Consider the following 288,358-nt stretch of genomic DNA (forward strand, 5'->3'; position numbering starts at 1 on the left):
TCTATTTCCTTCCGGAGTGTTACCGAGTTAGAGTATCTGTGTTATGGCATATTGATTTATGTTAGAGACTTTGCAGATAGAGTCACGTATATAGCATGTCAGTCTTGTAAGCGGCTCTGCAAGCCGATGTATCATTATGCATTATGTTACAAATTTCATATGATTGTAGATTTTACTTGATTTGAGAACGACAAAAAGAATGTTTTTGAAAAGCTTTCATTATGCATTTCATTTCGTGATTTAAGAGTCCAGTGAGACTATGAACATAACGAGAACTAGCGGGTTCGCTCGGCTCTAATTGAGCGGTCTGGTGCCCATCATGCCCTATCAGGAATGGGGTGTGACAAATTGGTATCAGAGCAGTTCGTCCTAGGGGTTGTCTGCAAAGTCGTGTCTAGTAGAGTCCTGTTTATGGTGTGAAGCGCGCCACATTTATAAACAGGAGGCTATGGGGCATCTAGGGTGGTTACTCTTCTTTCACATCTAAGATCGTGCGATAGAGCCAAGCTACAGGAAATGAGATTCCTTATACTAACCTTTGATCTCAGCAGAAGCACAGTATCGACGGGAGAAAGTGAGTGATGATATGGGAAGTCACAGAGGTAAGTCATTTCGTTGAGGCTACGTTATCAGAATATATTTATATGATAATGGATCGGTTGACATAGAGGTAAATCAGTGTAAGTACAAGTAGAGGAATTGATTAAATGTTTCTCTTGATGATGAGTTGAGTCATGAGTTTGCGAACTGGACAATTGAATGAATCAGTACAAAGGTAAGCAATGGCACGAAAGATGTGTGTCAGGTAAGGTAAGAAGATTGCATGTATGATTGAGATGTAAAGATGAAGAATGAAAAGTGCAAGGCAACTCAGGTTAGAATGTTAAGGAATGATGAGAGTGAAAGGACATAAGGCAAGCTATGAAAGTATCGTTGAGTTAAGCTAAATAGAACATAACGAAATTGAGATCCAAAGAGGACCAAGGACAGAACTAGAGTGCAAAAGGAAAGGAAGCATTAATAGATAACCAGAAGTGAAAGGAAAGAGGAAGGTAAGGATGATTACACGGAATGGTGTTTACGGTAAAATGAAATACCAAAGAAAATCTGGAAGATTGGTAGCACTAAAATATGATTTAAAAAGGGAAAAGTTAACTCTAATGGAGTGTGATACGGGAGTATCGATTGGGATGGATAACCACAAGTGAAATACGACGAGTCTATTAGTAAAATGAAGTAACAACATGATAGCGACAGGGACATAGAATACGAAAGTTTGTAATGAATGTGAATAATTTGGTAAGACAACTTATGTGGTAAGCGTAATAGGGTCAATCAGAAAGAGTTATAGGTTAAGTATGCTTACTCCATGAGGTTTATTCTGTTTTATAAGCAGTGTTACGAATGAGATCAACAAGTGGTATCTCATAGAATTGATTATGATTGGGATATAATGAGAACGTAGCAAGAACTGTAATACAAAGTAAGTAAAGTATGGCGAGAAAACGACTGAAGAGGTGACACGTTCTATGTGAATAGAGAGTGAATGTAAGTGTGAAGCCAATAAGCGAGCCATGAAGTAGTGGATAAGAAAACTCATAAGACAATTGTTAGGAAAAGTATCAGCATAATAAGGATGATAGGGAATGAGTAGGATAAGTGTTGGAAGCGAAGAATGGATTGTATAGAAGTAATATATTTTGAAGGACAAAGCGGCACTGAGTTAAGAATAGGGTTCCCTGTGCGAGGAATAAAGGATTAATTATAAAACGGAGTAAGTATGGGTATAGAAAGAAAAGGAAATACGAGAAGTACACAAGCTTAAGAAGTAGTCGTATTATGAGAAAAGGAAGATGCGTCTCTTACAGATACCTTGTACTAAGACAGAACTAGTAAAGTACATAAAGGAATAAGCTGGCAAAAAAAAGGGGTGGGCTACGAGTTACGAGTTCACCACATGACGATAAAGTGATAAAGTAAGGCTGTCACCAATGACAATTAAAGATATGATTATGATTGTCTTCGAAATCAATTCTGAGTACAACACAAAAATACAAGAGTATGACGTACAAGGGGGTATTAGTTGAGCATGAGACTTAGATCCTTGATAAGGCAGATGGTGGTTTATGGGAAATGGCATGAATATGATGCAGTATAATAAGGGAATTGAGGAAAGGGATACATGAATTCAAAATTGGAAGTGAGGTAATGGATTTGCGAGAGATACAAGTAAGACCCAAAAAGGGGGGAAACAAGTAAGGAAAGCATAAGTGTAGAGATCGAAACAACGAATCCTAAGATGTGACAAGTATAGACCCTAAAACAAAAAGTGAGAGTTATACGAAAACGATATAGTTGTTATCGTTATACATTTCAGTATGGACATTAAGTGAATCGATGAAAGGAACGTATTAGGCTTAAAATTGAGAGTAAGAATTGTCGTAGCCCTATGTTTCTGGGTTGTATGGTATGATTAAGAGGGGTAGTGACAAGATGTAAGAGAATAAGAAGCCGGACTAATGAACTACAGGGAATCGGTACAGTATATATCTAAGATAAACGGGTATAAAACGGATGTACCCGAGAATGGGGTCATGGACAAAGTACGAGACTGGTTTAAACATTCGAGGACGAATGTTTTCAAGGGGGGAAGGATGTTACACCCCGAAAAATTTCTCGCTACAAAATCGTAGACGGCGTGGTACAAGCTCGGAAAAGGGTAAAGTCATACAAGGATTAGGGATGAATATTAGGTGATCTAAGTCTAAGAATATATACATATATGACATTTGAAGACAATATGGTGTGAATTGGTTCATATGTTACTTGACGAAAAACCCTCGTTATGGTAAGCTAAGTGGGGGGACCGCACCCCGGGAGTTTTATAAAGGACATATGAAGAGACATATGAGTAATATATGGAAAGTTGAGCAAGTCCTAAGAAGGACCCATAAGCCAAATATGGGCATAAGCCCTCCAAAAGGATTTATATTCGAGGTCATTTACTAGAGCGGACTGAGTGTACGTTGCCCGAGGTTTCTTGCTAGGAATGAATAAGTGTACGATTCCCGAGGTTTCTTTTTGGGATCGAGAGAGTGCTCATGATCTGAGGTCACTTTCTAGAGCGAGTGGTATATGGACTTCGCGGGTCCCTCATGGGTTGTGCTGTCGAGATGTGATGTTCCATCATCGGAGTACATGTGTATGGTGCATATGCATTGCATTCATCATACATACATTATTGCATTGCATTACACCTTTTGGTTTCTGGTGATATCTCGTGGTACTATTGTGATATACTAGTTCGGATTGATTATACTAAGACTTGGCATAGTTGGGCTTAGATGCTATAACATAGGTGATGACTTGTTGTGAGGTGATTGTGATGTACTGGTTCGGTTTGATTATACTAAGACTTGGCACAGTTGAGTTTAGATGCTATAATATATGTGATAACTTGTATTGTGGATATGGATTCGCGTTGACTTGTACTTGTTGGTTTATGTATTTATCTTGCTTTCTTGTCTTTATATACGTTAGCTAGTCTTAGTCGGCCTATGATACCTACCAGTACTTGTTGTTTATACTGACCTCCACTTGCTGCATTCTTTTATGAATGTAGAGTACCAAGTGGGATCGACTTCTACTCCTCATGGCTGATATTCGAGGATTGCTAATTCGAGTCTTTCAGGGTGAGCCCGAGGATGTTCGCTGCCCGAAGACGCTTCCTTTATTTATGTCTTACTTTCCATTCTAAGACATGATTTTGAAACTATTGATGTATTATTATTCCGACTTGTAGTATTTAGTTAGATGTTGTTGTATGACCAGACCAGATACTGGGGTGTATTTCATTTACTTCCACATTTTCTTATATTATTATCGTGAGACTTCCGTTATTCTACCTTCTTCCACTTTATTTATGATTTTTTGATTTTTGGGATATGGGTTCGCTTACCGAGGTGGAAAAGGCAATTGCCCGCACGACTTAGTGAAAATGGGTCGTGACATTTTATCTCGAATATGGGTCAAGTTAAATTGAAGATCCCTCGCGTACAACTAACAGGCACAATTGATTAAGAAAGATTAGGACACGAGTAGAGGAAAGTCGGTAACGTCCAAGCGGATCGTTACAGTTCGACCTGATTCCTGTTGTGACAGGATACGAGGCGCTCCTCCAGCTCGGTCGTACAATCCAAGAAACCCCTAGGAAGCCATAGAGATATGATAGAGTGTCTTGGTTATTGCTAACTAAGGTTCTTAGGAAACGGGGCTTTAATGAATTTCTGATTGACATGGTATACAGGATTGTGAGTAATAATTGGTATTCAGTTCTCATCAATAGACAACAGAATGGTTTTTCCTTTTTTTTCAAAAGGGGTCAAACAGGGGGACCCATTGTCACTCACTCTGTTCATCCTAACATCTGAAGTCCTTACAAGAAATCTAAATGCCCTTCATCAAAATGCTTCTTTTAGGGGATTTGGATTACCAAAATGGAGTCCACCTATCAATCATCTAGCTTATGCTGATAATATGATAATATTTTCTTCAGTAGATATTGGCTTCGTACAGAAGATCATGGAAGTGTTAGAAGAGGATGAAAAGTTGTTAGGCCAGAAGATTAATAAAGAGAAGAGTGCAGTGTATATGCACCGGAATATACCAGGGGACATCAGTATTACTGTGGAGATTGTAACAGGCATTGAAAGGAAAAAATTTCCTTTTATATACTTGGGGTGCCCTATTTTTCATAGTAGGAGGTAAAAAGAGTTTTTCAATGGTATTTTGCTGAAAATTATAAATAGGTTACAAGGTTGGTAAGGAAAATGTTGTCTTTTGGAGGAAGGGCTGTGCTGGTTAAGCATGTACTTCAAAGGATGCCTATACACTTGTTATCAGCAATCAACCCTCCTGATTGTGTGATTAAAAAAAATGCATAGGCTATTTGCACAATTTTGTTTTGGAACAACACTGTGGGAGGCAAAAGTAGGCATTAGGCCTCTTGGAATCACTTATGTTTGCCTACTGAAGATGGAGGAATGGGATTCAGGTCACTTCATGATGTATCTATGTCTCTTTATTGCAAACTATGGTGGAATTTTAAAACTAAAAATTCACTATAGAGCACATACATGAGAAACAAATACTGCAGAAAGGAGAATGAAGTAATTGTACCATGGAAATATGGTACTCAAACCTAGAAGAAAATTCTCCAAGCTAGGAAGTTAGTAGAGCATCACATTTTGTGGCAAACCAAGATGGGAAATTCTAGGTTTTGGTTTGATTACTGAACACGATTGGGTGCATTGTACTATGCTGCCCCTGGAGAGGTGTATGATGAGAGAATTCTTCTTGAAAAATCAGATGGTACAAAATGGGAGTTGGGATGTTGCAAAACTGTCAACTCTATTGTTAGAGGACATGATACAACATATCCCAAATACCATTAAAGCACCCATGGAGGAGAAAGGGATAGATAAAGCATGGTGGTTGCTGGATAATGGAGGAAATTTTACAGTGAAGTCTACTTGGAAATTTTTGAGACTGAGAAGTCTAAAAGCAGAAAATTACAAGAATATGTGGGTGAAGGGCCTTCCTTTTAAAATTTCTTTCTTTATGTGGGGATGCTGGAAGTTTAAATTACCTCTTGATGATGTGTTGAAGAAAATAAAGTATAACATGGTATCTAGATGTTGGTGTTGTTCTAATCCTATGGAGGAAACAATAAAACATCTATTTATCAGGTCTCCAATAGCCTATAAAACATGGTTATATTTTAGTTCTAGAGCAGGGATACTAATGGAGGGATCACAACTACAACAGATGATTATTAAGTGGTGGTCAGCACCTGTTTCTGGGAGACTTAAACAGATTTTCAAGGTTGTTCCTTATATAATTATCTGGGAATTGTGGAAGAGAAGGAATAGTATCAAACATGGAGAGAAAAGATCATTGGGAAGGACTATATATCAAATCTTCAGTACTATACAGAGAATGTTACAGATCAGAAATCCATCCATTCAATTTGTACCTAATAAATGGGAGGATTTGCTTAAGTACTTAGAAGGAGGTACTCCAGCACTAAAGGTCACTAAAGTCACATGGAACTTTCCACCACTGAATTGGATCAAATGTAATACTGATGGAGCCTCCAGAGGCAATCCAGGGAGAAGTTCTTATGGATTTTGTCTAAGGGATAAGAATGGAGATATTATCTATGCTCAGGCTGAGGAAATAGGAACAACTACAAATACAGAAGTAGAGGTTAAAGCAATAGTGGAGGCCTTGAAGTATTGTAAGGTATAGCTGCGGGATAATGTAATTATTCAGATAGATTATGAGATGATATACAAGATATTGAAAGAGGGTTGGAAACCACCATGGAGTATAGAAGAGTTGATTGAGGAGATTCTAGAGCTGATGAATAACAGGCATATTACTTCCACTCATATTCTTAGAGAAGGGAATAAATTAATTAGCAGATGCTTTGGCTAATCAAGCTTTGGATGAAAACACTGTGCAATGTCATTCTTTCCATGACTTGAATAGTTTGTGCAGGAGGATTCTGAACAGTGGTAAATCTCAAATACCTTATCTTAGGGTAAGGAAGGTTGGAAAAGGATGAACAACATTAAGGAGGTGAAGGGGGGAAAAGGCAAAAGGGGTAGGAGGAACAGAGAAGGAGTTATCACCTTAATGGAGTCCTTTGGAAGGAGATTAAGGTCGTGTTTTACACTATTGATAACGTCCAAATCCACCCTATTAATTAGAATGGGCACGGTCGTATGCAAATATATTTTACCCAACTATGAGTCGGGGTCGAATCCCACAGAGAACAATATGTAGGTGATTAGGAAAAGTAGGAATTTTCACCAACTACGCTAAAGCCAAACGATAGATAATATTTTGGTTTTGTTTGAGGGAAAATTATAACTAATGCAAAAATGTAAACTAACCTAGAAAGCAAGTAAAATGATCAATGGCCACAAGCATGGATACAAGGGAAACTACGCTCAAGTAACGATCCAATGTACTTCATGATTTACAAATAATGGTGACTTTATATTACTTAGCCTCGGATAATGACTCTAATTTAGCTTCTTCCGAAGACTAACTAGACTACCTAATTGAATATCCCTAAAGCAATTAGGAGCATTAAGAACACCCGAATATGGCTACAAGTGGTGTCGCCTATTCCTAGGTCGATTTCCATTAGATGAGGGTTAACGCCCCAAATTCTTGTTAATTAATCTTTCCCAATCCCGAGTTTGCCTCTTCCAAGTTTAAACCGAAATAAATGGGAAAGTCTTAGGGTTAGCTACTCCCTTAAGAATCATTCAACATAAGATTAATTAAAGAAACAATAACTCACTTCATTAGGGATAAAATCATTCAACACATAAGCAAAACAAGAGATTCAATCCAAACTTAAACAATATATACTTCCATAAACAAGGTTCAAGTATTGAAATGAAATACTACACACATAAATATTCAATACCAAACAAGAAATTGAAGAAAGGATTAAGAATATCTCATTAAAGTGCTTCCAATCTTCTCCTCCAATGTGTTGGTGTGAAACTCTAGCCTCCAAGGACTTGTGTTGAGCCAAAGATGATATGTTTTTGCCCCCTAGTCTTCCTTTTATGTTTCTCAATTTTTCCAAGTCCAAAAAATGACAAAATATGCCCCAAATTTTCGTTTTTGCAGTTCTGCCCGTTTTTTGCGAATCTGTCCCATTTTTGCAAAACTGTCCAGTTTTGACAGTTTTGCAAATCTGTCCAATTTGACCTCTTTTTGACTTTATTTTCACTTGGTTTCTTCCGATCACTTATAAATCATATAAAACCTGTAAAATAGATGTAAATGATATTAAATGCACTATTTTCTCAAGCAAACATAGCAAAAATATAAGATTAAAGAAGAGATAAGTTGGTAAAATACCAACTTATCAAACCCCCAAACTTAAACTATTGCTTGTCCTCAAGCAATTCAAAACATACAATCTCTTTCGAAGAAATCGACTCAATAGTGCACCAACATCATACCAAGTTAAAAAGTCTACTTTAAGCACAAAAACGTGACTTTGATTGGTACCAACAATTAATTCAAAACATATGAATCACCAACTTCTTCTTAAAAACTTCATTTTCCTTTCAAGTGCTCAAACACCAAATTAATCAAAGTAGCAATCAAGTCATGACACTAAAGCTTCAAAATTTGCCTCCTTATCGCAAAACAACTTTCTTTTGTTCATTCCTCTTAATTGGAAAATGAAACACTTTCACAACTTAAATTCTCATGTGCCCTCACACTCAAGAGAGAATCCCACACTTAGAAAATGTAATTCAAAACACAAATGGGATATTAAATAGAAAGAATTAACTCTCTTCTCTCACAAAGATGTTCAATTGCACAAGTAGTACCATAAGCTTGCCCTTCATGTATTTCTCCACTAATATAGACACACTTGGTTCAAAATCAATTAGGACTTAAAGGGTTGTAATGTAGGCTTTTAGTTAAGGTAGGGACATAATTTGGAAATAGTGACTCAAAAACCTCCCTAAGCACTACAATTTTCAACAATCAAAGCACACTTCCTTTCAAGCTTTTCCACCATTTTTTTCATTTTTCATTTCGCCTACTAGTCTTCTCTTTATTCACAACTCTTTATTATTCCTTCCTTTATTTTTATTTTTTTCTTTTTCAAAATAACAAGGAAGTTTCCAATTTTTTTTTTCTAATACTTCATTTTTTTTTCTTTCACCTTAAAGTAACTCCCACATCACAACTTTTTCCAACTATCACCCTCAAACTTAGGCTTTTAGCCTACGTTTGCACTTTCAACGCACTTAAGGAGGTAGGGTACCAAAAGATAGATCAATAAAAAACAAAAGGTTAAAACTTGTAACATGGTTGCCAAAGAAAAGGTTAAAGGCTCAAACGGGGTTGACTAGGGAAAATATGCAAGGGTAGGATATTTAAGGCACAAAAGCGGTTCAAGGAAGGCCTAACATCATTTTTCAAACCAAGTGTAGTCAAGGATTTCGCCATGAAACTCATTCCGGGCAAGTTCTAGACCACAAATAATGCAAAATAACTCACAAATAAACCTCATCACACATGGCACATGAAAACTCAAGTAGAATATGTATCCAAGAACCAATTGAAACAAATGAACTCAAAAAGTTACTCATAGCCTAAAGAGACTAATTAGTGAAAGTAAGAGCCAAAAATTAAATCTAAAAGTCAAAACAAGAAACCTTACTTCAATCATTTTTCTTTTTCAAAAATCAAGAGTTCATATGTTAAGGTTTAAATAAGTTGGTACCAAGCAAGCCAAAAATTAGCCAAGGGGTAAAAAATCACATCCCAACACCATTTTTACTCCTAAACTACCTAACTAAGAACGGAAATAAAATAACAAAAGTTTTTACTCCTAAACTACCTAACTTAGAACGGAAATAAAATAACAAAAGTGACTAATCCACAACATGCAAAAAGAACGAAATTTTCAAGAATTTGAGCAAGTTCCATTTGTAACGTTTATCCACAGCCACACCAACAGTCACAAAATAAACCCGACAAGGGCACACAATCAAGCATAACCAAAATATAACGTGCTACCACATGCCACCCCCAACTAAAAATATTGCAGTGTCCTCATTGCACATAATCAAAACAAAACATAAAAATAGATTTTTTTTTTTTTTGTGCAACTGGACAGTTTTGCAGAAACTGGACAGTTTTTGCAACTGGACAGTTCTGCAGAAACTGGACAGTTTTGCAACTGGACAGTTTTTTGCAACTGGACAGTTCTGCAGAAACTGTTCAATTTTGCAAAAAACTGGATAGTTTTGCAAAAACTGTGCAAAACAGTTCTATTAACAGTGCTGCAATTTTCAGGAGCTACTGGTTTGGGGCTGTCCAGAAATCCGACCTGCTCAAAACAACTCCAAAAATTCTTAAACTTTGCAGATTAGTCAAAAACCATAAACTAAACTATTCTAAAAAAAAAAAATCAAAAACGATTTAAATTTTTTAAAACGATGGGTTGCCTCCCACCAAGCGCTTAAGTTAACGTCGCGGCACGACGGTTACCTTTACCGCTTTTCTCGCCATTTGGAGCTTATGAATTGGGCACCCAACTTGGACTCAAGTTTGTGACCACGAGCGGTGGGGGGTGGTAAGTAGATGAACAAGTCAAACGTTAATTTCTTCATTCTGAACTTCTTGGCTTTCAAATGAGGAATGTCATTTTGCCTTCTTACTCTTTCGAATTGCAAGATGTAAGGCACTTGTCTTTCTTTTTCACCATCCAACATAGATGTATATGGCTCAATTCCCATATCACCATACAAATCCAATGTTGAAAAATGCTTGGAGTGAGACTTCAACCTCCCGATTTGCAAACTTTTCCGGATTTTGACATTCTCATTTTCCCCCAAACTAGAGTCAACTTCCACCATTTTTCTCAAGACAACGGTTGACTCTAATTTCTTTTCTTCTTTGGCATCTCTAATGAAAATAGATTCGTTTGGAGGATTTTCAATTCTTGATTCCTCCTTTTCATGATTGGCCTCCAACATGGGCATTCTCTCCTCATATTGAGCATTTGAGAATTCTTCTTGATTTTGATCAAATGCCCACGGAAGATTTTTGTATTCATTCATCAAGCCATTTTGGAGACTAGTTTCCAAGTACTCCTCCAAGGCTTTTTGCTTTTCATTTCCTTCTTTAAGTAGGCATTCCATCATGAGCTTGAACTCTCCATTTTGTCCATTCTCAACTTCTTCCACTTCCATTTCCCTATCATTATCACAACAAAAAGTAGAATCGTCATAGTGGGGGTTCGGGGAAGGGAAGGACACATAAGCACAATTAGCCCAATGACCATTTTGACCACGACATCTATCACATATGCTCCACTCATGGGTTCGAGATTGTGCGCACAATCCTCCCCCGGGAGACTTTAAACAATTTTGCCAAGAGTGAGGTCCTCCACAATAGGGACAAGGGTCATCAAAGTATGAACAACTTCCATCCGACCCATTTTCATTACAAGATGCCATTGTTTTTTTTTTTTAATTTATTTTAGCAAAAGCAAAAACTGGACAGTTTTGCAAAAACTGGACAGTTTTGCAGAGGCAAAAACTGGACAGTTTTGCAAAAACTGGACAGTTTTGTAAAAACTGGACAGTTCTGCAAAAACTGGACAGTTTTGCAGAAATAAAAACTGGACAGTTTTGCAAAAACTGATCAGTTTTTTTTTTTTTTAAGATAAAATAAAGCAAAGAAAGTTTGGACCAAAGCAAATTAGCTTAAATCCCAAACTAAACCAAATACGCCAAATTGTTCCCCGGCAACGGCGCCATTTTTGATAACGTCCAAATCCACCCTATTAATTAGAATGGGCACGGTCGTATGCAAATATATTTTACCCAACTATGAGTCGGGGTCGAATCCCACAGAGAACAATATGTAGGCGATTAGGAAAAGTAGGAATTTTCACCAACTACGCTAAAGCCAAACGATAGATAATATTTTGGTTTTGTTTGAGGGAAAATTATAACTAATGCAAAAATGTAAACTAACCTAGAAAGCAAGTAAAATGATCAATGGCCACAAGCATGGATACAAGGGAAACTACGCTCAAGTAACGATCCAATGTACTTCATGATTTACAAATAATGGTGACTTTATATTACTTAGCCTCGGATAATGACTCTAATTTAGCTTCTTCCGAAGACTAACTAGACTACCTAATTGAATATCCCTAAAGCAATTAGGAGCATTAAGAACACCCGAATATGGCTACAAGTGGTGTCGCCTATTCCTAGGTCGATTTCCATTAGATGAGGGTTAACGCCCCAAATTCTTGTTAATTAATCTTTCCCAATCCCGAGTTTGTCTCTTCCAAGTTTAAACCGAAATAAATGGGCAAGTCTTAGGGTTAGCTACTCCCTTAAGAATCATTCAACATGAGATTAATTAAAGAAACAATAACTCGCTTCATTAGGGATAAAATCATTCAACACATAAGCAAAACAAGAGATTCAATCCAAACTTAAACAATATATACTTCCATAAACAAGGTTCAAGTATTGAAATGAAATACTACACACATAAATATTCAATACCAAACAAGAAATTGAAGAAAGGATTAAGAATATCTCATTAAAGTGCTTCCAATCTTCTCCTCCAATGTGTTGGTGTGAAACCCTAGCCTCCAAGGACTTGTGTTGAGCCAAAGATGAAAATATTTTGCCCCCTAGTCTTCCTTTTATGTTTCCCAATTTTTCCAAGTCCAAAAAATGACAAAATATGCCCCAGATTTTCATTTTTGCAGTTCTGCCCGTTTGTTGCAAATCTGTCCCGTTTTTGCAAAACTGTCCACTTTTGACAGTGTTGCAAAACTGTGCAGTTTTGTCCAATTTGACCTCTTTTTGACTTTATTTTCACTTGGTTTCTTCCGATCACTTCTAAATCACATAAACCTGTAAAATAGATGTAAATGATATTAAATGCACTATTTTCTCAAGCAAACATAACAAAAATATAAGATTAAAGAAGAGATAAATTGGTAAAATACCAACTTATCAACTAACACTTGATATTTTTTTTGTAGGTTTTGAGAATACATAAAGAGGTGCAGAGTTCAAAACAACAACTATCCACATTTGGTTACAACAAAACAAGATCAAGCAAGGAAAGTAACAAGTACCATAAACAACTTGCGCACAAAGGAACACAGAGATCTAGGCAGAAAAGGCAAAGCTTCAATAATTGCCAACAAGACAGAGATACAAAGGAATTCAGAAGATATGTGCAAGGGAGAAATCAAGAATTTAGGAATGTACCTGATGGAGAGGAAGAGAGATGGAACAAAACAAGTCGTCGGAGCTCTGACATCATCAATAGTCCAGATTTGTGCTCAGCAGTAACAACAAACATGAGATTAGAGCTGATTCAAGTGAATAATCAATAGAAAACACAAAATTACATGCTAAACAAAGACGAGACCTTCAAAAGAGATGAGCAGCAGAAGCTACCTGCAAAAATAGATGGAGACTTGAATACACTGCAAAATCAGATCAAAAAGGCCAAAAGAATGATCGGCCTCAACTCCGATCATCATCTTTCACAGAAGCAGTAGCTAAGTGAAGAGAGAGAAGCCCAGCGTAGAGAGAGAAGAAGAAACGGAAAATTAGGGCAACAAGATAGAGATAGGACAAGCTTTACTTTCCTATTTTGCATTTTTCCTTTTATGCTTTTTTATTTTTTCTTTTATTTTGAATTGGTTTTGTCCTTTTTTGATTTATTTATATTTTCATAAATAAAAATCCCTATAAGGGATAAATTCATTTGAAAAAAAAGAAGCCACAGAGATATGACTTCAAGAGGAACTCAGAGTTGGCACCAGATTTTCCACACATATTCAACTGTGGCAGAATTTTTCAGAGGATCTCAAAAATTCCTTTAACAACCTGACACTAGAGTCAGTCGACCCAAAACCCTAACTGGGTAGAATTTTTTAAAGGATTTAAAGATTCGGCACGAGAGTTCGTCGAAGCAAGACTGTAAACTAGGGCAGAATTTTTGTGAGGATCTAAAAAATTCCACTCAAGGAAGCCAAAAATATTGGCGCAAGATACGTTGAAAAACTGAAGATTCTCACTTAAGTGCACCTGTCATGACGACTAAGTTAAATAGTTTGCAAAAATTATATTCTTTACAATCAAAGGTTTGAAAAAACTTGTGATCAACGATTTGCAAAGAAATTATTTTACTTTAAGATAAATTCATCTCCCAACCTATTGAATCCAAGAGGATCAGACCAAGGAGTGCAACCGAGCAGGAGAAACAACGATGCAACAAGAATAGATTGAATGTAGGTCCCCAATGTCGTCAAGAGGATGACCATTTATTGCTAACCTGGTTTGTTCATAATGACAAAAGCAGGTAAGAAGCAGCTCATCAGAATAGACCCCAGTCCACACCAAGTGCATCAAACCTAGCCAAGAACAAGGCCACAAGAACAAATAGCAAAGAACACCACAAGGGTGGCCCAATCAGGCCAAGGATGCTACAGAAAGATGAAAGCACCACAAGGGTAGCCCAATCAAGCCAAGAAGGGTACACAGAAAGAAGAACGCCACAAGGGTGGCCCGTTTAAGCCAAGGAGGATACAAAGAGAAACGAATGCCATAAGGGTGGCCCGATTAAGCCAAGAAGGCTACAAAGAGAAAATGATGCCACAAGGGCTGCCCGATTAAGCCAAAGAGGCTACAAAGAGCAAAGAGCTCCAGAAGGGTGGCCCAATCGATCCAAAAAGGCTACAAAAGAACGAAAGCACCACAAGGGCAACAATCTACCAAGAGGGCTACAACGAGACAATGTTTTCAGGCCAAAAGGGTCCCACGAGGGACAAAGTGGCATGTCAGACCAAGAGGGTCACAACCGACATAAAAGACGAAATAAAGACGATCTAGCCAAAAGAGCCATTCATTCAAACATATGCATGCCAAAAGGGTCATTCATTCAAACATATGCATGCCAAGAGGGCCATTTATACAAATATTGCCAAGAGGGCCATTCATACAAACATTGCCAAGAGGGCCATTTATTCAAACATATGCATGCCACGAGGGCCATCCATTCAAACATATGCATGCAAAAGAGGGCCATTCATTCAAACATATGCATGCCAAGAGGGTTGTTCATTCAAACATATGCATTCCAAGAGGGCCATTCATACAAACATGCTAAGAGGGTCATTCATACAAAAATTACCAAGAGGGCCATTCATACAAACATGCCAAGAGAATCATTCATACAAACATTACCAAGAGAGACTTTCATACAAACATGCCAAGAGTGACATTCGTACAAACAAGCCGAGAAGGACATTCATACAAACATTGCCAAGAGGGCCATTCATATCAAACATCGCAGAGAGGGCCATTCATATCAAACATCACTGAGAAGGCCATTCACGTCAAACTTGCCGAGAGGGCCATTCATGTCAAATATTGCCAAGAGGGCCATCCATATCAAACATTGCCGAGAGGGCCACTCATATCAAATATTGCCGAGAGGGCCACTCATATCAAATATTGTCGAGAGGTCAACCATAAATTAGAAAATTGAATTAAAAAAAAAAAGTATTTTGAATTGGTCAGTCAAAAATTAGGTTTGTCAAATATCTATGATCAGGGATGGACTTGCCATCCTCGAACAATGAAAGGGCAGTTGTTGAAACCTAATTTTTGCCCTCCAATAATTTTCTTTAATTATTCAAAGATCTTGAGTCACAAAAGGAATAAAATATATATTTTACATGTCAAAAATGATTTTACAAAAGTATTTAGATCACATTTTGCAAATTTTCATTAGGAAAATATTTTTAAATATATATTGTATATCATCTTATGTATTTTGTATATTTTTCTATAAATTTCAAGTATATTTGTCAAGATTTCAATCCAAAAAATAGTTTGAGACAATTATTAAATTAATTGATTAAACTATTAATATCAAATATGATAAATGTTTTATCTCGTTTAACTAAGAATTTTGATTATTTAAATAGATAAACAATTGCATCTCAATTTTCTAAGCTATGGGGGTCTATGTTTGCAATTATTTCCAAAACAAATGATTACAATTGAATTTATGTTAATGGCATGAGTTAATTGTGGTTATAATTGAAATAGCCAATTGTTTCCTATGTTTTGATTAGGGCTATATTCGAAATAGGCCTTTAACTTTTGCATTGCTCATATTTGAAAAGGTTCATTAGACTTTACATTTTAAACATGGCCATAATTGAAATTATTAATCAGTTTCTATTTTTAAAAATTGGCTATTTGTTAAATTATTTAGTAATCACGTTTTGACAAAGTTTCCCTTTCTAATATATGTATACACATGAATATTCATGTGTATATATGTATATACATATACATTTGGGCCATTTTTTTCTTTAAAGAAATGGCCAGGCCCAGTCCAAAAGAAGACCAGACCTGGCCCACCTTTTTTTCTCAGCTTAAATCAAACAACCCCTTAAATATGAAAACACATTTGTGTTTGTATCGTTTGAAAGAAGGGTTAGGAAACCCTAGAGTCCATCTCGGCCATTTCTCTCTCATTTCGTAATCTTCTTTGCCAAGAATGGCAACGCTGCAGTGTACTTGTGCTTTTCTCAGTATTGCCAAGCTATTTGGGTAAGACCAATTAATGCTCTTGCCCTCTCTCTTCCAATTCAGTCATTAAACAACCAGAGGTGAGGTTTCCCTCTCCTTTTTCATCTATTCTGCATTCATCTTAATGTTTCTAGTCCTAATGATTTTCAAATACTCAATTGTGATTGGTTGACTGTGAATTGGAGGGATATTTTGCCCAAATCCATTAGTCCCACATCGGTTTGAGATTGAAAACCCTAGAATTTGGGGTTCTATATAAATAACCCCAATTCCTCAACATACACACATAGAGATATACGAAATTACTTAAAATTTCAGTAAAACCCATGTCTAGGCTTTATACTGAGTTTGTGAGTCTACTTGCAGTTTTGGTTTGCCTGAAACCCTTCTTAGTCTAAAATTGTTTTCTTAGTGTTGAAATCTATTGATTTCTGAGTGGGTTCGTGTGACTGTAAGGTGTGGCGGAGATAGAAGGCTCAAACTCCATTATCGACAAGGCTACCACTACAAAAGGTAAAAATCCTTCCTTTTGTAACACCCCGTATCGTTAGAGTTATAGTAGAAAAACAGAAGGTTTGAACGTTTTCCGAAAATGGTTGACAGGCCTACTTCGGGAAATCATAAACCCTTTATTAGTTGGGAATTTGGGAAAGTACCCTTAATGAAAGTTGTAGCACGTAGAAATACCTTTCCAGGCATATAAGGATCAGGCCAATCGGGGTCCGGATAAAGGAGATATGATCATCTCAAAATGGCTAATAGAGGGGTACTCAGATTCTATAGAATCGGCTAAGTTTTCGATACGTCTGTCTTCCAGCCCAATTTTGTGAAAATCCGTTTAGAATTTGACGAAACATAAAACATGAAAGTTGTAGCCCTTTGAAATATATTTCCAACGATATATTATGGACCCAAAACGGAGTTTTGTGCTAGGAGTTATGCCCATGTTATCAAAAATTATCAGAATGGCCTAGGGCGCCGCCCCAAGCCAAAATTTGTAAAAAAAACGTAATTTTCATCAGGGGCCTGTAGTGTAGGCCTAGTTCCCCGCCTTGGACGTCGCCCAGGGTGACGCACCGGGCCAAATTATGCCTGAAACGTCCTTTTCGAATTTTATATGTACCCAACTCCGAAAAAAACTTTTCCCATTTCATTCTAAATCATCTTTTTGGAGAGAAAACACTCTAGGGCTTCCACAAAGCATAAAAGGTGAGTTCCTACTCAAACCCCATTGATTATTACATCGATCTAACAAAGATTAAAGCTAAAATCCCAATCCATTCCATAGATTATCGATTGAATCTTCGTCTTGGACAAAGGAACCCTAAAATCCGAATTCAAGAGGATTGAACTTCAAAAAGGTAATACTTGTACTCCCTAATCACTCATAGTTGTGAATTGATGAGTTATTGGGAGAATTGTAAATGGGTTTGATAGAGAGTATCATATGAACTATGCTAGGGTTTTGGATTATTAACTTAGGATTGCTGTAGTCATATGGGTGATGAAGAATGATGTTACTTTCATCAAATTGAGATTGTAGAATAAGTAATAGAATGGGAATTGGGTGAAGAAACACCATTAATGGAGATTGTGGAGCTTTATGCCCACCAAGTATTTGATAAAACTCTTAGATGACCAAAACATGGATATTATTGCTAATATAGAATCCCTTTGACTTGTATTGATATAGATCAAAGTTGAAAGGGTTGACGAACGTTGTATTAAGCTCAAAGACTGGAATTAAGGTATGTGAGGCTAACTATCTACGTTAGGGAATATTCATGATTCTCCCTACGCCTCATTCTTCATACTTGTCAGTAATTTGACTCAGAATATAGTTTATCCCTAGTTTCATGATATGATATAGAACTGTTATCTTCTAGGGTTGCAGTTACAAAATTCGTTCATGGTTGTCACTTTGAACATCATGAACTCAACACGTAATCTTTATAGACTTATGCATTATTATCACATGAGTCTCAGTCAGTGTATAACTAGTTATTTGCATGAGTCCCATAATCAGAAATAGTTATCATGCCATCAGCTATAGCCAGTCTCAGTCTTGTAAATAGTTAATGTTGAACACCTGTATCTGTATTTTTGGGCCCTAGGCCACAGTTTATGCATACGTATTGCTTGGGCCTGAGGCCACAGTGTTTGTGCACATTATTTGGGCCCTAGGCCACAGTTATATTTACAGTATTCAGTTATGTTTTCATTGCTTTCAGCATTCAGTTATGTTTTGATATCACATGTTGATTCAGCTAGCTAGTTTGTTCGCTCGGTCATATGTAGTCAGGCATTGGGTGCCGTGTTACGTCCAGGCACAGGTTCGAGGAGTGACACCTTACTTGTTTATTTGCTTATTTATTTGTTTTTGATTTGTTTTTGTTTAATTTTAGTCTTATTTTAGTTTAGTTCATTATGTGGTTGTATGCTTAAGTGTTTGTCTAGTCAATATGTGATTAGGTGTTTTGCTTAATAGTAGATTAGTTTAGTCGTTAGGATTGTAATATATTAATCTATTTAGTTTACTTAATTTAAACATGTTTAGTTAATGTATCCAATGTTTGTCCATTTTATACAATGTTCAGTTCAAATCCTCATGCTTGTATGTGTTGGTTAATGAGTTTAATCCTTCTTAAGAGTAATATATGGTTGGTTTGAAACTTAACTTTGTCTCATATATTAATATATCATGGGGATCTTGAACTAGATAAACTGTAAACATGTATATTATTTCTAAGCGTTGCTACACTATTTCCACTGAAAATAATATGTCTTTGTTTGAGTGGTTGAATGATAGTACTTTTAGGTGATCACTGTCTCTGTGTGGTTGTTACTTAAGCTTAGCCTAGAAAATGATATAATGTTTGAAATGCCCTATGTGTCTGAATGATTGGTCTAGTGGGATCAGTGTATTCTATTGGCCTTATCAAGTTGTTAATATGTTCTATAAATCAAACTTGGTCTTCATGAAAGCATAGATTTGTGATAATGTTGATCATGTCAAACAACTTGCCTTGAGTCTTGAACCTATCATTTGTCCCATCTAATATATGCTTATTCAGAAATAGTTGTGTCTTTGTTGAATGTTGATGTTTTGTTAAATTAGCTTAAGCATTATTAGACACTTGTTGGTTGTTGATCTATATTATTGGATATGCGTCTCATGAAACTTGCCCTCTAATTTTAGCTTCAACTTTCAGCATGAATTTTTTTTCTACTCTGACCTATAAATTAAGGCAGCATTAGTGATTACTGTCGTTTATGCATATGAGAAAGTGGGTTTATTTCACCATTAAGTTTAAGTCAATATGCTTTACCTGTCTGATGTGTTATGGATAAAAGTTAGCTTGATAACAGTCTGAGTGTGTCTAATTGAACTATGAATCTTGAGCTAAATGCTTATCTGTCTTAAAATGATCAAACAGTTGAGAGTTGTTTCAAGCATATGGTAGCATGTTCATATTCTCAAAGGGCATTTTCTGTGATTTATGGCAATGTGTTGGCCTGTAGAGTTTTTGAAAAATTCTGTCTGAATTCAATATGTATATGCATGTCCTCCCTAATAAGGAGTTGTTTAGTATGTCTGATATTGCATTGTCATGTATGACTGGGTGAACTGAAGGTCTAACATAGCTAAAGAATAGTAAAAAGAATGATTGGGACTTTGCATGCTAAATGGAACTGATAAGAGGTATGTTAGGAGAAAGTAAGCTTGCCATGATCACTTAAGTATGAGAGAAGTAAAAGAGGTTGTCACTTGGATGTGACAAGGAAAGGAGTCACTAACCTAGGGCTAGGGAAAGATTAGGAATTGCTTTGAGTTCATCTACTCAGTATAGTACTACTGATCTCAGGTTGCTAGGGTTCCCCCTTATTGAATCACACTCCTATGAGACCCTCTATGGTCCAGTAAACCTAAGAGAAGAAGAATTAGGGGAATTGCATGATGTAATTGAAGTTTGAGGTCCGACTCTAAGGCAATGAGTATATCTGTGCATATTCTGTCTATTTTCTTTAATGTTTTAGTCTTGCCTTTTGTTCTGTAACTACTTCCAGTTGTGGTTTAAAGGATTAAGGTTTTATTTCTTCTTTTATGATAGTCTAGACCATGGACTTGATTTGTTTGACTGTCTCCTTGCTTGAAAGCTCCTCATAACCATTTAAATTCTGATTGTGTCTTCTTAAGTGCACAAACGATGAATATATGATTAAACCCATATGAATCCTATAATAGTTGATGGGCTTAAGAGTTGTATGATAAAATTGAAACAGGAGGGGCCCTTGTTTTGAGCATGACCGAAAATGATTTGCTTGACTCTAAGAAGTAATGTCCTAACCTAGTCTGGGGGATGATATTGTCTTAGAAGACTTACATGATTGAAAGAAATAAGGGAACCATGACTTGAAGTATTGTACATCAAATGAATGTAGTGTGCACAATATTTTCCCTCTCTCTAGGATGATCTGAATTGATGTGCATCAAACTCTTATCACTAGGCATTTATGCGATCACAATGAATGAAGTGTATTGACTATATAAGTGTATATCTTCTGTATGTGTGCGCTCATGTGTGATTGAGCTTTATTTAATAAAAATAATATATTGTGCTAATCCTCATGTGTTGTCTTTCTTTTCCCTCTTCCTTATTTGATACTACTAAAAATAAATATACTAAGTATAAAATGTACATGTCTTATATATATCCCAAGTGTATATCGGAGTAATTTATCGTGTATGCTCATCTATGTCATGCCTTTGCTTATAAGTTTGAACTGTTTGGGCCTATCCTTTTGAGTATTCCCTTCACCAGTAATAGATGTGGGTTTTGCCTTGCCTATTCGCACATTTTGTCCTCATATTATTTCTTTAATTGTATGGGCTTACCATCATACTGCTTGGTTCTATTGAATTTATTTGGGTCTGTCTTCATGATATACTTTGATAGACATAGATATACAGCTGGAGCATGACTTTGTTTATGTGATTAAGCGTGAATATTTTATTTTCTTTTCGTATATAATTTGCTAAGTATAGATACCTTCTAGCCACCATTTTCTTTCTTTTTTCCCCTCCACTCCTCGCATGGTATGCACTGTCAAGGCCACTAGGGCTAAACTGCATCTACCAGGTTATTGGGCCAAGGTCCAACAACCCATGCATTCCTTTGTCGGTCTGAATTGCTTGACCCAACCATGGGTGAGAATGGCAACTGGTGGGCTCGGTAGGCCCACCAGCCTTACTTCCTATTTTCATTTATATATATATATATATATATATATATATATATATATATATATATATATATATATATATATCTGTGTGTGTGTGTGTGTGTGTGTGTGTGTGTGTGTGTGTGTTTGTATTTATAAAAAGAATGCTTGTAAAATATTGAAACCCTAGTGGATATGAACTTAGACAATTAGGTGAACGATATGTATGTCCTTTAGAATGGATAGGAACCCGTTAGTATTTCAAATCAAGACCCAACAAAAGATAAAGGATAGTCTCTTCAAGAGTTTGAAACAAAAGAATAATAATTTTCACAAATCCTTCTTCATTTTTTACAAAAAATTGGAAACGGGACAGTTAATGCATATATATATATATATATATATATATATATATATATGTTATTTTCAAAACAAGTTAGTTGTTGTAAAATCGTCAAGGCCAAAAACAGTTTGGAGCATTTTTTTTTCACTTAGGAAATCTGCATTATTTTTTACTTATAGGATTATCACCATCACCGCTGAAACTCAGCTATCTTGTAGTCGTTTCCACCGTCACTACCATTTCATAGGAATATCACCAAACTAGAGAGTCTGAATCATAATTCTACCCAACTGAGATTCGAATTATAGTTGTAAGCTAAATCTAGTCACGTGTCCTCATCACGACAACACATCCCTTGCAATACCACGAGACTCACATCCTCTGCTCATGTGCGAACCTGAGAACATGTCCTCACCATCAGTGAGAGATTGAAGTTTAGACCTTCACCAAATAACATGTGCATGACAAGGAATGAAAGAATGGATTTTTTCCTAAGTGTCCCATAGCCTCTTGAAGATAGGTACAGACGTCTACATTCCGATCAACAAGACTCTACTAGATATTGCTCTTGCACTCATGAGACGAGTGAACCTAAAGCTCTTATACCAATTTCTTCACTACCCAAATTCCAAAGCCATGAAGGAACCTACCCCCGCCCGGTAGGCGAACCATCCACAACCTATTTAGCCAATTTTAACAAGTATATTATGCGGAAAAAATAATAAATCCGATTAAGAGTCGTAAACTAAGTCTCATATTCATAATTATGAGGAATAAGTACAACCATCGAAAAACCTAGTGTCACAACTACAAGAGCTATTAGGATAGCAAATACAAGTCAAGAATATTATCCGAATATACTGTCTAAATAGAAGATAAGACAAAATAATGTAAAAGAGAGAGAATTCGGTACCACGAATCAGCTAACTGCTCACCTCGAATACTCCAAGACAGGCTCCTCAACGATCGATGAAGCCGTGAGCTACATTTGTACTAGAGATAGACTCTACACACCAAGACAATGTGTGGGAAGTGTAGGGTGAGTACGGGAAATCAACGTGTACTCAGCAGCATTATCAACTCACCCTAAACTAAAGTGGAGACAAGGGTGGGTCTTCGAATACTACTTCCACACTTAATCGCTATTAGTCCATCATAATAATAATCACAGGTTACAAGCCTAGGTAAGAAGCCTCTCGATTCTCAAGTTCGTGTAAGTAGCCAAATAATCAAGTGAACACAATTCAATAAATAGTTCAAGTAAGTCATTCAAACAAGGAACCAATTAAATGATATGATATGCAAATGCTATGCAATGCAAGGTCTTTCCATCGTAGGTGCACACACGTTAAAAAACTATGAATCGTGACACATGGGGGCTCGCGAGGTATATACCAAAAGGAATCATTTCTCTTGAGTTTCTAGCCTACATTAGTATTCAAATCACATTACTCATCCATTCTTAGGCTCACGTTACATGTATCTAGCCAAACGGGCTCATATCAATTACATCACTCCTTCCGGAACTATTTTCCTTCGGACCCCACATATGTATCCTCAACTATAATATGCATAAGATACCATATGAAAGCATGAATATGACATGCACAGCAGTAAACAATCAAACTAAGAAATAAATACACAAACTTGAATCGCTTTTCCACTTTTAAATGAGAATTTAGGAGTGATGACAACATTTAATCACAAATAAGATAGGTAATAAAAATAGATTTATTAAATAAGGGATCTCATATCCCAGTCGTAAATCACGGAATACATCTATGCTATCAGCTAATGCCCAAAGCATGGCATTCAGACCGAATTATACAACTCAAAGCACACTCATAATATGACACCGGCACCCGATACAAGTGCTCGTCACCTCATAAGTACCGGGACCCCCTTAGTTACCCTATTACTCCCACTTTATTAGTTTAATTAAACCAACCCCGATGCTTTAAATAAGGTCAAGAAACGTCTCAACTTGCCTGATTTGAAGTTCAAAGCTCAAGCTATCACCACACGATCTTGCCCTTATTCAAAGACTCTGAACGATCCCAAACTGTTTAAATACGTAATCTACGTAAGTATACGAGTTTGTAGACATCCATATTTCTAGGATAATAATGTGGGTCCAAAAAGTCACCCAAAAATCCAATTTCGAGCCTCGAAGGTCAAAACTGTAACTTGGTTGCAAAGTCAGGTTAAATATTGTAAAAATAGTACTCTGCGAGGTTAAACGAGTCCAATGATACCAATATTTCTATACTTTAAAGTTAGTTGCAGTGGTGTTCGCTCTAAAGATTTGGCATCACTATTTGTATGTTGTCCACGTTGATACTTTAATCGATCACAAAAGCCTGCAGTATATTTTCAAGCAAAGAGAGTTGAACCTCAGGCAAAGGAGATGGCTTGAATTGCTCAAAACTTATGATGTGGATATTCTCTATCACCTAGGGAAAGAGAATGTTGTAACTGATGCTCTTAGTGAGCGATCTATAGGAAGTTTAGCTCACGTTGAGGCGGACAAGAGAACTATGGTGAAAGAAGTCCACCACTTAGCAAATCTAGGAGTTCTACTCTTGGACTCCAAAGATGGTAGAGTTATTGTTAAAAATAGGGCTTATTCCTCCTTAGTAGTCGAAGAAAGGAGAAACAATTTAATGATCACTACTTATTGCAGCTGAAAGAGAGGATTTACAACCATAATACGATGGCTTTTGAACAAGGGGGAGATGATGGCACCTTAAGGTACAGAGGAAGACTATGTGTTCCACACGCAGATGGGCCCAAAGCGAATCATGACAGAAGCCCACAATTATTTGTACTCTATTCACCCAGGTTCCACAAAGATGTATCATAACCTCAAGGAAATTTATTGGTGGAACGACATGACAAAGAACGTAGCAGATTTCATAGCCAAGTGTCCGAATTGTCAGCAGGTGAAAGCCGAGCACCAGAGGCCTGGTGGCTTGGCTCGGAACATGGAAATTTCCATTTGGAAATGAGAGATGATAAATATGGACTTCATAACAGGTTTACCGCGCTCATTTCGGAAGCATGACTCAATTTCGGTAATTGTAGATCGACTTTCAAAGTTAGCGCATTTCTTGTCAGTAAAGACCACAGATTCAGCAGAAGATTATGCTAAGTTGTACATTCAAGAGATCATCCAGTTGCATGGGACTCCGTTTTACATCATTTCATATCGTGGTGCTCAGTTACAACAAACTTTTGGAATTTCATTCAGAAAGGATTAGGCACAAGAGTAAAACTTTTGTTTATGTGTCTGAATGATTGGTCTGGTGGGATCAGTGTAGTCTATTGGCCATATCATTTTGCTAATATGTTTTTTAAATCAAACTTGATCTTCATAGCATAGATCTGTGATAATGTTGATCATGTCAAATAGATTGCCTTGAGTCTTGAACCTATCATTTGTCTCATCTAATAAATACTTATTCAGAAATAGTTATGTCTTTGTTGATATGTTTTGTTAAATTAGCATAAGCATTATTAGGTACTTGTTGGTTGTTGATCTAAATTATTGGATATCATGAAACTTGCCCTCTAATTTTAGTTTCAACTTTTAGCATGAACTTGATTTCTACTCCGACCTATAACCTTATGACAGCATTAGTGATTATTATAGTTTAAGCATATTAGAAAGTCAGTTTATTTCACCATTAAGTTTAAGTCAATATGCCTTACCTGTCTAATGTGATATGGATAAAATGTAGCCTGATAACAGTTTGAGTGTGTCTGATTGAACTATGGATCTTGAGTTAAAACCTTGTCTTCCTTAAAATGATCAAACTACTGAGAGTCGTTTCAAGCATATGGTGGCAAGTTCATATTCTCAAAAGGCATTTTCTGTGCTCTATGGAAATGTGTTGGCCTATAAAGTGTTTTAAAACTTCTTTCAGATTTCAGTATGCATGTTCTCCCTGCCTAGGATGTTGATTAGTATGTCTGATATTGCATTCTCATGTCAGACTGGGTGAACTAATGATCTAACATAGATAAAAAAATAGTAAAATAAATTATTAGGCCTCTGTTTGCTAAATGGAAGTTATAAGAGGTATGTTAGGAGAAAGTAAGCTTGCCATTATCACTTAAGTATGAGAGAAGTATAAGAGGTTGTCACTTAGATGTGACAAGGCAAGGAATGACTAACCTGTGGCTAGAAAAAGGTTAGGACAAGCTTTGAGTTCATCTACTTAGTATAGTACTACTGATCTCTGGTTTCTGGGGTTCCCCCTTATTGAATCACACTCCTATGGGACCCTCTAAGGTCCAGTAAGCCTAAGAGAAGAAGAATTAGAGGAATTGCATGATGTAATTGAAGTTTGAGGTCCGACTCTAAGGCAATGAGTATATTTGTGCATATTCTGTCTATTTTCTTTAATGTTTTAGTCTTACCTTTTGTTCTGTAACTACTTCCAGTTGTGGTTTAAAGGATTAAGGTTTTATTTCTTCTTTTATGATAGTCTAGACCATGGACTTGCTTTGTTTGACTGTCTCCTTGCTTGAAAGCTCCTCATAACCATTTAAATTCTGATTGTGTCTTCTTAAGTGCACAAACGATGAATATATGATTAAACCCATATGAATCCTATAATAGTAGATGGGCTTAAGAGTTGTATGATAAAACGGAAACAGGAGGGGCCATTGTTTTGAGCATGACCGAAAATGATTTGCTTGACTCTAAGAAGTAATGTCCTAACCTAGTCTGGGGGATGATATTGTCTTAGAAGACTTACATGATTGAAAGAAATAAGGGAACCATGACTTGAAGTATTGTACATCAAATGAATGTAGTGTGTACAATCTTTTCCCTCTCTCTAGGATGATCTGAACTGATGTGCATCAAACTCTTATCACTAGGCATTAATGCGATCACAATGAATGAAGTGTATTGACTATATAAGTGTATATCCTCTGTATGTGTGCACTTATGTGTGGTTGAGCTTGATTTAATAAAAATGATATACTGTGCTTATCCTCATGTATTGAGCGTGATTTAATAAAAATGATATACTGTGCTTATCCTCATGTGTTGTCTTTCTTTTCCCTCCTCCTTATCTGATACTACTGAAAATAAATATACTAAGTATATAATGTACATGTCTTATATATATCCCCAGTGTATATCAGAGTTATATATCGTGCATGCTCATGTATATCATGCATTTGCTTATAAGTTTCAACTGTTTGGGCCTGTCCTTTTTAGTGTTCCCTTCACCAGTAATAGATGTGGGTTTCGCCTTGCCTATTTACACGTTTTGTCCTCATATTATTTCTTTAACTGTATGGGCTTACCATCGTACTGCTTGGTTCTATTGAATTTATTTGGGTCTGTCTTCATGATATACTTTAATAGACATAGATATACAACTGGAGCATGACTTTGTGTATGTGATTAAGTGTGAATATGTGCTTTTATTTTCTTATATAATTTGCTAAGTATAGATACCTTCTAACCACCATTTTTTTTCTTTTTTTCCCCTCCTCTCCTCGCATAGTATGCACTATCGAGGACATTTGGGCCAAACTGCATCTACCAGGTTATTGGGCCAAGGTCCAACAGCCCATGCATTCCTTTATCACGTCCGAATTGCTTGACCCAACCATGGGTGAGAATGGAAACTGGTGGGCTCGGTAGGCCCACCAGCCTTATATGTGTGTGTGTGTGTATTTATAAAAAGAATGCTTGTAAAATATTGAAACCCTAGTGGATATGAACTTAGACAATTAGGTGAACGATACGTATGTCCTTTAGAATAGATAGGAACCCGTTAGTATTTCAAATCAAGACCCAACAAAAGATAAAGGATTGTCTCCTCAAGAATTTGAAACAAAAGAATAATAGTTTTTACAAATCCTTCTTCATTTTTTACAAAAAATTGGAAACGGGACAGTTAGTGCATATATATGTGTGTTATTTTCAAAACAAGTTAGTTGTTGTAAAATCGTAAAGGCCAAAAACAAGTTGGACCATTTTTTTTTCACATAGGAAATCTGCAGTCTCTTTGACTTATAGGCCACAAAACTTAAACTAATTTCAAAAAATCATAAAGTGTTTAGAAATGGGCTTCAAAAAGACTTAAGGATTTTTCATAACCATTTGGGCCAAGACCAACCTCAAGTTAAATTAACAAAATGAAATACACTTGGACTAGAGTTTAACTAAGGGTTTGAAATAGAATAGGGTTGACCTTCAAAGTGGTTAAAATGGATCAAGACTTATAATTGAAAGGAAACATTGTTTATATATTTGTATAAACCCATGGCATTTTTCACAAGAGAGATATACTCAAAGTTTGCAATAAAATTTATGAGGACAAGAAGTGCATAACATTGGACCAAGTCAAGTGGAACTCTACTTAAGGGAAATATTAAGTGGGTTTTTGTCTAGAAATGGAATTACTTTGGACCTTACTTACATTTTTCAAAAAAAAAAAAAAACTCAACTCATTGTATCTTTAAATAAAGTAATTTTTGCCAAATTTTATGACATGTCATGACAGGTTATACAAGAAATTAAATTATTTTAAGTAAATAATTATAATAATCACACATTAAAGCTTGAAGGTCAACCGCATTCTACGGATTCTTAATATCGGGGTGTCTTAACGCCTTCCCGAGGAATCACCCCAAAACTCTTACCTCGAACTCTAGTTTTAAAAGGATTTACCTCTTGTTCGACTAAACCCTTTTACTTGGTTTTCCTAATTTCCCTTATAAATTAGGTGGCTATTCTAAAAAACATTAAAATCCAAAAGAGTCCACAACCTGGAAGTAGCTTTTATGCCTTGCGTAAAAGTGAACCGTAATATTGGGCCGTATAAGATCCTATGAAAGATCAGGCAAATAGCTTATCAGTTAGAGTTTTCCACAAGAATTGGCTAGTGTACACCCAGTATTTCACGTGCCTATGTTGAAGAAGTTCACGGGGGACCGGTCTCTGGTTGTTCCTACAGAGATCACGGGGGTGAAAGATAGCCTGTCTTACGAGGAGATTTCAGTGGCTATCCTTGATCGTCAGGTTCGCAAGTTGAGAACTAAGGAGATTGCTTCAGTAAAAGTACTATCAAAACTCAAGAAGTTAAAGAGGTACATGGGAAGCTGAAGTGGGTATGAAGTTTAGTATCCCGATCTCTTTGAAGAGCAAGCAGAAAATGTTGAAGGTAACTAACCTTTTCATTCAGACCCTTTATATTATAATCTCCATGTCTTTTAGTCATTTTAGTAGTCATTCAGTTTAGTACCAGTTTAGTATTCATGTGTTCATAACAGTTCAATGTTCACATGTTCCCATCAGTCACGTTTAAGGTCCATATGTCACGACCCAACCCGCCATGACTAGCACCCAACTAAATCCTAGTGGACGAACTAACACACAAGACATCTATCCATTCAAATCCGATTTTATATTAACCAAGCTAATCAATTATTACTCATTCAAACATCAAATGAACAAATAAGTCATGCCATAAATACTGAAATAGGTGCGGAAGTTCTAATTATTAAAAAAAATCCCAAAATTCGAAAGTCATCGTACAATACTCTAATCTAAAACTTGTCTAAGGAATGAAATCTGACTAATAAATATCCATAATGTCCAGAGTAAGAGAAGACATCATAAGAAGAAGATCTTCGGGCGGCCTGGCATGGGAAGAAGCTCACCCTAAATCTATCAGCAAAGTCCTTCAAGCTAGATGTGAGGGCGGGTAGCAGTCTGCGTATCACAATCTGCACTCAAAAGAATGCAACAAGGTAGTATCAGTACAAACACTATGTACCGGAAGATATCATAGGCCGACTAAGATTAGTATCATGCATAATTCATAAATCAATAGAATAAACAAGCCAGTCAATAGACATGAATAACAATAAAACACAGCAAGTCAACCAAGGATAATCACAATCAATCACCAAGATGCCAAGAATCACAATCACGTAAACCACAGCGGAAATAAGTTTACCACAATAACCACACTCACTGTACACACATGCTAACTGATGTCATTACTCAGTAGTCATGACCGGCAGGGGACCCATGGTGTCCATGTACCACTCGTTCTAGAATACTCCTCAGGCCCGAGCACAAACCTCAGCTCCGGAACGAACCTCGAACGTGAGACATATCAACGTACCTCTCATTTTCGAAACTAACCTCGGACCACGAGCCCAAAATCTAAGTCATATATGTGCCTTTCTATACCTTTTTACAGAACAATATTTCTTACCTTCTCAATATCAATGTTCAAATCATCATCCCATGTCATAATACCGTCGAGAAGATCATATCAGCTTCTCCTCACAATACAACCACTGCAGAATCAACACACAAAAATAGTGGCACGAAGCCTACACAATCACTCAATCACAATCACATAGGAGTTTAGTCACACAATCTCATGTATGAAAACTAGACATGCTTTCTCCGAAAGAATTTACAAACATACAATCAACTAACCAAAGTCTAACTCAAGTAGACCATAACCTACCTCAATGTAGAGCTGGAACAATGCAAGTCACTTTGCTACAGCCTTTCTTTTCCTTACAGCCTCAGAACACTCAAAGTCTAGAAATAGAATGCTCAATGAGTCACAATTACTCCAATCACAAATGTCAATACAAGAATACCCTTCCTTTTACCCCATTCCAAGGGGTGGATGACTTTCTAGGTGATAAACAACCTATCAAGGCCCTTAGTAATCATTAATCATCAATTTATAACAACATTCTATCAATATTCCCACTAAGCAGTTTTTATGATCAAGACACCATTTTCATAGAACCCTAGGTCTCCAATCACTTAGTTTATGACTCTAAATGTTCAATTCATGATTAAAAGAGACTAACCAAAGCATTTAGATGATAACTAAGTGATAATAACCATAACCATTAGGTTTAGAATTTTTATTAACATTCTAGGATTTCTATTTCAATTTCACCATTAAAGACCCACGAAGAGGATAACAATCATGAAGGAGAATGGAATGATGGAATGGAGTCAATGGAACTTACCTCTCAAGAGTTTCCTGCCCTAGCTTGGATATTCTCCCTAGGTGCTTGTTGGGAAATGTGTTGGTGTTTTGTGAATAAATAATATGAGACTAAGTATAAAAATCTCGGGCTACTATTTTCTATCGACCGCTGCAGCGGTAATCACGCCGTTGCAGCGGTCCCGCTATAGCGGCCAAGTGACCGCTATAGCGGACCCAAAGGAAATCTGCTCACCGCTATCGCGGTCGACTCACCTCAATAGCGCTACCGCCATAGCGGTTAATCGTCCGCCGCAGCGGCCACCCGTCAAATGGCAAGCCGCTGGAAGCAGTCCACCTACCACTACAACGGTACTGCCGCAGCAGTACTCCTACCGCCACAGCGGTCCAATTTTGGTAGTGAGCTCGACTTTTTGTCTAGTTTTTCCCCCTATCACCCAACATTTCATTCGACGCCTCAAAAGCACAAAACAAACATGTACATATACATAAAGACGCCCTACACCCATGGCCTCGAAATTTCTAACGGAGTTCTAATTTTATATGTCACCCCTCGATAGACTCAAGACAGTCAAGCAACAACCATAAAAAAGTCAAACTTCAGCTCGTAAGCTCACACGATTTATTCCCTACTGGCTCGTTCTACCCTTGGAAAGGTTACATTTGGTAGGGTGATCCTATATTTCCCATAACGACCAGAAAGTTCATTCACCAGATACCAATTAAATCGTTGTTCGTCCCCGAACGGACAAGGATGAGAAATCTAGGAAGGAGTTGCCTGTCTCGGCGAAAAGCTGAGGGTATTTGCTACGCATATCAGATTCTGTTTCCCAAGTAGTTTCTTCCACCGGATGATTCTTCCACTGAACTTTCACAGAGGCTATTTCCTTGGACCTCAACTTGCGAACATCCCTATCTAAGATAGCAACGGGCTCTTCCTCATACGACAAATTCTCATCTAGCAAAATCGATTCCCAACGGATTATGTAGGAACTATAACTGTGGTACCTTTTTAACATCGACACATGGAACACCGGATGAACGCCTGATAGTCCCGGAGGTAAAGCCAACTTGTAAGCCCTTCTCCCACACGCTTGAGGATCTCAAATGGCCCAATATACCTCGGACTAAGCTTGCCCTTCTTCCCAAGCCTCATCACACCCTTCATGGGTGAGACCTTCAACAACACTTACTCTCCTTCCTCAAACTCAAGATCTCGGACTTTGCGGTCCGCATGCTCCTTCTACCTACTCTGTGCTGCCAGAAGCTTGGCTTGAATCACCTTTACTTTCTCTAGGGACTCTCTCAGAAAGTTGGTGCCCCACGGCCTCACCTTAAACGCATCAAACCATCCAATAGGAGACCTACACCTTCTTCCATACAATGCCTCAAATGGGGCCATATTAATACTCGAGTGATAGATATTATTGTAGGCAAACTCGGCCAAAGGCAAGAATTGATCCCAATGCCCACCAAAATCTATCACGCACGCATGAAGCATATCCTCAAGAACCTGAATAGTCCGCTCAGACTGCCCATCAGTTTGAGGGTGGAAGGTTGTGCTAAGATCTAACTTCATACCCAACTCTTCGTGCAAACACTCCCAAAACCTAGATGTGAACGTGGTGCCCCTATCGGACACGATGGAGATAGGAACCCCGTGAAGTCTAAGCACCTCACGAATTTAGACTTTAGCCAATTTCTCCGCATCATAAGTTATCTTCACTCGGAATAAAGCGGGCAGACTTAGTCAACCTATCAATAATAACCCAGATAGAGTCAAACTTCCCTAGCATCTTCGGAAGACCCACCACGAAATCCATGGCAATCATTTCCCACTTCCACTTAGGAATGGGCATCCTCTGTAGTGTACCTTCAGGTTTCTGATGTTCATACTTCACCTGTTGGCAATTCAGACACTGAGCAACGAACTCTACTATATCACGCTTCATCCCAGTCCACCAATAATGTTGTCTTATATCACAATACATCTTAGTGACACCAGGATGAATAGAATATCTCGAACTATGAGCCTCTGTCAGAAAGGTCTTGATCAAGTTGCCTACATATGGCACACATACTCGCCCTTTGATTCGCAGCATGCCCTCCTTATCAATCACGGGTTCCTTAGCCTCACCACACAGCACCTTATCACGTATTGTGCACAACTTAGCATCCTCAAACTACTTAGCCTTAATCTGCTCTAAAAATGACGATCGAGCCTCAACACAAGCCAACACCTTGTCTGTGTTAGAAATATCCAACCTCATAAAACTGTTAGCCAGAGTCTGAACCTCTCTAGCTAATGGACGTTCCGAAGAAATCAAACGAGCCAACTTTCCATACTAGCCAACTTCCTGCTCAATGCGTCATCCACTACATTTGCCTTACCAGGATGATGCAGAATAGTGATGTCATAGTCTTTCAGCAATTCCATCCATCTCAGCTGCCTAGAGTTCAGATCTCTCTGAGTGAACACATGCTGCAAACTGCGATGGTCTGTGTACACCTCACAATGGACACCATACAAGTAGTGCCTCTAGATTTTCAACGCAAACACCACCGCTGCCAACTCTAGATCATGAGTAGGATAGTTCTTCTCATGCACCTTCTATTGCAGAGAAGGATAAGCAATCACCTTCTTTTCCTGCATCAAAACAGCAGCCAACCCAGAACGTGAAGCATCACAATAAATAACAAAATCCTTGCCCTCCACGGGCAATGCTAGAATTGATGTTGTAGTCAACAATGTCTTGAGCTTTTGAAAGCTCTCCTTACACTCATCGAACCACTGAAACGGTACCTCTTTCTGAGTCAAGCGGGTCAATTGAGAGATAATAGAGGCAAACCCTTTCACAAACCGAAGATAATAGCTAGCCAGACCCACGAAACTACAGATCTCAGCCACAGATGTGGGCCTAGCCCATTCTCTGACTGCCTGAATTTTCTGAGGATCCACTATAATACCCTCTTTTGAAATAACATGCCCCAAGAAAGACACAGAAGACAACCAGAATTCACACTTGGAGAATTTAGCATACATCCCCTTCTCCCGCAATATCCCAAGAGCAATTCTCAAATGTTTCTCATGCACTTTCTTACTTCTGGAGTACACCAGGATATCATCAATGAACACTATTACGAAAGAGTCCATATAGGGCTTAAACACACTATTCATCAAATCCATGAACGCGGCTGGGATATTAGTAAGCCCGAAAGACATAACTAAGAACTCATAGTGTCGATACCTGGTCCGAAAAGTTATTTTAGGAACATCCTCCACCCGAATCTTCAATTGATGATACCCTGACCTTAAATCAATTTTTTGAGAACACAAAAGCTCCCTGTAACTGATCAAACAAGTCATCAATACAGGGAATGGGATACTTTTTTCGGACAGTTACCTTATTCAGCTGATAGTAATCGATACATATGCGCATAGACCCATCCTTCTTCTAAACAAAAAACATAGGAGCACCCCACGGAGAGGCACTCGGGCGAATAAACCCCTTAATCAGAAGATCTTGCAACTGCTCTTTTCAATTCCCTAATTTCTGTTAGCGCCATCCTATAAGGTGGGATAGAGATAGGACGAGTCCCTGGGTCTAAATCAATCCTGAAATTAATGTCACGATCCAGCGGTATACCAGGCAAGTCCGCGGGGAACACATCCGGAAACTCGTGTACCACTGGAACCGAATCAAAGGATAGAGTATCTGCATTGGTATCATAGATATCTGCCAGATAAGCTAGACAATCCTTCTCTACTAGCTTTCTAGCATGAACAAAAGATATTACTTTCTTAGGGAGGGGACTAAGGTTACACTTCCACTCGAGTCTAGGTGCCCCGGGCATGGCTAGTATAACAGTCTCAGAATGGAAATCTAGTATAGCATAATGCGGGGACAACCAACTCATACCCAATATAACATCGAAATCTACCATGTCTAAGATCATCAAATCCTCCCAAATACTATACCCTATAAAAGTAATCGCACACGAAGGGTAGATGCTATCCACCACCATAGAGTCCCCAACAGGAGTAGATACATAAATAAAGGCATCAAGGGTGTCACACATCATATCCAGACCCACAGCAAAATAGTTAGATACATTAGAAAAAGTAGAGCCCGGATCAAACAAAATAGAAGTCATCCGGTCATAAACTCAGATAGTACTTGTGATAACTGCATCGAAAGCCTCAGCCTCGGGTCTACCTGGAAAAGGTACAAATGACCGCGCCCTCCCGTCACATGTGAACCACCACAATTACCATTTCTAGTCTGGGCCCTGCCTCTGCCTAGCTGTTGTCCGCCTCTACCTGCTTGAGGACCGTCTCGGTTAGGCTGGGCACCACCCCTACCAGTAGTGTGGCTGCCCCGCCCTGCCGGTGCATGATCCTTACCCCTTCGATCTGGTGTAAACAGAGCTCGGGGAGCCTGATATTAGGTCCCCTGCCCACTCAGTCTAAGTCTGGGACAATACCTCTTGAGATGCCCTATCTCTCCACACTCGAAGTAAGCACGGTCCAGCATAGGCCGCTGAACAAAGTTGATGAAGCAGTCTAGCCTCCATGCTGACCGGAAGCCTGATAATTTTCCCCTGATGGGCCTCCAGCTGACACCTGCATCTCGGACTGAACCGGACGCCTTGAATATACCTGTGAACCCTGACCCCTTGAGACGGAGTTGCTGAACATCCTACCCCTACGGGCTTTCTTCTCTACATGCTTAGCATGACTCTCCTTCTTAATACCCTCAACAGTACGGACATGCTCCACTACCTCCTGGAATGAAGCCGCAATGGCTACAAGCTGAAGAGCCGATAACTGAAGCCTAGTGTTCAACCCCTTCACGAACTGCCATATCCTCTCCCCCTCAGTGGGCAGCAACTGAAGAGCATATCATGACAGGGAGTGGAAACGGGACTCATACACAGCAACTGATGAGTTCCCCTGATCAATAGTAGCGAACTTATCCTTCATTCGGTCCCTCAGAGTACACGGAATGTACTTATCTAGAAACACAGAGTAAAACTGAACCCAAGTCGACGGAGGAGACCCGGCTGGCCTACACTCCACATATGCCCTCCACCAAATCTTGGCATAACCCAATAACTGGAAGGTCACAAACTCTACCCCGTACTTATCCATGGCCCCCATCTTATGGAGCCTCTCGTGACAGTCGATGATGAACTCAAATACGTCCTCTGACTCAATGCCATAGAACACAGGAGTCTTCATTTTAGTGAATCTCCAAAATAGATCATGCTCCTCGGCAGTCATCATCCTGCAACTGTCCTCGGACAGGCATCAAAACCCTGAACTTCCTCCAAACGAGGTGCCACTACTGCTGCATTCACGAAGATAGAGTGGTTAAATAATTGTATTATAAGTGGGTTAGTTACAGAAGTTGGAAAACAGCGTGTGGGCTGTTTTATGGTATATATTGGTGTTAGAAATGATGTTATTGACGTTGTTGTTGTTGTTGGTTGCTGAATTGAGGTTTCGGGCTAGGCACATAAGCAGAGGAGATGCTGCCGAAATTTCGGCAGATTCTAGAAAGATTTATTTGAAGGCTTAGGATAAGTATATAACAATGGGCCTAATCATAGTATGAATGGTCTTATCTGTAGACTTGCGGGCTAGGACGGATAAGCGTAGGTAGTTGGAGGCTGAACAGGTATATTAAGGCTCGTCCCTTTCTTTCAAAGGCATGATTCTTAAGTTATGATCACGTACATATTTATATAACCAACTTGTTTCCAAGAGCTAGAAGTTTACGACTCTTTGTCACGACCCGACTAGGGGCCCGACGGGTACCCGGGGCTAACCGCCGAGCACCGCTCGTTCTATTACTCATCATACTTATTTAACGCTCTTTTATCAAAAACATACTCAATTTATAAGAAAATCATCTCTCATTCGGAAATATAAATAGTTTCATATGCACCATCCTTTTGGTCATTAAAATAATATATGTCTATATATACATAGCAGCATCTTCATGAGACCATACAACCCACACTGCGCATCAACGAGCCTCTACTAGAGTACTAGACATGTGGACGGAACAAGACCCCGTCGGGCCAAAAATATACATGTACATATATACCAAAAGAACAATCAATGGCACCTCCAGAAAATGGAGTGCTCTTCAAACTAGCGAACAGCTCCTACAAATCTGGATCAGGATCACCTCCCTGTCTACCTGTGGGCATGAACACAGCATCCAAAGAAAACGGACGTCAGTACGAACATTGTACTGAGTATGAGAGGCATAAACAATAATGATATGTCAACGAAATAAGGAAGCATCAATAAGGAACATTTGTATCTGACTGTCAAATATAAAGAAAATGATGCATGCTGGATTACTCATAATCATCATCATACCATATATGCATAAATGTATGAGCTGCCCGCCCATATCGGGTCGGTGTGATAATCATTAGCATTAGCCTGCGTCCAGGCCTCCCGCGTCCGGGGTACCATCTCATGCGGCCCACTAGTGGTGTCTGCCCATGCCATCTGGCCATGGTGTATAGCTACCCGCCTTAGCGGTGACTTCCCGGCCATATAGGCGCGGTGTAATCTCATCATCATAATATGCTCATTATAGTGCATGCACAAAGCCTCAATGTTAACTATGCTTTATCGGGGTGACGTAAGGTCGTGATTCCCCGATTTTATTATGGAGCAGTCATTAACATTCTGCCTCACCTTGAAGGGAATAGTATATGAGGTGAGTGTAAGCAATAAATGACATCATTAAAGCTTTAGGAACATCATGTCATGAACATCTAGAATTTCTATACTTTAACTCTTACCTTGTGTAGCTATTTATGATCATAGGCTCATAGTTTTCCAGAATTTAAGAGATTCATGAAGGAGAAGGAAAATCATGCTATAGGATTCATTCCATAAAAGGAAGGGACTAGCCTCACATACCTTTGTCGTTTAACTATTCTATCGCTTGCTTGGTTTCCTTCGATGCCCGTGTTTCTACCTTCAAGAGGAATCGCATCAACATTAGTTACTCGGCTATAAGAACATTTTATCATTTCTAGGGAAAATTGGGCAGCACTTCCTTTGTTTATAGTACCTTTCCCACATTCTATATCAACTCCCAAACGTTAATAACAACATTCACAATATAGCAACAACAATCATCATTTATCTACACTTACCACAATTCACCATCTCTCTTTGATTTCTCCACAATTATAATTATAACTCGTTATCGCGTTTTCTCATATATAATACTTATTCCATGGTCTAAATGTCATTTATAACATATTCACAATCACAGCATACCAACATTCATGATTCATACCAATCGCTATTCAACAATGACACTATTCACACATTCATGACCCAATTTCTATATCTTTCCACAATCCAAGTGTTTAAACTTTTAACCACTCAAACCATATAAAATGGTCATAAAACTCACCTTAGATGATCGATGAACAACACTCAAGTGGAGCTCCTCTTCTTGCACCAAAACCCTAACTCACTTCTCTTGAATTTTCTTGGCTTAGATGAACTTTTAATGGGTTTCATACACTTGATTTCATGGATTTGGTGTAGTTGACCATGGTTTTCCCTTGAATTCTTGTGGATGAATAATGGAGAAAGTTCTAGAGGTTTCTTTGGTGTGTCGAGAATGAAAATGAAATGAAATAAAAATGAGGGAGGGTCCTTATATTAAATCATGAAATCAGTCCTGACCGAGATGTACGGTACGATCGACGGAGCGTCGATCGGATCGACGGGGCGTCGATCGGATCGACGGGGCGTCGATCTGGTCGTCGAAGTCGTTAAATTTTCAGTGAGCAATCTGTAGTTTTCTTTCATCCTACAGTGAGAATAATGGTCCGTCGAACTGATCGACGGAGCGTTGACCTGTTCGTCGAATGGTCTTCGCTCTAGCTCAATTCTACGACACAATCGACGAACGTCGATTCGTCCGACGGTACAAAGAACGGCCGTCGAACCCCCCTCCCACAGAACTGCGGTGGAGTTTTATTTGTCGAACTTTTATCCCTTGCCTCTAACTTTTTTGGAATCTTAATTATAATTATTAAGTATCCCTTCTTACTTGTAGGGACATCATGTTCACCTTAACTTACGTTAGTCCCTTCACCGCTCTGCAACCCGAAGTTCCGAGGTGTAACATTCTTCCCCCCTTTTGGAACATTCGTCCTCGAATGTTAAGTACTCAGGAATTCTACAAAAATTTCGCCAAAGTTTCCCCTGTAATATGGCGCTACCATCCTGTCACAACAACCCATAATAATCTGCCTCACAGGGATACAACACAATAAAACTCTAAGAAAGACTTACGAAAGCTCCCGAAGATAGGGATATAATATCTGAGTAATGATGGAAATAGGGGTGTTCAGATACTCTAATTATTACACTTCATTTACTGCATACATACCTTATATTGTTGGCGTTTCATCTTGAACCTCCCCTGGGGGTTGGAATAAGTGTGGATACTTGGATTTCATTTCCTCTTCCGCTTCCCAAGTCATCTCTTCTCAATTGTTATTCCGCCATAAGACCTTAACTGAGGCCACTTCCTTGTTTCGAAGTCTTCGTACTTGCCTGTCTAAGATTGCAATGGGTACCACTTCATATGCGAACTTTTTTGTCACTTGCACATCATCTATTGGAACAATTCTCTTGGGATCCCCAACGCACTTACGGAGCATCGAGACGTGAAAGACTGAATGAACTGATTCAAGCTCTGAAGGCAAGTCTAATTCATAGGCTACTTGGCTCACCTTACGGATAATTTTATAGGGTCCAATGTATCTAGGACTTAACTTCCCTTTCTTGCCAAATCTCATCACCCCTTTCATTGGCGACACTTTCAAAAATACCCAATCATTAACCTGCAATTCTAAGTCTCGTCGGCGATTATTCACATAAGACTTTTGGCGGCTTTGGGCTGTCAACGATCGATCCCGGATCACTTTGACTTTTTCTACCGCTTGCTGAATCAATTCTGGGCCTATTAGCTGTACTTCTCCTATTTCAAACTATCCAATTGGGGACCTACATTTCCTTCCATATAGGGCTTCATACAGAGCAATTTGGATACTGGAATGGTAGCTATTGTTGTAAGCAAACTCATTAAGGGGTAAGTGATCATCCCAGCTACCACTAAAATCTAATACACATGCCCGTAGCATATCTTCCAAAGTTTGAATAGTACGTTCGGCTTGTCTATCGGTCTGTGGATAAAATGTCGTGCTAAGCTTCACCTGGGTACCTAGACCTTCTTAAAAGGACTTCCAGAATTTGGTTGTAAACTGTGCTCCCCTATCTATAATAATGGATAGCGGAATACCATGAAGTCGCACAATTACTTTGAGATATAACCTCGCATAATCTTCTGCTGAGTATGTGGTCCTGACTGGAAGAAAATGAGATGCCTTTGTTAATCTGTCCACAATTACCCATATAGAATCATACTTGCCTCGGGAACGGGGTAACCCCACAATAAAATCCATATTGATAACTTCCTATTTCCTCGTAGGAATTTCCATCGCTTGCAATAACTCTCTTGGATTTTGATGTTCGATCTTTACTTGCTGGCAATTTGGACATTGAGCTACCAATTCTGCTATGCCCCTTTTCATGCCATCCCACCAATATATATCAATTTGAGATCGTGATACATCTTTGTTGCACCCAGGTGGATAGAATACCGAGAGTAATGGGCTTCTTCCAGAATTCGTCAGCGCAATTCTGCAACATTCGAAACACATAGCCTGCCTTGGTATCTAAGAATCTCATCCATCGAAGTTTTAAACGGAGATCTCTCTTTTCCATGAAGTGTATCTCTATACTGGCTCAACTGAGGATCTTCATACTGACGCTCTTTCACTTCCACATTCAGAGACAAAACCATGGGATCATTAATACCAATCCCTACACTACCCGAATCAATTACACGTATTCCAAGATTATCTAGCTGGTAAAGCTCATGAATCATTTCCTTCTTTTCCGGTGGAACTTCGCCTAGGCTACCCATTGATCGGTGGCTAAGCGCATCAGCCACTACATTTGCTTTTCCGGGGTGGTATAAGATGCTCACATCATAATCTTTCAATAATTCTAACCCCCGCCCTTGTTGTAAATTCAACTCCTTCTATTTGAAAATGTATTGAAGACTCTTGTGATCTGTATAAATATCGACGTGCACCCCATACAAGTAATGTCTCCATATTTTTAATGCATGGACGACTGCAGCTAATTCGAGATCATGAGTTGGATAGTTCGTTTCATATTTCCGCAGCTGCCTTGAAGCATAAGCAATAACTCTACCATGTTGCATCAATACACATCCTAATCCAACACCGGAAGCGTCACAATACACAACATAGCCATCTGACCCTTCTGGAAGTGTTAAGACCGGAGCTGGGTTAATCTGTCTTTCAACTCTTGGAAGTTGTGTTCACAAGCATCATTCCATAGAAATTTGGCTGACTTCTGGGTTAGCTTCGTCAATGGGGCAGAAATAGATGAGAAGCCCTTTACGAATCTTCTATAATAACCTGCCAATCCCAGAAAACTACGGACTTCTGTAGGTGTCGTAGGCCTTGGCCAAGTCTTCACGGCTTCAATTTTCTGAGTGTCGACTCGAATGCCTTCGTCTGAAATAACATGGCCCAGAAATGTTACAGAATTCAGCCAAAACTCGCACTTTGAAAATTTTGCATATAATTCCCAGGGTCGAAGAATGCCAAGAACAATTCGCAAATGATCTGCATGTTCCGATTCTGTGCGAGAGTACACCAGAATATCATCAATAAATACTATCACAAATAGATCCAAGAGAGGCCTGAATACATTATTCATCAAATTCATAAACACTGTCGGAGCATTAGTCAACCCAAACGACATTACTCGGAACTCATAGTGGTCATATCTCGTTCTAAAGGCTGTTTTGGGAATGTCTTCTTCTCTAACCCTCACTTGATGATAGCCCGACCTCAAGTCTATTTTAGAAAACCACTTGGCACCCTGTAGTTGATCGAATAAGTCATCAATCCTTGGGAGAGGATATTTGTTCTTTATCGTCACTTTGTTCAACTGCCTGTAATCGATGCACATTAGTAGAGAACCGTCTTTCTTTCTCACGAACAAGACTGGGGCTCCCCACTGTGATGAACTGGGTCTAATAAACCCCTTTTCAAGAAAATCTTTTAATTGCGCCTTTAGCTCTTTTTATTCTGTCGGAGCCATTCGATAAAGAGGAATAGAGATAGGCTTGGTGTCCGACAACACATCAAAAGCGAAGTCAATCTCACTTTCTGGAGGAATACCTGGAAGTTCATCTGGAAATACATCTGGAAATTCATTTACTACCGGAACAGATTGGAAAGTTGGCGACTTTTCTTCGGTATCATGAACTCGGACTAGATGATAAATGTAGCCTTTGGCTATCATCTTTCTTGCCTTGAGGTAGGAAATAAACCTACCTCTTGCAGACGCTGAATTACCCTTCAATTCAAGCACGGGCTCTACCGGAAATTGGAATCGAACCACTTTCATTCGGTAATAAACATTAGCATAACATGATGCCAACCAATCCATACCCATAATTACATCGAAATCTAACATTTCCAGCTCAATCAAATCAGCTTTGTTCTGGCGATCACATATCACAATTACACAATTTCTATACACTTGTCTAGCTATCACGGGATCACCAACCGGAGTAGATACCTCAAAAGGTTTGATTGCCTCAGGTTTCACCCCGATACGACCAGCAACATACGGGGTAATATAAGAGAGTGTAGAACCTGGATCTATCAAGGCATATACATCATGGGAAAATATGCATAATGTACATGTAACCACATCGGGGGAGGACTCAAGATCCTGTCGTCCGGCTAAAGCATATATGCGGGGCTGTGTGGCACCTGACGTAGATACTCCCCCTCGGCCTCTACATCGGCCCACTGGAGTTTGAGAAGTCTGCCCTACCGGGCGCACTGAAGAAGAACCAGCTGTTGATCCTGTGGGCTGAATGCCAACTCTACCGCTCGCCGTCGGGCAATCTCGCATCATGTGCCCAACCTGCCCACAGGCATAGCAAGCATCCGAACCTTGGCGACATTGTCCAGAATGCAGTCTACCGCATTGGCTGCACCGTGGCACTGGGGGTCTCCTCTGACTATAATCTTCCCTGAACTGAGAATCCGAGGCCCTCGAACTCTGACCCGATCCTGAACGAAATGAGCGATCAAATCTCCTACCTATGAATCAAGGAGGTGCACTAGTCACTGACTGGCCTGAATGTTGGGAATAAGTCTGCCTCAATCCCCCTCTATAATCACTGCCTGCCCCCATAGATATGGCCCTCTTGCTTTGCCTTCTATCAATATCACGATTACCTCTTGATTGTGGCTGTCGTCTCTCTAAGTTCTGGGCATGGGCTTGTATTCAGGAAATATCCATCCCTTCTTGCAACGAGGCCGTTAAACAATCCTTGAACAAATGTGGCCCCAAGCCACTCACAAACCTGTGCACCCTATCTCTCATAACGGCCACCATAGTCGGGGCATATCTAGCCAAGGAATTAAATTGCAGGCTATACTCCCATGCACTCATATTTCCTTGCTTCAAATTTAGAAATATATCCACTCTAACTCGGCGGACCTCGAGTGGAAAATAATGGCGAATGAAGGCATCGACGAATTCTTGCCATACGGGAGGAGGCGCATTCTCTTTTCTCGATGCTATCCAATTATTATACCATAATACCGCCACATCTCGGAGTCTATAAGATGCCAACTCCATAGATTCAGTCTCGGAGGCATGGATAATTCTCAATGTTCTCAACATCTCATCAATAAAACCTTGCGGGTCTTCATTCGGCTTTGACCCGAAAAACTCCGGAGGATTCAAACTCATAAAATCGCGGGCTTGGGTACTAGCTGACCAATCACTTGGGCCCACATTTTTCCGTTGTGCCTAGGCGGCAACCAACTGTGTTAATAAGTGGATGGCCTCGGTCACTTGTTGACCCGAAGCAACTGGTGGTGGAACTAGAGTTGAAACTCCTCCTGGTTCTTCTACATTGGGCGGGGTAGAGGAGGTATTAGATAAGGCCTCATTATGTGACTTGCCCTCTTCTACATTCATCAGAGGTTCTCTTTCCACCAGCCTTTTTGTCGTAGTCTTGCCATTCTGGACGGCTGTAGCTTTTCCTTTTGGCAGCATTTCTGAAATCAAAACACACTATTAAGGAGGATAAAATCTTATACACGGCTCTATCGCACGATCTCATAAGAAGAAAGATGGTCATTTTTCCAAAATGCCCTGTAGCCTCCTGTTTATTGATGTGGCGCGCAACACACCATAAACAAGACTCTAATAGACACGGCTCGTAGACACTCCCTAGGACTGAACTGCTCTAATACCACTTCTGTCACGACACGACTAGGGGCCGCGACGGGTACCCGGGGTAACCGCTGAGCACCACTCGTTCTATTACTCATCATACTTATTTAACGCTCTTTTATCAAAAACATACTCAATTTATAAGAAAATCATCTCTCATTCGGAAATATAAATAGTTTCATATGCACCATCCTTTTGGTCATTAAAATAATATATGTCTATATATACATAGCAGCATCTTCATGAGACCATACAACCCACACTGCGCATCAACGAGCCTCTACTAGAGTACTAGACATGTGGACGGAACAAGACCCCGTCGGGCCAAAAATATACATGTACATATATACCAAAAGAACAATCAATGGCACCTCCAGAAAATGGAGTGCTCTTCAAACCAGCGAACAGCTCCTACAAATCTGGATCAGGATCACCTCCCTGTCTACCTGTGGGCATGAACACAGCATCCAAAGAAAACGGACGTCAGTACGAACATTGTACTGAGTATGAGAGGCATAAACAATAATGATATGTCAACGAAATAAGGAAGCATCAATAAGGAACATTTGTATCTGACTGTCAAATATAAAGAAAATGATGCATGCTGGCTTACTCATAATCATCATCATACCATATATGCATAAATGTATGAGCTGCCCGTCCATATCGGGTCGGTGTGATAATCATTAGCATTAGCCTGCGTCCAGGCCTCCCGCGTCCGGGGTACCATCTCATGCCGCCCACTAGTGGTGTCTGCCCATGCCATCTGGCCATGGTGTATGGCTGCCTGCCTTAGCGGTGACTGCCTCGCCATATAGGTGTGGTGTAATCTCATCATCATAATATGCTCATTATAGTGCATGCACAAAGACTCAAGGTTAACTATGCTTTATCGGGGTGACGTAAGGTCGTGATTTCCCGATTTCATTATGGAGCACTCATTAACATTCTACCTCACCTTGAAGGGAATAGTATATGAGGTGAGTGTAAGCAATAAATGACATCATTAACGCTGTAGGAACATCATGTCATGAACATCTAGAATTTCTATACTTTAACTCTTACCTTGTGTAGCTATTTATGATCATAGACTCATAGTTTTCCAGAATTTAAGAGATTCATGAAAGAGACGGAAAATCATGCTATAGGATTCATGCCATAAAAGGAAGGGACTAGCCTCACATACCTTTGTCGTTTAACTATTCTATCACTCGCTTGGTTTCCTTCGATGCCCACGTTTCTACCTTCAAGAGGAATCACATCAACATTAGTTACTCGGCTATAAGAACATTTTATCATTTCTAGGGAAACTTGGGCAGCACTTCCTTTGTTTATACTACCTTTCCCACATTCTATATCAACTCCCAAACGTTAATAACAACATTCACAATATAGCAACAACAATCATCATTTATCTACACTTACCACAATTCACCATGTCTCTTTGATTTCTCCACAATTATGATTATAACTCGTTATCGCGTTTTCTCATATATAATACTTATTCCATGGTCTAAATGTCATTTATAACATATTCACAATCACAGCATACCAACATTCATGATTCATCCCAATAACTATTCAACAATGACACTATTCACACATTCATGACCCAATTTCTATATCTTTCCACAATCCAAGTGTTTCAACTTTTAACCACTCAAACCATATAAAATGGTCATAAAACTCACCTTAGATGATGGATGAACAACACTCAAGTGGATATCCTCTTCTTCCACCAAAATCCTAACTCACTTCTCTTGAGTTTTCTTGGCCTAGATGAACTTTTAATGGGTTTCATACACTTGATTTCATGGATTTGGTGTAGTTGACCATGGTTTTCCCTTGAATTCTTGTGGATGAATAATGGATAAAGTTTTAGAGGTTTCTTTGGTGTGTGGAGAATGAGAATGAAATGAAATAAAAATGAGGGAGGGTCCTTATATTAAATCATGAAATCAGTCCCGACCGAGATGTACAGTACGATCGACGGGGCGTCGATCTGGTCATCGAAGTAATTAAATTTCCAGTGAGCAATCTGTCGTTTCCTTTCATCCAACGGTGAGAAGAACGGTCCGTCGAACTGATCGACGGAGCGTCGACCTGTTCATCGAATGGTCTTCACTCTAGCTCAATTCTATGACACAATCGACGAAGCGTCGACTCGTCCGATGGTACAAAGAACGGCCGTCGAACCCCCCTTTCGCAGAACTGCGGTGGAGTTTTATTTGTCGAACTTTTCTCCCTTGCCTCTATCTTCTTTGGAATCTTAATTAGAATTATTAAGTATCCCTTCTTACTTGTAGGGATATCATGTTCACCTTAACTTACGTTAGTCCCTTCACCGCTCTACAACCCGAAGTTCCGAGGTGTAACACTCTTAAAGCTTTTTATGATGTTAAAGATGAGAATTTTTTTATGAGGATTACGATGATGATGATTTTATGTTTAAAAGTTTCAAGTTATGATTTCAATAATGATATGAAGATGTTGAGCTACTTCATGATTTTCTCGATTCTATTCATTGTTGTTGATCTCACCTTATGAATTGTTCCTTCGAGGTGAGGTATAGCGATAATGGTTGTTCCATAATATGAATCGGAGGTTACCGACTTTACTCCACTCCGATAAAGTTGTAGCTTTCATATGAGCTTTCTTGCATACTATTTACATTATGTATATGAACATGGTATATATGGATCGGGTCGTATGTTCCTCGGCACTAACTTATATAGATCAAGCCGTACGTTCCTCGGCACGAACTTATATGGATCGGGCTGTACGTTTGTCACGACCTGATCGGAGAACCGCGACGGGCACCCGGTGCTAACCCACCCGGGCACCTCTTATCATACTTACACATTTACATCTAGGTGAGCCACATAGCTAAATCATATTTTCCATCCATTATTCATACTAATCCCATTGGGCAACGATACACATATATATATCACCATTAATAGCAATGCCCATATCAATGTACATAAGCCGACGAGGCTAACAAAATGATATCAAAAATATAGGCCGACAAGGCCAAACACATCAACCTATATACACATGTCTACGAGCCTCTAAGGAGAGTATGTTATATCATATAGGCGGGACAGGACCCGCTATGCCCATAAATATGTATACAAAAGAATAAATACCAAAAGTTGTAGCTCCGAATGAAATGGAACTCCGCTATGTAGTCCCTGAGTAATAAAGCTATGGATCAAGAATGTCTCCCTGGCCATCTGCGGGCATGACGCAGCGTCCACAAACAAAAGGACGCCAATACGAAGAATGTACTGAGTATGTAAAGCATGAATAACATCATTATGAAAGCATAATAGACAACATAAGAAATAGCATAGGATTGGAGATAGTAGTATCATCGTCATAAACACATACTTGCTTTTCATAGGGACTTTTCATTTCTAATGCGTGATTGTGTACATACATCCGTATCCGTTTCCGTACTCATTTTCATTTCGTATCCATTTTCATTTTCATATACATATTCATATTCGTATACATATTCATATTCATATACATATCATTTACATAGCATACCCGACCATGAAGGTTCGGTGTTTCACATACCTGGCCCTACCAAGGCTCAGGGTTGTTCGTACCCAACTGCAGTGGTGCGCGCGCAATATATGTATATATATTCTACCCGGCCTAATAAGCTCGGGGTTTCATAATAGCCATACATAGGCACATATACATAAAATCCCATAAGCATCTTTAGCATCATTACTATCGTCGTTCATTACATCTATCCCTACAGGATTACTCATCATAGGAGGAATTTAGTACAATCGTAACATATCGAGAATCATGAGCTTAGTAGCTCTTAAAGATAGAATCATTTGAAGGACATCGTAGGCTTATAGAAGATTAGATATTTGTCCAAAGAACCATGCCTTATGAAAGAAGGGTTAACCTTACATACCTTTCCGCTCAACTATTCTATCACTTGCACGTTCTCCTTCAATGCTCACGCTTTTACATTCATTAGAGTTATACTTTCATTAGAAAATCGATAGCTTAGCATACAAGACTAAAGCTTAGAGAAAATTGGACAGCATCTCCTTTATTTATACGACTTCCGCCATATCATATATCAACTCCCAAACATCAATAATACATTCACAACATCATAACAACAATCTTTATTCACCTACATTATCCTTACTTCTCAATTCACTTCCAATCATCCATATCCATGGTCATAGCACACTATTATATTCACTCATATACAATGTTTATCCCATGTTCTCTATATCATTTATAACATGATTATAATCATAACATATCAAAAATCATTACTCAACCCAAGCTATTACTCCCAAGCATCACTATTCTCACATTCAAGACCCATTTTCTATATTCTTCTACAATCCAAGTATTTCAACTTCTCAATACCTTAAAAAACATGGAAATACCATAAAACTTATCGTAGATGGTGTAGGAATAAGCCTTGGGTGGAAATACTTCACTTGAGCCAAAATCCTAGTTCACCTCCAATGAAATTTCTTGACTTGGGTGATCTCTAATGAGTTTCTTACACTTGGTTTTCTTAGTTGGATGAAGTTGATCATTAATATCTCTTAAATTCTTGTGGATGAAGAGTGGAGAGGTTTCTAGAGAGTTCTTGAGGTGTTGGGTGAAAAATGAAATGAAATAATGAACTTGGTCCCCTTTTTAATAACTTCAAAATCTGACTCGTCAGGAAAATATACAGACACTTATACGGTCTATATAAACTTATACGGTCCGTATAAGTGACCGTGAAATTGCCCCTTCAACATCTCGCTTCTGTGACCATTATACGGCACATTATATGGTCCGTATAATTGACCGTATAATCCATCAGTGAGGGACCTTCACTGTGACGATTCTGCGGACCAGACCGTATAACATTATACGGACCGTATAATCGGCCGTGTAACCCATCTTTTCTTTGATCTTGTTCTCGTCACTTCATTTGATCTCCATCCTTATGGGACCTTCTTGATACTTGTTTAACACCTCATTAATGATATAAGGTACGTTATAATTCTTCTCCAAGACACTATTAAATCATCATTAACTTGTTACTCGTAAATCCTTTCTGATACCTATCGTATGCCTTCCCTTCTCTTGGCAAACTTTCTCCTCTTACCTCGAATGACTTCGAAATCTTAATTAGGGTCATCAAATGTCATTTCTCACTTATTGCAATATTGTATACTTCGTGCCCTTCGTTAGTCTATTCACTGTGCATCAACGGGGAATTTTCCGAGGTGTAACATTGTAAATTTCCCCTTCAACATCTCACTTCTGTGACCATTATACGGCACATTATACGGTCCATATAATTTTATACGGTCTATATAAGTGACCGTATAATCCATCAGTGAGGGACCTTCACTGTGATGATTCTGCGGACATTATACGGACCGTATAACATTATACGGACCGTATAATCGGCCGTGTAACCCATCTTTTCTCTGATCTTGTTCTCGTCACTTTGTTTGATCTCCAATCCTTATGGAACCTGCTTGATACATGTTTAACACCTCATTAATGATCTAAGGGACATTATAATTCTTCTCCAAGATACTATTAAATCATCATTAACTTGTTACTCGTAAATCCTTTCCGATACCTATCGTATGCCTCGCCTTCTCTTGGCAAAGTTTCTCCTCTTACCTCGAATGTCTTTGAAATCTTAATTAGGGTCATAAAATGTCATTTCTCACTTATTGCAATACCGTATACTTCGTGCCCTTCGTTAGTCTATTCACTGTGCATCAACGAGGTCTGAGGTGTAACATTTTTCCCCCATTAAGAACATTCGTTCTCGAATGTTAGGTTCTCGGGGATTCTATAAAAATTTCACCAGAGTTTCCCCTGTAATATGGCACTACCATCCTGTCACAATAGCCCATAATAACACTGCCTCACAGGTCCACAACATAATAGAAATAGAGTTTGGCCACACACGACCCAAATGCATAAAAAGGAAACATACATACCTTATGATCTTGATGTCTCATCTAGGATCTCTTCCGGGGGCTGAAATAAGTGTGGGTACTTGGATTTCATTTTTTCTTCCGCTTCCCATGTCATTTCTTCTCGGTTATTGTTTCTCCACAAAACTTTTACTGAGGCCACTTCTTTGTTTCTAAGCCTCCGTACTTGCCTATCTAATATGGCAATGGGTAACTCTTCATTAGTCAACTTTTCTGTCACTTGAACATCATTTACTAGCACGATCCTAGTAAACTCTCCGACACATTTACGAAGCATCGAGACATGGAAAACTGGGTGAACTGACTCCAAATCAGGAGGTAGATCTAATTCATAAGCCACTTTGCCTACCTTGCGCACAATCTCATAAGGCCCAATGTACCAGGGACTAAGCTTCCCCTTTTTGCCAAATCTCATTACACCCTTCATGGGTGACACTTTTAAGAATACTCAATCTTTCACTTGGAACTCTAAGTCCCTTCAACGATTATCTGCATAGGACTTTTGACGACTTTGGGCTGCTAATAACCGATCTTGTATGAGCTTAACTTTTTCTATGGCTTGCTGGACCAAGTCTGGCCCTATCAATTTAATCTCTCCTACTTCAAACCACCCAATTGGGGATCAACACTTTCGCCCATATAAAGCCTCATACGGTGCCATTTGGATGCTAGAATGATAACTATTGTTATAAGCAAATTCAATGAGTGGTAAGTGATCATCCCAATTACCTCTAAAATCTATCATACATGCCCGTAACATATCCTCAAGAGTCTGAATGGTACGTTCGGCTTGTCCATCAGTCTGTGGGTGAAATGTCGTGCTAAGGCTCACATGAGCCCCCAAACCATCTTGGAAGGACCTCCAAAAATTAGCTGTAAACTGAGTTCCTCTATCTGAGATAATAGATGCTGGGACACCATGGATTCGCACTATCTCTTTAACATAAAGCTTTGCATAATATTCTGTCACATATGTCGTTCTGACTAGTAAGAAATAAGCTGACTTCGTGAGTCTATCAAAAATCACCCATATAGAATCATACTTACGACGAGAACGGGGCAAGCCTGTAATGAAGTCCATGTTAATTACTTCCCACTTCCAAGTTGGAATTTCTATAGCTTGCAACAATCCGCGTGGCTTTTGGTGCTCGATTTTCACTTGTTGACAGTTGGGACATTGAGCTACGAATTCCGCTATATCTTTCTTCATCCCATTCCACCAATATATAGATTTAAGATCATGGTACATTTTCGTTGCTTCGGGGTGGACAGAATAGCGGGAGCAATGGGCTTCTCTCAATATTTGGTGGCGTAACCCTGCCACATCGGGAACACATAATCTGCCTCAGCATCGGAGAACTCCGTCTCCTGCAATCTCAAATGATGACTTCTCCTTCTGAGGGAGTGTATCTCTGTAATGCATTAGCATGGGATATTGTCGCTCTTTCACCTCCATTACTAGCGACGAGACTGCTGAATTCTGAATGGTAGTCCCCCTGCTACCTGAGTCCACTACTCGAACTCCTAGGCTAGCTAACTGCTGGAGCTCATGAGCCATTTCTCTTTTCTATGGTCGTACATCACACAAACTTCCCATAGATCTACGGCTAAGAGCATCAGCCACAACATTTGTCTTTCCGGGGTGATATAGGATATCAACATCATAATCTTTTAGCAATTACAACCATCGTCGTCGCCGCAAATTCAACTCTTTTTGGTTGAAGATATACTGAAGGATTTTATGATATGTGTAAATATCCACATGAACACAATACAAGTAATGTCTCCACATCTTTAATGCATGAATCGCTGCAGCCAATTCAAGGTCATGGGTTGGATAATTTTTCTCATGTTTTCGTATTTGCCTTGAAGCATACGCTATCACCTTAACATTTTGCATCAACACACAGCCTAGCCCAATGCCTGAAGCATCGCAATAAACAACATAACCTTCCAATCCATCTGGAAGTGTCAGGACTGGGGCAGAAGTCAATCTATCTTTTAGCTCTTGGAAACTACGTTCACAAGCATCTGTCCATTGAAACTTAGTCGATTTCTGTGTCAGCTTTGTGAGTGATGCAGAAATAGAAGAAAAACCTTTAACAAATCTCCTATAATAACCTGCTAAGCCCAGAAATCTACAAACCTCCGTAGGAGTTGTGGGCCTTGGCCAAGTCTTCACGGCCTCAATCTTTTAGCTATCTACCCGAATACCATCGGCTGAAACAATGTGCCCCGGAAATGTCACTGAGTTCAACCAGAACTCACACTTAGAAAATTTGGCGAATAGCTCTCGAGTTTGAAGCACTCTAAGGACAGTACACAAATGATCTGCATGTTCTGCCTCGGATCTAGAATACACCAAGATATCGTCGATGAATACAATCACAAATAGATCTAGGAAGGGCCTGAACACGTTGTTCATCAAATCCATAAATACTGTCGGTGCATTAGTTAGTCCAAATGACATCACCCGAAACTCAAAATGGCCATGTCTTGTTCTGAAGGCTATCTTAGGGATATCTTTCTCCCTAACTCTCGCTTGATGATACCCGGATCTCAAATCTATCTTTGGAAACCATTTGGCACCTTGTAATTGATCAAATAAGTCATCAATCTTCGGAAGAGGATATTTATTCTTAATCGTCACCTTATTCAATTGCCGATAGTCAATGCACATTCGCAAGGAGCCATCCTTCTTTCGGATAAACAATACGGGTGCTCCACACGGGGATGAACTAGGCCTAATAAAGCCTTTCTCAAGCAAGTCTTTCAATTGCTCCTTCAACTCTTTCAATTCTGCGCGAGCCATTTTATAAGGAAGAATAGATATAGGCTTGGTGTCTGGCAACACATCAATAGTAAAATCAATCTCCCGCTCGGGAGGGAGGCCTGGAAGCTCTTCCGGGAATACATCCGGAAACTCATTCACTACAGGAACTGACTGAAGAGTCGGCGGTTCAACTTCTACATCTTGAACCCGAACTAGATGATAAATGCAACCTTTTGTGAGCATTTTCCTTGCCTTTAGATAGGAAATAAACCTACCTTTTGGTGACGCGGTATTCCCTTTCCATTCTAAAACTAGTTCTCCCAGAAATTAGAAACGAACCATTTTCATTCTACAATAAACATTGGCATAGCAAGAAGCCAACCAATCCATGCCCATAATAACATCAAAATCCACCATTTTTAACTCATGCAAGTCAATCATAGTACGACGGTCACAAATCACAACTATGCAGTTTCTATATACTCGACAAGCTATTACCGATTCACCAACGGGTGTAGACACGTCAAAAGGTTTGATCGACTCTGGTTTGACTCTAAACTGACCCGCAATCTACGGAGTAACATATGACAATATGGAGCCCGGATCTATCAAAGCATATACATCATGAGAAAATACCGATAATATACCTGTGACCACATTAGCAGAAGACTCAAGATCTTGGCGTCCAGCCAAAGCATAAATACGGTGTTGAGGACCGCTAGAACTGGGGACTCTCCCTCTGCCTCTACCATGGCCGACTGGCGCATATGAACCTGGCCCCATAGGGCATATAGATGATGAAGATCCGGCTACCGACCCTGAAGGCTGGGTCCTACCTCTGCCACCAACTGAGGGGCAATCACGCATAATATGTCCTGGTCGACCACATGAATAGCAAACCTCTGAACCCAATCGGCACTGACCCCAATGTAACTTCCCACACTGCGAACATCGTGGCACGGGTGGCCTCGCCTGACCCGAATCACCCCTGAACTGAGATCCCGAAAAGCTCTGACTTGGCCTGGAATGAGTGGACCTATCAAACATCTGGCCTGAAAACCGTGGAGGCGCACTAGTCATAGAATGGCCTGAATGCCTCAAAAACTGCTGTCTGCCCGCCTTTATACTCACTCATCAGACTCGAAGATCTAGCCCTCTTGTTATACCCTTTATCGTGCTCACGCTCACTTCTTTGTTGTTGTAGGCTTTCTTCTAAATTTTGAGCATGGGCTTGAATGCGTGAAATATCCATATTGTCCTGAAAGGATGCAGTCAAGCACCTATCCATCAAATGTGGCCCTAGGCCTTTCACAAATCGGTGCACTCGGTCACCCATATCCGCTACCATGGCCGAAGCATACCTAGCCAGAGAATTGAAGTGGAGACTATACTCTAAAGCACTCATGCTTCCTTGCCTCAGATTCAAGAACTTATCGGCTCCAGCTCACTGAACTTCTGGAGGCAAGTAATGTCGGAGGAAAGCATCTACAAATTCTTTCCATACGGGGGGAGGCGCATTGGCTCCCCGTGAAGCCATCCAAATCGTGTACCAATGGATCGCGACATCCCTCAATCTATAGGATGCTAACTCCACCGATTCGGTGTCCAAAGCATGTATCAACCGAAGTGTCCTCAACATTCCATCAATAAAATTCTGAGGGTCCTCATCCGACTTTGATCCAAAGAATTCCGGAGAGTTCAAGCTAATAAAATCACGGGCCCTTGCACTAACAGCCCTATCACCTTGCCCTGTATCCTCCCGCTGGGTCTGGGCAGCAACCAATTGAGTAAGCAAATGAATGGCCTCTTTTACATCTTGGCCTGAAGCATCCGGTGGAGGAGCCGGAGGTACTGGGGCTGAGGTTCCCTTACGCTCCTCAGAAATAGGCACTGAATGGGGGGACTGAGATTGAGCCGCATTTTGGGACTCACTTTCCTCTACAACTGTTGGCGGCGCTCTTTCAGCCCGCTTTTCTGCCACTGTCTTTCCCTTTTGGGCTGTCGTAGCCTTTCTCTTTACAGGCATTTCTGAAATATATAACACACAGTTAAGGAAATAGAAGTTCTTATGTCATAGCTCTATCGCACGATCTTATGAAGAGAAGGTCATTCATTCCTAAAATGCCCGCAACCTCTTGTTTATAAGTGTGGTGTGCAACACACCCATAACCAAGACTTTACTGGACACGGCTCGTAGACACACCCTAGGACAGAACTGCTCTGATACCATTTTTGTCACAATCCGATCGGAGGGCCGCGACGGGCACCCGGTGCTAACCCACCCGGGCACCTCTTATCATACTTTCACATTTACATCTAGGTGAGCCACATAGCTAAATCATATTTTCCATCCATTATTCATACTAATCCCATTGGGCAACGATACACATATATATATCACCATTAATAGCAATGCCCATATCAATGTACATAAGCCGACGAGGCTAACAAAATGATATCAAAAATATAGGCCGACAAGGCCAAACACATCAACCTATATACACATGTCTACGAGCCTCTAAGGAGAGTATGTTATATCATATAGGCGGGACAGGACCCGCTATGCCCATAAATATGTATACAAAAGAATAAATACCAAAAGTTGTAGCTCCGAATGAAATGGAACTCCGCTATGTAGTCCCTGAGTAATAAAGCTATGGATCAAGAATGTCACCCTGGCCATCTGCGGGCATGACGCAGCGTCCACAAACAAAAGGACGCCAATACGAAGAATGTACTGAGTATGTAAAGCATGAATAACATCATTATGAAAGCATAATAGACAACATAAGAAATAGCATAGGATTGGAGATAGTAGTATCATCGTCATAAACACATACTTGCTTTTCATAGGGACTTTTCATTTCTAATGCGTGATTGTGTACATACATCCGTATCCGTTTCCGTACTCATTTTCATTTCGTATCCATTTTCATTTTCATATACATATTCATATTCGTATACATATTCATATTCATATACATATCATTTACATAGCATACCCGACCATGAAGGTTCGGTGTTTCACATACCTGGCCATACCAAGGCTCAGGGTTGTCCGTACCCAACTGCAGTGGTGTGCGCGCAATATATGTATATATATTCTACCCGGCCTAATAAGCTCGGGGTTTCATAATAGCCATACATAGGCACATATACATAAAAGCCCATCAGCATCTTTAGCATCATTACTATCGTCGTTCATTACATCTATCCCTACAGGATTACTCATCATAGGAGGAATTTAGTACAATCGTAACATATCGAGAATCATGAGCTTAGTAGCTCTTAAAGATAGAATCATTTGAAGGACATCGTAGGCTTATAGAAGATTAGATATTTGTCCAAAGAACCATGCCTTATGAAAGAAGGGTTAGCCTTACATACCTTTCCGCTCAACTATTCTATCACTTGCACGTTCTCCTTCAATGCTCACGCTTATACCTTCATTAGAGTTATACTATCATTAGAAAATCGATAGATTAGCATACAAGACTAAAGCTTAGAGAAAATTGGACAGCATCTCCTTTATTTATACGACTTCCTCCATATCATATATCAACTCCCAAACATCAATAATACATTCACAACATCATAACAATAGTCTTTATTCACCTACATTATCCTTACTTCTCAATTCACTTCCAATCATCCATATCCATAGTCATAGCACACTATTATATTCACTCATATACAATGTTTATCCCATGTTCTCTATATCATTTATAACATGATTATAATTATAACATATCAAGAATCATTACTCAACCCAAGCTATTACTCCCAAGCATCACTATTCTCACATTCAAGACCCATTTTCTATATTCTTCTACAATCCAAGTGTTTCAACTTCTCAATACCTTAAACAACATGGAAATACCATAAAACTTACCTTAGATGGTGTAGAAATAGTCTTTGGGTGGAAATACGTCACTTGAGCCAAAACCCTAGTTCACCTCCAATGAAATTTCTTAACTTGGATGATCTTTAATGAGTTTCTTACACTTGGTTTTCTTAGTTTGATAAAGTTGATCATTAATATCTCTTAAATTCTTGTGGATGAAGAGTGGAGAGGGTTATAGAGAGTTCTTGAGGTGTTGGGTGAAAAATGAAATGAAATAATAAACTTAGTTCCCTTTTTAATAACTTCAAAATCTGACCCGTCGGGAAAATATACGGACACTTACACGGTCCGTATAAACTTATACGGTCCGTATAAGTGACCGTGAAATCGCCCCTTCAACATCTCGCTTCTGTGACCATTATACGGCACATTATACGGTCCATATAATTTTATACGGTCCGTATAAGTGACCGTATAATCAATCAGTGAGGGACCTTCTCTGTGACGATTATGCGGACCATTATACAGACCGTATAACATTATACGGACCGTATAATCGATCGTGTAACCCATCTTTTCTCTGATCTTGTTCTCGTCACTTCGTTTGATCTCCAATCCTTATGGAACCTTCTTGGTACTTGTTTAACACCTCATTAACGATCTAAGGGACATTATAATTCTTCTCCAAGACACTATTAAATCATCATTAACTTGTTACTCATAAATCCTTTCCGATACTTATCGTATGCCTTGCCTTCTCTTGGCAAACTTTCTCCTCTTACCTCGAATGTCTTTGAAATCTTAATTAGGGTCATCAAATGTCATTTCTCACTTATTGCAATACCATATACTTCGTCCCTTCGTTAGTCTATTCACTGTGCATCAACGGGGAATTTTCTGAGATGTAACAACGTTCCTCAGCACTAACTTATATGGATCGGGCCGTACGTTCCTCGGCACTAACTTATATGGATCGGGTCGTACATTCCTTGGCACTAACTTATATGAATCGGGCCATACGTTCCTCGACACTAACTTATTTGGATCAGGCCGTACGTTCCTCGGCACTAACTTATATGGATCGGGTCGTACGTTCCTCGGCACTAACATATGACGATTACAGATCGGGTTGTACGTTCCACAGCACTAACATTTATAGATCGGGTTGCACGTTCCGCAACACTAATATTTATATTATATGTGTATATATATATATAAATAGGTGCTTTTGTACATATGATTTTAAGATGTACAAGTTATCCCTCCCATTCCATGTTACCTTTCATATCCATATATGTTGTTATTTATGCCTTACATACTCAGTACATTATTCGTACTGGCGTTTCATGCCCGCAAGTAAGGATTCATAGTTTGGTGATCCTCCGGCTTAGGACTTCTGCTCAGCTGCTTGGAGAGCTCCATTGTTCCGGAGCTTAAGTCATTTTGGTACAGATCCCTTTGACATAGACTTTGTTATAATCTTAGAGGTCTATAGACACATGTGGGTTGTGTATATATGGTTTGGTCAGCTATACAGATGTAGTTTGTTTTGGATAATCCCGCGTATAGTGGAAGCCTTGACGGCTTGCATATTATGTGATGTTTGGTTAACTATGACTCCTCAGGAGACAGGTTTATTCTGGTATATGGCATTATGAGTTTACAGCATGTTTTTGCAAATTTCCATATTGTCCTTAGTTTCAGTCTGATTATATCTAGCAGGTTCGTATGCGAGTGTCCATCTCGCGCACTAGTCATGGCCCATCAGTTTGGGTCGTGACAAAAGTAGTATCAAAGCAGTTCATCCTCGGAGTGTCTATAGACCGTGTCTAGTAGAGTCTTGTTTATCGGTGTGTTGTGCACCGCATCTATAAACAGGAAGCTACAGCACATTTAAGATGTCATCTTTCTTCTGATCATAGATTGTGCAGTAGAGCCAATGATAGGAAAGCTCGTTCTTGGTACGATTTTTGTTAAATTCCAGGATTGTATTGGAGAAGAGGACAAGTTCAGTTAATGGGAGCATAAGTGAGGCTCTGAAGGGGGACATGAGACTCGTACCACCTGTCGACTCAGGATCCAGGATGTCAAGAGGTATAAGAAAAAGCATCAGCTATTCCATTGAGATGGACCCATCGGAGGATGTGGCTCCAGTAGGAGGAGACCCGACTGAGAAATCATATGACAAATACCCATTTAAGGGTTCACGAGACTCCTGTGGACGAAGACGTAATTGAGGAAGTACAAAGTTTGGGACATCTAGATTTTTCCTACGTTTCAGCATTATGTTAGGTCAGACTAGTAGACGTTGGGAAGACAAGGATGAAGAGCACACTTCACTCTATAGCCCACCAGATCAAGCTAAGGACCAATCGGCTACAGGTATATGAGTCGTTTATGGAAATTTCCTATGTGTGTGCATTTACTGTAGATTATTACTTAACAGCAACGAGCGTAAATCCTTAAGGGACCAATGACCAAAGTATTTATAAGTAACTGCGATTAAGATTCTTTCACCACCATTAGGAATCTTGAAAATTAAGATGAAAAGTAGTCATACATGCAGATTAAAGGTGATTATTGAGGATTTCAAAGGCCAAAATAGCATTTGCTTAGTCGGAAGAGTAAGAGATCCTTTTTAATCGGAGGGAGATGCATTACGAGAATTTATTGGGACCCGTTAGAACTTCAACTTATTCTAGGTCATGCGATAAAGGTCACGCAGTAGGGTGAATGTGATCGTACCAGCACTAATGCACCGGATCCCATTAGCACTCCAAGGTTAAGCGTGATGGGATGAGAGTAATACTAGGATGGGTGACCCCCTAGGAAGTATATTAAGAGTCCTACAAATTCAGACATAAGAGACAGATCAGAAGTTAGAGTAGCCTAAAGGAAATTGGAGTATGCGGAGTGGTTGGAAACCCCGAAAGATCACGAAGGATGAGGTGGACTAGACCGGCAAAGAGAAAGAAGGTGCATCACAGCTCTAGAATTAGGATAAGTTCGAATAGTATTAGGAAGTACTTTGTAAACGAGGCATTATTAAACATATATATATATATATATATATATATATATGGACTAGACCGGCAAAGAGAAAGAAGGTGCATCACAGCTCTAGAATTAGGATAAGTTCGAATAGTATTAGGAAGTACTTTGTAAACGAGGCATTATTAAACATATATATATATATATATATATATATATATATATATATATATATACACGTATGTGTATGACATCCCATAAGTGGTTGTGTCAACCGGTATATGTGTCCCAGCAACCGACGTTGCGGTATACTGAAGGCATCAATCGAACAGGGTAGTGAAGTTCAAGTGACAAATGTTACAAGGTAAGTTGATGTTACTTTCACTACAGGTTAGAGTTGGAAAGCCTTAATGCGATAATATCAGGGCAGGGAAGAAAGTGAATATATAGAAATTAAAGAGATTAGAATGTCTTGAGAAAAAAAAGTGTAAGAAACGAGGATGAGTGAAGCTTCCAAGAGGGACGACAGGTAAGGCAAGGGACTATTTGGATAAAATTCGAAGGTAGGCATGCAAAAGGGATAAAGTATGGTAGTGTGAAACAAAAGATGAATGTGTGGGGTTAGAAAACAGACTGCGATAAGTAGGACTAAAGGATAGTAATCACAAATAGGGATGTGAAGTAAAAGAGAGAATGATCAGGCCTTTCAACACTACTAATAGATTTTCAGCTCTCGAGAGGTATATAAAGGGATAAATGTGTACTTATACTGACACGGTTGCCTCGGAAACGGAGAAGCTTTCCTAAAAGATGATTTTAAGAATAGAACAAATTTGCACGTTTAAAGGAATATTTCACGAACTTCAGGGTAAATACTATAAAATAACAAATGGAGAAGGGCGTTCGAAGAGGAAGGAACTCAAGGGAGGTTTGAGCAGAAAAGCAAGAAAGGTACACTAATGGGCTGGTCAAAAGGAGAGGAGAGAAAAAGAAGGGAAGAAAAGAAAAATTGAGCAATCACCAAGAACAACCGAGAGGATAATGAACTAACAAAGATAATCGGGAGGTAGTGTTACACCCCTCGTTTTCATAGTGGTAGAACTTATGATTTCCTAATTGAGTACGCCTTGGGAATTGAGACCCGAGCTTGAGTTTTAGAGATATAAAGTGTCTTACCCCGTGTGAAATGGTACCAGCAGGTATTCCTGGTGATTTACAAGATTAGAAGTTGAACAAATCGAATCGATGCAATCCGAACTGAAGCGGAAAAAGTCTGCAGACACCAGTCATGTTCCACGGGTCGTCGAACCTGTCGACGGACCGTAATTGTGCGGCATGGACAGGGTTCCGTAGCCCTGCATTATGCAGGCACAGGTCGACGAGCACGTCGACGGACCGTCGATACGTCAACGGGTCATCGACCCGCGCGTCTAGCCGGACCACTGAAGCATTTAATTCTCCGAGTATAAATACATGGTCCATGACTTTATGTCTTATTTCTCTCTTTCCCAGATCAGAAAACCCTAATATTTTGCCCTCCCAACATTTATGGCATAGTAGTGAATATTTGACAAGACCCGGACCCCGTAAACCCGAGTTTGTGAAGAAAAAGGTTGGTTCTAGGGTTTCTCCAAGAATGGGAAGCTTAGGAAGTTGAATTTAAAGTGATTCTGGGGATTCTTGACCCCTCAAGGTACGTAAATGATTTCTACCCTTGTATTTAAGTTAGTTACTAAGAGTTTTGTTGGTTCCTATGAAGCGAAGATAGCTATGAAAGTGATAAGTCAATGAAAGGTTAAATAGTGCTTTTAGGGTTATGTTAAGAGATGATTGAGGGATGTATTTGGGTATACTTTGTTATGAGAATGTTGCCATTGATGTTATCCTTGATATTGTAGTTGAGATTGGATGGAATTAGGAGCTGAGGGTTTCTACGTTTTCAAGGAATATGTTGTCCATAGTTATTAAGCTCTTTTGTAGTTATGATGATTAGTGAGTAAGGTGAGTAGCCTAATTAAGGCTTATGTTATCTGAATTGTAGATTTACAAGTTCAAGAAGTAGAAGTTGGGCGATTTGATATACGTCAAGGTATGTTAAGGTTATTCCTTCTTTTTTTGGCATGATCCTATGATATGAATCAATAAACGAGTCAGAGAGTTTTCCTATTACTCTATTCTTATAAGTACTAAGAGAGATACAGTTTCGACGTTCCCTTACCCCGGCTATGGTATTTCCCCATATACAAATCTTATGATTTCCTCTCCTAGTAGTACTAGTTTAGTAAGGCCCATGAAGAGCCCAATTGTCATCATATTATTGAGAATCCTATTGTTCAGTCTTACTTGCATTATGCATTCACCTTCAGTCCTTAGAGGTACAGTGAAAGGCACACTTGACAGGGGGTGAAGGTGTGACCTGTGATATTACGTTTTATATTTGAAAGGCACGCTTGATAGGGGGTGAAGGTGTGGCCTATGAGTGCTCCATGAGTGGCCTATGATGTTGGAGTATATACATGAGAAAGGCAAACTTGACAGGGGGTGAAGGTGTGGCTTATGATGTGACGAGGAGGTATGTACCTACCAGTTATATATATATATATATATATATATATATATACATGTCCATACTTTCTGACATATAGATTCAGCCAGATGGAGACAGATACTAGTTCATACAGATTTATGCAGATAGTCATTTCAGCTTATGAGTTCAGATCTTATTCATGATTTTTGTACATATTTATACATGTTGTATTTATGCCTTACATATTCAGTACATTATCCGTACTGACTCCCCGTTGCTCGGGGGGCTGCGTTCATGCCCGCACGTACAGGTAGACAGGGAGGTGGTCAGGCTTAGTAGGACCCTTATACAGCAGCGATCAGTGCACTCCATTCGATCCGGAGTTGCAGTCTATTTTGGTAGGCCATTCTTTTGGGATGTATATAGATGGGTACGACGGGGCCCTGTCTGGTCCTTTCTACAGTTTTTTTTCCCAGGAGAGTTTTGTAGACAGTTGTATGCAGTAGTCAGACGATGTAGCCTTGTCGGCTTATATTCTTTTGTGTACAGTATATATGGCAGCCTAGCTGGCTTGCACTGTTCTTCCGCATGTTATGTTTATATGTATATACAGATTGTACAGAGTTCGAATGTTTCCTCTTTATGAGATTAGTTTGTGCCATTTATGGGCTATTGATGTTCAATATGTTTCAGATAAGTGTTTAAGGGTGTTTGGTCGCTAGAGGTCAGACTCCCGTCACGGCTCATCGGTTTGGGTCGTGACAGGTAGTACATCAATGACATAGGATGAGGGTAAGGAATACCGAGATTCGATTATAAACGAAATAGAAGGATGTATGGGAAATATTCATGAGTATGGACTAGCCTTGGCGGCAGGAAGTAGAAGAAAGAAGAGAGTATATTTGCAAGGAATTCACGACACGAACAAGAAGTGGCGGAACACTGGAAGAACTACAACGCATAGGTGGGATGCAAATAAGTAGTCAAGGAAAATTTTGGATAAGTGAGCTAGTGAATAAAAGGATTGATAGTGGAAGGGGAAGAGTGTAGCATATTAACTCTCAATGATATATTGTAGACGTAGAGTGAAACCAGAAACTCAGAGTAAGAAGAATTTCAGTGATAATAGCTGTGGAGGAAGACGAAGGATAAAAAGAGCAAAGTGTGACCAAACGTTCCGTGAAATGTTTTGATGGATTCCAATGTCCCCATTAACCCGTTGATTCGGGAAATGTTCAGTCATTAAAGGTAGAAGTAGAAAGGCCTTAAAGAAGGCCGCGAGAATGGATCTGTAATGCATAAGCGCTTCGTTCAAATGCAAAGCCCTCGATTAGCAGAAAGGAAAATAAGTCAAGCTATATGATGAGAGAATTCTGTTATTATAAAAGACCAAAGGAGTTGGAGGACATTGAGGATCGGCACACTCCAACATTCGAGGACGAATGTTTTTAAGGGGGGAAGGATGTTACACCCCGTATCTTCGAAGAATCACTTATCAAATTTGAAACATAAGTACGTTGAGTTATGGTTAAGTAAACCCACTTTGGAATATAAGGAGCAAGCATTATTAAGTATATTTAATGAGTGAAGGATGTATATAAGGTATACCGGAAGGTTTTATAAGAAAAAGAGTGGAAGAAATGGAGTAGTACGACTTTGGAGAAAGGATGGGTGAAGTTTTGTGTGAAAATTTTGGTCCAAATTGGGGGACGAATATCTCTTAGCATATGACGTTTTTTGAAGTAAAACAAAAGCCTAAAATGAAGTTCGTTGAGTCTAGTTTCCAACGCAACAAATCTCTCGTCGATAGGACTTCGGAGTAGAGAATTATGGATGTTACAAGTTCGGCTGACAAAGCAGAAACGCGTGCTACATTACTGCAATAGTACCGACTTGCTACAGTACTGCTACAGTAAATTGCTACACTGACCCAACCCAAATTTGACCCTTATATAAAGGGCAATAACCCCCTTTTTCATCAAATTTTGCCCAGAAAATTCTAGAAAAACAGTTGAGGGTGTGAGAATATCAAAAAGTGAGCAATTTTCACGTGGCGGAATATTCATTGAGGTACGGATAACGCGTGGTTGTTATTGTAGTCTTGTTTTGCGGTGGATTTGGACGTGGATTCGAAGCGGATATCGAAGATTTTGCTACTTCAACAAGAGTAAGGTATGGATCTCTTTTAAAGTGAAAATCTAATAAATTTTGAGAAGTGAATATGAGTAGTGCTTGCTGCTTTAATTTGAAACTTTAGACTGTTCTAACTTTAAATGGTATGTGATTTGTGACTGCTGATTTGGTATCAATTTTCTAAATTTCTAATGCACTTGGTGACATTGGTTTTAAGCTTCATTCTGCCTGCTTGCTGGTGTAATGCTTTATGGTGGTTGACCATCTCTTGCAGGCCAATGATTTTGTCTGTGTATAGTCTGTGTGACTGTGTTATATATATATATATATATATATATATATATATATATATATATATATATATATATATGTTATTGTATGTCTCTTTCTAGTCTCTCTCTATGTAATGGGCTGACGGCTTTGCTCCTGCTTGGCTGCGTTATCAGGCAAAGCAGTAGCAAAATCATAGAATAGGATGATCTCTCTATTACACTCTTGACTAATTTATGTTGCTGGTACAAAACAAGATGTGCCTCTTTTGGCTAATCTTTCTCCAACATTTTTCAAACCCTTGATGTGATATATGGTGATAGGGGACAATCCCTTTGTATGTTTTCTCAGATGTATTCAGCAAGGAGCACATCACTTCAGAAGTAGATGTCTCGGGGGATTGTCAATTGTATTTTACACAATTTCTCTCATTCCTCTAATGAAATATGTGTTTATAATTCTTAAGGCCAATGACAGTGGACCTTTATACTCCAAACTCTTCTCGTTTTGGGATGGAGGTAGTAGTAAAAGGAGTTTTGCAAGCAAAGTTGTTGTTAAATAGAACTGCAAATTTGTTTTAATAGGTTGAAGATGGTCTCTAGTTAACTTCAAAAATAGTAATCTTGTGTGGGCAGGGGCAGGTTGTAGTTGTTAAAGAATAATATAGAAGTAAGTTGTTGAGAGTTGAGACACAACTTAAGCGGACTTAGTTTCTGTTAAATTGATGTCCTTTTGATCTATGGAACCACACAACTGTCATGGGGCTAATACAATTCCTTGTACATTTTTAATAAATTTCCTCAACAATATATCTTAGAACACCCATTAGCATCTTTTCTTGTGACAATGGGTGCTATCTTAGTAATATTAACAATGCAAATTGTGGGGGGAAAAAAAAACTCAAAAAACTCTTCTTGGTTAGTGGTAGGAAGATGTGATATAACAAAGTTTGACAAGTAAGAACTACTTATAATCTTCATTCCCTCTGTCATATCTCTTGGATTGTAGAGAAGATGTTAGCTGATAAACAAGAAATACTAGTAATAGAGGGCTTAAATGAAATGTGGGAAAAAGTTTTGCCACTGCATTAATTTGTATTTTGGCTGATGAAGCGATTATTATGCAGTCAGCACTTTTTTACTGTCTCACATCGTGCTCTATTAGGATTTTCTAGAATGATGAAGTATCGGCTTGATGCTTAACTATGTCATACATATCTAAACCGAACCGAAATTGCAAAAACCAAATCGAACCAAAGTTATTTCAGTTCGGTTTCGATTCCCATTTTTTACAAACAAAAAACCGAAAAATCGAACCGAATTTGTGAAACCGAACAGACGGAATGCCCAGCCCTAGGTAAATCCGTCAAATTCTTAGATAATCGATTGAGACTTCGTTTTGGATGAAAGAACCCTAGAATCCAAATTCAAGAGAATTGAACGTCAAAAAGGTAACACCTTCATCCTTTTATTGACTATAGCTTTATATTGATGATTATAGACCATAAGTTCATGGATTTGATATAAAAGCATGAACGATGATAGGCTTGGATGTTGACTGTTGATTAAGGGTATTGTTTATCTTATGGGTGATGAAGAATAATATTGATTATAGCAATATGAGATTATAGAATCATCTAGGAGCAAGAGAATAGGTTTTTGGGTGTAGCAACACCATTGATAAGAGTTGTAGAGCTTTATGTCCACCTAGTAGTCGATAAAATGTCTAGATGGTCAAAGCATGAGTATTATTGCTAATATTGAATCCCTTTGACTTGTATTGTTATAGATTAAAGTTGAAAGGGTTGACAAACATTGTATTACGCTCAAAAGACAAAATTAATGTATGTGAGGCTAACTCTCTACGTCTAGGAATGTTGATGATTCTCCCTACGATACACTTATTTGACTTACGATTTGCCTCGGAATTATAGTTATACCGTAGTTTCTGAATAGTTGCAGAACCTCTATTCTCCGGCTTCGTAATTCGTTCGTAACTTTCATTTTTAATGTTGTGAACTCAGAAGGTAATCTATATAGACTCGTATTTGATACCCATGAGTTTCAGTCTAGAAACTCATCATGCTTAGAAATAGTTAAGGCTTCAGACCTCATAATCAGTCCTTAAATACATGTCTGAGTTTAGCAATGTTCATTATTCCAGTGATCTCAGTTTCTTAATAATAATTAATGAATATTGAACATATGTATTTTGCTCGAGGGAACAGTCTCATGTATACGTATACTTGGCCGAGACAATTGACTGGCACACTTACTTGGCCAAGGACACTGATTTGTGCACTTATATTGGGCCGAGGCCCCACATATGATTAACTCAGTTAAAACAGTTGAATTCATATTCAGAAGAGGGAGTACCTGTTACTTTACTTCTCTTGTTTAGTTCAGTTATCAGTTTCAATTCAGATGATATTGCCTATTTATTGATTTGGGCTGCCCTTTCCTGAGCACCCCACTTACAGTTATTTCCTTCAGTTGCTTTACATACTAGTGCAATTCAAATGTACTGACGTCCCTTTTTTCCCGGAGCCTGCATCTCGCGATGCAGGTAACGATTTACAGGATGATGCATTTGCTCGCTAAGATCTCCAATATCAGCTGATTGGTGAGCCCCAATTCTTTCGGGGCCTTATCATTTATTTACAGTCTTTACAGCAGTTATAGATAGTCAGGTATGTCAGGGGCCTTGTCCCGGCAATAGTCAGTGTTTTCAGTACTTCATTAGAGGCTTCATAGACTTGAGTGACAGTTAGACAGAGTCGCAAGCTTTTCGTGTTAAGCCATGTCAGCTACAGTTTATGCTTCAGACTTATGTTGGCGTTTTCGCATTTTGATTTATATCATTTAGACTTTCAATATACCAACATGTGTTAGTTTATTTTCCACATTCAGTATGTTATGATACCACATGTTGATTCAGTCAGCCAGTTGGCTCACTCGGTCACATGTAGTCAGTCACCGGATGCCGTGTTACGTCCACCCCCAGGTTTGGGGCGTGAAAATAATAATATAGACTTTGTTGCAAAAAAAGAAAAAAATTCCTATTTTAATATTATAAAAATAACAAAAATATTTAAACTTAAAACGCAAAAGATATTTATATTTCAGTAATTAAAAATTAAAGAAAGTTAACACATTACTAATAAACTTTGATCCTTACAATATGGAAAATATTTTTCCAATGGAATAAATATGTGCAGATCTTTCGATAATTGTTTTTTCTTAATTATCGAACTATGTATTGATGTAGTATTCTTTGCCAAATTTGGTCTAATGTATTAAATTTTTAAAGTATTTGGCCAAAATACACCTATTATTATTTGACTAGGAGATTATAATTATATATGTGACTTTATGACACCAAATATTAGTAGTGCTTTCTTTATTATGAAAATAAATGTCTAGCAACAAAAGTGGGAAATAGTAATTAAAAGAAATTAAATATGAATACGACTACTATAAAGAGGTAATTTTACATAGCGTTGCTATAGGTAAAAAAAATTATAGAGAGGTAAAATATAACACAAAAATCAACAACAACAACATATCAAGTGAAATCCCACGAAGTGAGGTTTAGGGAGGATAGAGTGTACGTAGACCTTACCCTTACCTTAAGAAGTAAAGGGGTTGTTTCCGGTAGACCCTCCACACAAGGACTTGGCTTTTATAATAAAGTGATGTTATTATAGAGAGCTCTCATTATACATATTAGACGAAGAAAACACATCGACTATGTGAGTGAACCAGAAAGCAAGAGTAGAGATCTTAGTAGCTCAGTTGGTTGGCTACCTGAACTTTCACTTTGTTAGCGACGGTTCAAATCCCCATATTATAATCCCCTTCCCTACCCCTATGTAATTAAAAAAAAAAAAAGACAAGAAAGCGAGATTGAGGGCAAAATTAACATGAAACGCCAAAAGTTAAGGATAAATTAAAGTTTTCAAAACCACAGGGACCAAGTTGACAGTATACAAGATTGAGGGGACCATGTTAAGCATTTTACTCTCTTATAATATCTCAAGTCCCGACCTTCCTCTGGTTTGTTGTAGATAACGTGCTCATTTTCCAGCTTTTCTGTCTGAGAGAGAAACATGGCTATATCTACCCTTATTCCCACCCCACCTCAATCCAATGGTAATTCCACTTTCTTGTACTCCCATTTCTGTTTATTTAGTTGAAAAGTAATTTCTTCTTTTCTTTTAGAATTACCTCTACCTACTCTTGTTATTTTCTTGATACTCTTTCTTTCTCTGCTTTTAGGATACCCAACTGCTTTGTTACACTCACATAGCAATGGGACTCCATGCATCTATGTAAGTTCACTAGCTCTTCCACTCTGTGTGTTTTGTTGGGCATAGCTGTGTTGTGTGTATGTGCCATCTAGCAGTTAATCTATTCACAAAATTCAGCAATTAGGCAAGTATAACAACTCATGCTTGGCAGAGGCAAAATTCCATACTGAAATTACATTTCAACAAAAACCCAGTGCAATCCCAGGCGTCTCAATGGATTAGGAGGCCTAAAGCGAAATCTTAGTTTGAGGCCTTAAAATTATATATTTGATTTTTTTTTTTTTTTTTTTTGCTTTATAGATGCTAAGATTCTAATTATTATTTCGTTATAATCAACTTCTTAGAATATTTTTATTTTATAGAATATTTTGAGTAGAGTATTATTTTCTAATTATGCAATTTATTCTGGAACTTGTTATTCTAAATTGTGACTAAAACATCAATATAGAGCTAATTAGCTCAAAGCAGGTACAGGATCCGTTTTAAAGTGAAAATCTAATAAATTTTGAGAAGTGAATATGAGTAATGAAACATGAAATAGTTTTAAGGGACTTCCTGATGTTTATACCAAACCATAGTAATTTACCATAGTTAAGTCATCAATTAAAGTCAAATTTAATTTTAATAAATTATAGAATGTAAAGACCAGTGTTGTAAAAGGCGCGCTTAAGCCCTGAAGCGAGGCTCAAAACATGCTGAGCGCTTCGCCTCGCTTTATGTGCGCTTCAGTGTTATCATCAAGGCTCTAAGACAACTTTTCCTTGCCCTTGAGCCTTTCTTGAAGATGTGATACTAGATAATTGATATTTCACTTTATCGTAATGTTTTTACAATTTCTTTGTCCATATATTTGTTATTCATGCTTATTACTATTAGTCTTGGGCTAAACATATATATATATATATATATGTTTGTATTTTTGCACCATTGTGCCTTTTTTCATTAAAGCCCACGCTTTATTTGCGTTTTGCGCTTAAAGCCTCAGGCTGACCTTAGAGCTTTTTGCGCTTTTCGCTTTTGATAACACTGGTAAAGACATGTTCGCATGTTCATTAATTTGGTGTAAAACTGGAATGTGAGTAAGCTTTTACAGTGCTGATGAATAATGATTATTGACAAAGTTGACAATAAATAGTTGATCTAAGATGGGTACTTGTCATTAATAATAAATATTCATTTAAATTTCTATTGAATATTTACAATAAAATCTCAAATATATATAATATACGGGGCCTCATATATTTTGGGGTCTTAGTGGCCTAGGGGTTGACCCTGCCCACAAGTGGGGTATGGGGAGGGTAGTGTGTAAGCTGATCTTACCACTACCTTTGGGAAGGTAGAGTCGTAGAGAGGTTGTTTCCGACTGAAATTACATGTCTTAATCCAAAAACCATTCTCGTTAAAGAAAACTATCCAAAGGAAATTTTGCTCCAATCCAAATGAATCTTTTTCAGTGCCAGTATAAACTGAGAAGAAGAAAACCAATTTCTTCCAGCAAGGCATTGAAGATATCTCGTGATCTACTTTTTGAAATATAAACATTTTAACAACATAGCTGAGAATCTTTTAATTTTAATCTAAAACGGAATAGAGCACGGTAGTGGTAAACTTATTCTTTTTTGATAAAAATAATGTTGTGATTTGTTTCTGCGTATAGTAGTTGTAAGTTTGGCATTCTATAGTCTATATTAGAAGATCTTATGATAGATTTGAGGTCCTTAGGCTTTCTCGGCTATTTATGGCCCGTTTTGGCCATGCAATTTGGACTTCAAAGTTGAAGTTTTAATTTGAAATTACTGTTTGTTTATGACATTTGAACAAAACTTCAACTTCAATATGGAATTTTGATTTCAAATCCCAAGTTCACCTAAAAGGTAAAATTTCAATTCCAAGTCTAGACCCATAAGTTTATATTATGTTAATCAGGTTATCAGCCCTCTGTCTTCCACCTTGTGCATTTCGTTTTAGTGCCTTCAGTAGGTATGTTTTATCCGTTTACCATAAGAAATGATGACTATTTCATTCCATTTCTTCTCATGATTTGGATTCATAATTTGTAGTTAAAAGGCATATCAGAAAACAATTTATTTCATTATAGCCGTCCAGTCACCTAGTCGGTTGAACTTTTGAGAGATTAGATTGATTTCAAGCATGTGATGTGTGGAATTGCAACATATTACCATTGCCAGGACTTTTAGGAAAACAAAACCATGTTGGCGATAGAGGTTTAAAATACTAGTCTATGACTCTATGTGAATAAATAGTAATTAAGTGTGGCAATGGCCTGAAAACTGGATATCAAGTACCGGTGTTGGTTGATTACTGAAATGCGATACATACTCACTTTATCCAACCTGGTTGTCTTAGTTACATCTTTTCCAGTGTCATTAACTTTATGCATTTTGATTTGGGCTGTTGATTTAGTACATCTCTTTCAGTGTCAATTTAGTTTAAGCATTTTGACTTGTCTCTATGCACATCTTATTCTTTGCTGCACAGATTCAAGTTTTAATTTTAGTTGTATCAATCTTTTTCCTGGTAATATTCAGCTACCACAAATGCAATGCTTCAGAAGCTGTCTCATGGTTACTTTAGATACTCTGTGAATACAAATTATTTATTTGGGGACTCCATACATAACTTCAAATTTCTTGTTGTATCACTCGGTTGAGCAACTGATGGCAGTATGCTTGCAACTAGAGAGAGGGAATTTTTCTGTAGAAAACATTGTTTTTGGCTGAGAGTTAGAACATAACAAACTTCTTGTAATTATATCCAATTTGAATTACTGTCTATCCTTTTAGTTAATCCTGCATGTTATTGTTCAGAATTCTTGTCCTTTTCTGTAGGGATGGCAATGGGGCTGTGCGGGGTGGGGCGGGGTAAAATTAAAAAGGTTTAATATTGTGCGGGTGCGGGTGCGGGTTTAGAGCTTAAAATATAACTTCAGGCTATCTGTATTTTTACTCAACTTCGTTCTTCCTCTCTCGGCCCTCTATCTCCTAATCTTCTCATGAGTGAAGCTTTTTATTACTTATTCTCTAATACTCTTAACTTTAGAGTTGTGTTATTCAAAATTTCAACTACTTTTTGCCCTCACAAATAGCACAATGTATTAGTAATATAATACATTTATTTGTGAAAATATCTTTTGTAGAATTCATATATCATATAGCTACAGTTATTTATGTGCTTAAATTTGTGATGTTAATTTATGGTGTGAGAAAAGGATATTGGCTTAATGCTCTCAAAGGTACAGCCAATGGCATATAATCACGTGGTTCAAATTTTAATATCAAAATTTTGGAAGCTCCTAATACAGTGAGATGACAGCAATTTTAAGCAATCAAAAGTTTCATTTTTAACAGAATTTATATGTAATACATACAGAGAGTAAAGCAACTACTTCATGTATCTTATGCACTAGCTTTTTTTTCGTTAAGAGTTTTATCCCATATAAAATGCATCTTTTCAAACACAAAAGAAAATTTTAGCGGAGCCAAACTTATTACATTTTGAAACTTGAATGTAATTTTCGTAGAATTAAAAGGAAAATTTAGCTATGTGGGGCGGGGGGGGGGGGGGGGGGGGGGATGCGGGTAAATATGCTATGCGGGGCGGGGTGAAATTTTGCGGGTTGAGACGAAATCCGCCCCGCACCTGCAGCGTTGCCATCTCTACTTTTCTGTTGGCTTCTGTTTGTAAAGTTTAGTTTTTCTCCAAATTGAAAGCTCTGACGTGGAATTATGAGACGGTATTATATCTAGAAAATCATCAGCAACTGTCTCTTTAGCAGAATTTGACATTCTTGCACCCCAGTAGTCTAACTTACTTAGTAAGAACTTCCCACCTGGAAGACAGGTTTCTATCTAAATTGAATTAACTTTCTGCATGTATATTTGCATGTTAATGTTCAGAATTCCTGTCCTTTCCCCTTGGCTGCTATTTGTAAACTTCAATTTCTTCCAAATTGATAGCTCTATCATGGAATTATGAAACAGTATTATTTCTAGAAGATCATCAGCAAGTGTCATTTTGGCAGAATATTTCATTTGTGAAGAATTTCCCACCTGGGAGAAAGGTTTTAGTCTAAAGTGAGGCAAGACTTGATCACATGTAATTTCTGTTGTAGGCATTGTTGCTCTAAAATAGAATAAGAAGAAAAAGAGTGATATATTTCTATTCAGAACATTGCCAATTATCTTAGGTCTTATATTGTTTCTGTTATTGCCATTATTTTTAAGTTGGTGAACTTCTGACCTTCATCTCTTGCAGGGAAACTTCCTAATACCCATGAGAAGAAGAAATCTCCAAAGGATAAGAGATGCAAAATTCAGAGCATGTTCTTATCTGGACGGCTCTATGGAAGTGGTTCAGTCAAATGGAAACATTCCAACTAGTCCTCTCAGTTCGGAAGAGGTTGTTAAAGCCTTCACTAGCAGTGCAATTGATACGTCACACACTTCATCGCCACTGATGCAAAGACTGGTGTTGTTAGATTTAGACCCAGCCACAGCAAAACTGGCAATCAGCTTTCTCGGCCCCTTCCTATCAGCATTTGCGTTTCTGTTCATTTTGAGAATAGTAATGTCCTGGTATCCTAAGCTTCCAGTTGGAAAGTTCCCTTATGTCATAGCTTATGCACCCACAGAGCCCTTTCTTTTCGCAACACGAAAAGTGATTCCTCCGCTAGCTGGAGTTGACGTGACACCTGTCGTTTGGTTTGGATTAGTCAGTTTCCTTAATGAGATTTTACTAGGCCCTCAAGGGCTGCTTGTCCTCCTATCTCAGAAACAGGTTTAGCTCCTGCTGCATTTTGCAAAAGTTCTTTTCGCCTTTAGAATTTCCCGTCACCAGTTCTTTATTGGAAAAAAGGAGGAACATAGATAAATCCTTTTGTCTTTTAGTTGCTCAATTGCACATACAATCTGTATCTATTAGTTGACTGTTCTGTCATGCTGTAAAGTCCAGATGAAAATTTCTAGGATCCTCATTTTGTATATTTGGGGTCGATGCAACTAATTAAAGATTGTGGTTCATCCATACAATTCTTTACATTCTTCTTTGCACATAGAACGTACTCTTGTAAAAGATCCCTTGTCCCTGTTAATGCTCTTGTATCATGTATGTGGGTGAATATGATATGTGTTATGGTGGATCGAAAAGTGTGAGATCTTCCTAGAATCTTTTGAAGGGTATAGTTTGATGGTAGTTTTCAATTGTTACAAGAGGAAGAAACCCCCTCCACCCCCAGCCCAAAAAGATTCCCTTGGTCACAATCTGCAAAGGGAACACTGGAGAAATGAAGTAATTCATCTCCCATGAACTTGTTTTGTCCCTTGTATTCCCTTGTTCTACTTTGCTATTTTCATCTTTAATCAGAAATACAGCTTCGAGGCAAAAAATATCCGACATTATATTTACACTTAGCAAGCAACAGTTGTACAAACTAGGTTAATGTGCCTCGTGGTCATTTGTGTTTGGCTTGTACTACAACTTTGAGTTCACTTCCTCATCTCTCTAATATTGCCGGAGTTCTCAACAATATGAAACGACGGTCACACATTACTTACTAGATGAAGCAAATATACAATCATCTAAACATCAAGAGAGGTGCAAGAAGCTATCTTTAATGACATCAAGAACTCAATACTTGCACACTAGAGATGAATATACAATGTGTCTCCCCTTGATTGCAGGGGGAGGAAAATCATCGAACCGGCTCCTCTCCAGTGCACTCTCCCTCCAGTTCCTCCAGTTCACCATTAGATTTGTGACACGTGTCAGATAAAAAATTAAATGGCTCAGCTTTCCTCTCTCACATACTGATTGTACACGCATGCCTACACCGAATCAAACCCACCTATCTCTTCCTTCCCAATCTCACTGAAAGCAGAACATTGAAAAAATTGCAAACCCACCTATCTCTTCCTACTCAATCAGATGTTTCCCACTCGGTAATCTAAAAACACGCCCTCAGGAGAAAGATTAAAAATCACAATCAGTGAAGAACATTGCCAACACAGGTTATTGGTCGTTCTCACATTTCATATTTTAATTTCAGTTAAGATCCATTCTTTTATACGGAATATCAACTTTGGTCATTATCTGATGATTGCACAATGTACTTTAATCTCTGCAGTAGTCTATAAAGAGGTGAATTTGAAGAGGGACTGACTCGTGAATGATATTTTGATTCTTCCAAAAAAAAAAACAATAGTTCCATCTTAAAACTTCAATTTGACTCGATAAAGTCTTCTATACACTTTGACGTGTCTATACAGTCATACTAGCCCTTAACATTGAGAAGCCATGGTAGCATCTGAAGAAAACCATGTATATTGTATTAATTTTGGAGGGAGTTAAAGAGAAATTTAAAAGCACAAGGAGAAAAAAATGGAGGTTCCAAACTCCAGAAAGAAGAGAATATAATGTGTATAGTAGATCTGTATGTTACTGAATTATTAGAGGAAAATCTAAGCATTGAATTTTTTATGTGACACGTGTCACAAATCGAATGGTGAACTGGAGGAACTGGAGGCAGAGTGCACTGGAGAGGAGCTGGTTCCGAAAATCATGGGCAGCTCAACCTCCAAACTGCTCAAGCTAGGGTGTGCATAATTTGGCATATACTGATCACTGAAGCTAAACTGAAAATTTCAATATTAGGTATGGTTGACACAATGGCCAAGGTTAGTTACCGCATGCTAGCAGATATATACCTTCACAAAATATGAGTGACTAGAGGCTAGAGTTAGGTACCCCACAATAATGAATCCGCGACCTAAGTAGTACAAAAAATAAAAAGTTAAACCAAACTAGTACAAAAAAAAAAAAAAAAAAAACATAAGTAGTATTCACGCACGAAATTCGTGTGTGAAAGGACCAAACTGCAAAAACACAGTTTTGGCCTTTCACGCACGAATTTTGTGCGTTAATGGTGCGGCTTTTTTTTTTTTTTTTTTTTTGCGTTACCTTTCCAATCACGTTTTTTTCCATACTTTGGGCAAAGATTAGTCATATTTTAAAATCCCAAAATATCAATATTTTATATAAAACTTAATATTTTTTTTTGCGTACAATAATGTCGGTTCATTACATCAAGTCCACCTAAACATTTGGATCGTCGTTTTAGGGGTTCTAAAGTGCCCCGAAGCAAGTTTTGAAACTTGTAATATTTATAGGGTTTTGATTTAAGTGTTTTATTATATTTGAATGTACAAATTTAAATATTTGATTTAATAATAATTCATCCAATACGAGAGGTCTATACTAATTAAAAAATAATTCATTCCATTTAATTACAATACTAATTCAAAGCAATACAATAATAAATTACAATAACAATACAATCTTCAAGTTCTAGAGGATCAATTACTTCGAGACGTGCTTGTACTACCACGGCCTTGTTGCCCACACGAATGCTTGTCATGGCCATATTGCTTACATATAGAGCACTTGCGAGAGTAAGTTCTTTCACTAACATCCATTTGATTGGGTCTACGACTCCGTGAGTTAATGCCCAATTTTCTAATGTAATCTTTGTTAGCAACCATCGAAAACGGCTCGTTTGGCCAATAAGCTTCATTACCAAGTGGGTGGAATTGGCTGGAATATGCTCTAAGGTGACTGTGGACCTTGTATTCCCCCGCCACATAATTTGTTACCGTTTTTCTCATTCTCTCGAAGCACTTGACAACATAAGAACACGGCATGTGGTACGTTTGCCACTTACCACAAGTGTATGTTCTTGTTGCCTCATAAACGGTATGCACGTTTCCACCCTTACCGTTGTAATAACCCGTCCTAACTTCATACACATGTTGAATTGGGTCATACTCGGTCATTTGGTGACGCTCACATTTTTTCCTATAATGCTCCATAGTTTTGAAGGGCTTTGGCATCCATGTCCCGCCGTCGGCTAATATCGCTCTGGCCTGCCTTGTCCTAACAACAAATCGCTCCACCACCTGCTTGAAAGTCATTCTCACCATTGCGGTGACAGGTAGTCCTCGAGCAGATTTCAGCAAGCCGTTGAAAGACTCTGAGTTGTTTGTTGTGAGCATGCCCCATCTTTTTCCTCCATCAGCATGAAGCGTCCATTTTTCAACATCGAGCTTCATCAACCAAACGTATGCGGGTTCACTCACTGACCTGATCAGATCCATTTTTGCAGCCCATTTTCGTTGTTGATGCTCTATCGCAGCCCCCCCACATCAATTTGTTTAGAGTGCCATTGTGAAACGTCGATTGCAAATTTGTCTTCAAGTGCCTTAAACAATAGCGATGGTAAACAAAGGGAGGCTGCCACCCCGGTAAATTATCCATATTGTGCAATATGCCTTTATGACGATCAGACAGCACGCATATGCCGGTACGATCCTTAATAACATGAGTTTTCAAATGGGTCAAAAAGATCCCCCATGTGTCGTTGCTCTCGTGAGCGGCAATTGCGAAAGCAAGAGGAAATATTGACCCATTGGCATCCATTCCTATTGCAATTAGGAGCTTGATGTCGTAGGCACCATATACATGCGTACCATCTATGGATATCACTGGTCGGTAGTGAGCAAAACCATCAATGCATGGTTTGAATGTCCAAAATACGAAGTTGAAGATTTTACCCTCTATAAGTCGCCACTCTACAACAGTACCATGGTTAAAATGTTGTAGAGCTGTCATATACCTTGGCAGCGATCGAAAAGAAGTATGCCAATTTCCAAAGACCATCTCAAAAGCGCGTCTACGCCCGAGAAATCCCTTTCTGTTGCTTATAGTTTTACTATATACGGCTTGAACGTTTCGAATACAATCTTTGATGGGGAACCTACACAAGTTTAAACAAACAACATTTAGTAATGATCTTTCAATTGATATAAGACATATAATGTACTAGGTAGGATAAGTTACCTTGGCGTTTCAGCAATGTCTTAAGTAACACTTGAGCAATCATGTTTGTGTCTAAATTATAATGATCTGCTCGATTTTCTTCCATATCACAAGTGTGTCTTTCGCGGAATTTTGTGATAGCCCACATACCATCAGGCTTAACAATTCCCCGAAGCAACCACTCACAGCCTTGATACCGTCGTTTACAAACTAGCCTCCATATCTTTGAGGTTGATAGATGCACCTTAAACTCCCTCATGTCCTTAAAACAATAAATTTTGACAGCCCGTTGCAAAGCTTTTTTGGATGCGAACAACATTCCCTTTGCAAGGTAGCATCGATCTTTGTTGAAATCCTTAGGTTCAATCCAAGTTTTTAAGCGACTATCATAATCTTCTCTTGTGAATACAAATGCATCATCACGACCCTGCAGGCTATCAAGATAAGGGATATTGTTAGAATGCCACTGAATTGGGCTTTCAGAAGTTGGGTTTTCAGCCATCGATGGTGGTATGTGGTGGTGTATTGGTTCTTGTTGGTTTTGGCTTTGAGGAATATTGTTGGTCATACCAACTTGAACATCGTCATCGTCTTCATCATCGGTTACCTCTGCATTATTAGCTATTTCATCGTCATCACTTGATGATGACTCATAATAATTAGGAAAATCTTCATTATTAAGTGCATTCATCCTCCTACATGAAAAGTAACATATTTTAAATACCAACATCATACATATATATAGATAAATTAATATCAAGGTGATGAACTTACTGTTGTTCATAAGCACTGTCATGGTGTGGAGAATGATCAACTCGACCGAACTGAGAGGATTGACCAACATCCATATTTGGTACCACTGGTGAGTTTTGAGAATAGTTCCTATAAAGATTTGAAAACTGGTTATTTACCAATTCATACAACAAACACATGCTACTACACGTAATAATAGTATAAAAAATTCATATTTACCAATTTTCATTGTAAGCTTGATTAAATTGCTGGCTTAGATTTTTCAGCGGCACTTGACCACTCAAAATGTCTCCATAAGAATTAAAGTCCCGATATGTGTTACTATGAATAGGTTGGACTTGAGGGATTTCTTCCCGAGATATCTTTTCAACATACATCTCAAGAACATTAATGAATACTAAATCACGATATTCTTCCGGCGATCCCAAATAATCACTCAAAGATTCATCATCGTTGATATTGTGCATGCCATAACGCACTACACCGTTTGATATTGTTTGTGGATATCTGCCAGTTATTGAGATTCCAAACTCAGTGGGTGTAGTTTTCATTCTTTCGTGCATGTACATGACTAGTGTTTCATAATCTAAAGTTGTTGGAAATTTAACATGGGCTTTTGGTTTGGTACTATAACGAATGGAGTAATTGTCCTCGACGATATCTCCATCCCAAAATAGTGAAACCTTAACAGTTGAAGCATTTTGAGACATTTTTTCAATGAAGTTTGATTTTTTTTATGACTTGTAAGACTTAGACTTATGCAATTGATGAGTTTTTCACTCGTCAAGCCTTCAAGTTAAATAGATTTCTGAAATCGTCATGCGTGGTGTGTTGTCAACTCAATACTTATAGTGCGCATTAAAATGGTGCGCAATACAAAACGGTCAAATATTGCAGCAACGTATTGTCAAATCAAGCCTTTATGTGTCATAGATTCCTGAAATGTTGTCAAATCAATACTTATAGTGCGCATTAAAATGGTGCGCAATACAAAACGGTCAAATATTGCAGCAACGTATTGTCAAATCAAGCCTTTATGTGTCATAGATTCCTAAAATGTTGCCAAATCAATACTTATAGTGCGCATTAAAATGGTGCGCAATACAAAACGGTCAAATATTGCAGCAACGTATTGTCAAATCAAGCCTTTATGTGTCATAGATTCCTGAAATGTTGTCAAATCAATACTTGAAATGTTGAAAATATATTTTTCCACTTTCACGCATAAAATCTGTGCGTGAAAGGGGAGAATACATTTTTCACTTTCACGCATAAAATCTGTGCGTTAAAGGGGAGAATACATTTTACCCTTTCACGCATAAAATCTGTGCGTTAAAGGGGAGAATACATTTTTCCACTTTCACGCATAAAATCTGTGCATGAAAGGGGAGAATACATTTTCCACTTTCACGCATAAAATCTGTGCGTTAAAGGGGAGAATACATTTTACCCTTTCACGCATAAAATCTGTGCATTAAAGGGGAGAATACATTTTTCCACTTTCACGCACAAAATATGTGCGTGAAAGTGTAAAACATATTTTTGCACTTTCACGCACAGATTTTGTGCGTGAAAGGGTAAAACATAATTTTTTTCACTTTCAGGCACAGACTAGGTACGCACAAAATATGTGCGTGAAAGAGTAAAATATATTTTTTTCCACTTTCACGCACATATTTTAAGGTTTAGGTGTAAGTTGTTGCACTTTCAATTTACGATGTGAAACAATAATAAAGACTAAATATGCAAAAAAATATAAGTTATTTACGATAAATTTTACAACACTAATGTATATACACTATCGAGGATGGGTCCCACATGTAGTATGCCGGAGACTATCCTAGGCCTAAGGCTCATACCATCCCCACCGCCCTCGTCATCGTCTCCATCGCCATTTTTCCTCTTAATAACCGGGCGCTCCAAGTCATGATCATCATCTCTTCGCCTAACCCGTGCTCCCTTGACTAGAACGTGCTTCTTCTTGGGATCTGATCCCGCTGGCACACTCAGAACCTCAGGCTGAGTTAGGTCTGGTGTCTCGACCTCTACCTCGTCGGGAGTCGCCACCTCAGGCGCCGAAGGATGAACCTGAAAAGTATATAATAATTAGTACCATTTATTATTTATATTGAATACATTAACGTTATTTATTTAATAGAACCTGTGTGTCAACGGGCGCCTGAGTAGGCTCCTGAGATGGGTATGGTGGTGAATATGAGGTAGTCTCCTGGATGGGTCGCTCCTGTGGACCCACATGCGTAGAACAATGAACCTGAAATAATATATAAATAATTTAAATTTGATTTATTCTAAAACGGAACTGAAATAAAAAATAATTAATAAATTATTTTACTTTATTGTAAAAGTCAAACCTTGTGAGAGGGCTCCTGAGCGGCCCCTGGAGCAGGAGATGCAGATGGTGCCACATCAAACACGAAGTCCTCGAACATGGAGTCGTCGAACTGCAAATGTAGGCCACCCTGTAGATCACGAACCGGCCGCTCACCCTGTGGATCACGAACTAGTGGATCTGAAAGTGAAGGCCAGGGCACATAACCTGAAAAAAGGTCCGGCGTATACAGAGGTGTCTGTGAAGTCGACGGCCGGGAATGAGAAGTCGATGGGATATCTGTCGATGAAGCCTCATCACCTCTGCCAGCCCTACCACCTCTGCGACGGCCACCAGCTCCTCGGCGACCACGGCCACCTGCTGCCCCAGGTGGGGCACCGGGAACACGCTCATGGAGACGCTCAAAGTCATGTGCCTGACTCATACCAGTCTCGGCAAGCTCAATCATCCGTACTGCATACTGCGCCATCTCGGGGGACTCCGTACGGGCAGTGCTCTCATAGCGCATCGTCTGAACGGTCCGTACCTGCATATGTTTGCAAATATTAACAATTGAATAAATTTGTAAAGTAGTACATAAGACGATGGTTTAAGTTTAATACTAATAAAACTTACCAGCGCCTCGTACGGTCCTGCGAGAGCTACATATCCCAGGCCATCTGGACGACGCCTAGAGGGGTTGCCAATAATGATGCGAGTGATCCGCATGTACCACTCCATGTACACATAGATGGGAGTGTCATGTCCGACCACCGCTAGGCTCTCCATCCTCACATCCCAACTCTGGACCTGCTGCTGCATATGGAGTCGCCATGCATCATCGACGCCCGCACGCTCGTCCCTCGCATAGTGGTCATGCTCCCAAACCGTAGCCACGGGTATATTCTGTACTGTCACGACTCAACTCCGTGGGCCGCGACCAGTGCCCTAGCTGGGCACCTATTCGTACCCGATACCCAATTTAGCATATTATCAAAATAATGTAATATAATAGCAACATTAGTGGATGCTACAGAATTTAGCAGAAAAGCAGACTTGGCACACAGAAGCCGATAAGGCTGTCATAAAACCAAAACATCCCAAACATATGTACAGAACCCACACAGATGTATCCACAGACCTCTACAGAACATATCATAATCATAAGACGGGACAGGGCCCCGTCATACCCAGAACAATATACATATCCAGATAACAGTGACAGACTGTACCAAAAGATGGGCTCTGAAGAAGAGAGCGCCCCAAAATAGCAGAAACGGAATCCTAAACGTGTGGATCAGCAAACCTGTCGTCTGTACCTGCGCGGCATGAAAACGCAGCCCCCGAAGAAAGGGGGTCAGTACGAAATATGTACTGAATATGTAAAGCGGAATCACAGAAGTCAAATCATAATGGTTACAGAAAATGAGTACAGAATCCAGAGTGTCAAATGCATATTTCCAAAACAGACAGAATGCGTACAGAAACATATGTCATATCATATCATATCCGGTCCCTGCCACGAGACTCGGCAGACAGAATGTGGCCACCCTCCCGACGCTGGTGCCACTATACAGAGGAATCAGAAAAAGGGGCGTGGCCCCGTATCATATAATGTCATATCAAAATGGCCATAACAGATCAGAACAGAATAGGCGGACATGGCACATCATACTCCACAGACCCATGTACGCGTATACCTGCCCCCTCACATCGGGACGCGGCGAACAATGCAGAGAATTACGCTTGACAACATATCCTGGCCCGGGCTCAGTGTGGGAAACATTGGGACATCCACGAATGGAGTAGTGAGAGACTAATGCAATTTAAAAATATAATAAATGTTTTCAAAGACTCGATGAAGCGTATCAAAGACAAACAAATCCAATGGGGTCGGACGGAATCATAATAAATGTATTTCGGATATCATAATAAATTACAGAAGTATAACTTTCCCGAAGTCATTCCGAGTGTCAAAATAATTTATAATACTTAACAGAATATTTAAAATAATATTTGTTAAGCGATTAGTAGGGTAATTAAAACATTTCTTTCAAAAATCGCTTAAAAAGGAAGCTTTAACACATTAGGGGCAAAAACGTAAATAGTGGGCCCACCTCAGAACAAATAAGGTGGCGGGCTCAAATTGTGCCCTCTAAACATATAATATCATCTACGAAGGTTATACAGACATTCTATGACTTTCTGAGTAACTTAGAGCACAATTGCATAATTTCAGAAAAAACGTATCAAAATGGTTCAATTCTACTGAAGGAAAAACTGAAATTTTGTCTTGCGGATTCCGAGGGCCAAGAGGTCCTTCGAGGCCCGGATCCGACCCTAATACACTAAGGGCATGCCAAGGGAAGAATTGGGTTTGCTTTACATACCTTTCACGCTCCTTAAGCCTTTCCAAACTCACTTCCCGTTTCGTCGAAAAACTGCAATTGGTCAAGTTTACCAATTGTAAGCTATGAATACCAAAGTTTCAACTTAATGCATATTTGGCTACCGAAATTTCGGCAGCACTTCCCCTATACATATAGCACCCCGAGAATTCAACTCGGCTAGAAATCATCAACAACAACCCAAACGACCACATCAATATCAACAATGAACATTAAAAACATAAATATCCTTCAACTAGTCATTTTTCTCACAAGTTGACATAATCTTCAATTCAACCCAACTTTCAACTAAGATCAATAATTTCACATTCAACAACAATCATGATCATCACCATATAGTTCTAGAAACATTTCATATCGTTTTCCTCAAGATATACACTCGATATACATAATATACAACTTTCCGCCAAAGTCATAACTTATGCAAAACATCAAATCTTTGGCATACAACTTCATAACAAGTTTCCAACTTCCAAATTCATCAATGATCATCACTATTAGCAACCAAACAACTTCATTTCCTTAATGTCGGAAAATCATACTAAAACGACATAAGTTTCTACATTCCAATTCAATACAAACTTATATCATTCTAACTTCATTTACATTACAAACATCACAACAACACTTTAACACACTAAACAACTCAATTCCTTTCTATCCCAAACCATATACACCCTACGGCCATATGCCTATTTTTTCCAATATCAACTAAATTCATCCAACTTTCAATTCCCATATGCATTTCATCACAATCACAACTAGAATATAACATAAATTCAACACATTGTGGCTATACAATTGTGCATACCCACGGCTACACACCTACAACACACACCCACTTTGCAAACTTCCATTTTTCCATACAATCAACACATTTCTATATACTACAACACAATCAAAACTTCATAACACAATAAAAAGGTAGAAATTCTTACCTTTTCTTCAAGTCTTCTTCACTTGGAGATATGATCACTTTGGTGATTCTAATGCTCCCCACTCCAATCCAACTATACCAAGTTACAAAGGAACCTTAACTTAGTAGGAAAACCACAAAAGAAAAATTTTAGGAGCAAGATTTTTGGTGGTGAATTTTTGCACCTCAAACCTGAAATGGTCTTCTTTTTTTGCTCTTGTTTTGCTCTTCTTTCTCTTCTAAGTCTCTTGAACCTTCTAAGGGATATTGATCCCTTTATAATTAATTAGCACATGGAAATACTCATTAAAGCCATGGGTTGGGCCTCACTTGGCCGGCCACCCCTTAAACATTGGGCCTAAATGTTTTTTTTTTTTTTTTGGGCCAACTCGGTTGGTCCCGAGTTGGGCCTAGCCCACTGACCTTTCGACCTTAAAACGTTCATAACACCTTGTACCGACGTCACCTGGGAACCCACGACCTATGGATGGAAAGCTAATTCAATTATCTACAACTTCTATTTCAAGGTATTTTCGAAATTCCAAACTTATAATACAGTTTTTGCCCCCCAAAGTCAGGTCACCCGAAAACGTTTTCTTAAAAATATTCGTTTGGAGGGTTTCCACTTTGATTTGGTCCAAGGGTACTTCATGAGTTGTGTTTAACTTTACATATGTGATTCATATGACTTTTCAGATGTTCCAAAAAAAAAAATCTCGGTGTGTGGGCCCCACCCCAGCAGATACTCCGAGGTTCAAAAATACGGGATATAACATCCTCCCCCCCTTTAGAACATTCGTCCTCGAATGTTAAATTAATCTTATAGGGTCTGAAAATGCTTCGGGGGAGTTTCTTTTTATGGTCAGCACATATGTTACACATTCATTATTGAATATAATTAAGCAAGGATTTTAGATTACCTGTGGGCATAGGGAACAAATGAGGATATTTCTTCTTCATTTCCTCTTCGGCCTCCCATGTCATTTCCTCCCTATTATCGTTCCGCCACAGTACCTTAACAGAGGCTACATCTTTATTCCGAAGCCTCCTTACCTGACGATCCAAAATAGATACGGGCTGCTCCTCGTACGATAGTTGCTCCGTCACCTGAATATCATCAGCAGGAAATATTCTGGAAGGGTCACCGACGCATTTACCAAGCATAGAGACGTGAAATACCGGATGTACCGCTTCCAAATCAGATGGCAAATCTAGCTCATAGGCGACATTTTCAGCTTTCCGAACAATCTGATAAGGCCCAATATAACGCGGACTGAGCTTACCCTTTCTGCCGAACCGCATCACGCCTTTCATAGGCGATACCTTCAGAAATACCCAATCGCCTACCTGAAACTCCAACGGTCGACGCCGTTTATCCGCGTATGATTTCTGTCGACTCTGGGCTGCCAACAGTCGCTCTCGAATAAGTTTCACCTTGTCCACGGCCTGCTGGACCATATCTGGGCCAATCAACTCTGTCTCGCCAATATCAAACCAGCTGATCGGCGATCTGCACTTCCTGCCATATAAAGCCTCGTACGGAGCCATCTGGATGTTGGAATGGTAACTGTTATTATATGCAAACTCAATCAACGGCAGGTGATCATCCCAGCTGCCTCTGAAATCAATAACGCAGGCCCGCAACATATCCCCCAGCGTCTGTATAGTGCGCTCGGCCTGCCCGTCGCTCTGAGGATGAAATGCGGTGCTCAGACTCACCTGAGTCCCTAGTCCCTCCTGAAAAGATCTCCAGAAATGCGCCGTAAACTGGGCGCCTCTGTCAGAAATAATAGATATAGGAACTCCGTGAAGCTTCACAATCTCCTTAATATAGAGCCTGGCATAATCCTCGGCGGAATAGGTAGTCCTGACGGGAAGAAAATGGGCTGATTTCGTCAGCCTATCAACGACGACCCAGATGGAATCATACTTCCGTGGAGTGCGAGGCAAACCTGTAATGAAGTCCATATTAATAACCTCCCACTTCCAAGTCAGGATTTCCATCTCCTGCAACAGTCCACCCGGCTTCTGATGCTCAATCTTGACCTGCTGACAATTAGGGCACTGGGCGACGAACTCTGCAACATCCTGCTTCATACCGTCCCACCAGTATAAGCATCGGAGATCATGGTACATCTTCGTAGACCCAGGATGGACCGAGTAGCGAGCATAATGTGCCTCGCTCATGACCTGCTGCCGAAGGCCTGCAATATCAGGTACACACAACCTGCCTCTGTATAACATAGTGCCGTCCGGTGAAAACTCGAACGAAGTCCTCTCCTTATCATAGGCTGTGTCCCTGTACCGAGCTAAGACAGGATCCTCGAACTGATGCCGCTTAATATCGTCCCTGATGGATGACTCAGAAACCCCTCGAACAGAAATCTGGGTATCTCCAGAATCGGCCAGACGAACCCCGAGACTAGCCAACTGCTGAACATCACGGGCTATCTCTCTCCTGTCTGGCTGTAAATCGGCTAAACTGCCCATAGACTTCCGACTGAGTGCGTCTGCAACAACATTAGCCTTGCCCGGATGATACAGAATATCTACATCATAATCTTTCAGAAGCTCCAGCCACCTCCGCTGCCGCAAATTAAGCTCTCTCTGTCTGAAAATATACTGGAGACTCTTATGATCAGTATAGATATCCACATGAACGCCATATAAATAGTGTCTCCATATCTTCAGAGCATGAATCACCGCTGCGAGCTCCAGATCGTGGGTAGGATAATTCTTCTCATGCTTTTTGAGCTGCCGGGAAGCATACGCTATAACTCTGCCGTGCTGCATCAATACACAGCCTAACCCCATACCAGAAGCGTCACAATAAATAACATACCCGTCCGGTCCCTCTGGAAGAGTCAGAACTGGGGCTGTAGTCAGCTTCTCCTTCAGCAACTGGAAGCTCCGTTCACAAGCGTCAGACCACTGGAACTTAGCTCCCTTCTGAGTCAGCCTTGTCAAAGGCGCTGAAATCGAAGCAAAATTCTCCACAAACCTCCTGTAATAACCTGCTAACCCCAGGAAACTGCGTACCTCTGTGGGCGTCGTAGGTCTGGGTCAATTCTTCACGGCCTCAATCTTCTGTGTGTCCACCCGGACACCATCAGCTGCAATAACATGCCCCAAGAAAGCCACTGAAGACAGCCAGAACTCACACTTAGAAAATTTCGCATATAACTTCTGATGCCGGAGTACCCCTAATACCGATCTCAGGTGATCTGCGTGCTCTGCCTCCGACCGAGAATAAACCAGGATATCATCAATGAATACAATCACGAACATATCCAAGAATGGCCTGAATACCCGGTTCATTAAATCCATGAATACTGCGGGGGCATTAGTAAGCCCAAAAGACATAACCCTAAACTCATAATGCCCATATCGGGTCCGGAAAGCTGTCTTAGGGATATCGGCCTCTCGTACTCGCACCTGGTGGTAACCGGATCGAAGATCTACCTTCGAAAAACACTTAGCGCCCTGCAGCTGATCAAACAAATCATCAATCGTGGGGAGGGGGTATTTATTCTTTATAGTTACCTTATTCAGCTGCCGATAATCAATACACATACGCAGCGACCCGTCTTTCTTACGCACAAATAATACCGGGGCTCCCCAAGGCGAAGTACTGGGTCTGATGAAGCCCTTATCCAACAAATCTTTCAGCTGCTCCTTCAACTCCTTTAACTCTGCAGGCGCCATTCTATGCGGAGGAATAGAGATAGGCTGAGTGTCTGGGAGTAAGTCAATAGAGAAGTCTATCTCCCGCTCTGGAGGAAGACCTGGAAGCTCGTCGGGAAAAACATCTGGAAACTCATTAATCACGGGGACTGACTGAAGTGTCGGCGTCTCGGCGTCCAAGTCTTGCACCCGAACCAGATGATAGATATAACCCTTTCTGATCATTTTCTTTGCCTTAAGGTATGAAATAAACTTACCTTTCGGCGATGCTGTATTACCAGCCCAATTTATAACTGGCTCCCCGGGAAACTGGAAGCGAACTACCTTATTCTGGCAGTCAACATTAGCGTAACAGGAAGCTAGCCAATCCATACCCATAATAACATCAAATTCAGTCATATCTAACTCTACCAGATCTGCCTTAGTGTCACGGTCACAAACGATCACAGAACAGTCTTTATAAACCTGTTTCGCTACAACAAAATCCCCTATCGGCGTGGCTACCTCAAATGGCTCTATAGGTTCAGACATAATACCAATTTTACCGGCAACAAGGGGTGAAATATATGATAAAGTCGAACCTGGATCAATTAATGCATACACAGACCGAGAGAAGACCAATAAAGTACCTGTAACGACATTAGGAGATGCCTCCTGATCCTGGCGGCTGGCCAAAGCATAAATGCGGTTCGAAGGACCGCTAATACCAGAAGCTCCACCACGGCCTCTGCCGCGACCTGCTGGTGCTGGAAAACCCTGCCCCGTAGGGCGCATAGCCACTGGCGACGATGAAGACCCAGCGGCTGATCCGGTAGGCTGCGCTGCACCACCCGAACTACCCTTATACGGGCAATCTCTCACAGAATGGCCCTGACGGCCACAAGAAAAGCATGCACCGGTGGCTCTGTAGCACTCTCCCGTATGGTATCTGCCGCAAAAAGAACACTGAACCCTGGGTGGCCTCATCTGACCAGAACCCCTATCTGTCCGCGAACCTGAAGCCCTGGAACTCTGGCCTGCTCCTGAATACCCTGGGCTATCGAACCTGCGACCTGTAGGCTGGGGAGGCGCGCTCTGCGCTGGCTGAGATGAAAATCTGCTAGGCTGCTGCGGCTGTTGGGGCTGTCTGCCCCGAAAATCTCCAGATGACCTGGCCCTCTTGGGCTGTCTCCGATCCTGGCCCCTGTCAGGCTGGTGTCCTCCTCTGCCCCGATCCTCCATACCCTGGGCATGGGCCTGGATACGGGCAATGTCCATACCGGGCTGAGCAGCCAACACTAAGCAGCTATCAACAAAATACCGATCCAGCCCCATAATATATCTGTGCATCCGGTCCGCCATAGTAGCCACCACAGTAGGTGCATATCGGGCCAAGGAATCAAACTCCAAACTGTAGTCCCGGATACTGCGGCCCTTCTGCCTCAATAATAAGAATCTATCAGATCTGGCTCGTCGCAACTCTGGGGGCAGAAAATGTCCAAGAAATGCCTGAGAAAAATCGCCCCAAGCTGCTGGAGGAGCGTCGTCCCCCCTGGATAGCCCCCATGACTCGTACCAGTTTGCCGCCACATCATATAACCGGTACGAAGCTAACGCGACTGACTCTGTCTCGGAAGCATTAATCAAATCTAGAGTGCGTCGCATCTTCCTGATAAACTCCTCAGGATCCTCCTCGGGCTTTGTCCCGAAGAACTCTGGAGGGTTACAAGTCAAAAACTCACGGGCTCTCGAACTATCACGCCTGACTGCCCGGTCACCTCCCAGTCCATGCCCCTGAACCTGCCCTGCCACAAGTCTCGTCAGCAACTGGACTGCCTCCCTCATAGACTGATCCTCAGTGCCTGGCCGTGGAGCTGGAGGCTCAGGTACTGGAACTGCGGGAGCTGGCGGTGGAGCCGCCCCCCGATCTGCGGCTGCGGCCGCCCCAATCTCCTCCACGAGTGGCGGTGTAGACGAACCCTCTGTCTGGGGCAAAGTCCCCGGAGCAATATGTGCCTGGGCCCTGGTAATCCTCTGGACCCGGCTAGTCTCTCCCAAGGCTGCTGACTTGGCCATTTAGGCCGCGGTTGCCTTTTTTGGAGGCATATCTGCAAATATAGCCACTCGTTAGGGAGGGGTCATCCTGATAACACAGCTCTATCGCACGATCTAAGACAGAAAGAAGGGTAGTATCCTAAATGCCCTGTAGCCTCCTGTTTATAGGCGTGGTGCACAACACACCGATAAACAAGACTCTACTAGACACGGTCTGTGGACATTCCGAGGACGAACTGCTCTGATACCACTTTTGTCACGACTCAACTCCGTGGGCCGCGACCAGTGCCCTAGCTGGGCACCTATACGTACCCGATACCCAATTTAGCATATTATCAAAATAATGTAATATAATAGCAACATTAGTGGATGCTACAGAATTTAGCAGAAAAGCAGACTTGGCACACAGAAGCCGATAAGGCTGTCATAAAACCAAAACATCCCAAACATATGTACAGAACCCACACAGATGTATCCACAGACCTCTACAGAACATATCATAATCATAAGACGGGACAGGGCCCCGTCATACCCAGAACAATATACATATCCAGATAACAGTGACAGACTGTACCAAAAGATGGGCTCTGAAGAAGAGAGCGCCCCAAAATAGCAGAAACGGGATCCTAAACGTGTGGATCAGCAAACCTGTCGTCTGTACCTGCGCGGCATGAAAACGCAGCCCCCGAAGAAAGGGGGTCAGTACGAAATATGTACTGAATATGTAAAGCGGAATCACAGAAGTCAAATCATAATGGTTACAGAAAATGAGTACAGAATCCAGAGTGTCAAATGCATATTTCCAAAACAGACAGAATGCGTACAGAAACATATGTCATATCATATCATATCCGGTCCCTGCCACGAGACTCGGCAGACAGAATGTGGCCACCCTCCCGACGCTGGTGCCACTATACAGAGGAATCAGAAAAAGGGGCGTGGCCCCGTATCATATAATGTCATATCAAAATGGCCATAACAGATCAGAACAGAATAGGCGGACATGGCACATCATACTCCACAGACCCATGTACGCGTATACCTGCCCCCTCACATCGGGACGCGGCGAACAATGCAGAGAATTACGCTTGACAACATATCCTGGCCCGGGCTCAGTGTGGGAAACATTGGGACATCCACGAATGGAGTAGTGAGAGACTAATGCAATTTAAAAATATAATAAATGTTTTCAAAGACTCGATGAAGCGTATCAAAGACAAACAAATCCAATGGGGTCGGACGGAATCATAATAAATGTATTTCGGATATCATAATAAATTACAGAAGTATAACTTTCCCGAAGTCATTCCGAGTGTCAAAATAATTTATAATACTTAACAGAATATTTAAAATAATATTTGTTAAGCGATTAGTAGGGTAATTAAAACATTTCTTTCAAAAATCGCTTAAAAAGGAAGCTTTAACACATTAGGGGCAAAAACGTAAATAGTGGGCCCGCCTCAGAACAAATAAGGTGGCGGGCTCAAATTGTGCCCTCTAAACATATAATATCATCTACGAAGGTTATACAGACATTCTATGACTTTCTGAGTAACTTAGAGCACAATTGCATAATTTCAGAAAAAGCGTATCAAAATGGTTCAATTCTACTGAAGGAAAAACTGAAATTTTGTCTTGCGGATTCCGAGGGCCAAGAGGTCCTTCGAGGCCCGGATCCGACCCTAATACACTAAGGGCATGCCAAGGGAAGAATTGGGTTTGCTTTACATACCTTTCACGCTCCTTAAGCCTTTCCAAACTCACTTCCCGTTTCGTCGAAAAACTGCAATTGGTCAAGTTTACCAATTGTAAGCTATGAATACCAAAGTTTCAACTTAATGCATATTTGGCTACCGAAATTTCGGCAGCACTTCCCCTATACATATAGCACCCCGAGAATTCAACTCGGCTAGAAATCATCAACAACAACCCAAACGACCACATCAATATCAACAATGAACATTAAAAACATAAATATCCTTCAACTAGTCATTTTTCTCACAAGTTGACATAATCTTCAATTCAACCCAACTTTCAACTAAGATCAATAATTTCACATTCAACAACAATCATGATCATCACCATATAGTTCTAGAAACATTTCATATCGTTTTCCTCAAGATATACACTCGATATACATAATATACAACTTTCCGCCAAAGTCATAACTTATGCAAAACATCAAATCTTTGGCATACAACTTCATAACAAGTTTCCAACTTCCAAATTCATCAATGATCATCACTATTAGCAACCAAACAACTTCATTTCCTTAATGTCGGAAAATCATACTAAAACGACATAAGTTTCTACATTCCAATTCAATACAAACTTATATCATTCTAACTTCATTTACATTACAAACATCACAACAACACTTTAACACACTAAACAACTCAATTCCTTTCTATCCCAAACCATATACACCCTACGGCCATATGCCTATTTTTTCCAATATCAACTAAATTCATCCAACTTTCAATTCCCATATGCATTTCATCACAATCACAACTAGAATATAACATAAATTCAACACATTGTGGCTATACAATTGTGCATACCCACGGCTACACACCTACAACACACACCCACTTTGCAAACTTCCATTTTTCCATACAATCAACACATTTCTATATACTACAACACAATCAAAACTTCATAACACAATAAAAAGGTAGAAATTCTTACCTTTTCTTCAAGTCTTCTTCACTTGGAGATATGATCACTTTGGTGATTCTAATGCTCCCCACTCCAATCCAACTATACCAAGTTACAAAGGAACCTTAACTTAGTAGGAAAACCACAAAAGAAAAATTTTAGGAGCAAGATTTTTGGTGGTGAATTTTTGCACCTCAAACCCGAAATGGTCTTCTTTTTTTGCTCTTGTTTTGCTCTTCTTTCTCTTCTAAGTCTCTTGAACCTTCTAAGGGATATTGATCCCTTTATAATTAATTAGCACATGGAAATACTCATTAAAGCCATGGGTTGGGCCTCACTTGGCCGGCCACCCCTTAAACATTGGGCCTAAATTTTTTTATTTTTTTTTTGGGCCAACTCGGTTGGTCCCGAGTTGGGCCTAGCCCACTGACCTTTCGACCTTAAAACGTTCATAACTCCTTGTACCGACGTCACCTGGGAACCCACGACCTATGGATGGAAAGCTAATTCAATTATCTACAACTTCTATTTCAAGGTATTTTCGAAATTCCAAACTTATAATACAGTTGTTTCCCCCCAAAGTCAGGTCACCCGAAAACGTTTTCTTAAAAATTTTCGTTTGGAGGGTTTCCACTTTGATTTGGTCCAAGGGTACTTCATGAGTTGTGTTTAACTTTACATATGTGATTCATATGACTTTTCAGATGTTCCAAAAAAAAAATCTCGGTGTGTGGGCCCCACCCCAGCAGATACTCCGAGGTTCAAAAATACGGGATATAACATGTACATACCCAAACTGCCGTAACACGCGGTCGGGCGCGTGATACTCAACGATATCCATATGTATCAATGGACACCGCGACATCCACATGTGCTGACCAGCCCTACAAAACGCCGGCAGCTCATCCAAAATATGATCATACGGCGTCCATATAAAAGCCTGTAAAAAGAATTGAACTAGTTAACAACAAAAGACTAAAATAGTAGTTATGTGGTCTAGCGTGTGAATCCAAAATATGAACATACCGTCTGCGCCGTCATGCGGTCTAGCTGATCCCTAAACGGGAGAAGGTTGTGGTGCGTCTCCACACGTCGGCGTACGCCTCGCGACCTTCTCCGCGCGTATGGCATCGGGACAGTAAGATAGTCAGCGGGAGGGTCAGCTGGTATGGGCTGAAAAGGTCTCAACCTAGTCCACACCCATATCTAATATAGTCAATTAAAAAAAAAATTATCAGTCATCGTTTTAAAAAAATATATTTTATGTATAATTACACACACTTAAATATATTACCTGAAGAAGCGAGAAAAATGCAGGGACCTCTACCCTCGTGCCCATAGAACATCGGCAGAATCCTCGATACATGTAGCCCAGCACAGCAGCGCCCCAACTATAACATCCTATCTCGGCGAGATCGTCGATATACCGAAGATACCTCAAGCTCATATGCGAACCCGAAGTGTTCGGGAATAGGATGGCCCCGAATATGATGAGCAGGTATAGACGCGCACGTCGATCAACATCAGCCTGAGGCGTGTCCTCTCTAATCGGATGCTGCATGTCTGTGAGGCGCAAGTGAGCATAAAGGGCCGACAACAAAAGCCGACTCTGGCCAGAAATATGACCATCCAGAGCCGCGAAACTGGTGAGCCTAATCAACTCACCCCGGTAAGGCGGCAGCACAGGTGGCTCCTCAATATACAATAGGCGTCCATCAACCTGTAGCCCATAAATGACCTCTACATCCTGAAGGGTAATGGTAGCCTCACCGGTGCGGAGATGAAATGTGTGCGTCTCCGGTCGCCACCTCTCAATCAATGCCGTCACTAGCGACCTATCGTGCTGTACCCGACCAACTTCGACACACCGGTAGATACCGCCCCGACGTAGTATATCCAGGACACGAGGATGTGGGGGGTGAGCAACTAAGATCTCCCATGCTAAGTCCCCTAACCAGGTACGGACCTGAGACTCAGGCTGCAGGTCAGATGTCCATATATGTTGCGACCTATGCTTGGGCTGAAGATACAGTAACTCTCGGTCGAAGGGCCCCGGATCAAGAGGGTGGTGATCCATCTATTTTACGCATTTTAAATAAATCATTAACAAGTAGTATTAGTATTAGTTATGTAATCTTTTATCGAATATTTTATTAAAGATTGTGGTGACCCATCTGTTTTACGTATTTTAAATAAATCATTAACAGGTAATATTAGTTATGTAATCTTTTATAGAAAATTATATTAAGGGTTTTCAATCCTAAGCTACGGGTTAAGAATCCTAAACTAAGGGTTTTCATTCCTAAAATATAAAGATAAGTCAAATAATTAACAATTAGTTAGCATACAATTAGTATAAATAATTAATAAATAAACAAATAACTAACTAATCAAATAATTAACAAGTTATTATCATATATTTAATAAATAAACAATTAAGTAACTAATCAAAAAATTAATAAATTATTATCGTATATTTAACAAATAAACAATTAATTAACTAATGAAACAATTAAGAAATTATTAACAAATAAACAATTAGCTTAACAAAAACAAAATAAATAATTAGCCAGTCTAACAATTGAAATAGCTAGTCTAACAATTAATAAATACTAAAGTCGCTAATCCAACAATTAACAAATACTAAATAAACAAGCAATAAATAATTAACTAATTAACAATACATAAACATGTAAAAAAAAAAAAGGAAAAAATGGGCAGTCCCAACAGTGCACGGACTGCCCAAAAACGCAAAAGAAAAAAAAGCAAAACGAGTAATCCACCACAGTTATACAATGATCATGCTTAGGGTAATAATATATTTAACAATGTGATAGAAAATTCGTAGTGAAATACCTAGATTGAAGCTTTTTTTGAGTTTTTGAAATGTGTTATACGCCGCTCTATTCCGAAATTCAACCTTAGAAACTTGTTCCTACACTTCAATATACCAAGAATATTGAGTTTTGGATTGAAAAATAACACGAAATTACCGTTTTAAGGGGGGTGGGACCACTGGAACGAGGGTTTAATGGCGGTGGGGAAGGGAGAAGTCGGGTCAGGTGGGGAAGATGGGGTCAATATATGACGACCCCATTCACGCACAAAATTCGTGCGTGAAAGGCCAAAACTGTGTTTTTGCAGTTTGGTCCTTTCACGCACGAATTTCGTGCGTGAATACTACTTATGTTTTTTTTTTTTTTTTTTTTGTACTAGTTTGGTTCAACTTTTTATTTTTTGTGCTATTTAAGTCGCGGATTCCACAATAATAGGTGATATTGTCTTGCTTCAGGCACTTCTCATACATAACCCCAGTTGCACGCATGTAGTTAGGGCCAATATTCTTGAATTTTTATTTAACATATAATGTTTAGATTAAAAAAAAAAAAAGGGGGTATCAAATTATAACTCAGATATCATATTTAGTTTCAACTCTCAGAACTCAGTTAAATATGTGAATTGCCTGCATTATTTTATTGCTCTTCATTATACTTATTTAGCTCAGAAAAGTGTTGTTCCTCTACCTAGGGGTTGTTGTCAATGAGACTTACTGGATACCCTATCAATGGTACTTAACCTGTTTGGGCCTGCCTCCTTCACGTGACAGGTATTGACACTATATGTGACGAAACCCGTGGCTAGATCCAAACTCTATAGGCCTAGTAGTGTGCTTCGTTGCTTCTTTCCAGCAATAATGGGTTCGATCTCATTCTGCTTTCAGACATTTTTATTATTTCTAGAAAATGCCCCTTGAACTATATAGTCAACTTTCAGTCTTTAGAGGCTGATAATCTATCAATAGGTATTGTTCAACAGATGTTTTTACGTTAACACTTACTATTCAGTTTGTGAGATAGTTACATAACTTTAGATAATATAACAAAAGTGATCTTCAATTAACATTCCTGCTTGTATGGAAATTCAGTGATGACTATCAAACAATTAGGACAAGGTTCACTCAATTGGTAATAAAGGTTGAATGTCAATCACGTCTCAACCCCAGTTTTGGGGCGTGACATAAATGGTGCAACATATTTTTCTTTAGAGTGCATTTTCATTGATTTAAACAATCGAACACTAAAAAGTAATTTTATCAAAGAAAACATATTTTTGAAATAAAAATCGTATGCTATAACAAACACATTAATAGTGCTACACCTTTGGGAAGTTCTTTGTATCTTTCTTTGCATAAATTTTAATTTTGGCGCGTTGTCAAATATAGCGACGTTCCAACTGAAAGCAGAAAGACATGTTATGAATAATAGCAATCATTGTGGATGTCCAATGTTCCTTGTATAGTTAGGTATACTTTAGAATAAGGTTTTCTTCTCTATAAATAGGAGTTCCTTTACTCCAATTATATCATCATACATTAATTAAGATAAGAATCTCTACAATTTTTCCTGTATCTGAGTTGACATTCCAATATTCAACGAAGGCAAGCTGAGAGAATATAGTGAAAGAAAAAGACAAACTCATCTTTATATTGGTGAAGGGTTATATTTGTTTTTTGTTCTTCCAATTCCCAACTACAACTATGGAAGATACCCAAAAATTAACAAGCGAAAAGAGCAATGAAATTTCGGAAATAGGGAATAAGAAAACAAAAATGGAGAACAAGGTGAGCGAACTGGACAAGAAGATAATAGAGGATTATGAAACCGAAACAGAATTGGAGGCTTCACGGCGGCGTTTGCCTCTCACTGTTGTGGTCTTAACGGCTGCTGGTGTCCTTACCGTCGCCGTTGTTTGCTACCTTAGGTATGCTGCTAGGAGAAGGTGATTTTTTTGTTTTTTTCTTCCTTTCGGGCTTTGCTATTTGGACTTTAAATTTGAAAGTTTTGTTTTAAAATTTATGTTTGTTTATTATATCATTTTAACTTCAATTTGAGATTTTGATTTTAAATCGCAAATTCACTAGAAGTCCAGGTAGAATTACAATTCCAGGCTTCTGACTGCAATCTTTTTAAAGTTTAAAATTTTGACTCATAAGTTTATATATTGTAAAAAAAAAATATATATATTCACAATTTTAACTTTAGCAAACAAAAGATTTATTTTCGACGTGAAGAGATTATACATACTATGTGGAGGATTATATTAAAAAATAACTTGTTATTATTATTGTTGATTTATTCGACTAATGTATCTTTGTAAAATTATGTATATTCGAAAGTGTTGTAATAACATGTAATCGCAAACATTTATTAATAAAAAGAACATGAAGATATGCAATCCCTTCAGGTTTGTCTTCATAACACTAACCTCCCTCGTGGTTTGTAATATTTCACTCACCTCCCTTATTTTGATTTTTCGTAACAATTATCTTAAATTATTTATTATTAACGCAAATTAGTAACAAGTTGACTTATTTACTCCTTCTAATAGAGCACTCTTTTAATTATTTAGATATATGAATTTATTTATTTTGAAAAAAAAAAAAAGGGAAAAGGTACAGTTATACTCCAGATATAGTTTTTAGTGGGTCGGGTCTGGTTCGTTTAAAAAAATGGGTAGATTTATTTTTGTAAGCCACGACGACATTTTTTTAACGAATCGGACAACCCAGTAAAAAATAAATTGTCACGTTGATTTAAAAAAATAAGTCTACTAAATTAAAATGGTTTATTTTTTTAAAGTCACGTGATATTAAAAGACAAGTTAAATGATTTTTTTTTAAACAACAGCTTAACAAAGCCCTCAATTAGATAGTTATACGAACCAACATGGGTACAAGATAGTTATACACTTATGCCTTCATTTTGCCTTCAAACCTCTGCCTTAAGGCAGAATTTTACTTTCAGGCAATTCTGCATTACGGCAAAGTTTTGAAGGCAAAATTCTGCCTTGTGAATTCAAAACTCTACTTTACGAAATTACCTTTTTTTTACTAAGCTGGAATTCGAACCTGAGATCTCGAGATATTAGGCGAAGGATAAAAATTAAAGACCACCAATTTGAGGGCCAAAAATTAAAGACCACCCCAGAGGAAGGGCAATCCGCGCAAAAAAAAGCTTAAATTAGCTCTTTGGACACACATTCGGCATTAGAAAATAGGATTCGTCCCACATAATAATACTGACACATATATGCTACACTGAGAACATCTCTAAAACGGATATAATAATAGCACCCTCTATAACAGTTTAATTCTTTTTTTAATTAATTTTTATGTTAGATTTTATCTCTCTATAATAATTTTTTCTTATAACAACAATTATTGTTATAAAAGTATGTCTTTTTAAAATTACCCTCTATAACAACTGTATCTTCTATTTTTGACAATATAATGGTTAATCATCTTTATAGAAACAGAATCTCTAAGATTACCAATAATAGATTTAGAGATTTTGACCAAATATTTTGATAATTTAAAACACTATTTATGACAAAAAATATTTGTTTACCCCGAATTTAGGTAATCAATTGAATTTGTAGGTGAGATATAGGATATGTTGACAAACTTTAATTTATTTTGGTTTTTCGTGGAATATATGTATATTTTCGTGTGTAATGGCTTGTATATATGGATATATGCGTTAATAACTTGAACAAATATGTTGCTATGGATGATCAAGTAAATGATGTTAGAAGAGTAAGCTAAAGACAATAAAATTCCACTGATTCGGGCCAAAGAAAATAATATTGTTATTACAATGCTCTAGATACCAAAAAGCTAACCCTTAAAAGTAGGGAAATGCCTCATATTTAGGGGTCGTTTGGTTTAAGGACTCATTAGTCCCGGCATTATAATCCCGGGACTAATTTATCCCATCTATTGGGATTATTTTATACCATCTAAAAGATGGTATAAAATAATCCCAGTATAAGTGGGTTAAGAAGGTATAAGCTGGGTTATCCCAGCACTAATTTTTATACCATGTTTGGTACAAGGTATAAATTTATCCCAGCACTAATTTATACCTTATACCAAACATGGTATAAAAATTAGTGTTGGGATAACCCAGCTTATACCTTAAACCAAACGACCCCTTATAGTTTTGCCTCATGGGCCTTGCATACAACATAAAGCCTTTTTAGAATAAAGTAAACCCTAAAAGGATAAGGTTGGGCCGTACGGTCTGACACCCGTACGGTTGTTGGTACAATGTGACAGAACGATGTTGACGCGTGGCGATTATGTAACTGATTAACCGGACTAACGGCCACGATCAATTCGGTCATGCCGAAACCGGACCAACGGCCACGATCAATTTGGTCATGGAGAAACCGGAACAACAGCCACGATCAACTCGGTCATGGAGAAACCGGATTGGCTGTGATGCGGAGTTTGGTCCGGAGATATCGGACCAAATAGATATGCTTCACTTTCCTCAGATCAGCCGATGCCGGTGCAATTCCACAAGTTCCAAGGGAAGACTCGGTGATCATGCCTGTCTCTTCTTATCTTCGATATCCGGTCTCACCGGTCTTGCATATATCCGGTTTTTACTGTATACAATATTATATGAATATATATTTCCATCGTTAAAAGATTTTTTTTCGTTATACAAAGTGTGATTAAGTTTAGAATATTAGAATGAAAATTTAGAGTTTATGCATCTTTTTTTATCTATAACAACGAAATATTATTATCAATGATGTTATAAATGTATAATAGCAAAAACATTTAAACCTAATGATAGTGTTATTGAGAAATTTGACTGTATAACCCACTTTTCATACAAAATATGGCTTTGCCAACATGAAAATTTTCTTCCCGTCTCCCGGTGGATTCAATTTTATCGTTTTTTTTAACTCAATTCTAATCGAAATATGGGAGCATAGGAGATTGAGAAGACCCAATTTGCAAAGAATCAAGAAAGTTCGACATTTTCTTAGAAAACACATTGATATAATTGATTAATTTAAAGAGTAATATTTAAGGGGGTAAATTGATTAAGTTGTAATTAATTTGCACTAATGATAAATAGTTTAAAACAATTATTACAAAAAAAATCAAAATAAGAAAGATAAGTGTAATATTGCAAACTACAATGAAAATCTTTCAAGGAGGTCTCTAAATTTTTTTTTTTTTTTTTTTTTATCTTATGCATCCACTATTCAAATTTGCGTAGTCTAATAATTTTCTACTAGGAGAAGGTGATTGAAACAAACAAAATAACTCACCCTATAGTGCGAAAATGTGAATTAAAACCCAAATAGATCGCTTGCAGATTGTGTTTATGTAGAGGTGTTGCCAAAAAAATTGTAGAATTTTGTAGATGGCTATTGTTTAATTTTTATGTTAGGCTCGAAAATTTTAGAAATTTCACTTCTTCTGTCTCGAGATATGGCTAGCTCCAAGCCTCCAACTATGGATTATTATGATTTTTAAAGGTGAAAAAATAATTAATTTATAGGCATTATGCATACTTAATTATAATATATGGTCAAAATTTATCATAAATTAACCAGTTGTTGAAGTTACAAAAATAATAAAGATTCGTATTATTTTTATTAATGACAATAATAATAATAATAATAGTAATAATAACTATAATATATGGTAAAAATTATTTTTATCATAAATTAATCAGTTGTTGAAGTTACAAAAATAATAAAGATTCGTATTAATTTATTAATGACAATAATAATAATAATAGTAATAATAATAATTTTAATGATAATAAAATAAATAGATAAATAAACAACGTTAAGACGAGCTGGAATGTTCCTTTCATTATAATATTAAACAAATTTGTTTGGCTTATAGGTTTTCTTCTAATAAAGATTCGTGTAATTGATCCCAACTTGCTAAAGATCATAATGACAATAATAACAGTAGCGATAATAATTTTAATGATAATAAAATAAATAAATAAACAATGTTAAGACGAGCTGGCATGTTCCTTTCATTATAATATTGAACAAATTTGTTTGGCTTATTGGTTTTCTTCTAGATGATCGGTCTTATATTATTTAGGAACAATCAAGAGCCTGTTTTGATTGATTTATTTAAGGGCTTTTTAGCCAATACAACTTTTAAGTAGTGTTTAGGTAAGATAAAAAAGTACTTTTAATTACTTATTTTTAAATTAAAATAATAAAAATAAGTCAAAAATTATAGATTAGGATTCTTAACTTATGACTCATGCTTATAAGTCATAAGCTATAAGTCCATCCAAGCACTTTTTTTTGCACGGATTGTCGTTCATTTGGGGTGGTCTTTAATTTTTGCCCCTTCAAATTGATTGTCTTTAAGTTTTGCCCTAAAATTAGTGTTCTTTAACTTTTGTCCTATGTCTTTGCAAATTCTGGCTTAAGGCAAAATTTTGCAAATTCTTTCCATATAAGGCAGAATTTAAGCCTTAAGACAGAATTGTTATGGGTCACTCTTTGCAAAATTCTGCCTTAAGACAGAATTTGTAAAAGCATAGAGCAAAAATTAAAGACCACCAATTTAAGGGGCTAAAATTAAAGACCACCCTTAGCGAAGGACAATCCTGCAAACTGCCTGAATGCTCTAAGTATAAAATACCAGGCCTAGGCAGTAGTGACCCAATTGTAAGGATTGAGTCTGGCGCTAGAAATTCTAATAAGGAAATTCAAAAGGGCAGAATTGCCCTTCTTTTGGGGTGGTATTTAAATTTTGCCCCTCATATTTGTGGTCTTTAAATTTTGTCCTTCGGCTAAAATCCAGAGGTTCCGGGTTCGAACCCCCGCTCAGTCAAAAAGTTTTTAAAAAAATTGCACAGCAGAGTTTAAATTTCGCTATGCCCTCTCCGGCAGACTTTTAGTTATGTTTAACTAAAAATCTGCCGGAGGGGGCAGACTTTGCCTTGAAGCATATATATGTATTTTTTTTTAACTTTTCAAGGTAAACTTTTAGTAATACCTTAACTAAAAGTGTGCCCCATAAAACATAACTAAAAGTATGCCCCATAAGGCGTAAGTTTTCCTTAAGGCATAACTAAAAGTTTGTCTTATAAGGCAAAGTTTAAATTTTGCTATGCCCCCTCCGGCAGACTTTTAGTTAAACATAACTAAAAGTCTGCCGGAGGGGGCAGACTTTGCCTTGAAGCATATATATGTATTTTTTTTTTAACTTTTCAAGGTAAACTTTCAAGCATATATATGCCTTAACTAAAAGTGTGCCCCATAAAACATAACTAAAAGCATGCCCCATAAGGCGTAAGTTTTCCTTAAGGCATAACTAAAAGTTTGCCTTATAAGGCAAAGTTTAAATTTTCCTATGCCCCCTCCGGCAGACTTTTAGTTATGTTTAACTAAAAGTCTGCCGGAGGGGGCAGACTTTGCCTTGAAGCATATATACTCAAAGCTTTTTCTACTTGTCTATATTCTCGTCTTTTCTTTATCTCTCTGTATAAATACCAATGATTTATAGCTATTTGTCTGACAAAGGGTAGTGTTCTCATACAATTAATATATATATATATATTTTTTTTTTTTTCAAGGTAAACTTTTAGTTATGCCTTAACTAAAAAGTGTGCCCCAAAGACATAACTAAAAGTATGCCCATAAGGCGGAACTTTTTCTTAAGGCATAACTTAAACTTTGCCTTATAAGGCAAAGTCTATGCCTTAAGAAAAGTTCTTGCCTTATGGGGCATAATTTTGTTATGCCTTAACTAAAATTCTGCCCCATAAGGCATAACTAAACTATGTCTTAGGAAAACTTCTGCCTTATGGGGCAAACTTTTAGTTATGCCGGATCTGGCATAACTTTAGCTTTTCCTTAAAGATTGTATGCTGGATCCGGCATACACTCCCCCAGTCATGCCTTGCGAAATTATTTTTTTATTTTATGCCTGAGCGGGGGTTCGAACCCACAACTTCATGTATTCGCCCACCTTTCCAAGCAAAGGGCAAAACTTAAAGACCACAAATATGAGGGGCAAAATTTAAAGACCACCCCAAAAGAAGGGCAATCCGCACAAAAAAATGAATTCAAAATTTCAACACTTGAGATTTGATTATACTTTTCCAACGAACGTCCTCCCTTCTTTTTATTTTACTTGGATCTTATACTAAAAAATTTTTCCCTCCGTTTTATTTTACTTGGATCTTATACCAATTTTTTTTTTTTTTTAACTTGTTCACCTTAGCAAATCAAGAAAAATTAATAATTTTCTTCCAATGATACCCTTATTATTAAATAAATACATAAAGTACTAGTAGTAAAATTGAGATTTCCAAAACATAATTAATATGGTTAGTTTAGAAAAATATATCCCTAGTAAATACTTGCTTAAGGTGAGTGTCAAGTCAACATGATCCAAGTAAAATGAAACTAAGGGAGTAATATAATTGACCTCCATCATTAAATGTGGCTCTGCCACCGGTAAGAGCGGAGCTCTCCCAATATATACTTGTTTCGCAGTGTGAAAAACTAGTTGAAGTTTATATATGTCATTCGACTCTTGTAAAGTAAGGTTACGCTTTTTTTTAATTTATTTATGGAAACCCTATATTATACGATATTACATAGACCCGTCGTTTAAAGCTTGTCACAAACTTGCCCTTACCATCCAAAAGCTGAGCTATTCATGCCCTTAATTTGACGGAACCCACCAAAAACCTAATTTCTCCAATTAATACTCAAATAACTAACCTGACACATTCACTCGATCTTTTAAACTCGAAAAAATATATTGGAGGACATGTCTGTTCAGTCTTGTATATAGTATATGGACATATTTGATTTATCAAAGCTCCTGAACTGCATATTGCACCAAGTGTTCTCAATTTTCTTCTTTAGTGTACTTTGTGCTAGCCACTGTTTTTCTTATTCCATAAAATTATGGGCATGAATGACTCATCTTTTTTATTAAGATTAAGCGACAAGCATTTTCGTGTAATATCGTATAGTCTGGGGGCATATCTGACCATTTTTCATTATTTTTGTTAAGATTAAGACATCCTCAATACACATCTAAACATTGAGATGTGTTACTGAATACATATCTAAATATTAAGATGTTGTATTAAGATTTGAGTACTAAATAATTAAGACTGTTTTTTCTCAACATTTGAGTGTATAAAACTTTTCTTTTGCTTAAAAATTAATATATATACAATTCAAATGAAATACGAAATTAAATTAATTAATACTACATCATTAAATTAGTTTTTATAAAATGTATAGCAGTTGTGGTGATGATGGCAAGCGATAGTGATTGTGTATGCAGATTGGAAATGGTATTGGCTAATGATGATATATAGTTGTGTAGTAGCTAGTGATGACGGTAGTTGTTAGTCGTGACAAATGGTCACTGATAATTATGGTGGATGATGGTGATAGCTAATATAGTGGTTGGCGATATTTAATGGTGGCTGATGGTGGTAATTTCAATAGTAATTGGTAGTTGTTGTGGTAATAGTGGTCGGTGAAGAATGTAAATGATGTCTAGTGGTGATGACAACTGAATGTGGTGGTTGGCGGGGGTGATGGTTGCCGGTGATGAGCGTGGGGTGGCGCTAGTTGATAATGGTAGCCGGCGACGATTAGGGGTGAAAGTCGGTGGAGTAAACTACCATCTTGGTAGAAATATTTGATAGCCATCTAAAAGAATTTCAAAACTTTGTTATAAATCTTAAACATTCAGATCTATTTAGACCCATTAAGTGATTGTAAAGTAAAATAGAAATACACTTAATGGTTAGTTAGATCAGAATGATATATTCAGATTCGAACCTAGGAAAGGAACGATCATTTGATATCTGAACCCAGAACCCTATACATTCAAGGCATGAGAGCATTAGAAACAACTTACTATTGAAGATAGAATTAGCAAATCATAATCAAAGCTCATTGTAGATAACGAAATATTATCGAATTTAAATCCGTAAGAAATTCGGATTATAGTAAATTCAAGATATATTAGTCCAAATAAATATTATGGATTAATATAATTGGGTTAATTATTTAAGTCCAATAATACAGATTTAATTAAAGATCCGATTTCTATTGGGCTAGTCCATTAATTTGGCTATAAATAATGAGCCCACTTTGCTAAGCCCAAAAGTCATCTTATTCAAGAGGCCCAAATTGGTGCCACATGTCAAATGACGTGGCACGCCAAGTCAAACGAAGAAGCCAATAGGATCATGCCACGTGTCAAAATGATGCAGCATGCCTAGTCAAATCAAAGGCCAATGAAGATACGCCACGTGTACAAATGACATGTTCCGGCCAATCAAATATCGGCTTGTCAGCTTAATTCTGATTGGTCGAAAGAAGTCTGTCCTTATCACAACTCCTCTATCCTACAACTATAAATAGGGGTCTCATAATTCAGAAAAGGGACAGAAATTTTAACAAGAAGCAAGAGAGAGCTCGTGGATCAAACGCTGCGGATTTCTCTACAAGCTAAAAGCATTCAAGTATTTCTCTAGAAGTTCTAGAGATCTAGACGAAGATTCAAGATCAAGCTTCAAGCCCTTGAATCCAAGTACAAGTTCAAGATCAAGACCGCCAGATTCAAGATCAAGCTCAAAAACCCTTGAATTCAAGTACAAGTCAAGATCAAATCCATCAAGTTCAAGATCAAGCTCAAAAGCCCTTGAAATTATTGTTGAAAAGACGAATCAGAGGAATAATAGAGATTGTAACACTCATATTCTGAAATCAAATACAAAGATTGTTGCGATATTTTCCTGTCTCGATTATTATTTTCTCGACGCGAATTTTATTGTCTACAAATTCTGGCACGCCCAGTGGGACAATCTCTACCTCTCATCTCAATTTTTCAATCATCAAAGTTTAACAACATCGAGATGACTTCAGAGAAGATCAACTCCAAATCAGTTCCCTCCAAGGTTGCTAGCTCCAAGTTCTCTGCTGATGTGGAAAGCATCCTCGACATTACCTTTGGTAGCATTGGACCAGTTACGAGGAGCAAAGCAAGCATGTTGGGACAACAAGCACTCAAAGTCTCATCCGTAACAACTCCTGTTTTTGGATCTTCATCTCCAAAAGGAGCGAGATCCTCCACTGATGCATCGGAGGAAGGAAGCAGCATTGCTGAAAAGATTAAGAAGACTCTAGCTCTACTTGATCTCTCTGGATCCAAGAACTCTGCTTTGAAGGAAGATGATGATACTTCAAGTGACGGATCCTCTCCACTCACACCACAAGAAGTAGGCCAGTCAAAGATCAACTTATGCGATAATCCATGCTATTCTCCAACATCCCCAACAATCATGCAAGCAATGGTAACTAACGCTTCGTCAATGGAGGAGACACTGGAAAATTTGGCAAAAGTGATTGATGGCTTGGCCAAGCATGTGCAAAATCAAGACGCTCGGATTGAGAAGTTGATGGACAAGATGGATGGATTAATGGAAGGAGAATCCAGCCACGCACCTGGAAAGGGTCCAGAAGTACAAGAGACTGAACCTCGTGAAAAACAAGTACCACCTACCAAGGAAATTCCTGTTTTTTCTGAAGGGATGATTCCGCTTGACCGACTAAAGGAGTTCATCGAAGGGACTATCAAGGATAAGTACGAAGTTGCTGCCAAGTCTTCGTTTACTTATGGAAAGCCGTACATTACAAGAATCGATAGCTTCAAGATGCCCGCCGGTTATCAACCTCCCAAATTTCAACAATTTGAAGGCAAGGGAAATCCAAAGAAACATGTTGCACATTTTGTTGAAACATGTAACAACGCTGGGACCTATGGAGACTATCTCGTCAAACAGTTCGTCCGCTCCCTCAAAGGAAATGCCTTCGACTGGTACACTGATCTTGAGCCTAATTCTATCGATAGTTGGGAGAAACTCGAGCAGGATTTCCTCAACCGCTTTTATAGCACGAGGCGTACCGTGAGCATGGTTGAGCTTACAAGCACTCGCCAGAGGAAGGGCGAATCAGTTATCGATTTCATCAACCGATGGAGAAATGCGAGTCTAAACTGCAAAGATAGGCTCAGCGAAGCTTCTGCGATAGAGATGTGTATGCAAGGAATGCATTGGGGGCTTCACTACATATTGCAAGGAATTAAGCCAAGGTCTTTTGAAGAACTAGCTACTCGTGCTCATGACATGGATTGAGCATGTCTTCCACTGGGAATGAAGTAATGCCTGTCTACGACCTTCGCAAAGGAAAGGACAAGCAGGAACCCAAGAAATGGAGCAAGTTCGTCCCCAAGAGTGATAATAAAGAATCCATGAATGTCAACGCCTCGCCTGTAAAGTTTACTATGAAGGCGAGCAAGAAGCAGAGTATGAAAGCAACTTCCTTCCAAGACAACAAAAGCTGAAAGTCTACCTTGAAGGAGATGCAAGAAAGAGAATACCCCTTCCTGGATTCTGATGTCCCTAAAATTTTTGATGAACTACTTGAGCTGAAGCTCATTGAGTTACCAGAGATGAAGCGGCCCAATGAAGCTGGAAGAACAAACGACCCGAACTATTGTAAGTATCATCAACTCGTGGGTCACCCTCTTGAGAAGTGCTTTGTCTTCAAGGACAAAGTTATGCAGTTGGCTAATGAAAACAAGATTCTGCTTGATGATGAGAAGGCAAGTTCGAATCAAGTCTTTATCACCTTTGGTTCTTTCGATCCGGTCCAGATATACAGCTTTGAAGAACATGAGGGAGGACCATTGGAGGAAGATAGAACCCAAGTTGATGAAGCCAATGATGAAGGTTAGATTCTGGTGACTAGGCGGAGACGCTGCAAAACAAGTCCACGAAAAGAATCATCTAAACAACTAACAAGGAAAAGGATGGTTAGAAGACCAAGGAAGCAGAGATCAATTGGGCGTCCGAGGAAAGCAAAAGTGGAGAAGAGCTATCACCAAGAACCACGATATCCTGTGACTTTGGGGGAATTCCTACCAAGCTGGTTCCACAATAAGACTGCTCGAGACAACATTGAGGCATCATGCTTCAATACTAATAAAGAGGAAGCAAATGATAAAAATCTATCAACGTCGTCTCTGTCATCATCTGAAAAGCCTGTTGAATCTTCTTCGAGAGAGGTACACACATGTGATACAAGAATCACATTCACAGATGACGATCTTCTACTTGGTGAAACACTACATAATCGCCCATTGTACATGGTGGGTTATGCCCTCGAGAAGAGGATAAACAGAATATTGATAGATGATGGATGATGGATTTGGGGTTAACATTCTTCCTATTCGTACAATGAAGGAACTTGGCATCACAACTGAAGAACTTTCTGAAAGCCGCTTGATGATACAAGGATTCAATCAAGGGGGGCAACGAGCCATAGGTGCTATCAAAGTAGATATCACCATCGAAGATTTGCGATCAAGTGCATGGATGCATGTCATCGACGCAAAGACTTCGTATAATATGTTGCTTGGCAGGCCATGGATACACGAGAACAAAGTTGTCCCATCCTCCTACTATCAGTGTTTGAAGTATCTCGAAGGGAGTGTCGAAAAGAAGATAGTTGCTGATGATAAGCCATTTACTGAAGCAGAGTCACACTTCGTCGATGCAAAGTTCTACTTGAAGAACTACACAGTGAGAGAAGTAAAAGTCGATGACATCGCAACGACCAAGAGTGATAAGATCGCAACTGAAAGAGCTGATGAGATTATTGGAAAAGTTAAAGTTGGTGCTGAGGTGTCGCACTCCAGTCCCAACAAAGGGAACACCGTGTCTTTGAAGAAGAAGAAGAAGACAACTCCCGTGCTCTGCTATGTTCCAAAGTTGAAGAAAAAGGAAGGTGAACCATCTGAAGCTCAAGAAAATATGCTAGGGGGGCTAACTCTTCCCATCAGACGAATTGATGCGATAAATTTGTCCTCAAAGTTACTTGGAGACTTCGTGGCTCAGAATCCGCCACAAAATATGGCACTCCCTACAAAACGTACAAATGAAGACTTTGATCCAAATGCTTACAAGTTATTTGTCAAGGATGGGTACAACCCCAACGAGCCATCAAAGTTAGGGAAACTTCCATCAGAAGCTAGCATGATACAATCACGTGAAAGTTTGGGATACAAACAACCTCCGCCAGTTCGCATATCCATAAGAAGGGCAAGTATCAACTACATCACTGTGGAAGATGAGTCTGTTGCTTCCAACAAAAGGCCTTCAGTGTTTGATCGTCTTGGAAAGTCGGCCACAAAAGCTTCTGTATTTGAGAGATTAGGGCCGTTAAAACTGAAGAAATAAAGGAAGAACAAGTTCCACAGAGATTATCAACGCGTGAAAACGCTTGCTTTTCCTGGAACCTAGAGGGATATACAAAGTTTGATTCCTTCTAGAATGAGACGACAAACAAAACTTGTGGTTTTATGTGAGGAGGTGCTAAAAGCAAAGTTTCACACTGTAGTGTAGACCAAGGAGCGTGACGAAGATGAGGAGAGTGTAGGTTCTTCATATCATATTACCGCACAAAGTGATCAAAATACTTCATTTCAGATAGAGGTTGCCGAGAAGTTGGAGGACATTTCCTCGTGTTACCACATATCTTTCAATGATGGCGATCCTCGAGAGGATGAAGATGCCAGAGATGCTCCTCCAGAACTTGAAGAAGGGGTGAATACCACAGTAGACTCTTTGAAAGAAGTTAATCTTGGTACTGATGAAGACCCAAGGCCCACCTACCTAAGTGCTTTTCTAACAGGTGATGAAGAAGACACTTACATGGAAATACTGAAAGAATATAGGGATGTTTTTGCTTGGAGTTATAAAGAGATGCCTGGATTAGATCCCAAAGTAGCAGTCCATCATCTGGCGGTCAAGAATGGTGCCCGTCCTGTTAAGCAGGCCCAAAGGCATTTCAGACCAGATTTGATTCCTTCAATCGAAAATGAAGTCAACAAACTCATTGAAGCTGGCTTTATTCGTGAAGTTAAATATCCTACATGGATTTCAAGTATCGTTCCCGTAAAAAAGAAGACTGGCTAAATTCGAGTTTGTGTTGACTTCAGGGATTTTAACAACGCATGCCCTAAAGATGATTTCCCGCTTCCCATCCCAGAATTGATGATTGATGCTACCACTGGTTACGAGGCGATTTCTTTCATGGATGGTTCATCCGGCTATAACCAAATTCGTATGGCACCAAAAGATGAAGAGCTTACTGCATTTCGTACACCCAAGGGTATTTATTGTTACAAAGTGATGCCTTTCGGTTTGAAAAATGCTGGTGCCACATATCAAAGGGCTATGCAGAATATCTTTGATGATTTGCTCCATAAAAATGTTGAATGTTATGTGGATGACTTGGTGGTAAAATCAAGAAAGAGAAGCGACCACTTGCAAGACCTGAGAATGGTGTTCGAGCGACTTCGGAGATATCAACTTCGAATGAATCCATTGAAATGTGCCTTTGGAGTTACTTCTAGAAATTTCCTTGGTTTCATTGTTCGACATCGAGGAATCGAAATTGATCAAGCCAAAGTTGATGCAATTTTGAAAATGCCCGAGCCTCGAAATATTCATGAGTTAAAAAGTCTGCAAGGGAAGCTAGCTTATATTAGGAGATTCATTTCGAAATTAGCTGGGAGGTGCCAACCATTTAGTCGTCTCATGAAGAAGGGCGCCCCTTTCAAGTAGGACGAAGCATGTACCAATGCCTTCGAGAATAACAAGTCATATTTAATGAAGCCTCCAGTTCTAGTAGCCCCTGTACCTGGAAAACCATTGATACTGTACATTTCAGCACAAGAAAAGTCGGTTGGAGAGTTGTTGGCCCAAGAGAATAGCGAAGGGAAAGAAAATTCTCTTTACTACTTGAGCAGAATGATGACACGTAATGAGCTGAACTACACGCCAATTGAAAAGTTGTGCTTGGCACTAGTCTTCTCGATTCAAAAGCTGAAGCACTACTTTCAAGCTCATAGTGTTAATCTCATTTCCAGAGCAAATCCCATCAAGTTTGTGATGTCAAAACCAATCCTCAGTGATCGACTAGCAAGGTGGTACCTCCAGTTTCAACAATTTGAGATTACATACATCCCTCAAAAGGCTGTAAAAGGAAAGGCATTGGCAGACTTCCTAGCAGCTCACCCAATACCTGATGACTGGGAGCTAACTGATGAACTTCCCGACGAAGATGCAATGATCGTTGAAATTCAATCTCCGTGGAAAATGTACTTTGATGGTGCTGCACAACGTGATGGAGCTGGTGCTGGTGTGGTGTTTGTTACTCCGCAGGGAGAAGTTCTACCATACTCCTTTACTTTGACACAATGTTGCTCCAACAATGTCGCTGAATATCAAGCACTAATACTTGGACTTGAAATGGCAGTCGACATGAAGCAGTTGCAGTTACAAGTGTTTGGTGACTCTCAGTTGGTGATCAATCAACTCCTGGGAAGTTATGAAGTCAGGAAGCCCGAATTACTCCCCTATCATGGTTATGCTCAGAAGTTGATAGGATGGCTTGGTGATGTGACTCTTCAGCACGTTCCAAGGAAGGAAAATAAGAAAGCCGATGCTTTAGCTGCTCTAGCTTCAACACTAACTCTGCCAGATCAAACTCAAGTGACTATCTGCCGAAAATGGGTAGTACCTCCACCAAATGAGGATGAAGGCGCGGAAAGTGAGCTTGAGCATCTCGTAGCTGTTTCTGAAGCTGCAAAGGAAGACTGGCGACAACCCATCATTGACTACTTAAGTTATGGGATACTGCCAGAAGACTCAAAAAGAAGAACTGAGATTCATCGTCGCGCACCTCGATTCCTTTACTACAAGGATACCTTATATAGAAGATCTTTTGAGGGGATACTCTTACGATGTTTGGGGGAGGATGAAGCAGTCCAAGCTTTGCAAGAAGCACATTCAGGAGTATGTGGATCACATCAATTTGGACCAAAGCTCCATTTCCACATAAAAAGGATGGGATATTATGTGCCAACGATGGTGAAAGATTGCTTGGACTATGCTCGAAGATGCAAGGCTTGTCAGTTTCATGCGAATTTTATACATCAGCCGCCCGAAGCATTACACCCGACCGTCGCATCTTGGCCATTTGACGCTTGGGGGTTGGATGTCGTTGGTCCGTTGCCGAAATATTCTGGTGGACACTTGTACATCTTGGCTGCAATCGATTACTTCTCAAAATGGGCCGAAGCTGTCGCTCTTAAAGAAGTGAAGAAGGAGAATGTTGCGAATTGCATCCGAGTAAACATCATCTACCGCTTCGGCATTCCTCGTTACATAATAACGGACAATGGCAAGCCATTTGATAACAAATTGATGAAACAGATTTGTGATCTCTTCGGCTTCAAGCAGCGTAAATCTTCTATGTATCATGCTGCCGCCAACGGTCTAGCCGAAGCGTTCAATAAGACTTTGTGTAACTTGTTGAAGAAGGTTGTCTCCAAGTCCAAAAGGGATTGGCATGAACGAATGGTAGAAGCTTTGTGGGCATATAGGACAACTTACAACACACCAACGCAAGCAACCCCGTACTCGCTTGCTTATGGAGTTGAAGCAGTCCTACCACTTGAGCGCCAAATACCTTCTTTACGACTTGCTATTCAAGAAGGGCTCACCGAAGAGGAAAATACTCAATTGCGTCTTGCAGAGTTAGAAGCACTTGATGAGAAAAGGATGGAGGCTCAACAAAATCTTGAATGTTATTAAGCCCATCTATCTCGTGCCTTCAACAAAAAGGTTCGCTTGAGGTCCTTCCAAGTGGGAGATCAAGTCCTTGCAGTAAGAAGACCCATCATCGTTTCCTATAAGTCTGGGGGCAAATTCACCTCAAAATGGGATGGACCATATGTCATACAAGAAGCATATTCAAGTGGCGCTTACAAAATTGTTGATGCAGATGGCTTGAGGATCGGTCCTATCAACGCGAAGTTCTTGAAAAAGTACTATCCTTGAAGCAAGATGACTCTCCTTAAGGCACGAGACTAAACTGCATGCAACTCCTGGCCCGCAAGAGTATAAACTATGCACGGCCCAAGAAAATGTCCGCTAGGTTGAAAATCTCGCAAGAGGCGGCCTAGGAAAAAGTTAGGACCCAAGAAAATGTCCGCTAGGTTGAAAACCCCGCAAGAGGCAGCCTAGGCAAAAGTTAGGACAAAAAAAAACTCATTTTTCTGAACTATGGTATGACTTGATCCTCTTCACCGAGGTACGTAGGCGTTTAGAGTTTTATTCTAAGTTCAGTCGCATGAGTAAAAAAAAACGCATCCCCCTATGTGTTGTTCAAAATGAAGTTCCCCTGATCAGGCGCATGGAGATCGTACATACAAGCATCCTTTTGCTTCGATTTGAACTTTCACTAAATATCAGTAGTCCAACGAAGGCAAATCTCCATGACAAATGGGTTTCTCCAATGGAATGACTGTAATCTCTTCGCAAGTGGTTAAATCAAGGAGTTAAAGTCTGCAAAATCATTGGTCTCCAAATTGAAGGCCTCAAATCCGGCAACTCTTTGAGTTGGAGTCCAAAGCCATCGCAACTGCAAGGCAAAGCCTTCAAATATGTTAGTCTTCAAGCTAAAGTTTTAAATTCACCTTGTCTGCAAGTTGAAGTCTTAAAATCCAACAAGCCTTCAAGTTCAATCCTTCAAATCCGTCAGGTTTTCAAGTTGGAATAAAAAAAATCTAAGGTAGATTCCCGAATTTATCTGGGATGATCCAGAGGGTTTCCAACTTTGATTTTTGGATACATATTAGATTAGTAAGTCTTGTTTCCTGAGAATTTGGCGGCTCATGATTTTGATGTTCCTACATCGAGATATGAATTTTCTCGACGAAACTGCGCAAATCTGAAACTATCAACGCTTTAGCATGTATTGTCAACTTCTTGAATTTATCTGGAACTATTCATATTGTTGGTGGCTTTGATTTTTGGATACATTCTATATTTATGAGTCTAGTTTCTTTGAAATTTTGCGACTCGTGATTTCAACGCCCCTACATTGAGATACGAATTTTATTTGGCGAGACTGCTCGAATCCGAGAAATATTGGCGTTTCAGCATGTAGGGCCAAATTCTTGGATTTATCTGGGATGATATATATGTTTGTTGACATTGATTTTTGGAAACATGCTAGATTTATGAGTCTAGTTTCTTGGGAATTTTGCGGCTCGTGATTTCAATGCCCCTACGTCGAGATATGAATTTGTTTTGGCGAGACTGCTCGAATCTGAGAAATATTGGCATTTCAGCATGTAGAGTCAAATTCTTGGATTTATCTGGGATGATCTATATGGGATTATACGACGAGCTAAGCATGGTAGCGCGGATGCAATGTTGGCATGATGATAGTTTGGTGCTTGGAGTGACCACATCTTGGATGGACCACATCTTGGATGATCGATTTTAGAATTTTGGGTTTTCTTCGACGTCCAATTTGCCATATGAAGCGGATTCCTCAAAGAAGGCCACATACTCGCATATCGCCCAGCTAGTATGGTATGAATCAAGAATCTAGTTTAGTCCGCGCCATCTTCAGTCTCAACTACGAGATACCTTAGGTGGATGGGGAAGTGTAGTGTCTGAAGTAAACCATCTCTTCAAGTTGCAAAGGACAAGAGAAGTTATTAGTAGCAGACTTGGACGTATATCCATAGGTACAAAGACCTTGACAAATGAACTCCCTAAATTCTTAAGGCGGGGACGAGTATCCATCCCTTTGCGCCGTAAGATTACTTTACCATTCTTAAGGCGGGGACGAGTGTCCATCCCTTTGCGCCGTAAGATTACCTTACCGTTCTTAGGGCGGGGACGAGTATCCATCCCTTTGCGCCGTCAGATTACCTTACCGTTCTTAGGGCGGGGACGAGTATCCATCCCTTTGCGCCGTAAGATTACCTTACCGTTCTTAGGGCGGGGACGAGTGTCCATCCCTTTGCGCCGTCAGATTACCTTACCGTTCTTAGGGCGGGGACGAGTATCCATCCCTGTGCGCCGTAAGATTACCTTACCGTTCTTAGGGCGGGGACAAGTAACCATCCCTTTGCGCCGTAAGATTACCTTACCGTTCTTAGAGCGGGGACTAGTATCCACCCCTTTGCGCCTCAAAACTATCTTCTTCATGCATGGGTCCTTCCCTTGAACGAGAACTCAACATTGTCGTTTAAAAAAAAGGGGAGGGGGGGGGGGGGGGGGAGAAACAATGCAATAAAAGGAAACGCTGAAAAAAAAAATTACCTGTCGGACGACGTAATTGACGCAGAATAATGGAGAACATGCTCTTATTTATAGATGGGCAACGTCGGTCAGTCCACTCCTAATCCAATATTAATTGGATATGGAGTCCTAATTGGTTGGAAAGACAATACCTTAGTCCAATTAAGGAAAGGAAAGGGGATTACGTCGGTGCAGCACCCGACGTCAAACACTTGCCATAAAAATTGGATCTTTCTTTAATTAAAGGAAATTGGAATCCTTGGTCTAATATGGGGTCCAAGAATTGCATATGTACGTGGTTTACAATTATTAGTCCTAGCATATGTAAAAAAAAAAAAAAATGCACTGGCATTAAATTCTCAAAAAGTCTGATGGACCTTCTCTTGACCCGAATTTTGAATTACACTTCAATAATACTTCAAGACTGATCTTTTGAGGGTCAACACATCTATATCTCGATAAGTCTTGAAGCAGGGAGCATTTGTAGATAGCGAAATATTATTGAATTTAAATCCGTAAGAAATTCGGATTATAGTAAATTCAAGATATATTAGTCCAAATAAATATTATGGATTAATATAATTGGGTTAATTATTTAAGTCCAATAATACGAATTTAATTAAAGATCCGATTTCTATTGGGCTAGTCCATTAATTTGGGCTATAAATAATGAGCCCACTTTGCTAAGCCCAAAATGTCATTTTATTCAAGAGGCCCAAATTGGTGCCACATGTCAAATGACGTGGCACGCCAAGTCAAACGAAGAAGCCAATAGGATCATGCCACGTGTCAAAATGATGCAGCATGCCTAGTCAAATCAAAGGCCAATGAAGATACGCCACGTGTACAAATGACATGTTCCGGCCAATCAAATATCGGCTTGTCAGCTTAATTCTGATTGGTCGAAAGAAGCCTGTCCTTATCGCAACTCCTCTATCCTACAACTATAAATAGGGGTCTCATAATTCAGAAAAGGAACAGAAATTTTAACAAGAAGCAAGAGAGAGCTCGTGGATCAAACGCTGCGGATTTCTCTACAAGCTAAAAGCATTCAAGTATTTCTCTAGAAGTTCTAGAGATCTAGACGAAGATTCAAGATCAAGCTTCAAGCCCTTGAATCCAAGTACAAGTTCAAGATCAAGACCACCAGATTCAAGATCAAGCTCAAAAGCCCTTGAATTCAAGTACAAGTCAAAATCAAATCCATCAAGTTCAAGATCAAGCTCAAAAGCCCTTGAAATTATTGTTGAAAAGACGAATCAGAGGAATAATAGAGATTGTAACACTCATATTCTGAAATCAAATATAAAGATTGTTGCGATATTTTCCTGTCTCGATTATTATTTTCTCGACGCGAATTTTATTGTCTACACTCATAATATCCATTCTTAGATCGAAATCATAAGAAGATACACGTGAAACAGAAAATGAATTGAAAAACAAAACCCTCTCACAAGCACATTAATTTTTGTGCTGCAAACATTTTCATAACTTCATTACATTAGTTGAAAAAGAACATGTTTTTTCTATTCTAAGATCACTCAGCATCAGATCTGCAACCTCTCCATCAAGAAGCAACAGAATCTGCTAGCAATGTTTTTTTCCTGTACGTAATACAAGAATTGCTTATTATAATACGCTGAGCGCGAAACCAAGAAATAACTTTACTCATCTCTACCAATTACCAATAATTATTTGTCCGATGGTCTCGCAAGAACTTCAAGTAAACCGCAGCAGTTCATCCACGAAGTCCTAGCCTGAGCGACCATTCCAACAAGTGGCTGCGAAAAAGGACAGTAAAAGGAATTCGTTGAATTTTGTTATGTTTAATATGTGAATTTGTTAGATGTAGGAAATAATACTAAGTTGTAGTTTCTATGAAAAAGAAAGGAGTACGAAATGAAAAATGGTATTGAGCTTAAAGAAACGCATTTCTTTAAGTTACTCCAGTCAGAGGCAGATGGTGCCGGGTTTACTAGTATCAAATGAAAATATTTTTGACATGAGTATAAATATATATAAAACGTTATTACAGTTTAGAAAGAATTTAATTCATATTTTCAAAAAAAATGCAATGGATTCATCAACAGCAAGAAGCTAAATATTAAACTCATCAAGTTTAAATTCTGAATCTGCCCCTATATTTCTTCAATTCCAACCTAGTTATGCCAGTAGAGGCTGATTCAAGATTTAAGTTTGATAGATTCAAATGAACTAATTACAAAAGAGCTACATACTGAATGCATTACCTCTTTGTCAGTGGTTGTAGGAGCTTCTTCATGACCTCCGTTATTGTTAGCGTTATCTGTGTCTGCTGCTGATGACTCCCCAACATGTTTGTCTGAAGTAGGCAACTCCTCAGTCCCATTTGGCTTCAGCTTCTGTAGTACAGAGGACAATTTGGCTGCTTGTGTCTCAACTTTGGCCTCCACTTTACTAGCCAAGCCCTTTGCAGATTGAGCGAATCCTTGAGCCAATGACACGACAGGGTTAATTACTGCTGATTCAATGTTCGCCTTGGTTTCATCAGAGTTCAGTTTTTCCACCACCATTTTTTCTAGACTCTCCAATTCTGATTTCAACAAGTCTGGACTCGCGGCAGGAGCCTCCTCGTTGGTGGGGGCTGCGGTTTCCTCCTTGGTGGTGGCTGTGGTTTCCTTGTTCTGGCTTTCCTCTTGCTTGGATTTCTGATCAGTTTCATCCATATTGTGAATTCTTGATCTTCTCTTTCTTTAATTATGATTTTACTTTCCAAGAAAGTGTGTCTTGATATAGGGCCATGGCTTATTGAAGACAGATAATATTAAGATATAAAAATAGCAACATTAATAATTGATTAGGTTTAGGTGGATGATCATAAGCATGTTACTAACAGTGTTGAATTAGTTTTCGAGAAAAGTAATGAGCAAAACGTGATAATATATAAGTTAGTGATAAAGATATTACGAAGATTATAATAGTAGTAATATAATGGGAAATAATTATGCAGAGAAAGGCGGAAGCGCATGAACATGGAGGGACTGTATTAATAATGAATGCCAAGTCAAAAATGAGGTTCCCACGTCTAATTGTTTATGATTAATGTATGCTAATGTAGTCCTGGTCTTGGAGCCAGTCTGGCTATAGTCCTGGTCTTGGAGCCAGTCTGGCTATGTAGAGGCGAAAAGTATATTTTAAGGATATACGTATGCCTAAATCACAACCTGGAAACACAGCCTGTAACAGTGGTGAGAACTCAACCGCATCCAGTATTACATCTAATCGATGGGTGTCAAGTAGGCCGGGCCGGGCCATTTTAACGTGGCCACAAGGGGCTGGGCAGGCCGTAAGTTAAGGGGCCGGGCTTGGAGAGGGAAAGGGTGTCCGGCCCAGCCCACCTCGGATAGGGGCTACACCTCGGGCTAACCGGGCCCGTTAGTGGGCCGGGCCGGGTTTTAGTTAGTGGGCCGAGCCGGATTTTAATTATTTTAAAAAAAATTCTAATACTAAAATTTATTAAGTTTGATACTTTAAAATCTAGTTGTTGTCAACTTTATTTTAACCATCAACTTTATAAGGTATCTCACAAATTTTACATGCAACATAATCCGGATTATTTTCTAATCGGGCAAAATAATTCCACACTAAGCTAGTTTTTTTCCGGGCGCTAGTTTTTTTTCGGGCTCCTTCAGGCAGTGGAGGACGACCCTGAGCCTCAGTTCGAGACTGAGCAATATCATTAGCGGGACTAGTGGGTGAATTATTGTCATTATCATCATCGTCTACTTGTATCTCAACTTCATTCTCATCTTCTATACCGTACGTTTCTTGTAATTCTATATAATTCATATCATGTGCACCCACACCTATGTCGCCTATTTCACTAGGTGGTGCTTGCGGAACACGAGTATAATTTCTAGCGCTAGTACTACCCCTACCTCTACCACTACCAGATTTTTTCTTACCGCTACTACTACCATCGGGACATAAAGTTTTACCGATTCTTTTTAGTGGTTCCATTATGCAAATTAAAATAACAAAAATTAAAATTAAAATGCAAGAATTAAAGTACTAAATAAAAGTAAGAGATGGAACAAAGGTACCAAATTCTCGGAGATAAGGAAATAATAACGTGATCGTAAATTGATGAATTGAATACTTGAAGCCTTCCACTTGATCTTGTTAATTGCAAGTTTGCAAAAACAATTAAAGTAGAATACTAAAATTATAGAAATTGCTGAAAATTAAGAGGGAAAGTGAGATAAAATGAGACGATTGTAGTAAAAAATGATGAAATGTATGAGGTATTTATAGGTGAAAAATGGGTTAAACTGTAATTTTTTAAACTTAAAGGTCAAAAATAGTTTTAAGGGGTTGAGGGGTCCTTTTTTGGGCCAACGGTTGAATTGCCAATCTTTCCGTTGGCAACGGTCACTTGGCCACTTTGTTAATTCTTTGGGGCCCACCTGCCCATTATTAATTGAAAAACAAACAAAGGAAGAGCTAACTAGTTTGAAAAAAAAAAACAAAGGAAGAGCTAACTAGTTTTCAAACGTTGGAAAAGGTCACTGCCCACTTTATTAATTTTGTGGGGCTCAGCTGACCAGTGACCACTAATTTTTTTTTTTTTTAAAAAAGGAGAGCTAATTAGTTTTCATTTAGTAGCAATTAAATATTAACGAGTCCGACTCCTCTCCATTTTCCCCAAGTTCTTACTTGAATAAGAGACACATTACATGAGTTAAAATTAATGGTTAAGTTTTAATTAACTAAAGTAAGATTCTAACTACGGTTTGAATAATTAATAAATATTTCATATATTTTCTTCCAAAATTTTAAGAATCCCACAATTATAGCTACAACTATTTTATTGGGATACAATGTTTTTAAAATACTTATTATTAATAATAAATGTAGTACTTATCTTTTTTTTTTTATTTGAAGTGGGCCGGGCTGGTGGACTGTCCACCTTGTCCGGCCCAGCCCCCTAATAAAACCCACCTAGCCCAGCCCCCTAATAAAACCCACCTAGCCCAGCCCCTTACACCTCTTAGTGGGCTTGGGCCGGGCCAGTGGTGGGCCGGGTTTACCGGGCCGGGTCCTGGCTGGCCCGGCCCACTTGACACCCTTAGCCTGTAACAGTGGTGAGAACTCAACCGCATCCAGTATTACATCTAATCGATGAACCAAGCATGTGTGATTCATATACACATTTATCACTCAACCATAATTAAGTAACATATATTATCATTTTAATTTTTAACTGCTAAGACTGACGTAAATACCGAGTATGGGTAAGCCGTAGGGTAATCCAGCCCTGCACACTGTTGGAGGTACCATAAGGACTCAAGCATCAGCATTACTTGTTTACCTTTAAAATGGACAATTAAATTTGTAAGTGGTTTATAGGATACGTAGTTAGATTAATAGATTACGTATAACAATAGTATGCAAATGATAATCGTATATTGATGAATGATGGTAAATAAAGCTTAAGTAACCGAATTTGTAAACTCTGAGAACTGGTCCAGTTTTGGAGATTGCCTCTTTAACCTGAGCCAAACACTAAGAAAATTCCTCTGTCTCCTTTTTAGATTACAAGTGTGATGAATAATGAAAATCTCCCCTAAAATGAAGGGGGTACTGTCACACCCTCATCTTGATAGGGCATGATGGGCACCCGACCCCTTACCTAGAGCCGAGCGAACCCACTAGTTCTCATTATATTCATAGTCTCACTGGACTCTTAAATCACAAAATGAAATGCATAATGAAAGCTTTTCAAAAACATTCCTTTCGTCTTTCTCAACTCGAGTAAAATCTGTAATCATATGAAGTTTGTAACATAATGCATAATGATACATCGGCTTGCAGAGCCGTTTACAAGACTAACATGCTATATACGTGACTCTGTTTGCAAAGTCTCTAACATCAATCAAGAAACCATAACATGGATACTCTGACTCGGCAACACTCCGGAAGGAAATGCAGCTCGCCAACCCAGCTGGAACATCTCCTAGCAATGTCCTCTACTCGTCTGTATACACCTGCGTGGCATGAAACGCAGCGTCCACAAGAAGGGACGTCAGTACGAGCATTGTACTGAGTATGTAAGGCATGAATAGTAACATAATAAGGGATGTAAATTATGAATAATAACAAAGTGGAAATACAGAGCATATCGTGAGATAAGAGAGTAACCTGTACATGTGAGTGCCTCTTATGACGGATGCCATGCATGCTTAGCTTTCTTTTAAAGAAAAACATTTCTGTTTCATATATATAGAAAATAGAACATATCATATGAGATGATATTAACCGATGTGGGATTCGCCTAAACCAGTGTGGGATTCGCCTAAACCAATGTGGGATTCGCCTAAGGCAAGCCTTACACTCACCCCCCCAGTTTGGGACTCAGCGTTCTTGCTGAGGTTTGCCCCACCATTGGGTTTGCCCCACCACTGGGTTTGCCCCACCACCGGCTCTGATACCAACTGATCAGGTGGCAATGCGTCTATAGCGCAACATGTGTCCCTTTTTCCCATATACATATACATATACCATATACATATATCATATAAGCAACATGCATGAGAGCCCAAAGAAAGTCATGTATCTATCGGAGTGACGTAAGGTCGGTAACCTCCGATTACATTATGGAATATTCATGGTCGCTTTGTCTCACCTTGAAGGAACAATTATTATAAGGTGAAACTACCAATGAAAAATAACATCAAGGGGAAAAATATAGAATAAGTTCATAAATCTCATAAGGCATCACTTCATATACCTTGGAATCTTTAAAAATAATCATCATCCATGAATAAAATTGGGAAATCAAGAAATAGCTCAACACTCATAAATCGTCATTGAAATGGTAAACTTGGAACCTTTAAACATGGAATCGTTCTCATAATAATTACCGTAGAAAAATATTCTCATCTTTGGCATCATTGCCATCATGATAAAAACATGTCCATCCTTGTTGTCATAAGAGCTTTCAAAATCATAAACCTCTAGTTTGGAAAAATACGACATTTTGGAAAACAACTATGAATTATTAGGAAAGAAATTATGCCTCCGAGTCATAAACATCTAACTTTTGAGAACAAGGAAGATATGGAAACATTTATGAAGCCATAACATAGGAATCATGCCTTTGAAAGAAAGGGACGAGCCTTAACATACCTGTTTCACCTCCTATTAGCTATGCTTATTTGTCCAAGCTCGCTAGTCTACATTCAAGAGTATTTACACAGTCATTAGACTCATCGTTATACGCTTGTCTTAGTCCTTCAAATAAATTCATTTATAATCTGCCGAAATTTCGGCAGCATCTCCCCTATTTATATGCCTAGCCCAGAATTACAATTCAGCAACCAATCAACAACAACAACAATACCAACATCAACAACGCTATTATCCATACCAATATATTCCATAAATATCCCACACGACGTTTTTCAACATACGACAACAACATACACTTTCTTCCATCCCAATCAAGGAGTACAATCTCATTAACACACCGACAATGTTAGATACCATTTTTATACGCATAAATCAGCCCATCCACACGGCCACAACATGTTCAAAACAGCCCATAAACACAACAACTACAACACAACACTTTATGACCTTTCCTCCATGACTATTTTCATTTTCAAGGCTTGCTAGACCTTCAAATAAACTCAACATAAGAGATGGGATGAATAACATACCTTATACTTGAAGGAACTCAGCCACATAAATTTTCTTCAACGCCACACTTAAGTAGAAGCAAGAACAATCACCTTTCACGGACTGATTTGGTGTAATCGTGTTAAATTCTTGATTTATCAGACTATAATGTTTGGGGGAGGTGTGGAGAATTTTCTAGGACCTTTGAGAATGTTATTATGCTGAAAAAATGGGGTTGATGGGGGTATTTATACCCCTGTTAGGTCGGTTCCACCGACTTATTCACGTGGGGCCCGCGGAGCCCTTTTTGACAGCTTAGGGTCTTGCTCTTAAAATGACCATAACTTTTGATCCCGACATTGTGTTAGGGCCCACGACCTATGGTTGGAAAGCTCTTTCATTTATCTACAACTTTCATTCTTTGTGTTTTTCCAAATTCCAAACTTATAATAGCGTTTTGGCCCCTCCAAGTCAGGTCATCCGAAAACGTATCTTTAAATCATCCTTTTGGAGGGCTTATGCCCGTATTTGGCTTAAGGGTCCTTCTTAGGACTTGCTCAACTTTCCATGCACTACTCATATATCCCTTCAAATGTCCTTTATAAAACTCCCGACGTGTGGGCCCCGCTTAGCTTACAGTAACGAGGGCTTTTCGTCAAATGACATATGAACCGATTCACCCCATTTGGTCTCCACACATCATATATACATATGACTACACTCTTATGATATAACCTTCCTCCTTAATCCTTGTATAACTTTACTCTTGTTCGGGCTTACACTAAGCTGTCTTCAGTCTAGGTAGCGCGAAATTTTCCGGGGTGTAACAGGTACACCCCTACTTATAGTTACAAATAGATGACCCTTAGTACAATCTAAAAAGGCCTTTATAAGAAAACCCTAAAATGGATAAGGCAGCGTCCGTACGGGTACTCTGACACCCGTACTATTGTCAGCGCACATGGGGGAACGGTCAGGTGACGCGTGGCCTGGCCAATAATGGATACTCCAAGCCTATGTTGAGTGTCTTCGCCTCAGGCTCGGGTTTTTTGGGCTTATCAACATACCCTCGGTTTTGACACTCAGTTGGATGAACTCACAATCCCTCGGTCCTCGTTCCCTTTGATGCCCAACGACCTCATTCTTCTTCGATCTCGTATCGGACAACAACAATTTTTACTCCGATTCTTACCGAATATAAATTGCTTCGATTTTTACCGTATACATTACTTATTGATGTATGTGCTGAGAAGGGGATTATAAAATGTGTATACGGAGAACAACTTTAAAAATAGAGTCCATTAACACGGTAAGAGCACGATGCACCAAATTTGTTGAAATTCTCCGAGATGTGTTGTCGTGATCCCTTTCCTAACTAAAAACTTGTACTGTGAATTAAGCTGCACACGTCAAAAGCATTTAGTTGTACGACAAGTTGATGTACAATGCATAAAAAGCATGATATTTGACCCGTTTATCATATTTTGAATACATTAGTTTGGAACAAGAAGCTCCTGGACAGAGGCGGCTCAATAAGATCAGACGCCTATAGTAAACTTTTATATGAGGCCTTATATCATGATTTTTTAAATAAATATAATCATTATAATTTTTTTTAAAGTCTGCTTTTCTAGATTTTTATAAATCATTAATAATTCTTTTTCAATTGATAACTCAATTAATTCATTTAAATATGTCTCTTAAGACATTGTTAATCTTAGGTAAGAAATTATCAATTTTAATTTCGAAAACTTCTTTCTGCTGAGACAACTGTCATAAAATTTGTTAACATTATTCAATAAGCTATATAGGTACATATTTGAAAAAGAATCAAGATTTTTATTTGATTGAGTATATCGATTAGAGTACAATCTCTACTTGTACTACTTCTCTTAACACTTTATCCGTCGAAAAATAAGCCTAAACAATCAATATTAGTAGCCATTATGTTTTACACATCATTCAAAATTAATGAAATATCATGCCAAATAGTCATACCCAATAAAAACTCAAAATTATCAAACTCATATATATGTCGTGAAATAAGTAGCTTCGCTTTTAGTTTTTGGATTATCACTAACTTCTACTAATTTCAATAAAGCATTTTTTATTTGTGGAGCTTGAAATATTATTGCTTCTATACTTTCGATACGACTTTTCCAATGTGCTTGTGACAATAATTTAAAAGTTAGGTTGGGTACACTATCTTTTAAAACCTTCTGCTGCTTATTAGAAGAAGAAAAAACAGTGATTATATACGTTGTATCACTCCAAAAAATTATAAAACATTCACACAAGACCACATTTAAATTATGACGATATTAAAAAAACTATATATATTTTATTAGAAAAACTTGGGGCCCCAAAATTTGGGGGCCTAAAGCACTTGCTTGAGTTGCTTTATGGTTCAGCGAAACCACTATTTATACAATAAATTCAAAAAGCTACTAAAATATTATAACTGGAATTTGAACTTGTTATCTAAAGAAACCTATGAATCTCCCCTACAATATTCCCTTATATCAAAGGGGAATCGACAAATTTATATATAATAATAAAAAGTAAATTAATCTTGCCCTATTTGAACGATATAAGTTTTAAACGAAATGGATTCAATACTCCACCTAACTCAACCTCTTCCTATCTGCACTCAGGAAGCGCAAACCAATTACACCAAAGCAAGAGATTGTTAATGATGTGCATTCAATAGCCTCAGTAGCTTTCCACCACCTAACACCAATAATTATGCAAAAGTTTAATGCTTCAAGAGCATGTTAACTGTATCGCCCTCATCACAACCACCAAGTGATATATTATGTACATTTCCTCAAGTCATATATTGTTCAACTGATCAAGACTCGAATACCATCAAACTGTAAAAGGAAAAGGGACCAACTGGATTTACACTACTTTGTAAGGCAAATCCCTTCTTTAGATTGTCCATTCAGAAATATTTTGAGCATTTCATTTAGAAATGTAGGATGCAAAATAAGTTGCACAACGCAAATAGTACAAATGCCTACCAGGCTGTTTATACCAGGCAAATTCAATGTAGGGAAATTTATAGGCCGCCCACTTTTGAGGTGAAAACAGAAGTAAAGATTAGATCATACACATGAGAGTGACCTACAAATGTCAAACACCAACTCATTAACTTTTGGTTGCCAAAAAAACAATGTACATACAGCAAAAAGAATGATCATAGAGCACATACAGCGCAGATGCTTTCCAAAATTTTGTTTAATAAGCCAGTCAGGTTTGTATAAATAGAATACAGATCTATAAAGTTTTGCAATATATAAAATAAAATACAGTTTTTTTTTTTTTTTTTTTTGATTCGTAAAGTTTTTTTATTAATCAGGTACCAAGCCGGTACTTATGCAAAGTACAGAGCAGAACTACATAACTAACATCAGTCACACTGCATATTACCCCTAAGGAACATAGAAAATATAAATAATGACCCATCCCATCAAGAGTACTATTGGAACACCAAAAGAATATATTTTTGATGCATTTGTTCTTGACTCTTGGAATCTGCACCATCTTTCCTTCAAACCTTGCCTTATTTCTTTCCAGCCAAAACAGTCCATAATATACAGATGGGAATTGTCCTCCATATGTTCTTCAATTCTATTTTAATTCCTTGAGTCTGGCAGATCTCAAACAGACTAAGAGATGTTTATGTCATTAATGAAGAGAGATGCAGAAGAAAATGCAGTAAAGGCCATTTCGTCTGAGAATAGTGTACAGAATTATATTTTCGTATGAGATTGTCAAACTTCTTGTGTACTGCTTATCGAAAATATGTATAGGGAGATGTTTCAATCACTAAGAGAAACATTATACCCATGAATCATGATCACAAATTAATAGAGGACTTCTTTTCCCAAAGGCCAAAGCCTAAGTTCTAACTAGGCTTTTGAAGAGCATTAGCTAAAGCGGAAGCAAAAGGGTCAATGAAACACCAACGCGGCCACAAGGAGAAAGAAATTCAAAATGGAAAATGATGTTGCTATTTCAAGGCTTCCCAGGCATTCTAACTTTTCATGACAATCTAGGAACAACTATTAATTAAATGGATTAGATCATTAGTTGTTTCAACTGTCTGAATTATTTTATTTGTCAACAGCAAAGTGAGAAACAAGATACTTTGTAGTAGCATTTATCAATTTACCTCTTAACTTATCCGCTCTGATCCTGTCAATACTCCATAGCCTACCTTATATCAAAGGGGAATCGACCATTTATATATAACCAAAAAAATAAATAAAAAAAATTCTCTATTTGCACGATACAATTTTTAAATGAAATGGATTCAATTGGAGTCCAGAACCAAAATAACCCAAAAAAAGGGTATGAACCAAAATACCTCAGGAAAAAAAAAAGAGTTACAAAATTACCTTTAACGCATGAAAATCATGCGTAAAAGGACTTAACGGAGATGGACCCGTTAAGTCCTTTAACGCATGATTTTCATGCGTTATTAGATGCTCTTTTTTTTTTTTCTTTCTTTCTTCGTTTCTTTCACATTTTTTTACATACTTTAGCCGTAGATTAATCATGCTTCGAGACTCTAAAACTTGAATATTTTATATAGAACCCTATTTATTTTTGTGCGATTAATAAGGTAGGCTCAACACATCAAGAATACACAAAACTTCGGATTGTCGTTTTAGTGGTTGAAAAGTGCTCAAAGTCCATTTTTGTTTGAAGACTTGTTGTCATTAGCTTTAAGTTATTTATGTTTTAGGGTTTCGTGTTATTTTTATATTAATGCGTAACTTTGTTTTGACAATTTCACAAATAAATAAATTAACAATAAATAAAAAATTAACAAATTAATAATCCATAATCAATTATAAAAATATTAATTCATAATCAATTATTTCTGTTTTTTTTTTTTTTTTTTGCGTTAGACCCTTCAACACCCAACTAATTGGAGTCCGCAACTTAAATAACTCCAAAAGTGGTTTGGGTACCAAAATAATACATTAACGAATAACGAACAATAAGCTAAATCCCGAATAATGAATAATAAACTAAATCCCGAATAACGAACGATAAACTAAATCCTGAATAACAAACGATAAGCTAAATCCTTAGTTTTGGATTGAACATCATTAACATAATTTCCGAAAAGGATTAGTTAGTTAACATAATTTTTTGACGAGGGATTAGTTAGTTAATATAAAATTTTGTTCGTTATTACTTTAACTATATGAGTTAAGTAAATTATAATCAACAATACAATATCATGGATTATTCAAAATAACTAACTAAATCCTCCATAACTTATCCTAGTTAAGTAAGTTCTAATTAGATATAAAATTTTAGTTAATTTCAAGAATAATGAATAATTTAGTATTTACAAATACGACACCTCCATGGGTCTCCGTTAATTATTTGTTAATTATGGTATTGTTAATATTTGTTAATTATGTCATTGTTAATATATTTATTTCTGAAATTGTTTTTCCCATGTTAATTACTTGTTTATCCCATGTTAATCGTTAAATAAATTAGTTCATTTTTTACTAATAATATCTTCTCAACATTCCCGCCGAGGTTTGATCCCTGGTGGATGAAATAAAAAAAAAGTCAAAAGCCAAAGGCTTTACCACCAAGCCAAGTTGATTAAAGTAACAATGTAGACACTTTTTATTATATTGTATGTTCACTAATGCTATCTAACTTGTTTTCTTAAATTGAATTTGGAACCTTGAAATTGACATTGAAAACATCATTATCACGGGATTATGGAATTGAAATATATTTTTCGCCATTAGATTTAAAAAAGAAATAAATGAAAATTGCGCACGAATTTGGGGGAAATTGAAATTGAATGGGATAACGGACGTTTTTGGAAAATTCGGGGCGGGCGAACAGCCTTGCGGCAGTTCAGACGCATAGATCTCGAAAAAATACCCAAAATAAAAAAAAATGGCATCAAATGGACATCCGAACGCAAAGTTATGACCATTTAAAATTTCACCAACTTACAAATAAATTAGTGCGGAAAAGGTTTTTTAATGGGTTATTTTGGTACCAAAATCCACTTTTTGGGTTATTTAAGTTGCGGACTCCAATTAGTTGGGGGTTGAAGGGTATAACGCAAAAAAATAAAGTACACATAAATAATTGATCATGAATTGATATTTTGTTAATTGGTTATAAAAATAAAGTTATAATCACTAAAAATAAAGTTACGCATTATTATAAAAATAACTTGAAACCTTAAAACATAAATAACTTAAAGCTAATGACAACAAGTCTTCAAACAAAAATGGATTTCAAGCACTTTTCAGCCACTAAAACGACAATCCGAAGTTTTGTGTATCCTTGATGTGTTGAGCCTACCTTATTAATCGCACAAAAATAAATAGGATTCTATATAAAATATTCAAATTTTGGAGTCTCGAAGTATGATTACTCTATGACTAAAGTATGTAAAAAAGTGTGAAAGAAGGAAAGAAAGAAGAAAAAAAAAAGAGCATCCAAGAACGCATGAAAATCATGTGTTGAAGGACTTAACGGGTCGTTATTTTCATGCGTTAAAGGTACTTTTGTACCTCTTTTTTTTCCTGGGATATTTTGATTCATACCCTTTTTTTCCGGATTATTTTGGTTCTGCACCCATTCAATTGAACCCCCTTCCCTCCATCTAGCTCAATCCCTTCCTATAGGTTGAACCTGGTTTCCTCTGCATTCAATAGCCTCAGTAGCTTTCATCACCTAACATCAAGGATTATGCAAACGTTTAATGCTTCAAGAGCATGTTGACTGCATCATCCTCATCACTAGCATGTATTACATTTTCCTCGAGTAATACAGTGCTCAACTAATTAAGACTCAAATACCAGGAAGCTGCTTGGACATAAAGAAAAAGACACCAAACGGATCCAAGCTACTTTGTAAGGCAAGTCAATCCTTTAGATTATCCATTCAGAATATTTCAAGCAATTCATTTAGAAATGTGGGACACAAAATAGGTTGCACAACGCAAATAGCACAAACGCCAACCAAGCTGTTTATACCAAGCAAATTCAATGAGTAAAAACTATAGGCCACCCAATTTTGAGTTGAAACAGATGTAAAGATTAGATCTTGAGGAGAAAATAAGAAAGATCACTGCACATGAGAATGACCTACAAATGGCAAATACCAACTCATTAACTTTTGGTTGCCAAAACGACAGTATACATACAGCAGAAAGAATGACCGTAGAGCACATACAGAGCAGATACTTTCCAAAATTGTGTTCAATAAGCCAGTCAGGTTTGTAAAAATAGAATGCAAAGCTATATATATATATATATATATATATATATATATATATATATATATATATATATATATATATATATATATATATATAGTTTGGCAATATATAGAGCAAAATTAGCTCAGAAAAGTCTACCATAGAGAGTTCAACAGATCCACTCAGACATGGTTCTGGAATCGCAATTAGATACATTCTTAAGGTAACCAATATTAAGAAGGATCTTTCGAGCAACCGATAGGCAGAGAAAAATATGTACACTTAAAAATGTTTCAAAGGGTGTTAAATTTAGCCCAAAAGGTGGTGGCCAGTCCGCCTAAAATTTTATGGATTGAGCTCAAAATAATTTTATATTGGATTGATTTTAGCTCTATCCAACATAGCCTATTTTAAAGTAATCTCCAACTTAGCTCAATTAAATTTGAGTTTATTGCTTGAGATGTACTTTATTTTTTTTATATATACACTTTTCTTGTTCTCGTGTATCTTATAAGTTTGTGGTATGTTTAATATGAAGGGAAATATTTTTCATGAAAAATGTTTTTATCGAAAATATTTACCACGGAAAATGTTTTCCTCAAAAATATTTTTCACAAAAAATCCGCGAAAATAATTTTCAGGAAACATATTTCTGGCGAAAAATGTTTTTCTAGAAAATAGACCCTTCAAAAAAACTGGGTCAAGTTGGACGGGTCATGACTCAGCCCATTTCAACCCAAGTGACTTTTGACTCAATATTAGCCCAACCCATTTATTACCTCATCCCATTTTGATTGGGCCAATTTCAGCCCAACCCGCCCATTTGACACCCCTAGTTATGTTTCTGTCATTAATAGAAAGAGATGGCAGAAGAAAATGCTGTAAAGGTCATTTTACCCGAGAATCCTGTACAGAATTATATTTTCGTATGAGATTGTAGACTTTTTATGTACTGCTTTTGTATAAGCGATTCTACCCGTCTATATCAATGAAATATTTGCCCTCTTGAAAACATGTATAGGGAGATGTTTCAATCACTAAGTGGTCATTTGGTACGCGGACAAAGTTATACTGGGATTATAGTCTTGAGATTATAATTTTGGGAATAAATAACCTCTGGATTATTTATTACTTGTTCTTTGTTTAGTTCATTGGATTAAAGGTGGATATACCATGTATAATCCAAAGCATGTGCTTGGTATTAGTTATACCACCTAGGAGATGGGATAATATTATTCAAGATTGTGATATAGTTTTATACCGAGACTAATTAATAACTCAAACCAAACATGGTATAAATTCAACCCAAAAATTTAATACCGATATATCCTGCCTTATACCGTCTACCAAACGACCCCTAAGTGAAGCATGATATCCATGAATCACGATCACAAATTAAGAGATGACTTATTTTCCTAAAGGCCAAAGCCCTAGTTAGCTAGGCTTTTGAAGAACATTTGGTCCTGAAGCGGAGGAAAAGGGTCAATGAAACACCAAAGCAACCATAAGGAGAAAGAAATTCAAAAACTAAAATGATGTTTCTATTTCGAGGTTTCCCAGGCATTCTAACTTTAGATGATTTAAGAACAACTACTAAATGGATTGGATCATTAGTTGTTTCAAGTTTCAGCTGTCCGAATTATTTTATTTGTCAACAGCAAAGTGAGAAACAAGATACTTGTAGTAGCATTCATTAATTTATCTCTAAACTTATCAGCTCTAATCTTGTCAATACTCCATAGCCCACCATATAAGTACCTTAAGCATTTGTTAAAGCAGCACCATGGGCGACATTTCCTATTTATACAGTTAATCATACTGTGGTAGCATTATTTACAAAGTACTAGGGATCCTATAGTCTATAGCAGTCCCATGGTTGCTCCATATACAATAACAACAACTACTATTATGTCTCAATCCCATGACTGCTCTATAGTAAATATGGAGGAAACTACATCCTAGTAAAACATTAGAATCAGACAAAAGAAATTCACCCTAATAATGTATAAGTTTGTATACGGTAAAAATCGGATCAATTTGTACTCGGCAAGAACCGAGGTAAATGTTATAGCTGTCCGGTATACGATCGAGGATGAATAAGGTCGTTGGCCACCGATGGGAATGAGGACTGAGGGGTTGTGAGTTCATTCAACTCAGTGTCAAAACCGAAGGTACTCTGGTGGGCACAAAAATCCCGAGCCTGAGGCGAACACACTCGACATAGGCTCGGAGAATTTGTTATGGGACAGGACACGCGTCATTTAACAGTTCATCCATTTGCGCTGACAACAGTACGGGTGTCAGACCGTACGGACCCCACCTTATCCATTTTAGGGTTTTTTCTAGGAAGACCTTTCTAGAATGTACTAAGGCCCATTTATTTGTAGCTATAAATAGGGGTAACCCCTCTTCTTTTGAAGGTTAACTTTTTCATTATTCTACACATTTGTAATCAGAAAAGTGGCAGTGAAATCTTTTTAAGTGTTTTGGCTCGGTTAAAGAAAGCAACTTCCAAACCGGACCAGTTCTCGGAGCTTACAAACTTGTCTTCTTAAATTTTCTTTACTACTATTATTTATCAATATATTTCCATTTACTTGCTATTATCTTATACTATAAGTTAATCTAACCACATATCCTATCAACCACTTACAAATTTAATTGTTATCCACTTTCGGGGGTAAACAGTTTGGCGCTCACCGTAGGGCATAGGATAATAGTGGTGGTTTAATTTGATACTCCCTCTTTCACTTGTTCATTGAAAGTTTGTGTTTCAGATACGTTTGAGATGGCAAGCAGTGGTTAATCCGGACACGTGAACAACCACGAAATAGTCTCTGAAAACACCAACAACACCGTACCCCCTGCTGATCCGGCCAACCCAAATGCTATCAACTCGACCGATGGTCTTAACCACCAGAATACTGTCAACCAGGAGAATGCCGCCCTTCCGGCCACGGATCCTTTGAATAGCAATAATTCAGCTACTTTGCTTCAGGCACGAGCCCAAAAAACGCCGGATGTGCTGGATGAGATTAGTTTACATTTGATATTTGAAATGTTGCAGGAACAACATATCGCTATAGCTCAGCTCCAGAATAAAGACAACAAGGCAGCAATGGAAAAGCCAAATCGGACTACCAAATCAAGGCGAGAGGAGGCCCGGATAGTCGAGAGCGATGGATCCGGGAATGGTTCATCTACCGAGGTCTTGAAAATGCTCGAAATTTTGGCTAAGCGGATCGATTCCACGGAGAAAAGGGTAGAAACATCCAACTCTCGGGTGGATCAGATCCGGAGGGCACATCCGATCCTAAAAGGACATGATTCAAAGAGATACATTTGAAGGCCTTTCCCTCCGAGTGTAGCCCCGAAGCTGATCCCAAAAAGGTTCAAGATGCCGGATATTACAAAATATGATGGGACGATGGGCCCGCAGGAGCACGTGACCTCATATACTTGTGCCATAAAAGGCAACGATGTCGACGAGGATGAAATCGAGTCCGTATTGTTGAAAAAGTTTGGTGAAACACTATCCGAAGGGGCATTGACCTGGTACGACTATCTGCCCGAGCATTCCATCACTTCTTTTGAGATGCTCGCAGATGCGTTTATCAAAGCCCATGCCGGGGCCAAGAAGGTACAGGCAAGAAAGGCGGACATTTTTAGGATCACCCAAACAGATAATGAGCTACTCCGAGAGTTTGTGAGTAGGTTCCAAATAGAACTAATAGAGCTTCCTTCAATCCCAGAAGAATGGGCAGCTCAAGCTTTCACTAAGGGAATCAATCCCCGAAGCTCAACTGCCTCGTTTAAATTAAAGGAGAACTTATTGGAATACGAGGTATTAATATGGGCCGATGTCCATAACAGGTACGAATCCAAGATTCGGGTAGAGGATGCATAACAGGTACGAATCCAAGATTCGGGTAGAGGATGATCAACTTGAACTTTCCCCCATCCGATAAGTGGAAGTAAAAATTCTGAGAGATCGAGGAGGAACTATGAACCGGAGATGAGGCCATCGAGGGATAGGTATCGACCGTATTCTCAATCAGAAAAATCCAGCTTTAGGTCGGATAAGGGAAGAAGCGGCCCCAGTCATCTCTCGAGTAGAGGTGATAAGAAAGCTGATCGTGGATCAAACAGTTGAGGTTTGCTGTTTCGAGGTGATGCCGGTAATTCAACCAACAATAGGGATATTCCGAGGTTATCAGAGTACAACTTCAACATTAACACCACAGATCTTGTTTCGGCAATTGGCCATATCAAGGATGCCAGATGGCCGAGGCCATTGAGATCCGATCCAGCTCAAAGAGATCCAAGCGTGATGTGTGAGTATCATGGGACTCATGGCCATAGAACTGAAGATTGTCGCCAATTGAAGGAAGATGTGGCCTGGCTGTTAAAAAATGGTCACCTTCGTGAATTCTTGAGTGAGCGAGCCAAAGGCCACTATAAAGGTAGGGAAAATCACAAACAGGTCGAGCCCGTGGATCCAAAATACGTGATCAATTTGATAATTGGAGGAACAGATGCTCCGCGGGGACCGATGATGAAAAGAACAAAGGTTTCAATTGTATGAGAGAAGCGGACCAGGGATTATGTGTCGAAGGGATCTATTTCCTTCAACGATGAGGATGCAGAAGGCATCATTCAACCACTGAATGATGCGTTGGTAATTTCTATCCTTATTTTATATCTCAAGTTAAATGTATTTTGATTGACCCAGGTAGTTCGGCCAACATTATCCGATGGAGAGTAGTAGAACAACTAAGGTTGTTGGACCAAATTTTTCTGGTAGCTCGGGTTCTCAGCGGATTCAATATGGAAAGCGAAACTACAAAGAGAGAACTCTATTTGCTGGTCAATATCGGTGGAACCCAACAAAATGTATTCTATGTCATCGAGGGAGAGATGAAGTATACTGCGTTACTCAGCAGACCGTGGATTCATAGCATGAGGGTAGTACCATCGACATTACATCAGCTGTTAAAATTCCCAACTCCGGAAGGGATAAAGATGGTCCGTGGTGAACAACCTGCAACAAGGGATATGTTCGCGGTCGAAGAAGCCCTCTCATCCTAAAGGAACCTGTTTAAAAGGCTGTTGAATCGACCAAAGGCAAAGATCCTAAATAGAAATTAAAGACGTCAGGCTCGGATGTAGAAAAGGCTAAAACGAGCCCTAGTTTCGAAGAAGATAATTTCGGTGTGCCCAGATCATTCGTATTACCGAATGATTCGGACGCAACCAAGTCTACCATAGAGGAGTTGGAATATATTATCTTGTTCGTGTACTTGCCGGATAGAAAGGTATACCTAGGCACGGGGTTAACCTCGGAGCTCAGGCGCAAATTAATTAAATTTCTTCAAGCTAATACCGATTGTTTTGCTTGGTCCCATTTAGATATAACAGGTGTGCCACTGGAGGTGGTGACGCCAAATAGAAAAGAAGACCAATGGCCGAATTAAAGCATGCCTTCGTCAAAGATGAGGTAACAAAGCTTTTAAAAATAGGTTTTATCTGGGAGTTAAATACCCGGAATAATTAGCTAATGTCGTCATTGTGCCGAAGAAAGGTAATAAATTTAGAATGTGTGTTGATTATAAAGATTTGAACAAAGATGCCCGAAAGATTCATTCCCTATGCCTCACATCGATAAAATGATCGATGCGACGGTCGAGCATGAGATGTTACGTTTTCTCGATGCCTACTCCGGGTACAACCAGACTCGGATGGACCCGGAGGATCAAGAGAATTTTTTTTTATAAACCGATATGGGACTTATTACTACAACGTAATGCCGTTAGGATTAAAAAATGCTGGAGCAACTTATCAACGCCTAGTTAACCGAATGTTCGAAGAACAGATAGGTAATACAATGGAGGTTTATATTGATGACATGTTAGTTAAGTCCCTGGAAACAGAGGACCATTTAAAGCATTGCAGGAAACGTTTGACATACTTCGCAAATACAAGATGAAGTTGAACCCGGAGAAGTGTGCCTTCGGTGTTAGATCGGGCAAGTTTTTGGGCTTCATGGTGTCGAACCGGGGTATTGAAATCAACTCGGACAAAATCAAAGCCATTGAAGACATCGAAGTAGTGAACAATTGAAGGTAGTACAAAGGTTAACCGAAAGAATAGCAGCTCTAAACCGTTTCATTTCCAGGTTTTCGGATAAAAGTCACCGTTTCTTTTCATTGCTAAGGAAGAAGAATGACTTCGTATGGACACCAGAGTGTTAGAAAGCCTAGGAAGATCTAAAGTGGTACTTGTCGAGCCCTCCTTTGCTGCACACACCGAAGGCAGATAAACAACTGTTCTTGTATCTAGTTGTGTCTGAGGTTACGGTTAGTGGGGTTTTGGTCCAAGAAGAAGGAGGTACGTAATTCCCTATCTATTATGTAAGTAGGACATTAGGAGATGTGGAGGCCCGTTATCCGCACCTCGAAAAATTAGCCTTGGCCTTGGTAAGTGCTTCAAAGAAGCTAAAACCTTATTTCCAATGCCACCCCATATGTGTAGTAACTACTTACCCATTAAAAAATGTCACGCATAAGCCAGAACTGTTGGGTAGGTTGACAAAATGGGCCGTTGTCGAATATAGACCTAGAAAGGCTATTAAATCCCAAATTTTAGCCGACTTCGTAGTGGACTATATAGCGGCGTGTTGTGGCCAAAACTTAGAGAGAAGGAAGTCATTAACTTCATTTGGGACCATATCGTTTGTCGGTTCGGCATTCCATCCGAGATAACTTGCAATAACAGTCGTCAATTCATAGGCAATAAGGTTAATGACTTCCTCGAAAGATTGAAGATCAATTTTTTTATCAACTCCGTATCACCAGAGTGCAAACGGACATACAGAGTCGACAAATAAAATCATAATTCAAAATCTGAGGAAGCGGTTAGAATCGTCAAAGAACAAGTGGAAGAAACTTTTACCCGAGGTATTATGGGCCTATAGAATGACATCAAAGTCAAGTACCTTGATGGTATCTCGGCCGTTATAGCTGCTTCGACCCTTGGAGGCATGTCGGCAGTTTAGTTTTTTCGGCCCTTGTTGGTGTCTCGGCCCCAGAAGTTTTGTCGGCCCTTCTAGCCCTTTTCACCAAAGGCACCACTTTGGGTGAAGTGTCACCTGTAATGTTAATAAAATCAACGGACATTAGTGGGATCAGGGCTTGGATATATTCAGCTATTGGGGTAAAAAGAACCTCGGCCTCCCCACCTGTGACTGGGCTCGGCAGATCAGCTGCAACATTTTCTTCCGGGACCTTCACTGAAGTTGTCTCGACCCTTATGACAGCAGGACCCGTGGTGACATTCGCAATCCAAATATAGTCTTCGGGTTCATCTTTCAGACCTCGAACTTTGGATGAACTTGCGGCATCCTTCGAGCTCTTCTTTCTTATCTGACCCCTAGGCTTGGTCTTTTTCTTTTTCTTTTCAAGCTCGGCAATGAGCCGTGCGGATCCTGATATATCAAAATCCAAACCTGGTGTGTCAGGTTCGTCTGCTGGTGTGGACCGTGGGGTTGAAGAGCCTTTGCCCAAACCTGGATATCGAATGATTAAATCAGAGTAAAGTTGAAACGAAAGAGAGTGACAAAAATTAAAGGAAGAAAAAAATACCGTGATTCTGTGCTATCCATCGGTCACGGGACAAATCTCTCTATGTCCGCTCTTCGTGTGGGTGTTCATTGATAATTTTTTCAATCCATCTGGGAAATTTGGGAATTGCCTCAAGAAGCCATGCAACGGCTGAAACATTGAAAAAGGTTAGAAGAAATGCTCGAAGACATGTAAAAGAGAGATAGGCCAATAAAACTTACGTTTGCCGTTCCACCTTTCGAGGAAAGTGTAATCCGTCGGTATAGTGTCCTTGGTCTTAACTCGGACAAAATGCTCGTGCTAGCCCCGATCCTTGTTCGCATCGACACAGGAAAGAATGTGATTCTTTTCTCGTTTAGCAAATTTTATAACACCGCCGCGGAAGATCCTTGGGCAATATAACTGGATCAGGTGGTGTAAGGTAAAGTTGATTTTGTCATTATTAGCCAAAAGATGGAGGCAAGCCACGATCCTCCAAATGTTTGGGCCTATTTGAGCAAGGAATACTTTATATATTCGACACATTTCGAGGTTAACCGGATCTATTGAAGGGTTAAGCTTGAGGGTGAAAGGATATGTATAAACGTATAAAAACCCCTCCTTAAAGTCAGTGACTGACTCATTTTCACCGGAAGCAAAAATGTCTATGCGGGGGTTATCCCAGCCACATTCGGTCCGAAGTCGGGGAAGGTGTTTCGCTTGGATCGAGGATGGGTAACGTATCACGCCCAAATGCCATTTTCCCTGGTTTACGGGTCCGAGGCTTTAATTCCTATAGAAGTTGGTGAACCGACCCTAACGTTCTGGTATGCAACAAACGAGTCAAACTAAGAAGCTACGGTCATAAAGCTTGACTTAACAGACGAACTATGCGAGAATGCGCTGGTCCGTTTAGCAGCTCAAAAATAGCGGATGGAAAGATACTACAATCGAAGAATGAACCTTCGGCATTTCCAAGTTGGGGACTTAGTGCTTCGAAAAATTACCCTGCACACTTAAAATCCCGATGATGGAAAATTGGGTCCGAACTGGGAAGGACCGTATAAGGTAACTGGAATAACCGGCAAAGGATCGTATCAATTGGAAACCAGAGACGGCCAACAGCTGCACATCAACTGGAACGTAGCACGCTTGAAGAAATACTATTGCTAAGGTACGATCTGTCAACCCTTTTTGAATTCCAATAATTCTTACCTTTGCAGGGTCAAATCAGAGTAAATTCGAAGATATTAGAATTAGGTCTGAAAACACGTGTTGCACTCTTTTCCTTAGCTCGATTTTATCCCAATGTGGGTTTTTCAGCAAGGTTTTTAACGAGGCAACAAGTACAACGTGTTACCTTAGTTTTGAAGAACTAGGCTAAGTGTCGTGAACTCGAAGACCTGCTAAGTACTGGGGACTGGATATTAAACAACATCATTTTCGTGTAGTGTTTCTCCGTTCATGCTTCACGAACAAACACTAGGGGACTATGATACCCTCGCCAGGAATAACAAGACCGGAGAAAAGCTCAAAGAAGCAAAGTAAGAAACAAAGTCAACGTCGAAACATTTTTTTTTGGGATTGACCGAGCCTTCTGTATTAGGTTTCGATGTAAGGGCCAAATGATCGAATGAATCATGCCCAGATAGTATTGCTACCGCAAAAGCAGGAGGGGTCAGATGAAGTCCTTAGTTTTTGTATGAAACAAATATTTGAAATGCGAAGAGAAATACTTTTGAAATGTACATTTCAAATATGCTCTTTTATGAGTGATACCCTCGACTGGGGACTGCCGTCACAAAATAGATGAAGGCACTAAGGTTATAATTAACTGATCCCAATTTACAAAGAATTCAAACAATTGGAAGAGGGTCGAATAATTAAAGACCTCGACTTAAATGCCTGAGGTGATTCAGAGACGTCCGAATTCACAAAGCGTAAAAAGGCTCTCGCGGACAAGCCATCAATAAGTTATCGGTCAAATAGGAACCGGTTAAAATAAAGCCCAAAACTCATAAGTTAAGTTAGCTCGATTTTCTAAGAGAAAACGGTTAAGGGATTAAGGTTGAACCTCAGCCATTTCTGATGAAGCAAACATCAATATAGAACAATATCATAAATTATACCCCACTTAAAGATTGGAAAAAATATTGGCAAAAGGAAAAAGTCCCATACGAATTTTATATATAGCATAAAAAGCCGTAGATTTACACTTGTGAAAATCACAAAGATCAAAAAAAAAAAAAAAAAACAACAACAACAACAAAAAAGGGGTTCCTATAAGACCTATTACTCTGTCTAAGAAGAACTCGAGTCATCAGAGCCGGACTCTTCAGAGTCTTCCTGGGAGCTATCCTCGAGTGCTTTCCTGGCCCGATCCTCGATCATCCTTGCGTCGGTTATACGAGCAGGAATATCTTCAATACCCCAATGAATAGCCTCAAGTGTAGACCTTCAAGACCACCACTTCTCGTGTTCTACTAGAAGGGTGGAATGAGCCTCGGTAGCCTCAATTTCTTTATAGCCTTTCTCCAGGTCGGCCTGAGCTTTCTTTAATTTCTCCTCCAGTTTTGTCTTCATATCACTCAGAGCAACCCGAACTTCGTTGGAAGCTGTTAGATCGGCCTGAAGCTCATCATTGGCTCAGACAGCGGCCTCAAGCTCACTCTTGAGTTCATCACTGATCCGCGCTCGAGTCTTGGCCTTTTCTTCGACAAATTTCAACCTGTATTTCTCTATGGCCCTCTCGGCTTCAAGCTGCCTGAACTTCTCCTCCGTTTTTGCAGCCTCACCTTTAACCGAATCAAGCCATTCCCTCAATTGGGCGATGGTAGCTTTGAACTCACCAAGTTTGGTGGCATATTCGGCGTTCCCTCGGTTGGGATGTTTGTTATCCTTTTCCAGGACTTTGATCTTTTCAACTGCTTCGTCGAGCTCGATTTTCAACCAGAGATTCTCTCTTTTGGCTGCTTCGAGCTCGGCTTGAAGAGTTGGAGGAGCAGCAACTTGGCTTAGTTGATCTTTTTTTTGTTGCAAAAGAAGTTTGAACTTCTCTGTCTCACGACCCTGGGCATCTAACTAGGCCTAAAGGTTATCTATCTCATGTTGGGCTTGGAGGAAACTGTCGTTCACAAGCACAACACTCTGCAAGAGTAAAATAAACAAGGTTAGAGATCGGCAAATCGTGAAAGTTACACTAGATAAGTTTAAAATTATTAGAAGGGGCAAGCAAGAATGTTTACCCGGTTGCCGGCATGCATACCCTCATTTAGAAGGCACTGCCACGAGAGTCCCTCCATCTTCTCTTTGTCAGAATTTGAAACGAGAGGTCTTAGATAATTGGCCACCCCCACGGGGCACGATAAAAAACTGCAGTCTTCAGGAACGGTGACCTTGGTCGACCTAGTCCTCTTCAATCTGTACTTGTAGCAAAAAAAAAAAAATCTACAAGTCTAGATCTTGAACCTAACTCAGTTGACCGGCTAGGCCTCCTCGTTGCTCGTGGAATAGGGAGATGGCCAAACCCCGAGGCTTCTGCCATTGCAGGAGGAGTATTGGCAAACATGTCATCAAGATTCTTCTATTCCGAAGACGGAGTAGGAGGAGGAGTTGAAGTTGTCTCGGACCTTGATGGTATCTCGACCGTTATAACTGCTTCGACCCTTGGAAGCATGTCGGTAGTTATAGTTGTTTCGGCCCTTGTTAGTGTCTCGACCCTTGAAGTTGTGTCGGCCCTTCTAGCCCATTCTACCAAAGGCACCACCTTGGGTGAAGTGTCACCTGTAATGTCAATAAAATCAACAGACCTTAGTGGGATCAGGGCTGGGATATATTCAGCTATTGGGGTGAAAAGAACCTCAGCCTCCCCACCTGTGACTGGGCTCGGCAGATCAGCTACAATATTTTCTTCTGGGACCTTCACTGAAGCTGTCTCGACCCCTGTGATAGCAGGACCCGTGGTGACATTCGCAATCCAAATATCGTTTTCAGGGTTATCTTTCAGACCTCGAACTTTGGATGAACCTGTGGCATCCTTCGACCTCTTCTTTCCTATCTGACCCTTAGGCTTGGTCTTTTTCTTTTTCTTTTCAAGCTCGGCAATGAGTCGTGCTAATCCTAATATATCAAAATCCGAACCCGGTGTGTCTGGTGTGGGCCGTGGGGTTGAAGAGCCTTTGCCCAAACCTGGATATCGAAGGATTAAATCAGAGTAAAGTTGAAATGAAAGAGAGTGACAAGAATTAAGGGAAGAAAAAAAATACCGTGATTCTGTGCTATCCATCGGTCACGGGACAAATCTCTCCATGTCCGCTCTTCGTGTAGGTGTTGACCGATAATTTTTTCAATCCATCTGGGAAATTTAGGAATTGCCTCCAGAAGCCCTGCAACGGCTGAAACATTGAAAAAGGTTAGAAGAAATGCTCGAAGACATGTAAGATGGAGATAAGCCCATGAAACTTACGTTTGCCGTTCCACCTTTCAAGGAAAGTTATGTAATCCGCCGGTATAGTGTCCTTGGTCTTAACTCGGACAAAATGCTCATGCTAGCCCCGATCCCTGTTCGCATCGTCACAGGAAAGAATGGGGTTCCTTCCTCGTTTAGCGAATTTTATAACACCACCGCGTAAGATCCTTGGGCAATATAACTGGATCAGGTGGTGCAAGGTAAAGTTGATTTTGGCATTATTAGCTGAAAGATGGAGGCAAGCCACGATCCTCCAAATGTTTGGGCCTATTTAAGCAAGGAATACTTTATATGTTCGGCACATTTCGAGGATAACCAGATCTATTGGAGGGTTAAGCTTGAGGGTGAAAGGATACGTATAAACGTATGAAAACCCCTTCTTGAAGTTAGTGACTGACTCGTCTTCACCGGAAGCAAAAATGTCTATGCGGGGGTTATCCCAGCCACATTCGGTCCGAAGTCGGGGAAGGTGTTTCGCTTGGATCGAGAATGGGTAACGTCTCACGTCGAAACCCCGGTCAGATTTCTTTACGGCCATTTCAACGGTGAATTCGCGGTTGAAATTGAATTTTGAGAGGATTATATCTTTGGCTGTAGGTTCGAAGGAAACGGTTTATGTTTTGTCGCCGGGGCAGACGACAGGCTCTGTAGCCGGAAAAGAAACAGAAGAAATATTTTGCGAAGCAGAGTCGGTATCTGTTGCCATTTGTTGAGTTGGATGATGAAGGTATGAAGATATGGAGATCTGGGATAAAGATATGAAGATCTAGGTTGAAGATATGAAGATTTGAAGTCTAAAAATAAGAAGATATGAAGATTTGGAGGTGAACAAATGAAGTTAAGAAGGATTTTCCAGAAAATGAAGAATATTTTGAGACCTCAGATGAATTTTCTCAACAACCTTTCGAAGACACGGAATTTCGGAACAAAGATTCAAAGAGACGAAGGATGAAAGGTGAAAAGTAAAAAATTGGAATCACTGTGACTCTTTATATAGGAAAAACTTTGAGGCGGCTACCGAAGTCGTCCAACCAAGAGGGGGCACGTGGCCGAAGTCCGAGAGACGTTACATGAAGGGACGTGAACCTGAAGCAGTTGCCAAAGCCATCCAACTTAAAGGAGTCGTGTGTCCGTAGTCAGAAGGACGTGACGTGAAAGGACATTTTATTTCCCGCCTGTTTTCAAAGTAAAAGCTTGTTAGAGAAGGCACCGAGGGAATCTTTCCACTTCCCATCACTTCGGTAAAACTTCAATCCGAGAAGTGTGGGGACTATCTGTATACGATAAAAATTGGATCAATTTGTACTCGGCAAGAACTGAGGTAAATGTTATAGCTATCCGATATACGATTGAAGATGAATAAGGTCGTTGGCCACTGATGGGAACAAGGGTCGAGGGGTCGTGAGTTCATTCAACTCAGCGTCAAAACCGAAGGTACTCTGATGGGCACAAGAATCCCGAGCCTGAGGCGAACACACTCGACATAGGCTCGGAGAATTTGTTATGGGACAGGACACGCGTCATTTAACAGTTCATCCATTTGCGCTGACAACAGTACGGGTGTCAGACCGTACGGACCCCACCTTATCCATTTTAGGGTTTTTTCTAGGAAGGCCTTTCTAGAATGTACTAAGGCCCATTTATTTGTAGCTATAAATAGGGGTAACCCCTCTTCTTTTGAAGGTTAACTTTTTCATTATTCTACACATTTGTAATCAGAAAAGTGGCAGTGAAATTTTTTTAAGTGTTTTGGCTCGGTTAAAGAAAGCAACTTCCAAACCGGACCAGTTCTCGGAGCTTACAAACTTGTCTTCTTAAATTTTCTTTACTACTATTATTTATCAATATATTTCCATTTACTTGCTATTATCTTATACTATAAATTAATCTAACCACATATCTTATCAATCACTTACAAATTTAATTGTTATCCACTTTCGGGTGTAAACAAAGTTCATTACTAGTTTTTTAACAACTAATCAGGCAGGTCCAATGACAACTTCCAACGATTGCTTGAAATTAAATGGCATCCTCTTACTGTCTTACAAGAACCATTACCATAGAAAGAGAGTTTATTATCAGCATATTCATTAAGAAGGGGCAATCCATTCACCACGTGCCTCAACAGCTAAAGGTGGTAGAGCTTCCAACAAACTAGTCGCAAACAATAATCACGACAGATTATAGCTCTGTTTGGTTCCTATTCATCCTTTAATGTGAAGTTGAAAGTTATTATCAATATCAAGATTCAAATATTGGCGTGCATGCGGCCTCAACCGCTAAAGGTTGTAAAGCAACTAACAAACTAGTTGCACTATACTGTCATAATGGATTACAGCTTTCCTGGGACCTATCCATCCTTGAATATGATGTGGTGAAAGTCATTACAAGGATCAAGATTCAATAATGACATAATACTCACATAAACAAAGACATTAGAATGTAGGAAAGCATGTCCAGAATCTTCAGATATCACAAAAGAATAGAAGCGAAAAGGATCATAGCTCATCTTTGATTAACATAGAAGGACAGCTGCTTACAGTACATCAAAATTTGAACTATGAATTCCTTCAAAATCAAAATTGAGAAGATGAAAAAAAAACAATAAATACCAAAGTAACACAGCAGACCCAATATATGCTTGAAGATAGAGTAATGCCTGCTGAAACCATCTTTGATTTATGTTCAACACAGTCCTTAACAGTCTTCAGTGATGGTTGTTGAATACTTTCGGATAGCAGGAGTGTGGCATCAGAAACGCTCCTAATAACATTAAATTTATGTTTTTATCTTGCTTCTCTTACTTTTTACCTTCAATGATCCATGTTTCAGTTTCTTCCCAACCTCACTAGTCTTATTCCCTTTTCCATCTTTCAAAGACAATTTACTTTTCTCCTCATTTTTCAATTTTTTGGCCTTCTTCTCAGTTTTCCTCTTCTTTAGTTCCTCCACTCCATCATCCTCCTTCACCTCGATAACTTCATCGCTTCTTTCCTCTTTTGTATTATTTCCTGCACTGTTACCAACATCATCATCACTCCCCAATTCATTTCTAGCAGTGTCAAAGTCCTTATACCAAACTTCATGAATTCTCCATTTGTTCTTCCCTTTCTTCCTCCCTCCCTGACCCCTTCTCCTTAACCTCAACCAAACCGCCACTATCCTCTTCACCTCTCTCTTTAGCTTCTTTCTCCTTAAACTTGTTAATCTTGAGCCTGATATCAGGCAACGCTTAATACAAAGGCAACGCCAATGAGTCAAAAAGTCTCAAGTGCAAGCTTCTCACACAACCCCATTTCTTGGGAACCACTCGAGAAACACCCTTTATTGCTTCTACCACATTGTCAACAATCTGTAGATCCTCCATTGAACCCTTTCCAACCGTCATGACACAAAAAGTTTCGATCCTCAAGTAAAACAACCCATGATACGACCCAAGTTTTATCAACGCCTTTTACAAGGAGCTAAGCTCGTGAGCTTCAAGCATTGCAAGAGTTGTTTATGAAATGAGACGTACTTGAGTACACTCTAGATCCATCCCGGGGATTCCAAGTGTTGATGATTGCATGGGAGGACGGAATGGAGAAGAGTGGCGAAGAGGGTAACGCATGCAAAGAGGCTAATACTTAAATGAAAGCCTTTTCAAGTTTCATTTCCGAGTAAGACCAACCAAACAAGGCCCTTACTTCATTAAGGGTATAATTGTAATAGCTAGGCTGTCTTCCTAATTTCCCTCGTAAGTAGTTAATTTCCCTAGTAAGTAGTAGACTTAAACATTTCCCTACTTAGTCATTCTAAGAGAATAGGTGCTTGGTCGTATGTAATTTAGGGGTCTTGGCTAATCTAGAGCTTTGGTTGTCAAATTGTGTCATTCTATCTATCCCTTTTATTTTCTTGTTATTTTCTTTTTCTTTTCATTTCCATTATTGCATCAATTGGTATCAGATCTTAGTTTAGGTTTGTTCCATCAAATCTAGTCTTGGTTTTGTCACAAAAAAAAAAAAAAAAAAAACAGAGAAAATACAAAAAATTCCTAAAAGCCCTGCAAAAAATTGTGATTTTTTTGTTGATTTGACACTAAAATCTTGTTCCCTTGTTACTAGAGTATAAGTCTTAAGTTTCAGATAATTTGAGTCATATTTGAATCATCCAACATTAATGGGAGCTTCAAGTGTTGAAGAACACAAATGGGTTTTGGTGATTGGGATCTTAACTGAGGTTGGGTTGTATTGGGCTTTGTTTTCCTAACCAAGGGAAGCTTGGATCGGAAATCTAGGAGACAAATAAGTTGATTTGGCCCTAGATTGCATTTGGGTGTTCTTGGTGTTCATAAGTACCTTCATAGATTCATATTGAAGAAGAAGACCAAAAAAGATGGTTTGATCCAACTATTTTTCCAAGTACAAGAGAAAGTTGTTTGTTGGGCCAAAAGAAGTAAATACTAGCTCTTTTGGGCCCAGGGAAGTCAGTATATCCAAGAAATTCAGCCCAAACTTTGAGGAGAACACATACAGAACGAAACCACTGAAGAATTGTACTCCCACAAAGGTACGGACCATACATATTTGTATGGCCCGTATAATCCCAACCGTATCAAGTGCCAAGGAAATTGAGCATTTTGTTTTTTAACAAGTGAGATCCGGTCATGAAGGTATGGACCGTGTTGTAGTGTTCCCACCGTACAAGTTGAAGAGAGACCGTACATTGAGTGTACAAGATAAATACGTACCGTATCATACAAGATCAAACTATATAACTTGATACGAACCATATAACTTAAGACAATCATAATTCAATTCTAGTTCAATTTCTTTCACTTCTTTGATTCTCTAAACTCATTAACAACGAAGAATCATTCTTACTTAGTTGTTAGTTAGTTCTTGAGTCCGTTATTTCTTTCGTGGTTTTCCTTGTTTTAACTTCGTTGGCACTTCTTGATTCAAGTCCGTTAGCTGAATTGAGTCGTCAGTTCTTCTAAGTCAAACAAGAATCTATTCTGGCCAAGAGTAGAACTTAAATCCCTTGTGACTAATCGACATTAACAAGAACACAATCATTGGCCAAAGCAATTTGTGAGGCAAATCAAAGGTGCAAATACTTGAGAGTTTTGTGAGTTGCTTTTCACTAACTTATATGTTTGCTTATTTTTGTTGAGTGTCTTTAAGAGGTACCATGGCAACGGGAGAAGAATCACAAGTTCCCACCGGGGAACCAAAACTTCCTGATGTGATGAGGATGTTGATATCCATGAATATTCGGATGGAACGTACGGATAGCCGGATAGGAGCAATTGAAGGAGGTAGTGGGGAGATCTCTTTCTCACCGGAAGTCGCTATCAAGGAAACACAAGTAGCTTGCTCCAAGACACTTCACCTACCTTGTCCCCCGGAACCATCCATGAACTATACAACTCCACTCCTCAAAACACCACACCACCACCCAACATTCCAATACCCCAACGTAACACACCACCACAAGACCAAATTACACATGAACCACCACCAAATGATCCTATAATATCCCGAAACTGTCCGAACCATCAACCAATTCGGAATGTACAACCCTTGGATGATGACTACCAAGATGAGGTAGAAGATGAGGTGTGTCATAGATATTCTAATCAAGCTTGGGGCAATGACAACAAATGCAAGGCCTACAATGAGGTAGAGGCGGAAGGAATGGCCATATTCCTCAAATGGGTAGGCAAACAGGTTACCAAGATAAGATTGTGATGTTGTTCCCATGAAAGCTTGTAACCTTTTACTTGGAAGACCTTGGCAATATGATAGGTCGACCAAACATGATGGAAGAATAAATCGGTACACATTTGTAGACAATGGGCTCAAACATTATGTCCTATGTCACCTTTGCAAGTTGGAGAAGTCTATCACAAAATGAGGGAGTTGAAGGAGAAGGGCAAGGGCGTACAAGGAAATAGTGAGGGAAGTAGTCCACAAGAGGGGAGTGAGAAAAAGAAGTAGAAGGAAAAGGCTAAGGTGGTCCTCTTAGCAAATCTAGAGAAGATTAGGGAGGAGTTGGAGGAGCGACAACCAGTGATCCTCCTCACAGATAGGGACTATGCTTTGCACACTAACAAACTAACTTATTCTTTGCCTAGTTCTATTTCTTCTCTTTTGCAGGACTATGATGGTGTCTTCCCAACGGAACTCCCAAAGGGATTGCCACCCTTAAAGGGAATTGAGTGCCAAATTGACTTTATCCTGGGGTCCCAATTGCCAAACAAAAATTATAGAGCCAACCCGGATAATACCAAAGAACTTCAAAGGCAAGTGGATGAACTCCTTGAAAAGGGGGTAGTGCGAGAAAGTATGAGTCTATGTGTAACACCTGGTACCTTGGGGTTAGGATGCATCGTAATAAATCCATATGTGCGTGAAAGTATTAAGACCATTCATGAGTTTATATAGGTTTTATGACCACCTAGATACTGTTAGATGTTATTTTGATACGGTATATATATTTTCTCTTATAAATGAAACCTTTTAGAAAAAATTTGATAAATATGATTTTAGCTAGTTATTATTATTACTACTTTTTGGGATATGCTTTAAATTATGTATATGACATGAGGAAGTTTATAATGAGATTTTAGTTATTATAATGATAGAAATTATATTGCCATAAGTAAAGTTATCTTTTTCTTTTTTGAGAGCTAATGGTACAAAATTTCTACTCTTTATATTAGGTTGAAAAAATTAAAATTTGATAAGATGTAATTTTTATCAATATCTTATTTTTTTATGAAATATTAGTATGTCCTAATTTTATATACTTATGATTTTATTTATAACATAACTGAAATTTCAGAAATTGGTTATTTATGGAAATATTATGTTTATAATATCAAAGTAGTATATTTTGGTGATAAGTACAAATTATGGGATGTGTTGTAGCAAGTTGTATGTGTCAAAATATTATCCATCCACCATCACTAAGACATGTGGCAGTATGTTGTTATACCCATTTGTAGTTGTTAAAGGATTACCATCTTTTAATATTTTAATACCCATTTTTGTTTCTTCCAAATTAAGGGATTGTTTTTTTATAAATATATGTATATACTTGTATACGGTAAAAACCGGGTATCTGCTGAGCCGGCGAGACCGGTAACCGAGGGAAGAGTGAAACAAGCACATGTACGAAGACTTACTTTCTGTATCGGGGGAACGGTTGGTCTGGTTTTCCCAGGGCCGGTTCGATGTTGGCCGTTGGTCCGTTCCATCGTGGCCGTTGGTCCGGTTTGATTGTGGCCGGTAGTCCGTATGATCTGTTACGCGGTCGCCACGCGTCAGTAACGTGCTGGCATATCCAACTGCCAATCGTACGGGTGTCAGATCGTACGATCAACCTAATCCAACCTACTCCACGTCAGAGTTTTATCATTATTTTTTGGAACACTTGTTGTATGGAGCCCATGGGGCAATACTATAAATAAGGGGCATTGTCCTCCTTTTAGAGGGTTGGCTTCCTCATATCAAGAACTCTTGTAATAGCAAAAATTATATAAGATCTCTCTCTTAAATATCTGATTTCGGCCACATCTGTTGTGTTTATCTCTTTCATTTCTTCAATCAAGTAACACTCATTTATTAGTAAACATACAAGTCTATAGCAGATCATCGATCATCAGTTGCTTCCTCATAGTATATTCATATATTTCTTTTCCCCATCAAATAGATTCAAGACACAACCACATATCCTATACCTCACCCACAAATTTAATTGATTATCCGAATTCGAGGTAAACAGTTTGGCGCCCACCGTGGGGCTAGAATAATAGTGGTCTTTTATCTTGATCTCTACCTTACCCGTCAAAATAAAAAACACCTTTTGTTCGTCTCTGAAAAAACGGACTAAATGGCTGACAGTGGGCAATCTGGTCACGTCAACAACAACGAGATCGTGGAAAAAAATGAAGGCAGTGGGCCACAAGGATTGCCAAACCCTGCTGACCCTAACCCCGTTAATTCGAGGGAGGGCCTCAATCGTCAAAACACCGTGGACCAGGAGAATGCCACCTTACCGGCCACTGATCCTCTAAATACCCACAATTCTGTTACTTTGTCCCGGGCACAGGGCCGGAAAGAACCGGATACACCTAATGACATTATTGACTTGCGTTTAATCTTTCAAATGTTGCAGGAACAGAGATCAGCGATTACCGAACAAGGGATCGCAATTGCCCAGTTGCAAACCCGAGGGGATACAATGACCCCAGAGAAGACGAGCGGTGTTGCTGAACCCAGAAGGGATGAGGCACGGGTTATTGAGAGAAATGGATCCGGAGCTGGCTCCTCCACCGAGGTTCTAAAAATGCTCGAAACTTTGGTAAAGCGGGTAGACTCGACCGAAAAGAGGGTCGAAACATACAACTCTCGGGTGGATCAGATCCCGGGGGTTCTACCTTTACTGAAGGCGCCGGATTCGAAGAGGTACATCCAAAGGACTTTTCCCCCAAGTGCAGCCCGAAATTAATCTCGAAGAGGTTTAAAATGCCGGATATCCAGAAATATGGCGGCACAACGGACCCATACGAACACGTGACCTCATACACATGTGCCATAAAAGGCAATGATATGGAGGAGGATGAAATTGAATCGGTATTGCTGAAGAAGTTTGGGGAAACTTTGTCAAAAGGAGCATTGACATGGTACGACCATCTACCCGAGCATTTGATCACCTCTTTCGAAATGCTCGTCGATGCCTTCATCAAAGCTCACACCGGTGCCAAAAAGGTGCAGGCTCGCAAGGCCGACATTTTCCATATAAGACAAAGAGACGACCAGTTACTGCATGAATTCGTGAACCGATTCCAAAGGGAACGGATGGAACTCCCCCCGGTTCCAGAAGAATGGGCTGCACAAGCTTTCACAAAGGGGCTCAATGTTCAGAGCTCAACAACTTCGTTCAAATTAAAGGAAAGCTTGTTGGAGTATGAGGCTGTGACATGGGCTGATGTCCATAACCGATACGAGTCGAAGATTCGGGGGGAGGATGATTAATTCGAACTTTCCCCGGGGCCAATAAATGTGAATAAAAGTTTTTAGAGACCAAGGAAGGGTTACGAAACGAAGGCCGAATCGTCGAGGGAAAGGTATCGGCCATACTCCCATTCGGAGAAGCCAAGCTTTAGGTCAGAGAAATCAAGGGTTAGCCCAAGCCGTTTCTCCGGTCTGGGTAATAAACGGGTCGAGCGCCCGCCGAACAGTCGGGCTCTCTCATTCAGGGGCGATGCCGGAAGCCCTGCCGGCAACAAGGACTTACCAAAGATACCGGAGTACAACTTCAACGTCAGTACCTCGGGCCTCATCTCGGCTATTGGTCGTGTCCCGGATGTAGGATGGCCAAGACCTCTAAGGTCGGATCCGGGCCAACGGGACCTGAGTATGGTGTGTGAATACCATGGAACCCATGGTCACAGAACCGAGGATTGTCGCCAGCTAAGAGAGGAGGTACCCCGGTTACTGAAGAATGGTCATCTCCGAGAATTGCTGAGTGAACGAGCCAAAAGTCACTACAAGGAAAGGGAGGCTCATCGAAGGGCCGAGCCAGTAGAACCCCAACATATAATCAACATGATAGTTGGGGGTACCGATGCCCCTCGAGGGCCGGTGATGAAACGGGCCAAGGTTTCTGTTGTTCGCAAAAAGCGCAGCCGAAATTAATTACCCGAGGGTTCTATCTCTTTCAGCAACGAGGATGCAGAAGGCATCATTAACCGCACAATGATGCATTGGTAATTTCTGTACTTATCTTTAAAACTCAGGTTAATCGTATTTTGATTGACCCAGGTAGCTCAGCCAACATCATCCGGTGGAGAGTGGTCGAACAGCTAGGGCTGCTCGATCAGATCGTACCGGTAGCCCGGGTACTCAGCGGGTTCAACATGGCGAGCGAAACCACAAAGGGGGAGATCTCGTTGCCTGTGAACGTCGATGGCACTATCCAGCAAACGGTGCTCTATCTAATCGAAGGGGACATGAAGTATGATGCACTGCTGGGTAGACCTTGGATACATAGCATGAGGGCCGTGCCCTCAACATTGTATCAGCTGCTGAAATTCCCAACTCCGGAAGGGATAAAAACCATCCGAGGTGAACAACCCGCTGCAAGGGATATGTTCGCGGTTGAGGAAGCAACGCCTCGACCCAAAGAATCGGTTCACAAGGAAGAAGATCTAACCGGAGGAGAGGACACCAAATAGCAATCAAAGCATACCAGGTCAGACCCGGGGTACAAATAGGATGATTTCAATGTACCCAGATCATTTGTCATGTCGAATGACTTGGATTCAACCAAGTCGACAGTAGAGGAGCTGGAACAGATCATCTTGTTCGAATACCTACTGGACAGAAAAGTATACCTGTGCACGGGGTTAACCTCGGAGTTCAGGAACAAGTTAATTGAATTTCTTCGAGCTAACGCAGATTGCTTCGCATGGTCCCATATAGATATGACAGGTATATCACCGAAAGTAGCAGCTCACAAGCTCAACTTAGACGGGAAGTTTCCCCCGGTGAAGCAGAAGAGAAGGCCCATGGCGGAAGCGAAACACGCCTTCGTAAAAGACGAGGTAACAAAGCTTTTAAAAATAGGTTCTATCTGGGAAGTAAAGTACCTAGACTGGCTAGCTAACGTGGTAGTAGTGCCCAAGAAAGGTAATAAATTCTGAGTGTGTGTTGATTACAAGGATTTAAATAAGGCATGCCCGAAGGATTCATTTCCGTTGTCTCACATCAATAGAATGATCGATGCGACGGTTGGGCATGAGATGTTAAGTTTTCTCGATGCCTACTCCGGGTATAACCAAATTCGGAAGCACCCGAAGGATCAAGAGAAAACATCCTTCGTTACCCGATATGGAAGTTACTGTTATAATGTCATGCCTTTTGGATTAAAAAATGCTGGTGTAACTTACCAACGCCTAGTTAATGAGATGTTCGAAGAACAAATAGGGAAAACAATAGAAGTTTATATTGACGACATGGTAGTCAAGTCCCTGGAAATAGAGGACCATTTAAAACATTTGCAGGAAACCTTCGACGTGCTCCGCAAGTATAACGTATAACATGAAGCTCAACCCGGAAAAATGTGCCTTCGGGGTAAGGTCCGACAAATTTTTGGGTTTCATGGTGTCAAACCGGGGGATTGAAATCAACCCGGACAAGATCAAGGCCATCGAGGATATCGAGGTGGTGAATAACGTCAAAGGAGTGCAGAGGCTCACCGGAAGGATAGCGGCGTTGGGTCGCTTCATATCGAGGTCCTCGGCCAAGAGTCATCGTTTCTTCTCCGTACTAAGGAAGAAGAAAGACTTCGTTTGGACACCGGAGTGCCAAAGAGCTTTACAGGAATTGAAGAGATACTTGCCTAGCCTCCCGCTGTTGCACACACCGAAGGCGGACGAGGTGCTTTTTCTCTACCTTGCTGTCTCCGAGGTAGCGGTAAGTGGCGTTTTTGTCCGAGAAGAATCAGGTACGCAATTTCCTATCTATTATGTAAGTAGAACTTTGGGGGATGCGGAGACCCGTTATCCCCACTTGGAAAAATTGGCATTGGCACTGGTAAGTGCTTCTAGAAAGCTCAAGCCCTATTTTCAATGCCATCCAATATGTGTAGTAACTACTTACCCCCTGAAAAACATCATGCATAAGCCAAAATTATCGGTAGACTAACTAAGTGGGCCGTCGAAATTAGCGGATATGTTATCGAGTACAAACCTCGAACGGCCATCAAGTCCCAGATTTTGGCCGATTTCGTGGCAGATTTCACCTCGGCTATGGTCCCCGAGGTCGAGAAAGAATTTCTGCTAACCTCGGGAAAATCCTCGGGTATTTGGTCGCTACATACAGACGGGACCTCGAACCTCAAAGGTTCCGGGCTAGGAATCGTCCTTAGAACGCCGGCTGGGGACGCTGTTCGACAGTCTATTAGAACCGCTAAATTGACTAACAATGAAGCTGAGTATGAGGCTATGATTGCAGGTTTGGAATTGGCCCGAAGTATGGGGGCCGAAATAATTGCGGCAAAGTGCGATTTGCTCTTGGTCGTAAACCAGGTGAACGACGTCTTCGAGGTCAAGGACGAACGGATGCAGAGGCATCTTAAAAAAATCCAAGTGATACTACATCGATTTAAAGAATGGACCATGCAGCACATACCGAGGGAGCAGAACAGCGAAGCCGATGCATTGGCAAATTTGGGATCCTCGGTCGAAGGGGAAGAAATCAACCCCGAGACTACGGTGCACTTGGTGAACACGGCGATAGAAAACGGACATGCCGAAATAAACATAATGTGTTTAACTTGGGATTGGCGCAACAAGTACATCGACTACTTGCGTGATGGGAAGCTCCCGAATGACCCAAAAGAATCACGGTCTTTAAGGACCAAAGTTGCGCGTTTCTGCTTGGTAGACGGCCAATTGTATCGACAATCTTTCTTCGATCCCCTGGCTAAGTGTTTGGGTCCCGGAGAGACGGAGTATGTGATGAGAGAGGTGCACGAAGGGACCTGTGACAACCACTCCGGTGCTGAAGCTCTGGTCCGAAAGATCATCAGGGCCGGTTATTATTAGAATCGGATGAACGAAGATTCGAAAAATTTTGTTCGAAAATGTGACGGGTGTCAGAGACATGCTCCGATGATTCACCAGCCCGGGGAGTTGCTGCATTCGGTGGTTTCTCCTTGGCCTTTCATGAAGTGGGGAATGGACATTGTTGGCCCGTTACCATGGGCACCAGGTAAATCCCGTTTTATTCTGTTTATGACTGATTATTTCTCTAAGTGGGTTGAAGCGCAGACCTTCGAAAAAACTAGAGAGAAGGAAGTCATTGACTTCATATGGGACCACATCATCTGTCGCTTCGGCATCCCTGCTGAGATAACTTGTGATAACGGGCCCCAGTTCGTGGGTGGCAAAGTGAACAATTTCCTCGAGGGGTTGAAGATCAAGAAAATTGTATCAACTCCGTATCACCCGTGTGCGAACGGACAGGCGGAATCCATGAATAAGACAATAATCCAAAATCTGAGGAAAAGACTTGAAGCATCAAAGCATCACTGGAGGGAAATATTACCGGAGGTGTTGTGGGCTTACAGAACACATCTAAATCAAGCACGGGGGAAACTCCTTTCTCGTTGGTCTACGGGGCTGAAGCCCTTATTCCCGTGGAAGTTGGTGAACCGACCCTCCGGTTCAGATATACGACCGAGGAGTCAAACGAGGAGGCCATGGCCGTAAAACTCGACCTTACGGATGAACTTCGCGAAAACGCGTTGGTCCGTATTGCAGCCCAGAAGAAGAGAGTGGAAAGGTACTACAATCGGAGAGCCAATTTTTGTCATTTCCTAGTTGGGGACTTGGTGCTTCGAAAAGTTACCTTGAACACCAAGAATCCCAACGAAGGAAAATTGGGTCCGAACTGGGAAGGACCGTACAAGATAACCGAGGTAACGGGAAAATGATCGTACCAGTTGGAGTCCATGGACGGGCAGTGGTTGCGCAATAACTGGAATGTAGCTCATCTGAAAAGATACTACTGCTAAGGTATGACTCCCCATGTTTTTCTATTTTGATCTCTCTTTTTTGCAGGAAGTCGAGTACCAGGCAAAGAAAAGAATCTAAATCGGAAAACACGTGTTGCACTCTTTTCCTTAGTACGATTTTGTCCCGAAATAGGTTTTCCGACAAGGTTTTTAATGAGGCAACAAGTACAGCGTGTTACCCGACAAAGATAAAGGGCAAACGTCCGGATGCTCGGGGTCGCACCCTGCGATTGGGGACTCAATAACACTCACCCGATCTTGCAGCTCCGATAACCGCTAGGGGACTATAATACCCACTCCGAAGTTTACACCGGTTAGCGGAAATCGGAGGAGCACTCAAACAAAACCGGACCTAAAATATTAGGTTTCGATGTAAGGACCAAACGATCAAAATGAATCGTGTCCACGCAACATTTGCTACGAGAAAACAAAGAACCGGACCTTCTGCATTAGGTTCCGATGTAAGGACCAAACAATCAGAATGAATCGTGCCATTTAGTATTTGCTACGGCAAAGGCAAGAGGAAAAAGTTCAAGTTCATTCTCATTTATATAAATACTTGCAATGCAAGAGTTATCGAAAGTTTGGATAATATTATCTCGAGATGTCTTACTGGTAAAGCACTTTACCTCGATGATTACTGCCATATTTCGGCACCACTTCATTCATATATCCGACACCGGGCCCTACGGTCGAAATTCGACAAAGGCAACAAGGTCATAGCGAACCAAGCCAAAATTGTTAACCCCACAAACGGGGACTTTTATATCAAAATCCAACTAAGGCTGAGACTCAGGTGCCGAGATATACCAGCCCTAAAAGTAGCCGAAAATACCGGCCCTAACAACGCCCCTTGTGATTCGGAGACATCCTAATTCACAAAAGCGTAAGATAAGACCCATGGGCAAAAACTCCATAAAATTCCCGGACGACATATACCGGAGATGGAGAAAAGCCGATATGTAGGCATAGTAAAAAATAATGACTCCTTAAAAACGAAACCGACAATTCGGGCGGAAACTGTAACAAACATTCATTCGAAGAAAAGAATCAAAGGAAATACATGTTCTATTTATACGAAGGATTTTACATCGGAGACCATTACAAAGGCAAAAAATAAAAAGGCTAAGTACAGGCCCTAGTCTATCCGGAATGACTGGAGCCGGAGTGTTCGGACATTGTCCGCTCAGAGTCGTCGGAGTCATCCCCGAGGGCACCCTTAGCCTCTTCCTCGACTCTTTTAGCTTCGACAATAAGGGCCGGAAGATCCGTAAAGCCACGCTCGGCTTGCTCAAGGGTGATCCTCCGAGACTTCCATTTTTCGTACTCGGCAGCGATAGCGGCATGAGCCTTGGCGGCCTCCACGCTCTTCAAAGCTTCCTCCAAATCGGCCTCGGCCTGAGCTAACTTTGCCGCCAGAACAACCCGAGCCTCTCCGAGGACATTTTGCATGTGGATGGCCGACTCGAGTTCGGCCTTGAGGGCATCATTAGCACCGGCCGTCTCCTTAAGCTCGGTTTTCAGATCGTCACATATCTGGGCCCTCTTCTCCGCCTTCTCCTCGAACACCCTCGCACGCTCTTTGTACCGGGCACTCTCAGATTCGAGCAGTCGATTCCTCTCGGCCAAGCTCACAGCATCAGACTTCACCAAATCCAGCTCCCCCCGGAGTTGGGAGAAGGTGATTTCGAGCTCACCAAGCCTCGAGGAAATTTGAGCGTTGTCTCGGCTAAGGCCAATCTTGTCAGCTTCGAGACTCCGATTGTATTCGGCCATCGCGGCCAACTCACTCTTTAACTGACTATTTTCGGCCTTTGCTGCGTCAAGCTCGGGTCGGAGGTTGGAAAAAGCGACTGCTCGGTTCAACTCCTCCTCCTTCTCCCGAAGAAGGTGCAGATATTTCTCCGTTTCCCGGCCCTGGGCATCCAGTTGGCCCTTCAGATCGTCTACCTCTTGCTGGGCACGGACAAAGGCTTCGTTAACCAGCACCACACTCTGCAAAAAGAAGCAAGTCAGACACTTTTCATAAAACGAGACAAGAATTCTCAAGAAAAGCATGCAGGGACAGCTGATAAAACTTACCCGATTGCCCGCGTGCATACCCTCATTAATGAGGCACTGGAAAGAGACCCCGTTCATCTTTCGCTTGTCCGAATCCGAGACAAAGGGCCTCAGATAGCTTGCCCCGCCCACCGGGCGAGAAAGAAAGCTGCAATCCTCGGGGACGGTGACCATAGCCGATCTTGTCCTCCTCGGCTCCACACTTGGGGCCGGAAAGATACGCACCAAGCTGTCCCTGGCACCGGATTCGGAGGTCCGGCTGGCCGTCCTCGTGGCCCGAGGGATATGGATATGCCCGAAACCCGCGGCTTCGCCGCTTGCAGGAGGAGTGCTCGAGAACATGTCCTCAAACTCGTCCGGCCTCGGAGCCGGAGTTGGAGAACTTGGAGCGACCTCGGCAGCTTCAGCAGAGACAGGGGGCTCCGTAGTTGCAGCAGTCTCATAGTCGGGCAACGGGCCAGTGACCGATGGAGCTTCGCTCTCGCGGGCCGGCTCGGTTCTACTTGCCCTTTGCAGAGGGGTTTCTTCGGAAGAAGTTTCACCTGAAATGTCGACGAAATCAATCGACCTTAGAAGAGTCGGGTAAAGAACTTCTTCCGCACCTGTGGGTAACGCCGGGACCAAAGGTTCTTCACCGGCTGAAGGAAGTGGTGAAGCGATGATATCCTCCTCCGGAACAGGAGCCATGGTAGGGGCCGCACTGATACTCCGGACGAGGAGCTCGGGCTCTGCTTCGTCCTGTAAAGTCCTAACGACGCTCCTCGCCCTTTTCTTTGCTTTCTACCCTTTGTCTGAGGGCCTTTTTCTTTTGGCAGCAGCAGCAGCAGCAGCAAGGATACGAGATGCACTTGCTGAATAGAACTCGGGTGTCGACGTTGTGGGTTTGGCTGCTGTCTCCGGTCTGGGATCCACCGAGCCCTTGGGAAAACCTGAAAATCAAAGACGCAATGAATACGGGTAGTAGAAGATGCAGTGAACATGGGTAGAAGCAAAGTATTACCATAGTTCTGGGCGACCCATCGGCCGCGTGACAGGTGGCCCCACGTCCGGTCGTCGTGAACATACTGGCTAAGGAGTGCAGTAACCCATTCATTCAGATTCTGGACGACCGGAGGAATCCATCCATTGGCTAATATAAATAAGAAAAGCGGTGAGAAAATGGGACCGAAGTTTGACTAAACATACAAAAGAAATTACTTAGAGTTCGAGCTTACGCTTGTTGTTCCATGTTTTCGGAAAAGGCATGTAATTATCGGGAATGATGTCCACGGTCCTCACCCGGACATATCGCTCCAACCAGCCCCTATCTCTATCTTCGTCCATTTTCGAGAAAAATGGATTCCGACTACGCTTTGCGAGTTTTATTACGCCACCCCGAAACAACCTCGGGGAGTATAAGTGTATTAAGTGGGCCAGCGTGAGCTCCTTCCCGGCATTGTTGGCTAACAACCGGAGGCATGCCACGACCCTCCAAACGATCGGACCAATCTGTGCCAAGGTCACGTCATAGGTTCGGCATATGTCCAGGATGACCGGATCGATAGGAGGGTCGAGCTTGAGAGTGAATGGGTACCTATACACATATAAAAAACCTTCCCGGTGGTCAGTGACTGATTCACTTGGCCCGGGGGCAAAAACTTGAATCGGACGGGTGTCCCACCCGCAATCAGCCCAGGCTAAGCTGAGTTTTTCCTCAGTAATGGATGAGGGATATCGCCTCACATCAAACCCCCTATCGGATACCGAAGAAGGTTTTTCGACCTCAAAATCTTTGTTGAAGTTAGGCTTGGTCGGTATTATGTTCGAGGCAGTGGGCTCGAAGGTGCTCTTTGTTTTAGTTGGGGATGTAGGTTCGGTTCCTTGGGATGAAACCGAGGGAATATCATGGGAAGTGGTTTCAGACATTTGGAGATTACGAAGAGAGATTAGGCTAAATTTGAAAGAGAAGTTAAAAGGGGGTGGTAAGAGAATAGATTGAAAATTCAAAAATGGCAGAAAACGAAAGGAAGAAGCAGCAGCCTATTCAACAAGAGTGTATGAAGCAGAGAAGTTGGCAAAGTCGTTCCCTTTTCTACACACTATGAGCAGCAAATCAACAAGAACTAAGTGTGAATTGAAAGTTAGCAAGTGAAGGACTCAAAGCAGAGAAGAAGTAAATTGGAAGAGGTAAAAGTGTTCAAATGAGGTGATGAAGAGCCTTATATAGGCATGGGAACGGAAGGTTACCGATGCCAGCCAACCGGGGAGAGCCACATGTCCCATAATTAATGAAGAATGACCTAAAGCGATGTGCATTACGGCGGTTGTCTGAGTTGACCATCCGGGATCAGACACGTGGCCGATGAAAGAGGGACGTGACGCAACTGTTCCCGCCAAAATGAGAAGATAGCAACAGACAAACGGAGTCGCCGATTTCTTGGTTCATCCACTTCCCGTTACACCGATAAATCTACTGTCCGAAAAGTGTGGGGACTATCTGTATACGGTAAAAATTGGGTATCTGCTGAGCCGGCGAGACCGGTGACCGAGGGAAGAGTGAAACATGCACATGTACGAAGACTTACTTTCTGTATCGGGGGAACGGTTGGTCCGGTTTTCCCAGGGCCGGTTTGATGTTGGCCGTTGGTCCGTTTTGATCGTGGCCGGTAGTCCGTATGATCCGTTACGTGGTCGCCACGCGTCAGTAACGTGCTGCCATATCCAACTGCCAATCGTACGGGTGTCAGATCGTACGATCAACCTAATCCAACCTACTCCACGTCAGAGTTTTATCATTATTTTTTGGAACACTTGTTGTATGGAGCCCATGGGGCAATACTATAAATAAGGGGCATTGTCCTCCTTTTAGAGGGTTGGCTTCCTCATATCAAGAACTCTTGTAATAGCAAAAATTATATAAGATCTCTCTCTTAAATATCTGATTTCGGCCACATCTGTTGTGTTTATCTCTTTCATTTCTTCAATCAAGTAACACTTATTTATTAGTAAACATACAAGTCTATAGCAGATCATCGATCATCAGTTGCTTCCTCATAGTACATTCATATATTTGTTTTCCCCATCAGATAGATTCAAGACACAACCACATATCCTATACCTCACCCACAAATTTAATTGATTATCCGAATTCGGGGTAAACAATACTCATATGCTCCACCGCCAATGGAGCTGGCTGGGGGGAGACAAAATATTTATTGCATGTTCTTAATTTTGGGATAAACTATACATATATACACATTTACGTTCAGGTGAAAAGCAACAAGAAGTTGCTGCAATTCGTCCTTTTCTTTTTCTTCTTTGTCCACCAACGAAGTGCATCAACATTTTATTCAATATACTAGTTCAATGAGCTCGTGCTGAGCCCGGGCTCAAAGTACTTCATAATGATTTTAATTAAAAAACAATAATTTGTGTACGTTTTAGGCACAGTTCTTCTAAGATGATCGCTTCTTAATTATGTATTATTCATTATTTAAGTTTTTGATCACATAATTAGATAATTTACTATAAGACTTAGAGATAGAGATAACTTGATGTTTAGTAACTTAATTTAAAGTATGCAAAAATGATTTCAAGTTGTCTATAATCATAAATTGAAAAGGACATTTTAATATTTTATAAATTTCTGAGCATATAATTTCTAGTTAAAGGTAGGAATAGCTTATTTTGGTATTTATTGATTAACTACTCATAATCTCACGTGACAATGATTTATGCTAAAACAAATATGGAGATTAAAGTTTAGGTTTAGATCGATGAAATTAAAAAAAAAAATCATTGAAACAAAGTTTAAGAATTAATTTAGTTTGTTATTGCTCATTGATGCTTTACTCTTAAAAAAAAAAATCATACTCAACCAATTAAGGATTATATGATTTCTGACAAATAAAACTGTTTGCATGAAAGAAGGACGCGATCATCAATATTTAATAATTATGGGATTGAGGAGCTGATCACTTGGTAAGAATGTTTTCCTCATTATTATCCCAATTAATTAAGCAAATTGAAAAAATTTAAAGGTTTTTTTATTTATTATTTTTCAAGATTTTAATCTATTAATTCTTTAAAAGTTTTGAAATTTATTTTCTATGGTATAATTGTTTTAAATCATTAAATCTAACTTTATATTTTCAATTTTTTTAAAACTAAAAATAAGATCTAGAGAAATTTAATGGTAGTTTTAGAATTACTAAAGAAAATTTGATCGACAGAGTACTCTTCCAGTACCAAATGAGTTCTTCAAAGTTTTTTTTATCACCATTTTAAATTATCTTTGTGCATAGTTATTTCTATAGATGACATCATCACCATTCACAACTTTTTAAACATTTTTAGAAGACTCAAAATTGATTATATTTACCAAATTAAAATGTGTCAACCTAAGTAAAAATGAAATAAAATAGGGGCAAAAATAAGACATACAAAAACGATATGCTATCAAAAAGGGTTTGAAAGCATCTTGATTTATGGGAAACATATTTTGCTACATGAACTAATAAATAGCAAATATAAGGGCAATTTGAAATGGCAAACAATTTTGGTTAGGCCAATCAAATAGTTACATTGTAACTAAGTACTACAAAACTCATTACATTGGCCCTTATATATAGTAGAAATGCATTAACATCTAAATGTAGAGCAACAACGTTCTTTCCAAATATAGTATTAACGTACCTTCCAAACATAGCAGCAATGTCATTCCATTTAAGATCAACCCAAGTTCAATCATGATGATTCTTCCATTGATTTGGTGATTCTAGCGTTGAATCTCTCTGGATAATAGTAAACCAAAGGTTTCTCCATAGCGAAATAAAGCGAAGCGAAAGTATGAACCATCTTCTCTATCATGTTTATAGATTGATTTGAGTTCCAGACGTTTTCAAGTTTCTATGAAAATATAGGTTGGTGTTTACATGTTGAGATTGATAGTTGGGAGTTGTTATAGTTTTGTTGGGTGCTATATGGTGTTGTGAAGCTGATCTTATAATGATTTAGGTGCGGGAAATATAAGAGTGTTCTATATGATCTAGTTGATGTTTTAGAAGCACTTGGTTATTACGAGGTAGTAAATTGAAGATTGATATGATGTAGTTGAACTGCTAATTTTGTTGTGTTATTGTTCTTGAATTTGGAAGAAAGAAGTGTAAAAGGTACCGTGTACGAGTGTATATTGGACTGTTTTGATGTATATTCTTATGTATTGATGGTTTGAATCCAAAAAGGAATTTAAGAAGGTTTTGTTATTGTGGGGTTGTTGGTTGTGTTGTGATGGTTAAAGACTAGGGGAGATGTTGTCCATTTCTTTTTAGAACCGAGTTATCATTTGATATATGTGATATACTATTATCGTCTAAGGTCATATATGTATCCCTTTGTTATAGGGTTGACATACTAGTTACGACGAGTTCGTTGTTGGATCGTATTGGCGACACGAGGTATGTTAAGGCTGCTCCTTCTTTTCTTGGTATGATTCCATTTATAGTAAGAGTGTAACGAACTTTATGACTAGAGATTTGTCAAAGTAGAGCTCGTTCTATTGTTGCATAGCTTCAGAGTGTTATGTTATTCTTTCTGAGGGCTCATATCCCCTCCTTATATCCTCGAGTTTATAGAGAGAAAGAAGAGATATGTTACAGTATCAGTATTTTTCAGCATATGCATGATATACTGCATGATATATATATATATATATATATATTTTCTTTAGCCTGACCACTTGGTCAGTGAGACATTTTCTTTAGCCTGGCCACTTGGTCAGTGAGACAGGTATGCCTGGCATAATAAGTTAGACGGATACGCCTGTCCTATGGGTCAGTGAGACAGATTGTCCGGCCAACGAGTCAGTGAGATAGATTGCCTGGCCGACGGGTCAGTTAGACAGATTGCCTGGTCACTTGGTCAGTGAGATTTTTCAATTGCCAGGCCACTTAGTCAGTGAGATATACATTATTACTATATTGCATTTCATATGAGATAGATCAGGTGAGACATTTCAGGGTATTCCTTTGCCTCCCGATTATATTGTTTTAGTTCAGTTTCAGTTTCATTTATTATGTTGCCTTATATACTCAGTATATTGTTTCGTACTGACATCCTTTTTGTCGGGGGCGTTGCATTAATGCCTGCAAGTACATATAGATAGACAGATAGACTTTCCCAGTAGGCGGGACCAGACATCAGCTGATTGGTGAGCTCCACTTATCCGGAGTTGCCAGGTCTAGTTTTGTAGTCTCTTTGTGTTATAGATATGATGGGTAGGCCGAGGCCCTGTCCCGACCATGATATAGTTCTGCTTTCCTTACAGACTTCTAGACGAGTCCTGTGTAGTAGCCTTACTGGCCTTGTATATATCTACCTTGATACTGTTGGTTGTGTATGTTCATAGCGGCCTCGTCAGCTTGCTCAGTATATATATGTCTTGGGTGTATGTGCCCCATTTAGATGAGATAGCCAGTTTTTATGCATATTTAGAGTGTGGCCTTGTCAGCTTGTTGGTATTGTTTGTTTACTAGTAGGCCTTGTAGTCCTAAGTTGAGGGTTATCCCTCCAGAGTTACAGGTTCAAAGTGGTTCACTCGGGTCGAGTGTGGCAGCGGGTGCCGGCCACACCTCTCCAAATTTATGGGGTGATAAACTTTGTATCAGAGCAGGTATGTCCTAGGGAGTCTACTAGCCGTGTCTAGTAGAGCCTTGTATATAAATGTGTTGTTCACCACATCATATAAACAGGAAGCTACAAGGCATTGTTAGGATTGGTTACCTGATAACGTCCAAATCCACTCCTCAAAGAGAAAGTGTACATGGTCGTATGCAATATAATTTACCCAACTATGAGTCGGGGTCGATCCCACAGGGAACAATATGCTAGGAGATTTAAACAAGTAAGGAATTATCACTTTCTACGCTAAGCCAAACACTTGATAATAATTTTGTTTTTTGATAAAATTATAACTAATTCAAAAATATAAACTAATCTAGAAAGCGAATAAAATGATCAATGGCTACAAGCTTGGATACAAGGAACTCCCAAGTAACGATCCAATATATTTTATGATTTTACAACTACGAGCGGGTTTATGTTAATAGATAATGGTTTCTAAAATCTCATTGAAAGTCTTCCAACCAAATCAATGAATTTCACTCTAAGCTTTTCCAAGCCTTAGAGTGTGATATCAAGCACAACCAATTGAATCTCAAGTAACTTTCCTATTCCTAGCTCAAGTTATTAGATGGGTTTAATTACCCAAATTCTTGTTAATTAATCTTTCCCAACCTAGATTTCCTCTTCCGAGCTCAATCAAAGTAAATGGGAGAGTCTTAAGGTTAGCTAATCCCTTAAGAAACATTAAAGAACAAGATTAATTAAAACAACAAAGGCCCACTTTAATAGCAATAAAAATCATTCAATACATAAGAATAACAAGAGTTTTAATCCAACACTTGATAATGAATAATATCATAAACAAGATTCAAGTAATGGAATAAAATACAACACCCTTAAATATGCAATACAAAGCAAGGAATTGAAGAAAGGGTTGAGAAATTTATCATTAACGAGCTCCAATCTTCTCCTCCAAAGGTGTGGTGTAAAACCCTAGCTCCAAAGCTTGTGTTGAATGGCCAAAAATGAGTTTTACAAACCCTAGCATTCTATTTATAGAATGTCCAAAACGGGAACAATTTCCAGACAAAAATACCCCTGCGCATCTGGTGTGAATCGCGCTTGGTGTCATATGTTGCACCAAATCATCGCAGGTGCTGCATCTTCAATCAGCTGTGGTGCAGCATCTGCGGCATAGGATGCGACTCGCAGGTACCACATGCGACTCGCATGTGGTGTCGCATGTGTTGCACCACTGTCTTGCTTTCTTTCGCCATCTCTGTCAACAGATGCTGCAACACCTGCGACTCGCATGCAGTACATGCGATTCGCAGGTGATGTCCTCGTTCATTTCAGCTCCGTTTTGCTCCGTTATGCTCTCTGGGCATCTTATCCTACAAAACAACATAAATACACAAAAAGTAACAACGAAAGTGCTTGAAGAGTCACAAAAGCTTAAGGAATTAGCATCGAATATCTTGTAATTTCGCGGCACATCATTACCCTTCTTTCTTATTCCAGTTTGTGTTGTAGAGTTGGGTCATAGGAAGTCCCTATCAGATTAGGTACGCCCTAGATATGTTGGTAACGTGTTAGAACCCCGAGCTGCGATCCAACATTCGAGGACGAATGTTCTTAAAAGGGGAAGGATATAACACCTCGTACCTTGGCGTAAGGATGCATCATAGTAAATCCATATGACCGTGAAAGGATTAAGATCATTCATGAGGTTATAGAGGTTTTCTGACAACCTTGATACCGTAGATGTTATTTTGATACGGTATATATATTTTCTCTTATAAATGAAACCTTTTAGAAAAATTTGATAAATATGATTTTAGCTAGTTATTGTTATTACTACTTTTTGGGATATGCTTTAAATTATGTATATGACATGAGGAAGTTTATAATGAGGATTTATTTATTAAAATGAAAGAAATTATATTGCCAAAGTAAAGTTATCTTTTTCTGTTTTGAGAACTAATGGTACAAATTTTGTACTCTTTATATTACGTTGGAAAAATTAGAATTTGACAAGATGTAATTTTTATCAATATCCTAATTTTTATGAAATATTAGTATATGTCCTAATTTTATATACTTATGATTTTATTTACAACATAACTGAAATTTCAGAAATTGGTTATTTAAGGAAATATTATGTTTATAATATCAACGTACTATATTTTGGTGATAAGTACAAATTATGGAATGTGCTGTAGCAAGTTGGATGTGTCAAAATATTATCCATCGACCATCACTAAGACATGTGGCAATATTTTGTTATACCCATTTGTAGTTGTTAAAAGATTACCATCTTTTAATATTTTAAAACCCATTTTTGTTTCGTCCAAATTAAGGGATTGTTTTTTCAAAATACTAGTTACATGAAGCCCGTGCTAGGTCCGGGCTCAAACTCTAAATATAAAAATAATAATATTTTAATTAAAGAAGTATAATTCATATCAATTTTCTTATCGCATAATTAATATAATTGAGTGGCGCGTCAAACATGTACTATTAATAAGTTTTCATAATTATTAATGTTTCTTAGTCACCTAATTAGATAATTTTAAACAAAAAAATTATTTATGAGGAATAAAATTTGACAAGAGAATTATCAAATATCAAACGGACACAAGCGACTTTAAGTAACGTTATTTAAATTATCTGAAATAATTACAAATCACTGCTAATCATAAACTAAAAAATATTGGCATATTTATAAATTTGTGAGCAAATAATTTCGTTATTCATAAATAGAAATAGATTTTCTTGATACATATTAAGCTCTAGTTTTACTCATGATATTTCATGCGACAAGAGTTTATTCTAGTTTAATGTGGTGATTTAAGCTTAGTTTTAGACAAAATCAAGGAAAAATATAAATTCATTAAATGAACCTCAAGAATCAATTTAGTTCTTCATACACACAACTTATGTTTTTAATAGCATTTTTTAGTTAAAATTGTAATTTATAGTACTTCTGTATAGTTTTTAATATCTAAATTTTAATTTAAAATATTAAATAAATCTAATTAAATTTAAATTCTAAATTTAGTCAAATTGACTCTCGGAAAATTAAAAGTGCAACATAAATTGAAATGAAGTGAGAGTAACTAGTAAGAATGTAAGATCTAATAAATGATCCAGTTGAAAATGAAAATGTAGCTCCAAGGATATTTAAATTTTACTAAAATGTATAACGATAAATAGAAAGAGTAACCTAATACTCCATGTGATTCATATTATATGATATTTTTAACTTGGACACACCCTTTATAGAATTACTTACTCTTAAAAAGTAAGAAGTGCTTTCACTAAATTACCCTTAATTGAATATTACTGTTTAATATGATTTCTTGGTTATGTAAACATTTACTTATTTAAATAAGGATAAATATTTTTTACAAACACTATTAATATCTTCTTAATTATGTAAAAAGGTAATTTTTTAAATTAAATATAAAAGCTGAAAATACAAGAGGGACAAGGGGCACGAAAAAATTCATAAAAATTACTACTTCATATGTTAATATACCAAAGCCCACGTGCAATGGACTTAAAGAAAGAGAATGAGGTAAAAAAAAAAGGGAATAAGGGCAATAAGCAACAGCCAACAGGAACAACCACTTGGGCATGATATTACCAAAGAGTCAAAGATCTTTCCATGAGGGCAAAAGTAGGAGTATGCTGCAGCAGCCACGTGTGACAGTTTTTGATACGCCCAAATTACACCTCTAAAATAGGAGTAAGCGGTCGTTGTCAAATATAGAACCCAACAAGGTTGGGGTCGAATCCCACAGAGAATACAATGAAGAAATAAACTTGTTAAGTGTAACGCTTGACTAATAGTCATTATTTCTAGGGACGGGAATGTACAAAGGTCTTATTTTTATTATTTGTCATGATCATTGGTAAGAGAATGCTTGTTTTTTAATTAATAATTACTAAAGGCACTGAGGTTTTGGTTCCAATGGAAAGGAATGCAACTGGTTATTAATCCAAGTCCTTTATATGTGTAGATGGAATTAAATATGGGATACAAAAGTTTATCAAAAGTCTCTCAACCAAATTGATAAAGATCATTACCAAGCTTTCTCAAGCCTTAGAATGTGAAAATTATGAACACCCATTTTATCTCAAGTAACTCTCCTATCTCTAACTCAAGTTATTAGATGAGGTTTATAAGCCTCATATCCTTGCTATTTACTCTTTTCCTAACTTCCTCTTTCTTTCTCGAGCAAAGGACAAGTGAGTAGGCACAAATAATGTTGTACACCATTAAATGACATTAAAGATTGAAGAGTAAATAGAAAAACTTCATCACACATAAATGGAAGTTGAATGCAAAAACCCAATCACATAACTAACACATTTGGTCCCACAACCTTAGCTAAATGATTTAGCTAATTATACTCATTAAATAAAAAGTAGTAGCACAGAGAATATTCATGGAGCTTACAATAATATTAATGGAGAAGATGACAAAAAGATGAAGAATCTTCTTAAAAGCTTCCACAATAAATGATATTCAAAGCTCTCTTAATGCTAAAAGACAGCTGAAAAGTAAAAAGTGGGGAATATTCAATAATGTGCACAGAGCACTAGGTACATGTATTTATAGAGTGGGAGAAAAAGTCAAATTTTTGACAAATATAGCAGATGCGATCCAAGTTTGCGGTCGCAACTTGAGTTTGCCACCGCAGAATGCTCAGCAACTCCTCATAGCTCTTCTGAAGATGCGGCCGCAACTTGAGTTTGCGGTGCCGCATCTGCTTCGCAACTTCAGGCATGTAGCTTAGCTCATTGGGTGTTCGAGCTTCCAACATGAGATCGCAACTCCAAAGTTGCGCTGCCGCATCCTCGTCGCAACTTGGTAATCTTTTCTCAGTTGACTGTCATTTTTCTGGGCAAAAGATGAGGCCGCAAATCCAATTTGTGGTGCCGCATTTTCGCCGCAACTTTATGCTCTTTTGCTCTTTTTGTTCCATTTTGTCCCTCTTTTGTCCTCGACTCACAAAACCTGAAAACACATGAAAACACGAACAAACACTTGAAAAGACTATTGAAAAAAGTACAAGTAATGGATGTAAAGAGCCCTAAACTCCACGACTCATCAACACCTCCAACTTAACCTTTTTGTTGTCCTCAAGCAAACAAGTCGATACTCACGACTCACAACTTGCCAACTGGCCTACATGGGTAGCACATGACTGTCGATTGGTATCAATAATTAGAAAACACATATGATTCTTCTACTATATCCGCCCCTTCCTATTATTTCAAAAATGCATTAACAATGACCTTATGACACTCCAAAGCTTCACATGGCTTCTCAAGATTACTCAATTCGCATTCACATCCTATTGACTCGCTTGCGTGGTCTCATTGCTCATCTACTATTACAATACATGCTCCCTCACAAGAAAGAAAGTCACTTTCACACAAATATCAATCAATATAGAAGGACAAAAGGAGAAAACTCGCACTCAAAAAAAGAATCTCGCGTGTCACAAGTATCAATCCATATGTTTGCCCTTACTTTCTTTCTATGTTAATTCCAAAAAACATTCGATTGTAGATCACAAGGTCTTTTCGGGTTGTAGTAATGGCTTTGGGTTGGGTAGGATACAAATTTGGTTATAAAAGTGACTATCCTTTCCTTGAGCACTACATTTGACTTGGTTGAGGCCTTTTCTTTGATTCACCACGATTTCATTTTCTTTCCACCTTTTCTCTCCTTAGTCACATCTTTCTATTGCCTTTTTATTAAACGCCCCTTTCGCACTTATTAGAGAATCCTTTCTAGCAAACACAACAATAAACAAAACTTCTTTATTTTTCTTTTATTTTCTTTCGTGCAAGGGCAACCTTCTCATTTCTAACTACCGCCATTCCACTTTCAATTTTCGTCAACCTTTCTCACATGGCCTCTCACCCCTAACTTAGGCTAAAAGCATATGTTGAGATTTTAGAGTTCAAGGAATGATGGGTTCAAAAGAGATACATGAAGTGGTACGCTTGTCATATGGCAATCAAGAAAAAGGCTAAAGGCTCAAAAGAGTTGATGACTAGTGATACATATATGAACAAGGTATTTCACATGGAAATTCAAAGACTACCTAAGATCCTTTCTTCAACTGATCATTCAAGTTTAGCTTAGGAAGACAAACCGAGCAAGTTCTAGTTGACACAAGCAATCACACAAGTCAGTACAAAACGTCACCACTCATGGCACATGCATTGTTCAGAATGAGTCAATATCTATCAAAACAAGATCAATTAACGGTTTGCCCAATTGAGTAGTCAAGAGTAACAAAGTGAAGTCTAAGTTGTCATGGTCCTCATTTCTCAACAAAGTTTTAAAAAAACAATTGGGGGTACGCCTTATTATGTAACCTTCTAACTGTATTGATACTAAACAAGTCATGCTCACGTCCCAACCCTACAAGGCTTAGTTTCTTTAAGAAAGCGCCCAAATATCTATCATTAGGACCTGCCGACTCAAAACTTTCTAAAAATACCGGGTTCAAAAGACCATTAGCATCCTTAGAAAAAGAACCACGACTAAGAACAGTCAAGGATATAGCTAATACCACAAAATGAGACAAACAACATCCGGGAAACAACACAACAACAACTATGCAAATAATGAAAATACTACAATATTTAAAACAACAATCAAAAGTACTATCCGTCAAAAGTACATCATATCAAAAAGACTCAAAAATCCATAAACGACACTAGGAGTACCACCCCCACTAAAAACATTGCATTGTCCCTAATGCAATAAACAAGTAGCACTCAAAAGGAAGTAAGCACTCCCTGTAACATCTCATATAACCTCTCGAACTGCTTCAGTGGTGGGCTCAGTAGCAGTAATAGTGAATGATGTGGGCTCAGATGATGCTGAAGTGCTGCCAGCAGGTAGAAGTCCGGAGGTGGCACTAGTACTCTTCCCCGCAGGGGGCATCATATCCATAAGGGAGTGCTCTCTGGCTATCTGCATGTCGCGCTCAAGCTCAGAATCAGTACGAGCGACACGGTGGCCATGCTGGGCAATAGCTGCTAATATCGCCTGAAGCTGCTTCTCCAAGGCATCCAGAAGTGTCTTTATATCATCTAGCTCCTCGTACTCATCATCACCCAGATCTAATGGATCATCTCTAGTGGGGGAGTGATGCGAAGAACTCTCGACAGCTTCTAACTCATGCTGGGCCCCCTCAGTATCCATACCGACCCCTGTACCCATAGCCTCAAATAGTGGGGTCCAGGAAGCTGTGAAATTATCAAGCCCCAAAACCCACCCTAGATGTGACCGACATCCGACGTCATGAACAACGTCAGAAGAACCTAAAAGATGCAGTGACAACACTTGAACCTGCCAGGTTCAATATTCACCTCCAACAGTTTATAAAATAAATACAATCAAATCATGATAAATGAAGTAAGTCAGCGGAAGTCTTTAATATTATAAAACTTAATCAAAACATGACGAACGCCCAATAGTTAAACAAAACTCAACAACTACCCACAAGAATGTGTACTATGGAGCTTTTAAGATAAAAGAGTAATTGTCTGACACATCGGGACGTAACCCGAAGAAAACTAGAGTAGTAAATAAATATGATAAGGGGTGTCCCACGAATGAACATGTGGGCTCACCAAGTTAGCAGCAACAACAAGTCCTTCCTAAGTGTTTTCAGTATCAAGAACCTGCTCTCCTCCGTTACCTAACATACCATCAAAAACAATAATGGTATGCTTGAGTACTTCGTACTCATTGAGTGCCTCGGGACAACAAGTAATATGAAAATAAAGTACAATAATACTTAAAGAAAGTATTCTTAGGATAGTATGAAACAACGTGAAATTGGTTATTCAGCTTGTGTATCTTAATAAGAATTATATTATAAAGCCTTTTGTCAAGTTACAACTTTCAAATATGATTTTTAAATTGATCATGATTATCAACAACAGTTTCATAAAAGGATAAGGATATCACACTTGCTAATACAGGTCCAAGAATCAATAACATCGAAGGGATGACCTTAGAAGTTCCCTAAACACAGCGCACCACACCGGAATATGTAATTCTCGATGGCTATCCTTCCTCCCGAATAGCTAGGCATAAATCGCACCTCGGGTGGCGAACCCGGCAGTGGCCACTCTTCCTCCCGAATGGCTAGGCATTACCACACTAGGATCCATAGTGACTACCCTTCCTCCCGAGTAGTTAGGCCAAACACAACAACAAAGTTCATAGCATAGAAGCCGAATCACAATTCATCTCAAGGTAGTCACATCATCAATTAGCATTTAAGTTCATCATGTCATTACAAAGATACATCATTTCATTGATAATCTTGAAAACGTTTCCACTTCCTTAAACAAGGTTCAATTGTCATAGTTCATAATAAAACACCATTACCTACCCTTAGCCATTATTGATGATCATCTCTTATAGAGGAAAACGATTAGAATTACGTATACATGTATAGAGTATAATACAATCAAGGTTTAATGCGGGCTTGTCCCCTCACGCACACTAACCAAAATCAAAGCATGAAATAGGGTTTCAAAAGTATGGAAAGTTCACCTTTTTATTTAATAAAGAACTTTTGGGAAAGGAGACATACATTCCAAAATAAGGTTTTCAAAAAGAGACATAGCTTAAATGCCATTCATATATTCCAAAATTAACCTCTGCACTTCAAAGAGTCACTCTACATCCAATTTGAAGATTGCACAACTAAGATTTACAAGTTTTTATCAATTTCGTAGCTACAGTTCATAGCTCAAAATGCACTGCTACGAACCTCCAAATCCGATCTCCACCGTTATCATTCAAGACCTATATGTGGTAACCACTCAGTTAAAATTTGGGTTCGATCCAACGGTTTAAAAAGCGGGAAACGCCAATTAAATCTGACTGGTCGGAAGGAATTCTACAACAAAAATACTAGGGTTTTGTCTTTAATAGAGTGCATCTAAATCAATCCTATTTCATGATTCTACCAATCATTCAATGTCTAAAATATAATAACAACTCCATATAATCCATTAATGAGTGAGGAGCTTACCTTTTTGAAGAAACCCCAAAGCTTCATCCCAAATTTGACCTTGAAAGAATTTTTCACAATCTAGCGATTCCAAATAATGATTCAGTGTTAATAGAATGTTAAGTTAGTGTAATTGTCGTACAGATTTGAGTAAAAACTCACCTTAGGGGGTTGGTAGAAGCCTCTGGTCGAAAAACCCTCTCTTTAGACGTTTTTGGGTTGTATTTATAGCTTATCATAAAGGCTTGAGCTTTAAAACCTAATCCTGTAAGAATCGGGATTTCTATTTTACACGTCTTCAGTACATCGGCCATAACTTTTTATACATACCTTCGTTTGACCTCTATAATATATTGTTGGAACGGTATTTCAAAGACCTACAACTTTCATGTTTTGAGTTTTCTCAAATTCCTAGCGAAAATATCCGAAAACTAGCCATAAGTGCAGACTATTTTAGACTTAGACGAATTTAGAAGGTCTTAAGAACTTCACTTTTTGGTTTGACTTCAAAACGACTGTTTATCACCCGAATTCATCCCGAATGGATTTATATGGCTAAAGTATCAACTTAATACTAGTTTTCATACATTCACACCTAACTCGAATTCACTGGATGTTACAGAAATCTGCACGCAACTGATCAAGTTTGGTCGTCATCGCCTTCACACTCTCTGTCTCACCAGCCTCTAACTTCTCTACCCTCTTCTCCAGATTAACCACACGCTCTTCCCACTATCTGTTGGACTCCTTCCCTGCCTTTTTAATTATGTCAGGAAGAGTGCGGATGAAGCGGGTCACTTTGGAATCCACAGCCCCCACAGTCCGGGCTATGTTTCAAAATCATGAACAAAGGGGGGCCGTGTGCTCTGAGGTGGGGCCCCTATAGCAGGTGAGGGGTGTCACTAGTGGTGGACCCCGCAGGTATGCTAGTGAAGGCACCAGCCAAAGCAGGACCCGACAGTGTCGGAATGGCCGAAGTGGCAGGCCTAGCAAGGTCCTCTAATACGGCTGTGAGGTCAATGGTCTGAGCCTGGGCCTTCTTTCTCTTCCTCTCGGGGTTATCATCATCCTCCGTCCGGAGAATATCTATGACCCCAACTGCTGTACATTCTCGGTCTACCCTTTTAAACACAGGCACCTTGTGCCTCCTACATAAGGCAGTGATCAAGCATGCGAAAGGGATGGACCGAGATGTCTGCCAAGATCTATCGATAATGTGGGGGTACATAATGCGACCCACATTAATGTGGACCCTAGTCATGATTCACGCGATGAGAATGGCCTTGCGAATCCCCACTAGGGTCTCATTATGTGTGGCCAGAACCAGGAGCTGATGAAGGATAACCAAAATTTTGCCTCAATGTTTAGGGTCACCTTTTCAATACCCGTCCTAGGCCTTATCCACGGAGGAGTAGTGCCCGGAGCCTCTATGATTTCTGCCAACCAGTCTCGTTTGGTTTCAGCCACATCTGATTGAATCATTTCTTTATATTCACTGTGAGGGGTGCCCTTGTTGTCAAAGTATTCTAAATTGATCCCCTCGTGGAACAAGGGCACAACCTCTCCCTTCACAGTGCAGCCTACTACAACCTTCTTTTTCTTTCCCATGTTGACACCTAAGCTGGCGTAGAATTCTTTGACAATCTGGTGGATAAACTTCCCAGGCTCTTGGGTGAACACTATCCAGTTTCTCTGGTGCAATAGCTCCATGATTTTGGGAAACTATTCTTTTAAGCCCAAAAAACTGATGCGCTTCTCAATATTGAAGGAGTGTTTAATGTCATAACGCTCTTTCACCCTTTCAATAGCCCATCGGAGACCCTCTTCCCTTTTTATCTAGGCATCGAACCTCTGGCGGATACATCATCAGTGGTGGCCAGAGTGCCCGGGGCTGTGGGAGCTGGCTGAGGTGTGGAGGGTGTGTTAGATGGCCCCGCACCCAGAGCAGGCCGCTTCTTTTTCTTCCCACTAAGGCTTGCTGGGTTCTTTTGTGCCAAGTTCTTGCAACCAGGCATCCTATACAGTCAACAAACATTAGGTCCTAAAAAAAACAAAGGGAAAATCTTTTTGATGTTTTTATGGTTTTAAGAAAGCATTAAACTAGCAACGATGCACAGAAAATAGAAAAAAATTGCAAAGGAAGAATAGCCAAGATGCGACCGCATCTTGAGTTTGTAGTCGCGGCCGCAAAACTCAAGGTGCGGAGCCGCATCTTGCTCGCAACTTGTTGAATTCTGGCGAGGGCACTACCAGAACAACCATAGATGTGATGGATATACGACCCCGCAAACTCAGTTTGAGGTAACAAATCTATCGTCGTCCCTAAGGATTAGGCCCTCGCCATGTTTTGCGAGTGTGAAGCATTTTGAGGTCAATCTCCCCCATCTCCCAATCACAATAAGCAATACCAAACATGAGAAACTACCAACAAGCAATCCCCTACCCCTAATCTAACAATTCCCAAACATGAAAATTCACATCCCACAAAACTAAAGTAAATAGGTTTAAACAAGTGGGAATAGTAGTTCACGCATCACACTAGGTTTTATAAGGCATTGTTATAGGCTAATACCATGCTTAGATTGCAAGATTTGAAAGAGTTAGTATCAAGAGCCATTTAACATACCTTATAGATCAATAGTAGAGATGGGTAAGTGGAAAATTGTTGATTACGAGCTAATAGACGCACCACACACAAGATGGGGGAGGGGATTGGGTCAGTTTTGAGGGGTATATACTTGAAATTGCAATTGGGGGAGATAAAAGGGCGCAGGCGTCTTATTTGAAAAAAATGAAGAAGAAAAACGTTTCAAAAACCTTTTATACTTTTGGAGTTTGCAGGGAGAATGCGGTAGCATATCAAGTTTGCGACCTCATGTTCCCACCGCAAACTCCACTTACCTAACGTGGCACTGGCTGATTGGGTTGAGCCATGTTGCGGCCGCAAATGGCTCGCAAACTTCCCTTTTTTATTTGGCCACTGCCATTTTGTGGGGTGACGTTTGCGACCACAAACTTTTATCGCATCACGATTTGCGGCTCCGCATCAAGGCCGCAAATTCACCCCTACCTTTAATTTTCTCATTTTCTCTTCCAATTCTCCCCACGAGTTCACCTTGCATTTATTTACCCTGCATTCTTTCATCCTACACACTTAAGCAAACATTAAACAAAAGACTTGGGTTGCCTCCTAAGAAGCGCTTGAGTTAACGTCGCGGCACGATGGTTTTACCCTTTTTTTATGGTTCATTGGGGTAGGTGACCTCCATTGTCTTTTCTTCATTGGGTAAGCCAAAGTAAGGCTTAACCCTTTGCCCCCCACCTTAAAATACTGTCCATCCGGACCAATAAGTTCAATTGCTCCATGTGGGAACACTTGTGTCACTTGAAAGGTCCCGAACCACTTGGACTTCAATTTACTCAGAAACAACCGGAGCCTTGAATTGAACAACAAAATCCGATCTCCGGGTCTGAACTCTCTTTGCAAGATATTTTTGTCATGGAAGTGCTTCATGCGGGCCTTATAGATGAAGGAGCTCACATAAGCCCGAAATCGAAATTCATCGAGCTCATTGATTTAATCCATCCTTAATTGCGAAGCTTTGCCCTATTCAAGGTTCAACTTTTTCAAAGCCCACAATGCTTTGTGTTCAAGTTCCACTGGAAGGTGACAAGCTTTACCAAACACCAGCTGATAAGGAGACATGCCAATTGGTGTCTTGCATGTCGTCTGGTAAACCCATAGAGCATCATCCAACTTCCTTGACCAATCGGTCATATTGGCATTGACAGTTTTGGAAAGGATGCTCTTAATCTCCCGATTCGACACTTCCACTTGACCACTCGTTTGGGGATGATAAGGGGTGGCAACTCTATGCTTTACTCCATACTTCTCAAGAAGTGCCTTGAATAATCGGTTGCAAAAATAACTACCCTCATCACTAATGATAGCCCTTAGAGTCCCAAACCTTGTGAAGATGTGCTTCTTCAAGAATGCGGTGACACCCTTTCCTTCATTGTTAGGAAGAGAGACGGTCTCCACCCATTTAGACACATAGTCCACCGCCACAAAGATATACTTGTTATTATAGGAACTCATAAAAGGACCCATGAAATCGATCCCCCAAACATCAAATAACTCCACTTCAAGAATCGACGTCATTGGGAGTTCATGCCTTCTTGAGATGCTACCATGGCGTTGACATTGGTCATAAGCTATCACAAATTCATGAGCATCTTGGTGGATGGTAGGCCAATAAAAATCACTTTGAAGAACCTTGGCCGCCGTTCTTGAACTACTATGGTGTCCACCAACCGGAGATGAGTGTCATGCTTTAATGATGGGCATCATTTCTATTTCGGGTATGCACCTCCTTATAATGTTATCGGCGCAAACGCGGAATAGATATGGCTCATCCCAATGAAAATTTCGGACGTCACTCAAGAACTTCTTCTTTTGGTGGAAGTTCAAATCCTCGGGCATGATGTCACTAGCATGATAGTTTACAAAGTTGGCATACCATGGAATCATATCATATGACCTCGCCATCACTTGCTAATCCGGGAACGATTCATTTATTTCAAGACCATCCAATAGACTCCCACCCTCTTCAAGGTGAGACAAATGGTTCGCCAGTTGATTTTCACAACCTTTTCGATCTTTGACTTAAAAGTCAAATTCTTGCAAGAAAAGGAACCAACGTATCAACCTCGGTTTAGCATCTTTCTTTGTCATGAGGTAACGTAGAGTAGTATGGTCGGTGTGAACAATCACATGGGTTCCCAACAAGTAAGCACAGAACTTCTCGAAAGCAAACATAATAGTAAGCAACTCTTGCTCGGTGACCGTGTAATTCATTTGGGCACCATTTAGAGTCTTGCTTGCATAGTAAATCGGGTGGAAAATCTTTGTTACACCTAAAAAATTTCATGTTGTTATGTCGTAAGTAGACTAACGCATGCTTAAGGTTAACATGAAGCTCTTATGACTATAAGAAGGGTACTTGGTAATTTTAGAGTGCATACGATAAGATTTTGAAGTTATATGAATTGGTAAAATAAAGTTTGATAAGGACAAGTGAAGTATAAGGGGTGTTTAGGAAAGGTTTCGTAAACTATTGCGTTAAGGATTGTTTAGTAATGCCTTGGCGAGTAGTTATGAGGATACTTAGATTGTTAATGAACTGTTAAACAAGTGTTAAGAAGGTTCCATAAGGGTTGGAAATCAAACAAAACGACAAGACCAAGTTCGGAAAAAGGATGAGTTATACGATCCATTATACGGTCCGTATAATGGTCCGTATAATAGTCACAGTGAAGGGTCATCACTGGATAACTTATACGGACCGCATAAGTGTCCGTATAATTCTGGACGGGCAGCTTTGTACTTTTTATAAATATAAGTCCCAAGTTCATATTTTTCATTTGCCATCTTCTCCACACTTCTCAAGAGCTCTAGAACATTCCATATACCATGCCAACATAAATTCAAGGGAGATCAAAGATCAAATACCAAAAATTAGTGGAATCAAGTGCAAGGATGCTAGCTAGGGTTGATGGAAGCTAGAAATTTCCTTAGAAATGAAGTTGGGATTTTCTCCAAGTGAAGTTTTTTCATCCAAAGCCCATTCCTACATAATCAAAGGTGAGTTTTTCATTTATTTCATGTTATTAAGAGTACTGAATGGTTGAATAACTTGTATTGGGGAAGGAAATGGAAAATGAAGCTCAAATGTAGAAATAAGGGTATTCTTGAATAGTAGCTTGACATGAATTATGATTCTTGACATGCCATGAGTAAAATATTGTTATGAATGATGCAAATGGTGTTAAAGAAGTATTATATGAGAATGGATACGGTATTGTGCCACAATTATGGTTATGAATCATTAAGATAGGGAATGTTGAAGATTGAATAATGTCTAGCTTGATGAAGTTATCGATTATGATATTGTGGGTGTTGTTATTGATGTTTGGGAGCTGTTTATTATGTGGAGGAAGTCATTGAAACAAAGGAGATGCTGCCCAATTTTCGTTAGCTCTTAGATTGTTAATTGAGACCTAAAGTATGTTTCCGATTATCCAACCTTAGTATGAATTCTCTTGAATATAGAGTTGTGACTATTAGAGGGAAGCATTTAGTCAATAAAGCTAGAGAGACGTAAAGGTATGTAAGGCCAGCCCCTTCTTCCAAAGGAATGACTCCTACCTTACGATTTCCTCTATATTTTCATGACTTCTTTATATTCTAAATGTGGAAAGTTAAATATTCTTTAGGATTCCTTAAGAGAAAGAGATGATATGTGTTCCATGATATTGATGATGACGATTTTATTCCTAAAGCCCTAAAGTCATGAATTAATGCCTTTATGAGGTTTATGAGCTTATCCTATGTTTTCTTTGATGATATTCATTGTTGTTTGTCTCACCTCATGTTACTACTTCCTCCAAGGTGAGACATGACGATCATGATTGTTCCATAATATAATCGGAGGTTACGGACCTTATGTCACTCCAAAAGTGTTATTGTTTTTACTTGAGCTCTTATGCATGCTTTATGATATATATGTGTATGATTACACCGTGCCTAGTTGGCCGGGCAGTTACCACTACGATAAGCGTAGTAAGCAGCTATGATGATGATTACACCATGTCTGGATGGCATGGGCAGACACCACTAGTGGGCGGCATGAGATGTTTACCCTGGACGCGAGCTAATGATGATCACACCGTAACTATATGGTCGGGAAGCTTATATATGTATAATATGATATTATTTTTATTACAAAAGTTAGCATGCATGACTCCGCCTTAAGAGGCAATTAGTTACAGGTTATCTCTTTATCTTACATTTTTGTATCTCTTTATCATGTTATTGTGTTTGCCTTACATACTCAGTATATTGCTCGTACTGACGTCATTTCTATTATGGACACTGTGTTCATACCCACAGGTAGACAGAGAGACGACCCGAATTCTTAGGAGCTATATCAGCTCATACAGGAGCACTACACTACTCTGGAGGTCTAGCTTATTGATGCATTCTTTTGTGTACATATTTGGGTATGACGGGGTCCTGTCCCGTCCTTATGTCTCAGTACTCCAGTAGAGGCTCGTAGATGCGTATGTGTGGGTAGTAGGTATTTCATGATTACAAGAGTGTATATTTTGGTACATCATTCTTGGTAGCCATGTGGGCTTGTGTGTGTGTGTATGTGTGTTTATGGAAATGATAATGATTATCTTATGATAAGTTTCATGTTGAGAATGATGTATATTCAGGGTAAGGTGGATGACAAGTATGGTGGGTGGTGCTCGGTAGGGTAGCTTCGGGTACCCGTCATGGCCCTCTAGTTTGGTCGTGACAATCTTTTCTCATTTTTTACCAAGAACGGCCCCCATGGAAAATCCGCTTGCATCGCACATCAACTCAAAGGGTTGAGACCAATCCGGCGCAATGATGATAGGAGCATATGTGAGACTTTCTTTCAAGCCCTCAAATGCCTTCAAGCAAGCATCATCAAATACAAATGTTGACTCCTTCTCCAACAACTTTCATCGAGGGTTGGCTATTTTTGAGAAGTCCTTGATGAACCTTCTATAAAAACCGACATGCCCAAGGAAGCTACGAACACCTTTTACGGAGATTTGGGGAGGAAGCTTGACAATAACCTCAATGTTAGCTTGATCAACCTCAAGCTCCTTTTCTGAAATTTTGTGCCCGAAGACAATCCCTTCTCTCACCATGAAGTGACACTTCTCCTAATTTAGAACCAAGTTTGTCTCTTCCTATCTTTTTAATACTTGGGAAAGATTCTCCAAGCATTCATAAAAGGAGTCTCCCACCACGGAAAAGTCGTCCATGAAGAATTCAATGGAGTCCTCAACCATGTCAGAGAAAATGGACATCATGCAGTATTGAAAGGTTGCGGATGCATTACATAGCCCAAAGGGCATTCTCTTAAAAGCAAAGGTCCCATAAGGCCAAGTGAACGTGGTTTTCTCTTGATCCTTGGGGGCAATGGTGATTTAGTTGTACCTGGAGTAGCCATCAAGGAAGCAATAATAATCCCTTTCCGCAAAGCTATCAAGCATTTGATCCATGAATGGTCCTTTTTTGTCCACTTGTTCAACTTTTGATAATCCATGCAAACCCGCCATCCAGTGACCGTGCGAGTAGGAATCAATTCATTTTTAGCATTTGCAACCACGGTGATTCCACCCTTTTTGGGCACGCATTGAACCGGACTAACCCAAGAGCTATCCGATATAGGGTACACAACATCGACGTCTAACCACTTGATGATTTCGATCTTCACAACCTCTTGTATAGAAGGATTCAATCTCCTTTGATGTTCAACACTTGGCTCACATTCTTTATCAAGTTAAATTTAATGAGTAAAAATACCGAGCGGAATACCTTGGATATCCGCAATACACCAACCAATAGCTTTTTTGTATCTTCTTAAGATTACTAACAACCTTTCTCGTTGTTCATCCGTCAACCAGGCGGAAATGATCACGGGCAATCTGTTGTTAGGACCAAGGAATTCATACCTCAAGTGTGAAGGAAGAGGTTTGAGTTCCAAGGTAGGAGGCTCAATAATGGAAGGCTTCGCGGGAGGAGTTGCATGGTTTTCTAAATCAAAATCAAGCTTCTTTGGATTGTAATGGTATGACACCAACCCAATCAATGCATTTACCGTCTCCTCAAACTCTTCTTCATCCTCCCCCTCAAAGTTCATTATCACCGCCACCAACATATCACCCATATGCTCATGCTCAACGGTTGTATCCATGGTTTCATCAATTGTATCAATAACCGACACAACACTCATATCCGTTGGTTGCTTCATTGACTTTCAAATATAGAAAGTGACTTCATCATCATTCATTCTAAATTTTAGGTCACCCCTCTCCATATCTACAAGAGCATGCCCCGTGGCCAAGAAAGGTCTCCCCAAGATTATGGGCATCTCGAAATCAACTTCACAATCCAAGATCATGAAATCGGCCAGAAAAATGAATCGATGAACCCTCACAAGCACATCATAGAGGATGCCAACCGGTCTCTTCACGGTTCTATCCGCCATTAGTAATCTCATTGTTATGGGTCGGGGAGTGCCCAAACCCAGTTTGTTGAAAATAGCCAGCGACATCAAGTTAATGCTTGCTCCAAGATCACATAGTGATTTTCCAAATTTATACATGCCAATTGTGCAAGGGATGGTGAAAGCCCCCCGGATCTTCTTTCTTTTAATCCAAGGCCTTTGTCACAATAGAGCTACAATGATGTGTAACTCCCTTTGTTTCAAAACTATAATGCCTCCTCTTGGTTACAAGATCTTTCATGAATTTGGCATAACTGGGCATTTGCTCATGTGCTTCCACCAAGGGAATGTTAATTGAAAGCCCTTTCAATCTCTCTATAAACTTGAGAAATTTTCCATCATCTGCTTTCTTTACCTATCGTTGAGGAAATGGAGGAGGAGGCTTTGGAACGGACGGTGAAGCCCTTGGCACCTCCTCTACCGCTTCCTTGCCTTTTGGAGTTTCATCAATTTTCGAACTGTCTTCAACAATAATGGGCTTTTCAATACTAGCCTGCTTCTTCTTTGGAATCACTTCTTCCTCAACAATGATGGGTTCTTCCACCATTTTTTCATCATCAACCACCACATCATCTTTCACCAATGCCTCGTCCCCAATTGTTTTGCCACTCCTAGTAGTGATTGCATTGCATTTATGATCACCATCATTCCTTGGATTTGCAACCGTATCACTAGGGAGTGTGCCTTTTTGCCTTTGGTTGAGGATAGCCGAGATTTTGCCAAGTTGAGACTCCAATTGGTTAATGGAGGTGGAGTGCGAACTTTAAACTTGCCCAATTGATTTTACCTCATCTCTATTCTCCTTGCAAAAGGTATCGATGGATTCCACTTTCTTCAATACTGTTGACAACATATCTTCAATTTTTGAACTAGCAGGGTCGCTAGTAGGAAGTTGACTAGAGTTTTGTTGATTTCCCTTTGGAGGGATATACGGATTTGAACTCCGATGATTGTTGTAGTTGTTGTTGTAACCCCTTTGGTTGTTATCGCGATTATCTCTCTAACTCGAATTACCTTGATCCTTGTTCCAACCTTGATTCCCTTGAACTTGCCGTGAATATCCTGATTAGGACCTTGGTAGTTTGGCCAGGAACCTTCCCTTTGATTGTTGATATAACTTGCCTCCTCATCATACATTTGGAAGCATTGCTCCTTCACAAGATCCTACCGCATTTACCGCTTTGTTTCCATCACCCGTGACATGTTTTGTAAGAAGGTCCATTTGGGTGACAAGTTTTGCCATGGACTCATCTCTTTCTTTCTCCTTCTTAATCATCTCACGAGTGACCACATTTTTGGAGAAACTTCCTCCACCTACTTCCAGCTCCCTAGTATGCCATGCTTTATTAGTCTCGGTCAATTTATCCAACAATTCACAAACTGTGACATAAGAATTACCCATAATAGATCCTTCTGCAATGTTGTTCGCAACGGATTTGTTGACCGAGTCCAAAGACCTATAAAATGTTTGTAAAAGCACACTATCGGGCAACCCATTCTTAGGACAGCTTTTGACTTTCTTTTTAAAACAAATCCAAGTTTCATGAAGAGCCTCATTAGGATGGTGACGAAAGTTGTTGATTTCATCACAGAGTTGCAACATCCGGGATGGAGGGAAGAACTTCTTGAGGAATATTGCAGTCAATTCCTCGCATGTAGTGATGGAACCGGATGGAAGATCATCTAACCAAGCTGTAGCTTCCCCCGTTAGGGAGTACGGGAAGAGTCGTAGCTTGACTGCTTCAATTAAGACTCCCGGATGTACGTTGGTAGAGCATACCTCAAGAAAGTTCTTAAGGTGCCTATTCGGGTCATCTTTGGGTAGATCGGCGATTAGGCCCTTAGTGTTGAGGCGAAGCAGCATGGTGTTGGTCACGTGGAAACTCGAGTTTCCAATTAGAGGCGGGGGTTGAATTGCGACTACATAGCCAGCCCCCGCCGCCTCCTCGACAGCTGCCACTGGACGTTGAATAGGATCACCATTCTCATCTATATTGCCTGCATAACACACAACAACAAAAGAGAATAAGAAGTGAAATAAAGACTAAAAGTAAAGTCTTACACTAGTTAGTAAATTTCTAGACAGTATTCTCCAGCAGCGGCACTAAAATTTGATACGCCCAAATTACACCTCTAAAATAGGAGTAAGCGGTCGTTGTCTAATATAGAACCCAACAAGGTTGGGGTCGAATCCCACAGAGAATACAATGAAGAAATAAACTAGTTAAGTGTAACGCTTGACTAATAGTCAATATTTCTAGGGACAAGAATGTACAAAGGTTTTAGTTTCAATATTTGTCATGATCATTGGTAAGAGAATGCTTGTTGTTTAATTAATAATTACTAAAGGCACTGAGGTTGTTGTTCCAATGGAAAATAATGCAACTAGGTATTAATCCAACTTCTTTATATGTGTAGATGTAATTAAATATGGGATACAAAAGTTTATCAAAAGTCTCTCAACCAAACTGATAAAGATCATTACTAAGCTTTCTCAAGCCTTAGAATGTGGAAAATATGAACACCCATTTTAAAAGATATTCAAAGCTCTCTTAATGCTAAAAGACAGCTGAAAAGTAAAAAGTGGAGAATATTCAATAATGTGCACAGAGCACTAAGTACAAGTATTTATAGAGGGAGGACAAAAAGTTAAATTTTGGACAAATATAGCAGATGCGATCCAAGTTTGCGGTCGCAACTTGAGTTTGCGACCACAGAATGCTCAGTAAGTCCTCATAGCTCTTCTGAAGATGCGGCCTCAACTTGAGTTTGTGGTGCCGCATCTGCTTCGCAACTTCAGGCATGTAACTTGGCTCACTGGGTGTTCGAGCTTCCAACATGCGACCGTAACTCCGAAGTTGTGTTGTCGCATCCTCGTCGCAACTTGGTGATATTTTCTCAGCTGACTGCCATTTTTGTGGGCAAAAGATGCGGCCGCAAATTCAATTTGAGATGCCGCATTTTCGCCGTAACTTTATGCTCTTTTGCTCTTTTTTGTTCCATTTTGTCCCTCTTTTGTCCTCGATTCACAAAACCTAAAAACACACGAAAACATGAACAAACACTTGAAAAGACTACTCAAAAAGTATAAGTAGTGGATGTAAAAGGCCTTAAAATCCATGACTCATCAGCTTTACATCAAAATGCCAAAATTTCGGTACTACCCCTGTGAAGACGATCAAATCTTACCATTCCCTCTTATATATAATAGTAATATGTATATACTCATATGCTCCACTGCCAATGGAGCTGGCTGGGGAGAGACAAAATACATATTACAAGTTCTTAATTTTGGGATAAACTCTACATAAATACACATTTACGTTCAGGTGAAAAGCAACAAGAATTTGCTGCAATTCGTCTTTTTCTTTTCGTTTTTTGTTCACTAACGAAGTGCATCAACATTTTATTCAATATATGCAGCAACATCTAAATGTAGAGCAGCAACGTTTTTCCAAATATATTATTAACGTACCTTCCAAACATAGCAGCAACGTTATTCAATTTAAGATCAACCCAAGTTCAATCATGATGATTCTTCCGTTGATTTGGTGATTCTAGCGTTGAATCTCTATGGATAGTAGTAAACCAAAGGTTTCTCCATAGTGAAATAAAGTGAACCGAAGGTATGAGCCATCTTCTTCATCATGTTTATAGATTGATTTGAGTTCCAGACGTGTTTAAGTTTCTATGAAAGTATAGGTTGGTGTTTACATGTTGAGATTGATAGTTGGGAGTTGTTATGGTTTTGTTGGTTGCTATATGGTTTTGTGAGGCTGATCTTATAATGATTTAGGTATTGGAAATATAAGAGTGTTTTATATGAGCTAGTTGATGTTTTAGAAGTAGTTGGTTATTACGAGTTAGTAAATTGAAGATTGAGTTGATGTAGTTGAACTGCTAATTTTGTTGTGTTATTGTTCTTGAATTTGGAAGAAAGAAGCGTAAAAGGTATCGTATACGAGTGTATATTGGACTGTTTTGATGTATGTTCTTATGTATTGATGATTTGAGTACAAAAAAGGAATTTGTTACACCTCGGAAATTTCTCCGTTGGTACGAAAGTGAATGAATATGAGTGCATGATGTCCATGAGCAAGAAACGACGTTTGATGACCTTAGGCGAGATTGCAAAGGTATCCGATGTGAAATGAGAAAGTTGGCTAAGTTAAGATGAGATATAAGGTGAGCAATGCATGTGCATGGACGTGGGTGATTAACATGCGAAGTCTAAGAAATATGGGAAGTTGCAGATTTGCAACTGCCCAGTGGTCGTAAAGTGCTAGGACGGACCGTAAATTGGTATACGGTCCGTAAACTAGCAGGTCGTAAATTGGCATGCAAAACTTCAACTTTCTGCCAGTTGAGGAAATGGCTAAATACGACCTGGAGGACGGACCGTAAAGTGATTTACGACCCGTAAACCATGGTCGTAAATCACCATGTTTGCAGCCTTAAGTTTATGGTTCTAAATATGGTTAAAGATGACCACGAAGGACGGTCCGTAAACTGGAATACGGACCGTAAACCCCCATGGACGACCACTGTGCACTTCAGTTCAGATTTTGCAAGTCATTAAATAAAGGGACCAACACTTGTTTTATTTCATTTCAACATTACACCACTTCTCTCTAAAACATCTCTCTACATTTATTATACAAGTTTTCAAGGATCATAAGTCATCAAAAACATAAAACAAAGTGAATCAAGAGTAAGAACATCATCAAAGGTCATCCAAGTCAAGAAATCCAAATGGAGAAAAACTAGGGTTTTGCTCAAAGTGGAGTATTATCAACTAAAGCTTGTTCCTACAACTTCTAAGGTAAGATTCATGATATTTATATGATGTTTAAGATATTGGAGAGTTGAAATGCATGGATTGTAGAAAATATGGTCAACTAGGTCATGAATGATGAAAGTGACATTTTGAGGAATAGTTTGAATTGAATCACGAATGTTGTTGTGTTGTGATATGAATGTGTTATAAATGGTATTAAAGATCATGAACTAGACACTTTAGACGGATGGACGAAGTTGGGTGTTATGACCTTGAATATGGATGAACTAGAAGCAAGTTGAGAAATCTAGATAATGTGGATAATGTGAATGACTAATGGCCATTGCTATGATATTAATGAAGGTAGAAACGCTAACATTGGAAGGGGACGTGCAAGCGTATAATAGTCCGACGAAAAGGTATGTAAGGCTAATCCTTCTTTCATAAGGCATGGTTTCTTGGCCAAATCCCTAATTCCTCTATATGAGTATGTTGTTTCCAAATGATTGATATTCCGAGCTCATAAGCTCACGATCCTTGATATATTCTACGATTGTACTACGCACCTCATACGACGAGTAAGCCCATGATATAGAAGTAACGATAATGATAACGATAGTAACGATGATGATATTAATAATGATGCTAAAGTTGCCTACGGGATATTATACTTATATGTGCCTATGAAAGGCTATAATGAAACCCCGAGCTTATGACGCCGGGTAGAATATATGAATATGTATAAAGTATGTATACGATTACGAAATGCGCGCACACCTCTGCAGATGGTACGGATAACCCTGAAGCCTTTGTAGGGCCAGGTATGAGTAACCTTGAGCCTTGGTTGGCCAAGTATGTATGAAACACCGATCCTATGAGGTCGGGTATGCTATGTAAAATGCTATGTATATGAAATGACTAAGTATATAATATGAATATGAATGTGATAAGACTATGTATGAGAATACGACTAAGGACATGTATACGAATATGAGCACGAGTATGGTACGAGTACTATTATGGAATACGGATGATGACGTAGGTGTACGAATACGTATGAAAAATGGGAAGCCCCTATGAAAGGTAAGTAAGTGTAATGATGATGATGTTATTGTTTCCCCTCCTATGCTATTTCATATGTTGTTCCTTATGCTTATATATATCGATGTTGATCATGCTTTACATACTCAGTACATTCTTCGTACTGACGTCCTTTTGTTTGTGGACGTTGCGTCATGCCCGCAGGTGCACAGGGAGACAGACTTGATCCATAGCTGCTTATCCAGAGATTACATAGCAGAACTCCATTTCTTCCGGAGTCATAGCTTTTGGGTATTCATTCTTTTGTGTTTTTAAATATGGGCATAGCGGGGTCCTGTCCTGCTCAAGTGATATGTTGTACTCTTCGTAGAGGCTCGTAGTCACGTGTATGTGTTTGGATATGTCTGGCCTTGTCGGCCTATGTTTTGTATATCATTTTGTCGGCCACGTTGGCCCATGTACATTGATATGGCATAGATGCCTATGATGATATAAATGTGTTGTTGTCCAAATTGGACTAGTTGACGAATGAATGGAAATGTGTGTATAATTATGTGGCTCACCTAGATGTAAGCATAAGAGTAAGCTAAGAGGGTGCCCGGGTGGGCTAGCACCAGGTGCTCGTCGCGGCCCCGAGTCGGGTCGTGACAAAAGTGGTATCAGAGTAGTTCAGTCCTAGGGTGTGTCTACGAGCTGTGTCTAGTAGAGTCTTGGTTATGGGTGTGTTGTGCGCCACATTTATAAACAAGAAGCTGCGGACATTTTAGGAATAAATGACCTTCCTTCTTCATAAGAATCGTGCGATAGAGCCATGATGTAAGAAATTCTTGTTCCTTAATCGTGTGTTGTGTATTTCAGATATGCCCAAAAAGGGAAAGACTACGGCAGCCCAAAAGGGAAAGACGGTGGCAGGAAAGCGGGCTGAAAGAGCACCGCCACCGGTAGTAGAGGAAAGTGAGTCCTAGAGTGCGGCCCAATCCCAGTCTTTCCAGACAGTGCCGGTTACTGAGGAGCGTGAGGGAGCTCTAGCTCCTCCCCCGGATGCTTCAGGCCAAGATGTCAAAGAAGCCATACAATTGCTTACACAGTTGGTTGCTGCTCAAATTCAGCGGCAAGGTACGAGGCAGGGTGACAGGGTTGTTAGTGCAAGGGCCCGTGATTTCATTACTTTAAACCCTCCGGAGTTCTTTGAGTCAAAGCCGGAGGAGGATCCTCAGGACTTCATTGATGGTATGTTAAGGACGCTCTGATTGATACACGCTTCAGACACCGAGTCGGTGGAGTTAGCGTCATATAGATTGAGAGATGTCTCGGTCCAATGGTATACGGTTTGGATGGCTTCACGGGGAGCCAATGCACCTCCCCCGGTTTGGCAAGAGTTTGTTGATTCTTTTCTCCGTCATTATATGCCTCCAGAAGTTCGGCGAGCTAGGGCTGATAAATTCTTAAATTTGAGGCAAGGTAGTATGAGTGCCCTAGAGTATAGCCTCCGTTATAACTCCTTGGCCAGGTATGCTTCGGCCATGGTAGCAGATATGGGCGACAGGGTACATCGATTCGTAAAGGGCCTAGGGCCACATTTGATGGACAAATGCTTGACTGCGTCCCTTCAGGACGGTATGGATATTCCACGCATTCAGGCACATGCTCAGAATTTAGAGGAAAGACTACAGCAGCGAAGAAGTGAGCGTGAGCAAGATCGGGGACATAGCAAGAGGGCCAGATCTTCGGGCCCAATGAGTGAGTCCAGAGGCGGACACATGCAACAGTTCCCTAGACATTCAGGCTATTCTATGACCAGTGCACCTCCACGGTTTTTAGGCCAGAGCCTTGATAGATCTACTCATCCCGGGCCGAGTCAGAGCTATTCGGGGTCCCAGTTTAGAGGTGATTCAGGCTAGTCAAGGCCACCTATACCACGATGTTCCCAGTGTGGGAAGTCGCATTGGGGTCAATGCCGATTGGGTTCAGATGTTTGCTATTCATGTGGTCGACCAGGCCATATTATGCGTGATTGCCCCTCAGTACATGGTAGAGGTAGGACCCAACCATCAGGGTCGGTAGCCGGATCTTCGGCATCTGTACGCCCTACGGGGCCAGGTTCATATGCGCCAGTCGGCCATGGTAGAGGCAGAGGGAGAGTCTCCAGTACTAGCGGTCCTTAGCACCGTATTTATGCTTTGGCTGGACGCCAAGATCTTGAGTCTTCTCCTGACGTAGTCACAGGTATATTATCGGTATTCTCTCATGATGTATATGCTTTGATTGATCCGGGCTCCACCTTATCCTATGTTACTCCTTATATTGCGGGTCAATTTATAGTTGAGCCGGAGTCGATCAAACCTTTTGAGGTGTCCACACCCGTGGGTGAATCGGTAATAGCTATCCGAGTATATAGGGATTGTATAGTCACGATTTGTGACCGTCGTACCATGATTGATTTACATGAGCTAGAAATGGTAGATTTTGATGTTATTATGGGCATGGATTGGTTGGCTTCTTGTTATGCCAATGTTGATTGCCGAATGAAGATGGTTCGTTTCCAGTATCCGGGAGAACCAGTCTTAGAATGGAAAGGGAATGCGGCATCACCAAAAGGTAGATTTATTTCCTATCTAAAGGCAAGGAAGATGATCACGAAAGGATGTATTTATCATCTAGTGCGAGTTCAAGATGTAGAAGCTGAATCGCCGACTCTTAAGTCAGTTCCCGTAGTGAACGAATTTCTGGATGTGTTCCCGGAAGAGCTTCCAGGCGGGAGATTGATTTTGCCATTGATGTATTGTCAGGCACTAAACCCATATCTATTCCTCCTTATAGAATGGCACCCGCAGAATTGAAAGAGTCGAAGGAGCAACTGAAGGACTTACTTGATAAAGGCTTCATTAGGCCTAGTTCATCCCCATGGGGAGCGCCCGTATTGTTTGTCCGAAAGAAAGATGGCTCTTTGAGAATGTGTAACGATTACCGGCAATTGAATAAGGTGACGATTAAGAATAAATATCCTCTCCCGAGGATTGATGATTTATTTGATCAATTGCAAAGTGCCAAATGGTTTTCAAAGATTTATTTGAGGTCAGGGTATCACCAAGTGAGAGTTAGGGAGAAAGATATCCCTAAGACATCCTTCAGAACAAGATATGGTCATTTTGAATTTCGGGTAATGTCATTTGGGCTAACGAACGCGCCAGCGATATTTATGAATTTGATGAATAATGTGTTCAGGCCCTTCCTGGATTTATTTGTGATAGTATTTATCGATGACATCTTGGTGTATTCTAGATCCGAGGCAGAACATGCGGATCAATTGCGTATGGTCCTTGGAGTTCTTCGAACTCGAAAGTTATTCGCGAAGTTTTCCAAATGCGATTTTTGGTTGAACTCAGTGGCATTTTTAGGGCATATTGTTGCAGCTGATGGTATCCGGGTGGATAGTCAAAAGATTGAGGCCGTGAAAACTTGGCCAAGACCCACAACTCCTACAGAGGTTCGTAGCTTTCTGGGCTTAGGAGGTTATTACAGGAGATTCGTTGAAGGTTTTTCCTCTATTTCTGCACCACTCACGAAGTTGACACAGAAATCAGCCAAGTTTCAATGGACAGATGCATGTGAACGTAGTTTCCAAGAGTTAAAGGGTCGATTGACTTCTGCCCTAGTTCTGACACTTCCAGAGGGATTGGAAGGATACGTTGTGTATTGCGACGCTTCAGGTGTTGGGCTAGGCTGTGTGTTGATGCAACATGGCAAAGTGATTGCATATGCTTCAAGGCAATTGCGGAAACATGAGCAGAATTATCCTACCCATGACTTAGAATTGACCGCGGTGGCCCATGCATTAAAGATATGGAGACATTACTTATATGGTGTCCACGTGGATATTTACACAGATCATAAGAGTCTTCAATACATCTTCAAGCAGAAAGAGTTAAATTTGCGGCAACGACGATGGTTGGAATTGCTGAAAGACTACGATGTTGATATTTTGTATCACCCCGGAAAGGCAAATGTTGTAGCTAATGCTCTTAGCCGTAGGTCGATGGGAAGTCTAAGTGATGTACAACCAGAAAAGAAAGAGATGGCCCGTGAGCTGCAACAGTTAGCTAGCCTAGGAGTCCGAGTGGTGGACTCAGGTAGTAGCAGAGCTACTATTCAGAATTCGGCAGTCTTGTCGCTAGTAGCGGAAGTGAAAGAGCGACAATATGAGGATCCCATGCTAATGCAGTACAGAGATACACTCCCTCAGAAGGAGGAGTCATTCTTTGATATTTCAGGAGACGGAGTTCTCCGATGTAGAGGCAAATTATGTGTCCCTGATGTGGCAAGTCTACGCCACCAGATTTTGAGAGAAGCTCATTGTTCCCGTTACTCCGTTCACCCCGGAGCGACGAAGATGTATCACGATCTTAATTCCATATACTGGTGGAATGTAATGAAGAAAAATATAGCGGAATTTGTAGCCCAATGTCCTAACTGTCAACAAGTGAAAATAGATCACCAAAAGTCGGGCGGATTGCTACAAGCTATAGAAATCCCAACTTGGAAGTGGGAAGTGATTAATATGGATTTCATTACAGGCTTACCCCGTACTCGACGTAAGTATGATTCGATATGGGTGATTCTGGATAGACTCACTAAATCAGCTCATTTCTTACCAGTCAGAACGACCTATGTGGCAGAAGACTATGCCAAGCTTTACCTTAAGGAGATAGTGAGACTCCATGGTGTTCCAGTATCTATCATCTCCGATAGAGGGACTCAGTTTACAGCTAAATTTTGTGAGTCTTTCCAAGAGGGTTTAGGGACCCGAGTTAGCCTTAGCACGGCATTTCATCCACAGACCGATGGACAAGCTGAACGTACTATTCAGACTCTTGAGGATATGTTGCGAGCATGTATGTTAGATTTTGGAGGAAATTGGGATGATCATTTGCCACTCATTGAATTTGCTTACAACAACAGTTATCATTCCAGTATTCAGATGGCACCGTATGAAGCTTTATATGGGCGAAAGTGTAGATCCCCAATCGGGTGGTTTCAAATCGGAGAAACTAAGTTAATAGGGCCAGACTTGGTCCAGCAAGCTATAGAGAAATTTAAGCTCATACAAGATCGGTTGTTAGCAGCCCAAAGTCGTCAAAAGTCCTATGCGGATAATCGTCGAAGGGACTTAGAGTTCGTAGTGAAAGATTGGGTGTTCTTGAAAGTGTCGCCGATGAAGGGCGTTATGAGATTTAGCAAAAAGGGAAAACTTAGTCCCCGGTATATTGGGCCATATGAGATTGTACGAAAGATAAGCAAAGTGGCCTATGAGTTAGATCTACCTCCCGAGTTGGAGTCAGTTCATCCAGTATTCCCCGTCTCGATGCTTCGAAAATGTGTCGGAGATCCTACGAGGATCGTCCCAGTAAATGATGTTCAAGTGACAGAAAAGTTGTCTTACGAAGAAATACCCATTGCCATATTAGATAGGCAAGTACGGAGGCTTAGAAACAAAGAAGTGGCCTCAGTTAAGGTTCTATGGAGAAGCCGTAAACGAGAGGAAATGACGTGGGAAGCGGAAGAAAGTATGTGATCCAAATACCCACATTTATTTCAGCCCTTGGAAGAGGTCCAAGATGAAACGTCAAGATCATAAGGTATGCCTGTTTTCCTTTTATGCTTTTAGGTCGTGTGTGGCCAAATTTTTATGCTATTATGTTGTGGCCCTGTGAGGCATCGATATTATGGGTTGTTGTGGCCGGATGGTAGTGCCATATTATAGGGGAAACTCTGGCAAAATTTTTATAGAATCCCCGAAGACTTTAACATTCGAGGACGAATGTTCTTAAGGGGGGAGAATGTTACACCTCGGAAATTTTTCCGCTGGTACGAAAGTGAATGAATATGAGTGCATGATGTCCATGAGCAAGAAACGACGTTTGATGACCTTAGGCGAGAATGCAAAGGTATCCGATGTGAAATGAGAAAGTTGGCTAAGTTAAGATGAGATATAAGGTGAGCAATGCATGTGCATGGACGTGGGTGATTAAAATGAGAAGTCTAAGAAATATGGGAAGTTGCAGATTTGCAACTGCCCAGTGGTCGTAAAGTGCTAGAACGGACCGTAAATTGGTATACGGTCCGTAAACTAGCAGGTCGTAAATTGGCATGCAAAACTTCAACTTTCTGCCAGTTGAGGAAATGGCTAAATACGACCTGGAGGACGGACCGTAAAGTGATTTACGGCCCGTAAACCATGGTCGTAAATCACCATGTTTGCAGCCTTAAGTTTATGGTTCTGAATATGGTTAAAGACGACCACGAAGGACGGTCCGTAAACTGGAATACGGACCGTAAACCCCCATGGACGACCACTGTGCACTTCAGTTCAGATTTTGCAAGTCATTAAATAAAGGGACCAACACTTGTTTTATTTCATTTCAACATTACACCACTTCTCTCTAAAACATATCTCTACATTTATTATCCAAGTTTTCAAGGATCATAAGTCATCAAAAACATAAAACAAAGTGAATCAAGAGTAAGAACATCATCAAAGGTCATCCAAGTCAAGAAATCCAAATGGAGAAAAACTAGGGTTTTTCTCAAAGTGGAGTATTATCAACTAAAGCTTGTTCCTACAACTTCTAAGGTAAGATTCATGATATTTATATGATGTTTAAGATATTGGAGAGTTGAAAAGCATGAATTGTAGAAAATATGGTCAACTAGGTCATGAATGATGAATAGTGACATTTTGAGGAATAGTTTGAATTGAATCACGAATGTTGTTGTGTTGTGATATGAATGTGTTATAAAAGGTATTAAAGATCATGAACTAGACACTTTAGACGGATGGACGAAGTTGGGTGTTATGACCTTGAATATGGATGAACTAGAAGCAAGTTGAGAAATCTAGATAATGTGGATAATGTGAATGACTAATGGCCATTGTTATGATATTAATGAAGGTAGAAACGCTAACATTGGAAGGGGACGTGCAAGCGTAGAATAGTCCGACGAAAAGGTATGTAAGGCTAATCCTTCTTTCATAAGGCATGGTTTCTTGGCCAAATCCCTAATTTCTCTATATGAGTATGTTGTTTCCAAATGATTGATATTCCGAGCTCATAAGCTCACGATCCTTGATATGTTCTACGATTGTACTACGCACCTCATACGACGAGTAAGCCCATGATATAGAAGTAACGATAGTGATGACGATAGTAACGATGATGATATTAATAATGATGATAAAGGTGCCTACGGGCTATTATACTTATATGTGCCTATGAAAGGCTATAATGAAACCCCGAGCTTATGACGCCGGGTAGAATATATGTATATGAATATGTATAAAGTATGTATACGATTACGAAATGCGCGCACACCTCTGCAGATGGTACGGATAACCCTGAAGCCTTTGTAGGGCCAGGTTTGAGTAACCTTGAGCCTTGGTTGGCCAAGTATGTATGAAACACCGATCCTATGAGGTCGGGTATGCTATGTATATGAAATGACTAAGTATATAATATGAATATGAATGTGATAAGACTATGTATGAGAATACGACTAAGGACATGTATACGAATATGAGCACGAGTATGGTACGAGTACTATTATGGAATATGGATGATGACGTAGGTGTACGAATACGTATGAAAAATGGGAAGCCCGTATGAAAGGCAAGTAAGTGTAATGATGATGGTGTTATTGTGTCCCCTCCTATGCTATTTCATATGTTGTTCCTTATGCTTATATATATATCGATGTTGATCATGCTTTACATACTCAGTACATTCTTCGTACTGACGTCCTTTTGTTTGTGGACGCTGCGTCATGCCCGTAGGTGCACAGGGAGACAGACTTGATCCATAGCTGCTTATCCAGAGATTACATAGCAGAACTCCATTTCTTCCGGAGTCATAGCTTTTGGGTATTCATTATTTTGTGTATATAAATATGGGCATAGCGGGGTCCTGTCCCGCTCATGTGATATGTTATACTCTTCTTAGAGGCTCGTAGTCACGTGTATGTGTTTGGATATGTCTGGCCTTGTCGGCCTATGTTTTGTATATCATTTTGTCGGCCACGTTGGCCCATGTACATTGATATGGCATAGATGCCTATGATGATATAAATGTGTTGTTGTTCAAATGGGACTAGTTGACGAATGAATGAAAATGCGTGTATAATTATGTGGCTCACCTAGATGTAAGCATAAGAGTAAGCTAAGAGGGTGCCCGGGTGGGCTAGCACCGGGTGCTCGTCGCGGCCCTGAGTCGCGTCGTGACAGAATTTAAGAAGGTTAAGTTGTTATTATGGGATTGTTGGTTGTTTTGTGATAGTTAAAGACTACGAGAGATGCTATCCATTTATTTTTAGAACCAAATTATCATTTGATTTACGTGATGTACTAGTGTGGGCTAAGATCATATATGTATCCCTTTGTTATAGGTTGGTGTACTAGTTACGAAGAGTTCGTTGTTGGATCATATTGGCGACACGAGGTATATTAAGGCTGCTCCTTCTTTTTTTGGCATGATTCCATATGTAGTAAGTGCATACCGAACCTTATGACTAGAGATTTGTCAAAGTAGATCTCGTTCTATTGTTGCATAGCTTCTGAGTGTTATGTTATTCCTTGGCCTCCAGATTATATTGTTTTAGTTCAGTTTTAGTTTGTCTGTTGCCTTATATACTCAGTACATTATTTCGTACTGACGTCCCTTTTGTCGGTGGCACTGCATTCATGCCTGCAGGTACAGATAGACTTCCCCAGTAAGCGGGACCAGACATCAGCTGATTGGTGAGCTCCACTTATCCGGAGTTGCCAGGTTTAGTTTTGTAGTCTTCTTGTGTTATAGATATAATGGATAGGCCGGGGTCCTGTCCCGACCATAATATAGTTGTGCTTTCCTTAGAGGCTTGTAGATGAGTCCTGTATGTTAGCCTTACTAGCCTTGTAGATGTCTACCTTGATATCGTTGGTTGTGTACATTCATAGCGGCCTCGTCCGCTTGCTCAGTATATATATGTCTTGGGTGTCTGCGCCCCATTTAGATTAGATAGCCAATGTGTGCCCTGTTTATATTAGATAGCCAGTCTTTATACATATTTAGAGTGTGGCCTTGTCGGCTAGTTGGTATTGTTTGTTTACAGGTAGGCCCTGTTGGCCTATGTTGGGGGTTATCCCTCCAGAGTTACAGGTTCATAATGGTTTGCTCGGGCTAAGTGTGGCACCGGGTGCCGACCACGCCTTTTCGAATTTGAGGCGTGACACCATGTGTCATGCCCGTGATCTTGGTGCCAAAGAAAGATGGAACGTGGCGTATGTGTGTTAATTGTCGAACAATCAACAAGATAACAGTAAAGTATCTCCACCCCATCCCTCGTCTTGCTTGATGTATTGAATCATTCATGCATATTCTCTAAGATAGATCTTAGAAACTGTTACCATCAAATTCGGATGAAACCTAGAGATGAGTCAAAAACGGCATTCAAGACCAAGTTTGGTCTATATGAATGATTCGTGATGCCTTTTGGTCTCACTAATGCTCCTAGTACCTCCATGCATTTAATGGATCATGTGATGAAACCTTTTATTAGCAAATTTGCGGTTGTTTGCTTTGATGATATCTTGGTGTATAGTAAAATCATGGATAAGCATGTTGATCATTTGAAATGGGTGTTTGAAGTTCTTAGACAAGAACAACTTTATGCTAATGTGGCTAAATGCTCTTTTGTGGTGATGAAGTTGTTTTCTTGGGGTTTGTGTGAGTTCAAGGGGTGTTGAGGTTGATGAATCCAAATAGACGCTATTAAGAATTGGACAACTCTTAAATCTATTGGTGATGTGAGAAGTTTTCATGGATTAGCTAGTTTCTATAGGTGGTTTGTTAAAGGATTTAGTACCATAGCAGTTCCCTTGACCGAGGTAATCCAGAAGGATAAGCCCTTTTCGTGGGGTGAGGAGCAAGAAAGGGTTTTTGAGACCTGGAAACAAATGCTTAGCTCCACACTGTTGTTGCAATTACCCGATTTGACAAAATCTTTGAAATTGAACGTGATGCTAGTAAAGTAGGTATTGGTGCAGTTTTGATGCAAGACCAAAAACCCATTGCCTTAGTGAAAAGCTTAAGGGTGCGACGTTGAATTAGTCCACCTATGATCTTGAATTATATGCTTTGATTAGAACTTTGGGTAATTGTCAACACTACTTATGGCCTAAAGTGTTTGTTATTAGGACCGACCATGAGTCCTTGAAACATCTTAAGGTCCAAGTTAAGTTGAACAAACGGCATGCCAAATGGGTTGAATCTTGAAACCTTTTCTTATGTAATCCAATACAAAAAAGGGAAGGACAGTGTAGTGGCAGATGACTTGTCTAGAAAACATGTTTTGATAAATACTTTGTCTTTCAAATTGATAGGTTTTGAAAGCTTGAAGACAATATTGTACCCTGAGGACCCCGTCTTTCCAAAACTCTTTCAAGATTGCAAAGAATGGGAAAGGAAAGATGGATTAGGGATAGGAATTCTACTCCCTATTCGAAATATAATGGTTTTTTGTTCAAGAACAAATGACTATGTGTGCCCATGAGCTCTTAGAGGGAACTATTTGTGATATAGGCACATGATAGGGGATTGATAGGACATTTTGGAATTGATAAAACCTTGGGAATTCTTGAGGAGCAATTTTATTGGCCTAATATGCATCGGGATGTTGCTAAAATTTGTGGTCAATGCGTTGAGTTTCGTGGTGCTAAGTCTAGGCTCTTTCCCCATGGTTTGTATACCCCTCGCCCCACCCCTCAAAGACCTTGGCTTGACATTTCTAAGAATTTTGTGTTGGGCTTGCAAGGAATAAAAGGGGAAAGATAGCATTTTTGTTGTAGTTGACCGCTTTTCAAAAATGGCTCACTTTATTGCATGTCATAAGATTGATGAAGAATCTCATGTTGCATCTTTGTTTGTTGAGAACGTGGTCAAATTGCATGGTATTCCCAAAACCATAGTGAGTGGTCGGGACTCTAAGCTGCTTAGCCACTTTTGAAAGGAATTGTGGGGACGACTTGGGACTAGATTGTTGTTTTCTGTGTCTTGTCACCCACAAACCGGTGGCCAAACCGAGGTTGTGAATAGGACTTTAGGTTCTATGCTTAGGGACATGGTTAAGGGAAAACTATCATCTTGGGAAGATCATTTGTCTTTAGTTTAATTTGCATATAATAGAGTCATTCATAGTACTATTGGCATGTCTCCATTTAAGGTTGTTTATGGGTTTAACACACTAGCCCTTCTAGATCTCACCCTTTTGTCTCAAGATGTTGTTTTGAGTTTAGATGGAAACAAAAGGGCCGAGGCCATAAAGAAGTTGCTTGAGAAGGTGAGGCTTCACCTTAAGAAGAAGAATCAAGAGACAGCTACAACGGAAAATAATGTCCGCAAGAGAGTTGTACTTGAACCGGTCGATTGGGTTTGGATACATTTTCGCAAGAAAGGGTTTCCCAACAAAAGGAAGACCAAGTTGATGCCTAGAGGAGATGGTCCATTTGAGGTGCTTGAGCGACTCAATGACAATGCATACAAGATTGACCTTCCTCTGGAATATCAAGTTCATAACACCTTTAATGTGTGTGATCTCTCACCTATGGACGTGGATGATGGTGACCCCTTAATTTTGAGGAAAAATTCTTTTCAAGATGGGGAGAATGATACAACCCAAGTTGCATCAAGGCCTTTTACAAGGAGCCAAGCTCGTGAGCTTCAAGAATTGCAAGGGTTGTTGATGAAGAGGGACGTACTTGAGTACACTTTAGAGCTGTTCCGGGGATTCCAAGTGTTAATGATTCCATGGGAGGACGAAATGGAGAAGAGTGGCGAAGAGGGATATGCATGCAAAGAGGCTAATACTTAAATGCAAGCCTTTTCAAGTTTCATTTTGAAGGAAGACCAACCAAACAAGGCCCTTACTTCATTAAGGGTATAATTATAATAGCTAGCATGTCTTCCTTATTTCCCTAGTATAAGTAGTAGACTTAAACATTTAACCACTTAGAATTTTATGAATATTGATGATATTATATACATTGAGTGTTGAGAGCTTGTGTAAACCTTTGATTGAGAACCTTGTTGAGGGGATTGGTTGCTTGAGAGCTTAAATTCCCTTGAGGTAATCCTAAGAAAATAGATGCTTGGTTGTATGCAATTTGGAGGTCATAGCGAATCTAGAGCTTTGGTTGCCAAATTGTGTCTTCCATTGTGTCAGTCTATCTATCCCTTTTATTTCCTTGTCATTTTCTTTTCTTTTCATTTCTATTATTGCATCAACCCAGACCCACAAGCTCTCTCCACTTGCCCCTTCCAATTCTTGTGTGTCAAGTCAAATGGCAAAGACGGCTTCTTTTTCTTGAAAAATTAGTTACCAAGAAGCTTAGGACGCAAATGAACAATCCTTCTGTCAACCAAGAAAAGATCATATGAATCACAAAGCTTTCTTTTTCCTTCAAACGGTTTGTAGTTTGTCTTGAGCTTGGAAACCTTGATCACTTTGGTGATGGTGGGTATTATGTATTGGGATTTGATGATCTTCTTGGCGGCATCTGAAATGAGTTTTGAATCAGGTATCAAGGTCTACTACTGTACTGTGAGCTAATAAGTCCACTACTCATTGATCATGTAAAAGTCCCATTTAAATCTTCGAATTGAAAAGGTCACAATTTTTTTTTTGGGAAAACCACACAAAATGTCTGCTTTAGATAAATTATTTACACGGAACTTCCCCTTCACAAACTAATTTGGGGCATTTAGCTAGAGGTGACTCTTAAGTCTTTTTATTGAGAGAAGGTGACTCAAGTTTTAATTATTGAGTGGAGGTGGCATTTTTTGATTAGTGATTAAGAGGTTTTGACCTTGCCCAAAAGTTTTTAGTTTGACACTTTGACCCTTAACTTTATTTTTAACACTTTGCCTTCAAGTTTTATTTTTAACACTTTGACCCAATCAATATAAACCCTAAAATACCAAAATGGGTCCCAAAAAAAAGGGCGCCAATAGCTGCACCCATTTTTGCTCTTTTCCCTCCTCTGTTCTTCTTCTCCTTCCTCCATTCGTTCTTCCTCCTTCTTCTTCTTCTTCTTCTTCTTTTCCATCCGTCTGTTTTTCTCCCTCCATTCTTCTTCATCATCTTCCATTGCTGCTTCCCCTGCTTCTTCTTCATCCATTGCTGTTCCATTTTGAAGAATCTACTCAACAAAAGAAAAAACTAAACCACCAAATTTGCAATTTTTTTGGTTGGATTTCGTTAGTGTCTACATGGGCATTACTTCATAAGTATTGCTGCTTCCCCTGCTTCTTCTTCTTCCATTGGTGCGGCATTTTGAAGAATTTGCTCAACAAAGAAAAAAAACGAAACCAGCAGATTTTGCAATTTTTTGGCTGGGCATTACTTCAGAAGTAATTTCCGCTCATTTGGTAAGTAAAATATTGTTGTTTTGTTTCAATTGTTTATGTGGGTTTTGCTGCTGATTTTCCAACAATTTACAGTAGCAATTGTACTTGTTGCAACAAGTGCTAAAGCTGTTGTATAAGAGCTTCTAAATTTTTGTAACAACTGTTGTAGTTTCTGCAGAAGCTGCTGTAGTTTATGCAACAGCTATTGTAGTTGCTGCCACAATTACAACAGATTATGTAGTTGTTGCAACTTCTATACTAATTGTTGTTAAATACGTAGTATGAATAAGTTACAACAGATTTGTGAGTTGTTGCAAGTAGTGTACTACCTGTTGCAACAAGTATCTTATTTATTGCAACAACTCACTGATCCGTCGGATTTAGCTTCAGTCCAACAGAACCCAAAAACTGGACCCAAAAAAAAAGTTGTAGCTGACTCCAACATATTAGTTAGTTGCTGCAACAAGTGTATTACTTGTTGCAACAAGTAATTTACTTGTTGCAACAACTCACTAATCTGTTGGACATCTTCAACTGTCTTTGGATTAAACAGAACTCAAAAAACTGAAGCTGACTCCAACAGATTAGTTAGTTGGTGCAACAAGGATAGTACTTGTTGCAACAGGTAAACCACTTGTTGCAACACCTGATTCATCTGTTCCAACAAGTCATTAAGTTATTGTATTTTGTTACTATACAGTCATGACCTTTTTTTAAAAAAACAAAATATATTCAGGTAGCATTAATGGGGGACTCAATAACAATAGGTGTTGATTTCCATGGCGAATGGATCGAGAAGAACAATCGATATATTTGGCGATGGAAGGGTAGTCACATGTTAGAGACGATAGCGATGAGTGTCCAAAGAGATGTTGTGTTTGATGATTTTGTGAACTTAATCATCACCTATTGTGAATTAACTTGTGAACCGAAAGATCTTGCCATCACTTACATGCATAGCTCTTTTGAAAATCAGAGGGTCTTGCCTTTTAAGATAACCGATCAGGATCGCTTGCTTACTTATTTGAATGATGTAGCTAGGCCCATTTTAAGGGTATACGTGGTTGGAAGCCCGGTAGAGAACCATAATTTAGGTCAAGACCAACAAGATGTGTTAAATGATAAATTGGATGTGATAGATATGGATATGGATATTCCAGATAATGGAAGTGGGGGTGAGCCGATTCCTACACCCGAAGTTGCGAGCAATACACCGTGTTCTACACAATCTTCACAGTGCAGCCATGTTCAAGATGATGAAACAGGTTTTATAAAGGAATGTCATTCAAGAACAAGGAACAACTAGCAACTATGTTGAAACTTGCTTGCGTGAAGAAAGATTTTACACTCAAGAAGGTGATTAATTCGCGCACTGTGTATTGCTTTAGATGTGTACATCCGGAGTGCAAGTGGTGGCTGAGGGCTATGAAGCTTTTAAGTTCTGATAGATTTTGTATTACAACCTAGGTAAAGTATCACACATGTGGTTCTGAGCATATTACTAGCCATAATCCACACGCCACAGCGAAAGTCATTGGTGAATACTTCAAAACTAGGTTTCCCGACGGTAAAGGCCCATCTACAAAAGATATGAGCCAATCATTCCACACAGAATTGGGTTGTAAGGTAAGTTATTGGAAGGTCTGGAAGGGCATGGAGATTGCAAAATCTTTGACAAGGGGGACACATGAGCACGGGTATGCAGTGCTTGATGCGTATCGTTATATGCTTCGTTCCGAAAATCCAGGAAGCAAGACGGCATTGAAGGTTGATGCTAATGGGAAGTTCAAGTATTATTTTGTAGCCTACAAGGCTTGGATGCTTGGTTTTGCGCAAATGAGAAAAGTCATAGCTGTCGATGGGACATTCTTGAAGAGCAAGTACGAAGGAGTGTTATTGTCAGCCGTGGCGCAAGATGCGGAGAATCATGTTTTTCCTGTGGCATTTTGTGTAGTGGACAAGGAGTGTGATGCATCATACAAATATTTTTTTGAACAAATGAGAAGCTTTGTAGATGATACCAAAGAGTTGTGCATAATTTCTGACAGGCATCCAAGTATCAAAAAGGCAGTTTCAATTGTCTTCCCTTTATCTCATTATGGTTGTTGCATGAAGCACCTTGGGGAAAATCTCTGAACCACCTTTCACAATACGAAGGTCATATCTCAGTTTTATAAAGCAGCAAAATCGTACAATATAGATGAGTTCAATGACCATTTCAATCAAATCAGAGATACCGTCCCTGGGGCCGCCGAACATCTTGAACGTGTTGGATTCCACAGATGGAGCAGGGTATTCTTCCCCAGAAATATGTATTCATACATTACCTTTCCAACAAATAATACATCTGTTGGAACAACTAACTAACTTGTTGTAACAGGTAAGTTAGTTGTTCCAACAACTAAGTTAGTTGTTGCATTTTGTTATGACATAGAGACAATAACTGAAGCTCTCTCCAACAAGTAACACATCTGTTGGAACAACTAACTCACTTGTTGCAACAAGTGATTAAGTTGTTCCAACAACTCACTTAGTTGTTGCATTTTGTTATGACACAGAGACAATAACTGAAGCTCTCTCCAACAAGTAACACATCTGTTGGAACAACTAACTCACTTGTTGCAACAGGTGATTTAGTTGTTCCAACAACTCACGTAGTTGTTGCATTTTGTTATGACACAGAGACGATAACTGAAGCTCTCTCCAACAAGTAACACATCTGTTGGAACAACTAACTCACTTGTTGCCACAGGTAAGTTAGTTATTCCAACAACTCACTTAGTTGTTGCATTTTGTTATGGCACAGAGACAATAACTGAAGTTCTCTCCAACAAGTAACACATCTGTTGGAACAACTAACTCACTTGTTGCAACAGGTGATTAAGTTGTTCCAACAACTCACTTAGTTGTTGCATGTTTTTATGACACAGAGACAATAACTGAAGCTCTCTCTAACAAGTAACACATCTGTTGGAAAAACTACCTCACTTGTTCCAACAGGTGAGTTACTTGTTCCAACAACCCACTTAGTTGTTGCATCTTGGTATGACACAGAGACCATAACTGAAGATCTTTATTTTCACAGGTATAATCTTATGACGTCAAACATTGCTGAGTCGGTGAATTCAATGTTCAATGTTGAAAGAGAGTTTCCCATTACTGCTTTATTTGATGCCATAAACAGGAGATTTGCAGAAAAATTTCATGAGAGACGTATGGAGTTCATCGACTCACCAAACATCTTTGTTCCTTTAGTTGAAATTTTTTTTTCAAAATTTGTCAACTTGGGGAACAAGTTGTTAGCCCATCAAATAGCCAACTACAAGTTCAGCGTCATCGGTCACGGTGCAGTTGCGACAGTCGATCTACAAAGTTGATCTTGTACTTGTAGAGTTTTTGACCTGGACAAAATACCTTGTCCACATGCAATGGCAGCGCTTCGTGTCCAATATGGTGACGACTTTGGAAGACGGATTTATGACTACTCATCTCCATATTATAAGGTGGAGAATTACATAATTGCATATTGTGAGGAAATTTGTCCTGTGCCTTCTGAAGAATATTGGGAAGTTCTTTTGGAGATTTTAGAGAGAGAGATACCTCCTCCATATGTTAATCCAAGAAAACCCGGAAGAAGGCGGACAAAGAGGAGGCGCGGAATCGGGGAATCATTTCCAACGAGGAAAAACAAATGCTCCTTATGCAAAACAGCTGGCCACAAAAAAACAACATGTCCAAGCCTAAATGCTCCATAGTTGTAAATTGTATTATGCTTTAACAATAGTTATCTGTTGGAACTTTATGACATTGTAATGTTATTGTTTCTTAGCATGGTAATTTATGTTTAACTTCCAGCAAGCAATAAATCTGTTGCAACAACCAAGTTATATGTTGGTGTTTTTTCAACGAAGTTATGTGTTACAACTTGTGTTTTATCCAACACGAGTAAGGATTTGCTCAACAACTTAATCACTCAAAAGAAACAGATATTACAATTGTTGCAACATATTCTACATATGTTGCAACAGATATTGTATTTGTTGCAACAAATACTGTACTTGCTGCAACGGATACTATAGTCGCTGCAACAGATACTATAGTTGTTGCAACATATATTCTACTTGCTGCAACATATGTTGTACTTGCTGCAACAGGTACTGTACTTGCTGCAACGGATACTATAGCCGCTCCAACAGATACTATAGTTGTTGCAGCAGATTACTCACATGCTGCAGCAGATACTATACTTGCTGCAGCAGATTACTCACATGCTGCAGCAGATACTATACTTGCTGCAGCAGATACTACTTGGTTCACCCATATTTAGTGATCAACTACTCGATTCACCCATATTTAGTAATAAACAAAGAAATCAACCATATTTAGTGATAAATAATGGAATACTTAATCAATTTGATGTATTTTTAGTCAGCGAAGAGGATCTCCTAAGCCAGCATGCACTAAATCGAGTGATCATTAGAGCGAATTGATGTGAACTACTTGATTCACCCATATTTAGTGATAAACAAAGGAAATCAACCATATTTAGTGATAAACAATGGAATACTTAATCAATTTGATGTATTTTTAGTCAGCGAAGAGGATCTCCTAAGCCAGCATGCACTAAATCGAGTGATCATTAGAGAGAATTGATGTGAACTACTCGATTCACCCATATTTAGTGATAAACAAAGGAAATCAACCATATTTACTGATAAACAATGGAATACTTAATCAATTTGATGTATTTTTAGTCAGCGAAGAGGATCTCCTAAGCCAGCATGTACGAAATCGAGTGATCATTAGAGAGAATTGATGTGAACTACTCGATTCACCCATATTTAGTGATAAACAAAGGAAATCAACCATATTTAGTGATAAATAATGGAATACTTAATCAATTTGATGTATTTTTAGTCAGTGAAGAGGATCTCCTAAGCCAACATGCACTAAATCGAGTGATCATTAGAGAGAATTGATGTGAACTACTCGATTCACCCATATTTAGTGATAAACAAAGGAAATCAACCATATTTAGTGATAAACAATGGAATACTTAATGAATTTTCAAGTGCATTGTTGTAACAACTAAGTAAATTGTTGCAACAGAAGATTCATATGTTCCAACAGATTCTTTACTTTTTGCAATATCTTCAGCAACTGCTGGATTATTTGCAACAGAAGATCCATATGTTCCAACAGATGCCTTACTTGTTGCAACAACTAAGTAAATTGTTGCAACAGAAGATCCATATGTTCCAACAGATTCCTTACTTGTTGCAACAACTAAGTAAATTGTTGCAACAGAAGATCCATATGTTCCAACAGATTCCTTACTTGTTGCAACAACTTAGGTAAGTTAGTTGTTCCAACAACTCACTTAGTTGTTGCATTTTGTTATGACACAGAGACAATAACTGAAGCTCTCTCCAACAAGTAACACATCTGTTGGAACAACTAACTCACTTGTTGCAACAGGTGATTTAGTTGTTCCAACAACTCACTTAGTTGTTGCATTTTGTTATGACACAGAGACGATAACTGAAGCTCTCTCTAACAAGTAACACATCTGTTGGAACAACTACCTCACTTGTTTCAACAACTACGTAAATTGTTGCAACAGAAGATCCATATGTTCCAACAGATTCCTTACTTGTTGCAACAACTTAGGTGTTTGTTCCAACATATCTGTCACTTGCGTAAAACTACTGAAACAACTTAAACAATATATAAGGGTACTGAGCATATAATACATATTTAACAAATTTACATAATGTGTTCATCCACCATAATTCAAATGCAAGCAAAATATGAGAGAAATTGTTTAATGCAAACATAGTTTAAGAGAAATTGTTTGTCCCCACATTAGGGCTCCAACACCTTATCAATAACTCCACAAGCCCACCTCCATTGCATCCTCTCCACAGTATTGTCACTCAATAAGGTATCGGGCTTGGTCATATTCATGCGGGTAAGCAAAGCTTCAACAAAAGCAAGTGACCAGGAAGCACATGCCTTATTGGTCTCATTGCGGGGGATATCCTTCTTCCGAACAAAATTCCATGATTCATTTAGCAACTTTTCAGGTAAGTGTGAGAACATGCCACTCTGCTTTAGCAACTTGGGGAACAAATCCATTAACGGCTGCATGTGGCAGAAGAAATCACCGTCGTCATTACATGGAATGTTGCAATCATAAACATTTATGATACCCTCCTCAATGATGATCTCAACAGTGACAAAATGGTTGTCATTAATATTCATGACAGCTATGATCCTTTTGGTACCAATCCACTCGCAGCCACCTGGGTAGGGCACACTACCTCTGGGAAAAGCGAGACCACCATCGTCCCACCTAAAGAGAGCAAGTCTTTGATCATAGGGCACGGCACCCACATTTGTAGACTCATCGGACAATCCTAAGTACCTGTTGCGACAGTGATGGTAGAAGTTGAGGTCCATGATTCTATCAGAGGAATCATAGTACTCAGGGAAATTGAGCTGCCTCATACGCATCAGCAACAAGATTTCATCTACATACTGCAGTAAAAGTATCAAAACAGTCAGCCACTTGCTGCAACAGGTAGTTAGAGTTGTTGGAACAACTAGTGAACTTGCTGCAACAGGTTGTTAACTTGTTGGAACAACTAGTTAACTTGTTGCAATAAGTTAGTAACTTGTTGTAACAACTAGTTAACTTGTTGCAACAAGTTCATCGAATTACATGACTTGTTCAAACAGCATACTGAATTATATACATATATATGAGTGTTGAAACTTACCCAATCCTCCCACCATTCGTGCATGTTTGTCATAACCTTGAAGTCTTCGGCCCCAAATTCATGCATTGAGTACAGTGCTCTCCCACCTTTTTTGGATTTGATCAAGGTTTCAAGCTTCTTCTTTTTTTGGGGGTTTACACGCTTGAAAATATCAATTTTGTTCAGCACTTGTGGCACAACTTCAACAGGAGGAGTAGCAATAGACTTCTGTGGAGTACTTGTTTTCCTTGCTCTACAATCAGCAGGTGCCTTGGAAATTGTTTGTGTCCTCTTGCGAATCCCAATAGGAGTATAGGGTGAGCTGAGCTTTTTGGATGGCTGGACACCCCTCTTGGACATCAAACTCTTTATAGCTGAATTCGTATCTTTTTGTGCCTGAAGCAACTCTTCAACCTTGTTTATCAAACCTTCCATTTTCAGCCTGCAAGTACTGCATTCATAAGCACAAGAATACACCTTGGAGGAACTGGCACCAACTGAAGAATATCTACCCAACCTATAAGGGATATCTATGGTCTGCCCACCACCACCACTTTGGGGAGTATATCCACCAACTCCATCACCACCACCATCATCATCTCTTCTTTTATCAGCAAGACCTTCCACCGCTTGTCTTGCAACATCAACAACAGTATTCATATCAACAACATCACCAACACCATCACCATCACCACCACCAACTCCATCACCACCACCATCAACAACACCAGCCCTTATGATGGTTGTGGCTCCAGCTAATTCTTCTTTTATCTGATCAATCAATTCATCATGCACAGATTCCCTATGCCCTAAACTAACAAGGCATGGCATCTGCACCTCTCTTTTTGTCGGGATAAGCCTTGGATGTACAACCTACAACAAACAAACAGATATATTCAACCAATAAATGTGTAATCTGTTGGAACAACCCCCACATATGTTTCAACAACCTCCTAGGTTGTTGCAGCATATTCTTTAGCTGTTGGAAAAAACCAAAACAGCTGTTGCAGCTTCCTCTGCAACTGTTCTGATATTTTCCAACAGATTGTGAACCTGTTGCAACAACTGATAAAGTTGTTCCAACATCTTAGGAGTTGTTGCAACATATTCACTATCTGTTGGAAAATATCAGAACAGTTGCTGCAACTTCCTCAGCAACTGTTTTGATTTTTCCAACATATTCTGAGGTTGTTGCAGTAGATAAATGTATCTGTTACAACAAGTAGTTACTTGTTATAAAACTATTCAGGGAAATTTTCCAACAGATTCTGACTTACTGCTTCCTTGGGGGGGTTAAAAGGATCAAGACTCATTTTTTTGTTGCTGTTTTTGGTAGTCAACCATCTGAGGATCCTTGGAAAACAAACTTCTTCTAAGTAGTCCCTAACTTGACTCCGTAGGTGAGGAATGGCTTCAAATGCCCAAGCCTAGAAAAAATTATGCCACCAAAAATCAGAATAATCAATGAAGGAAAAGAATTAAAAAGATTTAACATTGAAGAAAGAAAGTTTACCATGAAGGCCCAAGGGAAGCCATAGATGTTGGAAGTCTTCACATTAGGGTTCAAAGCTTTGCACAAATATTCAACAGTCAACTTAAAACTTTTATGACCCCATGGATAGTTATTGAATGCCTCATGATCCTCCGACAGTTTAATCAAACCAAGTTCTATATTATTCTTTACATCCCTTGCCCAAAGAATAGAATTCACAAACCAAACTAAGCACAATGACTCCTTGTGCTTTCTTGACATAGTTTCTGACTTCAAGTCTGCTAGCAAATCCGCTGCCTTGTAGCTCTTTCCACAAACATCCACTAAATCCAAATCATCATCAACCTTGGCTTTGCCTTTCTTGCCTTTCTTGGCTGCCTTGGATGACTTGGGTGTCTTGGATCCCTTGGATGACTTGGGTGTCATGGCTCCCTTCTTTAATGTAACTATAGGAAGAGGCTGAGAAGGATCATGACACCTCAGTCCGGTGATTATGGAAAACTCCTTGATGCCAAAACAAACTGGCATGCCGCAGTAGTTTATCCATATCTCATCAGTTTTGCTGCAAATAATTCTTCGTTTGAGAAGACCATACACAATGGTCATTTGAAACCTTGCATTGTTGTCCTCAGGCAAATCTAGATACATGCCAAAACATGTGGCCCTGAAGAAATCCTCCAAGTCCTCCTCCTGAAGTATCTTCCTAAAGTGATCAAAGGGCTTGCCCATGACTGATTTTACAACAAGATCACCATTCAAATCACCTAGTTTATCCATCGGCATCTGCACAAGGAACTTCTCAAAAATGAAAGTTTTGACAACTTCATCAGTGGAAGGTCTGTCAATATCAGTCCCAATAGAAGAATCAACAGCCCCGGTCGCCGACCTTTCAAAAGATGCAATTTTATCCTCTTCATTGTCATCATTATTTACATCATCTTCTTCTTCTTCTTCTTCTTCTTCTTCTTCTTCTTCTTCATTTTCAGCATTGTTTTCTTCTTCTTCTTTATCATCATCATCTTCTTCTTCTTCTTCTTCTTCTTCTTCTTCTTCTTCTTCTTCTTCTTTTTCTTCTTCTTCTTTTTCATCAGCTTCTTTTTCTTCAGCTTCTTTATTTTCTTCTTGTTCTTCTTCTCTATTTTGTTCTTGTTCTTCTTCTTTATCTTGTTCATCTACTTGATCTTCTTTACTTTCTTGGCCAGAAACTCCTACTTTAGAGGTTTCCTGTTCAGCAGTTTGATCAGAAAGAATATTTGTCTGTTCATCAAGATCATCTAATGATGGCCCCTTAGCTCTTTTACTAACTGTAGATGATTTCGATGATTCCTCCCCTTTTCTTTTTCGTGAAGACATTTTATCTGCACACAGGAGATAAGCAAAAACACTTTCAATTGATTTGTGCACCATTTAAAGTAAATAAATAATGAAGTTTTACAAGAGCTGAAGCATATGTTGCAACAAGTGTGTAATATATTGGAACAACTCCATCATATGTTCTAACAACTTCATAAGTTGTTGCAACAGATTATACATTTGTTGGAAAATATTAATACAGTTGCTGCAGCTTCCTCAGCAACTGAATTGATTAATTCCAGCAGATGGATAATCTGGTGCAACAACTGGTAAAGTTGTTGGAACATATGATTGAGTTGTTCCAATATATTACAATGTTGGCAACCATCAGAACAGTTGCTGCAGCTTCCTCAGCAACTGTTTTAACAATTTTCAACAGATTTTAAATCTGTTGCAACAATATATTCACTTGCTGCAACAACCTCAGCAACTGTTGGATTTTTACTAACATATTAGAAATATGTTGCAATAGATTACTCAGCTGTTGGGTAAAAACAAAATAAAAAATAAAAAATGGCAAGGCCATTTTTCCTAAGCGTTACAAGGACAACAATAGGACAACAACAGGACAACAACATCTATTTCACTATCAGGCTGCAATATCAGTGTATTACAAACACACAACAGTCAAAAGTTGAACAAAATACACAGCATTGCATAGACACCCTGCCCATGTTCTTCCTCTTCTTCTTTAATCAAAATTAGTCATTTTCGTACTTTTATTTCAAAACTCTAACTTTTGAACCAGAAAAAACATTTGTTTCAATACAAACACACAATCATCACAAGTTAAACAAAATAAACCAAATTCAACTGTCAAACAAGTGCTGAAGTTGCTGCAACAACTTACTCAGCTGTTGGAAAAAATCCAAAAAAAATTCAAACCCTTTTTTCGAAACCCCAAGAGAACAAGAACACAAAAACTACCAAAAACCATAATTTCACAACCACATACACTATTTAACAATACAGAAACCCCAACAAGTGGAACAAATAAAGCAAATACGGGTTTTGTCAAGCCCAACAACCCTTTTTTTCGAACTCCTAAGGAGAACGAGAACACAAACAACACCAAAAACCAGAATTTCACAACCACATACACTATTTACAAACACACAAACCCCAACAACTCGAACAAATACAGCAAATAAGGGTTTCTCAAGCATTGAACAACAAAATAAATAACATTGCAGACAAACCCATGTTATTCTTCTTCTTCTCTGACCAAAATCATTATTTTCTCACTTTGATTTCAAAACCCTAACTTTAAAAGAAGAAAAAGTTGAGCGATTTTACCTGAGAGAAATGGAGAGCAGCAGTTCGTATGAGACTCGGCTTTTGAAGAGGTTGAAGACGGTTTCAAGAAGCACAATTAGCAGTTGAGATCAGTTCGTGGGTTTGAAGTTGAAAGTTTGAAGGAGCAGTTGAGATCAGTTCCTGTTTTGAATAAAGTTCGTGTGGTTTGGTTTGATATTGGACCGATGTTGATTTTGAAATAAATGGGGGGTTGGATTAAATTATTTGCAGTTTTTTTTGTATTTTATAAAAGATTAACAAGTTTGGCAAAATACATTTTCAACCTCAATTTTCTTAATCCCAAATTTAATTGGGTTTTGACTTGATGTAGTCCCTACAAGTCACCTCTATTAATTTTCAAACTTAAAGGCCACCTTTACTTAAATTTTCGAACTAATTTTGATAGTACCCCTCAGCCAAAAAAAATTTACCCTACGTACGCATGTGCCTTAGCTGGCATCAGCTGGCTTTTGCTGCCTATCCTTCATTTTGCTTTCTTTAATAGTTTTGTCTTTTTCTTCTTTCATTTCCTTTTCCCTTTTTAGTTTATCTTCTCTCTTTCCGTTTCTCTTTGTTCTCCATCTTTGTCTTTTATCCTTTTTTGTTTTAATAAAATATTAACTAACTATTTTAGATTAATTAAAATATAAGAAAATTAAATAATTAGAGTATACCATAAATAAATAAATAAAAATTAATAAAATTACTAGCTTATTTTTAAAACTTAAACTAATATAAAATATATTTTTAATTTTTTTATCTCATTTGGAAATGAAAACTAAACTTATATAAAACATATGACTCAATTTTTTTTAAATAAAATTTAACTTGATAAAATGATTTAGAAATTAAAATGCCAAAATAAGCTTAAAGTCAATTAGTTGTATTTTCGTATAAATTGTTTTTGAAGGAATGAATCAATCCTTTATGATACCTTCTCAGTATACAATGTATATCATGTGAGTATCATAGAGGATCGATAATTGATTTTTTTTCTTCAGGAATGAATTAGTCTATATGATACCCTGTTTGAATTAGTCTATATGATACCCTGTCAGTATATGATATATATCATGTAAGTATTAGATGACTAAACTTTTTTCTCTTTTTTAAGGAATGAAACAGCCTTCTATGATATCTTGCCAGTATATGATACATTATGCAGGTCAGTCATTCATGATACCATCATGTTATATGCATTCCTTCATGATATTATCTCATTATATGGTATATACCATGATGGTATCATGCAAGACTACTGACACAGGTGAAAGACTCAAGAAGTCCTCTATAATCATGCAAGATTGCTGACACAGGTGAAGGACTCAAGAAGTTTTCCATAATACCATCTTAGTATATTTTTATACCATGATGGTATCACAGAGAATTGTGGACTGTTTTATTCAAGGACCTCAGCAATCCTTCGTGATACCATCTGAGTATATACCATGATGGTATCATGTAGGATTGTTGACGAGTGTCTCGTTGAAGGACTCATGATACCATCTCAGTAGCTGGTATATACCATGGTGGTATCATGAAGGACCTAGGAGTGTTTCATTCAATTACTTCTATAGTCATGTGTGATACCGCAATGATATACCAGGCATACCATATTGTTAGCATAGAGGACTGAGCACTTCCCTTCCTTTTGTTGCATTTGGCAAAACAAAGCATTTGTACTAATAATATGTAAAGGTGCATTTTATTTCGACATCGTAAGCATTTTATTTCAATATCGTAAGCATTACAAATATACTGCGATGACATCATGTAGTAGTATTTTTGAAGGAATGATCTAATCTTCCATGATACCTTGTCAGTATATAATATATACCATGTGGGTATCATAGATGACCGAGTGTTTTTCTTGAAGGAATGATAGTCCCTTATGACACCCATATGGTATATTGATACCCTATCAGTATATGATATACATTTGGCTATCATAGAGGGTTGAGTAGTATTTTTTGAAAAAATGATCCAATATTCTATGATACCCTATCAGTATATGATATATACCATGTGGGTATCATAGTATATTGCAATAGTATACTTCAACTGCTACTGATTTGATATATTATATGCTAAAATATGTTCCCTATGATACCCCACACAGTATATTTATAGTCAGCCAGTATATGATTGTCACGACTCAAACCGATGAGTCATGACGAGTGCCCAACTTCTACTTATCAAACACTCTCATACTTATACTTGAATCTTACTGAATAGAAGGGTGGCCTATATATGACTCGTAAATCAATTATACTGACTTCTGTATGAAAAACACAACGAATTATGCATCAAGGGCTCATAGGCATACATATATATACATACTAGAGACAACAGTGCAAGCCGACTAGGCCACTGTAGATACTGTAAAGCAAAATAGAAGCCGACAAGGCTATATGACTTCCATACTACGTACAACCATCTATAGACCTCTAAAGGAGTACAAAACTGTAGAAAGGACAGGACAGGGCCCCGTCATACCCATATATACATCAAAATAGCATACCAAAATGGACAGCAGCTCCGAACCGAGTGGAGCGCCCCGACTACTGCTGGATAGAAGTCCTACTGAGTTGGACCGCCTGACTGTCTACCTGAACCTGCGGGCATGAACGCAGCCTCCCCATGCTATAGGGGAGTCAGTGCAAATAATGTACCCAGTATGTAAGGCATAAAAGCAACATATACGTAAGAATCATGAAAGGAATCTGAGACATAAAAGTTAATCCGTATATCTGAATAACTGAAAGTGCCTCTGAGGGCATATGATATGCATGCCTTCTTCAAAACTCATATACATATATCATATTATAACTGTTAGTACTGAGGAACATACAACCCGATCCATAACTGTTAGTGCTGCAGAATGTGCAGTCTGATCCATATATCATATCAAGTCGGCCTCTTTGTGGGCATCATCATCATCATCGTATACCAGCTGATCAGGTGGTGATGCGTATATAACGCCTATCCCTTTCCTCATACCCCATATACATATAACATACGCGTATATAACGCCTTCTGGTCATGGATCAATGTGCATATGGATAAATAAATGCAATGCATAAGTAAGATGAATAACTAGAACTCTCAGAGTGACATAAAAGTCGTGCTACCTTCGATAAACATCGTTGAGCTAATATCATCAACATACGTAAACTCAAGACCCATTTACAGAAGGAATAATCATAAAAGGGGTACAGGAACATCAAAGATTAGAGTACTCATAATGCTTCTAAGTGTAGGGTGATATGGAAGTTCGTTCATTCGCGCGTTTACTCATATCATAAGGATCATGCCAAAATGAAAGGAAGGATAGCCTTAACATACCTCGAAGTCTATCTAAATGTCCAACGTTTACTTCCCGAGCTCGCAAGTCTACAACCAAGATAATCTAGGTTACAATTAGACCATATATATCTCTTACTATCCAATTCAAGTATGAATGAAACTTAACGAAATTCAGGCAGCATTTTCCTTATAATTCTTACTCCAATCCAACTTCGAAATAGCTCACAATATATACAACATCATCAACAACAATATTTATAAGCTATATTCCAAGAAATTCCAGCCACAACACAACTTAGGGTAATAAGTCGATACAAGAACAATAACGTCAAAATATGATTTCCTGATATTAACTTTATATTTCTCATCCCACAATTTAGCTATGACCCGGACGGACCTAAATATATCAAGAATAGGAGAATTCTTACCTTATATGCCAAGAATTACTCTTTTTTCACCTTACTTCACTGCGAAGAAAGTCTGAATTCAACAACACGGCAAATGAGAACAACAAAATCGAAGTAGAGAGCAAAACCCACTATATTTCTTCGTAAAAGGGATCATAAGTTTCCCATTTGGAATAAGGAAAAACGTTGCCGCTGTTACCAAAAATAAAACCTTGCTGATTTTACAAAAATACTCACGTTGCTCTTATGAAATGAATCACGTTGTCACTTAACTTTAGAATTTTCCAAGTTGCTGATTACAAAACTAATCACGTTTCTTTGAGTTTTGCTTCAATGGTAAACTTCATCTTTTTCTCCCCTTGAAAATGTAGATTCACGTTGCTGCTACATATTTCTTCATTTCATATGAAGAGATGTTGGCTCAATACATTTCATTTATGAGACTTTTTCCCGATTAAAGTGACAATTCCTTATAAAACACCTTCAGTAGGGGCCACATGTATATAGATGTCCTCATAATGATATTTACACCACCAAAAGGGGCCACCAATTCATAATATAGACCTTAGTCATCCTTTGCTGCCCCACCATGTGACAAATGTCAATTCCCACTAATTGTTATTTAATTATTTTATTCTTAACATTTAACCAATTACACACATAATTAATCTCTTAATTTCAATTCACTTAAGGAGTACTCACATACTCATTATTATACTCATGTGATATAACACTAGTCCATAACTTCATTTGTCACACATAAAATATTATTTCCAACTATCGTCGTTACACTTTTAAGTCTGAAATCATTTAGGGACTTCATCCTCTTATACAACAAGTTCTTGATTTTCATGCTTGAATTTGATCAAATCCTCTGGGCTCGGGTTAATTTGCTCATGTTGGACGGTTCAATTTCCTAGTCCAAAAATACGGGACATTATAGCTTGGACCTTATTTCATTCAAATAAATTTCGAATCTCGACGAAATTTATTTTCTTCGATTTATTTAACTTCGAATCCTTATGATACATCTGTACCATCACTCTAACAATCTATAATCTTGGGGGATAACCTCGTTTTCCGTTACTAATGTCATTTAACTCGCATGCTTTCCAACACATGAAAACACGAGATGTAACAATGATATACCATTTGGGTATCATAGAGGGCTGAGTGTTATACAAGTTATCTTTTTTATTTATATGAAAAAAAAAAAAGCCAAAAGGTGTGTAGAATAAGATTATAATAAATAGAAAATAAAGAAAAAAAAAATTTATAAAAAATACATGAAATTTGAAAAGGAGAGATAAGAACAAATTGATTTATAAAAAATATATTTTCTATTAGTTTAGGTTTTAATAAATAAGCTAGTAATTTTAGTATTTTTCTTAATTACTTCTTGTTGTAATCTAATTATATAATTTATTTATATTTTTATTAATCTAACAATAGTTAATTAGTATATTTATTTGTATCTTTTATTTTTATTTTTAAAATTTAAAACAAAAAGATGAAAAAGAAAAGACAAAATTAACAAAAAGATAAAGTACAAAAAAATGGTGCAAAGAAACTAAAAAAATAAAAAAGAAGAAGAAGACAAAAAACAATAAAACAAAGCACGGTACCTATTGCACCTCAAAGGACAGCCAGCATTCACGTGACTAAAGCCGTGCTGACATCACGATGATGTCAGTACGAAAAGGAGAATGAGAAATGGAGGTATGACGGGTAAATATTTTAGGGGGCACAAAAAGTAATGGAGTTAGAGGTGCGTAAATATTTTGTTTCCATTGGGTATTGATGATCTTCCCCATTTTTTATTTATTTGTGAAATGATCCACTTCTTACATTAGGCAAAAATTTAATCAATTATATTAAATTATTTCTGATCTTTAAAAATTATGAATAAAATAGAACATTTATACGAGTTGGTATTTAGAGGCATGGCAAACCTATTTATACTACGCAGTCATGCAGGCTTTGCATCGATCTCCAAAGTTTACAGTATGTCTTTAAGAGAAGGGACTATCGCATAGAAAACAATGAACATTCGAGTTGATACGCAGTGTGTTTACACTGTTTTATGCTATTTTCATCATAAGTGTGATATATGAGATATATGTTGAGTAGTCGATGACTTATTAAGCGCGTTGACATCATTTTTGCCATTCGGATAAGATATGTAACCGATGCACCACGCAATGTAGGTCAAACAGATGGTTAATGCACCGAAGATCGGGTAAGACATGTGACCAATGCACCGCACGAGATGGGCCAGACAGGTGGTTAATGAATCAAAGATGGGGTAAGACATTTGGATCAGATATTCCATGTCGCGTAAGCAGCTTATGGTCGGTGACAGCAGAATCAGTTTTAGTGACCGTTTTATTATTGGCAGTGCCAGCTTCAATAAAGCAGCTTTCCAGCAATAGCAGAGTTTTGCTAGCAACGTGAAATGGTTAGAAACGGCGAGGCAAGTGCCTTGAGTGGACAATACATGATGACTTTTCTTGTGTCATAGGTGATAGAGATTAGTGGCTCTGGAATGTACGGATCATGACTAATCAGGGAAGTAGACCTAATATTCTAAGTGCCTAGCGGTACTCTCGATGGCTACTGGAAGTTGCGTCGCTCCCCAACTCGTTTAAGTCAACTGATGTCATAGGTCGATCCACAAAACTGGCTATGAAAAGCATCAAGAAAAAAAAAAGGAATAGGACCTATGGCGTGAAATAGCTCCTAAAAAGAATTTCTCTCAGGTCACTTTCATGTGATTCAACTTGGGCTCTTTCAGTTGGTGGTGTTTAAGCACGTCAGAGGAATGATTTATTCTTGCTCAAGCTCTATAGATTTTCAGTCTTTTATTTTACGGTATAATTACCAAGTGCCTTGGAGCTGTTTGCATCAGTGGCTCATTGAATTCGTTCACTACATACCAGATCAAATTACATATGCGACATCGTAATTGCACTGATACAGTACTGGAGAGGTGGTGCAGTTTCACTAGATACCTTTTCAACATAGGATATTATTGAACGACAGCTCACAGCTTAGCCATAACAATTGTATTGGGAATTTGAATACTCGAATCGAGTTAACTGTGAATTTGCATCACCAGCTAATGATCAGTTCGAGCGGGTTATATTGATGTCCGGCGACTTATTGAGAAAGTGTCAGGTGCGAATATTGAAAATACTAGCTTGTAAAGTACGGTCGAAGAAGTATTCTTGAGTTCGAGTGTTACTGTTTGAGAATAATTTTCAGTATATTATTCTATCTACTAACGCACCACAGTTCACCTGGATAAGGAAGCTACGCCTCCCGCCAACATTTGAATCCTTTATTTGGCTCTGCTGACATAACAAGCTACCCACAACTTCATATCTCCACATAATAGGTGTTACCTCTGACAATACTTGCATTTTCTGCCAACAACAACCTGAGACGGACACACTAGGCGTAGAAACTCTACTCCTCCAGGCTACTGCCTACCCTACAAACCTTTCTATTGGCTTCACTTCAGACTTGGAAATCCTTCATTCGGCTCCTTTCAACAGATCTCTCGCTGCTTTCGCTTCATGTAACATATGGCTAACCCGGAACCATAACTTTTTTAACCAATCCCACAATATGGTTGACGCTAACTTCGTCATCTCTAAAGCACACAAATATCACTATCTTGCAAATCCAAGGCCCACAGCAATCACTAAAGTACCCATGTATCTCAAAGAAATGGCAGCCCCCACTGCCTGGAATCAAACTAAACGTTGACGGTGCGTGGTCTTCGACAAATGGCGCTAGCAGCATTGGCAGAGTATTCTGCAGACTTGGTTGGCAATTGGATCCTCGGTTTCTCCAGAAATCTAGCCTCAGTTTCCAGCACTCAATGATCTAGCCTCAGTTTCCAGCACTCACATTGAATTGTTAGCACTATCTCATGCTCTACAATTGGCGCATCAAAGACGCTTTATATCACTACACATCAACCTTTATCCCTCTGAAATCATCACTATGATGAATGCCATTAATTATACTTACACATCAACCTTGATGCCTCTGAAATCATCTATGCTGCATGCCCTTGCCCATTCATTATACCTACAAATCGTTGCTTCTTGACTGCTGATAATTGCTCAGAATGCCGGATAATCCGATACTGGAGCATATTTACAGAGAACAGAATTAGGTAGCTAACAAGCATTGACTGTTAACTATAGCTATTTTTGAGGACCTACCGGGTTTCACCACTGACGTTCTTCAGGAAGAGCAATCAGGGAGACACAACATCTTCAACGAGCAGTTCATAGCAATAGTGCACTACTGAACCCCATAGACAGTGTTCCCCCTTCACTCTTTGACTTCTGCAGACTATGCCACTGTACCATATAATCCTCCCTGTAATATTTTGCTATAATATAATATATGTTTAGAACAAAAAAAAAAAAAAAACATGCAATTACATGATCATCAATATATATAGCTAGCCTCATTATTTTATAGGTCCCCAGGCATTACCCAACGTGTAAGTGATTATCTCATTGTTTCATTATGACTTGTACTAACCACATATAGACGGATCAAACATAATTAAACGAAGAATTATATTTCTCAAATAAAAATAATTATTGCAACCTAAAGATTCAACTTCAGGAAGATTCTAGCTAGGAGTGTCAAATGGGCGGGTTGGCTGAAATTGGCCTAATTAAAATGGGTTGAGGTGATAAATGGGTTGGGCTAACATTGACTCAAAAGTTACTTGGGCCGAAATGGATTGGGCTGAAATGGGCTAAAAATGGGTTGGGTCACGACCCGCCCAACTTGACCCAATTTTTTTGAAGGGTCTATTTTCTAGAAAAACATTTTCGTGGAAAATATTTTCTAGAAATACATTTTTTGCGAAAAATATTTTCGCGGATTTTTCGCAAAATATTTTTGAGGAAAACATTTTCCGTGGTAAATATTTTCGAGCAAAATATTTTTGTGAAAATTTTTTCCCTTCATATCAAACACACTACAAACTTATAAGATACATGCTACAAGAAAAGTGTATACACACAAAAAAAAAAAAAAAAAAAAAAAGGAGTAAATTCAAGCAATAAACTCAAATTTAAATAAATCTTAAAAACGGGCTAAAATTGGGTTAGTATTGGGCTAAGTTGGAGATCACTTTAAAATGGACTATGTTGGGTTGGGCTAAAATCAACCCAATGTGAAATTATCTTGAGCCCAACCCATAAAATTTTGGGCGGATTGGACGGCCAATCACCTTTTGGGCCAAATTTGACACCCCCAATTCTAGCCATTATATAATTTTTCTTCCTGTATGATTTACAAAAGAGACGTGGATTGTCACCCTCGAGCGTATTTTGTGGAAAGGGTGCTTCAATCATAGTATTCTGGACCAAAACAGTAGGAAGATTGGAGTTCATTTGTGATGCTTGAAAAGCAAAGGGATGCAAACAATTCTTTTTGCAAATTTATATTCAGTTAATGATGATATGAACAAATTGGTCAATATTCCCAAAGTCATCACTAGCCAAACAAAATCAAACATACGATAAAACTCGAAGAGAAAGTATTGACTGGATACGACACTAGGGCAGGAAATACAACAATAGAGATCTTGCCTCTGTCGCTGCACAAAAGTGCACGGTAAGGTAGTTTATAATGGTACATAAAATGTAACAGTGCACCCAATGAGATGATGTTAAATTAGCTATCTCCTATACAGCTGCTTTTCCTCCCAAAGAGTGTCTGGTTTCTCTGGTTCTTCCATCGGTTCTCCAAAGGTAGACATGAGAAGTTCCCAAATTCACTCTTTGCAGCTGGTTCCACATGTTTCCAACACTGCACCATAAGCAAACAGTTTCTGTAAGAACGAAGATCAATTATCCTGTTCAAGTTTGAGAGTAAAAAAGATACAGAGAAGATACTTTTCCAATCTCTATGTTCAAATACCTTTTGAGAGTCAGTGATTCACTCAACTACTGGACAACAGTTCATAGTTCAGCACAAATCTAAATAAAAGTAAAACTTTCCAGGAATTGTTAAGTATTTACACTTCCTTGAATTTATATAATAATTCAGCTTTTCCATAGCTAGTCGAAGTCTAAATGTTGATGAAGATCATATGGTTTTCAAAATTTAGAAATCTAATTTTTGAAAACCATATAATCAATCTTCATCTAAATTTTGAAAACCATGTGCACTTAAATTGTTGACAGAGTGTTAGGTGGCCTCTTATCAGGACAAGGGGGAAAGGAAACATAGATGAGACAACCAAGACATTAAACCACCATCTGATCATTCTTTTTTCTTCAAACAGTGAAAATTGGCAATACTTGTTTCATATTCGTAATAATGGAGGCAGTAAGATAAAACTTACAATGGACTAGCGCAAGCACGATGACCCAGTCATCAAGAGAGCAATATTCCATAATCTATGTGAGCTCAGCCTTATAGACCTGATTTGGGGGTTTCAGCTACTGCAGTTCCTTCAGCTGTTTTAAAAAAAGGATCATGTGAATGAAGTAGCACATTGAGAGGTGTGTGGGTGGGTGGTGGTGGGGGGGGTGGGGGGGGGGGCAGGGCTGTTGATGGTGCTGTGTAGGACAAAGGAATCGAATAGAACATTCAAAAAACGAAATATGTACAGGAGAAAATATCTGTGTAAGAAGTTAATTGGAGAGACGTTTTTAGTGCTTCTCAAAATAAATCAGCCGGTCAAAATTGAAGAACACACACATTAAAATTAGCTACCCAGTTGAGGGCTAATATTTGAGATCTTTCACCAAGTAGCTAAAATAATTAGCTAGCTGGTGAAAAAGTCAAATATTAAATTTTTTATCAAACCAATGTCTGGTTCTTTAGTTGAAAAGGGAAAAAGGAAAAAATAAAAAAGAAGAATGAAACTAAAATAGGTCCAAAATATTATATTAAGGCCAAATCAGAGAATGGAGCAGTGGAAAAAAGTGACAATGACAACCTTTAGAAACTTGAATCAGTGATTCATTTTCCTGTATTGGCACAGAGCTCCATTTGCTAGCATCCATCTCAGCCCCAATAATCATTTATGATTTCGAAACTAGATATGCTTCGTTTAACTAGCTGTATACGTTAAGTTTTTAAGGGGAGCATGCTTTGCTACCAATTCCCCTGAACTCGCAGTCCACGATCATGAAGAAAGAACATTCAATTACTAGCTTCTTAGTCATCCAGAATGTCATTTTTGGGAGTCCGAAGACTGGATACACTTCCTTGACCCCACCCTTTCTGCACCCGCTTCAAATTTCTCAAGGCTGCTGCACTCCCATCATCTCTGTCAAAACAGGATAGACTGTTAAGGAGATTTGATGAAACACTATGAAGGAGATTTCATGAAAAAACATAAATATTAAAAAAAAATATATCAACAGGCAGTTTAGCCAAGGTCTTGGTCACTTGGTCACTACCCAGTGTAATCCCACAATAGTGGGGTCTGGGGAGGGTAAGATGTACGCAACCTTACCCCTACCTGGGTAGGGAGGTTGTTTCCGATTGACCCTCGGCAACCCTCCTCCTTTATCCGGGCTTGGGACCGGCAATGTGAGCGAGCTCACACAGGCGGAGTTGCAGTTTAGCCAAGGTATCACGCAATAATGGAAAAGATAAGATTCTTCGAGAACCATATCTCTTTGTATGTTCTCCAACTTTTGTATACCGTTTTTATACCCGGGCTTCTCCATAATCAGTAACTTCACTTCGGAAAAGTAATGGAAAAGAACAAAAGATAGAAGGGGGAAAAAAAGGAGCCATGAGAATGAGAGAATCCAAATTATGTTGGCTTGACCTTACCAAGGTTAGAATAAGCAGGTAGGGATGACTCATACTCACGATCCTATTAACCATAACTTCGGCACTTTTTCACTTTAATATTCTTCTTCCCCATGACTCCTCTTTTTTCCTTTAAATAAATTGAGATATGACATAATTTACCCTAGATCCAGAAGTTCTACAGCCTAATCACTTCAAACAATATTGTTAAAGGCGCATTTGTAGTGTGCTGAAGCTCCAAAATCCAGTTAGAGCCAGGTTATGAAATTAGTGTTGCATAAGTAGGGTTTTACCGTAGGTACTAAGGTGCTAAGGCATGCGTCTCATCTCCCGTTGGTCCTGTTGGCTCTATCTTTAGGAGGGCAATAGTAGACAATATCTCTAGTTGGTAATTGCTACATTAATTGTTAAAGAGAGTTAATGTATTTTACTGATCATAAATAAGAAATTAAAATTTTAGCATAAGAAAACTAGCTTGAAAAAAACATAAAACTACATCATTTCATCTAAACAAAGAAATTAAGATTGTTTTTAAACTAGATTGATATGATTTTTACTCCATATATTCTACTTAATTATAGTTATTCCAATTCATTAATCCAAATGGTTACTGTTTGCCTTTTAGGTATGTTTTGTTGCATTACATAAATTTTTATTTTTTTTAATCTTTTTCCATTAGCGGTTCTCTTCATTAAGGCCCACTTTAGTTCCTCTTTGCGCTTAAAGCTCCAACAAACTTTGGTGTTTTCTGCGCTATTCGCTTTTCACTACTCTGAGATTCCCAGGTAAAAGCAGCAACCTAGTAAACTCAATGTATTCACTTTTTGAGGTAGAAACAATTAAGTTTCTCAAATAATAGAGGACCACCAGAACATATGGAAAAATAAGATAAAGAAGATGAATATAAGCACCTGTGAACAATTGCCTGCCAACCATCTCCGCCATATTTACTTCGCTTCGTATGATTTAACTCTCTATAGTTTTGGTAAGCTTTGTTACCCACCTTACCTTCTGAAACCATCTCTAGCATCCTCTCCGCTAGTTCATCTGCCTCGTGCTTATGTCCCAATTTATGTAAACCATCAATAACTGGCATGAAGGATGCAGGATCAAAACCATATCCTATGTGCATCATCTTGGTGAGAATATCATGAGCACCTTCTAAATTCTCCACCATACACAGCTTGTCTATAAGATCTTTGTAAAGGAAGCTTCCTAGATCAAAGCGTTTATCTATGGCAGTTTCCAGAAATTGCTTAGCTTCCAAGATTTCACCTCCAGCAAGAAATTCATTGAACATCAGTGCGTAGATTGCTTTGTTGTGACCACATATACTCGAGGCTATATCAAATACCTCTTGAGCTGGTCTGAACTCACCAGTCCTGCAATATGATTTAATAAGCAACTCAAAGGTATGCATATTGGGAATTATTCCTTTCTGTAACATTTCATTCAAAAGAGAAATCGCTTCTTCAGTTCTCCCGGATTTGCATAAACAGCTAATCATGATATTGTATGTGTAAACATTTGGAGAAATCTCTTTTTCTCTCATTTCATCCATCACGCCACACGTTTCAAACATTTGATTTTTATTCCCCAATCCGAGTATCAAAGAATTATAAGTTCGTAAGCTCTTTCTACAACCTTTCTTCTCCATGTCCTTTAGAACTTGAAATGCAGATGATACCTTTCCTCGTTTACACAAATGATGTAAAATAGTATTATAAATAATTGAATCAGGGTACAACTTCTTTCCCATCATCTCAACAAACTTCTTCTTAGCTTCATCAAGCTTCCCTTCTCTGAATAAACTGTTAATAATGGTTGAATAGGTGATCAAGTCGGGCAGGCATTTCCTCCCATGATCATCTTCATTCACCAAGCTCATAAACGAATTTCCAAGATCACCAAGGGCAGCACTTCCATGATTCCACATTTCACTCACAATCTCAACAGCTTTGTCCACCTCGCCAGTTCGGCAAAGACCATGAATCACGACGTTGCAGCTCACAGTATCCAGGCCATAACCTCTCTCATTCATCTTCTGCAGTAATTGTTGTGCCTCTGATATTTTCCCTTCTTTCCACATGCTATGAAGTAGAGTATTGCAGGTGTATTTATTCGGAGTGCACCCTCTCTTCATCATCTCATGCAGAACATTCTTTGCCTCAGTCACTTTACCTTTTGTGCAGTAGCCATGGAGTAGAGTGCTATAAGTAACTGTATCTGGAAGTATACCATCATTTATCATTAAGCTCATCAACGTTTTCGCATCACCAAACATCCCATTCTTGCAGAGTCCATCAATCACAATGTTATATGAATATATCGTGGGATCTACTCTATTTTCCGACATCTCTTTCAGAACTGTTTGAGCCTCCAACAGCTTTCCATTCCTAAGCAGTCCACATAACCAGATATTATAGCTCTGCGCGTTGAAGAAAATATCATCTTTCTTCATAGATTCAGTCAGCGTCCTCGCTTCTTCCAACATCCCTTTCTCACAAAACCCCTGCAACATCAAATTGAAAGTTACAACATTAGGCCTTGGCAAGCCGAACACCTCATCTATTTGCATATCTCTGAAAATTCTCGAAGCTTCAAGAATCTTCCCTGAGTTGCAAAGACCTGAAATCCTAGAATTGAACGTAACAACGTCAGGAACAAGCCCGTCTTCCCTCATCCTCTCGACCAACCTCTCAGCCACATCAACATCACCTTTCTTGCAAAAACTAGCAATCAAAGTATTGTATATTACCACATTAGGACAAACACCCATCAGCTTCATCTTATCCAGAATCTTCAAACCTTCAAAAGGAAGCCCAAATTTGCAATACCCGCGAATCAAAATCCCGAAAGTGAACTCATTGGGGTGACACCCTTTGTCAGGCATAACATCAAACAGTTGGCGGGCATCTCGTAAACGATCGGAACAACACAAACCAAGAATGAGAAGATTGAAGGTATAAGTAAGAGGGGCAACACAAGCAGAAATCATGTCTTTATACAACCAAGACATGAAGTTGGGGGAATCAAATTTGAAAGATTGTTGAATAAGAAAATTGTAGAGTGAGAGTTGGGGTGGTGGGTGAAGGGAGCGAGTAGAACGGAAGAGAGAAAAGGAGTGTTGAATGTAACCAGAGGTAGCAAGGAGCCTGATGAGAGTGTATTGAGTAGGAAGGGAATTGATATGAGGAAGGAGGAAAGAGTGAAGTGTGTGGATTTCGGGAAGCATTTTGGAACGGATGAGGATGCGTGTAAGGGCAGGGATTGAATGGAGATTTGGATTTGGAGAAGAGAGAGTTCGTGTGAAGAGTTGCCATGCCAGCTTCGGGTTGTTACTGTTCTTGATTAATGCTTTTGTTAGTGTTTTGCTTTGCTGCTCCATTCCTTCTTCCTTCTTATTCCTCTCTCGCCTTCTCTCAAACACATTTCACTTTCTCACTTTAATATATAGTATCTCTATTCCATTCCGTGCACGTTTTAGTTTATGTTTTTTATAATATGTTTTTTTTTATAAAAAGATCAAAGTGCTCGTAAGCTAAAATAAGTCAAAAGTCGCGAGCTTTTAATTTTTGGCTTTTAATTTTTGGCTTTTCGACTTACAAGCAATTTTGATTTGATCAAGTCTTTTACTATCTCAACATTTTCTAACTTCCTCTTCACTCCACTTTCGTCATTTCTCTTTTCCTTTTACAAGAATACTTTAGCGCAGTATTTTACGGAGATAAAGGATATCCCTTCTCTCCTTTAGCGCAGTATTTTACTGCGCTATAGGACCCAGACATAAATCCATCGGGTTCCACGGTCGAATTTTGAAAAAAAGCGACGCACAATTCGATTAAAACAACCCTACAAGAAGCTTCGATCAGGGCATTCTACTATGAATTTTTTTTTAATTATTTTGTTAAATACATTATAATCCTAAGCATGTTTAACGTTTCATAGTCGTGAATTTCAAAAAAACATATTATTTTTTTTGGTTGTTGGGCAGTAGCCGTTTTGCTACTGTTTTAATTTTTTAAAATCTATTATTTGTTAATTGATTATGAATTGTTGATTTGTTAATTGATTATGAATTGATAATTTGTTAATAATTTATGAATTGTTAATTTTTTAATTGTTTATGAATTGTTTAATTAGAAAAAATATAGTAATCTACTATTATTTGTTAATTATGTCGTTGTTAATTTATTAGTTGTTAATTGTTGATTATGAATTGTTATTTTGTTAATTATTTATGAATTATTAATTTTTTAATTAGAGAAAATACAGTAATCTCCTATTATTTGTTAATTATGGCATTGTTAATTTATTTGTTTGTGAAATTGTTTGTCCCATGTTAATTATTTGTTTATCCCATGTTAATCGTTAAATAAATTAGTTCGTTATTTCTTTAATTGTAGTTAGGAGAATAATTATAATTAGATATAATTATTTGCAAAATATAATACAACATAATCATCATAATTCACATATTCCCTATAAATGATTAATTAGTTAATATAACTTCACTTTAATTTCAAGAATAATGAATAATTTAATTTCTACAGACACGACACTTTCATGGATCCGAATGTTCACCTGAGGCCCGATGATAGATTAGTACTTTCTTTGTAAGAAATTCATAGGTTCGAGTTATTATGGATTGGTGTTATAGGGATGGGGACTAGGCTCCTTCCCCGTAGGCTGCAGAGAGCGAGGACTCTTTTACGCGAGCGCCCCCACACCCCCGCGTCTTAGAGATATTGATTCGAGGCAGTATCTATCGTTGTGTGTCCGTTGGTCGGGTACAACATGATTGGGCGCTCATTATAGCCATGGTTGAGCGGTGGAGGCTGCAGACACATACCTTCCCTCTACGCACTGGTGAGGTCACGATCATACTTCAGGATGTGGAGAGGTCTTGTTTGAATTACGAGTAGATGGAGAGCCATTATACAGTCGGTACAAGCCTCCTCCACATAGGATATGGGCGTCGGAGTTGACTAGGCTCACCCACTTCGTGCCTGGTGCCGCAACCCATATCTCAGGACAGAGTTGGGTGCAGATTAATGCACTCTACAGTTATTTACTCGCAGAGCCACCTATTGACGACGGCACTCCTGAGGACATTGTTGATCGTCATTTCCGTTTGTATCTGCTTCTTATATTCGAGGGCATCTTGTTCCCGAACACATCGGGTGCCTGTGTTAGCTTATGATATTTGATCTTTTTGGAGCATCTGGACCTCTTGGTGTTACACCCCTCGTGTTTGTATTGGTAGAACCCATCGTTTCCTAGTCGGGTATGCCATTGGAATAGAGACCTGAGCCGAGTTTGGAGGTAGAAAATGTCTTACCCCGTGTACAAGGGTACCAGCAGATACTCCTGGCAATTTATAGAGTTAAAAGTTGAGCGAATTGAATCGACGCGATCTGAATTGAACCAGAAAAACCTGCAGGACACCAGTCGTCGTCGAAGGATCGTCGACATGTTTGACGGACCGTCGACGTACAGCGTCGATAGGATCCCGCAGCCATGCATCTACAGGTGCAGGTCGATGGAGCAAGTCGACGGGCCGTCGACCCGCTTGTCGAACCGGACGTTGTAGCCTTTTTGGGTTCTAAGTATAAATAGGTGGTCCACGACCCTATTTCATATTTTCCTCCTTCCAAAATCAGAAAACCCTAATATATTCTCTCCCAATATTTTCCATTATATTAGTGAAGATTGGACAAGACTCGGACCCCGTAAACTCGAAAGGGTGAGGAAGAAGGTTGCTTCTAGGGTTTCTTCAAGTTGTGGAGTTTAGGGAGTTGAAGTTGAAGTGATTCTTGGGATTCTTGACCCCTCAAGGTATGTAAATGATTTCTACCCTTATATTTAAGTTGGTTATCAAGAGTTTAGTGATGTTAAGTGAAGAGAAGGTAATTGTGGAAGTGTTAAGTTGATGAAGGGCAATGTAGTCATATAGGGTTGTTTTAAGAGATGATTGGAAACGGGTTTACGTATATTTTGATATGTATATATGTGTTGTCATTGTTGATGTGAGTATTGTAGTTGATGTGGAATCGAATGAGAAGTTGGAGAGTTGTAAGCTTACAAGGAAATTATTGTCTATAGTTCGTTGAGCTTTATACACATTTGAGGATGGCTAGTAAGCGAAGTAAATAGCCTAATTAAGCCCTGTGTTATCTTAATTGTAGACTTGCAAGTTCAAGAGGTAGAAGTTGGGCGATTGCGTATACTTCAAGGTATGTAAAGGCTAACCTTTCCTTTTTTTGACATGATCCTATGATATGATCCAACAAGCGAGTAAGCGAGATTCCATATTACTCTACTATTAGAAGTATTAGGAGTGCTTTAGTCTTTGATGTTCATGTACCCTATTTATGAGTGATCCTTCTGTTCATGGGTCCAGTCTTATGTAGCCAGTTCTGTTCATACAGTTTATTCATGCATTACATTCATTATATATTTATGTACATTGATCCGTGACTAGAAGGCGTTATATACGCATTACTACTATGATGATGATATTGATTATGGCCACAGAGGATCCAATATGATATGGCGAGATGCCATAGAGGCTTACAGGCGTTATATACGCACATACATCAGGCGTTATATACGCGCACATATCAGGCATTATATACTTACACATATAGATGCACGACCATCATTGATAGGTATGAGCATGCATATTATGTGCCCATAGAGGCATTGTCAGTTACGTAGACTTATGCATATTTAGGAAGATACTAGTTCATACAAAGTACATGCAGTCAGTCATTTCAATTTATGAGTTCAGATCTTATCCATTATTCTTATGTATATATGTGGTTCTTATGCCTTACATACTCGGTACGTTATCCGTACTGACTCCCCGTTGCTCCGGGGGCTGCGTTTATGCCCGCAGGTACAGGGAGACAGACAGGTGGTCCAGCTCAGTAGGACCTCTAGATCTAGCAGTGGTCAGTACGCTCCATTCGATCCAGAGCTACAGTCAGTTTTGGTATGCCCCTTTTGAGATATGTGTACATATGGGTATGACGGGGCCCTGTCCCGTCCTTTCTACAGCTTTTATTCCAGTAGAGGTCTGTAGACAGTTATATGTAGTAGTCAGATGATACAGCCTTGTCGGCTTCTATTCTTTTGTGTACATTATATGTAGCAGCCTAGCCGGCTAGTACTGTTCTTCCGAATGTTGTGTGTGTGTGTGTATATATATATATATATATATATATATATATATATATATATATGCACATTGTAAGGAGTTCTGCTATTTCCTTTTTATGAGATTAGTTGTGCCATTTATGGGCCTTTGATGTTCAGTATGTCTCAGATAAGTATTTAGGGGTGTTTGGTCGCTAGAAGTCAGACTCCTGTCACAGCTCATCGGTTTGGGTCGTGACACTTGGGAGACTACAGCTGGGGCGATGCTATTTTGGCGTACCTCTACCGATGCCTATGTCGAGCGTCTATTGGCCATATCAGCGATGTGTGTGAATTTTTTGCTCTTCTCCAGGTAATATTGTAAGTGTGTGTTCCTTTAATGTAAACAAACCTCTTGAATCGATAATCGTATTTTCTAATATCGCTTTCAGTTATGGGCGTGGGAGACGATGCCGCCTTTTCAGCCCGTACCTAGGCATCACCTCGGTAATGATATGCCCTACCCGATGAGGTGGACGACAGGGTTTGATCGGGATGTGGATATGCACCACAATATTCTTCCATTCGGGGACCAACTTTCAGATGATGGATGATGCAGTAAAACTATTTAACTTTACACTATTAATTTAATTAAACGTCTTTTCCACTTGGTCATCACTAATTGTATCTATATTTTATACAATTATTTATATGGACATCGTACGCTCCTATTTAGGATGGGTTTCCATTTGCAGGGCTGGTCAGGCCGTGTGGAGGTCGCGGTGTCCATTGATACACCTAAACATCGTTGAGGACCACATGCCCGAGCGCATCTTACGATAGTTGGGCATACACAAAATTTACCCCGATGTTCGTCATGAGCTCTGACACTACCAACGGGACGATCGAGCAGCCATCGATGATGTATTTTTTACTTTCATGGGTGTCCAGCTCCAGCATTGGCAGGACAGGTTGGAGACTTTAGCGGAGGCTGATTATACGACTCCCATCATGGATTACATGCACTGGTATCATGGGATCACACGCTGATTAATTGGCAACCCAGCATTACGTCCTGCAAAGGGTGTAGGATACGCAGCACTCGGGGGGTAGTAAGAGGCGTTAGTAAGTTTATCGCATTTAGATTTATTTAATTGTATTAATTATTACGTTTTAAAAATAACTATTTTTTTACTGTTGAACACAAATGCAGTTGGTGACTGTACAACGAGTGCGCATATTGTGGTTAGAGCATATGTCTAACGCTAAGGTTGTGGGGCTTGCTGCGGAGATAGTACGGATATTTGAGAACGGTAGCCGACAGGCAGGAGAGATTAGCCGCATGGACGATCTTGTTCCAGAGGGTGAGTATCAAGCGGCGCGAGAAGGAGGACGTCGTGGTAGAGGATGTGGTGCTGCTAGAGAACGTGGTGATGGTAGCAGACGCGGTGCTGCTAGAGGACGTGGTGGTAGATGACACCATCTGGTAGATGAGCCAGATAAGGCCGCTCCCATTCCAGTCCATCGCAGCCGTTCCAAGCCAGTGGCAGCTCAGTTGGACCATCACCTACGTTTACGCCAACGCACCTACTTCTGGAGGTACCTGAGTCTTCATCTCAGCCGAGCCAGAATGTGTACATCGAGGAACGTGATGACATTGATTGGTTGGCACTTCACGCATCAATAGAGGATAAGCGGCCAATGAGAAATTTAGACGGTCCTAGGATTCTTGAGTTCGATGAGTTTTTAAATATATATATATATATATATATATATATATATATATATATATATATATATATATATATATTACTTATTATTTTGTAATTTTTCATATTTTAGGATTCGGCGCTAGTGGGTCCGCCAAAGCGATCCACTCAGGCGTTTTCTCATGGTCCTGCCGAGCCACATGTGTCTTCTCATGAGACTGTCGAGCCACAAATAAGACTTTTAGTAAAACTTAATTTTATTCAATATAAGGTGAATATTACTTTAAGTTTTTTAACCTTTATTTGGACCTCGAACAGTACACCGCTCCAGCTTCAGCCTCTCAATATCTCTTCCATGAGACTACTTCATATTCTACACCGGACCTATCTCAGGAGCCCACTCATGAGCGTACTGATGCACCCGTCGATATACAGGTTTGTTTATTTAACAAACGTTAATGTATTCAATATAAATAAGAATTGGTACTAATTTAAGAATTAGTACTAAGTTTTATATATTTTTCAGGTTCATCCTTCGGCTCTTGCGGTGGCATCTCCCGATGCGGATGAGGTCTCGTCTCCAGAACCAAATTAGCCTGAGATTTCGAGCGTACCAGCGACACTAGATCCCAAGAAGAAGCACGTTATGTAAAAGGGCGCAAAGGCGAGGGATGATCATGGCTTAGAGCGCCCTCTTATTAAGAGGAAAAAGGGAGATGGAGACGATGACGAGGGCGGTGGAGATGGAATGAGCCTTAGTCCTAACGATAGTCTCAGGCATACCACATGTGAAACCCATCCACGATAGTGGATATACAATTAAGTTGCACAGTTTAAGTAAATATTATATATTTTTTGCGCATCTATTTATATTTATAAATATTAGCTTAGTCTTTATTATCGTTTATAGTGTGACATCCTAAATTGATAATTAAAAAAATCGTGACATTATCGAAATAAAGTTACGCATTAATTTAAAAATAACACGAAACCCTAAAACATAAATAACTTAAAGCTAATGACAACAAGTCTTCAAACAAAAACTTACTTCAAGTGCTTTTCAACCACTAAAACGACAATGGGAAGCTTTGTGTATCCTTGATGTATTGAGCCTACCTTATTAATCGCACAAAAATAAGTAGGGTTTTATATAAAATATTGAAGTTCCGGAGTCTCGAAGCATGATTAAGCGGTGGCTAAAGTACGTAAAAAAGTGTGAAAATGTAAAAGAAAGAGAGTTTAACCAAAAAAAAAAAGGGGTGGGGGGTGGGTGGGTTCTTTAACGCAATATTTTACTGGGCTAAAGGACTTAACCGTGCCGCCACAGTTAAGTCCTTTAATGCAGTAAAATACTGCACTAAAGGTACTTTTGTGTCAATTTTTTTTTCGGGAGTATTTTGGTTCACTTCCTCTTTTAATCGGCCATTTTGTTTCCGAACTCGTTTTTTTGTCGACTCCTAGCGAAGCTCCAAATAGTCAAAAGGTTAATGGGGAAATGTGAACATTTTTCTTGAAGATTTTAGGTATATGGAGTCCTTCCATCTCACACAGAAGCTCCTTTAGTGATACGCGCAAGTACAAAACGATTCGTTAATATGTATAAATTAATCGAAAGTGCAAAGAATGGCGAAATAGAGCCATTTCAAATAGCACATGGATAAATTTGAATCTTTTACTCTTAAAAATTGTATCTTGTACGATAGTCTATTAAGACGGTGTCACGTATTACTTGAAAAGCGATATGAAGTTTTACAAAAAGTGGTATTGACAGTAGGGGTGCTAATGCGCCTTTGGTTCAGCTTTTACCACAATCAAAACTAAACTAACTATATCGGTCTGATTTTTGTAATATTGTCGTTTTACGGTATTTTTGCCACATAAAATATAAGCTGAATCTCTCTTAACTAAAGTAATGTATAAAATTTTAATACGTCAATTATGTTTATTAAAATTTGAACAAATTGATAAAAATATATTACAACAACCCAATAAAATCTCATCAAGTGGGGTTTGAGAGGATATAGTGTACGCTGACCTTACCTCTACCTGGAGAGGCTGTTTCAAATTGATAAAAATATTATCTATAAAAGTATCTACACGGGGGAAATTTCTTCTGTAACACATGATGATTTTCCCTAACAATAATCTTTCAATTTTAATAACTAAACACAAAGATCAATATGAAACCCATGATATAGCCCCCTTTTATTCTAAAAAATTACTGATAACTCACTAGGGGAGTTGGCCAAAATGCCATTTTGAAAAGTTATTTTGCCAAAAGGCCATAAGTGCTCAGAAATTGGTGCTTTGGCCACCATTTATGACGTCAGCATGTCAGAGAAGTGTTGTGTCAAACCCCAGCCCCAAAGTTTTGAAAAATACACTTTGGCCCCCACAGCCCCAACATTTTTATTACCAGAAATAGAAATAAAAAATAAAATATTTCCCTCCAAAAGCTCCCATTTTCTGTAGTTTTCAGACCATTTTTCCAGTGAAAATTCCAGCTTTTCACCGGATAATCGGTCCCCAACGACTGAAAGCTTCCATCGTTCAGCCATTGTAAGTAAAATCTATTTGAAATTGTTGAGAAGGAGCTTTCCTCATTGTTGTAAAAGCTCACTTTTCCGGGCTCATTCCGACGTTGCATCAATTCTCCATTCAAATACCTCAGTTTGCAACTGGTAAGAGCTTTATCCCTGCTCTTTTTGGTTTTGCGTCTAGTACAGCTCTCCGGTCAGTAATAGGCCACAGTCATCAACGAGTCATCGACCATGTATAGAACAAAGTCATAGTCTATTATATATTTTATTATGGCATCGATTGCAGACTATACTATAGTAGGTGGTGATTACATAAGTGAACGAGAGGAGACCCTATAATGTTGGAATTGGAATTCTGTGAGCAAGGTGACAGTGCCGATTGATGTGCGTCGCTATAGTACGAATAATGACTTGGTTACGAGCGTAATAGAAAGTGGGGAGTTAAATTGTGAGCCTAGCGACTTGCGCATTAGTTGTATGATTAATGCTTTTCCCACTAAGGGAAAAACCCATCCCTCATATCAAATGATAGACAAGTGGTATTGTACATGCTTGACATTGTTGATGATGGTTCTAGGCCTATTTTAAGAATAATATTGTTGAGAGGTCTCAAGTTGGTTCTACATCAGCAGCACCACCCCCACCCACAAACCCACCGCTGCCACAGCCGCCAGCCGATGAAGCTTCAATACAACATGAGGTCATGAGTGATCATTTTATGGATATGGATGATCTTGATAGTGATGACAAAGAGTGTGATGGAAATGATGGGGGTGATGGGCAGCCACCAAGTGGTTCACAATGCAACCACAACTTCAATGATGGAATCGATTTTTACTGTGTGCAAACATTTGAGAACAAAGAGTATTTAAAGATTTTATTGAAGAAATCCGCAATAAAGACCCGGTTTTGTTTTAAACCAAACAAGAGTAACAACAAATATTATAAGGTGGAATGCGCCTCTCCTAATTGTGCTTGGATGTTACGGGCCAATAAGTACGACAACTCGGATAGGTTTCGCATTTACAAGTATGTTGGTGATCACACTTGCTGGGTTGAACACATCACGAGCACTCAAAAGTATGCCTCAGCAGTTGTTCTTGCATCAGTCTTGATGAATGACTATATTGACAACAAAGGGCCAATGACAAAGGAAATCTAGAGTTCCATTGTTAACCAAGTTATTGGCAGTGTTGGAAGGCAGGTATTGTTGACACATAATTTTTGACCTCCCATAATTTTCTTTAATTATATGGACTCCTTGAAATATTAAAACAGAGGGAAATATATTTTTAGAAAGTCAAAATAATTTTCTGAAAAAATCTATTGAGGCTATATTTTGCCAATTTTGTCTCATAAGATAATATCTACAATATTATAAATTAATTTAAGTATTTTTCACATTAATATACTTTTGTTAAATTAACTAAGAAGAGAGTGATAATTTTCCATGATTATTCACTTAATTGTATAAACTGTTAAAATAGCAATTTGCAAAGTATTTTACTCTGTTTAATTCAAGGAAAATTGATTAATTAAGTAAATTGACCATTTTTACCCATCATTTCTTATTTAATAGAATTTGGATTTTTATCATAATTAATTAAGTTGTGGTTCTGATTGAATTTAAAATTTGCCATTAAGCGGCTGTAATTAAAACAATTAGTTATTATCCAATTATGGCAAGTAGCCAAATTTAATTAAGGTCTTTTGGTAAAAAACTTAGTTAGTATCTCTTTTAAAATCTGACCAATTAGCTTTAAATGGGGTCTTTTTTTTTTTTTTAATATTCAATTAATGGACATCTTTTTTAAAATTGGGCTATTTGTTAAATCTTGCATACTCACTCACCCATATATACATGATATATACATAAGTATACATGTATATATATATATATATATATATATATATATATATATATATATATATATATATATATATATATATATATATATATATATATGAGTATATCATGTATATATGTATAAGTAGGCGGGCCTTTTATTTTTCTCTTAAATTGGGCCGAGCCCAACCCAATGAAGGGCCAGACCCGGCCCACGGTGCCCAAGTATTTATGGGCATGTCCTCATCCAAACAGACCCCTTAAGGGGTCACATTTTTTCTTCAAGGGTTTCGGATGAAACCCTAGCGCCGCCACCGCGTCCATTCTCTCTCCTGCGTCATCCTCGCTATATTTGGCAAAGTAGCAGGTGTACAACACCTTTTTCAGGCCTTGCATGGCCAGATCGAGCAAGCATTTAATGCTTCGTCTCCAAATTCACCAAACGCGATTTTAGAATCGTACAATCCTTTCTTTTTCTTCACTTTTCTGCATTTTCAACGTATAGAACTGAAATGCTTTAATTGGTTTTTTTGTTTGCGATTTGAATTTAGGGATTTCTATTGGCTCATGAGGAACCAAGGAGATGGACCCGTTCTGCTTCAAATCTGACCCTCCATGCGTTTACATTCTTGAATCTCGACCTTTGATTGTGATTTAGAAGGCAATCCCTTGAAGATTTGCAAAGTCCCACATCGAGTTTGAGGTTGGGGTTTTTCAGATCTGGGGTATCTATATAAGATGTTTTATTTCGCATTATAAGAAGGGGAGATTTTGGGAGGCAATTTGAAAAATTATATCATCTTGCATATAAAAATTGAAATAGCTAGGGTTTTGGCAAGTTTGCTTGGAAACCTTCATCTTTTCGATTTATTTTAAAAAAATTAAATAGTTCTGCTTGTTGTGTGGCTAAGGGTGGAAGAAAATTATCTTCCAGTTTATTCTTGGTTTGGCGGCTCATCAAAGAGGTGACCTTTCTTTTCCCTCAGTTATTTTTAGTTTATTTTCAGTCATTTATATATCTAATGCTTATATGGCTTGATGTTTGGGTTATTTGTGTTGTCTTTAGTCTTATAAATGCTAGTTTTGTTTTAGTTTAATCTTGTTTTACTTGGTTCTGTAGTTGTTTAGCCTTATGTGCACTTGGAAGATTAGTCATGTAGATTTTAAGAACTCATTTGTATATTCTTTGATTAAGTTATGAATTAGTTTTAGGTAAATAACATGTTAGTCATGTGAATATGTGTTTTATTCTTCATGATCAGTGTCTTGAGTTTTCTTGTTGAGCTATGCTTTTTCTGGTTATGATAGCTTGAAGTCTGACCTATGTATTCAAGGATTAATTAGTTATGAGTCCTTCTAATATGGAAACTCTTAAGTTTAGTTATATTCGTTTAACCTTGATCATTCATATGTTATAAAGCTTGGGGTCTATTTGCCCATGTTGTTATAAGTTCATTAGGTATAAGTGTTTGGATAATGAACATGCTAACTAATTAGTATGCCCCTATGTTCAAAAGGTAATGACTTGGTTTATATCTTTCTTGTTTATTTTGGGGAATAGGTCTGCTCTAGGTGCGAATCATTTATGATATCTGGGGTATTTGACTAGGTTTAAGTCATCCACATTTTGGATAAAGTAGTGTGACATGATTAGTCTATTAATATCTTGATCTATGAGTCCTATTTGCTTTAATATGATTGATGAGTTGTTTGAGAATGTTTTTGGTAATGTTGGACCCTGTCATTTATTAACTTAGGAGCTTGGAAAAGGCACGCTAATCTAAATATAAGAAGATCTAAGGGGTATTATTAGTCCTTTTTAGTCTATACATATTGTTTCCTTTTTTAATTGAGTGGCATGATGGAAGTTTTGTGACTCTGGGGTGTATTTGATTACAAATCACTCATTTTAAAGAATGAGTTTAATACTGTCACATAATATTCTAATGAGAATAAGGTTTAGTACTTAACTAAGTGATTAGGAAAAGGCAATAGGTAAGTTTAAACATCTGATAGTTTTAAAACTATTTGGTCACAATATGCTTGTAAAGTTCATCATCCTTGATTGGTTTTGTTTTTTTAAATGAGCCTCAGTTAATGTTTTGGAGTCTTCTATCATGCTTAAAAACCAGCTCTGTTTGATGTTTAATTCAATTTGGCTCTTGAATAGCCACTATTTTCCATTTTTGAGTCCAGCTTTGTGCTTTTACATGATCCACTCAGTAATTTGAAACTAAATGAATATTCATTCCTTCCTGCCTTTTTCTGGTTGAATTCTGTTTTTCAAAAATGTTTTTCAAAGGTAACCATGCTCAAAACCAAGTCTATCTTACTCTTTCTTTTATTTTTGACACTATTTGATAGTGAAACACTCATGCTCAACCTACTTGGTCAGTTTTGTTTGGATCTTGTGCCTGGTTGCATTTTCCTTGTTAAAAGAGTTAAACATGTTTTGGCTGAAAGGATGATCTGTTTGGATTTTGAATTTGCTTTGGGATTCTTAGTGGTTCTCCTGTGTTAGAGATCTTTGTTTTGGCAAAAAATGCTCAATTTGTAATTGGTCTATGAGACTTTAAAACTGGAACATTTTGAGTTGTTGGAAAACTGTCAAACCTCTTTTTTGGTAAAGTTTATCTGTTGTGTTGATTTTCAAATAGTCTAACTTAAGTAATTGATAACTTGATAGGTGGCCTGTTTAGTCATTTTGTTTTGGCTTGTTCAGTTACTTTGTTTTGGCTTAAATGGTTTCACCTATTCACTAAGGTGAAGAACAAGTACTTGTCCTTCAGGAAATACTGGTTTTAAGCTGTGTTTGCTAGTTCACTACAAAAGATAACTAAAGTAGAATTCTAGGCGGTTCGGTTGAGTATATTAAAGTTTGTTAAGTGAGTATAGCAACCCTATTACTCTCTCATGTTGACAGGTGATAGTTGATTTAAAACTTGGTTTCTTTGAGAGATGAACTAGTTCTAGGAACTGCTACTTACTTGATGACTTGTGTGACACCTAATGGTTGTTAATTGTTTCTCTTTGTAGGCTAGTCACTCATTACTTAAGTTCATATCTTATGTTACTTGCTTAGAGAATATCTCCTTGAATTGGTTGAGTGTTGATGCTATTAGATATACTGGTTCTGTAACTGTGGCTTATCTCTTGCTTTTGTCATGACTGTGTCATAGAAGTGCTAAAACCTTTCATCAATCCTGCTTGAACTTAATAGGATGTTAATGTCTGATAAGATAACCAAGTCTGTTAAAATGCACACCTAGACATATTGATTAGAAGGCTGTTTGTTGACAACATTTATGTACACTTCATCTCCCATAATACTGTGATCCTAATGTCATGCCCCGAATCATAGCCTGGGCGAAATGCGACACTCGGTGCCTTACTGCACGTGATCGAGCGAACCACATGGCTTACTGAATCATCATGAGGCATAACAGGAGCGTGGAAATATAACGTGAGAACATGATGGGCTTTTAGGAATACACATGAAGTCATAAAAATTAATAACATACTTGTTATAACATGAATGCGGAAATAACAAAAGTTGAGCCAAAGATGGCTAAACACCTTGCATGTCTAACATAACTAAAATCACTAGTCTATGAAACCTCTAATCTTGAGTCTTGGCTGAAAAACGTACTTGCTGGGACAAGGCCCCCAACATACCTTTAAATGCATAACTAATAAAATAAAGATAACTGACTAAGACCGCGAAATGCAAATGTGACATCCTGTAAATCCGTACCTGCATCGTGAAATGCAGGCCCCTGGACAATAAAAAGGGGACGTCAGCACATTGAATGTACTGGTATGTAAAGCAACTGAATGAAATAACATGGGACATGGAAATAACATAATAGAGACTGAACTGAAACATGATCATGAACATGAGTACATATACATATATAATATGTGTAAAGTATTGTGAGTAGGGAGAGCAATAAATATAACCGACAATATGGTCTGATACTTACGTCCTACCTGCAGAACACTCATACCTTGCTAGGGACATGATATTTAATAATATTATGAAATGATCCGGTCATTATGAGAGATCGTCCTAAGCATGGGTGGAGAAATCCTCATCCTACGGTGGCTACGTAGTTTCAGGCTGCTTGAAGCCTTCTCGGTAATTAATGGAACTCCCAAAAACATGAACATGGAAAATAAGTGGCACTTGCTGCCCATGGCTTTTCATGAATCATAACTTGCATGTACATGAATATCATTCGTATTATTCTTGCATGAACTTATAAAACATATATAGCTTTTCTTGAAAATGTCATAATAGTTCATAAACTTGCATGTAAGAACCTATGGAATGCAAAGTATGGGTCTTCATGTATTACAGACAGATTCTCAATAATCGTAATGATGTATCAAGAACACAATGAAGAATTTATAACAATTTAATACATAATATAACATGGGGCATGGACCTAGGGTTATCATCAACATGGTTAAAAACCCTAGTTTTCGTAAAGCTTCATAGTTTATGGAAGAATAAGCGTGGGGAAGAACAATGATGTTGCCACACATAGATAGCAACCCTACATACCTGTTAATGCTCAAAGCTTGAAATAAAAATCTGAACTTGGAAAAAGAATTCCAAGGTTTAAGTCTTGAGTCCTTTAAATGGGTTTTCTTGAAAACCCTATGTTAAGAACAATGATTTCATTGTTAGATTGTGAGAACACATGTTAGAATTTATTTGGGTGGGCTTGGATTGACTTACCTTGATGTTTTGGATTGTTGGGAGAAGGATACATTCGTTCTAGGGTTCAGGGGCTTGTAAAAATAAAATTTAGAACTGAAACCAGGTTTTATAGTTTCTGGTGCGACGTGGTCCGTATTCTGAATTATGGTTCGTAAACCTGGACCGTAATCAAGCATGTTCAACAGGACAGAAACACTGTAGCACCTCCTTCCCGAATACGACCATCAAATTCGGGCCATATTTCAAAATACAATATGTATTTAACTATATATATTCCCCAAGACAAATTCCAGAATGCAGAGTGATTTAGATACCAAATTACAATTTGAAATACAGGCTATATATTGAAATACGGTCCATATTCTGGGGCGTAAATCCCATCTGAAAACTGAAGAGAAATTTCCAATTCCCACATTCCTTATCTGGTTTTCTAAGTCTATAATCGTGAATATAGCATAGTTTAAAGGTACGAGGCGTTACACCTAACACATAAGTGGAGAGGCAAAACAACACTTGGGGATGAAGCTTAAACCTTCCCTGGTGTCTACCATGCCTCGGGTTCCTAGAAATCCCTTGGATCTTGTGTGGCATGAAGAACAAAAGGGGTTAGAGCTTTCCCTTTTGAGCTGTTCTGATCTCTCCATGGGTGTGTAAATCCATGGTATGTTGGCTGGTGGTGGTGTATGTTTTTTCATTAACATTATTCACTTTTTGTTTTAGTGAAGTAGCCTTATGTGTCTGTTTATTTACCCTTTGGTTATGGACTTTGAATGTGCTACTGATTGGCTTATATAAGTCTAAAAAGACCTCGAATAGTATATTTTTCCTCATCTCCTCTCAATGCTTTAACTTTCTTACCTATATACTAGGTGATATACCAAAGTATACAAGGTATATTCACCTCTATACCCTCACAGGTGTATAGAAGTGGATATATCCAGTATATTTAAAGTATATCATTTTTGCCATTTGTTAATATGAGCTTGTATTGTGTCAGTTTAAGTCTCTTGGGCTGACTGTTTTTGTTTAAATTAATGTTTGGGCCTCCTGTAGTACTGTAAATAAAACTTTTACTTGGGTTGGATGTTTTTCCTCTCTTTCTGAATTTGGTTAAATAGCCCATGTGGGCTTTGGGATTTCCTTATCATTTGGGCCTTACACTATTTTCTACTAAAAAAAAATAATTATTACTTAGTGATCTACTTGTTTAATTTATGCAATTGTTTGGCCAGAATGTCCTGGACAAGGGAAGAGGGATTTTTCCCGAGTACATCTGGATAGTGGTGGAGTTTGAGGTAGAAGAAATGGAGTCGGACCCACTGGAGCCCACATGGCCATCAAAGAGGGTTGCCTCTGCTGCACCATCAAGCCTAAAAAAGGAAGAAACCTCCGCCACTCCTTTAAGCCCAAAAGGGGAAGAAGCCTCTGCTGCACTATAAAACCCTAGGGAAGAGCCCGTGGAGCGAATAGAGTATGCTCGACCAGCTTCGCCCGAATAGTGGGCTATTGCGATCAAGGCATTGGATTGTCCTTACCATGTCTCACCTAAGTATGTTACGAGCTAGGAAATGATGATCAAGTTTCGAAGCAAAGGAATTGTCAGTGTTTACTTTGACAGGTTGCCACTCTGTCCTCCGTTCTTCGTACATAAGAGATGCCCTTACCACCAGGATCAGGCAGGGCACACCATCAATGAATGTTTAGCCTTCAAGAAAAGACTCATCAGGTTGATAGATGAGAAAAACATCACCAAGATATGGGGACCACATTAATTTTTGGTCCATGACAACATTATCCCAACTGAAGGGATTACTTTGAACACTCATATTTAGCGTTACGACTTCACAATATTCAGAGACTCTTATGCCAACAACTTTCAGAAGTTGGTCAGCATTGGGAAGATTAGCCCCATCAGAACCAGAAGGGCTCAAAATGAAGGAGTTGGCTGCCGCAAAATGTGCTTATACCATTTTGGAGCCTTAGGGAACGACACAGAGGAGTGCGATGTATTCAAGTTTGAATTGGAGAATTTGGTCCATAAAGGAGCCATTTGGCTATTGCTCCCATCTCAGTATTAGGATTTGGGGCCTTTAGGGCCAGAAAAGGTTGAATGGGCAAACAACCTATATTGATCTCAAAAGAAAGGTCGCTTTTGGGTGGTTTTAGGGGATCCCATTTTTTGTGTTTAATACGGATTTGTCCTCCCCCCCCCCCCCCCCCCCCCCCAATTTTGTGTAAATGGAACTGCACCGACCTGATGTCCCAAGGAGGGATACACAAGAAGCCTCTATCAGGCCTGGTCAGGGGTAGGTTTTAAATTTTATCTTATGTAAATCGAACTACGGAAGGGCCTGACTTCCCGCGGAGGGATACATAGGCAGTCTACGTAAGACTCAGTCCCTATATATTATAAATATTATATTCCCCCACTCAACAGAATCCCAAGTATCCAAAACCCAATACAAGAGATCAATCGAGTATTTAAAACAAACATATGACTATTTGTGTGCTAAGTGTTTTAAACTGCCATCTATGTGTGATATCTTGATTGTCTTTTCATTATCTAACAAACTAACTCTATTTGCCTTTGAGTTATTCCTTTCTTATAGAAAGAGAAGTTGATTCGTGTTCACACTGGCATACTTCACAAGATCCAAAGCTGCAATAGCAACCTTATCCCTACAAGATAGAGAAAAAGAAAAGATGATTGGTACTTCAGAGAACGAAACTAGCCCTACCGACATTGCTCTCAGAGAATCGCCTCTGCACGAACTGCCTGAGTCATCACCTACTGAAGATGTCATGAAAATGATGTTTGAAAAAATCTCTCATCTTCAAGAAAAATTGGCGCAAAGCAAAGCTGCTAATGATGCCGAGAGGCTCCTGCTGAAGAAAGAAGGCCTCCACTATTTTTTTCATCTTTGATCACCATTACCCGATCACTTCCCTACCAGGTCTGTTATGACCACCATGCTATTTACCCCAATCGATGGACACATTGGTTCCTCGAACCACACCCTGCCACCACTTAACACCAACCAAATTTTTAGGACCACTCACTCTATCCCTTGTTACCCAACACCACAAAATACCCATCCCGGCATCACTATACAACCAAGATTATCTCTCTACCAACCGACAAAAGAACCCCTATTACCCGAACTTGCCCTGCTATTTCTTTCCACACCTGCTACAACAGGCACCTTTTCACCCGATCAGAAAATTAGCCATTATAAGGAGATGGAAAAGGCAAGAAAAGTTGAGCAGGAAAAACAGGAAGAAAGGCTCGAGCGGAAGATGACTACAATGTTGGAACGATCCATGAGGACTACCCTCACTAGCACAGGTTTGTGTTATGACGATTTATGTATGCAAACCAACTTAGATTTACCCGAGGGCTTCAAAGTATCCCATTTTGAGTTGTTCAATGGGACGGGCAATCCTAAAGCGCATCTGCGGGCCTACTGTGATCAATTGGTCGGTGTCTGAGACAACCAAGCGCTCATCATGAGGTTGTTCAATGGAAGTTTGACTGGAGAAGCCTTGGAATAGCTCACGGCTCAAGACATACGCCGTTGAATCATATGGGAGGACATGACTGCGGCTTTCATAGAAAGATTCCGCTTTAATATGGAGACAGAACCGGATAGATACTATTTGGAGAAAGTAAAACAAAAGTCCACCGAAAACTTCCGCGAATATGCAAGCAGGTAGAGAACGGAGGCCGCCCGGGTACAAACCCCTATGGGCGTTGAAGAACTTGTGTCGGTTTTCATCCGTTCACAAGAAAAAAATTTCTATGATAGAATGTTTTCAATGGCGGGAAGACCTTTCTCTGAATTGGTCAAAATAGGCGAGGCCATAGAAGATGGTTTCAAGACTTGTCGAATCATAATTATGACAGAAAAATCCACAGGTTCAAGCTCAGTCGAGTTCATGCGCAAGAAGAAGGAAGACATAGCTAGCATATCCCACACTCCTAATCCCAAACCCAAAAAGGAGGGAAGATTTCCCGATGGAAGCATACGCTTCACCTCCCCCGAATACCTATATTCCCACACCTTATAACACGGTACCCGTATATTACGCGCAACCAACCTTCCAATTACTACCCCAAAATTACCAAGCTCCACTAAATACCTTCCAATCACCTCCCCTAAATTACCAAGCTCCACCGCTAAATTATCAAATTCCCCCACCCATTTACCGCACTCCACAAAATAACCAACCCAATACCTACTAAAATCAGCCACCACCAAATGCCTATAATACGCCATGTCCAAATTTCAAAAAGAGACCCCCTCAGGTATTCACTCTGCTAATGGAATCTCGGACTGATTTATTCAAAAGATTAAGTGCAGCTGGGATGATCCAAGTGCTTCTCCCAAAGGTCATCGATCCAAAGAACCGGTTTTACCGAGCTGACCAGACATGTGCCTATCATTCCAATGGCATAGGACACAGTACTGAGGACTGCATTAACCTCAAGTACAAGATAAGGACTTGATTGATCGGAAGGAGAATGTGCTCCAAACAACCCCTCCAAATGTGAACACCAACCCTTTGCCAAACCATGGCAATAATGTGATTCACAAGATTGAAAGAGAAGAAGATTGGGTCGCAGGAAGGCCAACAATCCATAATTTTGTGAAAGATATTGAACGCACAATAACATCATTGTCTTTGCAAGAACGCCCGCAATTCAAGGTATTAATCCTTACACCGGTGATAGCATAAATTGCTCAAGTGATTCTAACGGCACCCCGCAAAGAGTTCGTAGTCCAAGTTGCTACCGCACATGGCATCACAAGATCAGAAAGATGCTACACTCCTGAGGACCTAGCCCAAGGGGCACCCCTAAGGGAGGGAAATCAGAAAAGGACTATCATGGAAGGAGAACCTGAGGATTTCTAGCACCGAATGCAGCCAAAGGAATACTCTATTATTGAACATTTAAAGAAAACGCCGGCCCAAATCTCAGTACTGGAATTGCTGCAAAGTTCATCTCAACACCGTCTGGCTCTAATGAAGGTGTTGGAGGAAGCTCATGTCCCAGCTGGAACAAATAGTGAAAATCTGTCCGAAATGGTTGCTCATGTTATGGAGGAACATCAAATTGCCTTCATAGAGAAATAGTTACCCAAAGAAGGCACAAATCACAACAAAGTGTTGGACATCACTATCATGTGCCGCAATAAAGTGGTAACTCGAGTATTAATTGACAACGGAGAGGGACTTAACATCTGTCTCGAGTCTACCCAGACTCAGCTAGGATATGACCTTTCCGTAAAAGCCACACTAACATAAGAGCATTCAATAGAGGAGGTTTTGATGCCACTGGGGTAGTTGATTTGGACGTTCAAATAGGACCAGCTAAGTTCACCACTGAATTCCAAGTCGTGAAAATACTCGCCAATTACAATTTGCTTTTGGGAAGACCATGGATCCACATGGCAGGGGCAGTACCATTCTCACTCCATCAAGAAATGGTGATCCACGGAAAAGCCAGCATGCACAATTACCCAGACAACTCTGTACCTGTCATTGAAGCCGCACCCAAAGGAATGGATTTCTATGTCATGGAGTTAGTGGGAGCGACCCACTAGAGTCCCTGGAAACTCCCATGCCAGTGGTTTACAAAATGATTTCTTCCACTATGATCCTAAATAGGTTTGAACCCGAAAAAGGTCTAGGGAGAAACTTGCAGGGCATCACCGAGCCCATTCCCATTCTTTAAGTTAACTTTCATTTTAGGGTTGGTTACGTCCCAGCAGAAGAAGAGATACCCACCAAGAAGAAACAAGAGGTTGCGGACCTTTGCAAACCCATTCTAAATCTGTGACAGTTATTTCCCCATAGAATGCCTATGCCTAAGGATGCCGACATTGAAGAAGGGATAAGGATGCTATTCCAAGAGAAAGATTACTCCGTGATTCTGAAAGAATGTGCTGAAGCGCCCATCATCAGAGAGGCAGAACCGGGCGAGCATCTGTCTAACTGGACCTCTACCCTGCTACTGGCTCTTCGTAATAAAAATAATAAAGCAACCTTAAATGTCATGATATATTTCAAAACGAACGAGCTAGGAAGCATAGAGGAAGAAGAGTATGAGGAATACAATGAGACCACAATGCTACCCGAGGGTCTCGCAGATGAAGTAGAACAACTAGAGAATGAGCAGAAGCCAAACTTGGATGAGACAGAAGCCATAAATCTAGGTGATGAAGAGAATGTCAAAGAGACAAGGATAAGTGCACACCTAGAGACCCCTTTAAAAGAAGAATTGACAAGTTTACTAAGGGAGCACGTGGATATCTTCGCATGGTCATACGCCGATATGCCAGGACTAAGCACCAGTATAGTATCCCACAGGCTACCCATCAGTGAGGGTTTTGCTCTGGTAAAGCAGAAAACATGACAATTCAAATTGGATCTCAGTATCTGAATCAAAGACGAGGTGGAGAAACAAATTGAATGAGGACTAGTGGAGGTGACATCATACCCCACATGGCTAGACAATAGAGTTTCGGTACCCAAGAATGATGGTAAGATAAAAATCTACGTGGATTATCGAGATCTTAACAAGGCTAGCCCAAAGAATAATTTTTCACTCCCGAACATCTACATACTCATAGATAATTGTGCCAAGCATGAGCTACAGTCGTTTGTGGATTCGTTTGCCAGCTACCACCAAATCCTAATGGATAGAGAGGATGCCGAGAAAACAGGCTTCATCACCCCATGGGAAGTGTACCATTACAGGGTAATGCCCTTTGGCCTCAAGAACGCCGGCGCAACCTACATGAGGGCAATGACTACCATTTTCCACGGCATGATCCATAAAGAAATTAAAGTCAATGTGGACGATGCCATTGTCAAGTCGAGGGAAAGTTTGGAGCATACCACACAATTGAGGAAGTTCTTCGACATGCTCTGCAAGTTTAACTTGAAATTGAACCCGGCCAAATATGTGTTCAGAGTACTGGCTGGAAAATTAGTGGGGTTCATAGTCAGCCGAAAGGGCATAAAGCTAGACCCAACAAAGATCAAAGCAATCCAAGAATTACCTCCTCTCTAAACTAAGAAAAAAGTCATAAGTTTCCTAGGAAGGCTGAATTACATTGGGCGATTCATAGCTCAATCCACCATCATAGTGGAGCATATCCTCAAGCTTTTGAAAAAGGACACTCCTACAAAATTGACAGAGGAGTTCCAAGAGGCATTCGACACTATCAAGAGATACTTGTCCAACCCACCAGTCTTGGTACCACTAAGACCCGGGAGCCCATTGCTGCTATACTTATCAGTTGTTGAAAAGGCCTTCGGCCGCGTGTTAGGGCAACATGATGAAGAAGGGAAAAAGGAACACGTCATTTACTATCTGAGCAAGAAGTTCACAACTTGTGAGGCAAGATATACGCTAATAGAGAAAACCTATTGTGCGCTAACTTGGGCGGCTCAGAAATTGAGGCATTATTTATCTTCATACACCACTCACCTCATATCCCAGATAGATTCGTTGAGGTATATATTTCACCAGCCCATGCCCTTTGGAAGTTGGACAAATGGCAGATGCTATTAAGTGAATTTGACATCATGTACACAGCCCAGAAAGCCATTAAATGACAGGCCTTGGCTGACTTACTAGCCGCAAGCCCGGTTGATGAAGAGCTCGAACCACTTTACAACCATTTCCCAGACGAAGGAGTGTTGGCCATAGAAGAAGAAGCAACAGGATCTTATACTGGCTATAAACTTTTTTTTTGACGGAGCAGTGAATTATAAAGGTTCCAGAATCGGAGCGGTCTTGATATCAGAAAATGGGCAACAGTACCCCATGGCCGCCAAACTCAAATTCCGTTGTACCAACAACATGGCTGAGTACGAGGCCTGCATCCCAAGTCTCAGAATGGCACTGATATGGACATCAATGAACTATTAGTCATTGGAGACTCTGATTTGCTGATTCATCTAGTACAAGGCGAATAGGCCACCAAGAATGAAAATATCTTACCATATGTGAACTTGGCACAAAGATTGTGCAAGAAATTCCGAAAGATTGAGTTTTGGCATATGCCGAGGGCTCAAAATGAATTTGCTGATGCATTGGCCACAATAGCATCAATGATCCAACATCCTGAAAGTAGTCATCCACCCACTAAGGATAAGTCTAAAGGAAGAGCATGCCCACTGTTGCCACGTGGAGGCTGAGCCAGATGGCAAACTAGGGTACAATGACATCAAAATGTATTTGGAAGACGGAAATATCTAAAAAGCGTTACAAATGGACAAAGGAAGACCATCCGAAGAATGACAAATGGTTTCTTCCTAAACAAAAAAGTGTTGTACCAACGGATTCCGGATTTAGGGCTACTTCGATGTGTAGACACCAATGAAGCCTCTAAACTTCTAGAAGAAGTACATGCAAGGACATGTGGACCCCATATGAATGGATTTGTACTGGCAAAGAAGATTTTACGAGTTGGATACTATTGGATGACCATGGAAAGTGATTGCTGCAAATGTGTACAAAGGTGCCATCAATGCCAAATCCATGGTGATCACCATGGCCTTTTATTACTTGGGGCATGGATGTTATTGGACCCATTGAACCCGCAACTTCAAATGGCCATCGGTTCATTTTAGTTGCTATTGATTACTTCACCAAATAGATGGAAGCAACATCTCACAAATCAGTAACAAAGAAAGTGGTAGCGTATTTCGTGCGAAACCACATCATATGCCGATTCGGTGTACCCGAGTCCATCATAACAAACAATGGCGCAAACCCGAATAGCCACTTGATGAAGGACATTTTCTCACCCACCGAAACTCGACAGCCTATCGACCACAAATGAACGGAGCCTTAGAAGCAGCCAACAAAAATATCAAGAAGATATTGAGAAAAATTACTGAAAATCATAAAGGTTGGCATGAGCAGCTGCCTTACGCTTTATTGGGATACCGTAGTACCGCCAGAACTTCAACAGGAGCAACTCCATACTTGCTGGTCTATGGAACTGAAGCAGTCGTACCTGCTGAAGTTGAGATACCTTCCTTGAGAATCATTCAAGAAGTAGAATTAGACAATACTGAATGGGTCCGAGCTCGATACGAGCAATTGGCTTTAATTGACGAGAAAAGGATAGTTGTCGTACGTCACGGTCAACTGTACCAACAAAGAGTGTCAAGAGCTTTTAACAAGCGAGTCAGGACTAGACTTTTTCAAATTGGGCAAATGGTGCTCAAAAGAATTTTTGCACACCAAGATGAATACGAAGGGAAGTTGGCTCCCAACTGGCAAGGTCCTTATGCGGTCTGCAAAGCACTCTCCGGAGGAACGATAGTATTGGCAAAAATAGACAGACAAGAGTGGCCGAAACCAATCAACTCATATGCAATCAAGCGTTACTATGCATGAATAAGGAATTTCTCAGCTTGTAATAGTACTCTTTTCTTGTAATCGTTATTCTATTTGCTTGTATTAGTTATTTCCTTTTGCTTGTAATCGTTTTGCAATAGATAGGCAAAACAAAACATCTTTTGTAACATAAACTATGCAATGACCTGATTTCCCCACAATGAGATACGTAGGCAGTCCATCTGGGACCCGGTCGCACTATTAATAAAAACTAAAAAGTCCCTTATTTTTTATTTTGAACTACGTTCGACCTGAATTCTTGCTACGACAGAATACGTAGGCGCTCTTTGATCTCGGTCACACTGAAAGAAAAAACCAAGGAACCCCTAGAAAGCCTCAAAGATCGGACTTCACAAAAGAATGAGGATTGTTGCACGCCCAACTGGGGTAGAAGTTTTGAGAAGATCTCAACAATTCGCGCCATCAATCTGCTACAAAGAGTTAGCTAACCCAGAGTTTCAAACTGGGTCAGAATTTTTGAGAGGCTCTCAAAATTCCTCAGTACTCAATACTAAACTGGGGCAGAAATTTTGAGGAGACCTCAAAATTTCTTGAAAGATTAGGCATGAGAATTCGTCGATCGATATTTAAACTGGGGCAGAATTTTTGAGAAAAGGTCACAAAAATTCCACGTGAGGAAGCGAAGAACCCCAATCCCGGAAGAAAGGATCTCCCTCATTCAAAGCACATGTCATGACAATCAATCTTACCGCTTTCAAAATAATGCACTTATTTTTATGGTAACATTACAAAAATGATTTTTCTACATAATGAAAATAGATTTATCTTTTGAATACTGGAGCTGAAGGGTTTTCGGGTCCAGAAAGCCAAAGATGCGATAGCGCCGGCAACACGAATCGACTTTAAATAGGGAAAAACTAATCAGTTTCTGATACAGGTCCTCAGGACGTCGAAAGACGCCCTTTTTTCTAACTTTACTTCATGTGCAGGAAGTGATTCGCCAAAGAAGAACAAAACCACTGCTGTGATCAGGCTTTCAAAATATATATCCAGCCACGAGGGCCATAGGGTTTTGAATGCCACCAAGGACAAAATATCTAGCCACAAGGGCTAGGAAAGATCGGAATGCCATAAAGGTTAAACATCTGGCCATGAGGGATATAAAAGATCTTGAATGCCAAAAGGACGAATATCTAGCCATAAGGGCTATGAAAGGATGAAAAATGCCATAAGGGCAAAATATTGAGCCCACAAAGACTCCAAAATAACTGAAATTGCTGTAAAGGAAAGTATTTTACCAAAAGGATCGCAACAAGAATGAACGGTATATCTGACCAAGAGGGTCTTAGTGGGCATAAAGGACGAAAGAAAGACAATTTAGCCAAAGGGGTCATATCTGTCATTTGCATCACTTCTTCTTATTTTTCAAGAGGGCCATTGAATATCTATTTTCCTAATGCCGAGAGGGCCATCACTTTTTCTTATTTACCAAGAAAGCCATTGCATATATATTTCTCTGCTGCCAAGAGGGCCATTCATACAAGCATGCCAAGAGGGTCATTCATACAAACATGCCAAGAGGGCCATTTATTTCAATTATCGAAAGTGCCATGCATATAAACTATCCGATGCAGCAAGAAAACAAAGCGATATAAAACCGGTCATGAGACCGTAATATTCGCCCCAAAGAAAACAAAGTGCTGTAAAACTGGTCATGAGACTGCTGCATTCGCCCTAAAAAGACAAAGCGATGTAAAACCGGTCAAGAGACCGCAGTATTCGCTCAAAAAAGACAAGACGATGTAAATCCGGTCAGATGACGACAGTATTTGACACCCAAAAATGAATGTTACTTAGCAGATGGAAGCATATTTGTAGCTGGCAAATAGAACAGGTGGATCAAGTCAAATCCAGACAGATTGCGGAGCAAACGTGGAACCCCTTCTTACGCAGCCTGTCGAGATAAGACGCCACTGAGAGTCAAGATATCAAGCCAGGACTTGGAAGATTACCTCTCACCATGCTTAGTCATACACGATTGCTTATTTGCTTATGTGCTTTTGTTTGTTTTATCATTCTGTAACCGGTCGGGCACACACCAACACACATAAAGGCACTCCCGCATAAGGGATGACCTTTTCTTTTGATTAAGTCAAACTACAAGTGACTTGATTCCTAAGAACAGGGATATGTAGGTAGACTCAATGCCAGAGAGTCAGCCACACTCCTACCAATCACACCGGGCTTCCCAACTTGACAGCAGGGAAATATGAAAATTTGCTTTAATTTTCATTTAGAAGTCATAATCGAATCAAACTACAAGTGGCCTGAATTCTCATGAAACCTGAGATATGTATTGAAACCCAGAAACCAGGGTTTGGCCATATATTTTGAAAAGTGCATGAAATGAGAATTGATATAAGTTGGGTCAGTCAAAAATCAGAGCTAGTCAAATTTCATCGCCCAGGGATGGTCCCGCCATCCCTAAACACCCAAGGGGCAGTTGTTAACACCTAATTTTTGACCTCCCATAATTTTCTTTAATTATCCAGAGTCCTTGAAACATTAAAGTAGAGAGAAATATATTTTTAGAAAGTCAAAATAATTTTCTACAAAAATCTATTGAGGCTATATTTTGCTAATTTTGTCTGATAAGATAATATCTACAATATTATAAATTAATTTAAGTATTTTTCACAATTAATATACTTTTTTTAAATTAACAAAGAAGAGAGTGATAATTTTCCATGATTATTCACTTAATTATATAAATTGTTAAAATAGGTATTTGCAAAGTATTTTACTCTGTTTAATTCAAGGAAAATTGATTAATTAAGTAAATTGACCATTTTTACGCCTCACTTCTTATTTAATCAAATTTGGCTTTTTATCATAATTAATTAAGTTGTAGTTGTGATTGATTTTGAAAATTACCATTAAGCGGCTGTAATTAAAACAATTAGTTATTAGCCAATTATGGCAACTAGCCAAATTTAATTAAGGTCTTTTGATAAAAAACTTAGTTACTTTTTATTATTATTATCCCTTTTAAAATCTGACCAGTTAGCTTTAAATGGGGTCTTTTTCCTTTTTTTTTTTTTTTTTTTTTTTTATAAATATTCAATTAATGGACACCTTTCTAAAATTGAGCTATTTGTTAAATCTTGCATACTCAATACATACATACATACATATATATATATATATATATATATATATATATATATATATATATATATATATATATATCTGTGTGTGTGTGTGTGTGTGTGTGTATGTAGGTGGACATTTTTATTTTCTCTTAAACTTGGCTGAGCCCAGCCCAACAAAGGGCCAGACCCACCCCATGATGCCCAAGTATTTATGGGCATGTCCTCACCCAAACAGTCTCCTTAAGGGGTCACTTGTTTTTCTTAAAGGGTTTCGGATGAAATCCTAGCGCCGCCACCGTGTCCTTTCTCTCTCCTGCATCATCCTCGCCATATTTGGCAAAGTAGCAGGTGTACAACACTTTTTTCAAGCCTTTCATGGCCAAATCGAGCAAGCATTTAATGCTTCATCTCAAAATTCACCAAACACGACTTTAGAAAGGTATAATCCTTCCTTTTTCTTCACTTTTCTGCATTTTTCAACATATAGAACTGAAAGGCTTTAATTGGTTTTGTTTGTTTGTGATTTGAATTTGGGGATTTCTATTGGCTCATGAGGAACCCAGGAGATGGACCCGTTCTGTGTCAAATCTGACCCTCCATGCATTTACATTCTTGAATCTCTACTTTTGATTGTGATTTAGAAGGCATTCCCTTGAAGATTTGCAAAGTCCCACATCGAGTTTGAGGTTGGTGTTATTTAGATCTGGGGTTTCTATATAAGACGTTTCATTTCACATTATAAAAAGGGGAGATTTTGGGAGGCAATTTGAAAAATTATATCATCTTGCATATAAAATCGAAATAGCTAGGGTTTTGGCAAGTTTGCTTGGAAACCTTGATCTTTTCGATTTAGTTAAAAAATTTAAATAGTTGTGCTTGTTGTGAGGCTGAGGTCAAAAGAGAATTGTCTTCAAGTTTAATCTTGGCTAGGCTACGCATCAAAGAGGTGACCTTTCTTTTCCCTTAGTTATTTTTAGTTTATTTTCAGTCATTTATATGTTCTAATGCTTGTATGGCTTGATGTTTGGGTTATTTGTGATGTCTTTAGTCTTATAAATGCTAGTTTTGTTTTAGTTTAATCTTGTATTACTTGGTTCTGTCGTTGTTTAGCCTTATGTACACTTGGAAGATTAGTTATGTAGATTTTAAGAACTCATCTATATATCCTTTGATTAAGTTAAGAATTAGTTTTAGGTAAATAACTTGTTAGTCATGTGAATATGTGTTTTATTCTTCATGATTAGTGTCTTGAGTTTTTCTTGTTGAGCTATGCTTTTTCTGGTTATGATAGCTTGAAGTCTAACCTATGTATTCAAGGATTAATTAGTTATGAGTCCTTCTAATATGGAAACTCGTAAGTTTAGTTATATTCGTTTAACCTTGATTAGTCATATGTTATAAAGCTTGGGGTCTATTTGCCCATGTTTGCATTTACCTTTGTTCATGTCCATACATTGTTATAAGTTCATTAGGTATAAGTGTTTGGATAATGAACATGCTAACTAATTAGTATGCTCCTATGTTCAAAAGGTAATGACTGGGTTTATAGCTTTCTTGTTTATTTTGGGGGAATAGGTCTACTCTAGGTGTGAACCATTTATAATATCTGGGGTATTTGACTAGGTTTCAGTCATCCACATTTTGGATAAAGTAGTGTGACATGATTAGTCTATTAGTATCTTGATCTATGAATCCTATTTGCTTTAATATGATTGATGAGTTGTTTGAGAATGTTTTTGGTAATGTTGGACCCTGTCATTTATTAAATTAGGAGCCTGGAAAAGGCATGCTAATCTGAATCTAAGAAGATCTAAGGGGTATTATTAGTCCTTTTCAGTCTATACATATTATTTCCTTTTGTAATTGAGTGACATGATGGATGTTTTGTGACTCTGGGGTGTATTTGATTACAAATCCCTCATTTTAAAGAATCAGTTTAATACTGTCACATAATATTCTAATGAGAATAAGGTTTAGTACTTAACTAAGTGATTAGGAAAAGGCAATAGGTAAGTTTAAACATCTGATAGTTTTAAAACTATTTGGTCACAATATGCTTGTAAAGTTCATCATCCTTGCTTCGTTTCATTTTTTTAAATGAGCCGTCGGATGATGCAGCCTTGTCGACTTCTATTCTTTTGTGTACAGTATATGTAGCAGCCTAGCCGACTAGCACTGTTCTTCCGCATGTTTGTTGTGTATATATATATATATGCACATTGTAAGGAGTTCTGTTGTTTCCTTTTTATGAGATTAGTTGTGCCATTTATGGGCCTTTGATGTTCAGTATTTCTCAGATAAGTATTTAGGGGTGTTTGGTCACTAGAAGTCAGACTCCTGTCACGGCTCATCGGTTTGGGTCGTGACACTTGGGAGACTACAGCTGGAGCGATGCTGTTTTGGCGTACCTCTACCGATGCCTATGCCGAGCGTCTATTGGCCATATCGGCGATGTGTGTGAATTTTTTACTCCTCTCCAGGTAATACTTTAAGTGTGTGTTCCTTTAATGTAAACAAACCTCTTGAAACGATGACTAAAAAGTCATATTTTCTAATATCGCTTTCAGTTATGGGCGTGGGAGAGGATGCCGCCTTTTCAGCTTGTACCTAGGCATCACCTCGATAATGATATGCCCTACCCGATGAGGTGGACGGCAGGATTTGATCGGGATGTGGATATGCACCACAGTATTCTTCCATTCGGGGACCAGCTTTGAGATGATGGATGATGCGGCAAAACTATTTAACTTTACACTATTAATTTAATTAAACTTGTTTTCCACTTGGTCATCACTAATTGTATCTATATTTTATACAATTATTTATATGGACATCGTATGCTCATATTTAGGATGGGTTGCCAGCCATTTGCAGGGCTGGTCAGCCCGTGTGGAGGTCGCGGTGTCCATTGATACACCTAGACATCGTTGAGGACCACATGCCCGAGCGCATCTTACAATAGTTGGGCATACACAAAATTTACCCCGACGTTCGTCATGAGCTCTGACACTACCAGTTGGATGATCGAGCAGCCATCGATGATGCATTTTTTACTTTCATGGGTGTCTAGCTCCAGCATTGGCAGGACAGGTTGGAGGCTTTAGCGGAGGCCGATCATGCAACTCCCATCATTGATTACATGCACTAGTATCATGGGATCACACGCTGATTAATTGGCGACCCAGCTTTATGTCCTGCAAGGGGTGTAGGATACGCAGCACTCGCGGGGTAGTATGAGGCGTTAGTAAGTTTATCGCATTTAGATTTATTTAATTGTATTAATTATTACGTTTTAAAAATAACTATTTCTTTACTGTTGAACACAAATGCAGCTGGTGACTGTACAACCAGTGCGCATATTGTGGTCAGAGCATATGTCTAACACTAAGGTTGCGGGGCTTGCTGCGGAGATGGTACAGATATCTGAGGACGGTAGCTGACAGGCAGGAGAGATTAGGCGCATGGACGATCTTGTTCCAGAGGGTGAGTATCAAGCGGCACGAGAAGGAGGACGTCGTGGTAGAGGATGGACCATCACCTACGTTTACGCCAGCGTGCCTACTTCTGGAGGTACCTGAGTCTTCATCTCAGCTGAGCCAGAATGTGTACATCGAGGAACGTGATGACATTGATTGGGTGGCACTTCACGCATCATTAGAGGATGCGGCCAATAAGAAATTTAGACGGTCCCAGGATTCTTGAGTTCGATGAGTTTTTAATCCCGGTTAGTATTTAAAATACTTATTTAACACATTAAAGTACTTATTTTAAATAAATAAATAAATATATATATATATATATATATATATATATATATTACTTATTATTTCGTAATTTTTCATATTTTAGGATTCGGCGCTAGTGGGTCCGCCAGAGCGATCCACTCAAGCGTTTTGTCATGGTCCTGCCGAGCCACAGGTGTCTTATCATGAGACTGTCGAGCCACAAATAAGACTTTTAGTAAAACTTAATTTTATTCAATATAAGGTGAATATTACTTTAAGTTTTTTAACCTTTATTTGGACCTCGAACAGCACACCGCTCCAGCTTCAGCCTCTCAATATCTCTTCCATGAGACTAATTCATATTCTACACCGGACCTATCTCAGGAGCCCACTCATGAGCCTACTGAGGCACCCGTCGATACACAGGTTTGATTATTTAACAAAACGTTAATGTATTCAATATAAATAAGAATTGGTACTAATTTAAGAATTAGTACTAATTTTTATATATTTTTCAGGTTCATCCTTCGGCGCCTGCGGTGGCAACTCCCGATGCGGATGAGGTTTCGTCTCCAGAACCAAATTAGCCTGAGATTTCGAACGTACCAGTGGCACTAGATCCCAAGAATAAGCACGTTATGTAGAAGGGCGCAAGGGCGAGGGATGATCATGGCTTAGAGCGCCCTCTTTTTTAGAGGAAAAAGGGAGATGGAGACGATGACGAGGGCGGTGGAGATGGTATGAGCCTTAGGCCTAAGGATAGTCTCAGGCAGACCACATGTGAAACCCATCCACGATAGTGGATATACAATTAAGTTGCACAGTTTAAGTAAATATTGTATATTTTTTGCGCATCTATTTATATTTATAAATATTATCTTAGTCTTTATTATCGTTTATAGTGTGACATCCTAAATTGATAATTAAAAAAATCGAAATAAAGTTACGCATTAATTTAAAAATAACACGAAACCCTAAAACATAAATAACTTAAAGCTAATTACAACAAGTCTTCAAACAAAAACTTACTTCAAGTACTTTTCAACCACTAAAACGACAATGGGGAGCTTTGTGTATCCTTGATGTATTGAGCCTACCTTATTAATCGCACAAAAATAAGTAGGGTTTTATATAAAATATTGAAGTTCCGGAGTCTCGAAGCATGATTAAGCGGTGGCTAAAGTACGCAAAAAAGTGTGAAAATGTAAAAGAAAGAGAGTTTAACCAAAAAACAAAAAGGGGGAGGGGGGGGGGGGGGGGGGGGGGGGGGAGGGGTTCTTTAACGCAATATTTTACTGGGCTAAAGGACTTAACCGTGCCGCCACGGTTAAGTCCTTTAATGCAGTAAAATACTGCACTAAAGGTACTTTTGTAACACTTTTTTTTTCGGGAGTATTTTGGTTCACTTCCTCTTTTAATCGGCCATTTTTTTTTCCGAACTCGTTTTTTTTGTCGACTCCTAGCGAAGCTCCAACTAGTCAAATGGTTAACTGGGAAATGTGAACATTTTTCTTGAAGATTTTAGGTATATGGAGTCCTTCCATCTCACACAGAAGCTCCTTTAGTGATACGCGCAAATACAAAACGATTCGTTAATATGTATAAATTAATCGAAAGTGCAAAGAATGGTGAAATAGAGCCATTTCAAATAGCACATGGATAAATTTGAATCTTTTACTCTTAAAAATTGTATATTGTACGATAGTCTATTAAGACGGTGTCACATATAACTTGAAAAGCAATATGAAGTTTTACAAAAAGTGGTATTGACAGTAGGGGTGCTAATGCGCCTTTGGTTCAGCTTTTACCACAATCAAAACTAAACTATCTATATCGGTCTGATTTTTGTAATATTGTCGTTTTACTGTATTTTTGCCACATAAAATATAAGTTGAATCTCTCTTAACTAAAGTAATGTATAAAATTTTAATACGTCAATTATGTTTATTAAAATTTGAACAAATTGATAAAAAAATATTACAACAACCCAATAAAATCTCATCAAGTGGGGTTTGAGAGGATAGAGTGTACGCTGACCTTACCTCTACCTGGAGAGGCTGTTTCAAATTGATAAAAATATTATCTATAAAAGTATCCACACGGGGGAAATTTCTTCTGTAACACATGATGATTTTCCCTAACAATAATCTTTCAATTTTAATAACTAAACACAAAGATCAATATAAAACCCATGATATGGCCCCCTATTATTCTAAAAAGTTACTGATAACTCATAGGGGAGTTGGCCAAAAGGCTATTTTGAAAGGTTATTTTGCCAAAAGGCCATAAGTGCTCAGAAATTTGTGCTTTGGCCACCATTTATGACGTCAGCATGTCAGAGAAGTGTTGTGTCAAACCCCAGCCCCAAAGTTTTGAAAAATACACTCTGGCCCCCACAGCCCCAACATTTTTATTACCAGAAATAAAAAAAAAAAAAAATATTTCCCTCCAAAAGCTCCCGTTTTCTGTAGTTTTCAGACCATTTTTTCAGTGAAAATTCCAGCTTTTCAACGGATAATCGGTCCCCAACGACGGAAAGCTTCCGTAGTTCAGCTATTGTAAGTAAAATCTATTAGAAATTGTTAAGAAGGAGCTTTCCTCATTGTTGTAAAAGCTCACTTTTCCGGGCTCATTCAGACGTTGTGTCAATTCTCCATTCAAATACCTCAGTTTGCAACTGGTAAGAGCTTTATCCCTGCTCTTTTTGGTTTTGCGTCTAGTACAGCTCTCCGGTCAGTAATAGGCCACAGTCATCAACGAGTCATCGACCATGCATAGAACAAAGTCATAGTCTATTATATATTTTATTATGGCATCGATTGCAGAATATACTATAGTAGGTGGTGATTACATAAGTGAACGGGAGGAGACCCCATAATGTTGGAATTGGAATTCTGTGAGCAAGGTGACAGTGCCGATTGATGTGCGTCGCAATAGTACGAATAATGACTTGGTTACGAGCGTAATAGAAAGTGGGGAGTTAAATTGTGAGCCTAGCGACTTGCGCATTAGTTCTATGATTAATGCTTTTCCCACTAGGGGAAAAACCCATCCCTCATATCGAATGATAGACAAGTGGTATTGTACATGCTTGACATTGTTGCTGATGGTTCTAGGCCTATTTTAAGAATAATGTTGTTGAGAGGTCTCAAGTTGGTTCTACATCAGCAGCACCAGCCCCACCCACAAACCCACCGCTGCCACAGCCGCCAGCCGATGAAGCTTCAATACAACAAGAGTGCATGGGTGATCTTTTTATGGATATGGATGATCCTGATAGTGATGAAGAAGAGTGTGATGGAAATGATGGGGGTGATGGGCAGCCACCAAGTGGTTCACAAAGCAATCACAACTTCATTGATGGAACGGGTTTTTACTGTGTGCAAACATTTGAGAACAAAGAGTATTTAAAGAATTTATTGAAGAAAGCCGTAATAAAGACCCGGTTTTGTTTTAAACCAAACAAGAGTAACAACAAATATTATAAGGTGGAATGCACCTCTCCTAATTGTGCTTGGATGTTACGGGCCAATAAGTACGACAACTCGAATAGGTTTCGCATTTACAAGTACGTTGATGATCACACTTGTTAGGTTGAACACATCACGAGCACTCAAAAGTATGCCTCGGCAGTTGTTCTTGCATCAATCTTGATGAATGACTATATTGACAACAAAGGGCCAACGACAAAGGAAATCTAGAGTTCCATTGTAAAACAAGCTATTGGTAGTGTTGGAAGGCAGGTATTGTTGACACATAATGTTTTACCTCCCATAATTTTCTTTAATTATCTGGACTCCTTGAAATATTAAAACAGAGGGAAATATATTTTTAGAAAGTCAAAATAATTTTCTGAAAAAATCTATTGAGGCTATATTTTGCCAATTTTGTCTGATAAGATAATATCTACAATATTATAAATTAATTTAAGTATTTTTCACAATTAATATACTTTTGTTAAATTAACCAAGAAGAGAGTGATAATTTTCCATGATTATTCACTTAATTGTATAAACCGTTAAAATAGCAATTTGCAAAGTATTTTACTCTGTTTAATTCAAGGAAAATTGATTAATTAAGTAAATTGACCATTTTTACCCCTCATTTCTTATTTAATAGAATTTTGCTTTTTATCATAATTAATTAAGTTGTGGTTGTGATTGATTTTAAAATTTGCCATTAAGCGGCTGTAATTAAAACAATTAGTTATTATCCAATTATGGCAAATAGCCAAATTTAATTAAGGTATTTTGGTAAAAAACTTAGTTATTATCCCTTTTAAAATCTGACCAATTAGCTTTAAATGGGGTCTTTTTTTTTAATATTCAATTAATGGGCATCTTTTTTAAAATTGGGCTATTTGTTAAATCTTGCATACTCACCCGCCCATATATACATGATATATATATATATGTATAAGTAGGCGAGCCTTTTATTTGTCTCTTAAATTGGGCCGAACCTAACCCAATGAAAGGCCAGACCCGGCCCACGGTGCCTAAGTATTTATGGGCATGTCCTCATCCAAACAGACCCCTTAAGGGGTCAGTTGTTTTTTTTCAAGGGTTTGGGATGAAACCCTAGCGCCGCCACCGCGTCCATTTTCTCTCCTGTATCATCATCGCCATATTTGGCAAAGTAGCAGGTGTACACCACCTTTTTCAGGCCTTGCATGGCCAGATCAAGCAAGCATTTAATCTTCGTCTCCAAATTCACCAAACACAATTTTAGAAAGGTACAATCCTTTCTTTTTCTTCACTTTTCTGCATTTTCAACGTATAGAACTGAAAGGCTTTAATTGGTTTTGTTTGTTTGCGATTTGAATTTAGGGATTTCTATTGGCTCATGAGGAACCAAGGAGATGGACCCGTTCTGCGTCAAATCTGACCCTCTATGCGTTTACATTCTTGGATCTCGACCTTTGATTGTGATTTAGAAGGCAATCCCTTGAAGATTTGCAAAGTCCCACATCGAGTTTGAGGTTGGGTTTTTCAGATCTGGGGTATCTATATAAGATGTTTTATTTCGCATTATAAAAAGGGGAGATTTTGGAGGCAATTTGAAAGATTATATCATCTTGCATATAAAAATCGAAATAGCTAGGGTTTTGGCAAGTTTGCTTGGAAACCTTGATCTTTTCAATTTATTTTAAAAAAAAAATTAAATAGTTGTGCCTGCTGTGTGGCTAAGGGTGGAAGAAAATTGTCTTCCAGTTTATTCTTGGTTTGGCGGCTCATCAAAGAGGTGATTTATTTTCCCTCAGTTATTTTTAGTTTATTTTCAGTCATTTATATATTTTAATGCTTGTATGGCTTGATGTTTGGGTTATTTGTGTTGTCTTTAGTCTTATAAATGCTAGTTTTGTTTTAGTTTAATCTTGTTTTACTTGGTTCTGTAGTTGTTTAGCCTTATGTGCACTTGGAAGATTAGTTATGTAGATTTTAAGAACTCATTTGTATATTCTTTGATTAAGTTATGATTTAGTTTTAGGTAAATAACCTGTTAGTCATGTGAATATGTGTTTTATTCTTCATGATCAGTGTCTTGAGTTTTCTTGTTGAGCTATGCTTTTTCTGGTTATGATAGCTTGAAGTCTGATCTATGTAATCAAGGATTAATTAGTTATGAGTCCTTCTAATATGGAAACTCTTCAGTTTAGTTATATTCGTTTAACCTTGATCAGTCATATGTTATAAAGCTTGGGGTCTATTTGCCCATGTTTGCATTTACCTTTGTTCCTGTCCATACATTGTTATAAGTTCATTAGGTATAAGTGTTTAGATAATGAACATACTAACTAATTAGTATGCCCCTATGTTCAAAAGGTAATGATTTGGTTGGTTTTGTTTTTTTAAAGTCGTCACCTTGTAAAGTTCATCAGCCTTGCTTGGTTTTGTTTTTTTAAATGAGCCTCAGTTAATGTTTTTGAGTCTTCTATCATGCTTAAAACCCAGCTCTGTTTGATGTTTAATTCAACTTGGCTCATGAATAGCCACTATTTTCCCTGTTTGAGTCCAGCTTTGTACTTTTACATGATCCACTCAGAAATTTGAAGCTAAATGAATATGCAATCCTTCCTGCCATTTTCTGGTTGATTTTTTTTTTCTTTTCAAAAAAGGTTTTCAAAGATAACCATGCTCTAAACCAAGTCTATCTTACTCTTTCTTTTATTTTTGACACTATTTGAGAGTGAAACACTCAGGCTCAACCTTCTTGGTCAGTTTTGTTTCGATCTTGTGCCTAGTTGCATTTTCCTTGTTAAAAGAGTTAAACACTTTTTCGCTGAAAGGATGATCTGTTTGGATTTTGAATTTGCTTTAGGTTTCCTAGTGGTTCTCCCGTGTTAGGGATCTTTGTTTTGGCAGAAAATGCTCAATTTGTAATTGGTCTATGAGACTTTAAAACTGGAACATTTTTAGTTGTTGGAAAATTGTCAAACCTCTTTTTTGGTAAAGTTTATATGTTGTGTTGATTTTAAAGTATTCTAACTTAAGTAATTGATAACTTGATAGGTGGCCTGTTTAGTCATTTTATTTTGGCTTGTTCAGTCACTTTGTTTTGGATTAAATGGTTTCACCTATTTACTAAGGTGACGACAAGTACTTGTCCTTCAGGAAATACTGGTTTTAAGTTGTGTTTGCTAGTTCACTACAAAAGATAACTAAACTAGAATTCTAGGCAGTTCACTTGAGTATATTAAAGTATGTTAAGTGAGTATAGCAGCCCTATTACTTTCTCATGTTGACAGGTGACAACTGATTTAAACCTTGGTTTCTTTGAGAAATGAACTAGTTCTGGGAACTGCTACTTACTTGATGACTTGTGTGACACCTAATGGCTGTTAATTGTTTCTCTTTGGAGGCTAGTCACTCATTACTTAAGTTTATATCTTGTGTTACTCACTTAGAGAATATCTCCTTGAATTGGTTGAGTGTTGATGCTATTAGATGTACTGGTTCTGTAACTATGGCTTATCTCTTGCTTTTGTCATGACTGTGTGGTAGAAGTACTTAAACCTTTCATCAATCCTGCTTGAACTTAATAGGGTGTTAATGTTTGATAAGATACTCAAGTCTACTAAAATGCACACCTAGACATATTGATTAGAAGGCATTTTGCTAACACTATTTATGTACACTTCATCTCCCATAATACTGTGAGCCTAACACATAAGTGGAGGGGCAAAACAGCCCTTCGGGATGAAGCTCAAACCTTCCCTGGTGTCTACCATATCTGGGGTTCCTGGAAACCCCTTGGATCTTGTGTGGCATCAGGAACAAAGGGGGTGAGAGGTTTCCCTTTTGGGCTGTTCTGATCTCTCCATGGGTGTGTAAATCCATGGCATATTGGTTGGTGGTGGTGTATGTTTGTTTCATTAACATTATTCACTTTTTGTTTTAGTGAAGTAGCCTTATGTGTCTGTTTATTTACCCTTTGGTTCTGGACTTTGAATTTGCTGTTGATTGGCTTGTATAAGTCTAAAAAGACCTTGAATAGTATATTTTTCCTCATCTCCTCTATGCATTAACTTTCTCACTTATATACTAGGTGATATACCAAAGTATACAAGGTATATTCAACTCTATACCCTCACATGTGTATAGAAGTGGATATATCCAGTATATTTAAAGTATATCATTCTTGCCATTTGGGAATATGAGCTTGCATTGTGTCAATTTAAGTCTCTTGGGCCGACTGTTTTTGTTTTAATTAATGTTTGGGCCTCCTCTAGTATTTTAAATAAAACTTTTACTTGGGTTGGATGTTTTTCCTCTCTTTGTGAATCTAGTTAAATAGCCCATGTGGCTTTGGGATTTTCCTTATCATTTGGGCCTTACACTGTTTTCTGCCAAAAAAAAAAATGTTATTACTTAGTGATCTACTTGTTTAGTTTATGAACTTGTTTGGCTAGAATGCAAATTATTTTGTGACTTAGCATCCTTACTCTGGCCAAATACTAATCCTAGTCTTTTGTATGTTTCATGGGAACCAACTCTGGGCCCTTCTGGGCATCTCCTGCATCAATATTTGTTGGCCTAAGGCCCAACCTCCCTCTCTTTGATCGAGTACGCTAAAGCATAGGAAGGGAAGCAAATATTCATTTTGGAAGTCCCGCCAATAGGTGAGAATGGCACTAATGGGCTTGGGTAGGCCCATCAGTTTAAAAGTTTACTTTCTTTCTTTATTTTCACTTGCCATGTATGTATGCGTATATGTATCAAACATGTAAATAATGAAACCCCTGTGCATGTGTAGAATTTAGGAAATCAACGCTTGGTATTTTAGGAAGTCGCTCAAAACATTTTCAAACTTGGTCAATTTCTGGTTTTACACGACTAAAATTGGTACTCATTTTAGTTTTGCTAAAATTTTAACAATCAAACTTACATTTTTGGATAAAGTAAATGGTTTTTTTTTTCTCAAAAATGGCCAATTAGCAAGTTTTGGACCTTCGATGAGAGATCTGGAAACTATTTACTTTAAAAAAGGCAAAAATAACTTTTGGGCCTTCAGCCCGTTGGCTTTGGTTATTTGTGAAGTATGAGGTTGAAACGAATTTCGGATGAAAGGCTGGAAGAATAGCTTGAGGTTCATTTTGATAGGTTTTGAGACATTTTAAACATTTAAGTAAAATCTCGAAATGGTTTAAATATTAGAAACTTGAGTTTTTTTTTGAGAAAAAATTGGGTTGGTGGAAGTGGACTGCTGAACTCAAATATTTTCAATTGTTTGGGCTAAAGCACAAAAAACTTATTGGACTGAAATACATTTTGGACCAAGTATAAGGATGTGATGGATTTGGACTTAGAATACTATTGACCTATGGCTTCAAATAAAAAAGAAACAAAACTGATTTTTTTCATAAATAACTTACATTTTTCATATATATATACCAAAACAGAGATACACTCCATATTTTCATAAATACGTATAAAAACCCGTAGGTACTAAACCCATTTTTTTATGACTAGAATAGTAGCTACTCTACTCGGGAGAAATTCCGAGTGTGTCCTAGTCCGGCTACAAAGTGAGTTGAACACTTACGCGGATTTTTTAAAAAAAAAACCAAAACCCCTTTTTTATAAGGGGACATTTTGCCAAATTTGTTCCTTGAAATTATGATATGATATAAAAAATGACATTTTTGCGGAAAACTAAACATTTGTAAACAAATAAGTACATTAATCACACATTGAATCTCGTAGGTCAACTGTATTCTATGGATTTTTAATACTAGGGTGCGTAAAACCTTCCCTAGGGGATCACCAGAACCCTTACCTCGAACTTTGATCCAAAAGATTTTTACTTTTTTTGGAAAAAATCTTTAAACCCAATTTTCCTAGTTTTTCATAATAAATTAGGTGGCGACTCTAAAAATATTAAAATCCAATTAGAGCACCAACAACCTCGTGGTAACTTTTATGCCTTACCAGCGTAAAAGCGAACTGTAACAGGTGTAACGGCTAAGAATATGACAGAAGCACGGGCATGCTTGCTTACCGACTTATTTGTACATGGTTGAAAATCTAAATCCAGGTTCCAAAGTTTGCATTAGTCTTGATGATGTGGACAGGTTCAAATATTACTTCGTAGCTTATGGAGCTTGCATTCGTGGATATAAACACACGCGAAAGGTTATTACCATTGACGACACACATTTATACAATAAGTATGAGGGTGTGTTGTTTATCCGCCGTCGCACAAGATATTGAGAACCATATCTATCCAATTAGTTTTTACGTGGTGGACAAGGAGTGTGATGAATCCTGGACCTACTTCTTCGAGGAGCTGAGGTGCATAATCGCCGATGAACCAGACTTGTGCATCATCTCTGATAGGCGCAAAAGCATAGCCAACAGTGTTTCCATAATTTTTGAGCATGCTCATCATGGACTATGCATAAAGCATCTTGGTGATAACCTTCAGAGTAATTTCCAATGTGGAGATTCTCTTCATGTATACTATGATGCAGCAAAGGCATATGGTTACCAAGAGTTCAATGAACATTTTCAACAATTAAGGGATAAATTCCTCGAAGCTGCTAATTACCTCAAGTTTGATATTGGATTTGACAAGTGGAGAAGGGCATATTTTTCAGCAAATAGGTACGATAACATTGCTGAGTCGCTAAACTCAATGTTGAGGGATGAAAGAGAGTACCATGTGACTACCTTATTCACTTCCATTTCTAGGAGGTTTGCTGAAATTTTCAGGCAGAGACGTGCAGATATCAACAGTTCAATCAATTTATTTTTGCCTCCGGCTGAAAAGACACTAAGGGAAAAGATGAATAAGGGCGACTCCTTGTTTGTCAATAATATAAACGAGAATGCCAACGAGTTCTCCATAGTTGGAAGGGGCCTAACTGCCAAAGTAAATCTACTAAACAAAACATGTACTTGTAGAGAGTACAACTTGTGCAATTACCGTGCGCTTACGCGATGACAGCCTTGAGATTGAAGTACAGACCTGATTATGGTTCAAGCATCTACGAGTATTCCTCGCCCATGTATAAAGTCCCGTCTTACATTCTTGCATTTGGGGAAACTATTAATGTAGTCCCTCCAAAGTCAGAATGGGAAGTCCCGGAGAAGTACGCAAACATGTGTTGTCACCTAATTTTTGACCTCTCGTAATTTATTTTAAGTGCGCGGCGTCCTTGGACAATAAATAAAATCAGTTGTGCGCCCTAAAGGGTGTAGGTAAATTTTATGAAATTATATGGGATAATATTTCACCCTTGTAAATTTGATAAAGAAACCTCCAGGGTATTTTTATTTTTTTTATTTATTTGATGATATTTAAGGAATATTTTATTGAAAATTAATCAAAAGGGCAAGAAAACCCTTTTTGGATAATTATCTGATTAATTAATTAAATCAAGGAAAATTAGTAGTTCTATTCCAGTTTTATTGTCCAAGGCACTTTGGGTAATTAAAAGAAGTGATGATTTTACCCTTTAAATCTTGATTCTGTGTGCATTTACATAGTTGATTAATTTTTCTTTTATCTGGTCAATTAATTCAAAGCAATATCTACAAAATGATTTCTATTTTATTTATGAGTCATGTTTTAAATTAGTCAAGTCCTAATGGAATAATAATTATTTTTCTTTATTTATTTATTAGTTTATTTTCCCCCGGACCTTTTACGCATATATATACATATATACACCATGTATATACCAATATACATGGTGCATCTACATATATGTGTATATATATATATATATATATATATATATATATATAGGCCCAACATTTTAAGAAATAAAGGACCAGGCCCAGTCCAATAAGGACTGGGACCCGGTCCATTAAGGGTTTAAAATAGGGGGAGTATTATACTCTTCCCATCCGTTCACAAAAGAAGACCCTAGGGGTCTGTTGCAAATAAAAGAGAGGAGAGGTAGCTAGGGGTAAGACCCTAGCACAAAGGCCTCTAAAATCCACCGCTTGACCCTCGGTTGCACTCACAAAAGGTAAATACCTTTTAGTTTAAATGCTTTACATTTATGTCATGTTTAGTTAATATGTTTTCTGTTAAGTTAGTATTTTAGTTCATTGTTTTCTTACTGGGATTCTGCTTATGTTGTGTTTAGTTAATAAGAATATGTGAGATTTTATGATAAAGATTAAGTAGTTATTGTTCTTTATGCTTAATTTCAGTTTTGTGTGATGTTTAAATAGCATAATTGTATGGTCTATGACAGGATTTGAGTTAGTGTATTAGCTTGTCATCTTTTATCTTGACTTTGTCTACACTATACCTAGTTAAGGTGTGTGTGGGTGGTTTAGGATAGATGTCTAAGTCAATATGCTGGTCCATTCCCTTTCTTTTCAGTTTGTGCCTACATTGTGCCTGGTTAATGTAATTGTTTGTGGTTTAGTACCAAGCTCAAACCTAATGTACTTGTTGTGATTCCATTTTGATTTCTATCTGCATTGTACCCACTTAAGGAGTTTTATGTGAGGTTATGGAGTAGTTTCAAGTTGATACGTTGTTTTATTCAACTTTTTTTTTTAGTTAGAATTTTTATTCATGCTTTGTGACTAGTTGCTCCTTTTTCCTTGTACCTAATCTAGGCTATAATATTAAGCTAATGAACTTGCCTCACTTAGATATCCATTTGGCTTTCCTACTTATACCTTTGGTTGTTCAGCTGTGACTAAGGACCTTTAAGTGTGGCTTGGGATCATGGTTTGAGTTGAGGGGGATTTGTCTAATATGGATCTTCCTCTGGACTTCTTATTTTATCATGACTGTCTAAAAACATCTCTGAGTGTTCTATGTAAGGGTCTAGGTTGTAGTTTATACTAATGTATCGATACACCTCAGAAATTTCGGATTTGTTGCCTTGTGAGTAGACTAACGTGAGCTTAAGGTGATTATGAAACCCTTATGAGATTAAGGAAGGTATTAGATAGCTTAAGGTACATACTATAATATTTTGAAGTTATATGAATATATGAGCCTAAGTTTGTTGAAGGAAGTGAAATGCAAGTCGTGTTCGGAAAGATTTTCGCTATAATTGAGCTAATACTTATTTGGTAATGTCTTGAGGGGCTGCTATAGGGCCTATCGTATGGTTAATGAAGTGTTATATAAGTGCCAAGAAGGTTCCACAAGGATTGAAAGTCAAACGAATCAACGAGAGAATGTTTCGGATAACTGTCAGTTATACGACCTCTTATACGGTCCGTATAACTTTATACGGTCCGTATAATGGGGTCCGTATAACATGACCTTTACAGAAACGGATATTTTCATGGTGGTGTTATACGGTCCTTTTATACGGACCGTATAAATGGTTCGTATAAGTCCATCGGGCTGCTTTTTAATTTTTGTATAAATAGACGACCCTTGTTCTTTTATTCATTTCCCACTTTTCCACAAGTCTTGAGAGCTCCAAAACCCTTCTACAAGCATATTCCACTCCAACCCAAGAGAAAACAAAGATCAAGAGGCAAGAATCATGATATCAATGTGTCAGAAGTCTTGCTAGGGTTAGTAGACAACAAGAAATTCTTGGGTATTGAAGCTAGGGTTTTCATATAAGTTGATAGCTGCTCCAAAGCTCATTCTTATGAGATAAAATGTTAGTTTTCATGCTTATTTCATGTTATCATGAATGCTTAGTTGTTGAACAACTTGGGTAGAAGAAAAAAGTAGAAATGAGGTCTAAATGTAGCTTTTTTGATATTTTTTTAGTAGTAAGCTAACTTGAGTCATGATTCGTAGTGTGATATGGGTATAATCTTGTTATGGAAGGTAATAATAGTGATGAGGAAGCATTGTATGAAAATGTGCTACGGATAGGTGTGGAGTTGCTAGTATAAGTTGATCATGAGAATGAATTTTGAAGACTTAATGGAATGTGATTACTTGATTATGGTATTGTGGTTATTTGGGAGTTGTTTTGTAATATGGTGGAAGTTGATGAAATAGGGAAAATGCTACCCAATTTTCGTTAGATCATGAATTGTTCTAGTTGAATTTAACAATATCAGTAAGGCTTAATCATGGCATGAATCCTTCTAAATGTAGATTCTCCAAGCTTCGACGGGGAACGCTAAGTAGTTAAGAAGACGACGAGGTATGTAAGGCTAACCCTTCTTTCATTAAGGCATGATTCCTTTGCTATATACCTTCTCATAGGTTCCAAAATGTTTCCCAGATGACTCCATCCCTAGCATTACTAAATTACATGATTTTCAATATTTTCACGATGCCATTGCCCCCTTTATATGATAGTTGATCCCCTAAGGAAAGATGTAACGAAAACAATGTTGTGGATGATACTTATGGACTAGTATGTATACGTGTATAAGTATGTATGACTATTATGTAACACCGAGCTTATATGACCGGGTATGATACCTATCGCACGCACACCACTGTAGTTGGGTATGGATAACACTGAGTCTTGGTAGGGCCAGGTAGATATAATGTCGAACCTTATTATGGTCGGGTATGTAAGACACCGAACCTCTATGGTCGGGTACGATACTACTACAAATATAAACGTATGAAATGAAAGATCCCCATTAGAAAAGGGGGTAAGTAAATACGATGAACAACGCTAGAGGTATAAATGGCTTCATTATCCTATAACTTCTCTATCTCATGTCATTCATTATGCTTCTATTATGATGTTGATTATGATTTACACACTCAGTACATTATTTGTACTGACGTCCTTTTGTTTGTCGACGCTGCGTCATGCCCGCATGTGGACAGGGAGACAGACTTGACCCATAGACTGCTTGTTCAGAGACTGCATAGGGGAGCTCCATTTGATTCGGAGCTGCAGCTTTTAGGTACCATTCTTTTTTGTATATATGGGCATGTCAGGGTCTTGTCCCGTCTATATGATGTTACATACTCTCTTAGAGGTTCGTAGACAGTTATGTATGGTTAGATGTCTTGTAGCCTTGTCGGCTCATATTTTGTATATTATTTTGTTAGCCTCGTTGGCTTGTGTATATGAATATGGGCATTGTTGTTGATGATGCTATAAATGTGTCGTTGCCAAATGTGATTAGTATTATCGACGTATAGGAAGCATGAGTAGGCCATGTGGCTCACCTAGATGTAAATATGAATGTACGATGAGAGGTGTCCGAGTGGGTTAGCACCGGGTGCCCGTCATGGCCCTCCAGTTGGGTCGTGACATGTATTGCTTGGTATAAGTCCTGTGCTCTGAATCAGGATCAAAATGGGTCAGTTGAAATCATGAGTGGTCTAGTCTTGTGTATCTCATGTAGTAAATTAGTTTCATGGCTGTTAGTTTGAAGTCACAAGCTCTTTTGAATGACTTGATTTGCCTTATGTCTTGTTATTTTATCATTTGGGGGTTTGTCCTGGTCTGGGGATTAATTGAGGGAAGGGTCAAGGAGTCTGTGTGAAGTGAGTGTCTAAACTGGTCATTGCCTACACTATGTGTCCTATGTGATGATGTATTATCTGGGAGCTTGAAGTTTTGAGCCCAGCTTGATCATAGTTTGCCTTGCTTGATCATATGTGTCATAGGAAGAGTAAAGTCCTCCTATGTTAAAAACTTGTTATGCTGAATCAAGGCTGGTCATTGTTTGTCCTATGCGTTTATATGTTAGTTAGGAGTTTGATGCCTTAAATCTCATTTGATCATAGTCTGTCCTGCTTGATCACATGTGTCACGGGAAAGTCAAGTCTTGTTATGTTGAACCCAACTTGATTATTTCTTGTCTCATTATGGTTAAGTGTCATGGGAAATTCAAGTCTTGTTATGTGGAACCCAACTTGATTACGGTTTGTTTCATTATGGTTAAGTGTCATGGCAAAGTCAAGTTTTATTATGTTTGAACCCAACCTGATTATTGCTTGTTTTATGTGGTTATGTGTCAAGAAACAGTAAAGGCTCATTATGTTAAACTCTAGCCTGGTTGTTAGTGTCTCACCTAACCATATACCTGTGGGAAAGATTGAAAGTCTAAAAGGATTAGACCTAGTCTGGTCATCACATTGTCTTCTCTTAAATAATTTTGTTTGTTTGAAGTTGAAATTGTCATGTGCCGGACCTGGCTAGATTATATCTGTTCTCTAATGGTATTTTGGTTCTAAAAAGTAAAAATATATTGTGTGCTCTTTGTGGAATCTCACTTGTTTCACTTAGTAACTTGTTTGACCTGGTTCCTGTTGTCTCACCTAAATCTTACAGACTTGATAAAACTTGGCATTTTGGGGCTACAATAATGAATATTGAAACAAAGGTTTTAAAAAAGTGATTCTAGGGGGAAGGGTTTTAACTTGACCAAGGTACTTCACTTAGTTCTGCTTCTTGTTTGGTTGTCTTGTTTGTAGTAAATATGAGAATTTTGATGGACTGCTTCTAAGTAGAACATGTGGGGTGTGTGGTTGTGATGTGATTGAGTCTAAAAGGTTTTTCTAAGGTTGCTATAATAGGCTAGGTTCAGGGCAGTTCTAAGATGGCCCATGCCTGATAAAAAGATGAGGCAAATCACCTAGTCTTACAGGTTGGTTAAAAGGTAATTGTTATGTGCTTGTCCTTAACTAGCAAATGGAATATGGCTTTTGATAAAAGGGGCATAAAAAGGATTTTAAGATTGATAGTTTTGGCTAGGAATGTATGAATGCGTGTATGGCCCATGGGCCATGTCTGTGCGCAGGAAAACCCTTTCTTTTAAGAACTTGCCACCTAGTTACAATAATAGGCAAGTAAGGGATAAAAGAATGAAGGATGATGGGATTTTTGGGGATCTTGGTTACAAATATTTCTTAACTTATCCTTGTATGGTCTTCTCTGTACACTGTGGTGTTTTCTTTTGATATTGAGAGATGAATTCTTTCAAAAAGAGTGGGGATAAGGCTAAAATGATGGTGTGGAAGTCTGTTGATTGTCTCTTTGTATGGTCGGGTCCTGATGGAAAAGAAAAAAATGTGTACGCCTTTTGAACTACAATGTGGTAAAAAACAAAGACTTTTCTATGATCTTGGTTTTAAGTTTGAAGTAGTTAGAGAAAACTAGTTTGATTGTCATTTGTTATATGTCCATGATGTGTCTGTTTTCCAGTACTTATAAGGGAATTTGATAAAAAAGACTTTTTGGGTTCATTTTGGAAACTATGCGAGATAAAAGTTGTCCTAGATCATCCATGGCCTTTAGTGGAGTCACTGGGGTATAAGGGGGAGGTCATAAAGTAGAGGAAAGAGGTCTTAGGAGAGTGAACGTGAGCCTGGGAATGAACTGGAGGTAATGACCAGTGGAACCCAGGAACCCTTTGCTGAAAAGGAGATTCAAGAGGAGGAGATGGGGAGGTAATGACCCTACCTTATCTTGCTTCCCCTTTTCTTAACCTGAGATCACATCCTTTTCTTTTAGAACTCTTTTTCATGGCCTTGGGACTCACAAAAGGTACAAGGTGATTTTGGAATAGCTTAACTATGTCTAACAGGGAGAGAAAGACACACCTAGAACCAAATAAGCTGTTGTCAATACTGATCAAATCTGAGTGTTATGTGACTCCCACCTTGCCCCTTCTGAAAATCCCTTTTGTCTGAAAGATTTGGTAGGTTTTCCTGAGCCTTACTTGTTTGAAATTTGTTGTGTGTAAAGGGAAAATGGGGGCTGATGGTTGTGCTATGTGGACCTAAGCCCATCTGTGAGAAACTGAGGGTCAAGTTGTGTTATGTGCCATTTACTTTGCTGTTGTCCATATGCCTTTGTCTATTTTTTTCTAACTTGCTTCATCCATGACTGATGTCTAAGTCCCGCCACCTGGTTTATTGGTTTATGCTTGTCCCTTATGTGATTTTTGGTTTCTTTGTTTGCCAAAATTGTGGTCATGCTATAATTTCATTTCTTGCCTTTCTCTTCCTCCCCTTCTGTGCTTTGGCAAAAGGCCTTGGAGCAGTTTGAAATATGCTGAAGGAATGCTTTTAGGAACCAAGATTGTGGTGTGTCAAGTTAATAAAAAGGAATATGTTTTGAGGGATGCCAATTCTGAATGTGTTATTCTAAAAGTTTTAAACATGGTCATAAGCCTTGGCTATCTGTGAGGCCCACCCAGGATTTTTCTTTTCTTTTCTGAGAATACAGTGTTTGTTCTGGACCTATTTGTGAGCAATCTTGAGTCTGACTGGGATAAGATGAATGCCCTCAATTGAACTAGTGTAACCAGCTTTGTTTCCTCTGGGCACTGGTTTTGCACCTTAATAAATAAGTAGGATAGGTTGTTTAAACATGGAATGTGGGACCTCTCCCTCCTTCATTCATGAGAAGTCCTGGACTGAGTGACTTCTTGAAAAGAGACCAATTGGTGTTTGACTATGAAATCCCTGAACTTGTTTTGATATACCTGAAGTGTTCCAGTTTACTCCTTCTGTTTCTATGATTATCTTAACAAGTCCATGGTTTTGAGTGATCATCATCTGTGTTCCCTCTAAAGCAGTTATGTGCATTATCTTTAGTCATGAAACTGAGTTTTCCCCTCATTATTTTTATACTTGCTGGTTGTCTAGTCTCACTTAAGGTGTTTTTTCTATTTTGATATAATGTCTGCCGTTAGAGTATTGTACTTGGCCGCTTGTTTGTGTATGAGTTTGCTGGAAATATGTTGTTACTCCCAAGTTCCATACTCCCTTGTCCTCTCTCTTGGAGGCACTAGTTGAAGTTAAGCTATGGTAGTTCGAGGTCGTCTTGGTGTTAGCCATGCCTGGGTTCTTAGAAGCCCCTTGGAACTTGTGCGACATCAAGAGTATAAGGCAAGGACTCAGTCCCCATGCCATCACAAAATCTCCAACCAAGGAAAATCCATTCAAGGAGAAATGGGGTAAGTATAGAATAATATGGGTACCTTTTCTTATTTTGATACTATGCATAGTTTTATTATTTTAGTGATAAGTTCAGTGTTTATAAACTAACCGGGTCTCTTTGTTCTTTCCCCTCTCCTCACTTGCATGACCGCTTGGGTCCAAACCAGCCCCTGTTGGGCCAAACGCCCAATAGGACTTCTATTCAAATCAGGATCGAGTCCGTGAAGAAAATAATAGCGAGGCGTGCAGAAGGCCCAGCCATGGGTGAAAATGGCCAACTAGGGGTTTGGTACGCCCTTAGTCTATCTCTCCTCATCATTATATATATATATATATATATATATATATATATATATATATATATATATATATATATATATATATTTATTTATATGTGTGTGTGTGTGTGTTGACAAAATTCAGACTGGTTATTCAAAAGAAATTTGACAAACTCCCTTCCTTTATATTTTTCTGAAAAAAAGCAAAACCGCTTCATTCAAATTTGTTTTAAGAGGAGAACCTTATATGAAGGCCTCAAGAAACAAAATTTTGGGCCAAATGACCATAGACGATTTTGACCCAAACAGTTTGGTTTTTATGTCACTCGTACAAATTTCCAGAAATGCTAAAAATTTAAGTAACACTAAAACGCGGTTTCCAAATGAGACCAAAACAGATTTTGATAAAAACTTGACTTGCATTTTCTTGAAAGCTAAAGTAAGACTCGGTCCTTTATTTTTAAAAGGTTTTGGGCCAAGAAAAGGCCATAATATACGAGTATTTATAGCCAAGATATACTCTTTTGAACATACAAAAACGCTCTTTTATAACATAAAACTCAATTGTAAAACAAAGTTCCGGATAAGACTGAACGTACCAAAAACGAAATGATACGAGCCAAAGTATAGGTATAACACAAATTTAACCCTATGAAAAGATCAAGAATCTCGCCTTTCTCTCCATTTGTGAAAAATATACTCCTTACATATAAAAGGAGATTATTTATACACGGATATCGTAAATTCAAAAACTACAATAGCCCATGTATAAGGGGGACATATTCATATTTTTTGCAAAAAATGATATGCGGTTTCCAAAAATTGACAGTTTCTTTAAATGCGGAAATAAACACAAAATAGACAGTTTAGGAAAATACTCATACTTTGGAATTCGAAAGTCAACCGTATAGTACGGATCCTTAATACTGGGGTGCCTAATACCTTCCTTAGGGGATCATCAGAATCCTTACCTAGAACTCTGGATTATGAAGGGTTTTTCACTGTATTTGAATAAACCCATCAAAATCGGTTTTCCTAATTTCCTAAAAATTAGGTGGCGACTCTTTTAAAACAAAGTTCGAAAGAGCACCACCGAGTTCGTAGTATCCTTTTACGCCCTAACCCCGCGTGAAAAGTGAACAACAACAGATGGTGACTCTGCAGGAGACTGACTAGTTCTAACTATAAGGACTCTACAATAATACGAGTTTTATTTGCCTTAACTGTCTATGTGTTTACTTCCTCGCAATTATTAACTGTCATTGCATGCATATCATAACTCCGCCACTCCTGACATTTATTTTACACTTTGTTTCAAAGGCGACTTCGCGGAGCACACAGTCGTTCCTTCACTATAAAATCAAAATTTTCTTTTGGAACCGTTATAAGACGGGGTTGGTACGCGGTCGTCCAACAACCCTAACAGTTCAGCCCCAGTTGTCCGCTCGGGTTCACGGTCATTCGTGAAAAACCACTCTAGAAAAAATAGGATAGAGCTAAGACAAATCTCTACTGAACTAGAGCATTTATACCTAGATGGGCCTTGGGTATCTCAGACCTACCTAAGGCCCATTAAGAATGACTACCCCGTGTTCGGACCACCAAACATATCAAATCCAAACCATGTTGGTCCCTCCTGCGGTGCCCTGCCTCTAATTAAAAACTCCCAAGCCCTAGGAACAACCCATTCCGTCCCCTCACACCAAACCCCTCAGCCGGCAGGCCAAGCACACGTCTCAGTCCCGTTGGTGGGGTAGGTTGCCACTATCCCGTTTAACCAAACATCCTTCTTCACACCTAACATTCTAAATGAATCCTCCCTAGGGCACAAGGAGTTGGATTATTATGAAGAAATGGAGAGGATTTGGAGAGTTGAACAAGACAGGTGTGAGAAAGATATAGAGAGGGAGATAGAGGAATTGCTGGAAAAGTCCAACAGATCCATGAGGAGGGTCACGGGCCTGAGGTTTGACGACTTATGCATGCACACATATTTGGACCTGTTGGAAAGGTTTAAAATCTCGAAATTCAAAATATTCAACGGGACAGAGAACCCCAAAGCACACCTCCATTCATAGTGCGACCAGTTAGTCGAAGTAAAGAGGAATGAACCCCTGAACATGCGACTATTCAGTCGTAGCCTGACCGGTGAGGTAGCCAAATGGTTTGCCACACAAGATATGCGCCAGTGGCTCCTGTTGGAGGACCTGGCAGAATCCTTCTTGGAAAGATTTAGTTTCAATATCGAGACTGTGCCTGACCGTTACTACCTCGAAAAGGTCAAGCAAAAGTCGACGAAAAACTATAGGGAATTTGCCAGCAGATGAAGGGCCGATGCGGCTCGTGTGCAGCCACCAATAAGCGAGAGAGAACTCATTTTCATATATATCAGGTCACATGAGCCGAACTTCTATGATAGGATGTTGTCCATGGCCGGGAGGCCGTTCTCTGAATTAGTAAAAAGGGGAGAGGCCATAGAAGACGGCATCAAATATGGAAACATCGTTAGTATCTTCAACAAAGCGTCTGGGCAAGCTGTTGCGGGAATCTTCTGCAAAAAGAAAGAAAAGGTGGAAAGCATATCCCACCTTTCAAACCAAAACCCAAAAGGAATGCCATCTTCTCATCAAACTCCATACCTCTTAAATTACACAACCCCTCTATACAGCCCAGCACCCGTGCACTACACACAACCAGCCTTTACCACCACTATACCAGCATACACTGCTCCACCCAGTATCCGTGTATCAGCTCCTGCTTATCAAACACCACCACAACAAACATACCAGCCACCACCTCAACAAAACTACTGCCCAACACAAAACAATCCTCCACAAGCCTATCAACCCCAGAATTACCAAAATCAGCTACCGTCCCCAGTATATAATGTGCCATGTTCAGCTTTTGAGATAAGGCCTGTGAGGGAATTCACGACACTCCTCGAACTAAGGGCTTGATTACTGGAGAGGCTATTTGCAGGGCTAATCCAGAAGGCCCCGCCAAAGCTGGCACAGTCTGGAAGCAGATTCTATAGGCCCGATCAGACTTGTGCCTACCATTCGGGAGGGAACAGGTACAACACGGAAGATTGCATAAACCTAAAACACAAAATCCAGGATCCAATCGATAAAAGAGAAATCATTTTGGAAACTGTTGCTCCCAACGTGAACACGAACCCGTTGCCGAATCATGAGAACAGCAGGGTCCACATGATATAAAGGGATGAAGACTGGGAATCTTGCAGATCATTATCTCCCAAAGTCACCAAGCCTCTTGAACCGACGGTTTCTTCCCTCACACTCCAGGAACGCTCCAAATTCAAAGTCTTGATCCCTAGTCCGAGGGTTCCTAAGGCTATATTCAGAACCTTGGTCCCAACAACTGTATTGGCCCAGGTAGCACAACAGATTATGTCGAACCCTAAAAATCCAATCACTGTGTAGACTGCGATGACCCAAGGCATGACTCGTTCAGGGAGATGCTACACTCCTGAAGAATTGGCCCAAAACACCACAAGGAAGGAGAATGCTCAGAAAAGGGCGATAATCGAAGGAGAGGCTGAATATTTCTGGCGACGCATGTAGCCAAAATATTATTACATTGTCGAGCATTTGAAGAAGACGCCGGTGAAAATCTCAGTGCTGTCACTGTTGGCTAGCTCACCATCATATAGGCATGCCTTCATGAAGGTATTAGATGATGCACACGTACCAGTAGGTAAGAGCGGTGAAGATTTAGCCGGGCTAGTGGCCCATATGAACACAAAATCTGCTTCTCCAAGGAAGAGTTGCCCATCGAAGGGACGTCCCACAACAAAGCCCTCCATATCACCCTGGCATGCCGTGACAAGGCCGTAGGAAGGGTACTTATGGATAACGGGTTAGGCCTCAACATTTGCCCCGCAACAACCTTGGCATAGCTTGGCTATGACAGAGGCACGATTCTCTATAGCGGGATGAACATCAGGGGATTAGATGGATCCCTAAGTGATTCCTTGGGAGAGGTCGATCTACAAATCCATGTCGGACCTACTTCCTTCACATCAGAGTTCTAAGTTATCGCAATCACTGCCAATCACAACATGCTCTTGGGAAGGCCCTGGGTCCACTACGTCTATGCGGTACCGTCGAGTCTGCACCAGGCCATAAAATTCGAATGGCAAGGGCAGGAAACTTTAGTGGTAGCTGAGAGGGATATTCAGAAGTACCCTTACGACATCGTTCTGTGATCAAAGGGAGTCCTCGTTTCTCAAACTTTCATATAGTGGAATACGTGGGGGCCACCCATATAGAAGAAGAGGTCGGTAGGCCTATGCCGGTGGTCTACAGAATGATTGCCTCTACCCTGCTGAGAAACTATTTTGAAACGCGAAAAGGCCTAGAAAGGGACCTCGAAGGATAACAGAACCTGTGCCAATCCCAAAAGAAAAGTACCATTTTGGTCTAAGGTATGCCCCTAACAAAGACGAGCTCACAAGGGCAATCAGGAGAGAACCCAGAACAGGGGACATACCTCGTCTAGTTCCGGGTCTGTACCAGTCATTTCCCAGAAAGATGCCAATGCTGAATAAAGAGGCAGCTGATGGAAGTCTCGAGTCACTATTCGAAGAGGAGGGGTGCTATGCGGTCGTTGAAGAAAGTCAGGAGATACCCAACATACACAGTTTGAGGCCAGAAGAATGCCTAAACAATTGGACATCCACCCCCCTCTTGGCTCCTCGTTATAGAGATGGACTTTTCTTGAAAAAAAATATATAAATCTTTTGCTAAAGACAATGACATCGGCTGAGGTCCATATGATCTCCCCTTTCCCTAAAAAGTATTTTGCGATGTTTTAAAATGGAAATGGCCCGACGTTGTTCCGGACCAGGACCATAGTTGTAATCTGTTTCCTTTTAAATTAATGAAAGCCTCGACCCACGCAAATCACTACTTTACTAGTTAATAATAACTATTTTTTCTTATTTCTTACTAATTAGGTAATAACAACCGATAATAAGCCTAATTTCACTTTGCCACACCTTTTTCACTAATAATCATAATAAAACGATCAAAAATGTTATGACATGTCACGAAACGAACGAGAAAAGCAACCAACAGGAGGACAAGGAGTACGGTGAGTCGACGATGATGCCAGAAGGGCTGGTAGAGGAGTTGCAAGAATTGGAAGACAAGCAGAAACCAAATATGGATGAAACTGAGAAGATCAACCTCGGTGACAGAGAAGATGTCAAGAAGACACGAATCAGTGCTTACTTAGGAGCCCCGCAAAGGAAAGAGATTGTAGCTTTGCTAAAGGAATATATGGATGTCTTTACTTAGTCATACGCGGATATGCAAGGGTTAAGCACTGAGATAGTGTCCTACATATTGCCAATCAAGGAGGGTTTTGCACAAGTCAAACAAAAGACGCGAACATTCAAACCAGACATGAGCATCAGGATAAAGGACGAGGTTGAAAAGCAGATCGAGTCGAGAATAGTGAAAGTAACGTCCTACCCCCTTGGGTAGCCAACATAGTATCGATACCCAAGAAGGACGAAAAGATCTGAATCTGCATAGACTACCAAGATCTCAACCGGGCCAGTCCAAAGGATAACTTCCCTTTCCCGAACATCCACATCCTGATAGATAACTTCGCCAAGTATGAGCTGCGGTCGTTCGTAGATTGTTTCGCCGAATACCACCAAATACTCATAACTGATGAAGACGCTAAAAAGACAGCATTTATCACCCCTTGGGGAGTCTACCATTATAGGGTAATGCTGTTCGGCCTTAAAAACGTCGGCGCCACATACATGAGTGCTATGAATATCCTGTTCCATAATATGATGCATCGAGAGATCGAAGTCTATGTGGACGATGTCATCATAAAGTCAAAAGAAAGCTCGGAACACACCATACACTTGCGCAAGTTTTTTGACAGGCTTCGCAAATTCAATCTGAAGTTGAACCCTGCTAAGTACGCGTTCGGCGTGCCTGCCGGAAAGTTGTTAGGATTCATAGTCAACCGCATGAGCATTGAACTGGACCCTACCAAAATCAAAGCAACCCAAGAATTGCCGCCGCCCAAAACCAAGAAGGCGGTCATGAGTTTCTTGGGAAGGTTGAACTACATTGGGCGGTTCATAGCCCAGTCTACTGTGATCATAGAGCCAATCTCTAAATTGCTTAAGAAAGAAGGAGTATTCGACAAAATCAAAAGATATCTCTCCAACCCCCCCCCCCCCTCTGGTTCGGGTACCACCCAGGCAAGGGAGTCCTCTCTTACTGTACCTGTTGGTATCAGAGAACGATTTCGGTTGTATGTGTCACGCCCTCATCTTGATAGGGTATGATGGGCACCCGACTCTCTTCAGAGTCGAGCGAACCCTTAAACATTCGCTTAACCAAAACCTGTCATTTCAAAAACTTTTAAAACATGAGACTTTTCCAAATAGAGATCATTATTTTTATACAGGTTATGAAAACATCCAATCAATTTCGTACTTTTTACCAACTGAAGTCATCTGAAAATACATACTCTTTTAACATCTACAAATGATTCGCACTTCTCGACGCCCTATCCACAGGACACTTTTTGCAAAGTCTCTAACATATACAAAATGCCATAACAAAAGAACTTGACTCGGCAATACTCCGAACTGAGATGGAGCTCGCCAATCCCGCTGGAACACCTTTAGCAAAGTCTTCTGCTCATCTGGGTGTACCTGCGTGGCATGAAACACATCCCCCGAAGAAATGGGGTCAGTACGGAATATGTACTGAATATGTAAAGCATTACTGAATCATAAACAAGGAGAAACATAATAGTAAACAAGTTTAGAAGCAACCCGGAAATATCTGGACAACATTTTGAACCATGCCATATAGTACTTTGCACAATCTCTAGCATACACAATATAAACATAGCATACACAAATTCTAGAACCCACAATATAAATATAATATCACAATAGTCCCTTCGGACGGCCGCTTCCGGCTCAATAATAATGATGGCCCCTTCGGGCAGCCGCTTCCGGCATATAATAATAATGGTGGCCCCTTCGGGCAGCCGCTTCCGGCATATAATAATAATGGTGGCCCCTTCGGGTAGCCGCTTCCGGCATATAATAATAATGGTGGCCCCCTCGGGCATGCCACGTCCGGCATAATAATGATAATGGCCCCTTCGGGCATGCCGCTCGTGACATAATGATAATAGTCCTGGCCCCTTCGGGCATGCCACTTGCGACATAATAATAATGACGGCCCCTTCGGGCATGCCGCTTCCGGCATAATAATAATGATGGTGGCCCCTTCGGGCATGCCGCGTCCGGCATAATAATGATAATGGCCCCTTCGGGCATGCCACTTGCGACATAGTAATAATGACGGCCCCTTCGGGCATGCCACTTGCGACATAGTAATAATGACGGCCCCTTCGGGCATAATAATAATGATGGTGGCCCCTTCGGGCATAATAATAATAATGATGGCATGAAATGTAAACATAAGTCGTTAATGGAATGAAATAGTAAAACCTCGCACCCCATTCAGAGTGGTTTTGAAAAATTAATTAGTAAAATCTCGCACCCCCTTCGGAGTGGTTTTGAAAATCAAACTTTATATTTCCTTTAGTATAAAACTAGTTTTATCGAAATCATTAGTAAAATCATAAACACGTTTCAAGTCAATCCGAGTTAGCATAAGAAAGTTATGGACATTATTCAAATTTAACTTTATGTTTCCTTTAGTATAAAACTAATTTCCTCGAAATTATTAGTGAAACCATATGCACAACTCAATTGGAAAATACAGCACGCTCAGACATAAGCTGAGGCCATAGCGCACTCAGTGATCAGCTGAGGCCATAGCACACTCAGACTTAAGCCGAGGCCATACGTTATATAGCACGCTCAGTCGCGTCATGAAATCATCTAGAAAAAAACTATTATGGACGTCATGTATGCAATCAAACCCTTTTCATTTGTCTCCTTCGAGACTCACAAATTTAAATGTAAAATGCATAGTTAAGAGAAAGACCTTATGAACGTCCCCTTCGGGATTTAGACAACATTATGAAATCACACAGCTTGAGAATGCCCCTTCGGGCTTAAGAGGTCGAAGGGCTCAGGATATCCTACATCTAGGAATGGATCCATTATGGGTATCGTTACGCTTCGTTTCCAAAACAATCCGAGTTAGCATACGAAAGTTAGGAACGTTATTCATTATAGAAACCTCTACGAACGTTTTAAAGCAATCCGAGACTGTCTACGAAAGTTAGGGACATTAATACTTATAGAACTCTTTTAAAAACAAGAACCCTTTATGCTTTGCTCGTTATTCAATCATATAATAATCTCGACTATACTAAGCATACTCATATCAAGAAGTGAATAAGAATCGTAAACAAGCTCGGAATCAAGAATAGAATTACCCCAAGATACGTATCATACCTTACTTAGCTCTAGGACATGCCCAAAAGAAAGAAAGGTTAGGCTTTACATACCTGTCCCACGTCCAATTAGCTACGCTTATTCGTCCAAAATTGCTAGTCTACATTCAAGAGAATTGACATGATCATTAGACTCATCGACATATGTTTGCCTTAGTCCTTCAAATGAATTCATTTATATTCTGCCGAAATTTCGGCAGCATTTCCCCTGTAAATACACTATTCCCGAGAATCTAACTCGGCCAATTTATCAATAACAAATCCGAGAATTCAACTTGGCCAAACTATCAACAACAATACCAACAATCATATCTCCAACTCAACAATTATTTCAAAATACATTCTAACATTAGTAGCTCCTTTTACATAATTTGACGACATTTCATTTATATTCAATTCAATCACATACGATCAAGCCAACATAAATGCTCACACGTTCAAATACTTGCCCAAGACCTTACAAACAAGACTCAAGAACACTTCAAACAATCCGCGCAATGACCAAAACAACCCAACCAATGCACAATATCACTCGAAACCTCCCAAATGCAACAAGAACAATAACGACACATTTTCTTCCTTCAAATTCATGAACTACACCAACAATCCACACACTAGCAACATTGCTTTCCATACTTACAAGAAAACTATATTCAAATCACATTAACTTCTAAAGCAACTCTCCAACCAATACAACTTCACTAGAATCATTAAACTTTCTTTCTTAACATAGAATCCACAACAACAACAATCAAAACACTAAATAAAATAATTGACTCATCTTCCTACACAACACACATATACACGGCCACAACAAACATCCATATTTTCATGAATTTCACCCATTTTCTACATACTACAACATACACAACCATCCATACTATATAAAAGAAGATTAAATCTTACCTTTTTCCCTTAACTTCTCACTTGGCTTTGGTTGTGAATTTGCAACAAAGAATGATCTATTTGCTCTAACAACTACTCCATGTTATAGAGGACCTTCCAATTGGTAGGAAGGCTAGAAGAAAATAATTTTTGGACTTCAATTTTTTTTCCTCCCATGGCCGAATAGGCCCTTGTCCTTTTTCTTTCTCTCCAAGCTTCTTCAAAGTTCCAAAAGATGAGAATGAAAATGTGTTCCATAAGTCATCTTTGACTTATTTATTTTAATTCCATGTGGGCCTTGGCCCACTCCAACATGGCCGACCACTTTGGCCCAAATTATCCAAGCCCAATCTTTTTTTTGTTTTGTTTTGAAATTCATGAAAATTTATTTTCCAAATTCCAAATTTGCCCTTGGCCTTCCTCCATTTTTCTATGAGCCATCTTGCAAATTTCCCTTTTTTCCCCTAGCCTTTCATAATATTTCCACTAATAAACAATTCATACATTAAAATAAATTGGAAAATAGTCTTACCCTTAACTTCTTGCAATTGTCTTGAATTATCCGAATACGCAAAATACGGGATATAACAGTATGCTGGCCCAGCATGACGAAGAAGGCAAAAAGGAACACGCCATCTACTATTTGAGCAAGAAGTTATCCTGCGAGACGCAATACACGCTCGTAGAAAAGACCTGTTGTGCTCTAACTTGGATCGTTCAAAAGTTGAGGCACTACCTATCGGTGTTCACCACCCATCTCATATCCTGAATGGACCCATTGAGATACATTTTTAGGAAACCGGTGCCTGTAGGAAAATTAGCTAAACGGCAGATGTTGCTAAGTGAATTCGACATCATATACGTAGCACAAAAGGCGATCAAAGGACAAGACATAGCCGACTTACTGGCTGCAAGCCCCGTCGACAATGAGCTTGAGCCTCTATGGACCTTCTTTCCAGACGAGGAGGTGCTAGATATGGAGGAAGAATTGACGGAAACGTACACAGGATGGAGGCTATTCTTTGACGGGGCGGTCAACTACAAAGGGTCAGGCATCGGGGCAGTATTGATATCAGAGACAGGACTACACTATCTGATGGTTGCGAACCTCAACTTCAGGTGTACTAATAACATGGCAGAGTACGAAACATGTATCCCCGGCCTCAGGATGGTATTGGACATGAACATATCGGAGTTGTTGGTAATTGGGGACTCCGATTTGCTTATAAATTAGGTAAAAAGAAGTTGGGCGATCAAAAATGATAAGATACTCCCGTATGTGAATCTGGTGCAAAGACTATGTGGGAGATTCAAGAACATCTATTTTAGGCATACCCCGAGAGCCCAAAATGAATTTGCAAACGCATTGGCTA

The 288,358-nt window shown here is 39.1% G+C and overlaps 8 protein-coding genes, 3 long non-coding RNA genes and 1 pseudogene across 18 annotated transcripts; 8 read left to right on the forward strand and 4 right to left on the reverse strand.

The window, feature by feature from the left end:
• The first annotated feature begins 68,800 nt into the window (after nt 1-68,800).
• Nucleotides 68,801-74,118, forward strand: LOC132622908 (protein COFACTOR ASSEMBLY OF COMPLEX C SUBUNIT B CCB3, chloroplastic). Its single transcript, XM_060337589.1, has 3 exons — nt 68,801-68,905; nt 69,032-69,084; nt 73,339-74,118. The coding sequence occupies exons 1-3, from the start codon at nt 68,863-68,865 to the stop codon at nt 73,864-73,866; spliced, it is 624 nt and encodes a 207-aa protein (XP_060193572.1). The 5' UTR covers nt 68,801-68,862; the 3' UTR covers nt 73,867-74,118.
• Nucleotides 74,119-108,855: 34,737 nt separating this feature from the next.
• Nucleotides 108,856-110,595, forward strand: LOC132624123 (uncharacterized). Its single transcript, XM_060338950.1, has 2 exons — nt 108,856-109,818; nt 110,023-110,595. Exons 1-2 carry the CDS (start codon nt 108,856-108,858, stop codon nt 110,593-110,595), a joined length of 1,536 nt encoding a protein of 511 aa, XP_060194933.1.
• Nucleotides 110,596-111,291: 696 nt separating this feature from the next.
• LOC132624124 (uncharacterized) lies at nt 111,292-113,280 on the forward strand. The gene is made up of 2 exons (XM_060338951.1): nt 111,292-112,590; nt 112,900-113,280. The coding sequence occupies exons 1-2, from the start codon at nt 111,292-111,294 to the stop codon at nt 113,278-113,280; spliced, it is 1,680 nt and encodes a 559-aa protein (XP_060194934.1).
• A 3,777-nt stretch (nt 113,281-117,057) lies between these two features.
• Nucleotides 117,058-118,825, reverse strand: LOC132624834 (uncharacterized). 2 transcript variants are annotated; one of them, XM_060339560.1, is made up of 3 exons: nt 118,035-118,825; nt 117,471-117,566; nt 117,058-117,389 (listed from the first exon to the last, which is right to left on the reverse strand). In XM_060339560.1, the coding sequence occupies exons 1-2, from the start codon at nt 118,488-118,490 to the stop codon at nt 117,477-117,479; spliced, it is 546 nt and encodes a 181-aa protein (XP_060195543.1). In that variant the 5' UTR covers nt 118,491-118,825; the 3' UTR covers nt 117,058-117,389; nt 117,471-117,476. The 2 variants fall into 2 exon arrangements, with proteins under 2 accessions (XP_060195543.1, XP_060195542.1); XM_060339559.1 differs by lacking the exon at nt 117,058-117,389 and having other exon boundaries at nt 117,467-117,566; nt 118,035-118,824.
• Nucleotides 118,826-134,102: 15,277 nt separating this feature from the next.
• Nucleotides 134,103-135,290, forward strand: LOC132624125 (uncharacterized). The gene is made up of 2 exons (XM_060338952.1): nt 134,103-134,578; nt 134,903-135,290. The coding sequence occupies exons 1-2, from the start codon at nt 134,103-134,105 to the stop codon at nt 135,288-135,290; spliced, it is 864 nt and encodes a 287-aa protein (XP_060194935.1).
• A 10,259-nt stretch (nt 135,291-145,549) lies between these two features.
• On the reverse strand, nt 145,550-202,148 carry LOC132624126 (uncharacterized; annotated as a pseudogene).
• A 13,457-nt stretch (nt 202,149-215,605) lies between these two features.
• Nucleotides 215,606-217,537, reverse strand: LOC132624811 (uncharacterized). Its single transcript, XR_009576546.1, has 3 exons — nt 217,064-217,537; nt 216,675-216,722; nt 215,606-215,972 (listed from the first exon to the last, which is right to left on the reverse strand). It is a non-coding gene; the product is annotated as an uncharacterized LOC132624811 (long non-coding RNA).
• Nucleotides 217,538-222,538: 5,001 nt separating this feature from the next.
• Nucleotides 222,539-228,296, reverse strand: LOC132621307 (pentatricopeptide repeat-containing protein At2g17140). Of its 2 annotated transcripts, none has more exons than XM_060335526.1 (4): nt 225,766-228,296; nt 224,028-224,360; nt 223,428-223,542; nt 222,539-222,889 (listed from the first exon to the last, which is right to left on the reverse strand). In XM_060335526.1, the coding sequence occupies exons 1-2, from the start codon at nt 228,240-228,242 to the stop codon at nt 224,249-224,251; spliced, it is 2,589 nt and encodes an 862-aa protein (XP_060191509.1). In that variant the 5' UTR covers nt 228,243-228,296; the 3' UTR covers nt 222,539-222,889; nt 223,428-223,542; nt 224,028-224,248. The 2 variants fall into 2 exon arrangements, with proteins under 2 accessions (XP_060191509.1, XP_060191508.1); XM_060335525.1 differs by having other exon boundaries at nt 222,539-222,911.
• Nucleotides 228,297-238,364: 10,068 nt separating this feature from the next.
• Nucleotides 238,365-238,975, forward strand: LOC132623560 (uncharacterized). Its single transcript, XR_009576292.1, has 2 exons — nt 238,365-238,547; nt 238,641-238,975. It is a non-coding gene; the product is annotated as an uncharacterized LOC132623560 (long non-coding RNA).
• A 12,694-nt stretch (nt 238,976-251,669) lies between these two features.
• LOC132624127 (uncharacterized) lies at nt 251,670-252,236 on the forward strand. Its single transcript, XM_060338953.1, has one exon. The coding sequence runs from the start codon at nt 251,670-251,672 to the stop codon at nt 252,234-252,236; it is 567 nt and encodes a 188-aa protein (XP_060194936.1).
• A 3,306-nt stretch (nt 252,237-255,542) lies between these two features.
• LOC132623747 (uncharacterized) lies at nt 255,543-259,968 on the forward strand. 6 transcript variants are annotated; one of them, XR_009576372.1, is made up of 6 exons: nt 255,543-255,788; nt 255,913-257,829; nt 257,917-258,593; nt 258,682-259,073; nt 259,199-259,500; nt 259,593-259,968. It is a non-coding gene; the product is annotated as an uncharacterized LOC132623747 (long non-coding RNA). The 6 variants fall into 6 exon arrangements; XR_009576371.1 differs by having other exon boundaries at nt 255,562-256,295; nt 257,647-257,829; XR_009576374.1 differs by having other exon boundaries at nt 255,562-256,035; nt 257,647-257,829.
• A 3,656-nt stretch (nt 259,969-263,624) lies between these two features.
• Nucleotides 263,625-269,752, forward strand: LOC132622573 (uncharacterized). The gene is made up of 2 exons (XM_060337192.1): nt 263,625-263,806; nt 263,901-269,752. Exon 2 carries the CDS (start codon nt 268,669-268,671, stop codon nt 269,515-269,517), a length of 849 nt encoding a protein of 282 aa, XP_060193175.1. The 5' UTR covers nt 263,625-263,806; nt 263,901-268,668; the 3' UTR covers nt 269,518-269,752.
• The last annotated feature ends 18,606 nt before the right edge of the window (nt 269,753-288,358 follow it).

The sequence above is a fragment of the Lycium barbarum genome, chromosome 12 (genome assembly GCF_019175385.1).
Source record: "Lycium barbarum isolate Lr01 chromosome 12, ASM1917538v2, whole genome shotgun sequence".
Lineage (NCBI taxonomy): Eukaryota > Viridiplantae > Streptophyta > Magnoliopsida > Solanales > Solanaceae > Lycium > Lycium barbarum.

Coding starts and splice junctions, on each gene's coding strand:
- LOC132624123 (XM_060338950.1), top strand. CDS start 108,856: ATGAAGGAACTTGGCATCACAACTGAAGAACTTTCTGAAAGCCGCTTG. Junction 109,819..110,022: donor AGTCGGCCACAAAAGCTTCT/GTATTTGAGAGA, acceptor ACTGTAGTGTAG/ACCAAGGAGCGTGACGAAGA.
- LOC132621307 (XM_060335526.1), bottom strand. CDS start 228,242: ATGGAGCAGCAAAGCAAAACACTAACAAAAGCATTAATCAAGAACAGT. Junction 224,361..225,765: donor TGGCAGGCAATTGTTCACAG/GTGCTTATATTC, acceptor CTGTTTTGACAG/AGATGATGGGAGTGCAGCAG.
- LOC132624124 (XM_060338951.1), top strand. CDS start 111,292: ATGAAGCCTCCAGTTCTAGTAGCCCCTGTACCTGGAAAACCATTGATA. Junction 112,591..112,899: donor ACTATGCTCGAAGATGCAAG/GCTTGTCAGTTT, acceptor TTGATGAAACAG/ATTTGTGATCTCTTCGGCTT.
- LOC132624127 (XM_060338953.1), top strand. CDS start 251,670: ATGAACGGAGCCTTAGAAGCAGCCAACAAAAATATCAAGAAGATATTG.
- LOC132622908 (XM_060337589.1), top strand. CDS start 68,863: ATGGCTATATCTACCCTTATTCCCACCCCACCTCAATCCAATG. Junction 68,906..69,031: donor CACCCCACCTCAATCCAATG/GTAATTCCACTT, acceptor CTCTGCTTTTAG/GATACCCAACTGCTTTGTTA. Junction 69,085..73,338: donor ATGGGACTCCATGCATCTAT/GTAAGTTCACTA, acceptor CATCTCTTGCAG/GGAAACTTCCTAATACCCAT.
- LOC132622573 (XM_060337192.1), top strand. CDS start 268,669: ATGGAGCTTGCATTCGTGGATATAAACACACGCGAAAGGTTATTACCA.
- LOC132624834 (XM_060339560.1), bottom strand. CDS start 118,490: ATGGATGAAACTGATCAGAAATCCAAGCAAGAGGAAAGCCAGAACAAG. Junction 117,567..118,034: donor CTACAACCACTGACAAAGAG/GTAATGCATTCA, acceptor CCTTTTTCGCAG/CCACTTGTTGGAATGGTCGC.
- LOC132624125 (XM_060338952.1), top strand. CDS start 134,103: ATGCCGGATATTACAAAATATGATGGGACGATGGGCCCGCAGGAGCAC. Junction 134,579..134,902: donor TGGGCCGATGTCCATAACAG/GTACGAATCCAA, acceptor AACCAACAATAG/GGATATTCCGAGGTTATCAG.